This window comes from Mchenga conophoros, linkage group LG7 (genome assembly GCF_057382185.1).
Source record: "Mchenga conophoros isolate Kocher_MC1m ecotype Shallow Benthic linkage group LG7, M_conophoros_male_GT1.1, whole genome shotgun sequence".
Classification (NCBI taxonomy): domain Eukaryota; kingdom Metazoa; phylum Chordata; class Actinopteri; order Cichliformes; family Cichlidae; genus Mchenga; species Mchenga conophoros.
The window spans coordinates 30,400,652-30,658,490 of NC_140532.1; the positions used below are offsets into that span (position 1 = coordinate 30,400,652).

At 41.2% G+C, this 257,839-nt stretch overlaps 10 protein-coding genes, 2 long non-coding RNA genes, 3 other non-coding genes and 2 pseudogenes across 22 annotated transcripts; 10 read left to right on the top strand and 7 right to left on the bottom strand.

The window, feature by feature from the left end:
- The first annotated feature begins 14,746 nt into the window (after positions 1–14,746).
- LOC146570402 (single-strand DNA endonuclease ASTE1-like) lies at positions 14,747–19,170 on the top strand. The gene is made up of 4 exons (XM_085281176.1): positions 14,747–15,931; positions 16,038–16,242; positions 17,369–17,534; positions 17,615–19,170. The coding sequence occupies exons 1-4, from the start codon at positions 14,747–14,749 to the stop codon at positions 18,228–18,230; spliced, it is 2,172 nt and encodes a 723-aa protein (XP_085137302.1). The 3' UTR covers positions 18,231–19,170.
- Positions 19,171–20,435: 1,265 nt separating this feature from the next.
- LOC146570403 (mitochondrial outer membrane protein SLC25A46-like) lies at positions 20,436–25,371 on the bottom strand. The gene is made up of 8 exons (XM_085278826.1): positions 24,914–25,371; positions 24,201–24,243; positions 23,703–23,760; positions 23,449–23,526; positions 22,757–22,857; positions 22,568–22,624; positions 22,379–22,436; positions 20,436–21,532 (listed from the first exon to the last, which is right to left on the bottom strand). Exons 1-8 carry the CDS (start codon positions 25,176–25,178, stop codon positions 20,936–20,938), a joined length of 1,257 nt encoding a protein of 418 aa, XP_085134952.1. The 5' UTR covers positions 25,179–25,371; the 3' UTR covers positions 20,436–20,935.
- Positions 25,372–26,753: 1,382 nt separating this feature from the next.
- Positions 26,754–32,603, top strand: LOC146570404 (uncharacterized; annotated as a pseudogene). Its single transcript, XR_014892991.1, has 2 exons — positions 26,754–30,097; positions 30,211–32,603. The product of XR_014892991.1 is annotated as an uncharacterized LOC146570404 (transcript).
- Positions 32,604–34,188: 1,585 nt separating this feature from the next.
- Positions 34,189–37,280, bottom strand: LOC146570405 (coxsackievirus and adenovirus receptor homolog). The gene is made up of 3 exons (XM_085281177.1): positions 37,155–37,280; positions 35,266–35,634; positions 34,189–35,164 (listed from the first exon to the last, which is right to left on the bottom strand). The coding sequence occupies exons 1-3, from the start codon at positions 37,225–37,227 to the stop codon at positions 34,998–35,000; spliced, it is 609 nt and encodes a 202-aa protein (XP_085137303.1). The 5' UTR covers positions 37,228–37,280; the 3' UTR covers positions 34,189–34,997.
- A 1,994-nt stretch (positions 37,281–39,274) lies between these two features.
- Positions 39,275–44,698, top strand: LOC146570406 (uncharacterized). The gene is made up of 2 exons (XR_014892992.1): positions 39,275–40,001; positions 43,295–44,698. It is a non-coding gene; the product is annotated as an uncharacterized LOC146570406 (long non-coding RNA).
- An 8,694-nt stretch (positions 44,699–53,392) lies between these two features.
- LOC146570407 (U6 spliceosomal RNA) lies at positions 53,393–53,498 on the top strand. The gene has a single exon (XR_014893459.1). It is a non-coding gene; the product is annotated as a U6 spliceosomal RNA (small nuclear RNA).
- A 2,456-nt stretch (positions 53,499–55,954) lies between these two features.
- LOC146570408 (U6 spliceosomal RNA) lies at positions 55,955–56,060 on the top strand. The gene has a single exon (XR_014893460.1). It is a non-coding gene; the product is annotated as a U6 spliceosomal RNA (small nuclear RNA).
- A 1,646-nt stretch (positions 56,061–57,706) lies between these two features.
- On the top strand, positions 57,707–57,812 carry LOC146570409 (U6 spliceosomal RNA). Its single transcript, XR_014893461.1, has one exon. It is a non-coding gene; the product is annotated as a U6 spliceosomal RNA (small nuclear RNA).
- Positions 57,813–61,594: 3,782 nt separating this feature from the next.
- LOC146570410 (histone-lysine N-methyltransferase SMYD1-like) lies at positions 61,595–68,063 on the top strand. The gene is made up of 10 exons (XM_085278828.1): positions 61,595–61,869; positions 63,230–63,406; positions 64,189–64,402; positions 64,495–64,625; positions 64,940–64,978; positions 65,903–66,089; positions 66,166–66,258; positions 66,369–66,532; positions 67,538–67,706; positions 67,786–68,063. The coding sequence occupies exons 1-10, from the start codon at positions 61,733–61,735 to the stop codon at positions 67,876–67,878; spliced, it is 1,404 nt and encodes a 467-aa protein (XP_085134954.1). The 5' UTR covers positions 61,595–61,732; the 3' UTR covers positions 67,879–68,063.
- A 235-nt stretch (positions 68,064–68,298) lies between these two features.
- On the bottom strand, positions 68,299–79,220 carry LOC146570411 (ATP-dependent RNA helicase homolog DQX1-like). The gene is made up of 12 exons (XM_085278827.1): positions 78,898–79,220; positions 76,683–77,048; positions 75,037–75,230; positions 73,739–74,192; positions 72,085–72,384; positions 71,857–71,956; positions 70,717–70,875; positions 70,384–70,575; positions 70,153–70,278; positions 69,682–69,872; positions 69,404–69,594; positions 68,299–69,135 (listed from the first exon to the last, which is right to left on the bottom strand). Exons 2-12 carry the CDS (start codon positions 77,016–77,018, stop codon positions 68,925–68,927), a joined length of 2,454 nt encoding a protein of 817 aa, XP_085134953.1. The 5' UTR covers positions 77,019–77,048; positions 78,898–79,220; the 3' UTR covers positions 68,299–68,924.
- Positions 79,221–81,282: 2,062 nt separating this feature from the next.
- Positions 81,283–86,912, bottom strand: LOC146570412 (threonine synthase-like 2). 2 transcript variants are annotated; one of them, XM_085278829.1, is made up of 9 exons: positions 86,653–86,912; positions 84,862–85,093; positions 84,578–84,772; positions 84,342–84,494; positions 84,024–84,263; positions 82,617–82,765; positions 82,175–82,300; positions 81,949–82,103; positions 81,283–81,740 (listed from the first exon to the last, which is right to left on the bottom strand). In XM_085278829.1, the coding sequence occupies exons 2-9, from the start codon at positions 85,082–85,084 to the stop codon at positions 81,515–81,517; spliced, it is 1,467 nt and encodes a 488-aa protein (XP_085134955.1). In that variant the 5' UTR covers positions 85,085–85,093; positions 86,653–86,912; the 3' UTR covers positions 81,283–81,514. The 2 variants fall into 2 exon arrangements, with proteins under 2 accessions (XP_085134955.1, XP_085134957.1); XM_085278831.1 differs by lacking the exon at positions 86,653–86,912 and adding an exon at positions 85,577–85,716.
- A 982-nt stretch (positions 86,913–87,894) lies between these two features.
- tbc1d13 (TBC1 domain family, member 13) lies at positions 87,895–107,007 on the bottom strand. 2 transcript variants are annotated; one of them, XR_014892993.1, is made up of 13 exons: positions 106,889–107,007; positions 104,391–104,464; positions 104,257–104,297; positions 103,626–103,687; positions 102,410–102,509; positions 101,105–101,187; positions 100,872–101,031; positions 99,359–99,569; positions 99,093–99,256; positions 93,320–93,480; positions 92,686–92,743; positions 92,124–92,602; positions 87,895–91,787 (listed from the first exon to the last, which is right to left on the bottom strand). XR_014892993.1 is itself a non-coding variant. In XM_085278838.1 (12 exons), the coding sequence occupies exons 1-12, from the start codon at positions 106,909–106,911 to the stop codon at positions 92,537–92,539; spliced, it is 1,203 nt and encodes a 400-aa protein (XP_085134964.1). In that variant the 5' UTR covers positions 106,912–107,007; the 3' UTR covers positions 87,895–92,536. The 2 variants fall into 2 exon arrangements, 1 of the variants encoding a protein (XP_085134964.1); XM_085278838.1 differs by having other exon boundaries at positions 87,895–92,602.
- Positions 107,008–108,594: 1,587 nt separating this feature from the next.
- Positions 108,595–124,996, top strand: zer1 (zyg-11 related, cell cycle regulator). The gene is made up of 16 exons (XM_085278832.1): positions 108,595–108,787; positions 110,578–110,794; positions 110,881–111,031; positions 113,029–113,483; positions 114,511–114,684; positions 114,778–114,892; positions 115,017–115,163; positions 115,259–115,432; positions 115,800–116,015; positions 116,595–116,636; positions 117,269–117,388; positions 117,991–118,106; positions 118,219–118,407; positions 118,504–118,601; positions 119,197–119,299; positions 119,817–124,996. The coding sequence occupies exons 2-16, from the start codon at positions 110,628–110,630 to the stop codon at positions 119,902–119,904; spliced, it is 2,355 nt and encodes a 784-aa protein (XP_085134958.1). The 5' UTR covers positions 108,595–108,787; positions 110,578–110,627; the 3' UTR covers positions 119,905–124,996.
- Positions 124,997–126,411: 1,415 nt separating this feature from the next.
- Positions 126,412–201,327, top strand: sh3glb2b (SH3-domain GRB2-like endophilin B2b). Of its 5 annotated transcripts, XM_085278833.1 has the most exons (13): positions 126,412–126,854; positions 130,880–131,021; positions 133,355–133,366; positions 134,943–135,071; positions 135,349–135,482; positions 137,432–137,524; positions 139,315–139,377; positions 142,192–142,254; positions 144,176–144,199; positions 144,291–144,380; positions 145,804–145,904; positions 165,398–165,647; positions 198,971–201,327. In XM_085278833.1, exons 1-13 carry the CDS (start codon positions 126,792–126,794, stop codon positions 199,076–199,078), a joined length of 1,272 nt encoding a protein of 423 aa, XP_085134959.1. In that variant the 5' UTR covers positions 126,412–126,791; the 3' UTR covers positions 199,079–201,327. The 5 variants fall into 5 exon arrangements, with proteins under 5 accessions (XP_085134959.1, XP_085134960.1, XP_085134963.1 ...); XM_085278834.1 differs by lacking the exon at positions 133,355–133,366 and having other exon boundaries at positions 126,416–126,854; XM_085278835.1 differs by lacking the exon at positions 142,192–142,254 and having other exon boundaries at positions 126,595–126,854.
- Positions 201,328–205,257: 3,930 nt separating this feature from the next.
- LOC146570416 (uncharacterized) lies at positions 205,258–213,755 on the top strand. Its single transcript, XR_014892994.1, has 2 exons — positions 205,258–205,423; positions 211,721–213,755. It is a non-coding gene; the product is annotated as an uncharacterized LOC146570416 (long non-coding RNA).
- Positions 213,756–236,698: 22,943 nt separating this feature from the next.
- On the bottom strand, positions 236,699–239,946 carry LOC146570417 (uncharacterized). Its single transcript, XM_085281178.1, has 4 exons — positions 239,587–239,946; positions 238,835–238,889; positions 238,565–238,618; positions 236,699–238,087 (listed from the first exon to the last, which is right to left on the bottom strand). Exons 1-4 carry the CDS (start codon positions 239,827–239,829, stop codon positions 237,702–237,704), a joined length of 738 nt encoding a protein of 245 aa, XP_085137304.1. The 5' UTR covers positions 239,830–239,946; the 3' UTR covers positions 236,699–237,701.
- Positions 239,947–252,435: 12,489 nt separating this feature from the next.
- LOC146570418 (uncharacterized) lies at positions 252,436–253,528 on the bottom strand (annotated as a pseudogene).
- Positions 253,529–257,839: the final 4,311 nt, after the last annotated feature.

The window sequence follows — 257,839 nt, forward strand, 5'->3', positions numbered from 1 at the left end:
TACATAGTTTGGTAAAAAAAAGAAAAATCCAATGCAAATAAAGGTGAAGCATTTACTTACGTCAGAGCACTTTTTAAAAATATGTCGTGTCGTGATAAACCGAGTAGATATTTGAAGTTTACACAGCCACATTCTCACCTGAAAATATGTTAAAAGTTTATTTTGTGACCCAGAAAGAGTAATATTAACTAACCCTTATGTAAAAAATGAGCAGGACTGTACATCTACGTGACTGATCTTCATGAGTTTATGTCATAAGTTTAACAACTCTAAAACTTACTTCCATTTAACTGCCTTATTAAATTTACCTTAACCTCTTTAACATCTTAACATTTCTATTGGTACTTCAAAAACAACTTACATTTAAAAATGTAGGTGTCCTCGGCCGCCTTTTCTACCTCCTCTGTAGCTGCCGCCATTGCTGGAAACTGGAATAGGCTGAGCTGCGCTATGAATTCTGGGATATGGTGGGCCACAAAGGATACACCCGACCCATCCTTCAAATGTGGGGAAAAGGAGGACACATTTTTCAGCCGGATTCGGAGGAGTCTACGAATAGAGATCGACAGACCACGTGACGCACATTGCATTGTGGGTACGAGTGGCAACAAAATCGAAACACTTCATCAAGTGCTGGCATTTCCAGCACCGCTAAAATCATTAATTCTGCAGTTTTAATCCCTACTTGCATTTTATTTGCCCCAAAAACAGGTATGTACAAAATGAAGGAGAACACGGCAGGTCCGTACAAAGACAGACTTGACAAAAAGGCAAAAACAAGTGTAACAAGTGTCACCTGGCAGTTTGTTGCTCGCTGCCAGGTGATTGGCTGAAGAGCTGTGAAAAGGTAGTGGGTGTGTGGGGTGAAGTCAGCGCTCTTCTGTGGAAAAAACCAGAGGCAATTAATTCACTCAGGTGCGAGTGGGTATACTGTCGTGTGACCACGAATTTTAATAGAAGAATTGATCAAGCCCTAGATCGACTGCGCGCAGGGAAACTGATCAATATTCTGTGCTGTCTCTGCTGTCCTTTTTTTTGTTCTTTTGGCAAAAACTTTATCTCAGTGCGTGCAGTACCCTCTAAATGGTTAAAAATGATTTGAGCTTGCTCTTTTTCTGTTCTGCCTCTCGTGCGCACAAAGTCTCTCATTTGCTCAATCCACTCATCTAGAGTCAGTGAGCCCATATTGTCCAACTTCCTTGAAACCTGTCGACAACGCCAAAATGGAGGGAAGCGAGCAACAAACAATGGCCCAACGTGTGTTTGTTGCTCGCTTCCCTCCATTTTGGCGTTGTCGACAGGTTTCAAGGGAGTGGCCATTATGGGCTCACTGACTCTAGATGAGTGGATTGAGCAAATGAGAGACTTTGTGCGCACGAGAGGCAGAACAGAAAAAGAGCAAGCTCAAATCATTTTTAACCATTTAGAGGGTACTGCACGCACTGAGATAAAGTTTTTGCCAAAAGAACAAAAAAAAGGACAGCAGAGACAGCACAGAATATTGATCAGTTTCCCTGCGCGCAGTCGATCTAGGGCTTGATCAATTCTTCTATTAAAATTCGTGGTCACACGACAGTATACCCACTCGCACCTGAGTGAATTAATTGCCTCTGGTTTTTTCCACAGAAGAGCGCTGACTTCACCCCACACACCCACTACCTTTTCACAGCTCTTCAGCCAATCACCTGGCAGCGAGCAACAAACTGCCAGGTGACACTTGTTACACAAGGTATGAGGAAAAAATCAAAGGAACGTAAGGATTGAACTTATACGAGCATACAGAGTGAACTAAAGACGTTAGCGTGTGGCCCAACTTTCATCATGCTCGTATTTATAATTATATGGTAATTAATTAAGTGTGAGTGCATACACTCACGAAACGTTCAGATCCCTGCAATAAGCCCAGGTCCAGTTTACTTAGGTGTATCCCTAATTTCCTTCGGGATTAATAAAGTATTCTGATTCTGATCTATTTTCTGATTTGGACTGCTTCATTTTACAGCTGTCGTTAAATTTTTGTCTTTATTTCCTGTACAGGCCAACGAAATCTATTTGTCTTTTCAGGTTGTTGCATTATGCAACATTTTCACTTCCAATAGAAATAAAATACATGTTTCATAATTCATTCAATGTATTGTCTTTTATTATGACTGACGTTATTGTTTCATTTTATTATAGAATCTTACAAAAAAGAGGCAAAACTGTATTCCATTGTGCTTTATCAGCTGCTTCGGTGAAAAACAAATTAATACTGCAAAAAAAAAAAATTCAAAACAACATACTGGAAAACAATTATTCATCACTTGATTGCTTCAATACAAACACTTGGGCACATATGTGTAGCACTTTTCGTGGCTGTTTTGATCTTGCTCTCCCTCTTTACCAATCAAATCTCACTGTGGTAGCAGCTTTAAACTCGGTATGACCCAGGTTGATAGAGGCTGCCCAGTCTGGATTGTATTCCAGCATTTTCCTACAAAACAGAACAAACAGCCCACAAAGCCACAGTAAACAAAGCAGCATAGCGCAACGAATTCAGTTCAAATCAATATAAGACTTATTTGTAACCTACATCAACAATTACAGTGGCTTGCAGAAGTATTCGGCCCCCTTGAACTTTCCCACATTTTGTCACATTACAGCCACAAACATGAATCAGTTTTATTGGAATTCCAGGTGAAAGACCAACACAAAGTGGTGTACACGTGAGAAGTGGAACGAAAATCATACATGATTCTAAACATTTCTTACAAATAAATAACTGAAAAGTGGGGTGTGCGTAATTATTCAGCCCCCTGAGTCAATACTTTGTAGAACCACCTTTTGCTGCAGTTACAGCTGCCAGTCTTTTAGGGTATGTCTCTACCAGCTTTGCACATTTAGAGACTGAAATCCTTGCCCATTCTTCTTTGCAAAACAGCTCCAGCTCAGTCAGATTAGATGGACAGCGTTTGTGAACAGCAGTTTTCAGATCTTGCCACAGGTTCTCGATTGGATTTAGATCTGGACTTTGACTGGGCCGTTCTAACACATGGATATGTTTTGTTTTGAACCATTCCATTGTTGCCCTGGCTTTATGTTTAGGGTCGTTGTCCTGCTGGAAGGTGAACCTCCGCCCCAGTCTCAAGTCTTTTGCAAAAAGGTTTTCTTCCAAGATTGCCCTGTATTTTGCTCCATCCATCTTCCCATCAACTCTGACCAGCTTCCCTGTCCCTGCTGAAGAGAAGCACCCCCAGAGCATGATGCTGCCACCACCATATTTGACAGTGGGGATGGTGTGTTCAGAGTGATGTGCAGTGTTAGTTTTCTGGCACACATAGCGTTTTGCATTTTGGCCAAAAAGTTCCATTTTGGTCTCATCTGACCAGAGCACCTTCTTCCACATGTTTGCTGTGTCCCCCACATGGCTTGTGGCAAACTGCAAACGGGACTTCTTATGGTTTTCTGTTAACAATGGCTTTCTTCTTGCCACTCTTCCATAAAGGCCAACTTTGTGCAGTGCACGACTAATAGTTGTCCTATGGACAGATTCCCCCACCTGAGCTGTAGATCTCTGCAGCTCGTCCAGAGTCACCATGGGCCTCTCAAGTTAATCACATTAAGTTAAGACATAAGCTGTTATTGGGCACGTTGTTGTCCACGCAACTTAAATTTTTTTACTGGATTGGTAAATTGCCAAAAGAAAATGTGTTTACTTACATTTTTCCTGTTAATAATAATAATTTATTTTTAAAAAAATAGTTAAATTAGACAGAAGACAGAAGCGGCTACTTTCTTACTTAACCCACATATGTTCACACTGCAGGCAAAAGAATAACATGTGCAGAGGTGTTTTTTTCTGTTCTCAAACTGATCTCCCTGTTGGAGCTCAGTCTGGGGGGAGTTATTTTTTTTCTCCTTATCTTTCCTCATGTTGTGCATTTTCCATTGTTATACCTCTCTGACCTGTCTTCCCCATGTGATGTTTGTGTAATGTATGTATGGTCAGAAGGGTAAGATAGCGCTGGCAAAGGTCGGCAGCCTTAACCCAATTTCCTTCGGGGTCAACCTTCAGGATCAATAAAGTTTTATTGAATTGAATTGAATTGAATTGCTCCTCAAAATTAACAGAGCAGGGCCAAGTTTAAAAAATTAAAACACATTTTTATAGCAGCTGCCGTACAGCTCAATTCAGTACTTGTTCTCTAAGTTGACAGTTTAGAACACCTTCACATGTAAAAGAATTATATGGTTTTGACAGTTTGGTTGGTTGGTTGGTTTGGTGACCATTATCCATTTTAAGATAAGATAAGATAAAACTTTATTAATCCCTCGGGTGGGTTCCTCTGGGAAATTCGGTTTCCAAAAGCACAGCACCGACAGAAGTTACAGAGCGTGAGCAGAATATTATATATATATACACACACATATATAAATACAGAGACATATATAAATAAAATATACGAAGGGGATAAATAGAATAAATAGGAATAAAAATAAAAATAAAAATACAAGTGAATTGCACATTTCAAGTATTGAGGTCTATTGCACCATTGACTATTAACAAAAGTATTGCACAAAAGGTATTGCACAGTGAGGTGAAGAGGCACTACAGCTTAGTTGTTCCCCCCTCCCTTGTCCTCCTGTTTCCCCTCCCTCTCCCCTCCAGAGAGGAGTTAAACAGTCTGATGGCGTGTGGGACAAAGGAGTTTTTAAGTCTGTTAGTTCTTGTCTTGGGGAGAAGCAACCTGTCACTGAACAGACTCTTCTGGTTGTTTATGGCCGTGTGCAGAGGATGCCCAGCATTGTTCATAATGTCCAGCAGTTTTTTTAGTGTCCTTTTCTCTGCCACTGTCACCAGAGTGTCCAGCTTCATGCCGACCACAGAGCTAGCCTTCCTGATCAGTTTCTCCAGCCTGGATGAGTCCTCCTTTGCTGTGCTGCTCCCCCAGCACACCACAGCATAGAAAAGTACTCCAGCAACCACTGACTGGTAAAACATCCTCATCCTCATTTTGATGTATAGACTTGCAGTTTAACTACTACTGCACTTTAATTTGTAAAGTTTTTCTTTAAATTAAAAAAATAACTACTTTGAGATTTATCCCATTGTCTTTTTTGCACTACTCAGAATAGGCTGTAGTCCTGCTGACAAAAAAGTAACTTTGTAACTTTTACTCTGAGTACATTTTAAATGAGCTACTTTTTACTTTTACTTGAGTAAATTTTTAGACAGGTAATTTTACTTTTACTTGAGTAAAATTTCAGCAAAGTAATAGTACTTTTTCCTTGAGTAAAATATTTTAGTACTCTTTCCACCTCTGAATGTCACCAATCCACAGCCACCTGCCTGCATTTCCTCCATATATGGTGACCAACCGTCCTCTTTTCCCTGGACATGTCCTCTTTTCACGTTCTGTCCAGGGCATCTGGGGGATTTTCGTGATTGATAAAAGTGTCCAGGTTTTCCTATATTCCAACAGAGGACCCACGTGTGTGACGTCATCCCCAAACTGCTGCTTTGTGAGCGCTTGTTCTGCACTCACAGATGGGACAGACAGCACGCAGCAACGCACCTAATGATGTTTAAAAGATCCCGAAGCGCAAGTCCATTTTCAGACAAACTGCAAAAAAAATTTCCCTCGTACCGACCCAGTGCTGGTAATTTTTCTTACCCATATGGAAAAGAGATAGAAAAACTTATAAAAGACTTGCATAAGATTTGGCTTGCTTCATATAGTGAATCATATAAGGCTTATATGATTTACTCATGAAAGTGGCCACTTTCTCATCACTTTCATATATTGTTTTAGTAAGTATCCAAAACATACAAGTTTCATTTATATAATTTTTCAAGGGATCTTATATCTGTTTTCACACTTGTATGCTTTTCATACAAGTTTCACACAAGACAGATACAAACTTTATAAGATTTATATATATCTTTTCCATATGGGTATGCAGATGAGGCATTAATTCTGTACCATTATTTAATTCCACAGGCTTTTAAGATATTTTTTTGCACTTGTTGACTTGTGAAAGCGTATATGTGTCATGGCTGTGTGCAGGCAGGCAGGGAGGAAGGACCCAAAATGCAGGACTCGGAGGCATATGTAAACTCAAAACACGCAGGTTTATTGCTGGGCAGAAAAGGAACATAAACTTAACTAAACTAAGAATACAGAAATAAACTAAGCAGACAGGCAGGCTAGCAGACAGAACACACAGTTAACTTGAGGGTAGAAGACGTTAACGACGCAACACAGAGTAGGGGAAGACACAGACACTAAATACAAGAGATGAACGGAGCAAAGAGGAAACAGCTGGGAGACACGGCTGATGCTGATTACACTGATGACACAGGGAGAGCACAAAGCTGAACGCACTGACATAGGACACAGACCTACAAAATAAAACAGGAAGCACACGACAGACAAAGACACACAGACTCACAAGCAGGCATAATGACATGATGGACAGACAGGGGGGACATGGAAGGAGGGACCAGGACAGGCACAGAACAGAAACCTAACAAAATGGCGAATAATAATGGAATACCTAATCAGAATAACAAAAGCATAAAGAAACAAAACACTGAGTCAACAGGCTCAGGACCACAACAGTATGGCATATTTTATTTCACAATTCATTAACCGCACAGAGAAGGCATTATTTTAATATGTTAAATATGTTTCTTTAAGCAAGTTTTTTACTGAGCCAAGTGTCCTCTTTTTTGGAAATCCAAATATGGTCACCCTACCATAGAGGCTGTGATGGCTGCACTAGCAGCCACACAGTGGTAATATCCACCATATTAGTGTAGAGGCTTATACATAAACTTGCATTCATATTTGTCTTTCTTTAAATATAGGAATTAATTTACAGGACAATAAATTAATTAATTCACATACCCACATAACACTGCATTCTAAAATAAGTGCGCACATTTTAGTTTACACTGTTATGTATGATTTAATCTTTGGTTTCTGAGTTACCTAGTTGCAGCTGCTCCAGTCCCTTGATTGAAGAGCCAAGAGGTGGAAAAGGGGCGGAGCGAGCTTTGATGGAAGACTGCAAATTGGCTCATTCCATAAATCGAGACCATGGGGGGCAATTGGAGTTCACATATGTTAGTTTAAGTTTTGTGTGTTTTACCCCTTTTTTGTGTTTTTTGTGGGCTGATCAACCACTATATAAGTTTCCCCTTTATCTCATCAAGTGAGGTCAGTATTGCGAGGGTCTGTGTGCCGCGCTGGAATGGTAGCGCTGTGCAGGGCGGCTGCTGTGTTCGCTTCGGATTACTCCTCACCCCCACCCACCCCTGTGGCTTGTCATGTCTTCACAATGTTGTGCTGTGGACATTTATGTGCTTTTTTGTGCAGAGGAGTTTTTTTGTTTCCTGTTCTCATGCTGTCCTACCATGGAAGCATAGCATGAGCAGGGGTCTCTTTTTTTCCTCTTGTACTTTCCCCATTGTAGTGTACATTTCAATGTTTTTCTCTGATTCTACCAATCTCCGACCTGTATTCCCATGTAATGTTTGTGCTATATGTGTAAGGTCGGGGGGGGGTCCCATTTCACTGCAGGGCAACCTGCATGTGACGAATAAAGCTTTGATTGATTGATTGATATTGTTGTCAACTTTGAGTACAGTTCTGTTATTTTGACCTCTTTTATGGGCCCAAGATTTTGATTCTTTTGCATGATTTAACCAATTATGTTTTTAGGATAAATAAAAAATCCTTTTTTTGGACTTTAACCTGTGCCTAGGTTTCCTTCGCTGTTCGGTCTGTCACAGAATCCAATGTTAAAATGGCTCTCAAAACTCCTCTGAAAATCAGAAGTACAGGCTGTACTTACACTGTCACCACGTCCATATAATAAACTCGACTGACACGAAAACTGAGAATTCTGTAGACCGGAGATTGCTGGCGCTCACGGTGACAGAATTTTTTCAGTACGAGTTGTAATTTTCTATTGGGAAGCATTTGTTTCAGATTGACTTTTCTGTTTATTCAACCAGCAGCAGACAGGCACAACCAGGCTCACACCTGCCTGCTTAATGAGCTCTGTCTGTCAAGATTAATCTTAAACTTCTATTTCAACTGCAGGTTTGTGCACAGTGTTTGCTCTACACCTATCATTTTACCCTCAAAACGGAGCCATCAGTGTTGTATTTAAGGCTGCCAGATGTCATTAGGCAATGATTGTTGTGCGAAGAAGCTTGACGAGTGAATTGTTTGTGAGAAGAGCTGCATAAAAAAAATACTTGTTGTTCCACTATGATTGTCTTGGTCTGCCTCACACTGAAATCTAGCCACTGAGGGCCGCCCTGTTACAAGCTTCAATGCGTTCTTTGTTTCCTGATTTTGGAAGTCCCAGGAAGCCCGATGGGTGTGATGCCTCTGTAATGAAACCACACCTTTTATTCTTGTTTCTTAAAAGGGGAATAAACACATCAGTTGAGTAGGTGTGGCAGGTTCCTGTCAGTGTGTGCCTTTATGTTATTTTAGTACGTGTATAGATTACCATAGAGAGATAGAGATGCCAGAGATACCAATGCACAATATGGCAACAATGACGCAGGAGCTGTCCTCTTCATGACGATCTTCAGGGCTATACAAAGCTAAGGAAGATATTACTCACCTGCATGACTAACTATGCTGTCCTTGGTGTTCTGGAGTCAAAAGAGGAACCTGTCCCTGCCGGGGGCTAGGGCTGAAACAGTGCCTACCCTCACTGATCTATCATATATAATCATGATGGAGGTGCTGGTGTAACTATAACTATATGATATAATGATATCATATAATGATTTGATTGTTTTTTAAATCACTTTCCTTTTCTTAGTCTATCCTTCATTGGTAAGATACTGTGGGACAGGTAGGTGTACACACACACACAGTAAACAAACTCTTTCTGACAGAGCAGAAAAGCATCCACAGCAGCGTAATCTCGAGCCCCCTGATGCAACATTCCAAATACAAAAACACTCCATCCACAGCTTCTCCCAAACTATTTACAAAGAGCCTCTCAGAGGTGGGACCAAGTCATTGTTTTGCAAGTCTCAAGTAAGTCTCAAGTCTTTATCCCCAAGTCACAAGTCAAGTCTCAAGTAATGTCAGGCAAGAAAGAGTCGAGTCTCAAGTCACTGGTGTAAAAGTCTGAGTAAAGTCACAAGTCTGAAACTTTGAATTTCAAGTCCTTTCGAGTCTTACAAAAAACAAAAACAAAAAAAAAGCATGTTGCAGTTATATGCTAAATGTAAATATTAGACCATGTGATTTTTAAATCTGTGTTTTTCTCAACACATGACAAAATAGTGAACTTAGAAAATATACACAAATTGTGAAATTGCACCTCTTTAAAATGCAGCTCAATTAAACTTAGCTCCAAGAATAATTTTCACCGACAGTTCTGAGATAAGCTGCATGTTATTCTTGGATGCGCTTGTAGGACCGGCTTTAAAATCGCATGACAAAAATATCATACACATTAAAAAAAACTGCATCACCAACATAGCCTGGACAAGATTTGCTAGTTAGATGAAGTCAGCTATCTCATCGTAGCAAAAGAGAAGGACCACCTCCTGTTCTTTACGGAACTTCAACTGTCGGACAAAGTTGGAAGTTGTTCCATCTCTGCCTGTGATTCTCTTCTTGCATGTTTTGCATATTGCGTTTCGGTTTTTTCTTGACTACTTCATAATTTATGTACCTGAAAAAAATAACTCCTTGCAACATTTTTGAGGGGGGTTTTTTCTTTTCTTTTTTAAAAAAAATCTGGTTAATTTGATTGGCTGTGCTACAGCTCACGCAGACATACGTACAGAGTGTGGTTTGAATAAATGAATTTAATTAATGGTGCACACTTTCTATATAATATGTGTGTTAAATTTTATATTTGGGGTGAAATATCAAGTCTCTTCAAGTAAACCGGTTCAAGTCCAATTCAAGTACCAGGTCATTGGTGTAAAAGTCCAAGTCAAGTGACAAGTCTTAGAACATTTTAGTCCAAGTCAAGTCTAAAGTCATAAAATTAATGACTCGAGTCTGACTCGAGTCCAAGTCATGTGACTCGAGTCCACACCTCTGGAGCCTCTGACCTCTCTCCTTTACAAAAAGGAAAGCACAGGTAGGTAGCCTCCACACAAGAACACTGTCTTAACTTCTGAGTCAGAGTTACACTCGCTGTTTGTCATACAGTGATCCAGCACCAACTGAAGTCCTGATGCCGCACAAAGATGAGAACAACAGAATACACTGGTAATGCAAAGAAAGCCTGACTTTGTTGAACTCACTTTATAGTTTACCCCTCAGGTCAGCAGCATATGTTTAAGTTCAGCATTAAAAAGAGCTAAATACAGTGGAAAAAAATTTTGTTTTTTTTTTATTTTCTCCAGTGTTCCTTCCAACCAGGTTTGAAGTCAGTGAAAGCAGCTGTCTGCTCCACAGGAGACAAACACAAAACACAGACACAAACGAAGCTGAGTGAAAAAAAACACCTGAACCACAAACTGACCTTCATGAAAATATTACAAACCAAGCTCTGAGCACACTCACATAAATGGTGGTGTTTCATTTGACTTCTTCAGGAACCGGTGACAGAGATCAATAAAGCAGACGTGGAAATCAATTTGGTTCGTCACCAGATCAAATTTATTGACTGAACATCTCAAATGATGAATGTCCTACAAACTGATCAGTGTTCTGTTAGCTGTAATTAAACAGTGTAAAATATACTTTAGGACCAAACATCACAAAAATGATGTGAATGTACCCGCATTAAAGTGACAATGCGATGCACAGTAACTTCACAGCTGGGCTTCATCTGGTGGTTCTACTAAGTTACAGTTTGACATACGTTAAAAACTCCTTCAGCAAAGACTCTCACGCTGAAAACAGACTTTAAATGTATGAAAGAAAGCAATGAAAATGTGCAGCTTCTAGCTGATTTTAAACTGTATTTATTTTAAACCAGGTGTTCCAGCTGGTCTGTCATGTATAGACATGAGGTTTTCAGATCTTTCAGGTTGAAGCTGTTCTATGGAGTACAGTCACCTGGATTCCTGACCTAACGGTTTATTTGTTTGTTTTTGTTTTATTTTTTTATATTTTGAATCATATTGCAAAACAAGCTAACTATACAAATTTTATTATACCAACTGTATACAGTCTTGTATGAAGACAATACATGTCTTTATACTATATATAAAGGTGTAGACTGCAATAAGTGTGGGCTCTTGGGGAATTCCCATGATGCATTGAATATTTCTTCTTCAGTCACCTTCCTCACTCAACATGTGTTAACAGACCTCTCTGCACGGAATCATACTTGTTGTTAATCTCTGGCTCTCTTCCTCAGCATGTCTTTTATCCTTTCTTCCTTTTTTCACCCCTACCGGTTGCCAAAAATGGCCGCTCCTTCCTGAGTCTGGTTCTCCTGGAGGTTTCTTCCTGTTAAAAGGGAGTTTTTTCCTTCCCACTGTTGCCAAAGATTTAAGCCCTATGGGAGTGTCACCATGAGGGTCATGGACCCTGTATTGATCCTAAAGGATAACGGTCACTCCTTCGAGGATGCCAGTGTTCACATTTTGGACAGAGAAGACAGATGGTTTTAAAGAAGAGCGAAAGCAGCCATCTATGTTTCCTGTGTGACCCCCTGTGAACAGAGGGGGTGGCTTACGTCCAGATGATTTCTTTCCATGCTTCTATGACAACAGATCTTAGTGTTCCCCCACTAGGCGAATCTCACTTTAACCCCCGTGTTGGGCTCTCCTTAGCTTTTTTCTAGGTAGGTGGTGCGATTGCCCCTGGGGTGGTCCTCCTTGGGCCCTTCTAAATACTAGCATGTTCACGCACAGAGGTGTGCAAACAGGTGTGCACACGGGTGCCTCTAAACACATTGTGCGTTGTTGATCTTGTGTGCTGCTCAGTACTGTTACTTATGCTTATTTAGGTTGTTGCTGTGGTTTTCTTGAACTTCTCATCTATGTCTTTCCCTTTCCTATCCCCCGGTCATGTCTGTTCCAATTGTAACAACTTAAAAGTAAATGAGTAATTAAATAAATAAGTAATACAGATCAATCAGATGGATCAGTATGGCAAAGTCGCAATGATCCACTTGGGAAAATAAATCTGTTGGGCATTCTTGGCCTTAAGACAATAATTGCGATTGCTACAGTGCCGGACAGGACAGGCAGAAAAAGAAAAAAAGAGAGTGGTAGAATAGTTATATTTCCACAACCCTCTATGCATAATCACATACTGTGTATGCAACCATTGCATATAGCGTATTATCTTACTTATAAAAAGAGAGATAAAGAGATAAAAGTGGCTTTATTTACAAATGGTTTTCAATTTTAAAAGCTGCTCTCCACAATATGGCTGATCTGAAGAATCCAATAGAGATTGACAGACCACGTGACTTTCGCGCATTGCATGCCGGGAACTCGTGGCAAAACAATTCAAGTACCGCATCAATCGCAAGCATTTGCAGCACCGCAAAACGTTCATTCTCTGGTTTCAATACCTTCTTGCTCTTTCTTTGTCCCCCAAAAAAGTTATGTACAAAACGAAGGAGAACAATGCCGGTCCGTACAAAGACAGACTTGATGAAAAGTCAAAGAAAAGATACGAGGAAAAAATCAAAGGTGTGAAAGGGTCAGACCCTTACGAGCACACAGAGTGGACAAAAGACGTTAGCGTGCTGCCCAACTTTCACCACGCTCAGATTTATAATTATACGGTTCTTGGAGTGAGTGCATACACTCATGAAGTTTAGTAACTTCAGGTCACTGCAACAAGCCCAGGTACAGTTTACCGACGGATGGGTGCAGGACCTTGAAATGCACCATGTAGAACGAAAGACCATCGTACGTATCATAAGTTTACCAGTCTCACAAATTATCTTCATAAATACACATTCGTTAACCATTTATTAATATAACCTTTGAGCTCAACGGTAATTAATTAGTAGTGGAAATAATTTCTGGTAGCATCACAGAAATGTAGCAGTGACAATAATACTGTATGCTGTAATCGTACTGGGCAATTAGTGATACAAATAAACTGTTTTATCCTGTGAATAAAAGTATATGTTTTTGTCAATGTACCATAATAACAGAAGCGAAACGCAATATTGTGTCAGGACAATTCACTATTTATGCACAATAAATAAAGGAGCATAGCGCGACAATTTCTGTTCAGCGCCAGACTTGCTTGTAACCTATATCACCAATTATGTTATGAAAATGACGTATTAACTACAACAGAAGACTGACCTTTGTGGAAATGCTTGGAGCAGGTTAACACAACGAGGAACGAAGCATTGCGCCATATTGAACACAGGAGAGTTTAGGGTTCATACGTCATCACTTTATATATATATATATATATATATATATATATATATATATATATATATATATATATATATAAAAGACCGTATTAGAGCATAACTAAGAGAGGATTCAGGGTCACCTGATCCAGCCCAAACTACCATATTTGTTTGGACATGTGTGGAAAAAGACCAAGTATCGTTTCTGTTCCAACAGAGTTATTAAGAGAAACACATTTGGTTTTGCTCCACAGATTAAAATTAAATAGAAAACCACACAATAAAATAGAAATAAAACCAACAGAGTAACAGAGGTATGTTAGATGCATCAGAGCAGGTGTGACCAGTGTTGGGAAGGTTACTTTTAAAATGTATTCCATTACAGAATACAGAATACATGCCCCAAAATGTATTCTGTAACATATTCCGTTATGTTACTGAATGACAGTAACGTATTCTGAATACTTTGGATTACTTAATATATTATCATGCTTTTTACAACGTGAATGTACTATTGCTGTGTGATTTATTACTATTACTGAAGGTCCACGACTCCGAACTGTAGTAAAGGGACCTCTGACTAATACGGTGGGGTCCCTGTCGGCTCATAGCCGAAAAATAGCTTTACTTTGTTGTGTGGGTCAACTTTTCTTGCGAGTGACAGAGAGAGGCGTTGAAAGGCTGCTCCAACGGAACTTATTGTTTTCGGAGGAAAACACGAACACGGTGTACAGTCGAGTCTTAATAGCTTACTTACAACTGGGCTCGTCAGGCTCTCTTCTTGGCTGAAGTGGTTATTATTATATTTACATGCTTCCAGCTCCCGTTTTTCCTCGATGACAGCTCGTACCTTTCCACTCCCCTTTTTCTCCCTCCTTACGCTCACAGACCCATAACGTGTATGGCAGTCCATTCTCCCTGCAACACGGACTACACTGCCCATGATGCTACATTCTTTAGAGCTATGCTTGTAGCATTCTGCCTGTTAGCTTAGCACAACAACAGCAACGAAAAGGCGCTCTCTCACCCAGGAAACACACAGTCGCAGAGAGAGAGAGAGCGTCGCCCTGTAACCATGGCAACCGTAACGCTGCCGCCTGGAACAAAGAGCGTAGCTGTCAAACAAAACCCAAACAGTCCTGACAAAATGAAACAGGAAAGTACCGCAGTGTAATCCATTTATTTCAACAAAGTAACTGTATTCTGAATACCACCTTTTTAAACGGTAACTAACGGAATACAGTTACTCATATTTTGTATTTTAAATACGTAACAGCGGTACATGTATTCCGTTACTCCCCAACACTGGGTGTGACAGTTTCTGTGTGGGTGTGTACCTATATGTTGTTTCCATAGGTACATAAAAATCTACAGACACAGAGGCAAAACCACAATAACTACGGCTCGCCTTCATACTCTTCAAGGAATCATGGGGATTTCAAAGTTACAGAGAATGATAGATGATTTGTGTTTCTGTGAAGAGGTTAAAGTAGAAAAAACAAGTCTCATTATTGATGGTGCAGCTCTTTATTATTGTTTGTATTATAATTCTGATCCAAAGCTGGACCAGCGCTGTGGAGGAGATTATCCTGGATTTAAAGACGATGTCTGTAAGTTCTTTGAGGCTTTGAAGGACTGCGAAGTCACTCCATACATCTTCTTGGATGGAGCTGCAGGATCAGAGAAGCAGAAAACTCTTCATTCGCGTCTAAAGCGTAGACTAGAAAATGCAAAGACAATAGCAGAGAGTGAGCCTGACGCTGCACCACAAGGATGTAACGTCTTACCACCTCTGGTAAAAGATGTCTTCATAGAAATCTTGAAGGAGAAAGACATAGAGTTTAAACAGTGTTTAGGAGAGGCAGACCCTGAAGTTGTTTCTGCTGCAAATCAGAAACAATGTGCTGTGCTGTCCCATGACGCAGATTTCTGCATCTATGATGTGAACAAAGGTTTCCTTCATCTTGACAACTTTGAGTGGAAAAGAAAGAAGGATGGCAAGATTCCTGCTAAGCTCTACACACGTTCAAAGTTTTGTGAGCATTTTAAATTGGACCCTGCTCTCATGCCAGTCTTTGCTTCAATAGCAGGAAATGATTATTCAATATTAAAAGACAATGGTACCTTTGCAAATGAATCATCTTCATCTGGTGAGTACAGGATTAAAAGACTGGATGGTATACTCAGGTTTTTAAGTAAAGTGAATCTGCATGGTTTGAACGACTCACAGAAGAGAGAACGTGCTCTGAGTCAAGCTTTAAGTCATGTTGGTAAAGAAGAAAACCAAACTTTCAAACTCTCCATTCAAAAGTATGTTCAACCAGAAAAAACAAGTTCTAAGTTGCCATCATGGGTGAGTAAAAAAGTTGAGCGTGGAGAAATCACCACTTTCGTCATAAGTGTTGTGGATCAGAAGACAATGATGCTGCCTGTTCTTGTGGAGGACTTTTCACAGCGCAGTAGTTACACAGCTGCTTACCCCATCAGACAGTACTTCTATGGACTGTTAATTGGAGGTCAGATGTGCACTGAATATGACAGGGATAGAGAAGAGATCAAAGACAAACGTGTCCCATCCATAGGGAAACAACTGCAACTAGAGCATCTGCATAAGGTACTGAGGTTAATCATGAAATATGTGTTTAATTACTCTGACAGGTCATAGATGTGTTTCTGTGGTACATGTGAGCATCTTGTCTGTGTGGTACCTTTCTGTGCAGGATCCTGAGGGTTTGCGTCGCAGAGTGTTTGAAGAAGCTCTGCAGGTTCAGACTTCAGCCTTAGGAAACATCCCCGACCAGCTGAAGCTGCCAGTCTGTGTGACTGTTTTCTGGTTTAACAACTTAAAGCTTGGCCAAAAAGCTGAAACTGTCCACTGCCTCCACGCCCTCCTGCTGGGGTTTGTGTGTGATCGTGATGGTCCAGGTAAGTCTCTGAGCTCACTGAGCAACATGACTGATATTTTACTAGCAAATACATGGAAATATGTGTAAATCAGTATTTTCACTCATTACTTTATTAGTAACACTTGTGATACGCCTGCTATTGTTTTCACTCCTATTTAGTGTTGTTGTTTATTTTGTTCTCTTTGTGTCTGTCATTGAAGTGGACTAATTATTAGGAACATCTAAATGTGATTCAGCCCAAAAAGCATCAAAAATAATATAAAAGTGTGAAATAAGGTGAGATGCATGTTTCAGTTTAAGTGGTCCCAATATGACCTCGATGATATAAGAGAGATAAGACTTTATTGATCCCGTGGTGGGGAAATTTGTGCATTACCTCAGCTCAGGTACGGATAGCAGAAGAAAAATTGAAAAAAATACAAATAAAATATAAACAAATACAAAATAAGTAAGATAATACGCTACATGCAATGGTTGCATACACAGTATGTGATTATGGATGGAGGGTTGTGGAAATATGCAAGTAACTATTCTACCACTACTATTACTATGTAAGTAATAATATCATTGAATGAGGAGGAAAATACATTATATTTATACATTATATTTATACATTATATTTCATAGATTTTGCTAATAAAGTAGACATCTACATGACATCATAACCTGAGCAGAGTTAGATTAGGCTTAGTTTGTCTCTCAGACTGGAGAGATGGTTTTAGAGACAGCTGAATGAAAGTCACAGGTCTGCAAGCATCACACTGTTTTCAAGCCAATATGTCCCACTGCTGATTGAAAGGAAAAAAAAGGAAATCAGTGTTCATTATTCTGCTGTAACTCTGTGAAACATAGTTTATTAGCTGTATTTCTTATAAATTGGCATTTTGTTACAGTTTCACAAAGACAGTTAAGTCTGAACATTTAAATTTTACAGTTATCTACGTAATTACATTCTTTATGGTTAAGGAAGTGGGTCCACATAGACTATTTATACAGAGGATATTTCCCTGCATGTTACAGCAGGTTATAGTCTCTTTGAAAGCAGTCAGCAGATGGACTGTAGTCAGAGTTCCTGATGCTTCCACACAAACTGCTGCTGGTCTCTGGTTCTGTGTCACTGAAACTTTGTCTTATTTTGTCTGTAGAGGACGAGTTTGAGAGGAAGATGAAAACTTTAAAGGATGCAGCTATCAGGAGGAAATGGCAGCCCCGTGTGGCTCATGCTTTCAGCCAATGGCTGTGCTGCATGAGGCAGAGCCTCCACCTGAACCAGCTGCTGTGTTCCCCTCTACCAGAACCTCAGTGTGCCCGGTAAACACCAGACCAATGATGCGCTCCACAGATGTGTAACACACTTCATCAACTTTAACTGAGATTTTCTGCTTTGTCAGGCTTTACTGTGGACCTCTCCTTCATCGGCTGGCAGATGAAGAGACGTTTGAAAAACTACTGAAAACACTGAGAGGAAAAAAGAAGAAATTATATCAGGATTTAAAGACCATTTTTCATCTACTCGCACGGAAAAAAACTCTGGTTATTGGCGACTCTGTTCTTAAAGATGTGGACCCAGAGATTCCAGCAACTACACTCACATACAGATCAGGGGCCACAGCAGGCGACATTGAGGCTAAACTGAAACTCCTGGCTCAGGATGAACATAGATTTGATAAAATTGTAATTCATGTCAGCAATAACGACATCCAGAATCATCAACTGGAGGTCATAAAGCCTAAAATTGAGTCGGTGTGTAACTTTGCAAAAACGATGTCGGATTCTGTAGGTTTCTCTGGTCCCCTCCCCAGTCGAACCAATGCTCACATCATTAGAAGCCTGTCATCGTTTAACTGCTGGCTGTCTAACTGGTGTCCAGAAAACAATGTAGGCTTCATAAATAACTGGAAAATGTTTGGGTTAAAACCTGGTCTCATTGAGAGCAACCACATCTATCCAACTCGCGAGGGTGCAGATCTCATTTCTAGAAAACTGGCCAAGTTTATTCTGAGTTAAAAACAGAAAGCTGAGGTGTTTTCAGTGTTACATTATTATATTAGATAGTCTGACTCACCTGGTGACGTTCTCAGTCTAATGCACATTTTAAAGAAACAGCAGATGTTTTCTATTCAACACAAATGCTCTTTGACAATGAAAGTTAAGAACACAGAGAAATGCAGTGATGCAGGTTTGGGAGCGACGGCTTCCTCACCTCCTCCCTGCTTTTGTCTTTTGGATAAACATGATGACATTTTAAAAACTGAAAGTAATGCATGAATAAAACTTGACCCTACCTCTAAATTAAATACATTAAGTAGAAAAGAAAAAGTAAACCAGTGAAATATAGAAGCAGGCTATCGGTTTGGTTTGTTTTATAACTGAACTGAATGAAAGTGGGCTGACGAAGAGGAGTCTTTGAGCAGCCGGAAGCTGAAGAAAGCAGGACGATGTGTCTAACAAGCAGCAGCTGAGAGAGGAAGCGGAGGAACACATCAATGTTTTATCAGAGTCTGTCTGTTATTTGTTCTTTGCTGTAACAAGAGACCGAGGTGGACATATTTAGCAGGTATTGTCTAACAACACATGATTAGCACAGGAAGTTAATTCACTGCAGTTTTATTTATATAGCCCCAAATCACAACAGTCGGCTCAAGGAGCTTATTTTAAGATAAAGAAAATGCTTTAATGTTCATGAAAGGATGAAGATATTTAATGTGTTTGTTATAACAGCTTAATTATCATTTGTGCCTGCAGTGTGACCATGCAGTGGTCCACAAATCTGGAATAATTTTCAAATCACTTCAAAAACATTAACATCTTTCTCTTCAAATGCAACACAACAGTTGCAACAAAATCTTTTAAATATAATTGTATATTTTATTATATAATGCAAATTATGAATACTGTAAAATATGTCTGATTTTGAAAGAATTTTTCTTGTGATAGAGTACTATTATTTCTGTCTACATATACTGGATTATATATACTGAATTTTTATCATTATTGTGTTGTTCTGGATCATTTAGTGATTTAGCTTGGTGTTATAGTTTACATATTTAAAAATGTAGATGTATTTTTCTGTATATTATCTCAAGTTTTGGGCCAAATAACTATTACAACCAAATAACTCTACAAATAACTACCTTATACGTTATGATCTTGAAATTCGTATTTCATTTGTGAATAAACGGAAACTGTTTCTCAGAGACTTTTCCGTCAGTTTCTGAATTTATTGTCAGGCTTTTGCTTGTATGTCGCAGCACTCTGCAAATTACTTTTGAATAAAGTTACACAGATCAATAACGAGTTTGTTCCTGTTCCATGTGAACTATCCAGATAAAGCTGGAGGTTAAGAATAAAGCATTGGTGATGTTTTCCTCTCATCTCCTTAGTCCTGTTTGGAAATAAAGAGAATCTCAGACAGATGCTTATTTTCACCCCAGTTAAAGTATCTGTATTAAAAGTCAATCCACATGTTTTCTCTGTATTACTGTAAAGTCTTTAGAATCAGAATCAGAATCAGAATACTTTATTGATCCCTGGGGGAAATTATTTTTTGTTACAGTGCTCCATTTTAAACCAATATTAAGACAAGACAGACAATACACTAACTAAGAATAGTATAATATATACATATATATACATACATAAGTCACTCATAAATAAATAGTTGGAAAAGAAACATGTGTAGCTGTAGTAGCAAACAGTGTGTTACACTTTAATATAAAGCGCTTTTAGGAAACTTATATAAATATAATCGAACTGAACTAAGGGCTCTACAGGGAAATGCTTTACCTTACTGTAAACAGCTTCACCTTGTGGAAGAACACAGTTATTACAACCAGTAACGCTGCAGTCTCCACCGGTCAGGTTATTATCTGCAGCTGAAAACATTGAAGCAGACTTTAGAAAGTACCCCTGCTACCTGTGACACGTACAGGATCCTCTGTGATGGTTTTTCTCACGTCTCAAATGTCTGCCCTCCACCTCTGAGCAAGAAACCCTTATCATGCTGAGGGAGATCTCTGCTCCTGACATAAGGAGAGAAGAGGCTGCAGGAGTTTTTACCTTCACAGTGCTGTGACACAGATGCAGTCACATTTTTAAAACTTTCAAAATAAGTCAGAAAAGTTTGAAATTTCTTCTATGAAACTTAAAAAGCTGAATTTCAAAATAATCCAAATTAATCCATTTAAAAATGTTTCAAAAAGAAGAAAAATGTCAAATTAACATTGATTTATTTCACATTTAAACATTTACAGACACCATTACACCTTACACCAGCTTAAACAGACACTTATTTTGAAAAGCCAGGCTCATCTCATCCAAGTATCGCTTTAGAGACCAATCGATCAGAAATAATTTAGTCTAAATCTACACTGAACTTTTTTAATTTTTTTTTTACAACTTTATACAAAAACATCTGTTTACATGTTTGTTTGTATATCAGTAGTGGGTGACCAATCAGCTGTCAGAGCTGAACAAAAACACAGGAAGTGATGCTCAGTTTACGTGAAGGAAAACAACTGCCACCACTGTTTGTCCAAACATAAGCAGGAAGTGACATCATTGGGGAGGAGGTGACACAATCTGGTGATTCTTAGTGGTTGCTAGGTAACAGGACTCAAGTGCTGATGTCGTCACACGAGCAGGTCTTTTTCGTCTCATTTACAAGATGAGAAATGTCCTGTTGTCATGACAACAGTCTCTGTAGTAACAACCTAGCTGGCCTTGGCATCCAGCAGCAGCACCCTCATCAGCGTCCTGGCGGCGGCCAGCAGCGCTCCGTGCAAAGCATACTGGGCTACCAGCACGCCAAAACCTCGGTAGAAGCCAGCCCCGCCTTCCTTGCGGCTGATGGCGTGCAGGCAGTCAGAGAAGCCATCATACTGCGTGTTTACGGGCACTACCAGCGGGCTCCCGCCATTTCCCACCGCGACCACTCCATCGGTGGCATCAATGATGGTGCGCGTACCCTGCAGAGCCAGGCGATGTAGCACCGTCTCAAGAGGAAACAACACCACGTCAGCTACCAGAGAACCCGCCCAAGATGCCGCCAGCTCGGGGAAGTAGGCATCCAGTGGATTGGATGGTTCTGCCCGCTGCTTCTTGCTACGCTGGTGCAGCCACAGCACCACCCGCTGGATGGAGGTAGCCACGGCATAGCGCAGAATGGCATGCAGCGCAGCGGGAAGCAGCAGGCATCTGAGAGGAAGCAGGCGACGACTGTGAGGTGCGCCGACACCCAGCAGTCGAGCAACACCCTCACGGACGCAGTCCAGCAGGCCAGAGGACGACTCATCCCGCACAATCTCGCTCTGAAGATGGAGAGAGGAACACAGGTCCGATCAAATGATCAATTTAAAAAAAACAACAACAACAAAAAAAAAAAAAAAAAAACCACACACACACACACACACACACACACACACATCCAGCTAATCATTGCTCTAGATCAGCGGTTCCCAACCCCCGGGCCTCGGACCGGTACCGGTCCATGAGTCGTTTGGTGCCGGGCCACAAGAGTTGAGGCTCAGGTGTGAAATGTATAGTTTTAAGGGTTTTTATCGGTTTTCAGCGTTATTTTGTTATCGTTTTTATCGTTAACTCGTTTTCCTTGGTCTTTTCACGTGTGTTATGAATAAATCTTCTTTTTTTCGGTACCGGTACTAGTTTTATTTTATTGTATTTATCCGCGACACCTTAAAGGCCGGTCCGTGAAAATATTGTCGGGCATAAACCGGTCCGTGGCGCAAAAAAGGTTGGGGACCGCTGCTCTAAATGACTGAACAGCAGGTCATCTAACAGCTGCTCCTCAGCTTCCTGTTTGTGTGACATCATCATGCTCTCGTTGTTTCAAACAGGAGCCGTGTGGCTGATGGCGTCATCAATCTCACACAACGCTGGTAAGGTGTTGGAGAGATTATGCACCACTTTATGTGATCTCATGGCAGTGAAGGCATAAACCAACATCAAAAAGTCGCAACAACACCTCACTCTCATTGGTTGCTCTGTGAGTGATGTCATGAACAGAGAAAGAGGTTCTGATCTAGACCACTAGTTGGTAAACCTCATCATGTGATAAAAGGAAAGCTAATGAGCTGCTGCTAACTGACTGCTGTCATAAAAGAGGCATCGCTATTCAATAAACAATAATCAGTGACCTGCACGGTCTCAATGAGGCTGGCACAGTAAAATGGAAGAGCGACGACTGCCGTTAATCTGCAAGAGAGAGAGAGAGAAAGAGGAGGCGGGGTCAGTTTGTATCTCAGTCTCTGTTTAACAGCAAAAAAAAAAAAAAAAAAAAAAAGAACTGACAGGTAAGAAGATGAAGAAGAAGAAGAAAAACTGACCCTTTAAGCAGCAAATGCCCAGCCACCTGTTTCCAGCTGCACCTGTGAGGAAGCTCCCTTCACGCACACACGCACACACACACACACACACACACACACACACGCACACACACACACACACACACACACACACGTCAGAGTGACGTTGTACAATACTGTATCCATGTGCTAGTGGGAGCAGGTGGTTACCGTGGCAGTGGCGTGAACTCGCTGATGATGCCCTCGGCTCCGAGCGTAACACCATGAACGATGAATGTGCTGCCCATCCCCTTCCACAGAGCCTTCACACCCTGATCAACACAACATATTAATCACCGACAACATAATAACACAATTTATATCCTGAAGTATAAATGCGTGTGGACAGGCCGACTCAGGTTAGTGGGAGGAAGCCGGAGTAGATCAGTAGTAGTCCTCCTTCCTGTGAGGCAACATCACAGTGCCCCCTCCATCATCAATAATTAAGTCTCTATTTTTATTCTTTTAATATTTATCTATGAGTTTTCATATTGTATTTATAATAAATACATTATACTGTATTATTATTTATTTAGATTATTCTGATCAGTTGTAAACCTCCATATTGTATCTGCATTTACTATTTTGCAATATTTAAACTTTTTAAACTTATTTGTAAATAATGTTAAAATACTTTCATTTTCCATTTTAATTTTAATATATTTAACTTTGTATTATTAAAAGAAATATTCTAAATGTCATTATGTCCAAATACATTTAGATTTTCCTATTTGATTAATATTTTTATACTGCTTTTTATACAAATATAATTATCATAATTTATAAGAAACAATCAAACATATTCAAAATGATCTTTTTACATATATTTTTATTCATCTTTGGGTTTTAGTGTGTCCCGTTACCTGAGCTTTGGTGATGCTGTACATTACAGCGACAGCGCTGAATGGAGTCAGGTGATAACACCGGGCGTGGTAGTTCACCTGATGTAAACAGCCAATCAGAGTGCAGCAACAGAAAGAGGAAAATAAAACATTTAATGTCTCAAAACGCACAAAAATGAAATAAAAAAGTTTCTCCCACAGCGTTAATAAAAGTATTTTAATCCATAGCCATCATTATTTATGGATCATTTATTGATAAGAAGGTGAGGTCATACCTGGCACTGTCTGCGGAACACAATGCAGGGGTGAGAGAGGACGTTCTCTGTGAACAGACTGAGTGCACACACACACACACACACACACACACGTTTTAGTTAGAAACCCCCTGACTTCTCCAAACTCACACTTCAGCCTGTTTTTGAGATGAAAGTGTCAAAAAGTAAAACATCTCGCTTTTTGGTTGTCACTAATGGCGAGCACTGACACAGTCTCGTCCCTTTTTTGCTCTAATTTTTCCCTGTGATTAGAACCAAAATCACCACCAGCATCTTTGACTCAACAGTGGAGACTTTTGTTGCAGTGAGTCGCTGAAACTAAATGAAGCTTCAGCTTCAGTGGAAACACTGAGAACAGAAAGATGTGTGATTGTTCCCAACCATGGAGTCCAAACAGTTCAGACTGAATAAACTCATTCAAGCTGAATATTGGTCCACATGCAGTGACTCGGTCCGAGCCTCTGCTCATCTTGAAACCATGAGAAACGATTTCCTCACCTGACGAATCCAACCCCGAAGCCAGCGAATCGATTCAGCTGCTCTGCAACGACAAAAGCAAACACGATAAACTCGCACAGTGCAGGACGTCCATAAATAAAATCAATAACGGCTTTATTCACATAAGCTACCAAACAGTCTGCTGTCTAGTTCATTCATCACCGAGGATGATTCCACTGTTTTAATAACTTTTAACTCCAATAAAGTTAGTTAATAAGTAGTAAACTAAACATAGCACAACAAACACAAATTACAGAAAGCTGCCTTTGAGAGTTCAGGCGGTGCTGCAGAATAAAGCTGCTCATACCAGATATTTACTGTCAAGCTCGTTGGAGTTAGACTCTGTTTTGCGTTACTTACTGTATTTCCAGGTATGTTTGCATGTTTTAACACATCTTTGCATTTTGCGTTTCCCATTTTGGGAAATGATGGGCGAGTCAAAATTTTACTATATTACTGTATTTACTATTTGTGCATTTTGTTAGCCAACTGGCTAATATAATTAGCCTTCTAGTTAACTAGCCGGTAGCCCAGTCCGTTTATTACATAATTACTCTGAGCTTGATTAGCTTGTGCGCTAGCTTCCGGTTAGCATGCATGCTGACAGGTCATCGGCGCCTATCAGACCATTATCTCTTTAGTTGGCCAGCTCTGGCTTCATCCTGTCACTAGCCAGCTAGACTAGGTGACTCTGAACCTGCACAACAACCTACCAGCGGGGGGCCTGCTGGGATTTGGAGCTTCCCAGCCGCTTGCAGAACCTGCGATCTCTCCCGGGGCGTCATCGAACAGAGGTGTCCGCTCTCCAGGGTGCAGGTTGCGGCTGCCCGGGATGTCGGGCGGCGTGGTGACCCAGTGGTGGAGCTGCGGTTCGGCGGGGGCTCCGGCGCTCCGAACCGGGTAGCCCGCTCCGTACAGCGGGTCATCCCGGCCACGGTACCCGAGCCCGTCGAAGCTGTCCGGCCGCCTGGAGGCCATGTCAGGGTCGGAGCGAGTGAGGGGGGCGACACTGATATCCGGCTAGCAGAGCTCAGGGGAGCGCATCAAAGTGTGCACGGACAGAAGACACGGTTTAATGGAGAACCTGTAACGACCTAATCAACCCGACCCACACCAAAACATCCACCTGCCACCCGGAAACACTTCTTTTTCTATACTTTGTATACCGGCTGACTGCTCGTGCTGCCTCCTACAGGCCATCAGAGAGTGGTGAACCCTAGCTGGGTTATGTCTTTCTGCACGCTCAAACGTTTGTGCTGGTTTGTGTTGCACAAACTTTCGGTTCAAGTGACTTCTTTAGTCTCAGCTGACTGCAGGTTTTCACAACCTTATGGAACTGACCTCACAGCCCATTGTTCATTTAGTAGGCTAGTTTCACTAATTGGAAATTATTTCACTTGTAGCACATAAGCACAGTGTGTATAAGGAAAGAACACAAACACACAACAAGAGTTGAGCAGATTTGTGAAAATGTGAAATACCTGCAGTGGTGTCAAAATGGAACCTGAAATTTTCCCTTTAAAAAAAATCCTCAGAGAGCTGCAGGAGCTGTACCGTTGTATCTAAAGCTGACAGATTATCATATCCAGGTAAAATAGTTTGATTAATCTGTAAGTTTTTAGCTAGTTTTATGGTTAATTTCAGGAACTGAATCATTGGTGATCAAATATACACATTTATTATAGCTAGAAAAACTAAATATATCTTTCAAATTTAAAATAGAGCATATATATATATATATATATATATATATATATATATATATATATAATAGATATCTGACTATTTTACAGGATAGACAATATAAACATATTTAAAATTAAAGGAATTGAAATGTACATTGTGCCTTGGTTTAGTGTCTGGAAGAGTCCTGTCTCAGTCAATTATAGATGATGTGAGAGGGCGGGTGTGTGTGTTTAGGGCACGGATGGCTTGGGGATAGAAGCTCCTCTTGAGTCTCTCTGTCCTTGCCCGGAAGATGCGGAACCTTCTACCAGATTGCAGAAGTTGGAACAGTTTGTTGCCAGGATGGGACGGGTCCTTCAGTATCTGCGCTGCTCTAGTCCGGCATCTCCTGGTGTAGGTGTCCTGAAGCGGGGGGAGAGCAATCCTGCAGCAGCGTTCTGCTGTACGGATCACTCTCTGGAGAGCTTTTTGGTCCTTCACACAGCTGTTCCCAAACCACGATGTCATGTTCTGTGTGAGGATGCTCTCCACAGCGCCTGTATAGAAAATCCTGAGGATCTTTGGAGAGACCCTGAACTTCCTCAGTTGTCGTAGGTGATACAGGCGCTGCCTAGCCTTTTTGGTCTGGACCTGAATGTGGGCAGCCCATGTCAGGTCTGAGGAGATGTGGACACCAAGATACTTGAAGGACTGCACCCTCTCCACTGGAGCTCCATTGATGATAATGGGCTTGTAGTCTCTGTGCTGACCCCTTCTGAAGTCCACCACCAGCTCCTTGGTCTTGCTGACGTTCAGCTGGAGGTGGTTGTCCTGGCACCATGATGCCAGATTCTTCACTTCATCCATGTAGGCCGCCTCATCGTTGTTGGAGATGGCACCCAACACCACTGTGTCGTCAGCAAACTTCACAATGGTGTTGGAGCCATGGGTGGCCACACAGTCTGAAGTGTAGAGGGAGTAGAGCAGTGGCGAGAGGACAGATCCCTGAGGTGTTCCTGTGTTGATGGTGATGCTGTTGGAGAAGCACCTGCCCACCCTCACCACCTGAGTTCTGCCAGTGAGGAAGTCCAACACCCATGCACACAGACGGCTGTTAAGAGTCCCAGATCCCTCAGCTTTGTGAACAGTCTGCAGGGCACTATTGTGTTAAACGCTGAACTGTAATCAACAAACAGCATTCGCACATAGTTACTCTGTTTCTTGTCCACGTGGCTGAGAGTGGTGTGTAGGACGTGGGCGATGGCATCCTCTGTGGATCTGTTGGATCTGTAGGCGAACTGCAGCGGATCTGTGGTGTCTGGGATGGAGGAGGAGATGATGTTCTTCAGCAGCCTCTCAAACACCTTCATTACTACTGAGGTCAGTGCAACTGGCCGGTAATTGTTCAGGGATGAGGGTTTGCTGTTCTTGGGCACAGGGATGATGGTGGATCTTTTGAAGCATGTGGGGACCACAGACTTCGCCAGGGACTCGTTGAAGATGTAAGTGAACACACCTGCTAGCTGGTCAGCACAGCAGCGCAGCAGACGGCCGGTGATGCCGTCTGGCCCCGCTGCTTTCCTTGTGTTCACTCTCCTCAGTGCCGCTCGGACGTCATGCTCCGCGATGCTGGTCACCGGTCTCTCGCTGATGACGTCACTGTCCTCGGTAGTCAGGCGGTAGATAGCATTAGCCGCCTGGCTAACCTCGAAACGGGCGTAGAACCGATTCAGCTCGTTGGTGAATGCAGAGTCGGCGTTGATCGGCGCAGTGTCCCTGGCTTTGTAGTCCGTAATGGTGCGTAGTCCGTGCCACATACTCCGTGTGTCGCCCTGGTGGAAGCGGGACTCCACACGTTCCCGGTACCTGCGTTTGGCATCTCTCACCGCGCGCCGCACGCCGTATGAGGCCGCTTTGTAGGCGCTCATATCGCCAGTGGCGAGACCCGCGTTGTAGGAGGTGGTCCTGGCGTTTACTGCAGTGCGGATCGATCTGTCCATCCACGGTTTCTGGTTTGGGAATGTGGTGACTCTCGCAGTGGGGATAATCTCCTCCGCTAGCATATTGACGAAGCATACTGCTACTTCCGTAAACTTGTTGATGTCGACTGCACATGCTCTGAACATGTCCCAGTCTACGTCGTTGAGTGCGTCCTGTAGCGTAGCTTCTGATTGGGCAGTCCACCGTTTTACTTCCTTCGTGGTCACGTCTTCCCTCCGTATGCTTTGTTTATACTGGGGAATGAGGAAGATGGCGTTGTGGTCAGACTTCCCAAAAGCCGGGTGTGAGACAGCTTTGTAGCCCTGCTTGTATGGCGTGTAGCAGTGATCCAAAATCCGATCCCCTCTCGTTGGACACGAGACATGCTGGTAAAAGTTTGGCATGACTTGTCTGAGGTTCGCTTTGTTAAAGTCTCCTGCTACAATGAGGGCTGCGCCCGGGTCCTTGTTTTGAAGCCAGCTCAGCACATCATGTAATTCGGACAAAGCCATACCTGTGTCCGCTTGGGGTGGGATGTAGACCGCCGTGGCGATGACTGAGGTGAACTCATGGGGCAGATAGAAAGGGCGGCACTTAATGCTCAGGAACTCCAGATGTGGCGAGCAGCCGCTGGAGAGAGTAGAAATACTCCTGGCATCACACCACTTTCTGTTTACCATGAAACACACTCCTCCACCTTTGGTTTTGTTCGACTCTGCCGTTCTGTCCGCACGGAGCACAAAGAATGAATCCGACGGAGTTACGGCCTGGTCCGGCACGGTGGGGGACAGCCATGTCTCCGTGAAGCACAGAATGTTGCAGTCCCTCATGTCACGTTGGAAGGTGACCCTTGCTCTTAGGTCATCGAGCTTGTTCTCCATGGATTGTACATTGGCCAGTAGGATACTGGGCAGTGGTGCGCGATGCGCCTGCTGTCTCAGTCTGTTCCTAATACCAGCGCGTTTTCCCCGGCGCTTCTTTGTTCTGCGCCTCAGATGAGCGGCCCGTCCTTTGTTGTTCTCCGCGCCGCGTAGAATCTCTGGCGGCCAGGAAGGGTCAGGTTTAAAAGTGTCCAAGATTAGATGTGCAACCTTGGCACCGATTCAGTTGATCTTCTTGTGTGTGTGGAAAAATGTCACAAAACTGAAAACAGACTCTTTAATGTTTGAGTTCACAACAAACCTGATTTGCACAGGTAAGGCGTACAACATTGGAGTCTTTTCACTGTGCGTTAGTTTGTTTAATTAAGTGTAAAATTCTGAATGCTTTGATCTCTGAAGATAGCCCATATCGTACCTTAATAGTAAAACTGTTTATGTTGTTCTTTAGCTTTTCCTTAACCAGAGCAGACCTCTGTACTGCAGTGTCCCAGTGCTGGACAGTGTCTTTAACCATGAGGACACCAAGCCTGAATTTCAGCTGAGCTGGTAGTTTCTGGCAGTGCTGCTTAATCCACTGAACCAGAATCGGAAGCATGGATGGGGTGCCCCAATTGAGACTTTTTCTTTGCTAGTTGGCAAGTGGAGCATCCCACAGGCTGCTCTCAGGTGTTAGGGGTGCCTCATTCTAGAGTCTTCTACAGTCCACAGACTCACAGAGGAGGTCGTGGACACCAGGTCTTCCAGATCCCCAAGACCGTCAAAGACATGGAGGTAGTGTCCCATACGTTTGCAGGGCTAGTATGCCTCAGAGTTTTTCTGAAAGCAGCTGGTGCAATCGATTGCTGCCACATCTACATTAAGCCTCTGAGGGCCCATCATCTTACAGGCGGCTTGTGACCATCAGGGCTTTATTGACGCGTACCTGACCAGCCTCAGGTCAGTGTACGAGTCCAGACTGCTCCGCCACAGCCCACTGTGCAGGCAGTCAGTCAGTCTACCCTCCTCAAGGGCATTTTATCTTGGCAGATGGAGTGTACCCATGACTCTAATGTCCATTACGCCTCATCACTCCCTACAAAAGGCAAGTACAAGCTGTGGGAGCCCAGCGCGTCAACAGCCAATATTCCAGGGCACATTCTATTATGAAGACCAGATTCTGAGCCATCTTCCTGCAAGTGCTGGAGGTCATAACAGCATATGCTTCTTCTGCTTCCGTGCCGGTGACATCATGGCCCCGCAGAATGAGCCTGAGAAATATGCAGGAGTGGTTGAGAGGATGACTGGTTTGGAGGCAGTCACGGGTTCTCTCTGTCAGAGCAAACTCTCTGCTGTCCTGGAGGAGGTACACCAGAACACGACTACTTTTAACAGGCAAGCTAAAAAATTTAAGTATAGGTTCCTCTTATGTTTTTTTTTAGTGCTTTGTTAACCTGTTTTGTTTGTTGAAGAGTGACTAGTATCCACATTTTTTTGTTTCATCTTAGTGGCAGCCACCGATGGACAATGGAAGGAAGCATCCAAAGCACTCTCTACAGACCACCCGACCAGAAAAGACAAGATACGGGTCTCAGGAGCAGTACAACATCCCTCTCTCTGATCTAGCTTCAGCAGAAACTGCCAGAGACTTCCTGTCCAGGCAAACATCGGGCCTGCTGTGCTATTAAAGTTCAAAGAAACAATCCAGGTACAGGTCAGTCAGATTAATCCTGTGGTCTGCACTATAAATACCTGTACATAGTTGTTTTCTTATCCTGTAAATATTCTTGATTTCTTGTATATATTCTCGTTTTGTTGTTACCTTTTCATTTTCTTCTATTTTATTAATCAGACATTTAAAATGTTCCAAATTATCTTTATGTTATAGATGTAAAAAAAAATTAAATAAAATATGCTGATGACAGTTATCTATGCATCCATCCAAATTCATTATTGATAACACATATACATGTTTTGTATTTGATTTTTTAAATTGTCCCACTTCTTTTTAGCATGTAAGGGGTGACCTACCCCCATAGGCCCATCTTTTCCAGAATAATAGATAATTTTTTTGACAGCCTGGTAGAAAGAGAAACAATACTGTCCCATATACTGGCTCTCTTGATATCATAATTCAATTTCAATTTCAATTTTATTTCTATAGCACATTTAAAAGTCACAGGTACAACAAAGTGCCCCTGGGCCTAGGGCTCAGTCACTCTGGCACAGCTGGCTGCCGTCGGAGCTCACGGGCACGTCACTGCAACCCCATCTGGCTTCTGCTCCGTGGCTGCTGGGTGAGCCCTCATCTGGGACTCTCCTCAGCTCTTTCCGGGATAGTGGCGCGGCTGCCCCTCTGTTAGTCTTCCTTGGACTCTTGTACTCTGAGGGTCTCTGGATGTCTGGAGCCTGGATCTCCTCCATACCTGCTTCATGCCCTGGAGGACGGGGCTATGGCCCCCCACACCCTCTAGCAGATCATTACATGAAGGAACCTTTTGAATACAAGCGCGCTCACGCTCACAGGTGTGCACACGGGTGCTCACACACACAAACTACACCTTTTTTGGCTGCTACCTCAAAGCACACTGTGCGCTGTCGATCCTACGTGCTGCACAATAATATTCCATATTATATATTATATACACATAGATTATCGTGATGATGTTGTTTATCATATCGCTCTCTTTTTTGCTTGTTTTCTCTTCTTTCTTTTTTTTCTCTCTCAACAGGTGATCCAGGTGATATATATATATATATATGTATTTTTTTGTCCCCCCACCTCATTTTCTGTTTTGTGCCCTTTATCACTGTTCCTCTTCTCCGCTGTTTCTTTCTTTCTCCCTTTCCCTTCCACCAGCCATGTATGTCCCATATGTAACACCTGAAAATAAAAAAAAAATAGTAAATAGTAAAAAATAGTTTTATTTTACTTTTATCCTTTTTTTTTTTTTTTTACCTCATAATGGTATCCTGTCAACGTCACTTTCTTAACACAATGCCTACTAATTTTAATTATTGCAACAACTTGATAATTATTGGTATTTGTACGTTGTTTTTAAGAGAAGTTATTTATTATTCAATGATACTATAAACACATACCTTGTTTTTAATGCTCACAGCTTTGCTCCATATTTAGAGTATGTGGCGCTGTATACTTGACTCACTCCACAAACAAAACGAAATGTTGGGGCAGCATCGAGGTAAATCCTCTATTGAGCTGCCATGTAACACTAATGTAAAAACAGCTGCAGCAACATTTAGTTTCAAAAAAGAAAATCACATTTGTTAAAAAACCTTTTGATAATTTTGGTTTCTAACATCACTCTTACATTAACAATATATTGTTTTACTATTTTCCTTTTCTTCTTTGTCCAGTCTTTGTTAATGCCTGATTTTGTTCACCTGATCCTTATTAATTTGCTTCTCTCTGAGCATTTGCTGTCTGTAAACTTGGTCTTTCTCTAATTGTTACATACCCCTTTTTTTTTTTAATCAAAAGGCTGTCAGAATCCCCCCTTTTTTCTTTTCTTATATTCGTTTTGCTTTGTCTTCAACTACATCTGAGATATTTCAATTTATTTACAATTTTTCTGTGAAGAACTCTGTTGAAAACATCTTAAATAAATCCAACCAGCACAAACCCGTCTTTTGGTATTAAAAGATTTATTTATTTTTTTTGCTAAAAAAAAAAAAAAAAGAAGAAGCCCGGGGTCAATATTTCCAAATAAAAGGTGTGGTTACACTCATTTTTTTACGTTATTGGATATGTAGGTGTTTCCCTCAAAATGCAAATGTTTTGGTATATTAGAGTAGTTAAATTGCACCACATTTAATGCTCAAGAACAGCATGTCTTTTTGTGCACCCCATCAATAAATGTAAATTTGTCTTAATTTATTTGAAATACCACAGGAGATGTTACCAGAAAATGCTGGAAACATGTTCCCAAACTTTGGTTCTTTGCTGTCCTCAACCTGAGATATTTTTGATACTAGAGCTCTGTAACATGTACTGATAACATTACCCGAAAACCTCAGTGCAACACACTTTTCTTTTTTTTTACTCTACACAGGAACTGCATTGCCCTAATTAAAATATAAATTATTGCTGATGCCTGCTTATATAGGAAAATATTTATTTTGTACACACAGACACAAATCAGTGTTTTGAGATGACCGTATCACAAACTGCCATGATCCTGTGTTAGATGGATTCTCACACCAATGGGGCAAAAATTTCTGCTGCTGCTTGAGTAATTTTATCATTTCTGTGTGTTTTGAGTTTGAGTTTCACCTTAATATCTTTCTTATTGTCGTATTTATTTGGGTGTGCTGAGTGCATTTTGAGCCTTCACAGGAGAGCACGGTCCATTACAAGAAGCTGTTAAGCAAAGTAACAGGTGGTTTCTGGCTGTATGTTGACTTTTTTTAAAGCAGACACGTCTGGATTGTGTGTGTGAGGAAAAACACTCTCTAAAGGTTTGCTTTAACGACATTAAGTGCTGCTGCAGCACGAGCCTGTGAAGGTGAGTAACTGAAGACTGAAGTCTGTTAGGAGGCACGGAAGAGAGGGAGCCCAGAGGCCAGGACGTGGACGTGGACCCAAACACAGATTTGATCATAGGAAACAGCAGTAAGGTAAACAAGGTAAACGTAGTTTAGAAACAACGAACACGAAGCAGAGGCGGCTTGTAACTAACGTGAGGTTAGCTGACGAACGGAGAAGACAGTGAGGGCTCCGACCTATAACGCCACAGTCGCTGGATTCTTGGCTCCCGTGAAGAGATGTTCATTTTCACATCGGAGTTTATTGAAGATTAATGTTGTTGTTGTTGTTTTTTGAGTTTTTGGTTTTTTTAAGTTTGATTCTGTCAGTTATGCCGTGCTGTGATTAAATTAGAACTGGCCTGGTGTGTAAAGTATGCCATGAACACTTTTATGCCTGAGATCATTAAAAGCGATTGAATGATTTATGAAAATATTTTTGTTCCAGCTGTTGCTTCAATTTGACCTTAACACTTAAGCTCACATCTGTGATGGGACACGAGGAGAGGATGTAAAAGTGTGTGCATATGAATGGAGCTCGCTAACTAAGCTAGCTAACATTAGCAGATCTGATGACTCCACTAAATATAAATTTTTTTTTTTTTAAATGAATAAATAAATAAACTAAATGGCTTTTCAGGTGATAACTTCTAGACTGCAAACTGCAGTCTAGAAGTTATCACTTGGTTGGTCTAGATTTTACTCAGGTTCAGTGATGATTTCTTTGCTTTGAACTGATTCCAGCTCTGTTTAATTACAACTATTTAAATGTTGAAGATGAATTTTAACTTTTACAGCCAAGGACAACAAAAGACTAGACTGACTTACAAAAAGTGATGCAGACATTTATTAGCAGTACACAAACTCATGCTACACAATCTGTAGTGAGAGTACCAACAGGAAGAGGCGTAGACAAGACTCCCCCATCTGAAATTGGAGGTCATTCAGCTGTAATCAACCAGTAGGTCCTGCACCATTAAACAGCTTAGTAACAACTGTTGGTTTATAATCTACAGTAATACACAGTGTATTTGTTGTCAGTCAGCTCAGTGTCTGTAAGATCTAACGTAGATTAGTTTAGCATGTTCTGTCTGAGAGATTTCTAAAAAATTCAAACGTACAGCTGTGCTATCACTTCCAGCATAAATGAAGACAGAAAATTAAACAGCAGTGACGTTTGCAGGGTTACAGAAGTTGGACTAGCTGGTATATAATTATGTGCTATGTGACCGCTAGCGACACAGCTATGTTAGCATAACATAAACACAGTGAAGCTGGAGGATGAACGCTAACCTTTTTCAACTAAATAAACGATAACACGAGGGTTCCCGATGGTTGGGGGAAAATGCAATCGCATGGCAGGATGCTGTAAACGGACCAAACTTCGGTCAGGAGAACAACTGAGATGATCCATCCACAATACGAGGTTAGTCATTAATAAACTGCAACAACATGGGAACAGAGAAGCTGCGAGAGAATTCAACATTAATGAATCAATGGTACAGAAGTGAAGGAAGCAAGAAAAATTACATGAATAAAGTCTGACTTATCTGACTGTTTTGTTTTGCTTATTGCGGCTTTTAATTCAGTGCACCTTGTGGTCCGAAAAATACAGTAATGAAAACCCAAAGAAAGTACTGGTGTATAAACACTGAGGATAATAAGAGGCATGTAAAAATCAAACCAAATACTGAGCGTTCAGTCAAGTCTTCAATGTCAACACTGGAAACGGCACCAGGAGGCTTGCACTTCATCCTGTTGTTGCTGCTGAGCCGTGATTCTGTTGCCTTTGAAGTTTTCTGTAAATCAATAGACCACTGACAACAACCACTGTTGTAGAAGAAACTAGCACACCAACTATCAGTCCAACAGATCCATCTTCCTCCCATCTGTCCTCTCTGTGTCCTCCTGGTGGATCTGTAGGTGAGAAATAGGTGTGAGGGACAGGAACGTGATCACTGAAGCACAGACCAGAATCAATTTCCTCTTCAAACTGCACACACTGAACTCAAACTCACCTGAAGGAACAACACTCAGGTTGATGATATTTATGGGGTCAGTCGTCAGCCAAGTTCTCTTCATTCGAGTTGTTCCTGTCCTCTGGATGATACGACACTCATATGTTCCAGCATCACTAATCGTCACATCCTTCAGCACCAATGAGACATCTCCATCTTTCATCTGGTTATCCTGCAGGTCCACCCGGCCCTTAAAGGATGGATCCTGGTAATCTGGATGAAGTTGGTTGTCCCGGTATAAGATCACATACTCGTCTCTCTTCAGGTCAGGCCTGCTCCACTCTACAACTGAGATCAGGATGTTATTGTTTGGAGCTCGACATGGCAGAGTGACGTTCAGTCCAGACTCAGCTGTGATGTTTTTCAGCTCTAAAAGAGGAAACAACACAAAGTAGAGGGGTTAGAGCAACCATTGTATAACTGCTTGCTTCTACAACAGCCAATCACAGTGAGGAGTGAGACAGACCACTGTTGGGTCAGTGTACCGTGCCTCTGAGACTGTGCTGAGACACAGCAAACTTTGTGGCAGTGGCACATAGTGATGAGACATTCTGGACGAGTTGGTTACTGTGGGGTCCAGGTATCGCCTCATGCTACAGGTAATGAAACTGACACTAGTGGGAAAAAACCCAGAAAGGATGAAGAGGGAAAAATGTCCACCTTGTGGTTGCTTCATTGCCTCTCATTCTGTAACAGTCAACCGCAGCAAAACAATACCCGGTGGTGTACGTAAATTATGCATGATGAAGTGTTAAAATTTTGATAGATCAGTCCATAGCACCTTCTTCCAGTCTTCAGTAGTCTATCGGTGGTGTTTCATGCCACAGGCATGTCTCGTTTTCTTATTCTGACGACTTACCAATGGTTTCTTGTTGTAACTCGCTGTGCTTGAAGTTGGGAAGTCTGTCACATAAGCTGTTGACTCCGAGAAACTTGTCTGTTGATTTTTATTGTGGTCTGCCAGACCTCTTCCTGTCTGAGATTCCCCAGGTTCTGAGTGCCCTTTGATGGTGAAGGGAACTGTACCAACTAACACAGTGACTTTCTTTGCAAATTCACTGTAGGAAAGACTTTTAAACCTTATGATGAGTTGTCTGCCATCCATTGTTAATTGCTTTTTTCTTTCTTTTTCTATAGCAACACACAAATTTCTTCAGTACATTACTGCAGTACAACTGAGTACATTAAGGGTATGGTACCTCATTGTGTTCCAACACTGCATTTACAACCCCCTGCCCCCAGCAGACAGACCAGTTTGTAAGTAATCAAGAAAAATTGGGACACCTGTAGCAATTGGTAGCATCAACTTTGAAGGCTTGATCAATCTCTACTGTTGCAGAACAGCTTTAAGTTGTTAAGCTATTTCTTGTTCCCTGAAAAAGGCCTTTTTGTAGGATTCTGAAATAAAAATTTAAAAACTAGAAGAATTTGTGTTCTAAAACATTTTACTAGTAGTGTAAATCAGTGCATACAGATTACAGAACAAAACCATGCCATGGTACAATTAAATATGCAGTCCCCTCATTATAGGTTACTGTGTCTATTCAGTGCAGCCACTGCTGGCCTTTATTCTTTGAACAAAAAGCTTTATTCAATGGAGACTCATTCTGAAAACTACAGATGCTGCAGGCAGTAAAGTTCTTTGGTCTCTGTGGTCAGACATGGAGTCAAAACGTTACAAGGCCACAGACACCACCCAGCCTCGTGTTGCCGTAGCGTAGCGTAGCCTTGCTTTGTGTGTATAACAACCACCACCAGCCTCGTGTCAACACACAAAGAAACTCAGTCATTATGAAAATAATTCTTCAAGAAACAGTATTTATATGTAAAATGGGCGGATACTACTACTTCTATAAACCAAATGTGAATGTTTAAGAAATAACGCTCACCTGCAGAGACAAGCATGACAATGCTGAAAAACCACAAGAACCAGCGGAACAACGCAGATGACTCGGCAGCCATTCTTGTGCTTTCTAGATCAGCTGACTGTATTTTGTTTTATGAGTATGTTATTGTTTTCTGTTAATGCCACAGGCTACTTTAAAAACTAAAGGAATGCCAAAGTCACAAACCACGTTTTCAGCAGTGCGCCGCCATTACTGTTCAGGAAGAAACTTAGCTGAAAACGTCATCACATGGAATTTTTTTTTTTTTATAGACAGCACAAGTTTAGAGCTGATGTATTTCACGTGAAAGGGTGTTTTGGGTGAGAGAAATAGCAGCCCTGAGACCTAAACTATTTTTAATTTTCTCCTAACTATTTGTAATGAGTTTATATTCCTGTCTGGCCCAACTAAGCTTCCTTTATTAACTGGAAGATGTAACACAGTTGTTACTTACTTAAAAAAATAAAAATCCTGAGTTTCAGGAGCTTAAATATTATTCACAGCTCACCTACTTTTCCATCCAGTTTTCAGAAACTGCATTAGCCTTGCATGTTTTCATGTTTCTTGGTGTATTCTAATAAGTTAAATAAAAAACAACCTGGCAGGGCAAAAGCTGCTGATAACAATTTGAACCTCTGTAAATGTGAATTCTTACCTTTTTTAAAAAAAATGTGTATTGTGTTAGTTTGTTCTTTATCTGAAGCTCAGGTGGTCACAACAGGAAAGTATTATCCTGATTAAGCCCGAGTCATGTTAATATATTCATTTAGTGATGGTCACAGAGCGGTCAGTTTACTGAAAATATTGTTTACAGAGATACAGAAGGTTGTTTCAAAACACTAACTGTTGCTCTGAAGAGATCTTCTTAGCTCTTCTAAATGTCACAGTGGAAAAAAACACGGAAAAACCAAAAATCTACAAGAGAATAAATCATTTGGTCATAAAATAAAGCTCATAAAATCAAGACTATAGAACTTGACTACATGCTGAAGTGGCTATTCAGCCATCTGATTCATGTTACAGCAGCTCATGAGTGAATGAACATGGTGCAATAAAAGTACTTTTAAAACTATATTTTTCCAAAAACTTGCATTTACTTGAGTGCAATTAGGGGTTGGAAGGGTGTGCAGTGGTTTTTGGAGTGTAATCATGGGGTTAGAGTGAGCAGTAATTTTACTAGTGCTCCACACTGTGCTACAACCGCTCTGCCCCCTTGTTTCTTAACTGAACCTTTAGTCTGCCTGGCTCTTGAACAACAAAGTATTTTAAAAATGTCGCAAGTTTATGTGGTGATATTCTCATGCATGAGGCAACTACGAAAACAGCAAATAAATAGACATCTGCGTCTTTTCTCCGGAAATGAACATTTTGATCCAATATAGGTAATTCATCAAGATGGCTGGAGAGAGTTTGTAGTTATAGACAGTCTGTATAAATTTGGTTAATTTAACAAACATTTGTAGGGAGATGGTTGTTACTGTGAATTTACAGCAGTTACAGTGATTAGTAATAAACAGAGCCAGTGAGATTGAGTCGAGCTTGAGTAGATTTAAGAAAGTGAGTGACCTACGTGTGTCAGTTGGTTTGTGGTGTGGTTTTGATTTTTTCGGTGAGTTAGAATTTTTTGGTTTTAAAGCCAAGTTAAGAATATTCATAGTTTAATTTCCAAAACTTGCATGTGATCTTCAGTCTGTAGCAGATCTACTGACTATCACCTAGCAGCTGGAGCACTCTCAAATGGAGCTCAGTCCACTACTGCCACCTGTGGCCAGGTGCCATATCTCACGACCAGATTAACTTGAGACACACATCTGTACCTGGTTCTATCACCACATTGAGTAGAGGCTGAGTGGCTGCACTTGCATCTGGCATGTGAGTGAAGTTGGCCCCCCACCTTCGTCAAATCTAACAAAAGTGGTATCAAACGTTTGTGCTACGTTTGTGCTGCAAAATTTTTCGTTTGGGGGCCAACTTCACTCACATAAATCATGTGCATTCAAATCTACCCACAAGCATGTTGAAAGATGCAATGCCAGCAATGTGCATTGTCAAGAATTAAACCAATCATTAAGCAAAGACAACAGCGATCATTTCTTCTGTTTATTTAGCATGCATAATGTTAGGTATTTTAGTACCATGGGAGCATTTACTGGATATTGTTTTATAGTGACATTATGCAGGAAAACTCTGTCATTCAATAAGGCCCCTTTTGTTTTAGTTATTTTTCTCTTTGACCCAAGAATTGATGTGTGAGAATCACAGGCTGGTACAAGGTTGAAATACCACAGAGATCACTCCCTCAGCTACATTAGTTTCTTAATCTTTTAGACGCCTGTTGAAGGCCAAATGGTTTGTTTCAGATTTCACTAATGAAAGAACTCTTCGTTTTGTGCCTTGAAAATATGTCGCTGAGATAATCACAATTGTAGCTGAACTAATAAACTACACAAAGGATGCTTCTTCACCCAAGGGCAGGAAGACGCTGCCTTATCTTGGTCTGTACTGGTTTAAACTGATAATCTGCTGTCTCATGAATTTTACCCTCTATATAAACTGTTGTACTTGTGAATAAAGTTGAGTCACTTTGGGAAGACAATCTAAAGCAGTCTCTGTTTTCTTGTTCTCCCAAGCTGCTCCCGAGCTGCTCGTACTAACACGCTGAATGGCATGCTTGAATATTACTTGAGAATATATTTGACTGTGTTACAGACTAAGGGACATTCTCTGCTGATAGGTGAAGGTACATTCTCTGCTGATAGACGTCCACGCCTCGGAGGAAGCCGATCCACGGAGTAGGCCCTGGAAACAGTTTCCTTCAATTTTGGTGTCAGAAGTGGGATCCTGACGAAGGTAGGCACGTGTCTTTTATTTTATGAGACTGTGTTATGCCTTTCTCAGTGATCCACATAGAAACGGGATACGCTGACGAGGCCTTCTTCGGTGGCCCACATAGTAACAAGTGGGATACACTGAGGAGCCTTCTTTAGTGGCCCACATAGAAACACAGGAAGTTGCCTGTTGTTTTGTAAAATAAAAGCAGAAAGGACACAGGAAGTTGCCTGCTGTCATAAACTAAGAAGTTGCTCACCAGCAGAAAGGACACAGGAAGTTGCCTGGGGTCATAAAACGAGAAGTTGCTCGTTAAAAAGTGAGAAGTTGCTCACTAAAAACATAAAATTGCTAGCAAAAAATCAAGTAACCTCAGGTGTGCCACAGCAAAAATAAAAACTAACTTAAATCCTTCAAAGCGTCTAAACCCCTCTGGAAATCACTGACCATGGGTCAGAATAATTCAAAGACCTTAGACGGGTCCGATAAAAAAATCAAAATTAACTGTAAAACCGAAAAAAATAAAATATAAAATCACAAATAGCGGCTCAGTACGACTCCCACTTCCGGTTACGTTTAACCCACGCTCGCGAATCAATGAAGACTTCCATGATTACGTATCCAGAACATGCGGAAGTGCTTACGTGACTGATTTCGTCTCGAACTTAAGAACTATAACTTTAATGCATCCTAATGTATTTCCGGAGCCCTATCCCGAACGATTATCGCCAGAAAACAGGTCGGTAGAAATGTTAAATACTATTTGTGATAAGGAAAGTAGGCTGATTAAAAAGTCCTGTAAAAAATATATGATAGAATGTCGTGATGTGACCAATCGCATGCTACCACTATGGAAAAAAGGACCCGAGCCAGACGTAAATGCTTTAAATCAAGCCAGTGTAGGCTCTAGTAAATCCACTGCAGAAAAAACTAGCCTTATATGCCCATCCGTTCAACCTACGGCTCCGCCGCCTTATGATGAAAAAACAGAATTAATAGCTGCTGCGGCGGCTGCACGTCACCAGCGCGTATATCCTGATGTAACAGCAGAATCCCAAAGGAGTGAGGAAGGCACTGAAATGACACCTAAATCAGAAGAAGATGACTGGTTTAACCTAGATCAAAGACAGGAACGAGAATACACTGAACGAGAAAGAGAGTTACAGGAACATAAAAAGCAAACAAAACAGTTAATGACAGAGTGTGAGGAAATCATGAAAGATCCTTTAACTGAACGTACGGAAGCTGAACTGCAGGAAGCCGTTTCCGTCATAGATAATCATGTTCAGCGCCACACTAGAGTAGCGAATGGTTTGACTGTGCCAAAAACAATAACTAACACCAGAAATTTAATAAGGAACTACTTAAAGCAGAAAAAAGAGGAAAAAACTCAAGAGGGCCCCCACAAAAACACCCGTTATAAAGAAAAGCAGGGATCACAATTTAATGACGTCAGCACCTCCCTCCCGTTCATGATAATAGGGGACATGTGTTGCATTCAACCCCCTAAAATTTCAGAGTTAGCAGCAACCATTAAAGAACTTCCCGATCCTCTACAAAATCCTACAGCCTTTGTTTCTGCATTACAGAGAAGTACCAGATACCACCACTTGGGTGGGCCTGACTATAGATATATATTATGTCAACGAATCCCAGGTGTGACTGAATCTCAGCTTATTGAAGAAGTAGAGGAACTAGACCCTAAAAATGACCAAGCAGCCAACACCTCCTCGTTTTTGTGGATAAATGATGACAAAATCACAGCCTTTTTTCAAAATCTAAAGAGATTTCTGCTCACAATGTCTAGAGATAAAATTGATTTAAATGCAGTAACCATGTGTAAGCAAAAGCCAGATGAATCCATTCTAGTGTTTATGAAACGTTTCACACACTGCTGGACTAATGAGGCATGCATGCCTGAAGGAGGAAATGATCAGATTTTCATAACAACATTCTTAAACAATATTCATCCAGAATGTTCACAACTATTGAAGCTGACTGCCACTGATAATCTCTATGACATGAAAATAAAGAACTTTATCACACTTGTCAAAACAAAAGCTGGTGCAGATCTTTTCCCCAACAGCACGAAGGCTAAAACTGTTAAGATGATGTTGAACTTTGATGTTGAAGGCTCAGAGGAAAGTGAAAAAATGATGTATGCAGGGGCCCCGCCCCCTCAACAAGCGCAGCAGGGAGATTTCAGAAGGAGAGATAGGAGTGGAGACGTATGTTTTTATTGTGGAATAATAGGACACTGGAGGAGGGAATGCAAATCAGCAGCAGGTAGATCTCAACCACAAAACACAGGACCAGCTCCTGCCACTAGGCGTCAGCAGAGTTCTTACAGACAAGGTAACTGGCAACGCAGACAGGAATCACATCAAAATAATGGAAAATTCATACAAGAGCAAGCCTCTGCCTTAGATTACACTTACTGGGAAAGTAATGATTGTACCTTAGATAACAGAGACGGCTTATACAAAAACCTTGAGGGTTTGATTGCCCTCCCATCTTCACTACTGCCAATCCTTGTCCGCCATTTTCACGGTGTGAGTCATGTCGGACAAAGAGGGGTAATAGGAGCAATAAAATCAAGATTTGTAATCAAGAAAACATCACACGCAGTAAAACGCATATTAGCAACCTGTCTAACATGTGCACGAACTAATGTAGGTAAACCAAAAGCAAAACATCAGCATTTACCACAACCAGATTTCCCATTTCATACATTACAAATTGATTTTACACACATGCCAGCACAAGGAAGCATCAAGTACTTACTGGTAATAGTGGACCAATTTAGTAAATGGGTAGAAGCTTATCCAACATCAAAAGAAACTGCAGAAGTAGTCTGTCAAAAGTTGTGCAATGAAATAATACCCAGATTCGGAATACCTCACCAAATTAACAGTGATAGAGGACCTTCATTTACATCAGAAGTAATTCAAAAGTGTGCTAAAACTCTAGCAATAGACTGGAAATATCATGTGCCATACCATCCTCAGAGTTCAGGAGTTGTAGAAAGAATGAATAGGACCATAAAAAATCGCCTGACTAAAGCAATGATAGAAACAGGAATGACCTGGATCAAACTACTTCCTCAAATCCTCTGCGAGATTAGAATGACTCCATCCGCAGCAACCAAATTATCTCCATTTGAAATAATCATGGGAAGACCGTTTCCAACACCATGGTCAGCCTCCAGAGGGGCACCGCTATTGGAAGGGGACATAGACACTGCATTGTCCGACTATGTTCATAACCTGGTAGAAACACTGAATAATAACTATCAGAAAGTTTGTCTCTCTCAGCCTCTCCCTTCCATAGATCCAACCCATCCGTGGAAACCAGGAGATGCGGTATTGGTAAAGTCGCTAAAACCAAGGGCACTCGGGGAGGCCGCGTGTTCCAGCCCCCAGACTGTACTTGCAGTGACGAGAACCAGCATCCTAACAGACGGACAACCTCAGTGGATTCATGCCAGCAGGGTTAAGACCAGCCCCACCAAACCACCTAAGGCGTCGGATCAAGTAGATGACGTCTCCGGCGAGCCAGCGCCCGGATTCAATACACCTATAGATGACGACTCAGGCGAGCCAGCGCCCGGATCCAATCCACCTACACACACACAATCACTGATTAACACACAACGTCGGAAAGAGCCAAGACTCAGAAAGCCCTTTGATCCCCCACCTGAACAACAACAAGGTACTCGAACATCCAGCAGGAACAGAAAGCCTAGAGTACCACACAATGTCTAACCTGATAAAGATAGACTCGTTTCATCCTGATAATGGAGAAAATGAAATGCCCATTGTCATCACACGACGCTTATACGGTGTCTCTCGAACCTGGGACCAGGCCAGGAGACGACTAAAGAACTGTGTTTTTTATATATTTAGGTTATTGATCATATCTACTGCATTAACCTTAGGATTTTTATTTACTATTTCGTATTGTAAAGTGCAACCCTGTTCACATTTCTGCAAGCCACATTTTCAATGATAACCCATATAGCTACTAGTACAGCTACTTCAATGTATTTGCAATTAGCACAAATTGATCCTGAGGATGTGCCAGATGTTACCAATGATGTTCCTGATGTGTATATTGAACATTAGGTTGTGAACTATTACATTTTATGATTTGCTTTTTATATTATGTTATTACATTTGTGATTTTTCCTTTCTATTTGAGTTATTATTTTAAAAAATAATAAAAGAGGGGAACTGTTAGGTATTTTAGTACCATGGGAGCATTTACTGGATATTGTTTTATAGTGACATTATGCAGGAAAACTCTGTCATTCAATAAGGCCCCTTTTGTTTTAGTTATTTTTCTCTTTGACCCAAGAATTGATGTGTGAGAATCACAGGCTGGTACAAGGTTGAAATACCACAGAGATCACTCCCTCAGCTACATTAGTTTCTTAATCTTTTAGACGCCTGTTGAAGGCCAAATGGTTTGTTTCAGATTTCACTAATGAAAGAACTCTTCGTTTTGTGCCTTGAAAATATGTCGCTGAGATAATCACAATTGTAGCTGAACTAATAAACTACACAAAGGATGCTTCTTCACCCAAGGGCAGGAAGACGCTGCCTTATCTTGGTCTGTACTGGTTTAAACTGATAATCTGCTGTCTCATGAATTTTACCCTCTATATAAACTGTTGTACTTGTGAATAAAGTTGAGTCACTTTGGGAAGACAATCTAAAGCAGTCTCTGTTTTCTTGTTCTCCCAAGCTGCTCCCGAGCTGCTCGTACTAACACGCTGAATGGCATGCTTGAATATTACTTGAGAATATATTTGACTGTGTTACAGACTAAGGGACATTCTCTGCTGATAGGTGAAGGTACATTCTCTGCTGATAGACGTCCACGCCTCGGAGGAAGCCGATCCACGGAGTAGGCCCTGGAAACAGTTTCCTTCACATAACATTTGTAGTACCCTTCTGTACAGTCCACGCTCACTGTGTGGTATCACTTTCCGTAGCTGTTGCATTCAATCTGAAAGAAAAATTAGATTGTCAGAGTCATTCGTCTAAAGTCAGGCTGTTGAGTGAAGGAACTAAACATATCTGAATGTGCAGGTACTGCAGATTTCTGTGCAAAAGTCTTATCTGTGGATTGCTCGATGTTTTCATGTGTCCTTTAGGTGCTCCGTGTGTTTAAAGTGCAAAGGCATGCAGGTCACCTGAACTATAAGTTTTCTGTTGGTGCATCAAAGTGACATTTCACCCAGTGATGTTGAAGTAAACCATTTAAGGTGCTTCAGTCTTAGGTATTGATTTGGTTATCTTACCCACTGATCTGTTTCTGCACCCGAGCTTCTCTCACCACAGGCATGACAACTTTTTGTGGACCCCTGCCAAACTGATGTCATTAAACATTAGTCCATAATTAATGCAGCATTTTTTCGCCCCACCATTGTCAAATAGGCACAAACATTACACCGTCATTCCCTTCCAATAAGGTGATTTGGAAAAAGTTTACATACCTCACTTTCCAACTCTTTCCCAGGGGCCAAGTCAACATTCTCAGAAAATAACTTCACCATCTCCTTAGTCATCATCTTCTGGGTCACAGCAAGACTGCACCGGCGATTTCCCCTAACAGGAAGGTGGTGACACTGGTGGTGCTGATGGCCCCTCACAAGGAGCAAACAGTTCCTTCAGTTTTGCTTGGACCCTCTCTTTAGGCTGGAAGTAGTGTGTCAATTGGTCTGTGTTAATCTTGAGAGTCCTCTTTCCCTTCTCTGACACCAAGTTTTGCCCTCCGGCTTCATAATTTTAAAGGGTCCCACCATATCCAAATCCAGTTTGCCACCTTTCCTCTCTTCTTGCCTTATATTTTTCTGCAAAACAAGGTCTCCCACCTGAAAACTATCCTCCTCTCCCCTTTTTGTTTCTCTCCTGTGGATATTTTCTTGGCTGCTTTTGGCATTTTTGGTCACTTCAGCATACACCACCTCCTGAGATTTTAGGCCCTCACAAACTTCACTGAAATGATCATACAGACGCTTTCTTCTGTAATCTGCCAAAATAGAAGGACACCGAGTAACTGAAACTGGATTAAAACATTTTCCCTCAAGTGCATTATAGCATTTTACCTGCATTCCTTTGGGATCTCCAATGGATACCTTGCCTCCCTGCCGAACATGAGGAAAAGGGGGCTTTATTTTGTAGTCACCTGCTTTCTTGTTCTGAGCCCGAACATAGTCAACTGCAGAAATTTGTCCCAGCTCTTTGAGTGGTCAGTCACCAGTTTATTGAGGGATCTGAAATTTGGTAGCATGAAAAAGAAAAATATACTCAATATGCAGTTTTGTGACGTAGTTACAACATTAAATATAAAGGGCAGTACTTAACCTCTGGCTTGTGCCATTTAATTTTTCCACAAGGCCATTTGTTTGGGGATGACATGCTGAGCAGAGGCTTCTTTTGATGCCCAGAGTTTCACACAGGTCATAGATGACCTTGAAAAGTTGATCACATTAGTCATCACAGCTGAAATTACATATTTGCTTTATTTATTAATGTTGTACCTTGTGGGAAAACTCTGAGCCCTGGTCTGTTAGCAGTCTTTTAGGTGCACCTAATTTGTAAAAGAGATCAAGAATACACCGGTGCCCTCATCTGCTGTTTTACTTTTTAGTGGGTAGGACTCTGTCCATTTGGTGAAATAATCAATCATGACACAAATGTATTGATTACCGCCATTTGTTAAGGTTAGTTTACCAACAAGATCCATTCCAGTGAGCTCAAAGGGCTCTGTGAATTATGAGGAAAAAAGACAAGTTTGTTATATTATGTTTGAAGTATTTGAATAGTATCAACTATTCTGTCTGCATTACTGTAACAACTATTGGAATGTATAATTTTTTCCCTTCCCATATGGAAAAGAAATAGAAAAAACTTGCATCAGATGTGGCCTACTTCATATAGTGAATCATATAAGGCTTACATGATTTACTCATGAAAGTGGCCACTTTCATATATTGTTTTAGTAAGTATCCAAAACATACAAGTTTCATTTATATAATTTTTCTAGGGATCTTATATCTTTTTTCACTCTTGTATGCTTTTCATACAAGTTTCACAAAAGACAGATACAAACTTTATAAGATTTATATACATCCTTTCCATATGGGATGATATTGCCCTGGTTATATTGGCATTGTGGACACTGAGCAACCTAGTGACAAATAGAGTAACATTAAATTCTTAAAAACAGTCTAAATTTCTCCTTGCTTTTCATAATAATCAGCACAATAACTTATAGCTGTAGATAATATGTGTTTGACAAAACCAACAGAGTACAAACAAAGAAAAGCACAGTAAAACACACACCTTTGTTCATGCTCATCTTGAAGAACTGTACTCACACATTTTTGAATGTCCCCTTCCATGCCAGGGAAGTAATAGTGTGCCATGATAGTCTGAGTCTTCTTCCATCCACAGTGTCCACCAAAGTGGCTGTAATGAAATATCCTTAAGCATTTCATTTGCCTCTTTGGCAGAGCAGACCACTTTCACCAAGTGCTCAGTTTTAGTTTTCTTTCCATCAAGATTAAACGTGTAAAAGCGGGAAAAAAACCAAAACAAATGAACACATGAAAGCAGAATAGTACACTCTGATAGTTTACATGAAATAATCAATTGTACTCATCATTTTTCCTGAAGGTCTCAACTCTTCTCTTAATTGTACATCTTTCTCTGCTTCTTGACCCTTCAGCAGTTGTGGAGTTTGAACTCCAGAAGCTCCCTCACAAGTTTGGGCTCCATTTCCCCCACCTACGCCTGTCCATGTATCTATTACACCTGATAACTTACCTACTCCACTGTACCACAAACACACAGAGTCAGAAAGAAAAGAAAGCAAACCAACTGAAACACCCCAATCACTCACTTTCTTAAATCCACTCACTTTCACAAGCGCTTCTCAATCACCACCCTGGCTATAATTGCTTTCTAACCACTGTAAATTCACTGTAACTACTTTCTCCTCATAAACCCCCAAAGGTTTGTTTTACTCACCAAGCTTATATAGACTGTGTATAACTACCAATTCTCTCCAGCTGTGCTTATCAATTACCTATACTGGCTACTGGTGTTCCTAGCAAACACTACACGATTCTCCAAGGTGAGTTACACAGATGGAATATACAAAGTCCCTACCCTGTTATTTCAGTTAAAATGTGCAGAGAAAAGACTTACCTGGATGATTGAGTATGCATCAAGACATTCTTTTATTAATATTTATTAATATTAATATTTTATTATTATATTATATTATTATAATATTTTTATTTTTAATGTAAATGAGAGCGGCACAAACAGGGGGGGAGTTGACCTCTGATGACATCTAGAAATTTGTATTAATATCTTTAAAATGAATGCAGCACAAACGAAATTTTTTGCAGCACAAACATTTGATACCATTTTTATTTGATTGAAGAAGATTGGGGGGGGGGGGGGGGCAACTTCACTCACATGTTAATCTGGTTGTATGTTCCCTCTAATTTTTCATGTGTCCCTGAGCGGTCCCTTGGACCTCTGTGAGCAGACGCAGACAGACAGCAGACGTGTGCACTGTGGTCACGCCAGCGTCGAATCCATCCAAGTTACATGGTTTATTAAAATAATCAAATTACAGCATTTACATTTAATTAACTGCTTTAGCCCACTTACAATGGAAATTTGAAAAAATCTTGTTCATGACCTGTGTAGGATGTTAACACTATTGGAAGTAAAGATAACTTGAACTCCAATTTTGAAAGCACAATTTTCTTTCTTTCTTTTTTTTCTTTCTTTCTTTTTTTTATAAAGCTCTGACTTGTATTACGAGTCTGTGGTCTGGGAGAGAGTCCTGTAACTCTGTCTGTAAAATACAGTATATAATGACCAGTGCTGGGCAATTAATTATATAGTTACTTCTTCAAAAAAGTTACTGAGTTTTGTAAACAAGAAAGTTTTTTTGCAGCTGTTTACCTAAAAATGCAGCCAAGGCGTTTTTTAAATAAACATTTCAAACTATTTACAGAACAATCAGCTGTTCTGCATCAAATTTGATGCCACACAAATTATTTGTGACACTCCAAAAAATCATTTCTGTCCACTATGAGATAAAGGAGAACAACAGCCTGATACCTGCAGGCCTGACAACAGGACATGTATCACTCCTGTAACACCTGTAACATTCAGCAGTCGCCTCATTGTTCTGACACACACAACAAAACTATTGACTACACTACACACTAACTACACAACAAAACACACTAACTACGCAAGATTAGCGCTAAACGTCGCAAATCTCTCACATCTCAAAACACCGCCGTCACTCGTAAAACTTCCCCCTCCCTAAACAACTAAATGCTATGTTGCCATATCATTTTTTTGATTGGTCGACATGGTACATTTTTCGGTCAATAGGAAAGGGTGGTTTTGGTTTTCTTTTTGCTCACAGGCTTTCGAGCGTTTTCCTTATAAAACACCGTTTCTTCCCGCAGTAAATATAAACAACGACAGTATTCAGGAAGAAAACCAAACATTACATATAATTTTATCATAACTCTGGTTTTACGTGGCCTATCAACACAATTTAAAAACTGGTATAAAGTCCACACTTTTTCCGTCACAAAAAGCCAGTGTATATAATGATGTGAAATATGTGATCGCTAGCGACTCAGCTATGTTAGCATAATATAAACAGCTGGAGGATGAACACTAACTTTTATCCACTCCATGGCTACTCTTCGCCTGTCTGTTAGTCTCCCTTCGGTGGTAACTAGGTTCTGCATTAAATCTTTGCTTTTTCCATGTGAGATTTTGGATTCCGTTTGATTTTTGTTTGTGCAATTAGTGATCAGCATTCGGCAAGGTAGTCTGTTGCCTGCCTGTCCTCTTGCTTGATTGCCTCTCTCCCTTGGATTCCCTCCAAAGACACCTCTTCCCCTCTAAGCTCTACGGTCCTGCTCTGCCTGTAAGCCTCGGCAATTAATGCAGTCTAGCTGTCTCGCTCCGGGTAACCTGAAGCTGTGTCCAAATTCATGGGCTGCATCCTCCTGAGGACCCGGCCTTCGCGGTCTACGTGAGTCGGGTCCTCAGAAGGTCGGGTAGGCCGGAAGTAAATGGCTGGGGAAATTGGACGGTCTAGCCGTCTGATTAGCGTCACCGCTGTCTCGGTGGAGTTTAATAAACTCGGCCGTCTGCTTCTTGCTATCTAAAATATAACAGGACACTGGCGTAAATTCTCGACCGTCTCACACTTCTGTTTAATCATTTTTCTGTTTGACTTTTATTGAGCGGTGTAAAAACCAAGGAGGAACCCACCCGGGGGATTAATAAAGTTTTATTTTATCTAATCTAATCTAATAACTTTAATCTCAGCCAAACCGATTTACTCACGAACAAATAAAACACTGAAAAAACCCAAACAATAACATTTTTAGGTTGTCTAAGTGACTTATATATTATGTTTAACCTGAGTAGCGAAAGGCCGCGGTGATCTGAAAATGATGTGCTGGGAGTTGTGCCATTCTCGGCGGCTTCAGTGACCCTCGAGCTCTCGGCTACCTATCGAGCTGGTGGGTAGCAGACGTCTCCGAAAACGTCGAAGCGCTTTTGCAAATATGCGATATCTTGATAAATCAAGCAGATATTTGAAGTTTACACACCCACATTCTCGCCTGAAAATATGTTAAAAGTTTATTTTGTGACCCAGAAAGATTAATAAGAGTAATTTTAAAACTTGGTAGAAAACTGGAGTTTGTCTGGGCCGCGCTATGAATTCTGGGATATGGTAGGCCACTAAGGACACACCCGACCCATCCTTCAAATTTGGGGAAAAGGAGGACGCATTTGTCGGCTGCATTCGGAGGAGTCTACGAATTTGGACAGCCTTCGGCACATCGCTGTGACATAATCGGTCTACAAATGCGTCCTCAGGAGGATGCAGCCCATGAATTTGGACACAGCTTGAGTGCTATTAATTGTGTCTCCCCTTTCTCTTGAAGTTCCCCCATGGGCGCCGCGCTCCTCATTTTCCCCCAAAGCGTGAGCCTTAGTCTTTCGTTCCCCCGACTTCGTTAAAGATTCATGAGTTAATCAATAAATCTGTACATATTTTGGAGTTTTGAGTCTGCTTTTTGGGGTCCAATTACCTGTACACTCTGTGATCCGTGACATAGTCATTAATATACTGCTGCATGAGCTGGGCTGTTGTAGCATCGTAAGGTTTTAAAAACTAAGCTTTAAAATGAATAGCGGTAATAAAAACGGAGAGAGGCCGACGGAGATCACTGCCTTTTTTTAGGGGTTTGTTCAGATTAAATACTGCAAGATACAAAGAATTAAAAAATGTTAAAAACACAACACCCTTAATAAACACAGAGTAGTTTCGACCCGGAAGCAGGTACGTCATCACCTGCCGGAGCAGGGGTTTGAATTTGATTTTGGATTTAACAGGATGCCAGTGAAGAGAGTGGCTTTCTAGTCCCTGTCAGTACTCTTGCTGCAGCATTTTGGATTAACTGAAGGCTTTTCAGGGAGTTTTTAGGCCATCCTGATAATAATGAATTACAGTAGTTCAGCCTAGAAGTAATAAATGCATGAACTAGTTTTTCAGCTTCACTCTGAGACAGGATATTTCTAATTTTAGAGATATCATCATCATCATCATCATCTTCTTCTTCTTCTTCTTCTTCTTCATCATCATCTTTATTTATAAAACACTTTAAAACAACCACAGCAGATGCAAAGTGCTGTACATTGGAATATAATAATAAAATTACATAAAATATAATTAAAAGCCAAATAAAGTTTAAAAAAAAAAAGGTCAAATAAATAATTAGTTAGCTTGTCTTGCATTTAAATTAGTTGTTAACTAAGTCTCCCTGAGGTCAGAAGCCAAAGAATAAAAATGGGTTTTAACACGTGTTTTAAAAGCGGACAGTGAAGGGGCCTTTCTAATGTGCAAGGGCAAGTTATTCCATAATTTAGGAGCAAGGATAGAAAAGGCCCTGTCCCCTCTGAGCTTCCTCCTGGATCTCAGTCCTTCCAGGAGCAACTGGTCAGCTGACCTACGAGACTGACAGGGTGTGTAAGGATGAAGAAGCTCAGAGAGGTAAGGCCGGGCCAAGATTGTTAAAGCGTTTAAAAACAAACATAAGAATTTTAAAATGTTTGTACACAGGCAGCCAGTCCAGTGAGGCAAGCACAGGGGTTATATGCTCTCTCTTATGCTCTTTTTTATATTGTGCAATTGAAAAAAGCAGTCCTACATATTTATTTAATATGTGCATTGAAGGACATATCCTGGTCAGAAATTACTCCAAGGTTCCTCACAGTGTTACTGGAGGCCAAGGTAATGCCATCCAGAGTAAGAATCTGGTTAGATACCATATTTTTGAGATTTTCATGGCCGAGTACAATAAACTCAGTTTGATCACCGTTAAGAAGCAGAAAATTAGAGGTCCTCCAGGTCTTTGTCTTTAGACATTCCTGAAGTTTAACTAACTGGTGTGTGTTATCTGGCTTCATGGATAGATAGAACTGGGTGTCATCTGCATAGCAGTGAAAATGTATGCTATGCCTTCTGATGATACCGCCTATGGGAAGCATGTATAATATAAATTGAAGGAAGAAGAATGCCTTGGTGTTATTCAAAAAAAACAAAACAGAAAAGAACATAACAGCTGTCTTGAACTAACGTTAGTGTAGAGACGTCCCTAATAGAGCTAATAGATGAGGGGCTGCTGGAGGTCACACATTAGCTGGACCAACCTGGAGAGTCACCAAAGCCAAGGAGGTCATACACAATGAACATAATCAACTTTTTGGGATAATTGAAAGTGGTTTTAAAATGGGAGCTGTTTCAGAGGCAGTCAGCAGCAGAATGAGTCCAGGTCCTGCTGGGATTCAGAAAAACCTCCGGATCTGAGTCCTGATGCAAGATCCGGACCCTGTGGAGGTCTTTCTGTTTGAGTGCAGCAGGGCCGGGTTTCTCTCTCCTCCCCCCTCCTGATGGTGTCTCTCTCCCAGCCTGCAGGGCGGGTGAAGGTCAGTCGGGGGTGGGAGGAGGGTTGTTGAGTCGGCTTTTGTTCTGCTGCCTTCAGCCGTCCAATCAGCAGCGTGTGAGTACAACCGATTTGTGTATATTACCCACAATGCCTCCGTGTGTCTCACAGGCTCAAAGTGAAAGCAGAGAATGAGGAACAGACTCAGACTGGCGCTCTCTGAGCCTCTGTGTCTTCTTACAGATGTATAACCGACCCAGCAGCACCCAGACATGTTTCTGCTGCAGTTTCCCATCAGTTTAAACGCAGTTTAAGCCTCTTCCTCCTGTAACCGTGACTCAGACAGCTTCCGTGACGGAGGGCTTTAAATAGCTCCCGGGTCCTTAGAGCTGTCGTGTTACTTCGGTAGCACATATACTAAAATTGGAACGATACAGAGAAGATTAGCATGGCCCCTGCGCAAGGATGACACGCAAATTCGTGAAGCGTTCCTCATTTTCCCTTTTAAAACACGCACAAAATCTGTGTTTAATCATTCTTTAGCTGACTGACTGTAGAGTTAAATCAAGAAGGAAGTGCCTCTGACTCCGCCCCCTGGTGGTAGAGAGTCTAATTAGTGTGTGTTATCTGGCTTCATGGATCGATAAAGTTGGGTGTTATCTGCAGATCAGTGAAAATGTATTCTGTACCTTCTAATGATACTGCGTAAGGGAAGTTTGTGTAAGGCAAAAATTAAAAACATCACAGGAGGCGCCGCTGGAGGTCACACATTAGCTGGACCAACCTGGAGAGTCAGCACTTGCTCCTTTTGTTGGACGTTTTAAGCTCATAATGGATGTCATATTGACGAATGGAGGCCATTCTGAGAGTTCACGTGTTTGTCCTGCTACAGCCCTTAATGTGGCTGTAGCAGGACAAACACGTGTTGGTGTTGGAGTCAGACACAATATTAAAATATGTCATTCTTTATGTTAAATTTGATACAAGTATATACATTCATTCTTCTGTATTTACTGTCATTAAAACACACAGTTGACCTGAGTTGTACTTCAACTTGGGCAGGACTTTTTGAAGGAAATCCCCTCCATCACCACCACCACCCTACCTGTGGAAGGACAGAGATCATGACCAGAGATACTGTGAGTGTTACCTGAACAGAGAAAATCTGATTTTCATACATTTAAAGATTTTCAAGACTCGCTGAATCCAAATATACGCAGAGATGAAGTTTGTTTCCTCTGCTGTCTGAGTCAAAATGAATGACATGAGTGTTGAGATGAATTCCTCAGCAGGCTGCAGTGGCCCTGAGGAGTAAAACTGGGGGGTGTTTTTCCACAACCATCTATGGATTACCTTATATTTTAATTACCTTTCAAAGTAAATTCCACAGAAGAAAATAAAGATAAAAAAAAGAGAAGTGGCTCCTGTGTGCGCCAGACTCCATTCAATATTTATATAAATTACTGTGTCCTTGGTTTCCAACCAAGAAAGTGAGTTTTATAGCAACTCCAAAGTTGTGCTTGAATTATGCAGGGAGGTTTAATAATTTCAACAATGGATGTTGGTTACAGAGAATTTCTCCTCAGCAGAGCTGTGCAGCCCTCATGTAGCATCCCAACCGAAAAACTCAAATAAAAAAAACAAAAACATGAAGGTCAAGTATTCCCCACAGTGTGAGCCGATTTTCTCAGCAGGATGTGTACCTCTGCTTAGAATAATGTTCGAAGCCGTATTTCACAAATGTACAAGTTTGTCTTTTGTGAATTAAGCATGTTAATCTGCAATAATAAAGGTGTTTTTTCTGACCTACATTTCAAACTTAAAACCATCATTTTAACCGTTCAGTTCTCCAAACTTTAGTGAAGCTGGGCTAAAGCCGTTCACCATCACCTGTCCTCCTTAAGATGGGAGATTGTGGGAAGAAACCCGTTATAAGCCTGAACGTCTGATCAATATTTTATTCTGGATTTGTAGGTTGACCCGACTGGTTTACTCCGTGGTGTCATGAGTCATCTTTGTGACCTTGTTAATGATTTGATCAAAGTAATTTATACTTTTAGTGGACATTGGTGATGTGGCTGATTTCCTCCTTTCGCACTCCCACTATGCAGCTTGCAGTCAGACAGCGATGCCCTGAGATTGCTAAATATTACAATTTTTATACGGAGTCTGGTGAGGTCTGTCGTCTTAAATCAGAGACTCTTATATCTCAGTGTCGCCCTTGTGTGGCAGGTTGGTGGAGCTGCAGGTTTTGTTTTTATCATTTAAACAAAAGCAGACTTCCTCCTTCAGTTTAACGCAGGAAAATAAAGACAGCAAAGCAGATTTTAGTCCACACATACACTTAATGTTCAGAGGCAGCATTCAGTATAACAATAATTAAGAGAGGTTTTAAAATAGAGGCCAGATCAGGAGCTGTTTCAGAGGCAGTCAGCAGCAGAATGAGTCCAGGTCCTGCTGGGATTCAGAAAAACCTCCGGATCTGAGTCCTGATGCAAGATCCGGACCCTGTGGAGGTCTTTCTGTTTGAGTGCAGCAGGGCCGGGTTTCTCTCTCCTCCCCCCTCCTGATGGTGTCTCTCTCCCAGCCTGCAGGGCGGGTGAAGGTCAGTCGGGGGTGGGAGGAGGGTTGTTGAGTCGGCTTTTGTTCTGCTGCCTTCAGCCGTCCAATCAGCAGCGTGTGAGTACAACTGATCTGTGTATATTACCCACAATGCCTCAGTGTGTCTCACGGGCTCAAAGTGAAAGCAGAGAATGAGGAACAGACTCAGACTGCCGCTCTCTGAGCCTCTGTGTCTTCTTACAGATGTATAACCGACCCAGCAGCACCGAGACGTGTTTCTGCTGCAGTTTCCCATCAGTTTAAACGCAGTTTAAGCCCCTTCCCACTGTAACCGTGACTCAGACAGCTTCCGTGACGGAGGGCTTTAAATAGCTCCCGGGTCCTTGGAGCTGTCGTGTTACTTCGGTAGCACATATACTAAAATTGGAACGATACAGAGAAGATTAGCATGGCCCCTGCGCAAGGATGACACGCAAATTCGTGAAGCGTTCCTCATTTTCCCTTTTAAAACACGCACAAAATCTGTGTTTAATCATTCTTTAGCTGACTGACTGTAGCTCCTGTGCGCGCCAGACTTCGTTCAATATTTAGCTAAATTACTGTGTCTTTGGTTTGTAATCAATAAAGCGAGTTTTATATCAACCCCAACGTTGTACATGAATTATGCAGGAGGGGGGGGGGTTAATAAATTCGGCGATGGTTGTTGGTGACAGAGAGTTTCTGCTCTGCAGAGCTTTGCAGCCCTCATGTAGCATCCCAGCCGAAAGTCTGAAATAAAAAACATGAAGTTCAAATATTTCCCACAGTGTGAGCCGATTTCCTCAGGAGGTTGTGGAGCTAGAATAATATTTGAAGCCGTATTTTGCAACTGTACGAGTTTGTCTTTTGTGAATTAATACAGAGCATGTTCATTTGCTGTAATAAATGTGTTTTTTCTGACCTACATTTCAAAATTAAAAGCACAATTTTTAACTGCCCAGTTCTTCAAATGTTAGTGAAGCTGGGCTAAAGTCTTTCACAGTCACCGGTCCTCCTTCAGGCGGGGATTGTGGGAAGAAAACCGACGTCTACTGAGCTTGGAAAGAAAAGAGTCTGGACTTCTTTAAGTTGCTTGAAGACGTTTCACCTCTCACCCGAGAAGCTTCTTCAGTTCTAGGGTCAGATGGTGGAGAGTCCAGAAGAAAACCGACATAAACCTGAAAATCTCACAAATATTCTACGCCGGTTTGTAACCTGGTCCAACTAGTTTAGTGCAGGCTGTCATGAGTCATCTTTGTGACGTTGTTAATGCTTTGATCAGAAGTAACTGATAATTTTAATGAGATTGGTGATGCGGCTGATTTCCTCCTCTTGCAGTCACACTCCTCAGCTTCGCGTCCACACAGCGCCGCCCTGAGGCAGCCACTGGAACTGCGGCTGGTGTTTTAAGAGATAAGAGATAACGCTTTATTGTCGTTGCAGTCATACCTAGTGCAATAGTACAACGAAATTGCAAAACTGTCCCACGTTGGCAATACGTACAACACAACACAAACAAGAGAACACAACACAGTAACTTCATAAATAAAAAGAATGAGTGTATATTTTTATTGCACATTATTAGTATTATTTTTATTGTCCATAAAGGCAGATATTCAGGTCAGCTTGGACCTGATTGGCTGCTGTCAGCTGTTAGCATTGATTAGGGCTATTGCGCTGTTGTACAAGCTGTCCTGGAGTCTGTTTGTCCGCGACCTCCGCAGCCTGAAGGAGCTGATCCGCGTTTTTGCCCACAATAAGCTGAGATTCTGAAATATACTATGTGCCGAATTTCCCACCAAGTGGTAATGAGTAATGTTCTGCTGCCTTCAGCCGTCCAATCAGCAGCGTGTGAGTACAACCGATCTGTGTATATTACCCACAATGCCTCCGTGTGTCTCACGGGCTCAAAGTGAAAGCAGAGAATGAGGAACAGACTCAGACTGCCGCTCTCTGAGCCTCTGTGTCTTCTTACAGATGTATAACCGACCCAGCAGCACCGAGACGTGTTTCTGCTGCAGTTTCCCATCAGTTTAAACGCAGTTTAAGCCTCTTCCTCCTGTAACCGTGACTCAGACAGCTTCCGTGACGGAGGGCTTTAAATAGCTCCCGGGTCCTTGGAGCTGTCGTGTTACTTCGGTAGCACATATACTAAAATTGGAACGATACAGAGAAGATTAGCATGGCCCCTGCGCAAGGATGACACGCAAATTCGTGAAGCGTTCCTCATTTTCTCTTTTAAAAACACGCACAAAATCTGTGTTTAATCATTCTTTAGCTGACTGACTGTAAAGTTAAATCATGCAGGAAGTGCCTCTGACTCCGCCCCCTGGTGGTACACAAGCAGGCGATGGCAGCGGTGCCGAAACATTTAAATTTTAAGATTTAGGATTTTTGTCCACATGCTAAGTTCTGCTTCTCCTGCATGACTTTTACTGAGATCACAGCAGGATTGTAACATGAGATCAGTGTGAAGTTTAAAGCCGCACATTATGCTGTAAACGTTCCTGATCAGAGGCTGGTTCGGTGCTCAGAAACGTGTTTAACAGCAGTTAAGTAATATTTTTATATTATTAAAATATTTATAAAATTAATGAGTGCGTGTTAAAAGAGAGAGAGGGGACACTTAAACGCTCTGAATTGAAATGTAAACTTTGATCAGAGTTAATGAAGTTTTTATATCCTGTTGGTCTCTGAAGATAGGGTTAGTGTGGATAATGCTTCAGTCCTGTGCCAGGACCAGAAGTACACAAATACTTAGATACTCAGAAGTACAGAACAGCCTCAGGGCGAAGCTGAAGTACTGATTTATCTTTAAAGAAATGGAGAAGTTGAGGCTCTGAAATATGCTTAAAGGTTAAAACGGCAGCAGATTTCTGTAACATTTGTTATGTTTAGTTCTTTATAGACTCGTTCACGCTCGGCCTGACTCTCCTCAGACGACTGAGCTAACCTGTAGTAAGCAGTGATAAAGTGTGTCTGTAGAAAATGTCCTTCTCATTCTGCAGTGTTTCCTCCTGGCATGGAGGCCACGGACCGACTCCTCAGTGTGACTTAATATCTGAAATGTGTGGTGGAGTGTAAAGACCTTCATCACTGACACTGATGTTTCCAATTGAACTCCATCATATGACTGTGAATATCTCAAAAATTGGTCTGAGCTGAAATCACACAGAAGTGAACTCTGTTATCAAATCAGGTGTAATTGTAATTCAATCATGTTTGCACTGTTTGACCTGTTGAGCTTGTCTTGTTGTTTACATGCATGTCTAAATATTTCTTCTACCTTGTATATTTTATATTTTCTTCTGTTTTTGCATTATTGTTATTATTGTTCTTCGGTATGCTGCATCTATTGATTTATTCCTTCTCTTTCTACTTTGCTGCTATAACAAAGTGAATTTCTGGGACTAATAAATTCTTTCTTATCACTGTGGTGGAAATAACTGTAAACAAAGATGGCAAATAGTTCTTTCTTTTTTAAAAAGGAGTCTGGAGACATGTCACTGTGCTGGTGATATCCATGTCGATGATTTGATTTGATGAAGCCTTTATTTGTGACTTGCAGTTGCCTGCAGCAAAATTGGACCTCTTGCAACCATACATACATTACACAAACTTCACATTGGGGAGACAGGTCAGAACAGGTAGCGTAAAGAACAACAATGAAATGTACAACACAAAAGGGCAGTGGAGGAGAAAAAAGAGAACTCTGCTCAGACTGAGCTCCTGATAGGGGATCAGTATGAGAACAGAAAACAAAAACTCCTCAGCACAAAAATCTTCACACCATAACACCATGGAAACACGTGACAAGCAACAGGGATGGGTGAGTAGGGTCAGAGTAAGCCAATGCAGACGGCAGCATCAGGTCATCTCTGCACGTTGCAGCTGACCCACCGTCTGCATCGGAAGGGGGGAAGAATTGGAGGTGATGACGGTGGGTCGGTCCCCTCGTCCAGAACGTCAGCTGACATCTTTGAGCTTGATGCCTGCTGCTGCTGCAGCTACTCCACCCCGATCAGTTTTGTGTAACTCATCACACGTAGATCTCAAAGTATGAACGTCATTTATACTGTGAGAACAGAGCAGCTTAAAGGTGAAACCTGTGTACACAGCAGGCTTGATCAAACCCACGTGAAGACTAAACACCTTTGGCTCACCTCATCTGGTCTGGCAGTGGAAACCAGGGCTCAGGTTGGACGAGGTCAGGAACTGCTCGGTTATGGTGGAGGAGCCACCAAAGATGGAAGGGGAGCCTTGTGAGGAGTAGCAGCAGGAGATGGCACCTCCGCAAGCTGAGCCAGGCCCTGTGAGACCTCCAGCAGCTCCTCCTGTGACTCCTGGTAGGAGCTGGATGTGGTTGTAGTGAGAGGCTGAATGAAAGAGAAGTAAATGTTTTAGTTCATGAAGCGTTTGATGTTTAAATTGAAGAGAGTGGAAGCTGATCAGACTGCAGAAAGAAACCATTTCTTGTTGGTTGGTGTAGCTGGTGTAACAAACCCTCTGAGGCATCCACCTCCTCTGGGCTCCGCAGCCTGCCCGACGTGGACCAATGACCTGGACTTCTTTGGAGGCTTCTAGGATGAGGGTCCCAGTGGGGGCTCTACCAGATGTTAAATGCTCCTTCTAAAATTAGGCATGAGTATGAGATAGTAAATGCAGTGATTAAAGAAAAATCTAACTCAATATGTTTGGTTTTAAAGCACTTTGGATGTGAAACAGAGAGAATTTGACACAGTTTTTAGTAATCTGCTCACTCTTTCATCAAAGCCTTCACTTGTAGAATCAGGTGTTTTATACAGTTTGATGTATGCAGCGAGCACAGATGTTATGATGATGAGCTGGATCATCCTCTCACAGTGGAATAAGTCACCGGATGTACAGCGTGAACGGTGCTCGGTTAACACAACACTGACCAACACTGTGTGCCGACTTTAAATCCTCCACCCGTGTGTTAGATAAACATTGAAATCACTGATTCACACAGTCACAGAAAGAAAATCACAGAGAGCCTCGTGTGAGTCTGAAATAATATAATTTAACTGTTTTTCACCATTATTTCATGAAAATAAAGCAAAGAAAGACGGAATAAATCGGTACTCACAAGATCCTCTGGAGCTCTGCCGATGGGAGGGTCAATGAAGAAACTGGAACAAATCCTCGAACTGTGTTGCTAACAGGGATGTTGAAGAGTGCCCTCTAGTGGATAAACTCTGACAATGATACTCACAGCACAGATGAATGGTGTTTCTCTCGTCTCTTCTTTACTTATTTAGATTTACAAACCATTTTAAATGCTGATGCTGATAAATCAGGTTGTTCAGGCTATACCACGTATTAGTATTGTTTTAAGGACCTTAATCACAGCCTGTAACCAATGTACATTTACTGGAAATATCATTTATACACGTTTTCCTCATACTGGTGCTGAGCGTGCAGCATCCACAGCATGAAACAATTCACACCTGGATTCACTTTCTCATTGGCTCTGCCTCTTCGCTACTTGTCCTGAATCTTTTAATACTTTTATTTGCACATGTGACCAGTCAGCATGACTGATATACACTTTATTGGTTATTGGGTCAGCAGTTATTTCAGACTCATCACTTTGTGGATGGTGTGACTTTAAAACAAGAATAATGTAGTTTATTGTTTTAAATATGAAGCATGGCTTTGTATTTCTGTCTGTTTTCCTATGAAAATTAACACTAAAGTGACTTTATTTCTATTTATTTCATAAAAGAAGACTTTAAAATCTTCTTTTATGTGTTAATGAGTGTAAACTGGGTGCAGTCACCTCCACTCTACTGTAAAAAGCAAAGATAAAGTCACTGAATCTGTTTCCTGTCATGTGCCTCTGACAGACAGCCACAGCTGCCCCGGACCAAAATACCACTGGGGGAACCGACCCAAACAAGGGGTACCCACATGCACCACCTCATACCTCCGTCACCTCCCTCCCTCTCTTACCGCTCTGCTGAGGTGGTTCAACCCCTTCAGGGTTATTTTTGGCCTCTGCAGGGGTCGGCCTAAGAGGAGAGAGAGAGGGCACCCGAATGTTAGTGAGAGTCCTGCACTCCCTCAGCCTGTCCCGCCCTCGGCTGCTTTCTCCTTCCTCACTGTCTCCTCTGTGTTTTGTTTGCCCGGCACAATGACTGTAGGGAACATGGAGCGAGCCGAGCTGTTTGATGCCGGGAGCAAAGGTCGAGGCTTGAGGGCCGCCAAAGAGCTCAACACGGGGGAAGTGATCTTCTCCGAGCCCAGCTTTGCAGCTGTGGTCTTCGACAGGTACGGGTCTCCTGGTCGTTCTGGGTTTTGCATGAACATGTCTCAGGTGTACTCAGACTGTGGGCGTTGGTCACCATCTCAGGGTCGTGACCTTCCTTCTAGACCTCTGAATTCTATGACATCAGCAACACGAAGGCCATCGAGGTGTCATGTGAACTTGAGCGTGACATTCTGGATCCAATGTGAGGAGGCTCCAGCAGAAAGGATTATGGCACCTTTACAAGGTTTAACGTTCAGGTTATATTCATATAAGATCAGATTTGAGAGTGTAACGGCTTTTAGCATCATATATGGAACATAAAAAAGCACATTGTGGTTGGTTTCAGGTATGCAGTGATCTGCAGGTTGATTCTCACTGTTTAGTTTGGCCTCTGGAGACAGAAAACAGACCTGTCCCCGAAAATCTGAGAGGGATGGATGTTTGACAACGCAGCAAAAGTCAAACTGGGACACACAGGAGGCCATTGCGACGTCATTAGGAACTGGATTGATGTGGTCTGCTTTGCTGGTTTCAGTGGTTTGAATAAGCTGCAGCCATCTGAGTTTAAAGTCGTTCAAGCTTGGTTTTGTTTTTTTGGCGCCAAAGTTGACAGTTGACCTTTTGACATAGAAAATGACTCTTGTGTCCAAATGTAGGTAAAAGAGAAAAGATTTATCCAGCAAATTATTGGAAAACAAACATCCAGAGAACCAGTTTGTTTTTTCTGTTCCTCTACGAGGACATGGAATCTTTGATCTTTATTGAAACTATGAGATATTATGATGAGGGCCTGCAACTGTAATTTCATACAAGAAGGTAAAAATTTTATGCCTTCGTTAAATGAACTAAAGTTATTGGATCTCAGGATCAGGCGGGAGCTGATTCCTGATTTTTTTTTGAGCGTTCTACATGTTTGCTTTGGTTAGTAATGATTTGCTGATGGCTAAAATCAGCTGGTATTAAAGGGAACACTGGTTTGTTGATGTGCTAGAATACCAGACACAGATCTGGTAGCAGTGTTAGTGTTACAGCCTTATAAGAGCTCGTATCTGCAAGACGGCAGCTCACCGAAGCAGGCATGTACTGAGGGTTTCTGCACAGTGTAAGGCGGGAGCTGTCCAAAACTACAAAGAGACTGAGGACACTGTAAGTGGTGAGAGGCATTAACAACGCTGCTTGGCGTTGTTTTGGACCGGCACAGAGGGCTAAACAAACAGTTTACACACAGACCTGCAAACTTCTGTGAGGTTTAAAGAATGATAAAGAAATGAGAATCAGGGAAACTAGAAAAACAGCTACATACTTTCATTATTCTCTGAACATAGGAGCACTCCTCATCTCTGTGATTTTACCATTAACCTGTCTGTGTTTCTCTTTCAGTTTGGCCACCCAGGTGTGCCACAGCTGCTTCCGCCATAAGGCCAATCTGCACCGCTGCGCTCAGTGCAAGTTTGCCCACTACTGCGACCGAACCTGCCAGACCGCGTGCTGGAACGAGCACAAGCAGGAGTGTGGCGCCATCAAGAAGCTCGGCAGCGCGCCCAGCGAGAATATTCGGTAAGAAAAGGTGCATGACAGAGACCTCTGGGTTTCCCACCATCGAAAAATGTGCTAACATCTGAAATGTTTTTGCTTCCTGGATAAATAAAGTTTGTAGAAGAGAAGGGAAATAAACTTTGTATGAAAAGACAGATTTTCACTCCCCTTGAACGCTTACAGACTTCACACATTCCCTGCAGTTAAGAGCTGTTTACAGGCCGCGAAGTACCAGAAAGTGTGCTTAAACTAAGATTTATTAATACCGGAAGTGATGTTAAATGTGATAATGCAAGGTTTGTCCAAATGTGCTCAATCTTGTTTTGTATTTGGTTACTACCAGCAATCCCATTTATCTGTTATCCCCAAATTACCTGTGACTCATCTAAAGCTAAGATTGGCATTGGATTTTGTTTTAGCCACGTGCTAAATAGGTAAAGTTTCTTTTGGGGTGGGGTTCAATTGGGGTGTTCCAAATTAGGTGGACCAACCCAACTAAAAAGCTTAACCAAAGTCTAAATAGGTCATTGGGGACCTGGTTAAAGCCTTTGCTGCTGTCATGATCAGAAGGTTGAACTTCCAGGTATCTGAGGCTAATAAATCAGCCAGGCTGGGGGTTTGCGTCACATGATTGTTTTAGAATTGTGTGTCTACAACAAAATCCCAGTTACACCTGGAATCATTGCACTACATCATGCGTTTCCTGCCAGGTTTATTGTTCTGGACTATGATCTGGCTGATATTCCCAGGAATCTTGGACATGGATGAATGAACCTTCAATTTCCTGTTTCTTCCTGCGACAGCTTGGCAGCTCGTGTGCTGTGGCGTATGCACAAGGACACGGGCATCGCTTCCGACAGTCAGCTGATCTCTGTTGACCAACTGCAGGAGCATGTGGCTGACCTGGCCGCCGAAGACTTTAAGCAGCTCCAGGCTGACGTGCACAAGTTCCTTCAGTACTGGTCTTACAGGACGAGGCAGCACTCTGTCGACTATATCTCACACATCTTTGGCATCGTTAGTGTTTCATCATTAATCACCAAATCCAACATCCTAGCCCTGCCCCTGCTTCTTCTTACCCTTCCTGCCATCTGTGTCTGTTCTTGCAGATCAAGTGTAATGGATTCACCCTGAGTGACCAAAGAGGGCTGCAGGCTGTGGGTGTGGGTCTTTTTCCCAACCTGTGCCTGGTCAACCATGACTGCTGGCCTAACTGCACCGTCATCCTCAACCACGGGAAGTACGTATCCGAGCTGCGGAGCCCTGCTCCATCATGAAATAAACCTCTCAGGGTCATTTCATAAAAAACACTACAATTTGAAAAAATCTTAATGAAAGCACGCAGAATTTTATCCTCCTAACACTAAGAAGTTGTTTATTATGTGTCTTTTGCGCTTGTGACGACTTAATTTACAGATATATATGGAGGCATATATTAGGGGAAGTAAAGTACAGTAATAAAGCCAGAGTCTGGCAGATTTAGTGGACCACACCGATGCTTTACTTTAAACAGAGTGCAGCGTATAAACGTCTGACTCTCTCTTTTCTTTGCAGCCAGTCAGCTGTGAGCTCTGCTCTCCACTCTCAGAGGAGGTATGTTTTGCAGACGTTCACCACTCGTTCCGACATATGACTGGCTTTAGTGAGAACACACAGAGACACACGCCAGTGTTTATTCCAGCTATAACGCAGAACGCTACATACAGTTTTATTATCTTTCTGTTTCTCCTGTGAGGCTGAGGAAAAAAACACAAATATTAGACTGAGGTTAGAGTTGCAGTTCCTGTGATGTCCACTGGAGGCTCCCTCGAGAAGTGCACAAGTCCCCATAGGACTTGTGTTAAAATATACAACTTCACAGCAGAAATAAAAATGTTTACAGCCTGGTACAAAATCAGTTTTGATCTCTGTGGATAGTTTCCTCTTCATAGCATCTGTGCAGGTTTGGTTGCACTAAAGAAGTTCTTAGACGTGAACTGCTTTTCCACAAGAACTTTTGAAGTTTTCAGTTTAATAACACAGCGTCTACAGGATCCACCTAAGGCTGTTAACCACTAAGGTTGCATATAGCTAAATATCCACGTTAGTTCAAATATAGTGTATCCAAACAGTAGCCAAAACGTCACTAGTCTCAGGGCTGCATTAGGTTTTTACCTTACAATTCTATGATTATAAACAAGAGATCAACCTGCCCCATATCTCTAAAAGTACACTTGTATGCAGAGATCATAGTGAACATGGACTAATCAACTTCCAGGATTCAAGATATTCAGATAGGTAACAAAGTCCAGTTTCCTCCGCTATAAAACAATTTACATGCATCGTGGTGTCCTCAGAGTTGTCCCTTAAGACGGTTGATAACCATCGTAAACCCTCACTGGGGTTTACTGAGACTCTACACATGGAACCAAATGTCTTCACCAAACTTAAAGAAGTCCAGTCACTTTCTGTTCAAGCTCCTTAGACTACCATGACCTGGATGACTGAGAAACACCATCCGGTCCTTCTCTGTCCCAGGATTGAGCTACGGGCTCTGGGGAAAATCCCTGAGGGAGAAGAGCTGACCGTGAGCTACGTGGACTTCCTGAACCTTTCGGCTGACCGCCAGAAGAAGCTAAAGGAGCGTTTCCACTTTGACTGCACCTGTGAGCACTGCAGCAAGCACATCGAGGATGACCTGATGACAGCGGGTGCAGACAGCAAAGTGCGAGGGCAAACATTAGACTGTTTTTAAAGTGTATTTTCAGTTTATTACCTCGACTTTTCTCTCATTCTCTCAGCCATCTGCGGATAAGGTAAAGGAGGTAACAGTCTTCAGTAAGGAGTCTTTGGAGAAGATTGAGAAGTCACGTGTTGAGGGAGATTACAATGAGGTACACCACGCCCCTGTCAGCTTCCTTCCACCTAACCCTCTCTTGATGACTGTTGCCATGCTTTCGTTAACTCCTTCAGTCTAGTCAGCATCTCTCCTTTCCTCTCTCAGGTGCTGAAGTTATGTTATGAGTGTCTGCAGAAGCAGGAGAATGTCCTGGCAGATACTAACCTGTACAAGCTGCGAGTGCTCAGCATCGCCAGCGAGGTCCTGTCATACCAGCGGTCCTTCGCCAAGGCAGCAGACTACGCCCACAGGATGGTGGAGGGATACAGGTTAGTGCTGATAATAGACTCCGTATCATATCAACATAGCCGCCAGGTTTGAGAAGTGAGGCCAGTCTGGAAGCGCTTCCATGAGGCAGACCAGAACAGCACATTTAGGAGTCCCGATGTCTGCTAAACTCTCTGCAGACCTCCATAATTAAACTTTGGTAGGTCATGCATGGGAGCTAGGGTCTAAAACCATGTGTGAAATGGAAGAAGTTTGGAACCACCAGGACTCTTCATAGAGAAAGTGACTATCTGAGGTCTTGATTGGGGAGCAACGATGAACTGGTTATTCCAACAAAGCTTCCTCTGAAGAGATTAGGGATAGCCATCTCAGTAGCTCATTAATAGGGCCCTTCTGTTAGAACAGCTGGAAAGACCCAGACTATTAGACCTGATGAGGCAAAAAATTCAGTTTTGAGGTAAAAAAAAAAAAAAAAAAATCAGTCCCTGCCTGTAATCTGCTAAAACTGCCCCTATAGTAAAGCATGGTGGTGGTAGCATCATGCTGTGTGGTTGCTATGTTAGTAACTTGGACATGGAGGCTGGTGTAGACTGAGGAAAAAGTAAATAATACCTCTGGTGTATACTGGGTTTGCCCCAGCACCTTATCCTGGTAGGATGTGTCCTACACTTCACTTAGATTGCATCCAGTTGGCATACTAGTCAGATACCAAAACCGCCTCAACTGCCTCTTTCAATGTGGAGGAGCACAACTCAAATGGTTGCAAACAAAGGCTACGTTCTAACGCTTTTTATCTGCTGCTTCTGAGCTTTGAAACAGTCCATCACTTCATAACAGATCTGCCTAAACATCAGCGCCTTTTAAATGAATGCATGAGACACTACTTCAACCTGGCCTGTAATCCTGCTGGAGCTCAGAGTTAATGTAAAATAAATCTACAAATAATAAATAATTTATAATATATACTCATTGCTTTAGAGTGTGTATGTAAAGCATCTAAAACGTTGATTTTGGATGACTTTCGCCCCCTTTGCTTTTGGAAACAGGAAGTTGTACCACCCCAATAACGCCCAGCTGGGTATGGCCATTATGCGGGCAGGTGTCACCCACTGGCATGCAGGGCAGATTGAGGAGGGCCACAGCCTGATCTGTCAGGCCTACCGCATCCTGATGGTCACCCATGGATCCAACCACGCCATCACCAAAGACCTGGAGGTCACAATGCACTCACATGTTTGGTCTTTAAGTGCTATAATAAATTGTAAATTCATTGATTTCACTGTTTTTGCTTTAGGGGATGCGCACACAGACCGAGCTGGAGCTGAAGATGTTCAAGCAGAACAAGGCTGCGTACCAAACCATGAGGGACGCTGCACTGAAGCACTGAACACCAGAAACCTTCACCGCTGATGCTCCTATCTTAACTGTCCGCTGACATGTACATACCGAGTCCCCTAAAGCTCTGCAAACAGCCCCTGAGCAGAGATTGATCTGATTGCAAAGCTGCAGCTAGTAATGCAATATGCTGCATGTATGTACAATAAAAGTGGAGATACATGTGCTGTAACTACAGGCATCATTAGTGTTTATCATTCAGTGTAAATTTTATCTGCCTGAGTAATGCATCTACACAGCTCGCCGAGCAAGGACAAAGTTGACACTCCTGCTTCTTGTTGAAATACAGTCTCACAGTCTTCCCCGATGCCCAAAAACCTAAAACCAGTGGCTGAACTCACGGTTGCTACATCCTTTTTTTACTTACAGTCTGTGGTTTAGCCTCATCATTTATGTGTAATCTCACTGACAAACCAACAGACTCTTTGGAGGAGGCAATTCTCTTTAATAACTGACAGTTTTAAATCTTACAGTAAAGCGACTTTAAAGGTTAAAACTCAGGTAGCTACACAGTGCAAAATCACTCAGCTGAAATCCTGAAAACATGAAAAACTTCACTTTATTCAAAGCAGTTTTTGCACCGACACAAATTCTATTAAAAAGGGAAAAGACTGAGCAAGAAAACTGTATCAAAACAGCTGGGAAGCATCAGCATCACAACAGATCACAGTGAGCCCTGAGAAGCACCTCTTCATGGGCGTCTGCATAGAGGTCAAAGGTCGTACACTAACAGGGAGTATTGCTTCCGGTATTTCACCCTCATCGCTCCTTCCTTTTTGTCTTTAATTTAAAACTCTAAATTCATAGAAACATAGAAATCTCTCTTTAAATAAAAGCAAATGTTTGAGATTCATTTTTAAATAAAGTCAACAACAAAAACAAAAAAAGAGGAAATGAGGAGGTGTGAATGTTCATAGCCGCCACACAGAGGAGGAGACACACAGGACTGTACATTAGTGTTGCACGTGTAAAGTCACATCAAGAAGACCGCCAAGTCTTCAGAATCCTCTCCTGAGAAGCTCCGCCCCTTCTCCCTTCTCATTGGATGACGCAGAGCTCAGTGCTGGACTGATTGTGAGGCTCCTGCCCCCCCTCAGCGTCTCTAGGACTCCGGCCGTGCTCCTGCGCCGCCCCCTCCTGATCGTACAACCCTGGCGGCTCTAGGCTCTGCCGCAGCTCCATCAGCAGCTCCTTCCCGTCACTCGAAGGCAGGTTTCCAAGGAAGTACTGTGGCGCCAGCTCCACAAGCCTATGAGGAATCACGATAGGCGTCAACAGAGATGCTTAAAGGTGATAATAATCAGCACTAAGTGACAACAGCGTCTCAAAACACGACTCTTTTACGCCCTCATCCTTCACAGGCTGCTCGAGGCAGCTGAGAGCGTTGTGGAGGGTCTGATTTTTAAATTAGATTATAATGTGCTCAGACACTGGGATTAAAAATGTTTTTCACTTTAATAAAGTTGCATGAAGCCACTTTTTTACTACATTGCAGCCAATTTGCAGCTTTAACTCACATCTGTGGGTGGACGTCAGAGGCGATGCGAATGCAGTTGTCGCGGGAGATGGTGAACTCGTGATAGAGGACCCAACTGGGGGGGTCGGGCCGCGGCTGTCGACACAGGTAAGAGGAGAAGGGGTGAAGGTGAGCCACGTGGCGGTGAGTTAGCAGGAGGTAGTTACCGGAGCCGTCCACATCGTGAGCCACCTGAGGAGGAGGAGTCAGTGTTACACAAATTCACCAAGTGGAAGAGCAGAAATATGGGTAAAAATATTTTTAAAATGAGGAGTTTACTTTGAGGAAGAAGCCTGAGATGAGAGCCCGCTTGATGTTCGTGCAGTTGTCTTGGCATCCGAAAGTGGGAGGAGAAACGGGAAGCTCTATCCGCTGCATCACCTCCAGCAGCTGCGCCCTGATCACCACAGCCAATCGCAGGGCGGCGTGACAGAGGAAGTTCGTCGTGCACCAGGCCTCATCCTGATTGTCTGCAGTGATCACACACAGGCCGGCCAGCAATCAGAGGAACCAGCAGAAGCAGTTATTGAATTTCAGGACTTGTACCCAGAAAACAGTGAAAATGTTTTTGGGTTGTTTTTTTCCTTTAGGCTTCAACTTGATTAATGTCAAATACAGCATGGAAACGGGTCCACGGGCTGTTCTGTTAGATTTCTGTTTCATGGAAAAAAGTTGCCTAAAGCTTCTGAAAAATATTGCACCATCACTGCTGAGCACAGTACATCTGTGATGAAGGTTAAGTGTACGTACGCTCCAAGAAGGCATTATATATATTGATGAGAGTCATGTGATCTCCCTCTGTGTGCATCAGAGGCCTCCAGTGTGTGACGGCAGCCTCCTCTCTGCTGGGCTCTGCAGTGACGAAGCAGGAAGGAGCTGCAACAAGAAAACACAAAGATCAGATCAAATGTTCTTTATTAAAAGAGTCAATGTAGAACGAATGTCTCTCATCGGGCTTCACTTCCTGCAATGCTTGCTTACCCGTGAGCATCGCAGCTATCGTGAGCAGCTCGTCGACGCAGTCGTACTCGCAGGCGGCGATCAGGGCTTTCGCCAGCGACGGCTCCAAGGGCAGCTCTGACATTATGATGCCGACCTCCGACAGGTTTCCGTCGTCGTCCAGCGCTGCCAGATAGTCCAGGTCCTCCAGGGCCTGCATCAGGGCCTCAGGGGCTGGGGGGAGGGGCAGAGAGAGGAGGGTATGAGGGTAAATCCAAACTACTACCAGTTTGGACTGTCTCCTTAGCATGGGTACAAACGTGTACCTCCTTCACTGTGTGCTCTGTGGCACAGAGGAGGTTTGCAAAAAGTCACCTGGTCTGTCCAGGAACTTGCACTGCCCCATGTCAGCAATATCCAGCCTCTTCAGCAGCAGCACCAGGTGGCTGAGGTTCTCCTCCATCACACCTGGACAGTGAGCCTCCGCCATCCCCTCTTCATACAGGGACTGGGAGTACAGACGCAGGCACAGGCCTAAAAAGTGAGAGAAGTCACACAGTTAACAGCCATGGTGAAACACTGCAGGTGTTAAAGGTATTTTCTGTAAACTCCTGTTTAAAAATAGTTCAAATCCTCCCAGAATTATCCAAAGCAGCCAGCAGAGTGTGAAGAAAGATACAGAGCTAGGCCTCTCCCTGTCCATGTAATACCAAACTTTACCATAAGATGGCAGCATGCAGTCTGCCGAGAGGAACTGCACTATAACTACATGGACGACCCTGTTTTACACCTCACAGTCACCTAAAGTTAAAACCATTTAATCCCCGCTGTATTCTGCTCATGTTTAATGGTCTTCTTTTACTTCTGTAAAACCATCACTGATACATTTATGCTATCATCTACTGAAAGGTTTTGGAAGTTACCGTTTGTCCCTAAATCCTGCACTGAGCTTATTTTGGGGGATTAGTTAGAAAAGTTAGAATTTGTCGCTCCCTTTGCCTTTAATCAGTTGGTAAAATTACATCTAAACTAAACCTCAGTGAGCTGCTGTCACTAAATCAATTTCAGGCCATTTAAAGTTACCCGGCAGCTGTTCAGCCTGGAGCGACTGTAAAGATGAGCTGTTCTGCTGCCTTAAAATGGTAGATACTGCAATACACCCTATAATCAAGCACTTAGTGACAGTGGAAAGGAAAAACTTCCTTTTAACACGAAGAAGCCTCCAGCAGAATCAGGCTCAGGTAGGGGCTGCGACCAGCTGGGGGTGCAAATATGTGAAACTTAAAATTAGATCAACGGTCACTTCAGACTCTCACCACCAAAGTTGAGAAACCAGCAGGTGACATCATGGCAGCTATGGACATCTTTTATTTACAGTCTATGGGAAATACCAATGGAGTTTTATCTTTCAGTCTTTGAGCTGTGATTAGCTCAGTCAGTGCTTCATAACTCTTCAGCAAACTGTTAACCCTCAGGAAGCATTTGTGTGGGAGTGAAACCTGAACAGATGCGTACCTGGAAGGTGGCTGTTCACCCTCTGAGTGCGCATGTCGGCCTGGTGTTTGCTGATCGTCCTCAGAACCTGAGAGTTTGCTCTTATTTGTGGATTATAAACCTGCCACAGAACATGAATTAAATTCAAGCTCAAAAACAGGCCTGAATATGCGTAAAGCTTATTAAGTGATAATAAAAAAAAGAGTACTTTTACATGAAACATTGCTGTTGATACAAAAACAAACTCACATTTTTTAGTTGGAGCCCCATGTCGATGACGTAGCGAACTCCGGGCAGTGAGAAGGATGCCTCTGCAAGTGCATCGGTGAGGATGACTTTCCTTTTTTTGCCCACACCTCCAGCTCCCAGTGCCGAGCTGTCCTCAGAGCTGCCGTCCTCCCTCAGGGTGGACGCATCAGGGTCGGACTCGTAGATCCGCTGTGTAAGCCCACCCAGTCCGGCATGGAGGGGGAGGAGTCGCAGAGCGCCGAGCTGAGGACTCAAAGCTACACACTCCTTCTCCAGCAGGGCGGCGCACTCTTCTATTTCCTGTTTAACAGAGAGGAGACAGGACATGATCAAATCCACTGTGAGGGTGTGATTCAGGGGACATGTTTTCATCACCAGGCTGAAAAAGCACCAACAGCTGCAGTTCCCCTGATGTCCACTGGGGCTACAGCAGTGAGGCCCCATACTCTCCCGTGTTAAAGTGCCTGACATTAAAGCAGAAATAAACATATACAACCTGATACGTAACCGGTTTTGCCTCCATTGCCGATTTCCTCTTGTTTGCGCTGTTGGTTCCTTTTGGGGCATTTCTCTAAAAATGAAACACCTTCCACAAACAAACAAGCACAAAAAACCCTCACCTAGCTTGTGCTCTGTGAGGTTAAATGATGCTCCTGCCAAAGTTTGATGGTTTTAGCTCTCTGATAGAAGACAAAGAAGTCAAAATGTTCTAAATAAAGAGCACACTTAACAGAGTGAATGTTTTTAGGTGGCCTGCTGTCACCTGCAGCTGTCCTTCTTTTCTAGCGTTGCTTCTCCAAACTGAGGACGAGCTGATTGTCACTTAGTGGCAATTTAAAAAGAACTTGACAGTGTTCCACTCCAGGTAATCCTAACTAAACCACCCTCGAGGGAGACAAGGCCTCAACAGTGAGTGAAGGAGCAGGAGGTGTGGTGATGTTGACACAAAGGGAGTTTAAATGAGAGTCTAAAGTGAAGGTCAATATGTACAGAAAGCACATGAGGGATTTCTGCATATTTGTAGTTTCATTTGAGCTGAGACATCAGACACCTGCAAAGCCCCAGACGCCTCTCAGGCGGAGCTGACCTTATTTCACTGCTCTGCAGGACAAAGGTGGTGAAACTCTACAACTCAGAATAAAGAATGAAGATCGGTTTGGGTAATTTGCTTTGTGTTAAAGTGTAAAAACTAAACACTGTGTTAAAGGAATAAGATCAGGGGTCATTGTACCAACAGGCCCAGGCGTTGTTTACTTTGTTTGAAACAGAGATAGCTCAGTGGGTGGTTCCATGATTGGAAGGTCGGGGGATCGAATCCACCGAACCCTGAGGTACCCCTGAGCAAGGTACCGTCTCTGCACACTGCTCCCCGAGTGCTGGATTGGTGGCTGCCCACTGCTTCACTGAGTGAATGGGTTAAATGCAGAGGACTAATTTCCTACAGACTAATTTCCTATGGCATTAATATAGTGTACATCATTATTAAATCAGTCTTTGGTTTAGTTTTTGTTAAATGAGTCATGCTTTCCTTCATTAGAGGTTGTATTTAAATAATTTTCATGCCTGCTGATGTGGAGATTAATTTTTAAAGATATTCTGTCACAAAAAACCTCGGAGGATCTACTTTCTTCTCCGTGGCCGTTTACTCGTGTACCTGTGCACTGGCCAGAAACACCATCACGTCTCCTTCCTCTCCTCTCCGGTGCAGATCCAGCACCATGTGACATGCGACGGCGGTGGGTTCCTTTCCCGCTGAAAGCTCCCTGTACAGTGTCTCCACCTCCGCGTTCACAGCCTTCCTTTCCACCGCTCCACCCTCTTCCTCCTCCTCCTGGTCTCCATTAGCAGGCTCTGAGGGGAGGTTGTCCAAGGAGAGGTGAGGGACAGAGGGTCCCAGGAAGGTGGCGAGCCGAGGGGCGAGAGTGGGGTGAGTGAGGAGGACCACTCGGAAGTTGTCAGGCCTTTGGCGGCAGACGTCGCACAGCAGGCCAAGCAGCACGTCTGTGGGCACTGTGCGCTCCTGGAGCTCATCCAAGACCACGACGCCGTACTGATGCAGCAGGGGGTCTGACATCATTTCCTCCAGCAACAGCGTGTCGCTGACAAACCTGCGGAGAGGGCATCAAAACAGGACACGTGGATCAATCTCAGAGGAAACTAAAGTGTACAGAGTATAAGAATTGATGGTGAGGCTGTGGGCAGAAGAAAGGCAGAGGAATATTTTCATCCAGAACCAAAGAAATCCAGAGATGCAGAAGTTTAGACTTTAACATGGATCAAATGTTTCATGCAGGTTTGTTTCAGAGACTTTTCAAAGAATAACAAAAAGGAATAATTTGATACTTGCTTCCTTGTTGTGAGTTAAATGAGAACAGGGAACGAGCTGCAGTAGCTCCGTTCAAAGCAATCCTTATTTATCTTTTATCGAGCCTTTATGTAACCACTCTGTTCATCTAACTGAAACGAGCCATTTCAGCTCCCGTCTTTTTAAGACCCCCCTGATTGATCACCTTCTGAAAGCCTGCAGAGGGGCATCATCCAATGCTTATAAGATATACTGCCTGTACCTGCTGGATTAGAGTGTAAACGTGTTATGAAGTGATGGCAGCTGATCTTGAAAGCAGAAGAAAGACAATATCTAGTGTAAATATTGAAGCAAAGATTCAGAGCAGTCTAAGGTTTATCGCAGATTAATTACTTTTACTTACGATTACCTAATTGTTTGATACTGACAACAAGAAGCAGTGCTGCTCTGTTCTATGCACTGTGCCTCATTTTTTAAATAACATTATAATTCACAATAAAAAGCATTTATCTTAAAAATATATTGTATCTAAAAGGTACAAGAGACAGAGTAAAGGAGAAATTTCAGAGTAATCTGAATACTTTTTATTTGCCACTACAGAAATGAAATTACTTTGAAAACAGCGTAAGATTTCAAAAGGATCTAACCTGAGCATGGTGTCAGGCGTGCAGCCGTCATCGTTGGGCACTCTGTAGCCGACCTCCAGACCCAGGCTGAGGTCCATCTCATCGGCCACGCGCAGGGCCAGACTCACCGCCGCCACCGAGTGAGGCTGCGAGCAGCACACGAGGCCATGAGAGAACTCGTAGGAGAGCGCGTACTCCACGCACCACTGAGGAACCTGCAGTGAGCACATGGGAGGACAGAGGTCACACAATGTTTTTAGACTTAATAAAGTTCTTCAAAGCCTATAATTCACACTATACTTGCGCAACATCATGAGCTTTTGGATGGACTGCTGTCATTTGGCTGTAAGCATTCAAATTCTGAGTGCTGCTTGTGATTGGTTCTCTTGCCCTCGTCTGCTAGTCAAGTCTGCTCACTGAGCCTGCCATGGCTGCGACCAGACAACCACCGCCATGCTGCATGACCTCAGACACCACAAGAAACCAGTGCACAAGTCCCAAAACCTGCACATGACCTACGTTTAGTCATCTTCAAAAGGTGCAGAAACCAGTGGGTGACATCACCATGGCTACATCCATCCCTTATTAACAGCAATAAATAAACTGCCAACAAGTGTCATCCACGCATTACCAAAGAGAACAAGCTGGGCCTTAAATGGAGCTTAAATCCATATTTAATCAAAGCTTTCATTTGATCTTAAGAGGAGGAGGGGGAAGCTGATGGGGACCCAAACTAAGAATAAAGAATTAAATACAAAATAAGCAAAATATTCAGACCCAGAATAGACAAAAATGTACCCTTATGACACGTTTTTGTTCTTCTAAATTAAACCTTGAAGAGGAAATCAGGACTCATCAACACTGAGTAAAAACAGAAGAAATTACTGACATACAGCGAGCGCACTGAGGGGCAAAGGTCAAAGTGATAACAGATATGTGACCCAGATTCAGGTTAATAAACAGACAGCGCAGATAAAGGCTGTAACACAAAAAGAAAGACAAAGTGAAGGTATCACAGAAAACAGCCGATCAACAGAGACCGAAGCAACGAGCACATAAAGACTCACAAGGAGGAGGAGGAGGTGGTGCTGGAAATGAGATCTGTGGGTGTTTCAGGACTAAATGAGCGTTCAGGTTACAGCACAGCACTGTGAATCTATCACATTGGTTTAATGGTGTCATTCATTAGCCTGTGGGTGGATGTAACTATGGAGCAGGCATATAGATAACCAGATTGTCCCTGAGAGACAGACCCAGCACAGAAACCACCTCCAGGCCTGCAGTTCCTCTGATGTCCACTTGAGGCTGGCTCCACACACGAGTCATGTTAAAAGACCGGGTGTCAGACTGGACACATACAGCTCAGTCTGATCTTAAATGAGTGAGACCAGTAAAACCACCGTAAAGCACACAGGCTTCTAAACCAGCAAAACTCAAAACACAGTTTGAATTTACAAAGAAAAGACCAAAAATCAAGCCAAGTGTAAGATAAAGAGGGATTATTTTGATGCAAGTCATGCAAAGCGTCTCTAGTAGAGTCCAAGAATGAAAATATGGATTAGGAAATTTTCTAAATGGGAGCAACTGGGAGGCAGTCACAGATCTGACTGGCTTTGTTACATTTTCGAAAAAAACAAAACAAAAAACGTTTTCCTGCCTGTGGTTACCTGCGTGCTTTTCCCAGACCCACTGGGCGCGCTCAGTAGGACCATGTTGTGGCTCTCGAGGTGCTCCAGCAGACTCTGCCTGAGTCGCCACACTGGAAAGCGCTGCCTCTCCTCCAGCAGGGCATAGTATCGCGAAGAAAAGGGCAAACCATCATAAGGGTTCACCTCCAGGTCTCCCAGTCCTTCATCCTCACCGCCTCGACTTCCTCCATCTTCTTCATCGTCCAGATCCCCGCTTAAGAGGGAAGACACGGACAGTGAGTCCAGAGCTGTGGAGGGCCGAAGTTGGGAGGCAGAGGCAGTGGATGGCTTTGCTGCCATCGGTGATGACATCATCAGCAGGTTATCTGAGATTCCTTAGATTACCTGCAGAGAGAAAAAAAAACAACTAAAAGGTCACAACGAGCAAAGTTCACCAATTCCTGCAAAACCAGAGAGGAAGAGTCTGAGGGCCCAGACTACTTCCTGAGACTTCACAGGAACCATCATGTTTGGTATGTAGCTGAGGAATGTGCGTCTCCGCCCAGACGCCACCGTGGTCATCAGACAGCTGCAGCACACACCCGCTGGGTGCCTGCTGCTCGGCTCACTTATTAATGTGTGAGGAAGCCAGAGAAGCAGATAAAAGCACAAGAAGAGGGAAAACACTGAGGTAGGGATGTGCAGCGAGAGTTCAATTTTTGATCTATTTTTAGATCATGATCATGCCTAATTTCTCCAGCGGTCCTCAGGGTTTGACTCAGTTCAGTGGGAACTGCGAGGTGTCTTTATGTAAACAGCAAAAAGTACTCTGCATGGCCAAAAACATCCAAACACACACAAAGCAAAACCAAAACCAGCAGGTGGAAGTTAAACAGATGACAGAGGCCGTCTACAGATTTTGCTTCATGTGCCACACCCTCCTCCACCTCCCTTTCCCTCCTGCTGACCTGTGCCCCTCCCTGAGAGTCTCCTTTTTGTGTTTGTGTGGTTTCAGGTGTGCCGGAGTCAGACCAGAAGCACACCGGATGACAGCAGCTCCATAATCAAATACTCAGCCCTGCCAAATGTGCCGGCGCCAAGCCAAATTTATCCACCTGTGCTGCTTTTCAGCACTCGGCCTTTGTTGCTGGTTTCCCAACATTCATCCTTTTCTATGTCTTCTTTACAGTCTCCAGATATGCTGCTAATAAGCCTCCCTTCCCACTCCACACTAACCCCCCTAATCCTGCTCCCATCTATCCAGACAGCACATCAATAGATTTTATTTAAGCCTCTCTGCAGCTTGAGGACATGTTTTTTGATATGTACTGTATTATTAATTATCATTAAAAACTCCTCGATTGTGTTACGGTGACAAAAACTACTCAGACCGCCTGGATACTCCTGCTCAGTAGCCCACCCACTTCTGTTTACAAGGAGCAACCAATCAGAAGAGGACTGTATAAGATGAAGGAGGATTATTTTTTAATTTGAAGCATGCTAAGCTACTCATATGCTCAATACATAGCTTGAAATGAGCAGAATGGATCTGTTTTTAATGAAAGATGAGAAACAGAAGCAGGTCGTTCATGTCGATGGCTGCTTCCTTGCTCTATTCAGCTACTGAAAACTGTTGGGTTGGATGTGGCTGGGCTGAACCCATCATATCAGCCTCTGGCAGAGGGGATATTCCTAACATGCCATCTCAGTCACACAGAAGCTCCACCCACTTCTGCCAATAATTAAAGAGAGAAAAGCTAAATAAGACCATTATATAATAAAGAAGGTTTATTTTGAAGTGTGACTCATGCAAAGCTATTCAGTTCAGTCCAGAAATAAAAAGTTTGGAGCAGAATAAGTGGAGGGGATTATCTAATATGAATCACTCATGGGTGGAGCCACCACCAGGTTCAGGTGTTAATGAAAACCACTGATTAGATTTGGATGACAAACAAAAGACCTTCTCTTGTGACTCTACAGCAGAGACAGTGGAGTCTCTGTTTAGGAGAAACTCGGGTTTAAAAACGGTCTCTGAGAAATAAGCCTGTATCAGGGTGATGTGGCACCGTTCTGACCCTTAACCTTAATAAGCCTGACGAGTCTATTTAAGCAGACTAATGTCACAGCAGTCAGCCGCCCGCTCCTCTTTTCTTATCTCTGAGAGCCATTTTAATGCCAACGGGTCACCTGACTTGGCCGAGAGGAGGGAGGAAAGCCAGCACAGCAACGAGCCATCACAGGTACGCCTTCTTACCTGAGAGACATACCGGTCGACAGGTGAAGAAGCCCCGCTGAACCAGCCCGCCCTCCGCTCCTCCTGTTGTTGTTGCTGTCGGTTCAGAAAAAAAGCCGGCTTCACGTACCGGACAACAGCGAGACAGAGACCGGGACAGACATCCGCTCACCGGCCCTCTCCGTGAATCTTCCCCGGGCCCGCTGATCTCTTCACTGCTGACAAAGATAAAGACGGAGGAGGAGGCGTCTGCGTTAGCTGCCAGCCGCCATGTTGGCACGTCGAGCTGTCAAAGCTCGTGTTACTTTGAGGAAACCTCGGAGAGTTCAGAGCGTGACAGAGAGGCGTTCACGGAACAAGTTCGACATTTTTACTTGAGTAAAGACAGCCCAGTTAATATTTTCTTCCATTTTCCCCTCCCACATTCCCTTTATTTGTTTTTTTACTTATGAAGAAATTAAAATTATGTGTATTATTTGGACATCAAGGTCAGCAGTTCTGTGGCGCGACAACGAGACATAACCACGGTAATACGAGAAGAATTAAGATTGTTAAAAACAAATGAATAAAATAAAATACAAAAAGGGTACAATATCACACAAAAATGAATAAATATTTAAATAAATCAAAACTTTTTGCCTGTCTCCTTTGGATCTTTAGACATCAGAATTGTTGCCTGAAGGCAACAATTCATCATGGCCTTGCCATATTGGTCAGTTTGACTGACCTTTATTATAATTCTATATTTATTTAATTTGATTTTCGGTTGTTACAGACATGACTGGGGGATAGGACAGGGAGAAAGAATGAAAGAAAGAGAGGGAGAGAAAGAAAAATAGAGGGGAGAAGAGATGGTGAGGAAGGGGGGAAGAAAAAAAAAGAAAAACAAACAAAACACCTGGATCACCTGTATGGAGATAAGAGAAAACAGAAGAGAAAACAAACAAGAAAGAGCAACATAATAAATACAACATCATCACAATAAACTAGCTAACGGTAGATACTAAATATTACATGTTATTGTGCAGTACGCAAGATCGAGAGCGCACAATGTGCTTTGAGGTAGCAGCCAAGAAAGGTGTAGTTTGTGTCTGTGAACACCCGTGTGTACACCTGTGTGCACACCTGTGTGGATCAGCATGCTTGTATTCAAAAGGTTTCTCCATGTAACGATCTGCTAGGGAGTGTGGGGAGCCATAGCCCCGCCCCTCAGGGCATGAAGCAGGTATGGAGGAGATTCAGGCCCCAGAATACGAATGAATGTTAGTTTTGATGTTTGATGAGTAAGCTTTAAAAAAATTCTTTATGTAATTTTATACTCATGTGTCTGTATTTCATATATTTCTGTATTTTCATAATTAATAGTTTAGATTGATTTATTTCAGTATGTATACACTGATTGTTATCTGTTTTAAATATATTTTAACAATAATTTGTTTAATTCTGTATTTTTTGTGTTGATTATTTATGAAGATTTATTTTTAAATATTTATTTCTTCATTTATTATGGCATGATGCAAGTATTTATTCCTGTATCTGTATTTTAAAATTTGCTGTACTACACTGATATTTATCTAATATAAAGTATATCTATAGCCACATCCAGTAAGCAGTTTAATTAACTAATTTATTTATATTTTTGCACATATGTATTCCTGTATTTTTATATTTATTTCTAAATCTTTATATTTCATTAATGAAATTTATAAATCTATATTTCTCATTTTTATAAATATATTTGGATATTTATGTATGTCTACATTTATTTAGGTTCCTCCACCTTCCTTTCTGTATTCATATATTAGTATTTACTTTAAACCACATGTTTTTTCAGTCATTTGGTCACAGGGCAGCTTTAAGGAGCCAAAATGAGTATATTTTATCAAAATAAATGTGCAATCTTACCATAATTTTTGACAAAAGTGATAGTGACAGGAATATTTATCTGTTGGTGTGTGTGTGTTCTTTTAACCTCCCTCAAATCTGGAAAACTTTCACATTTAAAGTAGTGTTTGTAATTGCCATCTGGAAATTTTAATTGATACATTCCCCAGCAGAGGGCAGTGTTTTACCAGTGGCTGTGTTTAAAGGTTTCGTCAGCTGATTCCTCTTCAACATGACACACAAAAACAAAAGTTGTAAAATTATTCCAGGCCCCAAAAGTACAAAAAGTACTTGATCCTGATATGTAGGTGCCAAAATATGATGAAGAATGACATGCCAAAAATGTATTTGTACAAAAATATGTGGATTTGACATTTCAGGGTGAGCTGTCATGAAAGCTAGACTGTTTTTATCTGTTGACCAACTCATAACTTAAAAATACATAAAGGCCTCAAACATCCTTTTAGTGTTTCCATGACTGCATGACTACAGTGATAAAAACAGCAGCTGAGACGGTTAAAGTCATAGAATTTAGCTTCATTTTATTTGTCACATACAGTTTGAAGCTGTGGAGAGACGGCTTCGTTTCAGGTGTGAAAACACAAAAGTCATATGACACCACAGACCAAAGTCCACCTGAGGGCTCACGTGATTCCTTTGCCATCAATATCATTCACTAAATCCTGATAAGCAGGTTCAGAGATCAGCGACGTGCTGCCACAGTCACCTGACCTGAAAACTGTTTAATGTCCACTCAGGTGTAGTAAGTCATGCCATTCTTCCTCGCCACGCTCACAGACTGGATTGTCTCTCTCAGTCTGTCCTCCCAGTCTTCGCACCAGTTCTGGCACCGCTCCAGCTCCTGATAACGGGTCGGCAGCTTTTCCAAAGCCAGCACCGCCTCTGGAAGGTCAAAGGTCAAAGCTGCCTTCTCCACTGCTGCCTGAAACTTGGCCGGAGAAGCAGTTGCAATGTAACATCTGTAATGAGAGAAAAGTGGACTTAACACGCAGATGTCACATGCCTCCCAGCAGGTTATTACTACTGCTAACTAACTTTATTAGAGCAACTCAGTGAACTATCAGCTGATTATTATCTGTCACAGAATAAAATATCTGCAGAGGAGAGCCTCAAGAACAGCGGGAGCACAGGTGATATGACTGAATATTTAAACTTGGCATGTCTGACCTGTTGAGCTGGGCACTGTGAGGACAGTGGTAGTGATGCCAAACTGCCACAGCTGTGTGAGGACACAGCACATACTGGTTCTCCTCCCAGCAGCTCTTCATGGTCTCCAGGATCCCCTCGTCCGTCACTGTCCCCGTCGACAGAACCTGTGACAGCTAAAAAGGAAAAAATCAGATTAGAAGCTCAGAGGAGAAGCACTGGCGTGAACCAGCTAGGTGGCGGGTACCAGTCTGCGGTGGTTTTCAGGCAGCAAGTGTCGGCGCGAGCGCTGAAACCCCTCCATCATCGTCTTCACTTTGGCACCGTCTCTGCCCAGCAGCAGCCAGAACACTCGCTCCATGTTGTATGGGTCCTGCAGGAGACAAATAAACCAGAGACATGTCACCTGTGTTACCACCCACCTGTCAGTCAAAGAGGCCACGCCTCTAATAATGGAAACTTTAAGCATTTATACAATTTAAACAGGTGAGACCAGGTGAGATTTACCCCTGTGCAGCTGATATAAAGGAGGAAATCTGCTGTAAAGTTGGACATTTTAACTGACTGTCAGAGCTTCAAGTGAACATCAGAGGAACTGCACTGTAATAAAATGCTTAAGCCATCAGGCTGTCTGAGGACTGGAGGAAATAGATACACTCTGCACACATGAGCAGGTGTAGTGTCTCTACCTGGATGTCTATAGCCGGGGCCAACGTCTGTGTGACATTAGCCGCCATGGAAAAGTCACCGCTGGTTACCATCCTGTGCACAATGTCATTGGAATTCACCATGGCAACCAGTTTCAAGGGGAGTCCCATCTGCTTTACGATGAGGCCGGCTGACCAAAAAGAAAAGAGACAGGAACAGCTTTTATAAGGAGGCACTAGTGTAAGGACAGAGAGACAGACACACAGAAAAAAAGAGGACCAAAACGACAAGATTATTACAGCTGTTCATAGATTCTAAGAGTATATGATTTAACTTTAATACAGAAAAAGAAAGAGAAAGAAAAGAAGGGTCTGGAGAGAACTGAGCAAAATCACAGAACTACTTGGTTAGTGTTAGAAAAAGACTTTTCAGAGTCTTACTGGCAGCTGTGGTGACACTTTTCTTCTTAACACTCAACAAAATATATGTGCTGCAGACAGGAAACATACTGACTAATGGAAACCATCAGTTTCAAAATAAGAGAGAAAGATTTTTTGGTGACTATTTCAAATTTTTCCATGGGACCTTGCAGATCTATGTGGCCCATCCACTGGGTGTGCACCTGCGCGCTTGACCTCAGGTCCCAGTAATTCTGTACAAAGCAAAGTGATGTGCTCGCTTGGTCTTTTCTTCATAGACGTCTTTGGATCATACTTAGTCTACTTAGGACGTAGGATAAACTTTCCCCAGGACCAAACAGAGTGTCTGCAGTGATCAGGACATTGCAAAGGTCTGCTGCATTGAAGAGAGCTGAGCTTCTGTTTTGATAGAAAAGTTGATCCATGAAGTTCAAGCTCAAACATCACTAAGCTCCTCCTCCTTTTCTGACTGATGGTAGCGTTAGGAGAATCCACGGTCTGTGATATAGTATCTGCAGATAAATCCATTTCTTTCTGCATCATCAGGTAAATTTGCATCAATTTACCTCATTTCATGGGTATGAAATCGAACTGTGGAAAAACTTCACACTTTAAGAAACAGGACAAGGAGCTTAGAGAGGAGTCGATGCTCCTCCACATCAAAAGAGTCAGTGAAGGTGGTGCAGCATCCGACCAGGATGCCTCCTGAACACCTAGATGTGGCGTTGTGGGAACGTGCGACTGGGAAGAGCTCGGGATGGATTGTAACGATAAAGAAAAACATTATTTGTGTCATATTTGGAAAATTCTTGATGTTTCCTGGATGCTGAGGACACTGACCTGCAGCCAGGACCCAGATAAGCGGATGTTATTTTTGACAAAATAATAAATAAAACTGAGTAACTGAAATCTCCCTTTTTAAATAAAAATGGTTTTTAAAAAAGTAATGCTGGTGATTTTACTTTGGCTCTCAGATCAGTCTGACCAAGATTTCTCACATGGATGAGAAATCTTACATTATCAACCCACCTGCGATGTTTCCTGCCCCTCCCGTGGGAACCACCACCTCTAGCTCCGGCAGCGCTGCGCCCACATCGTCCTGCTTCACCCCACTGAGCTCCAAGTAGGCGTAGACGAAGTGGGCGAGCTGGATCATGACCCTGGACCAGTTCACTGAGTTGAGGCTCATAAGGCCGTGAGACTTAACAAGCTCCTGGTCGGCAAACAGGCGGCGCAGTGGCTGGTCTATGTCATCAGAGCTGCCGTCGGCTACAGACGGAGTGAGATTGATTCAGAGAAACTTTATAACCATAAAAAACGTGGCTGTTTGAGCTTCTCTGCGTGTACCTGCAAAAACATGGACGTTATCCTTCAAGCAAGAGATCATGTGCTTCTCTTGCACTGGAGTGATGCGTCCACGGGGGTAAACCACCACCATGTCCAGCCCAGGGAGACCTTTGGCGCTCTGGATGGCCGAGCCGCCGGTGTCCCCAGACGTACCTGAGGATGACATTTATGCCAGTTTTTCACCTGCATCTAGTTCTCTGGTTTTAACCCATAATAAAAACATGTTTCCCTCTCACCTACGAGAACAGTCGCCCTGCGGTTCTCTTTTTGCAGGAAGTAGTTTAGGAAGCGTACAGTGCAGGTCATAGCCAGGTCCTTAAAGGCCAGGGTGTCTCCATGGAAGAGCTCCAGGACAGACAGACCCCCCTTCAGCCGGGCAATTCGAACTACCTCCGGCACAGAGAAGCCAGACAGGGCTTCACCCACGAGAACTGGGAGAGAGAAACACGGGAAACAGGACTCACTGATTATCTGATCAGTTCTACCTGCATGCAACGGTGAATTTTTCCCCCCAGCTCACCTTCCAGGTGGTCTCTGGGGATCAGCTGAGGAGGGATGAACAGTGAAGCAACCTCCATCACTACTTTGGTGTAGGACAGCCCCTTCCAGCTCCTCAGGGTGTCGGGGCTCAGCAGAGGCAAACTCTCCGGCATGAACATCCCTCCATCTGGGGCATAGCCCGAAAACAGCACCTCCCGGAAGTCCCAGCCCCTGACCCCCCCACGAGTACTGCAGTACTGCATCCTACACGCCTGTGAAGGAAGGTAACAGTCATCATATCCTGGTCTGAGTTCTGTGACATCATTCTGCATCATCTGCCAGGGCGCACTTCTCTGAAACTATGTGTGTGTGTTTTTCTGTAAAGCAAAAATTTATAAGAAAAGCTTGAATTTAAGCCACACTTTTTGTTGTTATCGGTACAGGTTCATCAGCAGTCTTGACACAGACAATACCAACATGTGAATGGGTGAAAGTTTTGACTGCCATTGTACACATCCTTGGAAAGCAGGACTAAAACGCTAAGAGTAAATGTGCATGTGTAAAACAAATCAGCTTTGTCTGTGGCGACACAGAATAAACAGATTTTAGAGTAAACACAAACATGTTGTGACCTTTATGAGTTATATTAAGCAGTAAATGAGCACTTTAAATTTTACTTATTATTATTTTGTGGCAGATATTGTTCCTACAAAGAAAGCCCATTTCACACTGCCAACTATAAAACACACACTTACCGCTCCGCACTGAGCAGAACTGCTGCAGTCCTTTTTTCATAATTCAGAAGAACTAACTCACAGAGTTGCTTTTTAACCAAAGCTTTCTAAACCTCGAGGCATGGCTCTACTAACCAGGAAGAAAAAAACCTGGACTTTGGAACAACCGTCCTGAAACCAGGACACACTTACTTAATATAAAGTCAGTCTAACTAAGATTTTCCCAGGTTTTCACACACATCCATGTCAGCAATATTTTCTGAATTCACTGAAAATAAAACACAGTGAATAACCGTCACATGATTCTAACATAAGCTTTGGTTCTCATTATTTTGATTGTGTTACATAAAATCTAACTGTTCTATCACGTGAACAGTGTGAAGCACCAAAACACCCACCTGTTAACCGTGCACTAACAGTGATTTTAATAAAATGCGGCAAATAAATCAGAGCCATCAGACACATGAAATTAATCTGGTACTATAACTATTATCAATCTTGAAGCTCAAGTTATCCTTCTTTTGAAAGTCTGCCGTTTTAAATTTGTTTTAAAACTTTTTTTTTTTTTTACCACTAATTTGAGTTTTTTTTAAGGTAAATTATTCTGAATCAGTTTTGGTGATGCAACTGTTTTTAAATTAACCCTTTCGGCAGCAGCAGGTTTAAGTGAACCTCTACAAGAGTTTAGGTGATTTTTGAACAGGGCAGCCTCCTGTGATCAGGTAAGAACACAGGTGCGGGTAACACCACACCTCCTGAGGCCAAAGAAATTAGATTAAGTGAATATTTGTAAACAAAAGCGGTAACTTCATGTCAGCTAACATTTGTTTATCCTCTGCAGGGTTTTCTAATCTGTTTATACCTATATTAATATGCTGAGTGGGGTGCTCCTAAAGCAGTTTTCACATGACTAAGGTTGCATTCACCACAAGCCAAAATAGAAAAAGCAATCAGGACTTCATAAATAAAAATCAGTTTAACATAGTGAATTCTCATCAAACATGCAGTGTGTGCGGTTCTGTGTTCACTAAAATAGGCAGTCATTAATTTTAAGCGTTAGTTTTTGCTTTTAAAGCCGCTAAAACTAGCCAAGTTACCTTCAGTCTCCAGGGTTCCGAAGAAACGATGGGAGAAGTGAGAAGTGGCCGTTAGCTTAACGTTTTTTACGGAGCAGGGGAGGGAAACCGGTGCGTGTATGCAAAAACATCTTACTCTTCTTTCTTAGTGTCCCTCTTTTGCTCAACTGAAAAAAAAAACCCTACTTTAAACACATCTAATAGTGAAGAAATGTGAACTTTGTGTGAAGCTTATTTATCCATAAGCAGCATTTTCATCAGCGAACTGAGCTCATTATTGCCCCCTGCGGTGGGAGGATGGAACAGCACCCGCTGGTGTTCAGTATGGGAGAGCAGCAGCAGGCCCTTTCTGTATCGGAGTTGTTTCAAAGTTATTTATGCATGTAATAAACCACCCGTAGTAAAAGCAATGCGCTGTTGTCACCTTACCTGAAGAGTAATGTGTTTCCTGTTATTTAGGACCATACGATACACAAATGCCCACAACGCTTGAGTAAAACTAATTAAATTATGCAAAAAAAAAAATAAATAAATAAATTTTATTGATGAATTGTCTACACTTTGTGCAGTAAAAAACAAAAACAAAACAGTAATGTGGGTCGAGGATGTCTGATTAATTAAGTCTTTTTGTTTTACTCTTACCCTGCAAGTAAGTGTGTGTGTGTGTGTGTGTACGTACATAGCTACTGTGATACCACCCACTGATTTCAGAACTCATTTTAGAGCTTCAGTGTTTGTTGTGGCTGTCACACCATGTTAGATAATTCTGTTAATTCTTCAAAAGGCATCAACAAAACAAACATGGTCTTTAGGTCCAATTCAGGCACTCCAGCTCATTCCCCTAATATACTAACTTTAAGCTTAAGTACAGTTTGAAGGAGTGAGAACCAGCCTCAAGATAACATTAGAGCAACTGCAGCTTTTATACTTCAGTGCTGGAGGCTGGTGCTTGTTTCGATCTGTGATAAGAAAAACATGTGGTTTATCAGTAATGATGTGTGAAACTGTCTGCTGTAAAACATGACTTAATCTCAGGGTAGGCCCAATCTAAGGCATACATTACTTTTACTGTAAATGAGATCATGATTGTAAATAAAACATGATAATTATTTGACCAAAGACTTGAAACTAGCAGCTGAGATCATAAACTCATCATGAAAGTATTTACAGAGGCCACAGGAGAAGTAGGGTCCTCATAGACAGAATTTTACAGAATCCGACTTATTCTGAAACCAGAAAGAAAGAGGCATGCGATTTATCCCATTGTTCATTTTAATGCACGTCTGCAAACATGTAAAAACATATTTACAAGTCTTAACACTGGAGACGTTTTACAAAAATCATCTTACAAAATCCATTCCATGCATATAACTGATATAAGACTGAGTATAGAGAACATCACCCCCTTCAACACACACACACACACACACACACACACACACACACACACACACACACACACAGGAAATAAAAAATAAATACACATTAAAAGAGGAGCATGGGAATCTAACTAGTAACAGTCCCTCAAAATAAAAAAAGTAAAAATCCCAACATGGTAAAAATACAGAATAATTTTGGTCTTCGTAAACTTGCTCTTTCACACTGAACAGAATATTCCAGATGTTCAGAAGTGGTTTAATGAGACTAAAATACACTTCAATACTTTCATTTTCATGCCGGCTTTTTCTTGAGATGCAAAAAAACCCAAAAACTGCAGATTTTACTTCAGCTGCAGGTTGTCAGGAAACAAAGATTAGTGTAGTTGTGCGTTTGTTCCTTGCGGAGTCAGAAACATGAAAGATCGATTTAACAGTGTCAGCAGAAATGTGAACAACCTGTGTAGCTGTGGCAGGGCTACTTATGGTAAAAATCATAATTGTGATTATTTGGGGGAAAAACTAATCTCAGATTTTTAACGTGATTACTGATCTTTAACCTCGTATCAGTCACAGTGATGTTGCATTTTAAGCATGTTAACAAACATGCTTAAACAGCACGTGGGCCTCTCAATTCAACTCTCAAAGCAACTTTGGCCTCAACGTTCGTCTGTTATAACATAAAACAGAAAAGGAAGATCTGACTGAACCCTTAACTACTCAATGGACAGTAAGAGGTTAGAAAGTACAACAAGAAGTGCGGAAGATTTGATGTAAAATCAGCAAAATATGAGAAAGGTTCCCAGCGGACCTCCTCAGAATCAGCTCATTTTTGTTTGTACAATAACGCCAGTGCATTTATTGAAGCTACTTATTTTATCTTAGCACCATGGCTGTTTGTACACTAACAGGACATGGAACCTCAGCAACTGGGATGAAATTTGGTGCTTTTTTATTTATTTAATCTTTCCAGAATTTCTGAGATCTAAATATTTTTGTGGTTGAAAAACCCATTTAAACAGCAGGAGTCACAGCTGGAGGACAACCCTGGTATCAAAGTGCAGGTAGAAAGGAGGCCGGTCATATGTTATCACTTGTTTTAAGCAGCCATATATCTCACATGGTGATATGAGCCTTGAAAGTTTTACCCAAACTGCACTTTTTGAAGTTTTCTGCAGTTTATTGTCAGGAAAGATTAGAGAAAAAAAAATCTTGCTGACTAAAGATCTGATTGTGGCTTCACATTATGAAACCTGTAGTGGGTCTAATACTGATCTGGTTGCAGTTTTTAAAACAGAGCTCAAATGTGTTTTTCCAGCCTAATATTTTGCACAGCTTCATTAAATAAACTGAAATTATTGTACAGAAAAAAATGATTCCAGTTTTCCTTAATAAAAACACAAAAACAGCTCAGATTATTTGAGACAATCTGAAAATACAGATTTTGGGAGATCTGTCATTTCATTTAAAGTGCGACGTACCATCTCCAGCTTGACTAAATATTGATTTCTATTGTTAGTTTAGGGGGATTTCACACCTATTGTTCGTTTAATCTGGTCTAAATAAGTGATGAGTTTGTAAACTTGTAGATTTTCCCTGTGTTTTGGTCTGTTTTCACACAGAGATGAAAACAAGTGAACTGTTCGGTCCACTCAGCGACCAGATGTGTCTGTACTGTGACTCCAACCTTATATTACTCTTTTAAGTTTTTTAGCTCAGACTTGTAGCGTATATCTAGTAGTTGGTTTAGCCACCATAAACGAACCGCAGCGTGACCACCTCCAAAGGGTCTCGGTGTGGTTGATTTGCTGTGATCACCATGTTCACACATCCTCGATTTAAACAGACTAAACAGCGTTGGTGGGAAAACACCTTACGATCACTTTTACAGCAGAATGTATGGGCCATTGCAGGTTTAAAGAAGAGTGATATTTAAAGAAAAAAGTTAAGCATTAAAGTTTTTTTTTTTTTTTTTGTTCTTTAAAAAAAAAAAAAAAAGAAGCCAAAATGACATTTTAAAGTCATAATTTTGCAAGAAGATTTGTGTTTTTCCCCCATCAGGAAAAACTTTATCTGGATTCACCTCATCACCTTTTTCTCACAAATGTTGACTTTATCGTCTCAAAGTGTTAAAGCAGTTTATGTGTAATTCATAAATTTTTCCCTACATATGAAGCTATTGTTAGATTAACAGTTAGTGTTATATTAAGTCTGACAGTTAAAAGCGGTCACTAAAACTAAAACAAAACAGCCATTTCTCAGGTTCTGAGATTTTACTGGTTTTAGATTTAAGTGGATGCATTGTTCTAATTTCCAGCTCCAGTTTTTTCCTGAACTCTACAAGAGGAGCTTTGCATAATTCACAGTTCAAAATAATACTTCTTTATTTTACACGGAGCCTTGGGGCAGACCTTTAGATCTCAAGCTAGCCATTTTAGCTCCTCCCCCTTTAAGCCAACTTTATTCTGACTGACTGCCCCTTGTCAACTGAAGTGTGTGGGTCGTCTGTGCTTAACATGACTGTATTAGGGACGTCCCTTCTCTGTGACTTCATGCAAGTCCAAAAGTAGAAAGGAAAAAAATGAGTGTTTGGAGCATTTTGCAGCCTGAGCTTTGGTGTCAGAGGGACTAACTGTACACTGACCTTGTTATTTGTTAACTTTGGCCGTGTTTAATATGAACATCCACCACTGGAGCAGGAACTATGAGACAGGAAACAGGAAAAGAAGAACAGGTCCACTTTGATTCATTATGATAAGTTGAGCAAGAATAATCTTTTCAGTTTAAGTGAAAGAGCAACTTAACACTTCCTCAAAGTTCAGCACTGTTACAGACTGTAGGTAAAAGTAAATGAAGAAAAGTAATGTTTCTATAGTGTGGAAGATTAGGTTTAATTTTTAGAAGCAGAAAATAAAAAGCAGACAGGGAAAGCTTAGATTATTTAATGCCCAAACCAACTTCTGAGAAGTGTTTGTAAAGACGATAAACACTGCACTTTAATGGCCCTGGGCCTGTGCATGTAGGGCCACATTACAAATTCTTAGAGTTAGAATGACCTCTTTTCATTCGTGTTCAGATCAAATATCCACACAGAGTGCCTTCATATGAGCGTCATCACTCAATAAGCTTCAACAGTTCGCTTCTTTTCTGATTCTGCATTGATTCTCCTCACTGACGTGTTACAAGCTCAAGGCTGGACACAGACGTGCACATCAGAAGAGAAAAGTGCAATGAGCCAGGATGCCGTTTTCACACTGAACATCATCAGTCTAAACCAAAAGTGATTAACTTAAATTTAGCAAGGCTATTATTTTGTTATAAACAGCCAAGCCTCCTTTCTGACTGAACAACTGCACTCTGTAAAGAAGAGGAGAAAAGAAGTGTTTCATGCCAACTTTTAGAAAGTTTGCCTAAAAGGCAGCTGTGTGGTTGATGCATTGCTATGTAAAGATAATTCCTCACTATCCAAAAACATCAAACAAACAAAAAAAACACCCTCTTTTCATTTTAAGTTACTTGAGCAACTGTGCATGATTCATAGATAAGAATAATCCTTCTTTATCTTACACTGGGCTCAGTTAATCCTTCTGTCTCAAACAAGCTATTTTAGCTCCTCACACATTTCCTCCGATTGGTCGATGACATTGGCAATTTCCAGAAGCTGGACTGATTGCTGATCAAAAATTAAGAACTTCACTAAACCATACTGTTAATATTTCATTACTATTAAAATTAAGTGCACATTGGTCCCAACGTAGTTGTGAGACTTGCTTCTTTGGGCTAGAGGAAGAAAAAAATAAAACTGCTGTGAAAATAGTGTTCAGTATGAAAAAACAACACCATTCTTTCAACAGCAGTTTCCTTCTGCTGTGATTCTCCAAAAGGTTAGAAAGCATTGCTGAGATGATAACAGGCGGAAACTATCGCTTCATGTTTCTGATGTCAGAGTGAATATATACACAGAAATGCCATCTCCCATTTCACATCCTTCAAAAGGTAAGGCATACATGTTTCTTACATCAGCAAAAATCATTGAAAATTAACTTTTTTTTTTTTTTTAGAAGAACAAACATGCACATACTGCTCAACACAGTTAAACTCAATCGGACTACATACGTGATCGCAGTGGGAGTTTCCTTTGAATTCTTGGCTCCTTCGTTGAACATGTGGTTACGATTGGTAGTGTAGGATTACTGTGGCCCCGCCTCCCTACAGACCTTCATTTGTCTCCACGGGAGAGATGGCTGAGAAAGCAGGACAGGCACGTACCAAGGGAGCCTTTTCCCATAATGCATTATGACACAAGGCACCCCTCCATCCTCCACTCATTTCGAGGAAGTTTCAGCATGTCCTCCCAAGTTTTGCACGCTGTCCCCAACATCCGTGCAGACTCTTCATTGGTCAGGTCCATCCACAACACATTTGACATGACAAATGTTTTTTTGTTGTTTTTTTTTTTTTTTCTCCTTTTTGTTTTAGACTCCCACCTACCACACGTGACCAGAGAAGGCGGGAGGACGAGGACCAGGTTAGGATGTATCCTGCAGGTCTTTGGCTTTGGTCAGGATGGTGTGGACGTCTGAGATGGGGTAATCCTGAAAGACATATCCAGCCCAATTAATCCCTGTAGCATCAGCTGCATGTCTGAACATGAACACTGTGTGCTTTAGAGTTGTACCTGCAGTAATCTCATGTTCACTGTGAAATCACCAGCCAATAAGTTATCCCGGATAAGTCTGTGAGAAGGAGGAGTTGACACAGTGTGAATGCTTCCCTTAGGAAATGTTATTTAAAAAACAAAAAAAAGAAAGTGCATACACTTCTATGCAGATGACACCCACTTATATCCATCTATGAAGCAAGACAACTAATGCCTACTTCTAAATTCACACAAAACTCAAGTACTTCTGCAAAGACTGCCGAGTCATTTTTCCTCTTCGCAAAGAACACTGTAATGCTAAATAGCACCCTGACTCGGACTTTGAAAGCCTAGTCTGCCCATAGTCTTTTACACCTGAATAATTAACATTTCATGCTCTGTGCGCGTTCTTCAGGTAATCTATTAGAAAATAACACAGTTTCTATTGTATGCAGATGATACCCAATTATAATTATGAAGATGACAGATCAATTAATAAAACTAGAGTCATGTCTTAAAGACAAAGACCTGGATTGCTTGCATGTTTGTATTTATACATTTAAAGTAAACTAAAGTTATTGTATTTGGCTCTAAAAAATCTCAGGAGAATCATGTCCAATTGATGACATATAAAAATAACTGAAATAAATTCAATCCAGTCTGAAAGACTCACATGAGCATGGCGCAGCAGACCAGGATGAGGAAATGGAATCTGTCCTGGTCAGAAAAAAGTGTGTCCCAGATGCGGATGACATCTGGCAGGAGGAACTCCTGAGATAACAACAGGGTGAGCCAGCGGAAGGTGAAATATTGTGGTTTGATGTTCTGCTCTTCCTGTGGGGGGAAGACACACAGGAAGTCAATGCAACAATTTTTAAACAAGAATTTAATCTGCATTTTACTTTTTTAAATTTTTATTGCAGGGAGAACATGAAGCTGTTCCATAAATGAAAGAAAACACAGCAGTACTGGTTTGTTTTGATTTTGTGTTTGTTTATAATTATGACTAATTATGAATTTATGAATAATCAAAGTACCGGTAGATATCTTGGTAATTCCAAGGGCTGTTTATTTTTTCCTTGCACCTGCAGCTGATCAAGAAAAAAAATTTAATATTTTGACAGTGAATTAGAAGTATGCCCTATGGGTGCTGCTTTGGGAGCACTAGGTGTATTGCCCAGAAACTGCTTAGTTTGGGTTGTTGAAAGTAACTCAGAATACTTCCCAGTGGGCTCACACCCAGGCAGCCATTGTCACCAGATCTATTTGGAGTTGGAAGGTTTATTAGTATCCATTTGGATTTCGCTCAGGTCTACAGTTTCAGTCTTGACTGCAGTTTTTACCTGTCTGCTAGGCCTATCCTCAGCAAATTGGCCCAGAAGATGCAAACACCATACAGTCCAGAGGTCCAGTTCTGAGACTCCAGTTAGCTGAGGTGAAACCTAATAGACAGCTAGCAGCTACAGATGAATGTGTCACCATCCACCTGTCAGTCACATTCTAGAAGCTGTAAAGGTGTTTATTTTTGCTGAAAAGTTGGACATTTAAACCCGGGAGTCTACAGGGAGTGCAGAATTATTAGGCAAGTTGTATTTTTGAGGAATAATTTTATTATTGAACAACAACCATGTTCTCAATGAACCCAAAAAACTCAGTAATATCAAAGCTGAATGTTTGTGGAAGTAGTTTTTAGTTTGTTTTTAGTTTTAGCTATTTTAGGGGGATATCTGTGTGTGCAGGTGACTATTACTGTGCATAATTATTAGGCAACTTAACAAAAAAATATATACCGTATTTTCACGACCATAAGGCGCACTTAAAAGTCTTAGATTTTCTTCAAAAAGTGCGGCGCGCCCTATGTGTTGTAAGGAGGACGTAGTAGAGAACACCATGAGAACGTTAAAGGGTGAAGTGTGGGCGTTGATCGTAAATACCGGGACAATCGCACATACCTGTATAAAAGAACAGGTATGTGCGATTATGTGGAACATCGTTGTTTTAACAACCCTGAAAATGGCAAAGAGACACGCTTACGAAGCACAGTTTAAACTGAAGGCCATCAGCTACGCGGAGGAACATGGAAATCGAGCAGCGGCGAGAGAATTTAAGATTAACGAATCGATGGTTCGCAAATGGAGGAAGCTGGAAAACAAGCTCCGACAGGTCAAGAAAACGCAGCTGAGTTTCCGCGGACATAAGGCGAGGTGGCCCGAGTTGGAGAAAAGACTCGAGCGGTGGATCATCGAGCAAAGAGCGAGCGGGAGAAGCGTTTCGACGGTCACCATTCGACTAAAAGCAGTTTCGCTAGCAGAAGAGATGAACATTGAACATTTCCAAGGAGGTCCGTCTTGGTGCTTTCGTTTTATGAAACGGTGCCATTTTTCCATCCGGACCAGGACTACGGTAGCGCAGCAACTTCCAGCGGATTATAAGGAAAAGCTGGCCATCTTCCGCTCCTACTGCAGCAAACACATCGGCGACAAAAACATCCAGCCCAGCCACATCACAAACATGGACGAGGTCCCGCTCACTTTTGACATCCTGGTGAGTCACACTGTGGAGAAGCAGGGGACCAGCACGGTAGCGATACGCACAACGGGGCACGAAAAGTCTTCTTTTACTGTTGTGCTTGGCTGCCATGCTAATGGACAGAAACTGCCGCCTATGGTGATTTTTAAGCGAAAGACTTTGCCTAAAGAGAAGTTTCCAGCAGGAATCATCATTAAGGCAAATGAAAAGGGCTGGATGGATGAGGAAATGATGAAAGACTGGCTGAGGGAGGTGTATGTAAGGAGACCAGGTGGTTTTTTCCACGCAGTTTCACTAAGAGTGGAAGGCAGCGCCGGGCGAGTTACGCCACAATTTGCCAATGGATTGTAGATGCTTGGGCTAACATGTCTGCTGGCACTGTTGTTCGAGCTTTCGCAAAAGCCGGCATCGTTTCCGAGGAGCCGCACGGCACGGAAAGTGACTCTGGCAGTGAAGACAGTGAACCTGGCATGTTTGATGGAGATTTAGCGCAGCTGTTCAATTCAGACACAGAGGATGAGGACTTCGATGGGTTTGATTGATGATAAAAATGTGAGTACCAAACTTTGTTTTGCTCCTGCTTTATTTTTAAATACGCACACTTGTATGCTTGTGTGTTGTTGATGATGACGATTATTGGTAATAAAAATGTGAGTAAGGTACCGAATTCAGGTTTGCTCCCGCTTTATTTTTAAATACGCATACGGTACTTGTATGCGCCCTATGGTCCAGTGCGCCTTATGTGTGTGTTAAATACAGTAAGGGCACACATAACTGAGACTGTGCCTTTTAGCACAGTGCGCCTTATGGTCGTGAAAATACGGTACCCATTTCAATTTTTATTTTTACCAGTGAAACCAATATAACATCTCCACATTCACAAATATACATTTCTGACATTCAAAAACAAAACAAAAACAAATCAGCGACCAATATAGCCACCTTTCTTTGCAAGGACACTCAAAAGCCTGCCATCCATGGATTCTGTCAGTGTTTTGATCTGTTCACCATCAACATTGCCTGCAGCAGCAACCACAGCCTCCCAGACACTGTTCAGAGAGGTGTACTGTTTTCCCTCCTTGTAAATCTCACATTTGATGATGGACCACAGGTTCCCAATGGGGTTCAGATCAGGTGAACAAGGAGGCCATGTCATTAGTTTTTCTTCTTTTATACCCTTTCTTGCCAGCCACGCTGTGGAGTACTTGGACGCGTGTGATGGAGCATTGTCCTGCATGAAAATCATGTTTTTCTTGAAGGATGCAGACTTCTTCCTGTACCACTGCTTGAAGAAGGTGTCTTCCAGAAACTGGCAGTAGGACTGGGAGTTGAGCTTGACTCCATCCTCAACCCGAAAAGGCCCCACAAGCTCATCTTTGATGATACCAGCCCAAACCAGTACTCCACCTCCACCTTGCTGGCGTCTGAGTCAGACTGGAGCTCTCTGCCCTTTACCAATCCAGCCACGGGCCCATCCATCTGGCCCATCAAGACTCACTCTCATTTCATCAGTCCATAAAACCTTAGAAAAATCAGTCTTGAGATATTTCTTGGCCCAGTCTTGACGTTTCAGCTTGTGTCTTGTTCAGTGGTGGTCGTCTTTCAGCCTTTCTTACCTTGGCCATGTCTCTGAGTATTGCACACCTTGTGCTTTTGGGCACTCCAGTGATGTTGCAGCTCTGAAATATGGCCAAACTGGTGGCAAGTGGCATCTTGGCAGCTGCACGCTTGACTTTTCTCAGTTCATGGGCAGTTATTTTGCGCCTTGGTTTTTCCACACGCTTCTTGCGACCCTGTTGACTATTTTGAATGAAACGCTTGATTGTTCGATGATCACGCTTCAGAAGCTTTTGAGACTTTTGAGACTGCTGCATCCCTCTGCAAGATCTCACTATTTTTGACTTTTCTGAGCCTGTCAAGTCCTTCTTTTGACCCATTTTGCCAAAGGAAAGGACGTTGCCTAATAATTATGCACACCTGATATAGGGTGTTGATGTCATTAGACCACACCCCTTCTCATTACAGACATGCACATCACCTAATATGCTTAATTGGTAGTAGGCTTTCGATCCTATACAGCTTGGAGTAAGACAACATGCATGAAGAGGATGATGTGGACAAAATACTCATTTGCCTAATAATTCTGCACTCCCTGTATGGGGACTAACTCGCTTTTAGAGCCAGCATCAAGAGACCACGAGAGAAATTAGCTTGTGGTGCTGCAGCACTGGCTTTGATATTTATTCCCAGAGGTTGATTCTTACCAAAAAATAAATGAATAATAATAATAATAATAAAAAATCATCATCTTTTACATACAATCTAACATGAAAATTACAAGTTGCTTTGATTGTGAGAGCTCATGTTTAGTAATTCAGAGTCAGTAGGCTTTAAACGTATCTGGTCAGCCCAGTTTAACCTGTGGGAGTTTCTGTTTTGCTGCTTTGTAGGAAATAAATTCCTGATGAGTGAGAAGAAAGTCTGTCAAACAGCCAAGAATCACAGCAGTTACAGGCGATTATCTTGAAAAGAAACATCATGAAAAGTGCTGACTGTCCGACAAAAATTATTTAAATCCTACAAGAGGAAGGACAGGAGAGATCTTTTCTACTTTTTTAAAGTATCTTATCAATAAGAGAAACTGGAAAAGGGCTGACTGGAAGCAGCTCTGTTACAAACAAGGTTATCATCGTTAACGAAAACTAACGAAATAACGAAAACTAGAAGTGAAAAAACATTTTCATTAACAGAAATAAAAACAAAAAGGAAAACTAACTAAAACTGTAATGAGTGCTCACAAAACTAACTAAAATTAACTGAATTTATAGCAAAAATGTGTTTAGTTTTCATTGATGTGTGCGTGTCATACAATAGTCAAGAGTGAAAATGAAGTTGAGTTTCCAGATTTTTGTCTTGCTGTCTCATTATGCCTGCAGGTGGCAGTATGTTAGTTGAGTCGTCTGTGTTGCTCCGTCCTCGCGCAGAATCATGTCAGGAAAAGTCGGGAGAAAGCGCCTGAGTCCAATTTGGGATTACTTTGAATATGACTGTGTTTTGGATAAAGTGACTTGTAGTGGAAAGACACAAATTATGAGGGACATTTCTAAAGGGAAAAAAAATCCCACAAACCTTAAAGTGCACTTGAAAAGCTCACACAAGAAGGCTAACCTAGCTTACCTTGAGAAGGTAAGGGAGCGCACTCAAACCTCATCCCCAGAAAACAGAAGCTAACCCCAGGCAAGGCAGCGTGATTCATCCCGAGACAACAGGACGGGGATGTCTACATAACTGTGTGAGTCAACTGCCTTCAAAAAGTTTATCAATTCACTTGAACCAAAATTACGAACACCCGGTGCTGCAAGAGTTAATAGTCTCAGTGGGGCCAAGATATACATTTTATAGTTGCCTGGTATCAATGGTTGTTCATCTGCCCTAATTTATTTATTTAAAGAACCCATAGTTGGGAATGTGAGTTGTCTGTCTCTGCGTGTTAGCCCTGCGACAGACAGGCAACCTGTCCAGGGTGCAGGGTATGGTAGCTGGAATAGCAACATACCCAAGGATAAGCAGAAGAGCATGACTGATATGATGAAACTGGGATTTTGCTGCACGTAATTATTGCAAACAACTAAAACTATAACTGAAACTAATCAAAACTAAACTGAAACTAAGGATTTTCAAAAAACTAAAAACTAAACTAGCAAACAATTGGTAAAAACTAATTAAAACTGATATAAAATTGAAAACCTGAAGTCAAAACTAAATAAAAATAAAAACTAATGAAAATTGCAAAACTATTAAAACCCTGGTTACAAAGCATATTCAAGTCAATTTGGTAATTGAGTTATTGAAGAAAATACTTGTTTGCGTCTGTGTTTAGTGGAAGGAACAAGAAATGTGTTAAAGGTGAACCTTACCAGCTTAAGATATAGCTCCATGTCTTTGTCTTTGAGCATGGAGTACACACTCTCCATCTTGTAGGTAATGCCACACTGAGAGTCGTCCAGGCTCTTGATGAAGTTATCTCTGTTCTCCGACATCAGATTGGTGAAACAGAAGAAGGTGTCTGCCTCAGCGTGCTCTGTGAGATGCCGCAGTAAATAAACAAACAAACAAAAAAAAAAATCACCAAAAGGAAAACAGAGTTTATGTAAGCTTTTTTCCCCTTTTAAACGTTACAAACCTTTCCACTCGCTGTTGGGATCTGTGGCAAACGTGTAGTAAATTGGCCCCACAATCTCATTCATGCCCTGGACGTAGGCGATGCCAGGGTTCAGTTTGGCATAAATGAAGAGGATCCGCTCTACCACCTCCCAGTGGGCTTCACTGCCATTGGGCAGCACCTCGTACTCGTTAGATGGATACAGGTTCAGCGCCTTTCCAGGTGAACTCACCTGAGAAAACAAGACACAGCTGATCCGAAACAGATTTTAAGTAACATACACTCAATGGCCACTTTGTTAGGCACACCTGTACAACTGCATAGCAACAGTAATATCTAATCAGCCAATCACATGGAAGCAAGGATTAACGCCGCTTCTAATTTTTGGGGTTTTTTTTGCATTTTTTATGCTAACAGACAAAACTGTAATGCAAATATGCCAAACACATAAAATATTCTTATTATCACAGAACACATGCTATTAATGACAATTAGACTGTGTGCCCATGTTATTATCGTTTACTGGCGAAGGAAACACCTGATTTATGCCAGTTATGTCTGTAAATGTTACCAAATATCAAATAGATGTGAAACAAATGGAGACATGGTGCTCATGCTGATTAGTCATATCCACATGAGCAGGGTTTCTCCACTACATAAATAATCTTGCTGCCCTCTGAATAAAACTACTGTTTCTTTGTACACACAAACTGTGTGACCAAGGCTGCTTTGTGAACACACACTTTTTCTGCACATAACTCAAACTTAACGTTTACACATTATGTGCACGTTTTAGCAGTCATCAGGGGGTTTAAGTTTTAACAACTGCCAAGTTTTTATTTCCTGCCTGGTACAGGACATGATCTACATTTTTCACCATTAACTGAGGTTGAAAGACGGTCACGGCAGAGAGAGGAATCTGTCTAGATATTATCCAAAGAACCACGATCATTCCTTTGAGGTAAAGTATTGCCCTTTCAGTCATTTACATCTAAATTTCTAAGTTAATTAAAACCCCTTTTACAGATATTAACCTGAGGGTTAAAATGCCTGACCTGTAAAAAAATGCTGCACCATTTCCTCTTTAAGTGACTGTGTAAACGTGTAGTTTTAAAAACTTTATGTAATGTTGCAGTAATTAAGCAGTAATTCAGGTCTGTGATTTATAGGTGGATAAATGTTTACAGAAAAGTCATGTACAACAAACGAATGTAAATAGCTGACGATGGCCATCATCATTCCATCATAAGTTATACATTCCTATTACATTTCTAATGAGATGAATTCTTAGTCATTAACTGTTTTCTTTTCTCAGCTGTACCGGTGTCAGCTTTGATGTAGGCCGTGTGAGTAACTTCAACCCTTCCTGCTGTTAATACCAGGATGATGGTTTTGTTTCAGCGCGTCACTGTACCTGAACTAACCTGTTTGTACTGTAAGCGGGGCAGAAAAGTCAAAATTCGACAGATGGGCCTGAATCAGCAAAACTGAGCTGGACCCCACAATCGCATTCATGCCCTGGATGTAGGCTTACATTGGTGACCCCGCTGCGGTTGCAGTTCACCGTTTGTGCCTTCAGCGTCGTCTGCTCCACTCGGCGACGCAGTGTCTCGTAGTCGTTCTGAGGGTCCAGGATCAGCTGACAGGGGTACTCTGTGGGGCGCTGGAAGAACGCCATGTCCGGGTACAGCCGCCTGCAGGTGAACACTCACATTCACATTACTGTTATTTAACAGAAGTAACAGAACAGCTGGTAAAGGTGTTTACCTCACGTCTTTGTCGATCTGCAGCAGAATTTCATTATCTTTAAAGTAGGTGTTCCACCTGCTGTCAGGGTTTGGATTCAGAGGCTGAAAAGAATCAGATCAGATAAAAACTATTCAATCAAACTCGTCAAGACAAGTGGCTCATGACAAAGAGCCACAGGAGAAGGTGATCTATATTTCTGTGATCTGTAAGGACGTGCCGTACATCTCTTCAGCGTTTATCTGACTGCAGAGCAAATTTGACTTTAAAGTGACTTCAAAATATAAATCCGACAGTTTCAGAATCACGCTGCTGCGTGTGTGCACTGTGTGCATGGAGATAACTTGGCTTCTTATCACTTCAGACTCTGACTCCCACGTTTTTAGAGTCAAACAGATGAAGCACAGCCATGTGCATATGAGTGATAAATAATGATAATAATAATAATAATAATAATAATAATAATGGATTGGATTTGCATAGCGCTTTTCAAGGCAGCCAAAGTGCTTTACAATACGACTATTCAGTCACTCTCACATTCACACACTGGTGGAGGCAGCTACAGTTGTAGCCACAGCTGCCCTGGGACGGACTGACAGAAGCCAGGCTGCCATGTCGCGCCATCGGCCCCTCTGGCCATCACCAGTAGGCGGTAGGGTAAAGCGTCTTGCCCAAGGACACAACGACCAGGACAGAGAGCCCAGGGATCGAACCAGCGACCTTCCGGTTACAGATGCGATTCCCAACCCCCTGAGCCACAGTCGCCCCCAAATTAATTCATGGTAGGCACTCATTGTGATGGATTTGGTTGTTTAAAAAGCCTCTGTAACAGCTCTAGTTTATGCTACACTGTGTGCCATCGTGCAAATATAAATTACTGCACACAGTCTGTGCCCAGTGTGGGCAGCAGTCACAAAGTGAAAGGTATTATTCAGTACTCACACGTTTAAAGGTTCACTCAAGCACAACCTTATGAAGCCAAGCCATAAAATTTAATGTTGCGAGTCCAGTAAAATCTTTATTATGCAGACCTCAGCTAAAGATCTGTAACAGAATCAGACCAAACTCCTGCTTGCTGAGTGCTCGAGTTGAAAACGGCAGCAGTGAGTGTTTTACGACTTTAGACTCTGTAATTATATTCACCTGACACAGTTTAATGGCACTCAGCAGGAGAATCCACACTGTTTATCTCAATCTGACACTTGTATAACTGTTGGGAGGTGATGCTAATTTTCATTTCGATTTATCACTCATAGCACAATTTGGTTTCATTATTTCTTTCAGCTCGTCACTGCAGCGAAGAGAGAACGACAGAGGATGACTCACGTGATCCTCCATCGTCACGTCTTCTCTGGAAAGGCCCAGGTTGGCGTTGGCAATGCCGGGCTGGATGATCATCTCCTTCAGGAACTGGGAGTACACCTCTCTGTGAGACCCATGGAAGAAAAGGAAAGAATACATTAATTGATTAATAATCACTGAATTTGATTAGTCACATCAGATTCTCATATATTAGTGAATCACATGGAAGGATTCACGTCCTGTTTTTGAAGTTAAATAAAGTTTCTTTTTAGATTTTCTATTCTTTGACAAGTTTGACTGATTAAATAGTTTAAACTCTAAAAGAAAAATGACTCTACAGTTTTTCCTCTTGTAAATTTGTCAGCGTTTCCCTTCTGAGTTTGCTTGCTTTTCCCCCTGTGTATGTGTCACCTTTTTTAAATAATAATAATAATAATGGATTGGATTTATATAGCACTTTTCAAGGCACCCAAAGCGCTTTACAATGCCACTATTCATTCACTCTCACATTCATACACTGGTGGAGGCAAGCTACAGTTGTAGCCACAGCTGCCCTGGGGCAGACTGACAGAAGCGAGGCTGCCATATCGCGCCATCGGCCCCTCTGGCCAAAAGTTTTAAGATTACTTTGGGTCCTTGTATTTGGATTGCTGATGACTGATAAAACTTGTGTGTCCTTTTCCAGCTACTGAAGTGAAGCAAAAAGTTTAAGAACTACTCAACTGAGCCGCAGCATTTAAAATTAGGTTGACTCATCTTTTCAAATTAAGCAGCATTCACAAAACAAAGCAAAAGAACCACAGTGTAGTGTGGCCACTCGTGAGTTCGGCACATTTAAAGTGAATAAGAATCGAGAAGCCTCCAGCTTTCCATCTATGCACATGGAACATCGGGAAGCTCACAGAGCAGACTTACTGCTAAATCTAAATAATCAGAGGTGAAAAAGACAATCTTCTTTAGGCTGCATATTCATTTACTAAAAATGTCCTTTTTCAACACTCTTAGATTTCACTGATTTCCCCAGTAGAAGGAAAGAGTGGTTAAGACCAAACTGGGTCTCAGTGCTCTCATGTGAAACAGAGGAAACCACAACAGAGCTGCGACTTCAACCATAATGCATCATAATAAGCAGCATCAGGTTTTGTGAGTCAGACTCAGAGCAGCTGACACAAAACAAGGGTTCTCCTAAATAAAATCAAAGCACCAGCTCTTTGATCGGGCTTTAAACTGATCCACTTACCTTTGCTTTTTCAGGAAAGACTCCCACTGGGTCTGATCAACAGGTAGGTAATTAAGAAGGATCTGAGAAGGAGGTAAACAAAACACAAGAAGAACGACGCTCTGTGTTAAAAACATAATTAAAGCTGTTTCACTCCTACAAACAGATCAAAGCTCCTTGCACACTCCAAAACCACTGGGTGACATCACTGAGGCTATGTCCAGCTTTTATATACAGTCTGTAGTTTGGTCTCATGTGGTGGGAGTGTTGGAAGTGTCATGTGTCAGCAGGGATGTAGACACAAGCTGTAGTATTAAAAAGAAAGTGCAGACAACAGATCAGCAGCTATTAGTGAAACTCTTAGACAGCATTTTTTCCGTGTTTCCTGGAGTTTGGATATTTCACGGAGAGAAAATCAGTTCCCTGATATTGTTAGTTGTCTTAGACACCAACAGCCCAGTAAACTGTAAAGTGTTCAGCCGTAAAAGGGCAGCACATCTTTTCACAGTATGAGGTAATAAAGTATTGGAGGCATTTCCTCAAAGTACACCTTTGAGTCTGCTGGTATGTTTTTGTCTGTAAAGTGAGACGCCAGTTTATACAATTACAACCAGCTAAAGCTAAAATGGTCCCATGAGGCAGGGCGACTCACCTTCCAGCACAGCGCTCGTATGCCTCCTTCAAAAGGGATTCCTGCATTAAATAAAGAAAGGTTCCGTCAGTAAAGCTTAACAGAATATTGTACTATTACATTACCAGTCCCACCCCTTCAAAAAATCCAGTTACCATTAAAGCACAGCTCCCTCAGTGTCTTCAAGTTGATTTTTTCTTCAGCCAAGGCAACTTTGAACTCTTGTATCCTAAAAAAAAGGAGGCGAGATTAGAGCCAGTTTCATTTCTGACCCAAATGTTAACTCACCAGAGTTAGAGAGACAACAGGAGAGAGTGAATTTTAGAAGAAGATTGATGACAGCCTCTTGTCTCTGAGTCAAATATGAAGATGGGGAAATGGCAACGCTCACTATTAACACTTTTCAATCCCGACTGAAAAGTCTTAATTAGGGCTGCACGATTAATCGTTAGAAAATCGCGATCTCGATTCATACTTATGTGCGATCTCATTTCCAAATGACAACGATTTTTTAAAAAAAAAAGAGAGAGAGAGAGAAAAAAAAAAGACGACGACGATTGTACCGCATTTTGATCCGGGACGTAATCTGCATGAAAACAAGCGCTCACTCTTCCTGCTCAACAAATGACAAGGGCGGAGCCTTATACCACGTGATACAGAAGCTGTGCCGTGTGATGCTAAAATTAGCAGGGAAAAAACAACGGAGAGCACGTCAGGGATGACGAGAAAGTGACAGGAGAAAATCCGTCCCGGTCAACCACCCAAACATCAATAACGGGAACCTTATACAGCGCTTCCCTATACACGTCGAACTCCCGCAGGCACAAAGAAATTACGGAGGCTATCACTTATCACCTGACCAAAGATATGGCTCCCATCAACACTGTGCAAAACGAGGGATTTAGGAAAATGATCAACACCCTAGACAAACGCTACACAGTGCCGTCCCGCAACTGTTTTTCTATTGTTGCACTACCTGCTCTATACACGCAGTGTCGAGCAACAGTGGAGACGGAATTTCAAGCAGTACAACATTTTGCGGCAACAACAAAACCTGAGACATTTGTTGTTTTTATGTTTATTTATTGTTTTTATGTTCAGTCTCAACTGTTACGAAGTTGATGTGCAGCTAATAAGTGCAATAAATATTTATACTGGAAAAGAGAATCGTGATTCTCATTTTATGCAAAATCGTGCAGCCCTAGTGTTAATACTGAGCGATGCCATGACGGCCGTTCCCCAAAGAGGTTTGAGCCGATCTCCCACAGGAAAAATTAAACCCAGAATTAAGATGTAAATATTTGAGCCATTTTTAAAGCACAGAAAACATATCTGTTCATCAGATGTAAATAAATGTAATTTCGTACACTTTCCATTTATTCTCATTATATTACCAGGTCTTGTATAATTGCCCATTTCGTCCACACAAATTTGCCTCTGTTCCTCCCTCACACAGATCTGGGTTTTTTTTCTCTCCATACGTTTGCCATTTTTCCTCTCTAAGTTGATTATTTCCCTTAAATCTTCCATTTTCTTCTCACTTGGGTGTATTTTTGACTCAGAAATGTGCCTTTTATTTAAACAAAACTGATGCCGCCCCCACAAATGTGTCACTTTTCCCTCAAAAATGTTCCACCTCAAGAATTTGACTGTTATTTCCTTATTAATTTTGTTTTATTTCCTCAACATTTTCACAGAAATTTGCTATTGTTCCCTCAGAAATTAAACATTTCTTCCTTGTAGACCTATTATTCTTCCTATTATTTCCTTGTAATGTTCCCATTTGTCCCTCCAAAATTTGCTATTTTCTTCTAACAAATTTGGGGGTTTTCTCAGTAACTATTTTTCCTACTACATTCGCCCCATTGGCCCTTTTCCCTGAAATCTAAAGGAAACTTTAAACAGAAAACACCCTGCTTTTCCTATTATAAGAATCTGCCATTTGTGTAACAGTCCTTCCTCTGTCAAATTTTCAGCTTATGTTTACATCGTTTGCGAGTCTTTACTTGGCTCTATTTACTCTGAGATTTGATTATTACATTGACAGCAAAGACATGGTAATATTGTCAGCTTCTGTAAAATATGTACTGTTAACGAAAAAGATTTGCTCAATAAAGAAAAAGCAAAAGAGAAAAAAAACCCATAAAAAGGCATTACTAAGGTCTTTTTGTCGAGCAGTTATCAGGTCAGAGGGCCGGGTTCGTTTGTAGTAAGCACATGTGTTTGAATTTCCGTTCAGGTCTAGTGTTTATGTGTGAACAGCTGATTTATTGTCAATCTTTCGGTGACACAAACAAAGTCAGCACATACCGTTAGCCGGACAGTGGCTAATTGTTAGCCTTTTGGGAGTGGAGGAAGTTGTGTCACCTGATGTGCTAACACGGAGGTAGCATAATACCTGAATACTTGAGTTTACAAAGCACCCTGCGCGCTTTCCATCTGCGATACTAACGGTGACTCTTTTTTTAGCTGAAAAACCCATATTAGCGTTCACAATGCGCGTGTTCCAGCGGCTGTAACTGGGCTCGTGTCTGGTCAGCGGGGCTGCTAATGCTAATTCTACGCTTTGGAGGCTAGCTGCTGAAATAAACAGCTTCAGTATGTGCGCGCGCCCTATATCCCTCACGAGGGCAGAGATTTGAATGCCTCTCACCTGTTTTTGTACGCTGTAGACATGTCGAGGCAGGAGACGGTGCTTTCCTTTAACTGTTTCCAAAGAGGAATGAATTATTGGCCACAGGGAAGTCTTCCTACTTCTCTTCTTCTTTTACCAAGGAAATCCGACAGGTAATGCACTGTCGGCTGCAATGCTGCCTCCTGCAGACCAGTTAGTAATACATTTTTAAACGGAAGAATTCGAGAAGATTTATTCCAGAGAATACATTCTGAGTAAAGCTTTTGAGGTCCGAGTTGAGCTTTTAATTAATAAATTAAAAGACAGTTAATTACTGCCCAAACCTTTCTTTGTAACTGATAAATGTTGGCATAGATCTGACATAAATACACTCCCGCTGACAGTCCTCCCCTCAACAGCTGCAGGGTCTCTGCATGCCAAGATGCCTGAATACACGTAGTTATGGATTCACAAATATGTGACACCATCTGTAATACGACTGTTTGATCTTTCTGTTTTTGCAGCGCAGTGAGTGAGAGATAAGATGTAGGTAGTTGATTGCAGGAATTTGCTTTACAGACACAAAACATACATCACATACATCAGGAAACAAATCAAAATAATCCTACACTGTCTCCATGAATCATGGTGAAAATGTTTTGTATTTTTTTGTAAATAATAAACAACAGACTATTGTAAAAACGACAGTCTGATTCTGAACTATTAAGCATGCTGAATGTCTGAAACGATTATCCTTTCCAAAGGACAGTTAGAGGAGGTTGTCATGCAATCAGTAATATTTATTCATTTTGTTATTATGTAAAACATACAGATTTAACACAGACGATGAAAGTCACTCGGCTGGCATCACTAATCTCACCAAACAAGTAAACAGGAAATAATAAAAAATAAGATAGACGTAAAAATAAGTATCGTGTCATGTTTACATTAATACTCAATCTTTTACCATGGTTCCTGCTTTTTTTTTTTTTTTTTTTTTTTTTTTTTTTTTTTTAAAGAAGAAGCTTTTTTGTAGTGTTCTTCTTATTATATAATTGCACTACAGCATCCTCTAATTACCCAAAACCTTTGCGCTATTCTTTTGCAACAATCTCAGTCTTGCTTTTAATCCTCCTGTAGGAAGGAAGGGAAATTAATTATTTAACTGAGTAATACCTCTACTTTCTCTCTTTTTTCATTTTTTTCCTATTTAATAGCATTTGTTCGTAGTTCTGATTTTTGTTTCTTAAACATGTGGCAGTTTGGGTCTTCCACATACAAAGGTAAGTCAGTTTTTCTCATTTTTGTGGAAATGACAAATAAAATTTAAAACAAGGTTTTGTTTTGTTTTTGTTTTTTAAAAATTCATCAGATTTCGTCCTCCATACAAGGGAATATAGATACATTTACCTTTTTTCCTGTATGTTTTTAATATCTTGGTGGGTCTAATTTTGATTTTTGATCCAGTACTCAAAAGAACTGCTGGGATGACCAAGATGGCTGCTGAGAGGCAAGAAAATAAAGGACTAATCTGCGAACGATCTTGGGTTTAACAGAATTTAAATGGGTGTCCACGTCAAATAGTATGTGTGACTATAAACATCTTTTTACTTGTGGCGATTTACGTAAACTTTACAGGTTAATAATGAACCGTTATTGGTATTGTTTAATGTATTACTTTGTTGGAAATCCATATTTATAGGAGTATTTCTGCAGATTTGGAATCAGCCTCACTCCACTGGCGGAAGTTCACCTGGCTGCTGGATGCCACCGACCTCGGAGAAGAAAAAGACGACGAAGAAGAAGAGTTGTAGAAGTAGCAGGAGGCGGAGCCTGTTTGTTGACATCGGGTGAAATCGAAAATCAGATGAGTGAAGGCTGCTGATAATTATCAGTTTGTCGCTACTACCGGAACGCGAAGCCTTGGCGAGAGCTAAGGTAGGACCCCAGCGGGGGAACCTGGCACTCAGATGCCGCTGCCCTGCGCTCGGATCCCGGCTTCACACACGCACAGCTCTGCGCTAGCTCCTCCGGCTAAGTCTGCTAGCGTCGTAGCACAGGGGGAAAGTCATCGTTAGCTTTGAGCTAATGCAGACGCTGAAATCCACTGCTGACCCGAGTTATAACTAAACTCTGAATAACAAGTGCTCATCCACGGTGTTTGAGCCTGTTGAGACTCTCTCATGACTGTTGTGTGTTTTCTCGCAGCGTTAATGATGTTAAAAGGAATTATTTTGCAGTGTAGGTAGCTAGCTAAGCTAGCTTGCTAACTTGGTAACAGTCAGAATTCATTGCTGTGTGAGTGTTTGGCTAACTCAACAGAAAAAAAAACAGTGAAAGCTGGACCTCTGGCTTCAGTCCAACAGGAGCAGTGATCACCTTTTGGTATTAACACGAAAATTGTGTTTATAGAAAATGTTAGGAGGTACAGAGCAGTTAGAAGTAAAATGCTAACATGTATGCAAAGATGCAAATAAGTGTAAACACGCTGTGTGACAGCAGTTAGGCCCTTTAACAGAAACATGTTCATTTAACTGACAGGACAAAAACTCAGCGAGTTTGTAGGCAGACAGCTCACTTCAGCTCCCAACTTATGCCACAGAAAAGTTTTGCATTTAAAGTATTTTATCAACTTGCAGAATTAAGTGTTTGAACCTTTAGTGGAGTTTACAAAAAATAATTTGGTTATATATTCAGTTTCAGGCAGCAGTTAATGCTAAGTGGCAGGTATTATCTTATTTTAACATTTGTAATAGCAGTGATCAGAGCAGTCACAATGTGAGGTTATGGTGGTAAAAAAAATCGTGATGTTAATGTAAAAAGTACAGAAAATTTGTGTGTGTTTGGGGGGGATAATAGCAGTTTCACGATCAAAGTACTTCTGTTTATTGTGATTTTCACCAATTAAACTCAAAATAAAAGTGTCAGCATCTATAAAAATATGATTATAACTGTTTAAATAATTATTGTGTCATGAATGGGACAGGGACCGAGTTTTGAGTGGAGTTAACTTTCAGCGTTGGTCGAGGTCTGCAGGCGCAGTCTGCTTGTCTATTTGATAAGAAATAAGAAATGTTTTTGCATATGCACATAGCTCTGATGATAATCATTTCACCACAAGAGGAAGGCTTAAAAGGTTGCAAGCACACCACTCGAATTGCTCTAAAAATAACATAGGGCTTCTAGAATAAACAATGTTATTACCTGTAAAACCGTATAGTTACCTGATATATCAAATATAGTACCAAGGTTGCTAACGCATAGAAGCGCTTTGGCCTTCCGCCTAAAGAAAGTCACCAATTTTCTTAATCAAATGGCCAAAATTAACAGGAAAATGCTCATGTGATCCCCCTCATTCATTGTCTAAATTACTTGTGGGCCAGTTGTTTTTCTGAGCAGTGTAAAAACCCTGACCGTAACATAAAAATGCTAAATTTACTTGCTAAATATACCTAATTTTCCGAGTAAAGTGTATGTGGTGGGATCATTATGGTCATACTTTGGAAGGAAGTAGTTCTTCTATTGCCTGAATATTTATGGGTTGAAATAGCCCAGAAATCTCCAGTGAATTTATTTGCACGAGCGATCCGAGGCTAAACTGATCTGTCTCTTACAGCTGTTCCTGAGTAAATTTGGGTGCTGTTTAGTTGGGTTTAAAGGCTTAGAAAAGGGAACTATTTTTTTTCTTCTGTTTCATTAGAAATGCTTCACTCGTTTTATTCTCACAGGTCCCCTGCACTGCCCCGTCTTGATCTGAGCCAGAGAAGAAGAGGCGAACATGGCAGCCAAAGCAGGAGACAACCCCGACAGCCTCATGACTCTGGCGACTGTCTTCTGCCTGAGGAACCTGAAGAAGACGATGTGCTACCAGGGCTTCAGGAACAAGCTGTGCCTGCGCTCAGACATCTTCCTCCCCAGTGAGATCTGCGACAAGCTGGTCAACACGTGAGTAACAGTCTAAAGGGTTCAGCCTGTCATGTCAGTAGCCATGGACTTTTAATTGCTTTTTGTTGTTGTTGTTTTTTTTACAGATACATGGAACTGGTCCACACAGACAGTAACTTTGAACCAGAGGAGAGCTTCTTCCAGCTCTTCTCAGATCCCCGGAGCACCAGACTGACCCGGGTGCAGCTCAGAGAGGACTTTGTCCGTGACAGAGACCTGGAAGCCATCAAAAAACAGGTGGGAGGCAACAAGGTGGTAAGAGTAACCACACCAGTTTAAGCTTTTGGCAGGAGATATGACCATCGAAACCCACCAAAAATTAAGAAAATTTGTTTTTGTTCAGCCAGTGCTGCTTCTAATTTCTGGTTGGTACTTATTCTAAAAAATAAAATCTCTGTTTTGAGATAAACTATCCATAAAGTATCAGAAATCATGGAAGAAAAACTGCATTGAAGGTGGATGGTGTAGCTGACAGAGCATGTGACGGAGTCTATCCAGTCTTTTAAATTACGTCTTAAAACTTATTTTTTTACTTTGGCTTTTGATTCTGTCTAGTTGGCTGTTTTAGCTTGTTGCGTTGTTACCTATTGTTTGTTGTCCTCTTATTGTTTGTTTTAACTGTCTCATGTTTTTATTGACTGTGAAGCACTATGGTCAAAACTGTTGTTTTAATATGTGCTATATAAATACATTTTGATTTGATTAACATTTAAACACTGGATAGTTTAAAATGCTTGAGTTTAAGGCAGCTGAGCTTCCGGTGGGTTCTTGAAGATGTCTCGCCTGTGATCCAAAAGGTTTCTTCAGTTCTAAAAGTTGATGGGGAGTCTCAGGCATTACACCTGCAGTGTGTTTCTCACAAAACTGAATAAATCAGATTTAAATAAAATTATAAGTGACAAGGGAATTCTCCTAAAATGTCTCTAAGCAGAAAATAACTGTATAATTTAGATAAGATGAAGTTATATAAACTGTATTTATCCATAAATTCCTGCGTTACAGCAGCAAAACATTAAGCACAACCTTGGGCACTGAGATAGACGAGCTTGAGGGAGCACAGTGAGCAGAGTTTCATGTGTCCCATGGAGACGTGGCTGCTCGTTCCCCTCCTGGATCACAGTGTTACTGTGTGTGGATTCTGGACTGTTTGTCCTAAATAGTGATAACACTACAAATAAAAGACTAACAACAGCAAAAACTATTTTCAGCTCCCACTGTAGTGTTGTATGCTCTGATGTGAACTGCCCTGGTTTTAAAAACAAGTCAGTGTATAAATCTGTTTGTTACTTGACCTTTGACCTCAGTAGAGACTTTCCCGATGAGTTTATGATCTCAGACTCTAATGGGACCATAATTCAGAAAAGTAGAGTGAAAAAGGGCATCAAGGCAGGGAGGATTTAGGGTGGGGCTAACTTGTGATTGGTAGGTTGCTATTGTGTGATCACACAGTGTCCCTGTGTTTCAGATCTGCCATGAGGTTTCACCCACAGGTTATTAATAAACTAAAAAGCTGGGGGAAAAAATGCCGAACATGCAGCTATAAAATCAGGATTCCCCATGTCTCTCATTCTGTTGTTGGACAGACTCCAGCTTTACCTTCTTGACTGTAGTTGGTGGTGGGTCACTTTAAGGAGAACCTGCAGCAGGTGGAGAAGTGGTCTATGTGCTTCTAATCTAAACAAACCGAGGCTGCAGAGCGAGCACTAGCAGCTGCAGTCCAAGATGGAGGAGCTGGAGTCTATCTGACTGCTGGATGACATCCTCTCTGAGGATTTATATTGAGGACTGGCACAGCAGCAACGTTCCCAGAGAGCCAGCCAGTGGAGACACGAAGTGCTAGAGCTGACAGCAACTGAATTTTCAAAATAGGACTGAGGGAAATGTTTGCTAGTAAATTAAGTGTGACTGGCATTGTCCTCACTGGTGGCCCGCACAAATAAAGCCTGTGTGAAGGAAACATGAGCTCAGAACAAGGCTTTGCATGGCAGTAAGCACGATTAGAGTGTAAAGTCAAGTGAATGAATGCCTTGTTTAACAGAACTCTGATGTATTTTTCTGACCTTGTTATCATCAAAAATGCTAATTATTTGAAGTAAATGCACAAAACTGGAGGAAGGAGAGAATTCATGTCTCAAGCCTGGAAAAACCCCGTCTGACAGGAATTTCATGATAGTGAGAAGTTAATGTCAGTGGTTTCTTCTCTTGGCCCCACTAATCACTGCCTTTGTGTGCAGGACCTGATCGAGCTCCACCTCACCTACTGCAACAACCTGTCGTCCCGCAGCTTGAAAGCACTGTCCTGCTTCCGCGACACTTTGGTGTCTCTCTGTCTTTTCGGCTGCAGCAACATCTTCTACAGGAAGTGCGGCGCCCCACTCGCCTGCAACGAGGACACAGACGAGGACGAGGAGGAGAGCCCCTCCTCTCGGCATGCTTTAGAAACAGACTTTAACTTCCAGGGATTCAACCGGCTCAGGCTGCTCAACCTGGGTGGCATGCCGAAAGAGCTGGACCCCGAGACACTGCTCAAACCCCTGAAGTCGCTCACCTCGCTAGATCTGTCCAATGTACAGTTACTGGGGACATCTTTTCTCACCCAGTGGAGGGACAGACTGGCCTCTCTTGTTCTCTACAACGTGGACCTATCCGAGGAGTTGATCAGCACAGTTTTGGAGCTCGTTAATCTCAGGTAAGCTCTGTGGGGTGGGGGATGAGAGGTTAACGTTCATTTAACGCATCAAATAAAAAGTATTAATGTCTGGTTCAAGACTGGGAGGAGACCTAAATCCACAGAAGGGTCAAAGAGGGCAACCAGTGTGAAAATCAGTGCCAAATCAAAAATTCAGATCTATCTGCTGTGGTCATCTCTTGTAGGTAAAAGGAGACCTTTTATCAGACACTGAAGTTTCCATAAACTAATCATGGGCATGAATGATGGGGAATCTTGGGCTTTTAATGATATCTTTAAACTGTTCTGTGAAATGACTGTACCGCATACATCTGTAAGGGCTGTAAAAAAAGCCAAACAAACAAACAAGAACTGAGTGCACAAGTTTGATTTTATTTTGGATTTTCTCTAATCCACACAGGGTTAAAAGATATATCTCCACTAATATTTAAATGTCCCTTAGCAAATTGCTGAGGAGTCCTTAGCAACCAGATGCTTTGGTAGCCATCAACAAGCTTCCCTGATAATTCTGGCTGGATATTTGATCACATTTAAATTGTTTGGTGTCCTGGCACGAACTCTGGCATTTAAGCAGGAAGGGAATTCCAGAAGCTTAATGTTTGCCTGCTTTATTTATTCTAAGACCAGTTTTGATGTGTTTGGGATCACTGTCCTGTTGGAACATCAAACTATGTCTAAGTTTAAGCCATCTAGATGCTGAGTTAAAGTTGATGAATTTGGAGGTAGTCGGTTTTCATTGTAGCAGTACCACTGGCAGCAAAACAGCCGTGCAGCATCATGTTACCACTGCTGTGCTTCACACCTGATGCAGTGTTCTTAGATTTTAAAGCGTCATCTTTATTTGTCAAAACAGACTCCCTGTCATTTTGGCTAAATGGTGACATCATCCTGAGCCAAGAGAAGGAAAAAAAACTGTGATAAACTGAGAGCAGTTTGCATGTTGTCATTTTAGTACATGTGTAGCTCCCCTTGTATGCCCACTGATCACTTGAAAAATAGTCACTGATAACACTCCCTCCTTCTTCAGGCACCTCGACATCTCCCAGGAGAGCAGGCGGATCTCAAAGTTTAAGATGACCAAGAAAATCCTGACGGCCATCGTCCAGCGTCTGGTACACCTGATGTCCCTGGACATCTCGGGTCACATCATGCTAGACAACTGCACAGTTCCACACTTTGAAGAAGCGATGGGGCGTCCGAGGTGGGTAACGATGAGCTGAGGCTGGAATCTCCCTTTATTGACCCTCAGATGATAAATGAGGTTCTTAACAAGCTGTGTTTTTCTCTCCATTAGCACTGAACCGTGCAAGAGCAGCATCTACCCTTTCCAGGAGCTGAAGAGGGCCCTGCAGTTTCTGGGCTTGTACGACACCACCCTCTGTAATGTGACGCACATCCCTGCCTATAAGGTACCTGAACCTGGGTTTCTTTCAGCTGATCACACCAGGCTGAACTGCAGATTAATACAATCTATAGCGCTTTATTCAAGGTTTGTTTTGTTGGTTAAATCTTTGTGTTTCTGGACTTTTTCAGGTGACTGGATCAAAGAATGAAGACCAGGTCCTGAACGCTATCGAGGCTTACACAGAGTTTCGCCCTGAGCTCGCCCACAGAGCCATCAATCAGCTGTTTGACATCGCCAGGATACAACATTGCAGCCAGCTGCTCCGCGCTCTGCAGGTAGGACTTAAAGTTCTCCTTCAATTACTTCCTGTGATCATCTCTCCTGACTGCTTCTCATTCCTCCCCTGAAACCTTTGTTTCCTTGTTTGCAGCTCGTCATCGCAGCACTGAAGTGCCATAAATACGATAAGAGCATCCAGGTGACGGGCAGCGCTGCTCTTTTCTACCTGACCAACACCGAGTACCGCAGCGATCAGAGTGTGCGGTTACGGCGGGAGGTCATTCAGGTGGTGCTGAATGGGATGGAGCACTACCAGGAGGTCACTGTAAGTCTGATATCATCCCCATGAACCAGCTGCTGCATAAATAAGCTGAGCAGAGTGTTATGGTCAGTGGCCACACTAACAGAATTAAAGCAGAAGGGCAGATTTTGTGTTATGTGAAGCTCTAAAACCTTCAGTTGCGTTTTTATTGTAGGACTGAAGTATGTATAAAACGGCGTCTTCAGAACTGGGGGCAGGATTGGGAGATCAGAAAGGGCTCAGAAATTGTTCAGGTCCACTATTTGATAGGAAACCTTGACTATGCATCTTAGCCTTCAGTTGATTATTAACAAAGGCCATCATATATTTAGAATCACGCTCTTCGATTACATTTGATTTGTGAATCTCTGAGTTCCTGTTTCCTCACCAGGTCCAGAGGAACTGCTGCCTGACTCTGTGCAACTTCAGCATCCCAGAGGAGCTCGAGTTCCAGTACAGCCGCGTCAACCAGCTGCTGCTGAAGATCCTGGAGCCGGCCCGGCAGGATGAGTCCATCCAGAGAATCGCCGTGCACCTCTGCAATGCTTTGGTCTGCCAGGTGGACAACCACCATAAGGAGGCTGTGGGCAAGATGGGATTTGTGAGGGTAAAGAAACCTTGGAAAGTCTTGGATAAATTTCCTCCTTAGTGTAGAAGTCGGTGATCCGCTTCAGATCTCAGGCCTGTTACTTATTGCCAGTCAAGGTCAGCAGCAGGAGTTCCTATTATCTAACAAGCTTATTTTTGGTGTGGCAGGAAACCAGAGCACCCAGAGGAAAGCTGTGTGAACACACTGAGAGCATGTGATGACAGCAGTGCAGATATTTCAGATCCAATCTCAGCGCTTTAGCCATGTTTGGAAAAAGAACGTGCTCTGTAATTAGAATTTTATACCAACATGCCATCGCACTCACTATGGGCTAACATGCTAAAATTGTACTACATCTATGGTGTGATATATGGCTGCAGCAGCATTATTTAGTCTGATTTACGATAACTTAAAGCAAACGTTATAGTAAAAGTAGCCTTCAGGAGTCTGTTGCTGGTGTCCTACCTTCAAAGTGGATTCAGGATTGTTTCTCTGTAGCAAAGCTGCATTTTCTCATGTTTGTGTTGCATTTTGACTGAAATCAGCTGCTGATTATACAGGTGATAAATTCATTCCTGACTCTTTTCTCATTCTCAGACAATGCTGAATTTAATTCAGAAGAAGTTACAGGACAGAATGGTGAGTTTAAGTGCTTTACAGATTTATATGTGGCTTTTAGAAACTGAAAGAGTGCTCACAAAGGCCGATGCACTCTCTCTCACTAATAGCGCCCCGTTTAATCATCTTTTCACGGCCTACAGGCTAGTGACACTGGCTCATTTTAGAGAAATATTCATGCTTATTTTTAATACTACTGTATACATCAAAATGAGCCCTGCTTTACTATTAAAACCATGATTACTAAACTCAGCTCAGTAATCATGTGACTAAATTGATATGCCAGAGTGTTTGTAGCATTTTATGTCTTGAATGTAGTATACTCTCCCTCTTAGTGAAACAAATGTGGAGGTGTTTAATTTTGAAAATTCCCAGACATTTATAATGACTGAGAAGGTGTTACAGTGTTAAAGCGTCTCTTCCTTTGTCTGTGCTCCACCAAATCTCCTGAAGCCCAGTTTTTGTTTTTTTTATTTATTCTTGGTGAGAAGCAGGCAAACAAGCAGCACTGAAAACATAACACTTCCACCTGCTGGAAGCAGGAAACAGATCCTCATCATCATCGTTTAAATGAAAACTAACCTTTATTCAGTTATACTTTATTTTGTTTTGTTGTTTAAAGCAGATGTTTTGTGTTTGCGTGTGTGTCTCAGTGTGACCAGGTGATGGAGTTTTCCTGGAGCGCCCTGTGGAACATCACAGACGAGACGCCCGACAACTGTCAGATGTTCCTGAACTGTCGGGGCATGAGCCTGTTCCTGGAGTGTCTGCAGGTGAGTCCAGGCTGCACCCATCTGTGTCTATGGTGATGAAGATGAGCCAGGCTGCTCGTTATTCTTCAGAACTGATATAGAAACTGAACTGATATAGGAAGTTGCTCGATTCACAAGAAATGACTCGAGAACAACGATCGCTTTTGTTATTAAAGCCAAAACCATGAAAGGAGCTGTTAGGAGTATAAAATAAAGTGCAGCCGTCCTTTTACTACTCGTGTACAGCTCGTGTCCACACACTGTTAAGGTGATGATAAGTGTAATAATTGAAAAATACTAAAATAAATATTTCTGTCAAAATTAATTTTGTGTCAGAGGAAACAGTTTAAAAAAAAAGTTCACCATTATCCTTAAACTTAGTGTGTACCTTTATTTTGCTGTTATGTTCCTTTCAAAGAGTCGTTACATTTTTGCTTTTTATGGGGTTTTTTTTTTTCTGCTGTAAGTTTGGTCTGAAATTTGTCTTCACCTGTAAACACTGAGTGGATTTGAGGGGATACAATTATCACTTAACTATACAGTTCTGCAATCGTCATGGAGAATTTCGCTGTGCCATCATTTCTAAATGTTTTCATCTCATGTTGTATGATTTCTGTCTGCAGGAGTTTCCAGACAAGCAGGAGCTTCATCGCAATATGTTGGGTCTTCTGGGAAACGTGGCTGAGGTCAAAGCTCTGAGGCCACAGCTGCTCACCCCACAGTTCATCACAGTGTTCAGGTACCAGAGGCAGAAACACCTGGACTGAGACTCTGTTGGTGGTTACTATTGGTCCGCACAGTCTCTCCACTCAGCCTCTTCATGTCCTCTTCTCCGTCTGTTTTCTTTGCAGTAACCTGCTGGACAGTAAGGCCGATGGGATTGAGGTGTCGTACAACGCCTGTGGAGTGCTGTCGCACATCATGTTTGACGGGCCTGAGGTTTGGAAGATGGAGGAGCCGCGGAGAGACATGGTGATGGAGAAGATGTGGGAAGCCATCCAGAGCTGGGACGTCAGCTCGCGGCGCAACATCAACTACAGGTGATCGATTACCGTTTCCCCTCTACAGTGAACTTCCACAGCTGCTGGTGGCTTGTCCTGTCTGAATGTATTAACAAAGCGACGGTCCTCTCTCAGGTCATTCGAGCCGATCCTCCGACTGCTGCCTCAGAGCATCTCTCCTGTCAGTCAGCACTGGGCCACATGGGCTCTTTACAACCTGGTGTCAGTTTACCGTGAGTATCAAGAGGCTTTGAGAGCGCAGCGTGTGTCGTTTACCCCTAAAGCTGTCCTGAAGGGTTTATATGTCACCTGACATATGTGAAACATTGGGGGTGTCCAAATTCATGGGCTGCATCCTCCTAAGTAAATCGGTTTGGCTGAGATTAAAGTTATAGTTTTCACACAGCTGAATAAACATCAAACAGAAGTGTGAGATGATCGAGAATTTGCATCAGTGTCCTGTTATATTTTGGGTAGAAAGGAGTAGACGGCCGAGTTTATTAAACTCCTCCGACACAGCAATGACGCAAATCAGAAGGCTAGACCGTCCAATTTCACAGCCGCGCACTTCCGGCCTACCCGACCTCCTGAGGACCCGGCCCACGTAGACCGCAAAGGCCGGGTCCTCAGGAGGATGCAGCCCATGAATTTGGACATGGCTATTATCTTTACTTGTTTACTTGTCTCCAAACTGCTTTGTTTTTTTTGTTTTTTTTTTATTTAATTTTTTTTATTTTCTTTACCTGCTTCTTTTGGGCCCAATGTTCTATCCAGTCCACTCTCTGGGAATCTCACACTTGTTCCATTTGCATTTTTCCTACTCTGCAGCAAGCAAGTATTGTCCTCTGCTGATAAAAGAAGGAGGAATGACTCTTCTGGAGAAAGTTCTGGAGCTGGAGAGTTCACATCCGGACACAAAGGACATGGCCCGGTGAGACTGACGGCTCTGAACAAACTGTAGGATGATGTGGTAACTGAGTCAGAGGCTGGGCAGCAGTCAGAAAGCCTCATTTTCCTGCTTTTAGAAGCCCTCTGTTGCATTCAGCAGAGAGGATGATAAGAGTTGTTGGGGCTGATCACCGAGTGTTTGAGGCTGAATCACATATTTCTGTATTTTTTTTCTTACAAACACAGCAGGTCAGATATCACAAGCCCTTTTTTTAAAACATGTATCAGGTGACATTTTTCTACTGTTAGGTGCTTTAATGCCATTACCTTAATAGATGGTAATTCAATTTTTTAAAAATGGGATCTTTCCTGAGTCAAACTAACGCTAGCTGAGAAATAAAGCCCACCAGTCACGACCAGCTCCCAGCACAGCAAAGAAACTAACGCTGATGTGGCTTCACAGATGATTTCCATGGAAATAAAATAGATATATATAATATTTTTACGAATTAAGAACGTCTTGGTCAAAATTCCAACCTGTGACTGTTGTCTTCTTGCAGAAAAGTAATGGAGCACTGTGAAAACTTCAAAGAAGACCCGATGGAAACAAATCCCGGACAGGATGCAAACTTTGGACAGAGAGGGTGACGCCAAGGGAGCCGAAATTCCCAGTAAATATCCAGAAAACCAACCTGAGGCCCCTCCCACCATCATCACCACAAGGGTCAATTGTGTGCATTATTCTTATAATTCTTCTTTTGTAGAGTTAGAACAGTGTCTCTGACCCTCCTCACAGCAGTTTGATATTTGACACATAGAACTTAAGACGTGGTGCATGGTATTTTGTCGTGAGGGTGTTTACATCTGCTGCACATCTCTTCTGTTGGGGGCAGGTTTGTGGGGTTGGGTGACTGTTATTTCTCAGTGTGAGTGTGAGTGTGTTTGCGTGTCAAAGGTTTAAACCAGAACAAAACAGCCGTAGTGATGCTCGGTTCTCAGCGGACGGCAGCGCCAGCCGCCCCCAGCTCGCTGTCGGTAACCGAACAAAAAAAAAAAAAAGGCCGCGTGGCGAGTCGGAGGCCTCAGCTCACACTCGCTTGTGCTAGCGAAGGCCGCGGAGCCGTGGGACACATGTACAGTGAATATTAGCCATTAAGTGTGCGGGCTGCAGACCTCGCGGCTCTGTGATGGACTTCTTTGTTTATATATGTAAATATTATGTGTGGGTCTCATCCTTTTACTGTGTGTATGTTTTATAATACAACTGTAAACACTCATGACTTTACGCTGTATTTAAATCTCTTTAGGTCTGGCTGATTGCAGTCAGTGCTAAGAAACTATACACAGAATCATTCATAGCAGTCCTGTAAACTCTTTAAAGGACCATTCACATGTAATTCAGCCTCCCGTCTTAAAGGTACTCAAACTGCAGATTCCAGCTTTTAAAATGAGTTTAAAGTTAACTCAAGGTAACAACAGACTGTAAAGAAACAGCAGTTCTGACATTATGTCCAACGCGTCTGTGTGCTGAGCTACAGAGATATCAGCTGAGGTTTTAATGGGGACAGGCTGTACTGTTGTGCAATACTTTGAACCAAAAAGTGCAGTCGGCCAGTGTAGCATCCTTTTTTTCTAACATTATAAAGCCTACATTCTTTCTAGTGACCAGCAGGGGGCAGCTTCTTGGGTTGGGGGGGAAAAGGCTTCTGGTTGTATAGAAGTCAAACTTGAGTTGATATCTCTGCAGGTCCATACGTAACAACGTAGTAATTTCTTCTCATTCTGTTGGTGTTTGTGATTTTTGTTTAGGTTTTAAACTCTTTTTAAACAAAGACTTACAACAAAAAAGTACCTTTAACCAGTCTGGTAACTCTTACTGGAAGCAGCGGTGAGCTTTAAACTAAGAGGGAGGTGAAATTAATCAAAGCAAATACACTTCATGGACAAATGTATGTGGACATTAAGGCTTCTGGATACAAAGTGATAAAGCCTCTATACAAACAAAGAGCTACTGATGACAGACAGTAAGAATTGATCCCTGCACAGGCTCTGGGTGAATTGACTTGGACATATACTGTATATCAAAAGATTCACATAGCCTTTTGGGCAGACATGTGTTACTTCTAATGTCCAGCAGGGGGTGACTCCTGTGAAGTCAGATTATAGAAGTCTAATGGAAAAAAGACCCAGACATGCAGACCTCGATTCTCATGCTTTGTTTTACAGCACTAAACATGGACTGTCAAATGCCAGACCTCAGTGGTGTCACATTCAGCGGTTCTACATGATGAGAATCTCCATCAGTGTCAGTACAGCTCTACTCAACTCAGTAAAATATTCAGCAATTTTCATTTCATTATTAACAGAGTTGAGTCTTCTGGAAGCCCAACACTAAATTAAATGAAACAACAATAATCCAGTACAGCTGGACACCTAAACACCTGGAAACGCAGGCTAATGGAAAGCCTTTGGAGTTCCTCTACAGGTCTACTCACGTGTCCACATACTTGGCCTTTACTAGAGCTTTGATGCTTCGTACTGCTCTCTCTGTGGTGTTAAAAGCCCAGAACCCTCTGAACTCCCTGGTGCTTCCAGTGGTCCAGATGATACTAAAAGAGAGGAGGTTGGAAGATAAACGGTTATCCTTTGAGGACACCTGACGGCCCATCATGTTTATTGGTCGTTCAGCTTGCTGCTAAAATAACTCCTTCACTTAAATCAAACAGTTTTATTTTGAAAAGCTAAGGGGAGGAAAATAAAACTGCGTGTTCACTTGTATGTTCAAAACTGGTGATGGGATCTTTAAAAAAAGACAAAAAGAAAATCACATCTGACTTGTTTCAAATTAAGGTTTAGTCATCCAGAAGGAAGGGAGGTTAAGTTTCATGTTTAATCCCCACCCCTGCTGACCAGGTTACGGTTAAACTTAACACTTTAACACATTTAAACACATTAACAACAACCAGACTCTTAATTTCTCCTCTCTGTTTGCTGTAGTGTCCCTGAAGATGCCCTGTGGAGGTCCCATGGTCAATTTGTTTGTTTCACAATAAACATTCAAAAGCTGAATATCTTGAACACCTGAATCAGAAATCCAGGAAAAGTGTTCTTTCTTAGCTCAACAGCACCCCTAGTGGTGGAAAAAAGAAAGGAAAAACCTCCACAGGGCACCTTGAAGATGTCTTTGAGTTTAAAAAGTTCCTTCACTGGCATTTTTCGTCTTGTAGCTTTAAAGATGACTACAGGAATTTCCTCTTTTAAACGGTATTCTTAATTTATTAAGTAACTAAAACTTTACTTTATTAAAAAAATTTTAAAAAAATATGTCAATCTCAATTCCGAAAAGTTGCTTTTAGCTTAGTAGGTGGAAACTTCCAAATGCAGATAATTCTAAAGAATTTTAGTGTTTACAGATTTAATGTAATTATTTATTTCTAAACTGCAGTTTCAGGTTGTTGTAGTTTTTTGTTTGTTTGTTTTTTTAAAATTACATTAATCACCATTAGCAGAACCAACCAAGTAAGACCAACAGCTTTGGCAACGTCACAAACCACCTGGTTACATCTGGCTGTTTGATTTTAGTGTGAACAGGACAGTTGGCATTCGTTTCCTTTTTTCCTGCTCGATTGGTGCTGCTCCTCTAGCACGAAGTTGTGAATAAATCCTTCGGTATCTTCTGTCACATCAGTTCTGCTCCTCCTCGCACTCGCCTCTGATGTGTGTGTTTTTTGTTGTTGTTTTTTTGGGGGGGGGGTTCTGAGGAAAAACTTTGAACCTTCAAAAATATCTGTTAAACTGCCAGAACTACAAACAGTACAGGATGGAGGACTGTGGCTCTTTAATCAAAAATAAATAAATAAATAGGTTCTAAATCTATAATTTTCTATCATAAACTAACCAGTTTAATGTCAGAGGATATTACAGGTTTTTTTTTAATTATTTTCTCTCCTTTAGTCTTTAAATCAAGTTTTTAAAGCAAAATTGGTTCCTACCTCAGTTTAACATTGGTCATTGTGACTTTAATAACCTGAAGCTATATATAATATAGTCCATAGTTTATTTGTTCATTTCCAAAAATGTAAAACTTTGAAAGGCAAATTTCAAAGGTTTTTACAACCGTAATCTCTGTTTCATAATGTTTCTTGCAAATTTAAGACATTTCTGAGGTTTTTATTGGACATTTGAGTTTTATAACCTCAACAAATACTTCAGTGCTTTCTTAGAAGTGTACTGAGAGACTTTGTTTTTAACCATCAAAGAATATTAGTTTTTCCATCTCAAATTTAGAAATTCAAACTTTATGACCTAAATACATATTAGTTTATTTTCTTTTAATTTAAATTTGATTTTATTGTATCAAAAGAATTTTTTTTACTAATTTATATTAAAGTTTTGTCCTTCCTGTGATTTTTATATTTTCACAGAATATCAATGTAGTTTTTTTGGTTTGCAAATAAACAGCAAACCTAGGAAACAATATTAGATTTTCATTTCTTTTTCTTTTTTTGACTTTTTGTCTCAGAGATCAGTCATATCCAGTGAATTAACAGCTTTAATCTCACAGCATTTTTGATATTTTTACAAGTTTGATTTCAATAAAATTGCAGTTTTTCTCACATTTTTTTTTTCAACCATCTCAGAAATGTTTGTTTTCCTTAACATTAAAATCTATAATTTCATAATACCTCAGAATATAAGAGTAGTCCTTACAGATTATGCCTCTCGTTTTAAGAATATTACAGTTTGTTCCCACAACGTTGCGACTTTAGCTTCAGACTTTTCCTCTGAGGATAATCACCCTTCCTCGGCTCCTCTTTTTAAACCTTATGTAATGCCCCCAAACACTTATTTATTCTTTGAATGCAGTTTTACGTCAGTGATTCGTTAATTCTCAGAATTGATTTGATGCCACTTTAATAAATTGCCTGCGCGGGGCTGGAGGAACAGGGATTAAGTACTGTCTTCACTTCATGGGGTGAAAGCGCCGCTGATGCTGTTAACAGGATTTAGTTGGAGTGCAGTTTGATTCACCAGGCTTCTGACGCTGGGCTTCCCTCCCAGATGACGCCAGTGAAGGAACACATCACCAGCTGTCCTGTTTCCTGTGGTTTAACGTTACAGTCCTCATGCTCATGAGCGGTGCCTGACTGATGGATTTAAGCTACTTCATATCAGCCGCGTCGGTTTTCCAACCAAACGCGCTTCCTGGTTCTCGTGTACAGTTTTTCTTTGTGTGATTTCAGGGATCAGATTGGTGCAGGTCTCTGTTGCTTTCTCACGGTCACCATTATGACCATGATGATTCAGTGTGTGTGGAAGTTGAATATGAGGAGGACTTGATGCATGATCAAAGCTCTTTAGAGTCGCACAGATCTTCTTTCTCAGTCGCCTGTTCTGTTCATTGAATGTCTCCATTTATGCTTTCTGGACACAACATTATTCTTTGGGTTTAACTGTTCTTTATTTATGAAGATGTATGTACTGATAATAATAATAAAAAAAAACAGAGAGAGAGAGAACTGCTGTGTGGCAAAGCCTTTCAGATTTCATCCACTAGGTTTCCTGTTTGTCCACACTCTGTTCTCAATTTGTTTTGTAACTGCTGATAAGTTTAGTCCAAACTGAAGTGAAGAACTTTGGATCCAGACAGTTTGGAGTTCCACGTTTTCCTGATCACAGTAGTTCCAGGACATCGGTGTAAAAATATGACAAAGCAATAAAGATGGAGTGGTTTAAAAAATGTGTTTTTTTTTTCTTTGCTTGTTTGTTTGTTTGTTTTAAATCCTCAAACATTTAGACCAGCGGTCCTCAACCTTTTTTGCGCCACAGACCCTTTTATGTCTGACAATATTTTCACGGACTGGTCTTTAAGGTGTCACGGATAAATACAACAAAATAAAAAAATAAATAAAAAAAGGATTTCTTCATAACACACGGGAAAAGAGCCAGGGAAACAGAGTTAACGATAAAACCCCTTAAAACCATGAATTTCATACCCGGTACCAAACGCCTCACGGACTGGTGGTTGGGGACCACTGATTTAGAACAGTCCAAATTCGAGGGCCTTTCCTCATGTAGATAACAAACTGCAATTCAGTAATAGGGGCATTTTGTCTGCCCAAGAAAAAGAAGCTTGCCTTATATGTGACATTAGCAACTCCTTACAAATCTATTATAACAAATTAATTTTTTATTAAAAAATAAATAAATCAGCATTAAATCATCTTTATCAGAGGACTGAAATTCAAACAAACAAAAATATTTTACACAGTCAAAAACTGCTGTGATTGTACCACCTTCAAATACAGTAATGTAAAGTTCGTCTGTCTGTACCTTAAGATTTAAATAATGATCATTGGCTAAAACTTGCTGTATTCCTGATGCAGCCCTCCCCATTTCTCCAGGCCTGGGATCCAGTGCTAAGAGTATATGTGCACACTTCTTAAGTATTTACCTTTTGCAAGTTAAAAAACTCTGCATTTTATATGTATTTGATCTCAATCTGAAATATACAGGCAGACATTTCAGTCTTCACCTGCTTTCAACTAAATCAGTGGTTTCCAAACTCTTTTTGCTAGGCCCCCCTTTGTTTTACAAGAAAAATGTTCTCACTGTAACTTTACTGTATAAAGAGCTAACATCTCCAAAATGTCAGGAGTAGTTCTGACATTCTAAAAATCAAGAATGTGGGATACTGTTTGTCCGTGATTTAAACAGCCCAGCATGTGCACCCAATGAAGGGGAAACCAATGCTGCAGGGGAGACCAAAGGGAAGACATGCTTCACCATATTTTCTAGTCTTTGGCTTGGAATGAAGTTGGTTTGGAAACATAATCAGCTATGCTTAATCTCCTGCTTTGCGTTTTTGCAGGCGCCCCGTGCTAGCAGTGTCCAAGCGTTTTGTCCCCCCCCCCCCCTCCCTTTCATACCGTGCCCCCCCTGCCATGGCTCTGCCCCCCCCCCCCCCCTAGGGGGCGGGCCCCACACTGTGGCAAGGTCTGAACTAAATGATATATCCGTAAACATATTTATTTGGATACTTTAACATGGGGACCAGCTCACTGTTAAGAGCCACTAGTGGACACTAGAGGGACTGCAGGTTTTGGTGTTTTGTCTGCAGCCACCCCATCAAAAAACCGTAGAAACGCCCCTGAATGATGGATGTGACTGGAGAAGACATGAAAAGCAGACAGGTCCGCTTTGAATGCGTTTTTTAATGCAGATTTGTGATATTTCCGCAGTGCTTTTGTACTCAGCTGCCGGTAAAGGTGTCAGGGGAGGTCATGTGGAGATTCAGTACCGCTGCAGGGGAACCGGAGGAGTCGTGACTTGCAGCCCGGTGCGGTGTCTCTTTAAGCGCAGGGCGGTGAGCAGATTTCCGATCGTGCACGAAGCGGATTACAGTCCCTGACATCAGTCCTCCTCATCCTCCTCCTCTTCCTCCTGTTCCTGCTGCTCAGCTGATCCGGAGGATTCCCTCTGCGGGGACACTCAGCACAGCCCCGCCTGTATGCTCGCCTCCGCTCGCCTCCATCATGGACTTCAACGTGAAAAAACTGGCTTCTGATGCGGGGGTCTTCTTCACCCGGGCAGTGCAGGTAAGACCGGACCTCCCTCCAGCTGCAGGCGGTGATGTGTGGACCGATTTACTGCTAGGCTCTCACTGCATCCCGTTGGGCCTGGAGCTCGATGAAAGCAGCTGAAGCCTTGCGTTTTCTTCGTGAGGTCTGTGGGTATAACGGAGTGTATTTGTGTGGCGTGTTTTCCATGCAGACCGAGCAGCCCGCTGCGTGTAAGCCGATAAAGGTTTGTCTAGCCTCGATCCATTATTGATGGCTGTGATCGGGTGCATCACCCATGTGACTCCAGCAGACTCTGTCCTGCTCCCCTCCAACTCCCCAACATAGAGATTCATTCATTTATCTGGCTCACCAGCAGTAAACAGCATTAAATCCTTCACTCTCGAGAACTTGTACACCAAACCTCATTCGAAAAATTGGAAATTCATTGATAAAGTCTGTGCTACGAGTCAGGTAATGAGCAGAACAATACTGGATCTTTAGGCTTCAGTAAGAAATTCGGCAGCCATATGATACACTTTTTATTAAAAGCTTAAAAAGGTCTCCCATCTCACTCAACAAAGAAAGAGAAGACATCAAAACTGTATTTAAAACGTTATAATCAGGATACATTGAATTGTTACAGTAAGAAGCAAATATAAGATTAAAGTAAAAAAAAAAAAATGAGGGCACTTCAAAGAGTCAAGTTTTTAAGCCCTGTTTCAAACTAACTCACCATATTTTCAGGATGTTTGTTCCACAGCTGGAGAGCATGAAAACTGAAAGCTACTTCACTTTGTTTAGTTCCCATTTGTTCAAGTAAATTCACATGCATCTATACCCAAGTTCATTTAGTGCTGCGTAGACTAAGAGCTGGGTTCTTGGGATCCCCTTTGGGCATTAGTGGGTGAGTTGCAGTTGTCTGTCACCTGTAAAGACAATAGTCTACAGTGCAGGAGGTCAAACTGACTTTCATTAAAGGCTGAAGTCGGTTTGGGATCACATCAAGGGCCACATAAAAACAGGGTCTTCTGTATAATATTGTTGAACATTGTGGATAGAATTTAATCTGCATAAAAGCCTCAATGACGCAACAAAAATTCAACAAGTTGCCTCATTGTTTCTGAGCAAGTCGAGCACAACAGCTGCTTATTTTCACTGTTTCTGTTAAAATCCTGAACATGGATCCACGTCACACCAACTCTGCAGTTAGAGCTGGATGTTGTCCATGAGCTTAAAAACTTGTGGTCTGACCAATGCATGAACAATGCATGAATGCATTTTTTCTGGGGGGGGGGGTTTCTAGTCAGAAATCATTGAATTTATTGCTAAGTTATTATGCTGTTAAAGATTTCTTTATTTGAAGAGTGACACTTCATCCTATCCAGACAGAGGCTCTTCTGACTTCACCAAACATGAATGTTCACAGTATAATTCAGAGATTAAAATAATGTATTTTAAATCATTTAAGAATAATATTAATCAATAAAAGGAGAAAAGTCCAGTGAAGCATATTAACTGGTTTATTCTGCACACTGCTGCTCCTATTGGAAAAAATGAACCCATGAATGCAACAAGGTCAGACTGCTTTCCTGGAGGTTGTCCAAGTGCATTGTGGGAAAACACAGGAAACCAATGAAGGCAGGAAGCGGGATAAAAAACAAACAAAAAACAGCTCTGCACAACACCAGAAAACCATTAACTGTTTCTGTATTTTACATGTCTACACGTGTCATATATGACTCACGGACTGGGAGTGAAAGGGTTCCTGCACACTGACTTGAAAAGTCTGACCAACCATTAGTGAGACACTAAGAGAGAGAGGGAGAGAAAGAGACTCAGTCGTTGTTCTGTGTCTCTTTGTGGTTGGTGCTGCCAGGGCCGGCCCGTGGCATAGGCCGTATAGGCAAATGCTAAGGGCGCCGTCCATCAGGGGGCGCCACGCCAGTGCCACAAATGTTGAAAAAAAAAAAAAAAGTTGGTACTATTATTTCTAAATACAAAAAATAATCCCACGTTAATTAAAATGCAAAGTAAAGCTTATTTAATAGAAATATTATTTGTTACAACATTACACTACACTGCTGATGTAGGGGGGCGCCACCTAAAATCTTGCCTAGGGCGCCAGATTGGTTAGGGCCATTTCTGGGTGCTGCGTCTGGGTGCAGATTTTGACACAATGCAACTACAGTACTGGATGTTGTGTTTTAGTGGTGCCAGTGACCAAGCAAAAAACTTAATAAGCAAATTTAAAGACCGTTAGATTAAATTTTGTATTTGGATAAACACTCAAATTTATCCCAGTTTGACTCTTCAAGATTCAAGATTCAAAAGCTTTATTGTCAATACAGCAGTATACACAGTATACAGAAATTCTGTTTCATCCCAAGCCACCCATGGTGCATAAAAGATATAACTCCAAGAGATATAAAACTAGAAATTGCAAAGTGCTGAGTTAATGTATTTTGCATAGTCCTTAAATTGCTCTGCTGTAAAGGATGGGAACGGTTAATTAAATACCCACAAATTAATTAAAACTTGGTGGACCTACGGCTTTTACAGTCCCTAAGGCCCTAAGTGGAGTCCAGTAATCCAGCCCTGAATAAGAGACTGTCCATCGTAGAGCTCCTGAATACCTGCCAGTACTTTTGCCTTTTAAAGAACCGATCTGGCCCATGAAGCTGCTGTCAGTCAGAGCTTCTCCCTGCTGCTTGGTGACAGTGACGGTGAATTCCTCAGCCTGCCTCTGAAGTCCAGCTGGCCGCCGTCGCTGTATGTCAGTCAGATTTGAATGAAAGAAATCATCTGACAGCCCGGCCTGATACCACAGATGGTGATCTTTGGCCTCAGTTATTAGAGAGCAGAACTGGGCCTTCTCATCTTTGATTGCATAAGACATGCTTCAAAGTTCCAGTTAGTGAGAATAAAAACTTATGTGTAAGTTAGAAACTGAGGTTTAAGATAATTTGTCTGGGTCTTAAAATATGATGGGTTTGTTCTGATTATTATAGAATTGCGATCATAAAGATCGAGTAAACGGTGGATGAAGAGCATGAGGACAACTTTAAAAATTAAGATATTTTCACATTGGTTTGTAAAACCTTTGAGATTTTCTGTAATTTCTGTATAAATAAAAACTAAAATGCCATGTGATCCTTTTTTTTTTTTTAAATGAACATCCTTTTGAAGTAGATGAAGAGAACCTTTGGACTTAGTCAAGGATTACCTTTTAATCTTGGGAATGCCAACCGAACAGTGACAAACTCTATTGATTTGGTGGTTTGTTGGTAGATAATTCATTCTGTTAAGTAAGTAATTCAATCTGTGACTTGTTGATTATGTCGCACTTCTTCTAATATGATCACAGATTAAGCATTATTAGAGATTTTACGATATGTACGCTGTGTTCACTGCATCATTCCATGTTTGGCACTGATCACCACCTGCACTCATGTATATATCATGTATATATCTATCTACTTAGCACTTTTAATTCTTATTCTTATTTTTATTTTCATGTCTATTTAAGCGTAATTTATGACAGTATGTTTGCACTGAAGCACCGCAGCAATTTCCTAATGTTGTAAACCTGCTCAACATTTGGCAATAAAACCCTTTCTGATTCTGATTCTGATATAGTATTCCATAGAAATCTAGGCAATAACTGTTGAGATGTTCACTCAAAGCTCCAAACATCAGCCCCATGCAGTCCCTCTCCACCTACGTGGGCCCGTGGCCCAAACGAGAATGGATTCCACCAAAAAAACAATTGGTGCCAGCAAAGTTGGAATGAAGTTGAAGTGGCTATTGGACCCCTACAAAGCTTTTGGCAGATGCAGATCAGAATATTCCCCATGAAGTTACCCCAACTTCTGTAAAAATGCTATGTGATGATCAACTCTCAAAACTGTCAAAATATCAGCTGGTTTTCATAATCCAAACCGGCACTAGAACTGTGTGGTGATGGGCAGTGGATGACCTGGTTTAGATTCATACAGTCGTTGTTCTTCTAGAGCTTGTTTGCCTGTTATCAGTGTCATCTACCTGTGGCTTTTCACTCTTAGTTCACAGAAGAGAAGCTTGGCCAGGCTGAGAAGACTATGTTGGATCCACACTTGGAGAACCTGATCACTCGTGCCGACTCCACCAAGAATTGGACTGAAAAGATCTTAAAACAAACAGAGGTGCTACTGCAGCCCAATCCAAGTAAGTTCTATACATCGCGGAAGTTCCCCTACATATACAGGGAGTGCAGAATTATTAGGCAAATGAGTATTTTGTCCACATCATCCTCTTCATGCATGTTGTCTTACTCCAAGCTGTATAGGCTCGAAAGCCTACTACCAATTAAGCATATTAGGTGATGTGCATCTCTGTAATGAGAAGGGGTGTGGTCTAATGACATCAACACCCTATATCAGGTGTGCATAATTATTAGGCAACGTCCTTTCCTTTGGCAAAATGGGTCAAAAGAAGGACTTGACAGGCTCAGAAAAGTCAAAAGTAGTGAGATATCTTGCAGAGGGATGCAGCAGTCTCAAAATTGCAAAGCTTCTGAAGCGTGATCATCGAACAATCAAGCGTTTCATTCAAAATAGTCAACAGGGTCGCAAGAAGCGTGTGGAAAAACCAAGGCGCCAAATAACTGCCCATGAACTGAGAAAAGTCAAGCGTGCAGCTGCCAAGATGCCACTTGCCACCAGTTTGGCCATATTTCAGAGCTGCAACATCACTGGAGTGCCCAAAAGCACAAGGTGTGCAATACTCAGAGACATGGCCAAGGTAAGAAAGGCTGAAAGACGACCACCACTGAACAAGACACACAAGATGAAACGTCAAGACTGGGCAAAGAAATATCTCAAGACTGGTTTTTCTAAGGTTTTATGGACTGATGAAATGAGAGTGAGTCTTGATGGGCCAGATGGATGGGCCCGTGGCTGGATTGGTAAAGGGCAGAGAGATCCAGTCTGACTCAGACGCCAGCAAGGTGGAGGTGGAGTACTGGTTTGGGCTGGTATCATCAAAGATGAGCTTGTGGGGCCTTTTCAGGTCGAGGATGGAGTCAAGCTCAACTCCCAGTCCTACTGCCAGTTTCTGGAAGACACCTTCTTCAAGCAGTGGTACAGGAAGAAGTCTGCATCCTTCAAGAAAAACATGATTTTCATGCAGGACAATGCTCCATCACATGCGTCCAAGTACTCCACAGCGTGGCTGGCAAGAAAGGGTATAAAAGAAGAAAAACTAATGACATGGCCTCCTTGTTCACCTGATCTGAACCCCATTGAGAACCTGTGGATAATCATCAAATGTGAGATTTACAAGGAGGGAAAGCAGTACACCTCTCTGAACAGTGTCTGGGAGGCTGTGGTTGCTGCTGCACGCAATGTTGATGGTGAACAGATCAAAACACTGACAGAATCCATGGATGGCAGGCTTTTGAGTGTCCTTGCAAAGAAAGGTGGCTATATTGGTCGCTGATTTGTTTTTGTTTTGTTTTTGAATGTCAGAAATGTATATTTGTGAATGTGGAGATGTTATATTGGTTTCACTGGTAAAAATCAATAATTCAAATTGGTATATATTTGTTTTTTGTTAAGTTGCCTAATAATTATGCACAGTAATAGTCACCTGCACACACAGATATCCCCCTAAAATAGCTAAAACTAAAAACAAACTAAAAACTACTTCCACAAACATTCAGCTTTGATATTAATGAGTTTTTTGGGTTCATTGAGAACATGGTTGTTGTTCAATAATAAAATGATTCCTCAAAAATACACCTTGCCTAATAATTCTGCACTCCCTGTATAAAGTCACATCTTCAACTCTGCGCACGGGGTTTAAAGAAGATGTAGTTCTTAAACTTGTTGACAAAAGATCTGTTCATACGTGTTTTGCTAATTGTTGCTCAGTAACATTAAGCTTTGAAACTAAAAGTTAAGGTTTCTACTAAAGAAATTTCCCTGGGAAGCAGAAACCGGTTGAGCTCTATCATTTCCACCAGAAGTTCCCGAATTCCAGCGATAGATTATTTCCCCCTTTCCCCTTTTGTTGAACTGTATATGTAATAAGTCTTTGCTCAGGAGCTAGTATTTTCTGAAGATTGACAACCTTCCCGTGTTAACAACTAATGCTAAGTGGTCATGTATAAAAGCTTTTTAATCTTGCAATTTTTTAATGCTCTACATTTCTGAGAAACCACTACTAAAAGCAGGATTTGTTTTTAGTGTCTGACAGTAATTGAAAATAATTAGCCAGGGGGATTTTGTGTTTGGACTAACAAGAAAGTCGAAGCTTCTGAGGTTGTTAGGTCAGAATTTGAGACAATTTCCCAAATTAATTTTAGTTTAATCAGTTTAACTTGCTGGAGGAACCTTTACCCTGGGGAAGGTTCCTGGACGTTAGTTCCTGGGTGTTTTGGGAACTTTCTCTGGAAATGTGCCTTTTAGAAGCTTCTATAGTTAAACGTGAACATGATTGGGTTTTTGGGAGTAATGCCTAACCTTTGACCTGTGTATTTTGTACCCTCCATGCTTCAGTTGACCACACTGGTAAGTCTTGGCCTTGTTTCCCAGAGTGCTTTGTGTAAAAAGCCTCCTCAGCATTGTGATGTGACTACAGATTATACATACATAGCTGTGGTCAAAAGTTTCCATAAACTCATCATGGGCAGGAATGTCAAAGTAATCTTGGGCTTGAGAGGTGGTGTAGTGGCATAAGGTTGGAAAGCCTCACATTTACTCCTCCAAACACACATATTGTCATTGTGGCCAAATAGCGGTGTTCATTTTAGAGCAGGGGCTTCGTTGTGGGTTGGTACCCTCTCAATCCAAGGTGGTGTAACGCTCTAGATAGTTTATTAAAAGCCCAAAATTACTCTGGTTTTTCATGCACATAAACTTCTGACGACATCTGTAGTCTAGCACATACCACAGACCTACAGTACGGCCCCACATTTTAAGCTTCAGGCACCGTCTGCTGTGCTGTTTAAGGTCTGAACTGGAGCTTGTAGATACAAACAGGTGTTGAATTACTAATGACCTTCTATTCAGGAAGACAGCTGCCAACTTTTGATGGGATACAGCCATTGATACCTTCGTGAGGCCTGGTTGATTCAAATACCATACTCGGGTACAATTGTATGTACTTGTATTTTTATTTCCCATCACACATTATACCAATCAGACCCATCAGATGGTTTGAAGTCATCCTGGAAACTATTTGGGGAAGGGCTGGTTCTTTGATATAATGATTAGCAGGCGATTGAACCATCTGTCTGTCACTGCTTTTCATGGGCCACTTCAACCAATCATGTCACGACAGATATGATGCCACCCACAACATTTATCTGCTGTTATATGCTGTCGTTAAAAACAGGTTGAAGTCTAGATTACAGATCCATTTGTGATCCAGCTGCCATGGAAAGCAAAGGCTATACTTTCATTAGCTGAACGGAACATTGGGCTGCAGCTTTGATCTTGCTGCCAATATTTAATGATCAAAGACGCCGATCCACTCCTACCCCTGGATAGCCCTGTTGGTGGGATTGGTCAGTTGCAATTCTGGTCCCAGAGAAACATAAATGTGATACCATAGGAAGACCACTTATGTGGCAATGTCAGATAAAATATCAGATAGAAGATTATGACACTAGTGGGTTCCCACTAAAAAACGCTTCAAGAGCTGTACACGCCCACCACCGACCCCAACCACCTCCTGCCAGCTCTGATGCAGCTTGAATTATTAATAACCAAGGTTACATCTGTGCATAAGTGAATGTTTTTCAGAACCGCCAACATGTCTGCACTTACTGAAGATTAACTGAAGATTAAGCATCTGCAGTGAACTGGTGTTTACACATAGCGTATCAGAGGAATTTGGAGGAATGTTTCCCCATTTAAAAAAAACTTATTTTAGAAGCAAAGATAACCTTTGGTATTAAGAGTAAACTATGGATAAATTCAAGACAAAAATGACAGCAAATTACCTTTTGTTAAACTCTCTTTGTTCAGAGAGATTAATAACACCTTTCGTACAATTGGACTCTTAAATGTAGGATAATAAACAGTGTGGGATATTCCTTTTAATGTGTTGGTCACAGTTGTCTTTTTATCACCTTGTATCCAGGTGCTCGGATCGAGGAGTTCATCTATGACAAGCTGGACAAGAAGCTTCCCTCCAGGACGACCAACGCGGAGCTGCTGGGTCAGTACATGCTGGACGCCGCCATCGAATTCGGTTCAGACACGCCATACGGTGAGTGGACCTGCAGCTGAAACTGACACTGCTGCAGCTAATGACTCATGAAGCTCTAAATGCTCCTCTGAAGCAGCTCTCTTTCTGTTAGCAGTTAAAGAGCACACCATTTTACAACATTTTCGAGAAAACAAAAAAAAAATGTGGATGTGGATGCTGCTTAAACAGCTAAAACACACTTTAGTCCAAATTGTATTTAAAAACCGATTTGATTGTTTTGTCTCCATCAAACCTGTGGTTTGAACCTGAGTGTGCTGCTGTGCTGTTGTAACTGTAGGCAAGACCCTGATCACAGTAGCGGAATACCAGAAGAGGCTCGGAGGAGCCGAGCGCGAGTTCCTCCACACTTCAGCCGTCACTTTCCTCTCACCTCTGCGCAACTTCCTGGAGGGAGACTGGAGGACCATATCAGTGAGTGTGTAGTATGAAAATATGGTAGTATATGTAAATACGGACGTGCTGATACAAAATAGGAATGAAGTCTTTGCAGCTGTAAGCATCCTTATTACATCCTTTAGGAAAGCAAAAGAGAAAGTGCCGTCCCAGAATTCACAGCATCATTAAAAACAACAGTGATGTGTCGGTCGCGAATGAAACTGCTCTTAGAGCCGGCTCTTTGTAGTGAATGACGCGAGCCGTGGGTTGTTTGTTTTTTTTTTCTTTCTCTCAGCCTCTCTCTCGCACTTTTTTCCGCTTCACTCTGCACGCGAGCCTTGTGCTTGCGCTGGGCAGAGGGGGGAGGGGCAGTAATTACACTCACAGTAGCACAGGAACAGAGCGGGAGGGAGAGAGAGAGAGAGAAAGAGAGGCAGGGACAACAACGTCACATTAGAAAGGTATAGTAATCATCCACAACTATATTCAGTTGCAGATGATAAAGGATTCAGAAAGTTTATTCATGCAGGCCCATATGACAGAGAATATGCATCTTCTTTTTATTTTCATATTTTAATTTATATTTAATTGTGTTGTGGTTTGCAGTGTTTTGTGTTGTTTCAGTTTAAATTTGTAAAAGGAAAAAGCTGAAAATTTAAATAGTTAAAAGTTGAAATGTGAATAGTTGGTTTTTGTATTATATGATTTATTTATTACATTTTATGTGGAGTGAATAAATAAAAGTATATTTACGGTGGCCTGTACAGACAAAACACGTACAAAACACAACAGAAGTGCTCTAGGATGCTGGGCGCAGTGTTGAGCTTTTGTTACCTGGTGGCTACACAAGCCAGGAAGTACCAACGACCGGATTTGGTGTGTGGTAGTAACATGTAAATGAACATTTTTTTATTCTATTTTTTGTATATATATGAGTGCTTGTGTATAAATACACAAACCATACACATATGCTTTCAATTGTGTTATTTAAGTGATCTAGGTAGCTCTGTTTAGGAAGTTCAGTTAACTCTAGGAATGTGTTTTGGAGTTTGCGTGTGCCTTGTCTCTAGGGGCCACCGTATATATTTATATATAAATAAAACCACGTTTTTTTAGATTAGTAATTCCTTTTGTGCATAATTTCATATTGTTGTTAATAATAAATTAATGAAAGCAACAAAACAACCTGAAGAGCCGGTTGGGAGTCGAAAGAGCCGGCTCTCTAAAAAGAGCCGGAAATCCCATCACTAAAAAACAAACAGTCAACATGGCTGTGTGGTGAATATCATGAAAATGTTCATTAATAGTGTGTTTTTCATTTAATGCCATAACCTGCTGATATGTTTGAACCTTTAAAACCGCAGCTGAACTCTGACCTTTACACAGCTGCAATAACAGATGAGTAGGTTTCAGTGACAGCGTTGGCATGCATGATGATCTCAAGCATACCTGAAGTGAGAATTTGGACAAAGTTAAACTACTGACAAAGTTTAACTTGTAATTTGCACTTATTGGAAATCTCAGCAAGTCTCAAAATGTTAAAAATCGCAGTAATATCATATTGTGATTTGTGATAATATCGTATCGTATTGAGAGCAGTCAGGCTCTCTGAGCAGCAAACCTCTCCTTTCCTCTGTCCTGACCAGTTCTTCTTCACATTTTTCCCTAACCTCATGACTTTTTCCACAAAAAAAGAGTGACTGGGAAAGGGAAAGTGGGAAAGGAAAGCAATACATAGGAAAAAGTGCTTACCAAAATAAAGCGGGAAGCTGAAAGAAAGAAGAAAATGTTCCTAACGCAAAGATAAAGAAGGGAAAGAATATCAGTAAAAATAAAATGGTGATCAAAACACAAATCCTGAACTCAGAGTCAGAGTGATGTACTCGCTGCTGGAGGTCTTCAGGGTGATGATGTGTTGCACAGGTTTGCTGCAGGTTTGATCCTCGCGGTTGTTCCTGAATGAATCATTTTTCTTCCTCGTGCAGAAAGAGAGGCGGCTGCTGGAGAATCGCCGGCTGGATCTGGACATCTGTAAGGCACGCCTGAAAAAAGCCAAGCTGGCAGAAGCCAAAGCGGCGGTGAGATCAAATTTCAACAGTTCTTCTTCTACCCTAAGATCAGAAACCATCAGAGCACAGCCAGACTCAGACAGCTTTAAGTGAAGTCAGTCAGGTGCTCATTTTGTTCTTGTTTTGGTCACATGTTCAGAGTGCATGTGTGCAGATTCACCTCTGACATGTTGGAGAGCTTACTGGCTGGCTGCGCTGCTTGTCGCATGTTTGTCAGATTCATGAAGGAAAAGTTCCTAACGCTTCTTTATGCACCAACTCTGCATGGAAATATTACAAACAGTCTTTTGGTTTAGTCTTTAAAAACTCCAACAGATGCAGTGGACGCCTCGTTAGCAGACGGGTTGATGGCTGCTCTGTTAACACTCGTAGAGCAGCAGATGTCTCAGCCATGACCGGATTATCAGAACTAAAGTCCAGTTCAGTGATCACTGGGAGCCTTCAGAGTTCATCTGTTCACCATCGCATTGATTTTAAAGTGATTTAATCTAACACAGCTACCTCAGATTATCCTATGCATGCAGGAATGTAAGAAAACAAACACGGTAAACCTGATATTAGTTGATGCTGGTGAGCTATCTCAGACGCCTGTGGTACCAACAACTCTGAATCAGGAACAGCAGGGGGCGCCCGTGTCACAAAACAAAACATCAGTACCGGTTTACTCCGATCAAATGAGCCCTTCAGTAGTAGATTTATGACAGGGATTAATAATCTTTTACATCACAAGAGACATTTTATGGGGATTTTTGATCCTCAAAAATCTTAATGGGGCCACAAAACATATTTAAGCTTAAAAATGGAAGGTCCAATCAATCCAATCAATGTCATTGATGTTAGTAATTCAGATATTTTAACACAAGATACTTTAAGTTCAATTTTATTTCTACAGCATATTTAAAAGCAACAAAGTTGATGGAAGTTCTTTACAAGTTAGTTTAAAACAAACAAGAAAAGACCATAGACCAATAAATAAATATTATAAAGTAAGTCGTGAAAACAAACAATAAATTTAACTTACAACAAGCTAAAAAAAGACACTACAAGATAAAAAAGAAAAAGCCAGATGGGACTCAACGTGAAACTTAATTTAAAGCAAAGGTAAACGAAGTGAGTTTGAAGACAGGATTTAAAAGAATCTCCAGCACAAATATGGAGTTTCAGGTTATTCCAGAGTCTCAGGGCTTCAACTCGAGACCTCAGCAGTCAGAGGAACTTTAGCTGCTTTAAATCTAGAAACCTGAACAGAGGTAGAGTCGGTGTAAACCTGCTAAAACCGCAGTGATGTGATCATGTTTCTAACACCTGTTAAAAGATGAGCAGCAGTATTTTGGACAAACTACAGATGAGTTTTCAAGACACACCTGTAGAGAATTACAGGCATGAATGAGGTTTTTCATGGAGGACGATAGGATTTCTAAAATTATAGAAGCTGAAAAACTTCTATTTCCAATAAAACACAAAATTTTTAAAGTGGAAGAAAAATCTACCAGCATGATCAGACCTTCCTCTGTTTGTGAAAAAAAAATCAAATCAAAAGTGTCCTTTTAGTAAACTTTAAAAAATAAAACCACACAGCAGCTTTAAAAGGAGATAAATTATTCACTGTGACGTCTCTTTGGGGTCAGCAGGAGTCACAGGTTAAATGCTGTGGATGCTTCCAGCTTCAGGCTCAATGATCCGCTCTCGTTGTGGTTGCTTTGTGCTTCCTGCTAACATGTTTTTCTTTGTCTGCTCACGGTTTGTAACTGCATGACAACCTGTGTTTGTTTCCTCCTCCTTGCTCTCCTTTGCTGTAGGCTACACCTGATTTTCAGGAGACTCGGCCTCGAAATTATGTTCTTTCTGCCAGTGCATCAGCGGTAAGAGAAACGAGCAGCACCGCAGAGCTCATGGCTCACATGACAATCAAGAAACTGCATTTTTAACATGTCATATGCAAACAACTCCATAAGAAGCTAACAGCAGCATCTTTAAGTCTGACTGGCAGCTGAAGCTGTTAACACAGGCTTGTTTAACAACCGGGTTTCCATTTACCATCAACCTGTTTATGTATTTTCTTTGGTTTTACTTATTATCAAAAATTTAGTTTTTCTTTCTTTTTATATTAAAATATACTAATTTCATGGCAATCACAAATGAACAAAGTGAACCGGAAGTGAGGACAGTGGGGGAAAAACAGCCGTATGATTTTTCTAAAAAAAAAAACCCAAAATGCAACAATTTCTGCATATGTTGGAAATATATGAAAATGGATTTTTAATTGTATTTTTATTTATTTTCTTTTTGAGAAAGCAACCTCACTAGTCAAATAAACAAAAATAACCTGAGGTGAGGAAAGTGAGCCGTCATTAAAAAAAGAGCCATTCTGTCACATTAAATATGAATTTATAATTAATGACTCATCAGGTTACACAAAGGTTACATTGACAAACAGAAAAAAGCCAAATGAAATCAATTGTATCCATAATGTAGGTGCAGAAACGTAAAAGTCTGATTTACTCTCTTAGTTTTAAATTATTATTATTATTATTATCATTATTGTTATTAATGATAATGATAATAACAACAATGAAACAAGCCTTGTTCTGATGGAGGTTTCTTCCTATTAAAAGGGAGTTTTTCCTTCCCACTCTCGCCAAAGTGTTGCTCATGGTGGGTGATCTGATTGTTGGGGTTTCTCCGTATTAATGTGTCTTTAATTTACAGTGTAAAGAACGTCAAGGCCGCTGTTATTGTGGTGAAATAAAACGGAAATGAACTATCACTCCCCTGATACTAGTACTGCTACTGTTATTAGTGCTGCTACTGCTTCTGCTACCAGTCTTGCTATCAATATGATTTCAGCTACTGTAAAATAGAATTTCCCAATAATGGGCAGAAATACTATTTATTATTCTTTTTTATTATTATTATTTATGTATTCTTTTTTTTTTTTTGCTTGCTTGAGAAAAGGAAACCCAATAAGCTAAAGGTTTTGTGTTTCACTGCTTCAGTTTTTTTTAATGGTTCTCAGATGTATTAAAAAACTGTTCAAATCAAAATGTAGTTTTGCCACAGCTGTATTAGCGAACACTGCAGGCTGCTGCTGTCACTAACAATTTGCTGCTTAAATGAAAGTTAAATAAACAGAAAAGGGGAAAAAAATCTAATTTCATTACCAGGATCTCAGATTTTTAATCTGAGCAGCATTTTTCTGCAAATCGCACTCAAAAAGTTTTTTTTTTTTTTTTAGACTGAAACGCACACGTGACAGCTTTTTAACCCAGTGAGATCCTGACCTGTTGTTTTTAGAGGACAACACAAGAGTTTATTTCTTTACTTCTGCTGGAACGTTTATAATTTCAAAGAAAGCTCAGGGATGAACAATAGGAAGGTATAAAAATGAAAACACAACACAGCATGTAATCTAAACCTGGCCGTGTCTTCTCAGAAGAAAAGCTGTTTACAGAAGTCTGTGAGCACAGATGAGGAACACAAAGATCTGAAAGTGAGATTTGTTTTATCTCAGCTGAACCCATCAGGGCTCTGGAGTTTACACTTCACTGGCTCCTTTATTTTGTGCTAACACCTAGAAAATAAAAAGTTGTCAGATTGCAGATTTCACAGCATGAGTGATCTTTCAGGGCTGTGTTTTGAATGTTTAGTCAAGCATGTCGTGTTAGCCATGAGATAACCGTGTTTGTGCATGACGTGTTACAGATGACACAAGCATGTTTGAGCATGGTTATTATTGTTTAGTTTTGGCTCTGATGCTTTTTAAATGAGGCCTTGTTGAAGTTTATTGTATGTCCATGTGAAATAAAACAAAAACGGCAGCTTCAGCTCAAACAGAAACACCGCTCAGCAGAACCTGGAAGAAGCATGGACTTTTATTTTGAAAAATCACTGTAATTCATTGGAGTCATAAGTTCTTAATTATTTTTATGATCAAATCACATTCCCTGATAAATACAGTCCCTGGGATCCTTGTCACTTTATATTCAACTATCTTGTATTTGTAACCTGCCTGATTTTTATGGCTTCACTTACGATCGTGGCTCAAGAGTTGGGAGTTCGCCTTGTAATCGGAAGGTTGCCGGTTCGAGCCCCGGCTTGGACAGTCTTGGTTGTTGTGTCCTTGGGCAAGACACTTCACCCGTTGCCTACTGGTGGTGGTCAGAGGGCCCGGTGGCGCCAGTGTCCGGCAGCCTCGCCTCTGTCAGTGCGCCCCAGGGTGGCTGTGGCTACAATGTAGCTTGCCATCACCACTGGGTGGATGACTGGATATGTAAAGTGCTTTGGGTCCTTAGGGACTAGTGAAGCGCTATACAAATACAGGCCATTTACCATTTATTTTACCATAAAATTAAAATATCCTTAAAGAGCCTCTGTGCAAAGCCTCAGTTCATGCTCAGTCTGAAACAAGCCTTTTTAGCTCCTCCCCCTTTCAGAGGGCTTTCTTCTGATTTAAGCAGAAGTGGTTGGAGCTTCAAATACCTGGTTTAGAGTCGACTGAAACCTGAGGTTATACCTTCATGTTGTTATTTATTGGCCGTGTTTAATATTAGTGCTGGAAATGTATGTGACAGGAAATAATCTGTTATGTTATTTCAGACAGTTACAGTGTTTATGCAGCGTATGATTTTTTATTTATTTTTGATTTTTTGACCCCCTCTGTGGTTTCATTAAACCAGCTGCAGAGCGGCTGGGAGAGCTGGGACGTGGAGCCCGACCCGGTCGTGTCAGAGCAGAGGAAGGTTGGACACGTGGAGAGACTAGAAGTCCCGTGTTTGTTTAGTAGTTTGGGTAGAAAAGACATGTTTTTTAGGGTGTTTCATGGTTATTTCCCCCCCTGTTTAGAATTCACAGTTGTTTTGTTCCCTCCCTTTGTTATTTTTAGAGCGCACAGAACACAGAGATAAACTAGGCATCGGTTAGGACACTCTCAGAAGATCAGATTTTAGGAAATTCACTGATTACTTTTGCAGATTGAATCAGCAAACTAGACCAAAGAGATGTCACACAGTTTCCACTGGAGACTTTTCTGGTAAATTTGGGAAATAAATTAACTTTATAAAAATCTGTGAAGCTGGAGAAATGCAATAAATTGTATTCTTTGTGTGACACAAGATAGGAAGGACCGTACCTTTTATTCACAAAAAGAGCCTCAAGGTTACCGTTTCATTCATCCCAAATGGACAGGGGAATTTTTTATTTTAATGTTAATAACATTATAACAGACATGCAGTGTTTTAAAAAAAATATATCATAGCCTCTTTAAATTTTTCACATTCAGACCAACACGTTGTTCAAAATGTTTTACAAATAAAAATCTGTGTGGCCTGCGTATGTATTCAGGCCCCTGAGGTCGTCTAATAAATAAACAGAGTCCAGAGTATGTCCTTTAATCTCAGTCTAAATACAGAACACGGTTCTGTGACAGCCTCAGAGGAACATTAGAGAACAAACTGCATCGTGAAGACCAAAGAACTCACAATTTTTCACATAAACTAGTATAAACCTGCACACAGGGATACACATCTACATTTAGGATGGTTAAACATGAAGTATCTGTCCATAAAGTCTTTTCAAAGCGAAAGATGCTCCCTCCCTGCTACAATACTGCATGTTTACCACCGGGGGGCGCAGCTCCACACTAGTTCCTCCAGTCTTCAGCATCTGCAGAATGCAGAGTAAAGGTCGTGTGAAGTTCAGCAGCAGCTGCAAGAGGCGCGTCATCGCTGTGTTTACAGTGCATTTGAGGTCATGCTTTCCCTTTACTCAGCATCTCCTGTAACTCAGGTTCACTCAATGAAATGATGCGTTTGAGTCTTAATTATAAACATTAGCACAGTTTATATCGCATGCTGTTGTCATAGCCCGGGTAGAAGGGCATGAATTTGGGATCATTTCACAGGGAGACCAGATCCCAACGAACCAAAAAGTGTTTGTAAAGCAAAGTGTGTAAAGGTCGCTAATGCAGGGTTTGGCATTACTAACACAAACAAAAAACTGCTTTTATTTGATTTAAATGTTTCCTTTCTGTAGTGGAATTGTTCAGCAGCGGGGTTTCCCCTGTGATTTCTGCTTTCAATGCAAACAACAAAAAGCAATTTGTTGTTTCTCATTTGGAAGGTGACTCACACGATTTTATCCTTTCCCTTTGTAATCCATCTCACTTCTCCCACAGCACAGGATAACCCCACCCACCAGTCTTATTTACAAACGGAGATTCCTGCCTTGGCATCTTTTTATAGCTCTGTGTGCTGGATGATGAAACTTGAGCATTATTTTCCAACATGGGAACATTTAAAACCTGCAAAAATCCTCAGAGTCCCACTGCGTCTCGCTAAGTAACTGAAATAAATTTTTGTTTTGGTATGTAATGCAATGTAATGCAGGCTCGACCCCAAGTAAAAGATGGGATGTTCTGAGAAGATAGAAGTTAAAGTTAAGTGGGCTAAATAAACTTAATTAAAGTATACTTTTCTTCCATAGTTTGTGCCTAAAAATTGCCAATAAAAATTACTTTAAATCCACCTTAAATCTACCCTGATGGCTGCTTTCCCCCTTCCCTGTGTGAAACTAAAGCCCTAATGTAGATTTAGTTGTGTCTACCAAGATAATCTGCTCTTCCTGACTTTTTCTTTCTTTCTGTCCTTGCCACACTCGTCTCAGCTGCTCAGTGAGGAAGTGGACAAAGTGAGTACCGTCACCAGCAGGAAGCGCTCTCTAGATTTAAAGCATGACTCGTGTTGTCAGCTTTCTTCCTTCCTCTCGTCTTGTTTTCCAGGCAGAACACGAGCTTCGCGTAGCCCAGACGGAGTTCGATCGCCAGGCTGAGGTCACCAGGCTGCTGCTTGAAGGCATCAGCAGCACACATGTGAGTCACCGCAGGCCAGTCACCCCACTGGGCTCCTGTTAAAGGCCTGGCGGTGTAAATCACTTCAATGTTTTTGTCAAAATATTGCAGATGAACACATGGGAACCAAATCATGTTATTCTCACGGTGATCTTAAATTGGTTTTAAATAAGCTTGAAATGAAATGCATGAAGGCAGACAGCTTTTAGGTGCCAGATAAAGCTTTGTTGATGTTTACACATGTTTACACATCAACGAAGCTGGCAGGCTTTAGAAAACTTTTGAACTGTCTGGATTTTTATCCAGTCGATGGTGCTGAGAAACTTTTATGTGAGCCCACCCTTCAGGCGGAGAGGTTTGTGTGGGAGTTTGGGAGCATTTCAGTGGCCTGACGTCATCTTTGTCTGTGTGTTTATATTGTAATATATGTGTTTATTTTTAATAAAAGTACACACACACACACACACACACACACACACACACACACACACACGTTTTCATATCTTGGTGTGGACATCTAATTGACATAATGCTTTCTCTAGCCACTTACCCTAACCCTTAGCATAAACCTGATCATAAACTAACTGTAACCCTGAAACTAAAACCACATTTTGAGCCTCAAAAATGCCTTCAGATTCGTGCGGACGGGCATTTTGTCCCCACAAGTATTGTGGCATGCCAATTTTCACAAAGACTTCTAAACCAGTACACACACATACACACCCTCTCACTAACACAAACACACTCACACCTCATTGTTTCCAGACGACCAGCTTGTAGATATGTCTCAGTATTACAGTATGAGTGGAAACATACGAAACACATCGGTGGTAACAATGTTTCAGTATCATCACAGCTTCATCTCTCAGGTGTGCGACACTCATTAAGCATAATTTAAAATGCCGGCTGACTGCTTGATAAGACACTCACTGAAAAAAAAGCTGTTGCACAGTTAACGTCTACGGGTTCACCGCTGTTTTGCACAGACGACAGGGAAACACAAGCGATATTTTTCCCAGCATGCCCTTCCAACATAACCATTTTCCTTTTGAACCATTACCAGTTTATGCAGTATACATTTTCCTTATAATCAAAAGTTAAAAAAAAAAAAAGAGCCGTGACTAAAACACACAGGGGGACTCTTTTAATGTGTCCATCCTACTGTAATGCTGTGAATATAAGCATCCTGTGGAATATTATCAGGCCGCCATGATTAAAGCATTTTTGTGCCTTTAATCATGGCACAAAGCTGGGCAGTAAATGGTGACTGTACAGCTTTGATTCTACTGTTTGACTGTCAGTGGTCATTTCTAGAGCTAAATATTTCAGTCCCATCTTCATCCATGAGTGGGAAAACTGGCTGTAAAAGGTGCATGATGATTTATAAAATCTTTGGTGTCCTTCACTCCTGTTGAGTAAATCATCTCCTTTCTTTTCCCACCAGCTCAACCACCTGCGCTGTTTGCAGGACTTCGCTGAAGCTCAGGCCACATACTACGCTCAGTGTCATCACTACATGCAGGACCTTCAGCGGGAGCTCAACAGGTCGGCATTTATTTGCAGAGACTGCTAGGACTCCCACTGACCGTAATATTTCTTGAATCAGAAACATTTTTACCTTTTCTTGAATTGTTTAAGTTATGGGGAAAGATCAGAGTTAGTCACATCATAAAATACTGAAAATGACCACATAGTCTGGGTCTGGTTATGTGCAGCTGGGAGTTGGTGCAGTCTCTCAAGGACCCATGATGGCTTTGTTTCCAATAATTAACTCGGATCCAATGTCTGACTTATCAGTAAGGCCTTCAACTAAGCAATCACAATGATCAATAGTTCATGACTATGATTTTCTCTGTGTTATTGGAGGGTTTTGACCTTACAATATAAATCACCTCTAAAGGGGAGGATATAGTCACAGAGGTTTTCACACCATCTACAAGCAGAAAACAGGTACACAGTCACTCTGCCTTAAACACTGAGATTTCTCCTGGGTACCTGAATAATGTTAGCAATAAAAAAACATCCAGAGAAACATCCAGACTCAAAGAGATACCCAAAACTAGTCCAGTCCTTACTGACCTCAGGGTCATCCAAAATGCTGCTACTTACAGGAACTAAAGATATTAGTAGAAAGGGATGGTCCCCAAACTCTTCCCACAAAGCTGGGAGCATGAACTTCTCCAAGATATCTTGGTGTGCTGAAGCATCATGAATTCCTTTCACTGAAACTAACCAACTCCTGAAAAACAACCCTCCACCATAATCCAACAAACTTTACACTTGGCACAGTAAAGTCAGACAAGTACTGTTCTCCTCTCAAACGCCAAACCCTGACTTGCCCATCGGATTGCCAGATGGAGACGTGTGATTCATCACTCCCAGTGTTGGGAAGGTTACTTTTAAAATGTATTCCATTACAGAATACAGAATACATGCCCCAGAATGTATTCTGTAACGTATTCCGTTACGTTACTCAATGACAGTAACATATTCTGAATACTTTGGATTACTTAATATATTATCATGCTTTTTACAACAACGTGAATGTACTATTGCTGTGTGATTTATTACTATTACTGAAGATCCGCGACTCCGAACTGTAGTAAAGGGACCTCTGACTAATACGGCGGGGTCCCTGTCGGCTCGTAGCCGAAAAATAGTTTTACTTTGTTGTGTGGGTCAATTTTTCTTGCGAAAGACAGAGAGAGGCGTTGAAAGACTGCTCCAACGGAACTTATTGTTTTCGGAGGAAAACAGGAACACGGTGTACAGTCGAGTCTTAATAGCTTACTTACAACTGGGCTCGTCAGGCTCTCTTCTTGGCTGCAGTGGTTATTATTATATTTACATGCATCCAGCTCCCGTTTTTCCTCGATGACAACTCGTACCTTTCCACTCCCCTTTTTCTCCCTCCTCGCGCTCACAGACCCATAACGTGTATGGCAGTCCATTCTCCCTGCAGCACGGACTACACTGCCCATGATGCTACATTCTTTAGAGCTATGCTTGTAGCGTTCTGCCTGTTAGCTTAGCACAACAACAACAACAACGAAAAGGCGCTCTCTCACCCAGGAAACACACAGTCGCAGAGAGAGAGAGAGCGTCGCCCTGTAACCATGGCAACCGTAACGCTGCCGCCTGGAACAAAGAGCGTAGCTGTCAAACAAAACCGAAACAGTCCTAACCCGCGACAAAATGAAACAGGAAAGTACCGCAGTGTAATCCATTTATTTCAACAAAGAAACTGTATTCTGAATACCACCTTTTTAAACGGTAACTGTAACGGAATACAGTTACTCATATTTTGTATTTTAAATACGTAACGGCGGTACATGTATTACGTTACTCCCCAACACTGATCACTCCAGAGAGCACATCTGCACACAGAACAGTGAACACTTTGGTAATGGAAGGGTTGGATACAGCTGGTCACCATGGAAACCAATTCAATAAAGTTCTCTATGCACTGCCCTGGAGCTAATTAGTGATGGGATTTCTAGCTCTTTTTAGAGAACCGTCTGTTTCGGCTCCGAACTGACTCTTCAGGTTGTTTTGTTGCTTTAATTAATTTATTATTAACAATAATATTTAATTATTTACAAAAGGAATTACTAATGTAAAAAAAAGAAGTGGTTTTATTTATATATGTTTATATATAAATATATGCGGTGGCCAATAGCGACTTTCCTTACTGAGGAATTGGCAACACTGGCTCTAAGAGCCATTTCGTTCGCGACCGACACATCACTAGAGCTAATCTGAGGGGCACATGAAGCTTGGACGTGCACTCTATGTGCCTCAGCACCCATTGACCCCACTTTGAGTTTACATGGCCTACCACTTCATGGCAGAGTTGCTGTCATTTCCACTTTGTTATAATACCACTAACAGCTGACTGTGGAATATTTAGTATTCAGGAAATTTCAAAGCTGGACTTGTTGCACTGGTGAGCTCCTATCATAGTACCACGCTGGAATTCACTGAGCTTCTGTGAGCGACCCATTCATTGACAAATGTTTGTAGAAGCAGTCTACATGCCTTGATGCTTGATTCTATACACCTGTGGACATGGAAGTGATTGAAACACCTGAACGCAATCATTTGGATGACTGAGTAAAAACCTTTGGCAATACAGTGTAGCTTAAAGACCTCAAAATAGCTACTATTTAAACTAAGCACTTTACTCTTCACCTACTTGTAGTAACTTGAGCTAACCTGCATCATCCTTTAGTAATGTCACTCTTTGCCTGTTCAGTCTAATGTCAAAAAGAGTCAAAAGTGGTCCAAATTATTTCCACTGCAGTGAAATGACTTTGGCTGATGTCTCGGGTGTTGGAATAAAATCCTGGCATCCATGGCTACGTCCACACGTACACGGGTATTTTTGAAAACGGAGATTTTCCGTTTTCGTTTTAAAAAATAATCCCGTCCACACGTAAAGGCAGAAATGAAGAAAAACGCTGCTATGAACATGCCAAAGCAACAGGTGGCGATATATTCCTAACCTGTAGAAATGTTGGCCAATCAGAAGTCTAGAAGCCTTGGTGGGAAAAAGTAAACAAAGCTGGGGCATAGAAGCAGAACCGAGTCGTATGTGTGGAGGGACAGTAACTGTGTGTATATGTAAGCATTTAAACACTGCAGAGAGTAGAATTAACAGTAACAGTATTGTAGAAATTCATTTCACCGAAACAATAACGTGGCGCACAGTGTGACGTCAAAAAAGGCGCACACCTTTGACGCTGCGTTTTCTCCATTTTTCTAGTCCACACATAAATGCAAAAACTGGCCGGAGTTTTTAAAAATCTCCGTTTTCAGTGACCAAAAACGCCGTTTACGTGTGGACGAAAGGTGCAAACGCATAGAAAAATCTGCGTTTTCAAAAATACCCGGGTACGTGTGGATGTAGCCCATGACAGGGAGGCTGATTTATGAAGCTGGACCCGTCATTGGCCAGAATCTGGAGGCGTTTGTGTCAGTGAAGGTCAGAGGTCACTGAACACACTGCTCTCCGTTTGTTCCCACTGATGTGAAAATGTAAATAAAAGAGCCATGCAGTGTTTTGGAAATCATTAAATGCCAGTATCTGATTAAAAATAAGAGATCATCAAATGACATTAAAATGGAGTGTTTACGTTTGTAAAACGTTTTGAAATATGCCATACTGAGCCAAAAAAACAGAAAGACGTTCCCTCAAGACCAAGTTGGAAAGACTTGATTCATAGTAATCTTGAGATCTGGTTCAAATCTGAAAACTAATACTTGTTGGTTTCAGTATTCAGACAGCATGTGAGAGAGATACTCCCATACAGCTTATGACAAAATTTAATCCGAAGTGATTGATGGCCCTAATCACGACCTTTTGACCTCCCCCCTCCCCCCCGGAAGTGTGTAATGAGCGTGACGAATCGCATCCGGAGAAGGGGGGGTGAACCCCGGAAGCGCGCCATCTGTTGCTAAGCGTGACGAATTGCATCCTGAGAAGGGAGGGGGGAAACCTCCGGAAGAGCGCCATCTGTTGCTAAGCGTGTCGAATTGCATCCTGAGAAGGGAGGGGGGAAACCTCCGGAAGAGCGCCATCTGTTGTTGGGAAAAAAAGTTTTTAGTGGGAGGGAGTGCAGCAGGGGAGGAGAATAAAAAAGCAGAGAGGTGGAGTCCGTCACAATTTCTAAGGCACAGACGCAAGATGGATTTCCTTCTGCAGCCCAGCAGCGTTCCTGTGTCCGATGAGATCTGCTCTCCCAAAGAAGAAGGCTTTGAATATGACATATTCAAATACAGCATATTTACTATGGAAGGCCTCGATCCGGACCTTATGACCCTACCAGAAATACTCCGGAAATGTCTAGTCATTTTCAGACCTGATGCGTCATGTTCCCTAAGCACAGCGGTGATGCAGCAGCTGATTCTGTGCTGTATAGAGAGACAGAGCGGCAGCTAGTTTTCCGCAAACTCATAGTCTGAATTCTGTTTCAATATTATGACAATTTTCTCTGTTTTTTTTTTACAATAGCGGGTGTAATTTTACTTTCTTAAGCTGCACTGGCGTTTGTAATGGAAATAAAGAGTGACTTCCTGTAGAGATTTCAATAGTATTTTATTTTCCTATAATACAGACGCTGTAAAAAACCTTTAAGATACACCATAGCTTGTGATGAAAAGAAGAACTTTCTATCCGTTTGTAACCTACAGGCTGCCTATGTGTAAAAAACGAATAAATATCCCTTAGTGAATACTACTTTTCCTTTTGAGAGACTGAAAAACAAACCATAATTGCAGCGACAGGCGATCTTGTTTCTCACACACACACACACACACACACACACACACACACACACACACACACACACACACACACACACACACACACACACACACCGCGGGTCAAGGAGGAGTTTTTTCCTTCATTACTTTTACAATGGGTTTTCTCAATAGATAGAAAATGATGACGTTGAGGAGTCAACAGCCGATATTATCATTGCTTGTAACCCGGTAAATAATTTCGTACATCTCCTCCCCTAAAATAAGCCTTAGCGGAAAAAAAAGCTCATATTCGAATAAGTTTATTCCCCTCTGTGGGAAAGAGTTTTTTTCTCAGAGTCAACCATGAGGCGAGTTTTGTCAACAGCAAGAACAACTGTTGCCCATAAAGTAAAACAAATATCCGCCTCTAAGTCGTATTTTACCGTTGCAGAATGTGGAAAACAGACAGCCCTCACAGGAGGCACCCAGGGGCCCACCTCACACACCATAGTTAAAATATTTAAATTTCAACTAAATTTGTAGTAATGATCGGATTTCCTCACTTATCTACACCACACTCCTTGTCCTTGATTTCTTATCGTTTCTTATCGTTCCTCTGTCCCTTAATAGAAACCACATATATAGAAACTATCCTCCCTTTCAGTTGTCTTTTGCACTTCCATATCGCAAAGCAGTTACTGTAGGTTATTTTCTGCTTATGCATTAATGTAATTAATTAACTTATTTATCCTTAAGTAAGGTAATGACTTGAGTTCTAATGCTTTTTTGTCTCTTGAGTTAGCTGTCAATGTGGGATTTTTTTCCCCTTTTGTCCAGTTAAAGCTGCCTTTCATTCTTCAACACAGCTTAAACTCTAATAGGTAAGCTTTCTTGTAATTTCTTAGTTCTGCAGGCTTCTTGAAAGACATCCGAGACTCTTCTTTGGATGCTGGCTGCCTTTTGTTTTGTTTTCTGTCAAGATGATCCCACACTGCTTCGATTATCTTGAGGTTCGAACCCTGGAGAGATCAATCCATGACTGATGCGTTGTTTCATCCAGGCATACTTTGACTACATTGGCAGTATGTTTGCGATCATTGTCGTACTGAAAAATGAAGTTGAAGCCAATCAGACACTACGTGGTATTACATGGTCGATCAAAATCTGGTGGAACTTTTCTACATTCATAATTTGATTAATTTGGATAAGAGCTCCAACAACACTGGCTGAAATCCAGCCTCAAAGCACGGTAGAGTATCCACGCTGTGTTAAAGACGGCTATAGACATTCACTGTTGTATCTCTCTTCGGACCTCTTCCATGCATATTTCAAATTTGGATTCATTACTCCATAAGACATATTACAGCTGATTTCTTTTTCCAGTCAATTTCTTGTGTAATTTGGCACACCTCAGCCTTATTTTTCTCTGTTCTCCTTCCTTAAGAATGGCTTATTAACAGCCACCCTTCCAACTCAGATAACTTTTGATGAGGTTTCATGAAATGTTTACAGCACTTGAGTTACTCGCCACGGCCATCCTAAATGCTAAAAACACTAAACTTTAATTCTAAATTACGTAATTAACGTTAACCAGAAAAAACAAGCCAAAGTCGAAATGTTGCTGAGCTGACCTGTGGTATGCTATGTCTTCTAAAGCACGTATAATGTAAACAGAACTGGTCTTTGCACAGAAGCCTGTGGAGCTTCATAATTAACCTCAGTGTGTGAAGAGGACTCTCCATTTAATAATAGCTGTAATAAAATGTTCTGGCCGACGGTGTTAAACGCTGCACTTGGGTCTAGCAGGGAAGATTTCAACTTTTCAATATGAATGAAGGCTGCAAACTGATTAGATTAATGTCTGATGATCTTTTCCGTGCTTCTTCAAGTTTGTAACACCAAACATATTAAAGGATGATGTAAGGCTCACAGGAAGAGTTTAATTAGACACACATTTACTATTTTCTTTATACTCTTTCTTTCTTGACATGTTTAATATGATTACTATCAGAGGAGAAAATTAACCTTGTGTAGTCTAAAAACTTTTTTATTTAATCAAACTGTAATGTTGTTGAACTCTGACGGACGTGTCTTTTAATCTTGTCAACAAATCCTTAATCATCTAAATCTGCCATTTATCATCTTGTAAAATGTTCCCTCTGCTTCTGTTGCACATCTCCCCCGACACTCTCTGCTTCACCTGTCCTGTGCAGGTGGTCCAACCCCTGCCTGCCTCCTTAAACTGGGGTGTTTAAATCTCTTTACCTCTGTTGTGAACTTCACACAAAGTTTGTGGTAACAAAATCAAACTGACGAGGATCTCGTTTGAAAAACACACACACTCACGAGACAAAATAAAAACAGACTGCTCAAAGCAAAAGCAGAGCCCTCACAGCTGGTAGTACAAACACAGTGACAACATGCGTATTAGATACCCTCAGTGCCAAAAGCATAAATATGAAAAAAATGTGATCACCAAGAATATCCTAAAAATGGCATTGAGGTGCGTGTTACAGTAAAGAAAAAAAAAAAAAAAGTAGCCAAATTTTCATCGGAAAATGTTGAATTTTAGTAAAAACAATGCTCTGTAGTTTGATACTGTCGTTACAGACAAAGCAGATGTTTAAAGCCTTTGGACGCACATTTGAAATGCACTCATTCTCCTTATCAGCTGGAAACATTAAAGCCGTAAAATGACTTTTTCAAACGGATAAAAACTATTGAACAGCAGCAATGTTGAGCCTGTTCCAAAATTTGAATGTACATGTGTTGAAGGTGCGGGTCTTGTTGAATTATTAAACATACTTTCTTTAATTTTTCGAGCCACAAAAACAACAACTTTTAATTTCTTCTGCTTGAGTCTCGGCCTCGGGTAGCTCTACTTATCATTGCTCAGTCAGTTGTCTGTTTGCGCTACTTTTTCAAGGAGCAGCGGATTATTGGTAAGGGTGACTTTATGTGTTTAGCTACTTAAGTGGAAGTACTGTGGATAGTTTTACCTTACATACATAAGGCTGACAGTACAGCTTCTGAGGTAACTGTTTACAAAATGTTATATTCTATCCACAAATTCTTTGCAATTTTACATTGATAAACATTATCCTTAACACATTTGGCCCACATAAAGTACTATGGCCATCACACTGTCATTTAGAATTGTTTAAATAACTCGTGTCTTAAGTCCTTCCATCAAACAGAAAAAAAAAAAAGTCGCATGGTTCACTTTATATTTCTAACATTTTGTGATATAAAGTCGTTCATAACAAACTGAAAGGCCGGGAGTTTAAAATGCAAACCGATGGAAGCAGAAGTAGAAGACTATAATGTCTCAGAGCACACGGTGTCTATTAATGTGTAGACATGTATAAATAAGAGCTTAATAAAGATGCTTAATTTCTTAAGAAATAAACAGGTGGAGTGATCTTTATCAAAAGTGGATGTTGCATCTGTGGCTAAACCACTGTACCCAAAAAAAACTTTAAAAATCTACTGTGTGTGAGGCTGTGTAAGTAAAGCTTGCCCTTCACACCTGCGTGTAATAAACCATTTGTTGGGGGTTGTGGATTTGTCACCTCAGCATTGTGAAAGTGGGGAAACATGTTTCTGGCTGTGCATAAGATTCCTCCTTACAACTTAGAATCTCAGTTCTAAATGAAATTCAGATGTTTTTTTAAGTATGGCTAATGTATTATTTGACTTCTAAGGCACACACACACACACACACACACACACACACACACACACACACAAGAACAACACAGAGAAGAAGAAGAGGGGGTCGTTTTACTACACATCATAAAAACGCAATCATTCATCTTCCAACTGTATCTTTCTGTTCTGGCTTTAGAATCATAGGTTGTTTACTGAGCCGTACTTTGGGAGTCATACTATTGTGATACTGGGGAGAAAAGGGTAAGGTTTGATAGACTAAACCCTTACACACACACACACACACACATAACTTGAAAAACCTAAAGAGTGTGTGAGACTGCTAGCTGTGTTGTTCAGCATTAAACTCATCTACAAATGTGTTAGTAAAGAGCGACTTGTACTTCTGTCCCATTAAGCAACGGTTTAACAAATTTCACTGCAAACTATAAAAGGAATCTGGATTTATATAGAACATAGTAGTGATGGATTAAGTGCAGGAAACACTAGTATAAGGTGTCTATTGAACAAATCTCCTTCAGCGTTCAAAATGACCAAAGTGAGGCCTACAGGCGTTTCTCTCGGTTGGTTGTGTTCAGGGAAAAAGCAGCTAAATACACTGAGACTGCTCCCCATTGTTAGTGAGTTAACTCTGGATATCTGTAGGTTTTGTCAAACTTGGAGTGAACAAAAGCAGAAAAACAGTAAAAGATGCAGACAGTGAAAGTCTGGTTTATTTCATGAACACAATGAAACATTTTACAGTCCACAGAGCAAAGTAGCATACATGATAAATAGATACACATAACATGAGAAGTAAAACTCGTCGTCTTACCACATGTTATATTCTGTAAACTTAAAATAACCACAGAAATTAGAGTTTAGTGTTTTAAAGTCATTATTAAAAACATGAGTCAACATTACTGAAGTGACGCTTTAACGATGCGTCTTATCACCGTGTTTATGATGATAAAACATGTTCTCTCGTTAGTAGATGTCAGCGCTGTCACTTGTCATGAAAATGTCCAGAGCCAGGGTTCCTCTTTAATCACCATTGATCATTAATAGGGTCACAAAAGATTTGTCACATTATCCCCATAAACAAAATGCTTTTATAGAAATCATTGTGATACAAATATTTAGATTCTTGATTCACAATGTGCACGAACTCAAAATCTTTAGAGGTTCATATTTATAAAGTATCGCAAATAATACATTTATACCATTGTATGAGCTACACTTCTTGTAAAAAACTGATTGAAAAAAGCTCCTGTCATGACCTTCCTTCTGTGAGGACACACACACACAGAGAGAGAGAGAGAGAGAGGGGGAAGATCATTAGGATTGGAGGCGTTTTTGGATTTTCACTTATTGTTGGCTTTACAGTCACATAAAATTCATTCCAATTTTTTTGCCTTTGCTTCAATTAAGGTGTTTCTTTAAATCTACAGCAGCTTCCTTTTCAAAAAGTTTACTGACATAGTAAGGAAGTAGCTAGGGAACTCAGTAAGTATGAGCAACAACAGCTTAGGGACTGTTTCTACAATAAAGAGGAATTCATCATCATCTGCAGTTCATCAAAAAAAAAAAAAAAAAAACACAACAATTCAGCAGATCCTCAAAGTATGGATACAATCTGTTTTCAGCTGTAGAGGTACGCTTCATGTACTTATCAACATGCAGTTTAGAGGCTTGCATTAGAGTGCTTTGGTACTTGGGCCTCTTTTATTTAGCACGGTTATACCATTGTGTATTTAGCTATATAAATATGCTCAAGAGTCTATTGTATGTTTGTCATGCAATTAAAAATTCAAAAATATAATTTTTAAATCAGTAACTTTGCAAATTTAGCGCGGACCCTCACCCCTCCCTCCGGCTCCCACGGCCCCGCTGTCACCGTAAGACTCATACTCTTCCCCCACGTATGCTGCTATTTCCCCGCGCCCCAATAATTCTTGTCCTGTTTCTGTTGCAGCCTCCCACAGTCCCGTTTTCGGCGTTCCTGCGCGACTCATCTCCCGGTCCTTGGTTTCTCGAGTTTCACGCGTGTTTTCCTTCTACCCTCCCGGGACACCTTCAGTTAAAATAAAGTTTATTTTCTCGTACTCCTGTGTGTGTTGGCTCTGCTTCTGGGTCCAGCTTGTGCGCTGAACTTCGGTTCATGACACTAATAGTTTTAAATAGAGCACCACAAACAACAGGTATTCCTTTAGAAATAAACTTTTCTTGTGTTACTTCTAAAAACTACAGATTCTTAACTCTGCAACAGTTAGACAGAGTTGGTTACAGTTAGGCCCTCAACAGTCAGCAAAACAAGTCATAAAACAATAAAAGAGGCTCCCTTATCAAGAGCATCCCAGCACTGTAGTTCCATTACAATCAGTTTCCTTTATTTTATCTTATCATGTCAGAGGCCAACTGAAACCAAGTCCACCTATATAAAAACACCCCATCAGACACACAGTAGTTTCCTCAGCACTTCACAACTGCCGCAAGGTATAGCGTTTTAACTTTTTTTTTCGGATCCCAGACACAGCGGAAATTTAGAGGAAATGTTTTTGGATAACAAATGTGTCACATTTTCAACAGGGTTTGAATAATCAGCGTTAACACAGAGACATTTATGCGCTGGGTATAACAGACATCCTTACCTTGGAGCAGAGAAACACGGTGTATTGTTGCTTTTCTCTATTGTATAAGCAGCGCCCGACTGTCAGAAACGCTCTGTGCGGGTAGCAAAGTCGGATCCAACGCACATCCAGGAATCCGTGTGAAAGAAAGGTCTCGCTGCAGCTAGGCTCTCAGGATAAAGCAGCCTCTGTGTCCCGCTTGGATCCTCATTCCGAAAATTCAGATATTTAAATAAAATGGTGAATTGGCTAGTGATGAGGAGCCACTTAGATCCGTAAAATGAGGTTTGATTAAATTAAACTCTTATGAACAGCTATGAACTCTACCTCTCTGCTGATGTGTTCCAAACAAGCAATGTTTTCTACACGTCCAAACTGTGTGCTAACTACCTCACACCGCTGTGTCTGGGATCCGAAAAAAAAAGTTAAAACGCTATACCTTGCGGCAGTTGTGAAGTGCTGAGGAAACTACTGTGTGTCTGATGGGGTGTTTTTATATAGGTGGACTTGGTTTCAGTTGGCCTCTGACATGATAAGATAAAATAAAGGAAACTGATTGTAATGGAACTACAGTGCTGGGATGCTCTTGATAAGGGAGCCTCTTTTATTGTTTTATGACTTGTTTTGCTGACTGTTGAGGGCCTAACTGTAACCAACTCTGTCTAACTGTTGCAGAGTTAAGAATCTGTAGTTTTTAGAAGTAACACAAGAAAAGTTTATTTCTAAAGGAATACCTGTTGTTTGTGGTGCTCTATTTAAAACTATTAGTGTCATGAACCGAAGTTCAGCGCACAAGCTGGACCCAGAAGCAGAGCCAACACACACAGGAGTACGAGAAAATAAACTTTATTTTAACTGAAGGTGTCCCGGGAGGGTAGAAGGAAAACACGCGTGAAACTCGAGAAACCAAGGACCGGGAGATGAGTCGCGCAGGAACGCCGAAAACGGGACTGTGGGAGGCTGCAACAGAAACAGGACAAGAATTATTGGGGCGCGGGGAAATAGCAGCATACGTGGGGGAAGAGTATGAGTCTTACGGTGACAGCGGGGCCGTGGGAGCCGGAGGGAGGGGTGAGGGTCCGCGCTAAATTTGCAAAGTTACTGATTTAAAAATTATATTTTTGAATTTTTAATTGCATGACAAACATACAATAGACTCTTGAGCATATTTATATAGCTAAATACACAATGGTATAACCGTGCTAAATAAAAGAGGCCCAAGTACCAAAGCACTCTAATGCAAGCCTCTAAACTGCATGTTGATAAGTACATGAAGCGTACCTCTACAGCTGAAAACAGATTGTATCCATACTTTGAGGATCTGCTGAATTGTTGTGTTTTTTTTTTTTTTTTTTTTGATGAACTGCAGATGATGATGAATTCCTCTTTATTGTAGAAACAGTCCCTAAGCTGTTGTTGCTCATACTTACTGAGTTCCCTAGCTACTTCCTTACTATGTCAGTAAACTTTTTGAAAAGGAAGCTGCTGTAGATTTAAAGAAACACCTTAATTGAAGCAAAGGCAAAAAAATTGGAATGAATTTTATGTGACTGTAAAGCCAACAATAAGTGAAAATCCAAAAACGCCTCCAATCCTAATGATCTTCCCCCTCTCTCTCTCTCTCTCTCTGTGTGTGTGTGTGTGTCCTCACAGAAGGAAGGTCACGACAGGAGCTTTTTTCAATCAGTTTTTTACAAGAAGTGTAGCTCATACAATGGTATAAATGTATTATTTGCGATACTTTATAAATATGAACCTCTAAAGATTTTGAGTTCGTGCACATTGTGAATCAAGAATCTAAATATTTGTATCACAATGATTTCTATAAAAGCATTTTGTTTATGGGGATAATGTGACAAATCTTTTGTGACCCTATTAATGATCAATGGTGATTAAAGAGGAACCCTGGCTCTGGACATTTTCATGACAAGTGACAGCGCTGACATCTACTAACGAGAGAACATGTTTTATCATCATAAACACGGTGATAAGACGCATCGTTAAAGCGTCACTTCAGTAATGTTGACTCATGTTTTTAATAATGACTTTAAAACACTAAACTCTAATTTCTGTGGTTATTTTAAGTTTACAGAATATAACATGTGGTAAGACGACGAGTTTTACTTCTCATGTTATGTGTATCTATTTATCATGTATGCTACTTTGCTCTGTGGACTGTAAAATGTTTCATTGTGTTCATGAAATAAACCAGACTTTCACTGTCTGCATCTTTTACTGTTTTTCTGCTTTTGTTCACTCCAAGTTTGACAAAACCTACAGATATCCAGAGTTAACTCACTAACAATGGGGAGCAGTCTCAGTGTATTTAGCTGCTTTTTCCCTGAACACAACCAACCGAGAGAAACGCCTGTAGGCCTCACTTTGGTCATTTTGAACGCTGAAGGAGATTTGTTCAATAGACACCTTATACTAGTGTTTCCTGCACTTAATCCATCACTACTATGTTCTATATAAATCCAGATTCCTTTTATAGTTTGCAGTGAAATTTGTTAAACCGTTGCTTAATGGGACAGAAGTACAAGTCGCTCTTTACTAACACATTTGTAGATGAGTTTAATGCTGAACAACACAGCTAGCAGTCTCACACACTCTTTAGGTTTTTCAAGTTATGTGTGTGTGTGTGTGTGTGTAAGGGTTTAGTCTATCAAACCTTACCCTTTTCTCCCCAGTATCACAATAGTATGACTCCCAAAGTACGGCTCAGTAAACAACCTATGATTCTAAAGCCAGAACAGAAAGATACAGTTGGAAGATGAATGATTGCGTTTTTATGATGTGTAGTAAAACGACCCCCTCTTCTTCTTCTCTGTGTTGTTCTTGTGTGTGTGTGTGTGTGTGTGTGTGTGTGTGTGTGTGTGTGCCTTAGAAGTCAAATAATACATTAGCCATACTTAAAAAAACATCTGAATTTCATTTAGAACTGAGATTCTAAGTTGTAAGGAGGAATCTTATGCACAGCCAGAAACATGTTTCCCCACTTTCACAATGCTGAGGTGACAAATCCACAACCCCCAACAAATGGTTTATTACACGCAGGTGTGAAGGGCAAGCTTTACTTACACAGCCTCACACACAGTAGATTTTTAAAGTTTTTTTTGGGTACAGTGGTTTAGCCACAGATGCAACATCCACTTTTGATAAAGATCACTCCACCTGTTTATTTCTTAAGAAATTAAGCATCTTTATTAAGCTCTTATTTATACATGTCTACACATTAATAGACACCGTGTGCTCTGAGACATTATAGTCTTCTACTTCTGCTTCCATCGGTTTGCATTTTAAACTCCCGGCCTTTCAGTTTGTTATGAACGACTTTATATCACAAAATGTTAGAAATATAAAGTGAACCATGCGACTTTTTTTTTTTTCTGTTTGATGGAAGGACTTAAGACACGAGTTATTTAAACAATTCTAAATGACAGTGTGATGGCCATAGTACTTTATGTGGGCCAAATGTGTTAAGGATAATGTTTATCAATGTAAAATTGCAAAGAATTTGTGGATAGAATATAACATTTTGTAAACAGTTACCTCAGAAGCTGTACTGTCAGCCTTATGTATGTAAGGTAAAACTATCCACAGTACTTCCACTTAAGTAGCTAAACACATAAAGTCACCCTTACCAATAATCCGCTGCTCCTTGAAAAAGTAGCGCAAACAGACAACTGACTGAGCAATGATAAGTAGAGCTACCCGAGGCCGAGACTCAAGCAGAAGAAATTAAAAGTTGTTGTTTTTGTGGCTCGAAAAATTAAAGAAAGTATGTTTAATAATTCAACAAGACCCGCACCTTCAACACATGTACATTCAAATTTTGGAACAGGCTCAACATTGCTGCTGTTCAATAGTTTTTATCCGTTTGAAAAAGTCATTTTACGGCTTTAATGTTTCCAGCTGATAAGGAGAATGAGTGCATTTCAAATGTGCGTCCAAAGGCTTTAAACATCTGCTTTGTCTGTAACGACAGTATCAAACTACAGAGCATTGTTTTTACTAAAATTCAACATTTTCCGATGAAAATTTGGCTACTTTTTTTTTTTTTTTCTTTACTGTAACACGCACCTCAATGCCATTTTTAGGATATTCTTGGTGATCACATTTTTTTCATATTTATGCTTTTGGCACTGAGGGTATCTAATACGCATGTTGTCACTGTGTTTGTACTACCAGCTGTGAGGGCTCTGCTTTTGCTTTGAGCAGTCTGTTTTTATTTTGTCTCGTGAGTGTGTGTGTTTTTCAAACGAGATCCTCGTCAGTTTGATTTTGTTACCACAAACTTTGTGTGAAGTTCACAACAGAGGTAAAGAGATTTAAACACCCCAGTTTAAGGAGGCAGGCAGGGGTTGGACCACCTGCACAGGACAGGTGAAGCAGAGAGTGTCGGGGGAGATGTGCAACAGAAGCAGAGGGAACATTTTACAAGATGATAAATGGCAGATTTAGATGATTAAGGATTTGTTGACAAGATTAAAAGACACGTCCGTCAGAGTTCAACAACATTACAGTTTGATTAAATAAAAAAGTTTTTAGACTACACAAGGTTCATTTTCTCCTCTGATAGTAATCATATTAAACATGTCAAGAAAGAAAGAGTATAAAGAAAAATAGTAAATGTGTGTCTAATTAAACTCTTCCTGTGAGCCTTACATCATCCTTTAATATGTTTGGTGTTACAAACTTGAAGAAGCACGGAAAAGATCATCAGACATTAATCTAATCAGTTTGCAGCCTTCATTCATATTGAAAAGTTGAAATCTTCCCTGCTAGACCCAAGTGCAGCGTTTAACACCGTCGGCCAGAACATTTTATTACAGCTATTATTAAATGGAGAGTCCTCTTCACACACTGAGGTTAATTATGAAGCTCCACAGGCTTCTGTGCAAAGACCAGTTCTGTTTACATTATACGTGCTTTAGAAGACATAGCATACCACAGGTCAGCTCAGCAACATTTCGACTTTGGCTTGTTTTTTCTGGTTAACGTTAATTACGTAATTTAGAATTAAAGTTTAGTGTTTTTAGCATTTAGGATGGCCGTGGCGAGTAACTCAAGTGCTGTAAACATTTCATGAAACCTCATCAAAAGTTATCTGAGTTGGAAGGGTGGCTGTTAATAAGCCATTCTTAAGGAAGGAGAACAGAGAAAAATAAGGCTGAGGTGTGCCAAATTACACAAGAAATTGACTGGAAAAAGAAATCAGCTGTAATATGTCTTATGGAGTAATGAATCCAAATTTGAAATATGCATGGAAGAGGTCCGAAGAGAGATACAACAGTGAATGTCTATAGCCGTCTTTAACACAGCGTGGATACTCTACCGTGCTTTGAGGCTGGATTTCAGCCAGTGTTGTTGGAGCTCTTATCCAAATTAATCAAATTATGAATGTAGAAAAGTTCCACCAGATTTTGATCGACCATGTAATACCACGTAGTGTCTGATTGGCTTCAACTTCATTTTTCAGTACGACAATGATCGCAAACATACTGCCAATGTAGTCAAAGTATGCCTGGATGAAACAACGCATCAGTCATGGATTGATCTCTCCAGGGTTCGAACCTCAAGATAATCGAAGCAGTGTGGGATCATCTTGACAGAAAACAAAACAAAAGGCAGCCAGCATCCAAAGAAGAGTCTCGGATGTCTTTCAAGAAGCCTGCAGAACTAAGAAATTACAAGAAAGCTTACCTATTAGAGTTTAAGCTGTGTTGAAGAATGAAAGGCAGCTTTAACTGGACAAAAGGGGAAAAAAATCCCACATTGACAGCTAACTCAAGAGACAAAAAGCATTAGAACTCAAGTCATTACCTTACTTAAGGATAAATAAGTTAATTAATTACATTAATGCATAAGCAGAAAATAACCTACAGTAACTGCTTTGCGATATGGAAGTGCAAAAGACAACTGAAAGGGAGGATAGTTTCTATATATGTGGTTTCTATTAAGGGACAGAGGAACGATAAGAAACGATAAGAAATCAAGGACAAGGAGTGTGGTGTAGATAAGTGAGGAAATCCGATCATTACTACAAATTTAGTTGAAATTTAAATATTTTAACTATGGTGTGTGAGGTGGGCCCCTGGGTGCCTCCTGTCAGGGCTGTCTGTTTTCCACATTCTGCAACGGTAAAATACGACTTAGAGGCGGATATTTGTTTTACTTTATGGGCAACAGTTGTTCTTGCTGTTGACAAAACTCGCCTCATGGTTGACTCTGAGAAAAAAACTCTTTCCCACAGAGGGGAATAAACTTATTCGAATATGAGCTTTTTTTTCCGCTAAGGCTTATTTTAGGGGAGGAGATGTACGAAATTATTTACCGGGTTACAAGCAATGATAATATCGGCTGTTGACTCCTCAACGTCATCATTTTCTATCTATTGAGAAAACCCATTGTAAAAGTAATGAAGGAAAAAACTCCTCCTTGACCCGCGGTGTGTGTGTGTGTGTGTGTGTGTGTGTGTGTGTGTGTGTGAAACAAGATCGCCTGTCGCTGCAATTATGGTTTGTTTTTCAGTCTCTCAAAAGGAAAAGTAGTATTCACTAAGGGATATTTATTCGTTTTTTACACATAGGCAGCCTGTAGGTTACAAACGGATAGAAAGTTCTTCTTTTCATCACAAGCTATGGTGTATCTTAAAGGTTTTTTACAGCGTCTGTATTATAGGAAAATAAAATACTATTGAAATCTCTACAGGAAGTCACTCTTTATTTCCATTACAAACGCCGGTGCAGCTTAAGAAAGTAAAATTACACCCGCTATTGTAAAAAAAAAAACAGAGAAAATTGTCATAATATTGAAACAGAATTCAGACTATGAGTTTGCGGAAAACTAGCTGCCGCTCTGTCTCTCTATACAGCACAGAATCAGCTGCTGCATCACCGCTGTGCTTAGGGAACATGACGCATCAGGTCTGAAAATGACTAGACATTTCCGGAGTATTTCCGGTAGGGTCATAAGGTCCGGATCGAGGCCTTCCATAGTAAATATGCTGTATTTGAATATGTCATATTCAAAGCCTTCTTCTTTGGGAGAGCAGATCTCATCGGACACAGGAACGCTGCTGGGCTGCAGAAGGAAATCCATCTTGCGTCTGTGCCTTAGAAATTGTGACGGACTCCACCTCTCTGCTTTTTTATTCTCCTCCCCTGCTGCACTCCCTCCCACTAAAAACTTTTTTTCCCAACAACAGATGGCGCTCTTCCGGAGGTTTCCCCCCTCCCTTCTCAGGATGCAATTCGACACGCTTAGCAACAGATGGCGCGCTTCCGGAGGTTTCCCCCTCCCTTCTCCGGATGCGATTCGTCACGCTCATTACACACTTCCGGGGGGGAGGTCAAAAGGTCGTGATTAGGGCCATCAATCACTTCGGATTAAATTTTGTCATAAGCTGTATGGGAGTATCTCTCTCATGTGGACTCAATCATATCAGAAACCAGGATGGTGTCAAAACATGTACACGAGGTCCAGACACTGAGCTGCCGTCTTTTTCGTAACCTCCGGTAACATAGTTTAAACTGGAAAAAACTTTTTTTGATGTTGTCTTGTTATGCTTGTTTACATCATCATCAGTGATGCTCGCATTAATGCTGACCCTGGTCTATGAGTTTTAGAGCTCATGCCAAACCATGTAAACAAAACTGCTGCTTTCACTGGACCCCACGTTCATTTAAGCCATAGGTGTCAAACTCTGGCCTGCGGGCCAAATTTGGCCCGCAGCCTAATTACATTTGGCCATACCAAATTATTATTAGAGCTGGCCTACTGGTATTATACAGATAATATATATATTGTTTAGTATTAAGCTTTGCTTGTTCCATATTCAGTTTTTCAGCAAAACTTGTTTGAGTCCATAAGAAGAGATTCATTCTTAAATCTGGAGGAAGATTTTTTTTTTACAATAAATATTGATGTTAGCCCGCGACCTTGTTCCAGTTTTGAATTTTGGCCCACTGTGTATTTGAGTTTGACACCCCTGATTTAAGCCATCGTGGGGAAAGTTGTAACTGTGGGGGGGTTACATCTCTTGGCCGGCTTGGGAACACTTCAGTCTCCTCAGAGGAGCTGGAGGATGGAAGATATGAGGAGATTTTGGGGGGATGGCCATCAGCAAAATGTGGTTTTAACATTTTGTACGTATTTCAGCTGCATGACTCCACATCAGGACAGCCCAGCTTCTAAACAGGCCTGCCAGTAATTCTGAAGCAGTGGATCCTGGGGTCGTGTATGAGGTTATGAAGTGAGAGATGAAAGCTTTTTGCTTATAAAACTGTTGCTAAAAGTCCAACTGACCCCCCCCCCCCCCCTGAAATAATTGCATACACTAGAAGAAAAAAAGAAACACCAATAAAGCCTTAAAGTTTTTGAGATTCTTTCAATAAAAATAGGCTTTAAATTTTTTTTTGTAAATAATAATTTTTATTTCTTCCTTTTTGGAAGGCATAAAATGTTTGTTTACAGTAAGTAAACCATACCTACCATGTATGTGTCTTCACACAGATGTGCTAATGCTGTCAGTGCACCCCACTCCTCTGCCTCCGTCTGCCCCAACCCTGTGTCCCCCGCCTTTCTGTCTGGACCGGCATCCTCCGGAGCCGCTGTCCCTGCCGCCTCCTCCTCATCCAGCCAGAAGCCGGTCACGCTCGCCATGGAGCAGTCACAGCTGCCCGTCACGGGTGCCAGGAAGGCCAGGGTCCTGTATGATTATGATGCCCACGACACCAGTGAGCTGTCATTGTTGGCTGATGAGGTACAGCAGAGTCAAGCTGAGTCACCACATACACACACTTCACTTCACTTCACTTCACTTGTAAGTGAAGTGTGGCTCTTCAAATGCCTTATTGCTATAGGTCGCCTTTTTTTGGAATCTTTTTGCAGCTTTCAATGTTTCCACACAAAATACAGATATAAGCTGTCCAAAACAATGCAAACTGTTAGTGTTTGTTTCAATGGCATGTGAGACAAACCAGCACCTGCCTTCGTCTCAGACACTCCTGAGCCTAAGGCTACGAGTATGAATAGAAAGAGCGCATGGGCATGTGTAGCATTTTTTTGTGATCCCTTTGAAAACTCATTGGCCTAAAATCCCGACGTCAGGTCGAGACATGATTCTCAACTTTTAAAAAGATATCTATTGACAGGCTGTGAATCCCCCGATTGCAATAGTGCAGTCATTATTATCACGCAGGGTTTGCACTAAAGAGACGGAACTTGAAAGAGTGTTTAATGTCAGATCAGACATTTGTAGTTTAACTTCTAAAGTTCAGGCCACACAAACCACAACCCTATATTTCTGAAAAAGTCCTAAAGAAAAAATGTTGATGTTTCAAAGATTTGAGAGAACAACTTTCCAAAACCTAAAAACCCCTTGGACACGCCGTGACCTTGAACATATTTTTGGTTATTTTTCCAGCAGATGTCGTGGACTGAGCCATGTAGCACCATTTCTGTCTGTCTTTTCTGATTTGGGGTTGAGCATTTTTTTTTTTTCTCAAATCTCTTTATTTGGTTTTCCAGTGTTCTTTATCATAAAAGGCAACTAAGATTCAAATATAAATGATTACATATATACAATAGAAATTAAACACAGTAAAAAAAAAAAAAAAAGGCAACAACAAACAACGTTGGACAGAGGATGCTATTTATCGAACTAACAATGAGGCTCAGTGACCATTTATATCTGTACAGTATTGAAGAAATCTATAAAAGATTGCCAGGTTGAATGGAATTCCTCCAACCTCCCCTTTAGTAGGAGTTTAATTCTTTCCAGCTGCAAGTGTCTCAATACATCTTGTATTAACGCTGATGTGGTAGGAGGCACCTTTTGTTTCCAATTTAGTAGAATCAAACGGCGTGCCAGCAGCGTCACAAAACGTATCACATTATTTTGGGTGGCTGATAGGTCTACAACAACCGGCTTCACTCCAAATAAAGCACAGATTGGGTCTGGCTTAAGTGGTTTTTTTAGAATTTTAGACAAGATATGAAAGACATTATTCCAATATGTTGCTATACAGGGACAATTCCAAAACATATGCGCCAGTGAAGCAGGTTGCTGTTTACATCTTTCGCAGGACGAGTTTACATTGGGGAACATTTTTGACAGTTTCAACTTTGATAAATGGAGTCTATGTAGCACTTTAAACTGTAAGAGTCCATGACGAATGCAAACAGAGGAAGAGTGTACATTTTCCTGGGCTTTTGTCCATTGATTATCTGTAATTCTCGTACCAAGGTCACACTGCCAGGCCTCTCTCAGATAGTCAAATGTGACAGTTCCATCCAGTTGTGAGTGCGTTGTGAATTTTTGTTATTAGTCCTTTCTTGAGTGGATCAAACTGAAATAAGTTATCTAAGGCAGAGTCTGGGGGCCGACCTGGAAAAGATGGAAAAAGCCTCCTTACAAAGCTTCTGCTCTGTAAGTATTTGAAAAAGTCATTACTATGCAAGTCAAATTTTTCTTGCAGTTGCCGGAATGTGGGAAAAACCTTGTTGATGAATAAATCCTTTATTGAGTGCAGCCCATTGTGGTTCCATTGGAGAAATGAAATGTTTGAAAGTGATGGTGTGAATGTTGCGTTATTCATGAGTGGAGTTAGTATGGAAGCTTCCCTCCACCCGAAATGTTTCCTTATCTGTGTCCAGATTTTAATTGTATGAGAGACTACAGGATTTTTAAAGTCATGTTTAGGGATAGGGAGAGCTGAATAGATCATAGCTTCTAATGAGGAGAAGCTTTCATTCTCCATCGTTGTCCAGTCGGCCCCCTTAGTCTGCAACCAAAACGACATGGAACGAACATTACATGACCAATAATATAGACGGAAGCATGGTAACCCCATCCCTCCCTGACATGTCGGTCTCTGTAGGTAGCTTTTCTTGATTCTTGGATTCTTTCTGTTCCATATGAAATAGGATATTAAGGAGTCTAATTTATTAAAACAGGCTTTATTAATCACAATAGGGATACACTGAAATAAAAATAAGAATTTGGGAAGAATATTCATTCTAACAATGTTTATCCTCCCTGCTAGTGAAATTGGTAGATTAATCCATTTGTCTATGTTATTTTTGGTTTCATCATATAGTTTAGAGAGATTGTGTTTAAATAAACCATAATAATCCTGAGTGATATTTATTCCAAGATATTGGAACTGATTAGAAACCTGAAATGGCAAGGTATTGAAACAACTTGGGTTACCTATTGCTTTAGAGTTGACTGGGAATAGCACACTTTTAGATAAATTCAATTTGTATCCTGACACTTCTCCAAAATTCTGCAAAATTTCCATGATGACTGGGACTGATTTTGCAGGGTTAGAAATATACAGTAGTAAATCATCTGCATAAAGCGAGACTTTATGTTCTGCTTTTCCCCTTCTGATCCCTGTATATTCGTCTGTTGAGCGCAGTAGAAGAGCTAAAGGTTCAATAGCCAACGCAAAAAGCAGAGGTGAAAGAGGACAGCCTTGTCTTGTTGAACGATTCAGATCGAAATAGTCGGAGTGGACATTGTTTGTTTGTACCGACACTTTTGGTTGGATGTATAGTAGTTTAACCAGAGAAATAAATTTAGGGCCAAATCCGAACCTCGACAGGGTCGAGAAGAGATAATCCCACTCGACCCTGTCGAAGGCCTTCTCCGTGTCCAAAGAAAGCAAAATTTCAGGACTAGGATTGTGCTTGTCTTGCGTATAGATAATGTTTAAAAGTCTTCTAATATTAAAAAACAGCTGCCTGTCTTTAATGAATCCTGTTTGGTCCTGAGATATAATTGTTGGCAGAACAGTTTCCAGGCGTGTTGCTAAAATCTTTGCAAGTATCTTATTATCTACATTAATTAAGCTGATCGGTCTATATGAAGCCGGGTCTAAAGGATCTTTTTCTTTTTTATAGATCAAAGAGATGCTTGCCTGATATAAAGTCGGCGGTAGGGCTTTTTTGTCCAGCGCCTCATTATATACTTCTAGTAACAGGGGTGAGATATGGTCTTTAAAGGCCTTGTAAAATTCCGAAGTATAACTGTCTGGACCTGGAGCTTTGGAGTTCTGTAAATTATCTATTGCTTGCTGTAGCTCTTGTATAGTTATGGATTTTTCGAGTTGTTCTACTTTGTCTGGGTTGATCACAGGTACACTAAACTTGTTAAAGAACATCTCAAATAGTGCGGGGTTCTTTTTTGATTCTGAGGCGTATAAGTCTACATAGAAACTTCTGAATATACTATTTATCTCCTTTGGGTCCCTCGTTATTTGTCCCGTATTGGTGCGAATTTCTGTGATCAATCTTGTTGCTGCTTGTCTCTTGATTTGTTGTGCTAGAACTTTACCCATCCTTTCCCCCTGTTCATAATATTTATATTTTGCCCTGGTTAGAAGCTTGACTGTTCTTGCGGTATACATCAATTCTAAATCAGCTTGCAGGGACAGTTTCTTCTTGTGCAAGACTGTTGAGGGCCGCGCTGTGTGTTGTCTATCTACTTCCTGTATCTTGTCTTTTATACGTCTCTCTTCTTCTCTTTGTTGTTTATTCATTAGACTCTTCCGCGAAATTAACTGCCCCCGAATGTACGCTTTTAGTGCTTCCCACAAGGTAGACTTGGTAATATCCGGAGTGTTGTTAATTGACAGGTAGAAATCAATTTGGTTCTTAATGTCTTCTATCCCCTGTTTATTTGATAATAAACTATTATCAAATCTCCATATCTTTGTTGTGTGATTGAACCCGAGGGCTAGTTGCAAAAGGAGGGGGCTGTGATCCGACAACATTATTGTGCCATATTCACAGCGCTTTACTGATGGCAGAAATTTAGAATCGATTAAAAAAAAGTCCTGGTATATGTCTGGTGGACCGGAGAATAGAATGAATATTGTCGCACATTAGGATTCTGAACTCTCCACGGATCAATTATTCCATAATTTCCCATAAATTCCTGGATGGCCTTTGCCGATTTAGATATTTTGGCAGGTTTACTCGATGATCTATCAAGGTTAGTATTTAACACCAAGTTAAAATCACCTCCTATGATTAATTGATGAGTATCGATATCCGGAAGCTTTGATATTATCGACCGTATAAATTGCTCATCGTCCACATTCGGAGCGTAAATATTTACTAACATAACTAAATGACCATAAAGTTTGCCAGTTACAATAACATACCTACCCTGAGTGTCTGGTAGTATTTTTGCTGCTGTAAATGGTACCGATTTTTTGATCAGTATGGCTGTGCCTCTGCTTCCAGCTTTAAACGTAGAGTGAAATATTTGTTCTATCCATTTGCATCGTAATCTGTTGTGGTCTTGTACTTATAGATGCGTTTCTTGCAAAAAGATTATATCCGCGTTTACTTTTTTTTAAGTGAGCTAAAATGTTTCCTCGTTTCACTGGTCCCCTGAGTCCCCTACAGTTCCATGTTACAAAGTTGACAAGATTTTGTGGTGCTCTCTCAGTAGAGGTACCAATAGTTATTAACTGTTACTGAGTGGTTGATGGATCTTACTCTGAGCTTTCTAAAAGTGATCCTCTGAAATTCACAACTTTCTTGAACCAAACTAAAGAACAACCTCATGAACTCAAACCGGAACCCTTTCTTCATTTGCAAAGAAAAGAAAAACAATTTTTGTCCAGCTTTTTACAGGCTGTAGACATCAGACTCACCACTAAACTCCTTAAGATTGTCTATTATTATATGCTATTCCCTCCTGGGTCATGTTTGTAAAGATGTGGCTAAGCGGTAGATGTGGCTGGGTTCTGGACGTGGGTACTGACGAACTTCTCTGCTTCGCGCGGATCTGTGAATGAGTGCTTAGCGTTGTTCACCGTTATAGTCAGCTTCGCGGGGTAGTACAGACTGTACGGGACGCCAGCATTCCGCAGTTTCCCTTTCACGGGGTTGAATGACGCTCGAAGTTTGCTGACCTCAGGATTCATGTCCGGGAAGATGTGTACAGGTGATCCTTTGTAGAAGAGGCGACCTTTTTCCCTGGACAATCGTAAAATCTTCTCTCTGTCGGTGTAGTAGTGCAGGCGGACTATCATGGCTCTTGGGCGCTCCCCTGTCCGTGGTTTCGGGGCGAGGGTTCTGTGGGCTCGGTCTATCATGATAAGCGAATCATCATTTTCTTTCCCGAGCACTTCTGAGAAAAATTCTGCCATGAAACGGCTGGGGTTTCCCCCCTCTGCGTCCTCATTAATGCCCACCACACGCAGATTGTTTCTGCGGCTTCTATTTTCTAAATCCAGGCATTTGTCGTGTAGCTTGTTGTAATCTTTCTTTAGGGTTTCGTGATCTTTCTCCAAGGCTGTTAACCTGTCTGTAGTGTCGCAGAGGGCCCGCTCCATGTCCTTCTGTATACTTGTTGTTTCTGCATGAGTTTCGTGCAGTGCCTCTATTTTCTGTGATAGCTCATGTCGAAGCTTATTGGTGTCTGCTTTAGCTTCTTCTCTTAGCGAGGAAATGTCCTCACGTAAGTTTTCATGCATGTTATCTATCTGCATCTTAATATCGTTCGAGTTCTCGTCCGCCATATCGTGTTGTGGCTCTTCGCCGCCAGATGTAGCAGAAGCTGACGACAAAGTTTTTTGCGTGTATTTCCGACTACTCTTCATGACTCGCTTTGGTCAGGAGGAGTTTGTACAGTTGAATCTTGGTCCAAATCAAAGTCAATATGTGTCCCAGGAGGTTTGGATAATCAAAAATCTTAGCGGAGCTGCCTTTCGCTGCTACTTACTCCATCGGCCGGAAGCAGAAGCCCGGGGTTGAGCATTTTTGATGTTCTGTTCTGGTCTAGGAAGAAAAATCTTTAATGTTTTGGGTGTGAGGAAATAATGGCCTGTCTTGATATGGGTAGCTGGCTTTAGAAGAACAAAGCTTTCACGGCTGAGAGCGCGGTAAGGGAGGACTCTAAGGCTACGTCCACACTAATGTGTTTTCGTTTGAAAACGCATCGTTTTCTCTCCGTTTTGGCCTCCCGTCCACACTGAGACTACGTTTTTGCTCAAGGAAAACGCCGCGTTTTGAAAATGCTCTCGAAAAAGAATACATTTGAAGACGGTGCGTTTGCATCGCAGTGTGGACAGTGAAAACGCAGACTTTGTAAAACGGTGACGCATTTTAGTCATGTGATGCTTGTATTGTTATAAAGGGCATTATACAGCAGTTGTTTTGTTTGCTCTCAACTTGGACAGCCCTATTAAAGATTAATATCAGTCTGTACATGCTCCAGAGAGCTTTTCTTCAAATTCTTTAATTCTCACTTGCTTTTGCAACTTTGTACTTTTGTGTTACTCGCAGCAACAACTCCACCTCATTGTTAGTCTATTTAAAAAAACTTGGTGCTTTTCCTCAACCTTTTGCTGCGACGTTTCAAAGAGCCAGAAAGTAAATAAACGTCAGACAGAAATGAGGCAGGCCGAATCTTCTTGCGCTTCACGCATGCACAGTACTGGAACATAAGCGTTTTCGGCCGTTTCAGTGTGGACGCATAACTTTGTGAAAACGACTGAAAACACTAGTGTGGAAGCAGAGCGTTTTCAGATGAAAACGGCGTTTTCAAATCTATCTGGGTTAGTGTGGACATAGTCTAATGCAGACAGCACGCGGAGAAGCACGTGTGAAGTGAAAGGGACTTTATTTACACAAGATGAAAAAATAACACAATGAATAAACGAGAACTTAAAGTGAGCACGCTAAACAACTGTCTCAGTTTCTAGCTCTTCTGAGGAAATTACGAAACCAAAGATTCACTCAGAAACTTAAATGAAAGCACATGGACCCTCGACTCAAAATACAGAATTTCCTAAGCACAATAAACACTAACGTCTCTCACTATGGTTAACGTATGAACAGAAATAGTGTGAGCAACACTAAGAGAACGTCACATTTACTGTTTTTCACCATCTTTTGTTTTGAACTGGAAACACTGCTTACAGTAAAGAGTTTTTAGTAGCCCTAAACCACTCCATCTATATCATCCCATGTCCATTAATTATAACCGTCATTTACAGAATGAACTATTTTTTTAATATTAAAGAAGTATTTGCACAGTGTTTACTGTGACCAACTGGTTATTGTATGAGCGTGCAAAACCACTTAATCAAAAAGTCTGCAAACTATCATGACTCAGACCGACCGCAGTCACTAATTTATAAACACAGATTGCCAAATGTTACAGTCAGTCTGAGTCAGTCTAAACCGATGAGCTCAACTCGTCTTCTCTTTCTGCAGTACAGGACTCGACTCAGTTAGCAACCTGTGTTTTGGTTACATTGCTATATCAAACCAAAGTTACTGAGCACTCATGTTTGCACTTAAATTGCTGTCCTGCAGCAGCTAAGTCACTGTTTAAATTTCTGTTTCATATCTGAGGTTCTTGCTTGAAGTATGTATGTTTTCTTTTGTAGACAGATTTGGGATTTTCACTGATTTATCGCTGATGGATTGCAAACATGGCTCCATTCAGTCCAAACTAATCGCAGACTGAGTTCTTCTTATTCCTGTGTTACGATGAGGTCATTTTGAAGATGGTAACTAGCTATGAGTGGTCAAAGGTCTGCAATGGCGTGTCCAGCGGGGTGGCCTGGGGGGGGGGCACAGGCCATCCCCCAAACCAGACTGGCCACCCCAGGTGCCACCCCAAAGGCAAAACAATAAAATTCAATCAAATATCAAATGTCCGATTATGTTTTCACGGTGACGCTCAGATATCCGAGTGTAAGTGAATGCAGCATCGCTTCTGCGCTATGTGCATCACGTTAGCAAAGGTAGGAGAGCCAAGCGCGAAAGATAGCACTGCAGGAAACAATTTTTCGGTGAAAGAAAATGAGGACAGAATAAATGTCCCGGTAAGTAATATCAAGTTTGTTGAGTTTAGTAAACTTCGGTGAAATTAGAATACCAAGGAAAAAAATAACACTTAAAGAATTATTGCAGCTGTGGAATATTTCAGACAGTATGCTACTGAGGGCAGCTAACATAAGAGTTATGCGTTATAAGATATAATCTAAGTCGTAACATTGCTGTATGGAGCTGCAAATTTGGTTGCAGGTTAACATAGCTGGACTGGCCATCGGGCATACCGGGCATATGCCCGGTGACTTATTTTTTATTTTTTTTGTAATGGCATGAACAATGAGAGGTGGTGGATTGGCCAGATGCAGGTCGATGTGTAGAAATAACTCCGTTGTTTGGTGGTGGCTATGGCGGGGCTTCCACAGAGGCAACAGGTGGATGAGGGAAGGGGAGGCAGGAGGAGAGACCCGAAGCAGCCACCAGTCCGAGTGTCAGGTGAACTGAACTTCAGGTAAGAAGTTATGACCTGCAGTCTATCTGGGTCAGATATAAACCAAGTTTAGGTGGAGTTTATTTTCATGTTGCTGACTTTTTACTGTCAGTTGCAATAACTCATACTGCGTTCTAGCCAGCTTGACGGAGTTTTTATACAGCTGGGTGGGTGCTATGATGTTACTGATAGTGAACTTTATTTTATTCATAAGGTTAGTTAGTAGAGTTGCCAACGGCTCCTTAAAAAAATGGAATGGTCCCTCATTCAGAGAAAATATTATGAGTTTCGTATTGAGCTGAGAAGAGTTTGTCCCGAACTTCAGCTAGAATGGAAAAAGACACAAAGCTGGATTTATTCTGTCTTTACGCTGCACAGCTGCCTCTTCTCTCATTCTCTCCCCCTCCCTCTCCTGTTGCTACTTCAATCATGAAACTGATCGATGATCAGCTGATCGGCTTTTCTCTCTTGTTTGTTTATCGCCCACTTTGCGCCAGAAAGAGGAAACCAGCAGATATTGCGCTAAACAACAGCAGCACGTTTAAGCTTGATCAGCTGTTGTTAGAATGTATTTAATATTAATTTCTAGTATCAGCTGATGTTTGCTGGAGCCACAGCTGTAAAGCTGCTGGTCATGATGTCTGTTTAGATATGTGGTGAGAGGGAAACATGAAGATGAAACCAGGAGATGTCCTTACTGAATCATCAGAGCTGAACAGGTGATGGAGAAACAGGTTTACCTTTTAGGTGACATGAATGAGTTGAAGTTATGAACTGTTTCTGAGAGATAAATAACACCAGGATCCTTTTTTATGTAGCTGACAGCTGGTAACTGTGCAGGGGCGGGTCTAGCAAAGTTATGCCAGGGGGCCAGGTAGGGCATTAACAGGGAAAGGTGGGCACAAAGAAATACTTTTCTTTCTTATTCTCATTTAAAATACCTAGTTTTTATTAAATAATTATCTAAATCTTACAACCAAAGTTTTTATCTGACGTAAAATGTATAGAAATCATACATATACCAACAAGACTGTACATCACTGTCACAACAGCATTTGTTTTCATTCAAAGTCTTTATGGCTTTACTACCTGGTGGGTCGGTCTGTAGTCAAAATGCCCAATTTTTTTGTCCCAGTCCAGCCCTGCAGGTTAATACTGGCAGTGTCACCATGCCAGCTGACTGTATTTTATCATCAGCCAGTGTTGTTCTTTATCAATATTACCAAAGTTTACCATAAGGCAGCATAGAAAGTATTTACTTGCGTTCAGGTTTTATTCAAATGTTAGTCTTTTCAGTTGTTTCCCCACTTTTTTCCTGTTTCAAAATCAAACACCAGTTTGTGAGAAGATTATCTTCTTTTTTTAACAGGCAGATAAAGTTTTGCATTGGCATTGGCTAATTTGTCAATTGTTTGTTACAAATGTTCGTATTTTAATTTTCAAAAATGTTTTTGCCCAAAACATATGTGCACTATATGTCAGTAAAAATACTATGCAAATATTGATGTCCTTGAATGCTGAGTAAACACTGACAAAGCACTGATTGTATCTCTTGTACTTTATCAACGCAGTATCTAAAAACTTTGCACCGTAGTGGTTAAAATCTCATTCTAATAAGAGTTAAAAGTGCATTTGGTTATTAGGTTTATAGGATTATTGAATTATGGTTAAGGGTTGGTAGAATTTTTTTTTTAAACATTATCTGCCAATTAAATCTGCCACCCTTCTCCAAATCTGTGCCCCTACCTGGCCCCCCCAACAAAAATTTTCTAGACACGCCACTGAAGGTCTGGTTCCCATCCCCATTTCAGCTTTCAACAAGGAGAGCTCAGTGCACACACAATCACTTTTGCTATCATTTTGATTGTTCTGCAGTGAAGTCACTGTTTTCCTTATTGTGACTGTAGCATTAGACCAATATTGTTATTTTCTCATAAACTTTTATACAGTCTGACTTCTTCTTGTACCCAGGGGAGTCACCCCCTGGGTACAAGTCAACCGTACAGCATGACATTGGTTATGGCGTCCACCTGAACGGTAGCGAGACTTCGAGCTCTGACCTCAACGTCCTTTAAGTACGCCTAAACAGCGGTTAAAAGCCAACCTTTTAGCGGCTGTCTCTCCGACCTAAGCTTCTGCTTTGATCTAAACAGCCAGAATGCCGACTAAATATAGGTCCAAGCCTAAAACAGCCGGAAAGGATGGATCAGACGACGATCCTAGCAACGAACCTGAAACCGAGAAGATGGAAGGAGCTAGTGCTAGCGCCCAACAGACCGAGGCGAGTGTTTTGGCCGCAATTCAGTCGCTGAAAATACACTTCACTGCCCAACTGCAAGAAGTTATAACATCAAACCAAGAAATAAAAGACGCAATTGGAGTGTTTTCGGAGAGGCTCACCTCAGCAGAAACTCGCATCAGTAAAGTTGAAGACGACGTCTCTTCTCTCACAAGTAAAGAGGCTTCCCTTCATAAGAAACTTCAGGATCTCCAGCTAAAGGTGGACGACCTCGAAAATAGAAGCCGGAGACCCAATCTGAGACTCGTCGGATTACCCGAGAACACTGAACAAGGAGAAATTACAATATTCTTGCAAACATGGTTAATTGATGTTTTGGGACGGGACGCGCTCCCATCCCCACCTATCATTGAACACACAGGCTACAGGGCCGAAACACTCCAAATGGCCCACCCCGTGTGATCATCATGAAATTCTTGAATTATCAAGACAAGGGTGATTAGAGCGGCACGTCTGACAACGGACATCACGTTATGTTTTTCCCTGATCTGTCAACGGAGGTCCAGAAACAGCAGAAACAATACAACCAGGTAAAACAACAACTCCGTGAAATGCACATAAACTTCGGACTGATCTTTCCAGCAAAAATGAGGATTCTCCACCATGACAACAGGCTCCTCTTCCACACACCAGCGGAGGTGGAAGATTTCATACGAAAAGTCCGGCAACAAAACGAGGGATAAACTTCACGCCCACTCAGAAACGCTACCATATCAAACACGTGTAACTCTGATGAACAATTCCAAATCGGACATACAATGGCTGCTGGTGTACAGGTATGATATAGATGGCCTTAGATATGTTATGTTTAAATCTTTTCATTCATTTACATTGTGTGGCCACTTCTTTAGTTAATACGGTCGGACCTAAGTTTAAAGCTTCAATCTTGAGGACGCTTTATCAGCTCCTTTACATGGATCTGATGCATAACCAAGCTGCAATGACTTTGGGGGGGAAGGTTTTGAGATCTACACCGACGGGAGGTCTCTGGGTTGTTTTTTTTTTTTTTCTGTTTTTTTTGTTTATAAGAGATTGTTTTTAAAGTGTAGTGCTCTTGAAATAATAATTTGTGAGTTCCGACAGGAGAGACGAGATGTAGTCAAACCCAGGTTACTAAGGGCACAAACTGTATGAGTAGTTATTCAAATATTGAACTAATTTCCTGGAATGTAAGAGGCCTTAGGAAATATATTAAACTGAAAAGAGTAATGGATAGAATAAAACAATATCACCCAAAGATAGTCTTTATTCAAGAAACACACTTACTCGTGAGTGAAACTGACTGGATAAGGAGGAGATGGCCAGGTCAGGTTTTCTTTAGCCACTTCTCAACACATGCTAGAGGAGTGGCAACACTCATTCATAAATCAGTGCCCATGTGTATTAAAAAAACCATCTTGGACCCTGCAGGGAGATTCATTATTCTACAATGCTCCATGCTGAACCAAGATTTAATATTAGTTAATGTATATGGCCCCAATATTGACGACCCCAGCTTTTATAATAATCTATTCCTCTCTATTGCAGCCCTCCACGGTGAGATAATTGTTGGGGGGGACTTTAATTGTACCCTAGAGCCTAGGCTTGATAGATCATCAGGTTTAGACTCTTCCCACCCAAAATCTAGACAAGCCATACAACACTTTATGTCTGAATTGATTCTTAAAGATATATGGAGATTAAAAAATCCAACAGGGAGAGAATACTCTTGCTACTCAGCCAGTCATAATAGCCGCAGTCACATAGACTATTTTCTTATTTCAAACTTTCTTATCTCCAGAATTAACAGCTGTTCATATAAAAGTGTGCTTATATCTTGACCACTCATTAACCACGATTAACTTCTCAGTTACAACAGCTTTTAGACGTAACCCTATTTGGCGTTTAAAACCACACTGCACAATCAAAAATTTTTGGAATATGTAGGCAAAAATATTGATGACTATTTTTACTTTAATAAATCCGAAACCACAGCCTCAGTAAGATGGGAAGCCTTTAAGGTTTTGGGATGAGCTCAATTCCCCAGCTACTTAAAACAATTAACTTCTTTGGCAATATCTCCGGTTATAAAATTAATGAATCCAAATCGGCCATCCTCTTCTTTAATCATTCTGAAAGAACTAAACCACCTATTCAAACAACGTTTCAAATTGCCAGAGACAGTCTTACCTATCTAGGTATAAAAATCACTCCAAAAATTAACGATTTGGTACATGCAAATTACTCTCCTACTATCAATTCTGTTGTTGACTTAATCAATAGATGGTCTATGCTGCCAATCTCGTTGATTGGACGTGTAAATATTCTCAAAATGAACGTCCTTCCAAAATTTCTATATTTCTTCCAAGTCATTCCTCTCAGCCCTCCAGATGACTTCTTCACAAAGGCAAAAACAATATTCATTAAATTCATTTGGAATAACAGACGAGCCAGACTGCGTCTTTCGCTACTATATCTTCCGTATGACAGGGGAGGTCTTTGTGTTCCAAACCTCAAATGGTACTACTGGGCTGCCCAGCTCTCTGCGGCCTCATGCTGGTTTTCAACAACAACCTTACCCTGGGTAAATTTAGAAAGGACAAGTACTACCCCCTTACCACTCAACACTTACCTGTACTCTGCAAAGTATAAAGATCTGATGAAAGATACATCAAACCTCTTTGTTAAAAATACCATTCGTGTGTGGTTCGACGCACTCAAGTTTAAAAATGAAACGCCAGCACTATCCCAATTCTCACCTATCTGGGGCAATAGGGCCTTTAAACCCGGTTGGAAAGATTTGGGCTTTAAAATGTGGGCCGACAGAGGCCTGTGCAAAGTTGCAGACCTATTTGACAAGGACACCTTACTATGTTTCAATGGCTTGACACAGAAATTTGGCATCCCAACCAAACATTTCTTTAAATTTCTTCAAATCAGAAGCTTCATTTCAAAAACCCCAAAATCCCTAACATTGCCCACTCTAAACTCATTAGAGGACATAGCAATAAACCATCAGCTGAGGAAGGGTTTAATATCTCGCTTCTACAGTAACCTCAGAGATGGCTCTCAAACATCCTCAGAAAAAGAAAGACTTGCATGGTGTCAAGACTTAGAGTGTAGAATAACTACAGAGCAATGGCAAAAAGCTTGCTTGAAAGCCCAAACACAATCTATAAACACTCAATTTAAACTAATCCAGTACAAATGGTTAATGAGAACATATATTACCCCAACATTATTAAACAAATTTGACCCCAAAACTCCGGACATATGTGTTAAATGTGGGGAAAAAGGCACACTGATGGGGGATATGTATGTATATATATATATATATATATATATATATATATATATATATATATATATATATATATGTATATATGTATGTATATATGTATATATATATATATATATATATATATATATATATATATATATATATATATATATATATATATATATGTGTATATATATATATATATATATATATATGTATATATATATATGTATATGTATGTGTATATGTATGTATATTTATATATATGTGTATATGTATGTATATATATATATATATATGTATATATATATATATATATATATATATATATATGTATATATATATATATATATATATATATATATATATATATATATATGTATATGTATGTGTATATGTATGTATATTTATATATATGTGTATATGTATGTATGTATATATATATATGTGTATATGTATGTATATGTATGTATATGTATGTACAGTGGGGCAAAAAAGTATTTGGTCAGCCACCGATTGTGCAAGTTCCCCCACCTAAAATGATGACAGAGGTCAGTAATTTGCACCAGAGGTACACTTCAACTGTGAGAGACAGAATGTGAAAAAAAAAATCCATGAATCCACATGGTAGGATTTGTAAAGAATTTATTCGTAAATCAGGGTGGAAAATAAGTATTTGGTCAATAACAAAAATACAACTCAATACTTTGTAACATAACCTTTGTTGGCAATAACAGAGGTCAAACGTTTACTATAGGTCTTTACCAGGTTTGCACACACAGTAGCTGGTATTTTGGCCCATTCCTCCATGCAGATCTTCTCGAGAGCAGTGATGTAAATGGTAAATGGCCTGTATTTATATAGCGCTTTACTAGTCCCTAAGGACCCCAAAGCGCTTTACATATCCAGTCATCCACCCATTCACGCACACATTCACACACTGGTGATGGCAAGCTACATTGTAGCCACAGCCACCCTGGGGCGCACTGACAGAGGTGAGGCTGCCGGACACCACCAGTAGGCAACGTGTGAAGTGTCTTGCCCAAGGACACAACGACCGAGACTGTCCAAGCCGGGGCTCGAACCGGCAACCTTCTGATTACAAGGCGAACTCCCAACTCTTGAGCCACGATCGTTTTGGGGCTGTCGCCGAGCAACACGGACTTTCAACTCCCGCCACAGATTTTCTATGGGGTTGAGGTCTGGAGACTGGCTAGGCCACTCCAGGACTTTCAAATGCTTCTTACGGAGCCACTCCTTTGTTGCCCGGGCGGTGTGTTTTGGATCATTGTCATGTTGGAAGACCCAGCCTCGTTTCATCTTCAAAGTTCTCACTGATGGAAGGAGGTTTTGGCTCAAAATCTCACGATACATGGCCCCATTCATTCTGTCCTTAACACGGATCAGTCGTCCTGTCCCCTTGGCAGAAAAACAGCCCCATAGCATGATGTTTCCACCCCCATGCTTCACAGTAGGTATGGTGTTCTTGGGATGCAACTCAGTATTCTTCTTCCTCCAAACACGACGAGTTGAGTTTATACCAAAAAGTTCTACTTTGGTTTCATCTGACCACATGACATTCTCCCAATCCTCTGCTGTATCATCCATGTGCTCTCTGGCAAACTTCAGACGGGCCTGGACATGCACTGGCTTCAGCAGCGGAACACGTCTGGCACTGCGGGATTTGATTCCCTGCCGTTGTAGTGTGTTACTGATGGTGACCTTTGTTACTTTGGTCCCAGCTCTCTGCAGGTCATTCACCAGGTCCCCCCGTGTGGTTCTGGGATCTTTGCTCACCGTTCTCATGATCGTTTTGACCCCACGGGATGAGATCTTGCGTGGAGCCCCAGATCGAGGGAGATTATCAGTGGTCTTGTATGTCTTCCATTTTCTGATGATTGCTCCCACAGTTGATTTTTTCACACCAAGCTGCTTGCCTATTGTAGATTCACTCTTCCCAGTCTGGTGCAGGTCTACAATACTTTTCCTGGTGTCCTTCGAAAGCTCTTCGGTCTTGGCCATGGCAGAGTTTGGAGTCTGACTGTTTGAGGCTGTGGACAGGTGTCTTTTATACAGATGATGAGTTCAAACAGGTGCCATTCATACAGGTAATGAGTGGGGGACAGAAAAGCTTCTTACAGAAGACGTTACAGGTCTGTGAGAGCCAGAGATTTTCCTTGTTTGAGGTGACCAAATACTTATTTTCCACCCTGATTTACGAATAAATTCTTTACAAATCCTACCATGTGGATTCATGGATTTTTTTTTTCACATTCTGTCTCTCACAGTTGAAGTGTACCTCTGGTGCAAATTACTGACCTCTGTCATCATTTTAAGTGGGGGAACTTGCACAATCGGTGGCTGACTAAATACTTTTTTGCCCCACTGTATGTGTATATATATATATGTATATTAGTATATACATTGGGTGAATGTGCAGTAGTAGCAGCAAGCAGGTGAATTCTGTACATTAGTATGAATAGACATCTGACTATTTTACAGGATAGACAATATAAACATATTTAAAATTAAAGGAATTTGAAATGTACATTGTGCCTTGGTTTAGTGTCTGGAAGAGTCCTGTCTCAGTCAATTATAGATGATGTGAGAGGGCGGGTGTGTGTGTTTAGGGCACGGATGGCTTGGGGATAGAAGCTCCTCTTGAGTCTCTCTGTCCTTGCCCGGAAGATGCGGAACCTTCTACCAGATTGCAGAAGTTGGAACAGTTTGTTGCCAGGATGAGACGGGTCCTTCAGTATCTGCGCTGCTCTAGTCCGGCATCTCCTGGTGTAGGTGTCCTGAAGCTGGGGGAGAGCAATCCTGCAGCAGCGTTCTGCTGTACGGATCACTCTCTGGAGAGCTTTTTGGTCCTTCACACAGCTGTTCCCAAACCACGATGTCATGTTCTGTGTGAGGATGCTCTCCACAGCGCCTGTATAGAAAATCCTGAGGATCTTTGGAGAGACCCTGAACTTCCTCAGTTGTCGTAGGTGATACAGGCACTGCCTAGCCTTTTTGGTCTGGACCTGAATGTGGGCAGCCCATGTCAGGTCTGAGGAGATGTGGACACCAAGATACTTGAAGGACTGCACCCTCTCCACTGGAGCTCCATTGATGATGATGGGCTTGTAGTCTCTGTGCTGACCCCTTCTGAAGTCCACCACCAGCTCCTTGGTCTTGCCGACGTTCAGCTGGAGGTGGTTGTCCTGGCACCATGATGCCAGATTCTTCACTTCATCCATGTAGGCCGTCTCATCGTTGTTGGAGATGGCACCCAACACCACTGTGTCGTCAGCAAACTTCACAATGGTGTTGGAGCCATGGGTGGCCACACAGTCTGAAGTGTAGAGGGAGTAGAGCAGTGGCGAGAGGACACATCCCTGAGGTGCTCCTGTGTTGATGGTGATGCTGTTGGAGAAGCACCTGCCCACCCTCACCACCTGAGTTCTGCCAGTGAGGAAGAAGAAGAATGTTTCAGTGTCACCGTCTCCAAACCATGACAGCAGGTCTCACTGCCATCTTTAAACCTCTCTTTCACTCTTGCTGCTGTCCTTGTGTCACAAATTAAACCTGACACTTGTTTCCACCCTCCACAGAGTACCTGGCTGAGGAATACAAATCACAGCAGATTTTTATAAGTGTTGGGAGTGGAAGGCACAAACTGATTCTTCTTGGAATGACTCCCTGCTTTGGGCTGCTCGGTTGCAATACAATAAATGTTTTCCTGCTGAAGCCGTCTGATTTCACTCTGGTTGTGTGCCAAGCGTGTTTTAGGAACTTGTCCAAGTGGACAGTTTCCATGCAATGTTTTTATATTTGGATGATCTGTTTGAGCAGCTACAGGATGTGTAAACTTCCTCAGGGCTTTTTCTAAACCACAGTCTTTCCTCAGTATTACTACACTCGTGTGGGTGCTTGACCACAAGCAGGATGCAGCACATAAGCTCATAATCTCGACCTCTGTTTGCCAAACTTACACTTAACCTTTGGTGGGCAGGAAGAGAGATTTTCAGTGACCACAGCAACAACTCATTGAGTACTTAGGAATACTGTAGAATTGACTGTAGTATGTTTTAACATGCTGCAGTTTTGTATGGATATTTAAAACCGGTCACTCTTAGAAATGAGACCTCGTGTCTCGATGAGAAAGAATGATGAAATGAAAAATATATATGTGATTAAATGCAGCTTTTCTGGGTTTTTCAAGATGGTGGCTTGAAGTATGGTTGTAGCAGAGAGTGCTAGCACACAAGTTCGCTGATTTTACACTGATAACCCGCATTTAAAGCTACAACATGGATATTAACTATTTGTAAGTCTGGGATGAGCATCAGCAACTACTTTTTGAAACAGTCTGACTACATGCCCCAAAGGAAAGTTGTAATGTCTGACACCACGGAGGGCCCCAACCTACAGAGCAGAGAAGCTAATGAGGAGACTAGCATGGGAGCCGACGCAGAGTTGGATATTAGATCGGAACCAGCGGTCCACGAGGTGATCCGGGAAGTAACTGTGAACCTCACTAGAGTCATTGAAGATAAACTCGGACCGGTCTCTCTGCTTTTACAAGTGCAAGGAAAGCAGCTGGAGGACCACGAGACACGGATAAAGGAAGCGGTTTTCATTCATTGCAACGTCAGGAATCTGCCCTCCCGGGATAGACATTGGCACTTTGACCCTTCTATCCTGTACGATCTTGGATTACCTCACAGAGGAACTTGTCTCGCAGAGTAATGACGGATAACCCGTCATTACTCTGGGAGAGCATGTCTGCTCTGTATTGACTTGATTTATGTGACACAAGGAGCCAAGAGAACATGACTCTACGATTGTAGATGATTAGAATCAGAGACCGAGCTTCTTAATCTAGATCTTCTGAGCATGGGTCTGGAAAAATTTTGTAAATATTTCATGCAACTGTGGAAGACACCCGACTGTCTCGCTTTTGGAGACACACATGCATCCTCTGAAGCTGAAAGTGGAACAGCTGGATAGCACCAACAAAGCTTCAGCTCCCGTGTTGAATCATTTTGTATGCTGCAAACAGCCTCATAGTTTTCCAAGCATTTGCTGCGCTTTGTTCAGTATTCAGACGTGTGGTGGGCTAGAGAAGCCGCAGAGTGAGTATGGGAAGATAAAAAACTTTTGAACCACTAAGTGTTGGGTTTGTGACGAGGTCATTATTATGGGAAGGAAATGACAGAGTGAAGACTGAAACTCAGTTTATGCTTTTGCATTGCCACCACTCATATCTGTGGAAAATGGGAAGGACATGCAGTTACTGTGTTTGTTTTCCATTCAAACATGTATATACATAGCTTTGCTTTGATTCTATGTATCCTTTAATGATTGGGAATGATTTGCTGGAAGCACTGGCCTGCTTAAACTACTGCCCCTCCAACCCAAACCCTGATAAGGTAACAGATAAGAGGATGATGGATGGATCAGCTGAAAGTCCAGATGTGCCTCTCCAGTCCTGATTCAGGTCTTTGCTGGATTTTCCTGTTTCTTAAGGACATGGCTTTCAGATACTGTTCATCTGCTGTACATAGCTTTTTTTTATGGCTGCCAGTTAACTTATTTTCCTCTGATCTATGATCCTCAGAATCCTCTATGTAGCTCAGGACATAGGGCAGGTCATGTAGTAATCAGAAAATTGAATTTTTTAAATTCATTTATTTATTTATTTTTATCTCTGGACAGGATACTAACCTCAAGTTACTCTCCGGTGAATCCAGCCGAGTGTGAATGCTAAAAAGAAAGCACTTAATCGTAGAAAAAACTGCATCTGTGAATGTGCGAATGAGATATGTTGTATAAAGGGCTTCGAATGCTTAGGTAGCATAGAAAAGTGCTTTTGTCCTTTCCAGTTTCCTCAAAATCTTTTCAAGGACACCCTGCACACCATGCTGAGAGATGCCAGGTTTTTAGCTGATAGGTGTTGATTAAACATTTTTTAATCTCTGTAACTGTGTTTATTTGGCATTTTCATGGTTTCAAATAAAGAAATGGAAGACTTTTACTTGTTTTTGTGACAGGCTGTGGGTAACAAAGGAAAGTGTGGGACTGTGGGTTGCATGAGCCCGATGTGTTTGTAGCGAGTTGCACGCCAAGTTGCAGCTTTAATTATGAAAGGGTTTTTGGTTTGGCATATTTATGGTGTAGATCTATGATACAAGTCTAAAATGTCCAAAAAGATGACAGAAAAGGGTGATTATGTCAAAGGGTTAAAAACTCCAGGGGGTAGGGGGCCGGTGTTTTCACGGGATTAAAGCTAAAAGACTCAGTGAGTCTGTCAGTGTAGGAGCTTATCAACCAACCTCATGTTAAGATTGAAAAATGCAGTTTTAGGCATCCAGTTTAAAGTACTGGCTCTTTTTTGTGTATGGTGTGAGTGTGTTTGTGGAGCGAGTGAAGGTGAAAGCTTGTGTGAGATGCTGGAAGTGTTGGTAGTCCTGCTGATGCCCACTCTGTTCCACTGTGAAGTCTCACTGAACACTCAACATCCAGGGAGGATCTGATCTAGTTACTAGTTAATTTTCTGTCTGTTATGGCAGTTCTGTCTGAAGTATAAATAAAAACAGTTCAGTTAGATTATAGTGTGGAAATGATTACAGGAGGGTATATAAAATCTTTCTTGGCACTGGCCTGGGGCGTGTGTTGGTTGCTACATTGCTCCGTGTAGTGAGGAACACCTGAGCAAGTCTGAACATTACCTGAAACAGGACTGCAGCAGCTCTAATTAGATCTCACCGAGCATTTCCATGCACAGTCTAGTCATCATTTATGCTTTTTTTTAAAGTGGCAACAACAACAATCATCATAAAGTAAATAATTTAACCAAACTAAATGAAAAGAAGACACAGTATTGACCAGGAAGATGCAGGCTGAAGTTAATTACACTGGACGTTACTGCTTGGCATCTGGCAAATCAGGAGATTTTTACAAGAAGATTTTGTCAAAAACAAATGTTTTATTACCAGTTTTATGTTCATCACCTTCAACATTTTCCTCTTCCAGCATTTTGTTGAATAAAATGATGCATTCCCATTACAGCCACCTCACTGCACCCAGTTTCACAGGACTGGCAGTTGATAGAGTCGAAACATCCTGACCTAAAAGGGAAGCAGCGGATTTTTAATCTCACTCTTGCTCCAGCTTGAGCATGACAACTTAAAAATATCAAGTGAAAGATCTTTGATGGAGGTCAATAATGGAGCTGTTCCATCTCCCTCCATCTGTCTAGCTTGAATGAAAATTAATTTCATGTTGCTTCTTGCCACATTTCACTTCAGGGGCTTTGTGAAGCTTCCGTTTACCGTCTGTGACTCAGTATCTTTGCTGAAATGTCAAATGTCACAATGACGGGAATAAGAAAAACCCAAAAAACGTGGATCGTCTGTTTGCAAATGGATGTGTGGGCCTCTTGGTGGAGTTTTGGTTCCAGTTCTTAGTTTCTTGATCTTGATTCAGGATGCTTGTCCAGTCTTTTCCCGTTAGTCACAGCTTTATTTGCTGTGATTTATTTATATGTGAAGGTTTCATGTTCTTTCTTGCCACGTTTCACCTCAGGGACTTTGTGAAGCTTCCGTTTACCATCTGTGACTCAGTATTTCTGCTGAGATGTGGATTCAAATGTAACAATGATGGCAATAAGAAGAAAATGAAAAATAAGTCAGAATACTTGGTGGAGTTTAGTGTTACAAAGGTCCAGGTTAGTTTAACTTTGTGTGGTCTTGTGTGTGTGTTTTTCCATCGTTATCCTTCTGGTAAATTTGAGTGCTGAGTTTCTTTAGAAACGTACCAGTGTTATTCATTACCTTATTTCATTTAAGTGTACATAAATGCAAATAAAGCTGTGACTTCAGAGAGATTTCAGACCTACCATTTATCAGCTCAAACATCAAAAGACATGAATGCTTCAAAAGTGCCAACATCAACTCTTCTCTGACAGCATGGTGTGAGTTTCTAAAAATAACGGAGTCTTCATTAATCCCATGCAGACGTACACCTATCTGGAATAACCCTGACATATTACAAAACAATAATATGATTAATTTTCCAGAATGGAGTTGTAAAGGAATTAAATACTTAGAACATATATTAGAAGGAACAGACTTTATTCCATTTGACAGACTAGTTATACAATATGGGATCAACAAGAAAAGATTTTTAGAATATCAACAAATTAAATCCATAGTAAAACAGAAATTTAACCTCAGTCATGTTGAATTGCAAACACCACCAAGCGCGGTACATTTTCTTACTCTTAAATCCCCCAAATTATTGTCTAAAATATACAGAACACTTTCTAAAATAGATGAATCAATATCCCTTCCTATTGCAAAGTGGGAAGCAGATTTGTCAGTCGGCTTAGACCAAAACTTCTGGTCTCAGATATGCTTAAAAACCTTTAAATTGATTAGAAATCCCAGTCTGCAATTAATACAATACAAAATACTACATAGAGTGCACTATACAGGTCATCGGATGTTCCAGATGGGCTTTACATCTTCCAACAACTGCTCACACTCTCAAGGCAATACACCAGACAATTACATCCACGCTCTTTGGTTCTGTCCACCAGTGCAGAAGTTTTGGCGCGAGATATGTGACGACTTATCAAAGTGTCTGAAATGTAAAATTTCAACCTCCCCTTTAGTGTGCTTGCTGGACAAATTGGATGATGTCTCTGCAGAAACTAATACAGTCCACATGGTTTTTACTGCCCTGTGCATTGCCAAGAAAATGGTCCTCATGAACTGGAAAAATAAAAATAATCTTAATTCTAGCCAATATAGAAACCATCTAATAGATCACATTAGTCTTGAGGCAACCTCTGCCACCACATTAGATCAATCCCTCAGGGCTCCTTTGATCGGCTCCATCACCTAGCGGGGGTGGGGTGGGGGGTGGGGGGGGTCGTGGTTTGGTCCCGCCTTGTGGCTGATGTGGAGGTAGGGACAGGCTTAGGGCGTCCGGAGAATCCCTAGGGACGTTATCCCTGGAGGGCTTAACCCAGGGGTTGTGGTCATAACCTGGTCAGTGGCTCTGGTTGCTCTTAGAGGGTGTTCTCCTTGTGGCTGTGTGCAGCAGGGCTGGGGGAGGGTCTGTGCTGGCGGACATAGGTTACTGGCCTGGTAGCCTGGCTGCCCCTGAGTGGAGCTGGGGCAGGCGTGGGGGCTCCGTGCTAGGCCTCTGGCTGGGCCTTGGGGGCTTAGGTCCTTGATGGTGTGTCGCTGAGGTTGTGGGCGGGGGGGTGGGTGCACGGGGGCTCAGCCCTGCCGCAGGGGGCCTCTGGCGTATCAGCCTAACTAGGGGGCTCTTCAACTGACAGGGAGTTTGCCCCATCCTTGCAGGAGTCCACTCTGCAGGTGAAGGAGAGCCATAAGAGAGGAGGAGAATAAACTTAACCTGGGTGTCTACTGTCTTGTGCAGTCTGGGAGATGATTGAATGTTAGGGCGGGTACAGTTTCCTCTGCGGCGGGGTCGGGTGGGCTGCCCCAGGTCCTGTAGGGATGGGCGGTCCTGCTGCCGTAAGCCCCAATCTGGATGGGCCTGGGCTCCCTTGCCTTGGTGGGTGCCGAAGGACGGGGGTGCCTACTGGGGTCAGTGGGGGAGCTAGCCCCAGGGAGGGGCATCTTGCTCCTCCCTTCTTTTTCTCCCCATCCCCGGCTGCCTCCCTCTTCCTGGTCCAACGCACCCACCCACACAAGTAGGGCCTTGGGGTGTGGGTTTGTCACCAGGGTGCAGGGGAGGCATCCCCCCCGTGCCCTTCTGGCCACCTGTGCCTCAATTTTATTCCACAACTCAGACATCCATATTACTCACACTCTCATAACACATACATATAGGGCCTTGAAGGTGGGCACGTTAACGGCGTCCAGAGGACGGTCTGTGTATTCAACCCCACCTCTGGCACCAGTGCCCACCTCTCAATTTTAAATCCATGTAGACATTGAGGATTCTCGGGAGGGGCCGTGCTAACACCTGCTGCTCTCTGGCAGCAGCACCATGCTCTCCTGTGTTTTATATGCACCTTAGAACAGCACGCAGCAACACTACACATGAGCGAGAGGAGGGAGGTTTGGGGTCTTCACACACCCCTGTTCTCTGCTGGCCATCGGGGCAGGGGGGCTGGGAGGAGGTGTTGTCCATCTGGGATGCGGGGCTTCCTTGCTGCTGCAGAGCCTGGGGCGGTCCGCTTGCTTCCACCCCCGGGGGAAAGGGTAACATCTCCTGGGTCTAGGTGCCGCTTCCCCCTCCAGGGGCGAGGGTACCTGGACCCGGGGTATAGAGTTTGTTTGGGGAGTGTGATTGTGTGTACAGTGTCCATGTACTGTATGTCTATCCCTACGTTGGGTGAGTGCTGAGTATTTGTATATGTGTGCATGAAGGTGGGAATGCATGTTTGTGTCTGTGTGTGCCTGTTTGTCTGTGTTTATATGTCAGGTCGAGTCTTACACTCCACCTCTCTGGGAACTCCCAGGCCCTCCAAGGCCTATCTCCCCTCACCACACTCACGCCACGACACTCTGCTCCTTGGCTACTGGGTGACCCCTCATCTGGGGCTCTCCTCAGCTCTTCCCAGGAAGGTGGCACGGATGCCCCTCCGGTGGTCCTCCTTGGGCTCTCGCACTCTGGGGCCTCTGGATGTCTGGGGCCTGGATCTCCTCCATGCCTGCTTCATGCCCTGGGGGACAGGGCTATGGCTCTCTACATCCTCTAGCAGACCATTACATGGGGAAACCTTTTGAATACAAGCGCGCTGATCCACACAGGTGTGCACACAGGTGTTCACTGTTCATAGACATAAACTACACCTTTATTGGCTGCTATTTCCAATCCAAGATGGCGCCGCGGATGGCAGCCTTGGTACTGCGCTCTCTCGCACTTTTCTTGTTTCTGTTTATTTTCTGTGCTTTTGGTCACTCAGACCACATCACTTTCTCCAGAGATCAACTGCTAAACATCAGGCAGTCGTCTCACTATAGTTCTTATCCATTTTTCACAAACCCGGAAAGTTTTTTGGAGATTTTAGTTGGAGGCGCAGCAGCTCTCTGTGGCTCCTGGAGAAGACGTAGACGGGGGAGTCGCGCTGGTGAAACTACGTCGGCGAGGATTCCGCACGGCACTCCCCTCCATTCACCTCGCGAATCTCCGCTCTCTTCCAAACAAAGTTGACGAATTACTGCTCTTAAACCGGACTAACAAGGACTTTGCACACTCTGCTGCCCTCTGCTTCACTGAAACCTGGCTCAGTGAGCGAGTCCCAGACGCTGTCTTAAATCTCCCGGGCTTCCAACTTCACCGGGCGGACCGCGAAACAGAGCTCTCAGGGAAAACAAAGGGTGGTGGAGTCTGCTTCTACATTAATGAAGGTTTGTGTACTGATGTCACAGTGTTACAGAAACACTGCAGCCCACACTTGGAAAGTTTTTTCATCAACTGTAAACCTTTTTATTCACCGCGGGAGTTTCCTTCCTTCATGCTGGTCGGAGTTTATATCCCTCCACAGGCCAACGCGAACAACGCAGACTTTTTGATCTGCTGCCCTCTGGCAGACGGTACAGAAGCCTGCAGACCAGGACCACCCGACACAGTTTCTTTCCCCTCGCCATCTCCTTCTTAACAGTTGACTTGTCACACTGCCAGACTGCAACTGCACCTTATATACATTTTGTGGTATTCATTTCTGTATTTTATGTATATAAGTTTAGATTCGTTATTTATAGTTTGTTTACACAGCTTTGTGTATGTATGTGTAATGTGTATATATAGACACGTGTGTGTGTGTGTGTGTGTGTGTGTGTGTGTGTGTGTGTGTGATTTACATTGCTGTGCTTGAGAGCCACCATCTACCGGAACCAAATTCCCTGTATGTGTCTGCACATATACTTGGCCAATAAACATGATTCTGATTCTGATTCTGATTTCCAAGCACAATGTGCGCTGTCGTTCCTGCTTGCTACACAACAACATTCAACATTTCGTATTTACTGCTGTTTACACTTAGCTAGATTAACGTGATGGTGTTGTGTTTATTTTTTGTTAATCTCTTTTTTTATTAAACAACCTATATAAACACAAATAATCCAAAATAAACATATAAACAAGAACAGACGTACATAAAAAAAAAAAATAATAAATTTTAAAAAAAAAACAGACGGGTGTACCCTCTAGAGTGTATGTACTCGCACACACATATTCACTCACACACCCATATTCTTAGGCATACATACACATACCTACTTACATATGTGTTCACTTATGGTCTCATACATACTAACATATACATATAAACACATAACGATTCAAAAAATGTGGCATATATAGTTACAGAGATTCAAACAAGATCAGGTCTCCTTAACCGGATATAGTGTTTCCATTTACCCCAAATTTCACTAAATATATCAAACTGGAGTCTTTTAATGAAGGTAATTCTTTCCATTTTAAACATCCCATGTACAGTCTCATGCCAATCACCCAGTGATGGAATTTTTGCACTAAGCCATTTCTTGGTAATAATTTTACGGGCAGCCAAACTCAGGATACCATACAACTGCTTAGACATTTAATCTACATTTACTGAGTATAAATATCCAAACAAAAGTTCGTCCCAATTAAAGGGAAGCTGCATACCAAAAATAATCTGCAACTCGGTGTGGATCAATACCCAAAAAATGTTGATCCTTGGGCAAGACCAGAACAGATGGAAATGTTTTACTCCTTGGGCCCCACAATTTATCCAGCAATTAGAGTGATTAAAATAATGTTTACTTTGTGCAGGGGTAATAAAAAACCTACAGATACTCTTCCAACCATAACATCTCCATGTATTAGAACTAGAAATTCTCCACTGAAAAGCGCACTGCTCATACCAAATGTCTGATATTGCTATATTTGTTTCACTTTCTCATTTTTTTTGATGTAGGTAGTATTCCACTTCTTAACCTCTTGTATACCCTTGTACAATCTTGAAATCACCTTAAGGCCTGTGTCAGCCTGATAAGCCTTGACAAATATACTCAGAACAGGTAAAGAAAAAAGATCTGTTCTCTTAGGTATAAAATTATATAGATGATGCCTAATTTGTAAGAACCTAAAAAAAGTCCATTTTACTTAACTGGTATTGATCTTTTATTGATTGGAAGTCCCTAAGAATTCCCTTATCGTAAAACATACAATATGCCGTTAAACCTTGTCCAGCCCATTTTTTTATATCTTACGTCTAATTCATTAGGTAAAAAATCACTGTCAAAAGCGCACCATCTTAAAATCCTAACCTCTTCAATCCAATCATTCTTATTAAGAAATTGTAACCAGAGTTTTAAAGGTAGGTTAATCCATTGGTTTCCTTGATGAATTTGTTTTTTAATAAGTGTCACATCCCCTAGAATTGCCTGAATTGGTGAATCTTTTAAGGTCACTGTTTCTAGTTCTAGTTCTTTCCATCTCGCTTGATAATCTACATTACACCAACACACTAATGTCCTCAATTGAGCAGAAATATAATAGTCTTTCAAACATGGGAACCCCAACCCTCCTTTGTCTTTAGCCAACTGAATAGTTTGGTACTTAATCCGTGGTTTTTTCCCCTGCCATATAAACCTAGAGATTATTTTGTCCGATTCCCGAAATTGTTTGTCAGTTATTTCTACAGGGAGTGTTTGGAACAGGTAGAGCATCCTAGGCAAGATATTCATTTTAACTGTATCTATACATGATTCAAAATTTAAAAATGGTAATAAATTCCATCTTTTAATATCCTCATTTATTTTATAACTTAAAGGATTAAAGTTTGCATTGTATATCTTAGATAGATCTTTAGTAATATTTACTCCAAGATACTTCATCTGCTCCGTCTCCCATTTCAAATTGGCTTTAGCCTTAAATTCATAATAGTTAAAAGTTAATATCTGAGTCTTCGATATATTTAGTTTATAACCTGATATTGAACTAAAGATCTCCAGAAGTGACAATAGCTTGGGGAAAGTAGTGTTTGGATTTGTGAAATAAATCAAAATATCGTCAGCAAACAAGGAAATCTTATGCTCTCGACCCATGATCTTGACTCCAGTAATAGTATTGCTTTGTATTACACTTTGACTCAGGGCCTCTATGAAGAGAGCAAAGAGTGAGGGGCTTAGAGGACAACCCTGACGTGTCCCTCTCTGTAGGTTAAAAACATTCGAAAGCACCCCATTAACTTTGATTCTTGCCCTTGGTGATTTATATAATGCTTGTATAATCCTGATAAACGATTGATGGAATCCGAATTTACCCATGACTTTGTATAAAAATTCCCAATTAACCCGATCGAAGGCCTTTTCTGCATCTAAACTCATAAGGACCATCTGAATTTTATTTTTCCTAACATAATCAATAACATGTAGTGTTCGGCGAATATTATCTTGCGTTTGTCTCTGCTTAATAAAACCAGTCTGATCCAAACTAATTATCTGAACAAGAATATTTTCAATTCTTTTGGCAAGAATGTATGTAAATATCTTAAAGTCCTGGTTAAGAACACTAATGGGGCGGTAGTTTCCACAGTCAAGCCTGTCCTTTCCTTCTTTAGCTATTATAGAAATAGAAGCCTCATTCCAAGATGGGGGAATTACTCCCGTCTTTAAAATATAGTTGAATGATGTTCTCATCAAAGGAATCAGTACCTCTTTCATTTCTTTATACCAGTCTGATGGGAATCCATCTGGGCCTGGGGATTTATTCGGTTTCAATTTTGTAATAGCTTTTTTAATTTCAAATTCAGATATGTCCTCGATTAGGGTTATATTCTGTTTTTCATTCAACTTTGGTAAGTCGAATGAATCTAAAAAAAGATATCATACCTTTAGTGTCCACTCTAGGTTGTGTATATAGTTCTTTGTAGAATTTTTAGGAAGGTTGACTGAATATCTTCAAGTTTATAGACAATGTTATTTGTTTGAGGGTCCTTTATTTTATATATTGTATTTTCTAATTGTTGTTTTTTTAATTTATAGGCCAGTAATTTAGCAGATTTGCCTCCTACCTCATAGTATCTTTGTTTTAAAAAAAACCATATTTTTTTGTATTTCACTTGAAAAAATTTCATCGATTTCGTTTTTCTTCTTTTGTATTTCTAATTGTAAATTTGTAACTGCGGTTATTTTATGGGCATCTTCAAGATATTGTAGTTGTGTCTGGAGTTTTCTTAAATGCTCATTTCTCTTCTTTTTTAAGTTAGCGCTGTAACCTATGAGTTTTCCTCTTATCACTGCTTTTAGGGCATCCCATAGAATACTCGGGGAAACTTCTTCATTATTATTTTCCGCTATATAATCTATTATATCTTGACTAATTTGTTCTTTCATCGTGCTTAGAATACTTGTATTTAATCTCCAGGATGTAACTCTTCTTTCGTATCCAAGCACTACTTCCAGGTACAGTGGGGCATGGTCCGATAAATCCATCACTCCTATCCTGCAATTGATCATCCTGTTAAAGTCTTTTTGGTACATAAAAAAAATAATCCAGTCTAGAATAAAATGAATGAGGGTGAGAAAAAAAGGTATAGTCCTTCTTGTTGGGGTTTAGTTCTCTCCATACATCTATGAGCCCTACATCCTTTAAGATTAATTTGATGTTTTTGGTTATTTTATTCAATCCTGGGGCGTGTGGGTTTGATGAGTCCAAGGACGGGTTGAAGCGAACATTCCAATCTCCTCCCAAAATCAGAGTACCTTGTGCTTCTCCAACAATCAATTCAAAAACCTTTTTGAAAAGTTTTATCTCTGATCCTGGGGGAGCATATACATTTATAAGAGTAATCAGTATACCCTCCAGGTACCCTTTGACTAACACAAACCTCCCCTCCTTATCACTGATTTCTTGGATGCATTCAAAATTGAACCTACTAGAGATTAGAATTACCACACCCCTTTTAGAGCTCTGAGGGCAGGAAGAGGAATACTGATTAAATTTCCATTTCTTTAATTTATCATGTTCGAGCTTCGATAAGTGAGATTCCTGTATAAAGGCGACTTCTATTTGTTCTCTTTTTATTTTTGACATAATTTTACTTCTTTTAATATGGCTCCCCAGACCATTTACATTAAATGACACTATTTTAGTTACCTTACAGGGCATTAATGTACGACCTTATATAATGTTGTGTTTAGTATGTTGCTCTGTTTTTTTTTTGTTTTTTTTTTTGTTTTTTTGCTTGTTTTCTCTTCTTTTTCTCTCAACAGGTGATCCAGGAGATTTTTTTTTCTTTTTTCCCTCTTCTTTCTCTTTTTAAGTGCCCTTTCTCACTGTCCCTCTTCCCTTCTGTTTTTCTTTTCCTTCATCTTTCTTTCTCCCTTTCCTATCCCTCAGTCATGTCTGTCCCATCTGTAACAACTGAAAATATAATAAAATAAATAATAACAACAAAGGTCTATCAAATGGACCAATACGGCAAGGCCGTGATGATCCATTTGGCAAAGTAAATCCATTGGGTATCCTTGTTGGTCTTCAGACAACAATTCTGACAGCTAAAGAACCAAATGGGACAGGCAGAAAAAATAAAAAGCAACCAACCCCCTCAACAGTTGGGACAAATCAGTTGGCAAATAAAAAAGCAAAGGGGACCAAACATTGAGAAAGAGACCCTCATTTCCTCCTAAAATAGCAGCAGTTCTTTCATGAGGAATAACTTTTAATAATTCCCTGTACCACAAAGTCACAGAGGGAGGTTTATCCTTAACCCAGTTAATGAGAATACATTTCCTAGCTACCAGCAATAGTTTGTCACATAATTTGCGCTGCAAGTGATTTAGTGTTACTCCTTTTGAGGATAGGCCAAGAAGAAAATATCCGGGGTCCCTTTGGAGCCGATTCTTAAAAATATTACTTAGTTCTTGACATATGGAGCTCCAAAATCTTTTGATTAATTTACATTCCCAGAAATAATGAAAAAAGTGACAGTTTCTTTTTGACATTTGCTACAGAAGGGGTGAATATGAGGTGCAATCTTATGCAAGACATTAGGAGCTATATAAAGGCGATGTATGATTTTGTATTGAGTTTCTCGCAAGCGGTTGCAAGTAAAAGTGGAACTACCTATGTTAATGGCTCCTTTCCACTCCTCTTTGGCATATTGATTATTAAGATCTCTCTCCCATTTATGAATAGCGCTCAATGTGTTGCTACTGAGAGTATATAGGGGAGAATAAAAGGCTGAAATAAAATGAGTTCTGTCTTTTCGCCTAATAAGAAATGTCTCAATATCATCATATATAACTATTTCTGAAGACTTTGGAATTTTAGAATGAACAAAGTTACAAACCTGGAGAAAGCCAAAAACGTCGTCTCTAGGAATATTAAAATTTGACTGCAATTGCTCAAAGTTCATCAGTGTGTTGTTTTGAAACAAATCGCCAATTACCCTTAATCCATTTTTGTGCCACTTATCGAAAATACTGTGAGACATTCCTGGAACGAAGTCTTTGTTTCTCAGTAAAGGAGTCGAGAATGAAGTGCAATCTTCTCTACCCAGTCTTTTACACATTTTACGTGAAAACAATTTTTCAATATCCAGAGGACCCCCATTTAAAACGTTTCGCAGCTCACTTTTAAATATGGACATGAATAATTCAATTCAGTCAGTGGACTGGTATACCTGTCATGTCAAATAGTAGAATCAATATAAAACTTGAATGACTCCTTCCATACATACATAGAAAATGTAATTATGAAAGTGACTGCATTCAGAATACTTTAATAGAGTATAATGACTGTAATGGACACGACATTTTGACACTCGTCACATGTGGAGAATTTGGACAAAGCAGAATATCCTGAACTTGACGAGTGTATTTTTCTTAAAGGTTAATGTCATTAAATGGCACAGATTGGTAACAATGACCCATAAACACAGTGGAGAGGTCCACTTTGATCATTACAAGTAAAGCAGGTGAGGACTAGTAGTCACCATCAGCCCCCACCTTCACACTGCTGGATGTAGAACATTTGTCTGGCCTAGCTGCCGCCCTAAACAAGAATAAAACCACAAAACAACACCACAACAACATTGACATCCCACATGACAAATGAATCAGTAACAGCTGGATGTTAACTGTAACAACAGCACATCTGCAGGGAGTTAAGTTAATCCTGTCATCCAGTTTATTTTCCAGGGAGAAGTTCAGCCTCACTTCCTCTTCTCATGCAATGTTGTACTGTATGTTTGTGTGGGAAGACTTGACAGCATATTCTCTTACAGGCTACAAGACATTATCTGTAATATCAGCATGTATGGAAAACAAAAAGTGTGATTCATGTATTTAAAGTACTTTTCTAGCACTTCCCTGGCCTCGGTCACAGTTGGGTAATATTTTAGACTTGCGGTGGGTTGTGTCAGATTTCCTTTGAGTTTAACTCAACTATAAACTCATAAACATTCAAGCTTCCATATAACACCTTGTGGAGAGGAAAGAGATTTTCAGTGACTACAGATGCAACTCACAAAAAAATTATGAACACCTGCAATCATCTGAGCTGTTCTCAATGTAAGACTTTTAAAAAGTCAAATTAGGAAAATTTGGTAATAAAACACACATAAACATAAAAGTGGCATCCTACTCAGTTTAGCTGGGTGTAGGTAATTTTTAAGGGTTTTTCATTAGGTGGTAGTATCTGGTACCAGGTACTTTTTAGGACCTACTCAGCCAGGTTTCCAAGCGATCCAGCAGACTGCATGCCACAGACTGGCCTCTCAGTGATGTCACTTGATGAGTCATGAGAGCGTCTCCTTCATAAAAATCAAAATCACAACTTTTAAAACCTGACAATGAGAAAAATGGCTTCACAAAAATCACCATGGTCCCAGAGTCTGACAAAAAGCCAAACGCCCAGCAGCAGGTATGAAAAAGCATCGATGCCCTCCTTTGTTATGGTACAATAATTATGTAATGCTGTTTTCAGTTTGCCCCCTTTTGTTCACACATGGGTTTCCCTTAGCAGACCTTTAGAAATGCTGGCACAGGTGCTAATTGGAGGAAGTGTTTAAAGATGATAACACAGAGATGAAGTCAGGGAAATTCCTGATAATGGGCTGGCATGAAAAACGTGAGCACGAGCAGCAACGGGATTGCAGTTATGCTACGTCACTAGCTATTATTTTCTTTCCTCTTAACGTAACATTGGTCACTGTAACCTGTATGTGTGTATGTTTTTAGTTTTTTATTTTTGTCTCTCTCTCTTCAGCTCATTACCGTCTACACCGTACCAGGAATGGACCCCGACTGGCTGATCGGAGAACGAGGAAACGAAAAGGGCAAAGTACCCGTCACCTACCTAGAACTGCTGAGCTAATGGACCAAGCAACACACACACACACACACACACACACACACACACACGCACACACACACACACACACCCCTGCAAAAACCTCTATCCACCGTCACACATGTGGACTGGGTAGACCTGCTGTTGGCCCCAGTTTGTGCTCCTTGTGTATTGGTTCAGCTCACAGAGGGAACCCCTGCACTGACTTCTATGCTAATAACCCAGCACTGTTTGAAAATGCTGTGCAGGTATCTTCTAACCACCTGGATAAAATAATATAAAGATTTATCAAGGTGAGATAGTGGAGAACTTAGTTAGCAAGCTCTATCCATAGACTGTATCTGATAATTAGTGCCAATTACCAGGCTAATAAATTCCCCCAGAGCTCAGATGTTCTTGGACAGTCTTTTGATACAATTAACTCTACAGAATGGCAATAATGATACAGTTATTTTATTACATTTTTCAGTTTATTCAACTCAAAAAAGAAGAAAAAAGTTGAGTCATTTAAATTTGGACTTTTATGAAGGAGCACATAGAAAAGAAAAGGAGTGCTGAAAAACTAAAATGAGCCTACACTTCATTATGACACAAATTTTATTTACACCAGATGTTCTCGTAGCTCCTTTGTTATGGTACAAAGGAGTTAGTGAATGCTTTAATCTCCACACAGCATTTGTTGAGTATCAAAAGCCAGTCCTGGTAACTTTCGATTTCAGATGAAAGCAAAAGCCTCTTTAGTAGGCACCAATGTTTTGTGTGCTTATGTCGACCATGTGGATGGGAGTCTTGAGGTTTTCATGATGATCTCTGTAGGTGTCCTGCCATTTCAAGAGATTGAACCTAATTCTGGAAATACCTGCACAGCTACGGTATTTTAATTTTTATGAGACCAGAGAAATCAGTGTGACGGTCCCCTCTGTTATACGCAGAGACCAAACTGCAGCTGGCTTCCCATCTCCTGATCTGAGGCTGTGTGAAAAAACTTATGCAAAACTGCCTGTTTGACTCATTTCTAGTAATACTGATGATTATCAGAAAGAAACCTGTGACTGTACGAGTCAGGTTATGTTGATGTGGCCTATTACTTAGATTTCCTCTTATTTCGTAATGTGTACACAGAGTGTAATGAAGCGCACAGTTTGTTGACTGCGCAAACGTGTCTGTTGTTGTGTGGAATCTTACACAGTTCTGGCAAATACTCTGACATCTGTGAAAACTTCAAAGACCCAGGCCTTGTTTGATCCATTAAAGAAAAATTCCATGCAATAATTATTACAATGTGAGTCATAATTTTGCACATTTTATCAGCTCTAACTACATTTTTTCTCCACAATTTTCTTTCAGCTGTTTCACAATAAAAATCCTTGTAGAAAATGAAGCATTTCAATCCACAGATTAGGGCTTTTAATTTGAAACATATTGGAAAATCTTGAGTGTGTATAAACAAAAGTGCAGTAACTTTAATGAGGTGTGAGTGGACTGGAAGTACTAAACAATACTATACAACCAATTATAACTTCTCAAGCATGTAGATAAAGGACAGTCACACATTTCTATATTTGTTTGAATTTTTTTCAGTTAATAAGAAAAAATTAATTCAGTGTCCAGTTTAGTGCTAGCCCGCAGCCTGCAGCAATAACATTTAAGGTAACTTAAGTCACTGAGGCAACATTGACCAACATGTCAGTTTGTCTTTACGGGCCCTTCTGCTTTAAATAAAGCTGGATTACAGTAAATGCAGGTGTCCGTACTTGCACTCTGGTACTGTTACACCTACTTGATGCTGGGAAAGAAAAAAAAGAACTTCACAAACAAAATCAGGAGCTCAAATTTCCACTAAATTTACAGTTAAGCAAATAAAGCGGGTTTCCTATTAAGAATACAAGGTTTAATGGTGCAGAATGATGCTTTCCTGGATATTGTCGTGCTTGATGAATTACATCATCTACTATTTGCTCAGCAGGGCTTTCTAGTTTGCCGTAAAGCTGTGTCACACACGTGGAAGCTCAAAAGTTCCCATTTTCATGTTTGTCATGCAGCACTTCATGACAGCGATTCCACCTTCTAAAAAGAAAACAAGACCCCGATAAGAACCAGCTCATTATTTTTCTTCTGTTACTTCAGTTTATTTAATCATGTGATGCAACATTTTACATCCACGCTATGAGCATTTTCTGAGGTGTGTAGGAATTTTGGGCTGAATATCATATTAAGGCTCTGTTTAAACCTGCAACAAAGTCAGTTAATAAAATAAATGCTCTCCTGTAGAATCCATCTGATTTCACTCTGATCGCATCTTTGTTTTCTTCAAGTGTTAGTGGCACAGCTGTACTCAGTGTGTTGGTTGGATGAATATAATGGAAACATACTGAGAGAGAACCCACATTTAAGTGTTGTATCATTTGATTACTGAGTCTTAAATATAACAAATGACTTCCCTTTTTCTTTATCAAGAGGCAGACAGAGGCTGGAAGTCTTAGCATATTCCACTTTCTCTAACTTCTTTCCATCAGTTCTGGAGAAACATTTGAGCAAAGCACACATCTAAAATACTAAGTGTGTATGTAATTTGCTAGTTTGAATTGTTATTTAAAAGAAAAACAGCAAAGCAAACAAAGGTGTAATATTTCACAACATTCACTGACTCGTGCTGTAGGCTGCGACTGTAACACCTAAGCATATGCTATTCCTAGAGCATTGGGTATCTGTCAGTCAGGTATTTGAGAGAGAATTCAATCAAATTCAGAGAGCTTCAAACAGGAAACTGAAATGCATGCGTGCACTGTCTGATATGACAGAAACTGTTAATGTACCTGTTGATCTACATTCCCACCCTCATCTGTACCTGTCAACTTCAGGAAATAGCTGAAAGAATGAGTTTCATGCATACAAGGAGCGGAAATAAGCTTCCTCAGAAGGGTGTCTGGCTTCAGGTGCACAGGCAGGGTGCCGAGCTCGGTTGTTCAGGATCTCTCACAAGGTTATTATCGTTAACGAAAACTAACGAAATAACGAAAACTAGAAGTGAAAAAACATTTTCATTAACAGAAATAAAAACAAAAAAAGGAAAACTAACTAAAACTGTAATGAGTGTTCACAAAACTAACTAAAATTAACTGAATTCATAGCAAAAATGTGTTTAGTTTTCATTGATGTGTGCGTGTCATACAATAGTCAAGAGTGAAAATGAAGTTGAGTTTCCAGATTTTTGTCTTGCTGTCTCATTATGCCTGCAGGTGGCAGTATGTTAGTCGAGTCGTCTGTGTTGCTCCGTCCTCGCGCAGAATCATGTCAGGAAAAGTCGGGAGAAAGCGCCTGAGTCCAATTTGGGATTACTTTGAATATGACTGTGTTTTGGATAAAGCAATTGTCTTGTAGTGGAAAGAGACAAATTATGAGGGACATTTCTAAAGGGAAAAAAAATCCCACAAACCTTAAAGTGCACTTGAAAAGCTCACACAAGAAGGCTAACCTAGCTTACCTTGAGAAGGTAAGGGAGCACACTCAACCCTCATCCCCAGAAAACAGAAGCTAACCCCAGGCAAGGCAGCGTGATTCATCCCGAGACAACAGGACGGGGATGTCTACATAACTGTGTGAGTCAACTGCCTTCAAAAAGTTTATCAATTCACTTGAACCAAAATTACGAATACCCGGTGCTGCAAGAGTTAATAGTCTCAGTGGGGCCAAGATATACATTTTATAGTTGCCTGGTATCAATGGTTGTTCATCTGCCCTAATTTATTTATTTATTTATTTATTTATTTAAAGAACCCATAGGTGGGAATGTGAGTTGTCTGTCTCTGCGTGTTAGCCCTGCGACAGACAAGTGACCTGTCCAGGGTGCAGGGTATGGTAGCTGGAATAGTAACATACCCAAGGATAAGCAGAAGAGCATGACTGATATGATGAAACTGGGATTTTGTTGCACGTAATTATTGCAAACAACTAAAACTATAACTGAAACTAATCAAAACTAAACTGAAACTAAGGATTTTCAAAAAAATAAAAACTAAACTAAACTAGCAAACAATTAGTAAAAACGAATTAAAACTGATATAAAATTGAAAATCTGAAGTCAAAACTAAATAATAAAAACGAATGAAAATTGCAAAACTATTAAAACCCTGATCTCTCACATCTAAATGAGAAAGCAAGCAGGACCAGGATACACTGAAGAGCTCATGTGTCTTGGCGAGCTTGTGAACCCTCCAGAAAAGCTAGTGGAGGTAAAATTCTGTTTGAACCAGCAGCGAAATGACTGAATGGATGAACACACATCAATAAAGCATTCACCTTTTAGGGTTAACAGTCTGTTTAGTCAACTAATAAGCCTATTATTGAGATATTCCTTTAAACAATCTCACAGCAACTGAACCTCTTAACCACCAGTCACCAATCAAGTTTTTTTGTGCTGGAATAGATTCCAGCTCAGTCACGACCCATAATAATTTTGGTGGAAGAATATGATAATCAAATATTATACTCTTTTCTATGAGACCTCTGATTCCTAGAAATTTACATCCTGAAGATCTCTGAATAGCAGCAGAAATATTGCTTCACAGATTAGCCATAATCAATTTACCCTACCAGTAAATTAAACTCAAAAGCAGCCCTACAGGTACAAAACCAGCCAATCTGGCAACACTGCCCCAGCAGCTGTGACAGGGAGTTTCATATGCAAAGTTGGTATGCAGTACATGTGTCAACAAAGCTTTACATAAAAAGGTAAAAGAGGTGACTCATCTTGTGAAACTGAAGTCTTGCACATCCCTTTGTTTGTAATCTGTAAGTCACAGTAAATGATGAAAAGTGCTTATGCATGGGTTACATCAGCAGTGAAACATGCATACCAGACCTGCGTGCACTATCACAAGGGGAATCCCCATGAGCTTTCATGGCTGCCATAGAATAACAATAGAAACCTAATTTAAAGTCGCTCAATGAAACTGGCCCTGGCATATTTCTATGTGCCTGCTGTAGTTTCTGTGACACCTGAATATCAGGTCAAATATGCTTTAGTTCATAAGAAAAGAAACTTATTGACTGAGAATCCCCAGGAAAAAAAAAGAGTTTGGACTCTGCACTCCAAACCATGTGTTTAACCCCTCAGTAACAATCACCTGCAGTGTCTGATGCTGCTAGCAATACTTATTGAGCTCTTAAGACTCTTATTAAGCTTTCCTTCAGCTGCACTGTTAAATAATACTTTTTATTCAGCTGATCATATAATGCATTACATAGTACCGCATTACATCGCTACATCTTTACCATATATTTTGCACCATAGTCTTATACCCTCGCTACACTGTAGCTCCTACACCATAGTTACACCTTACAGCTACACAATAATTACATCATAGCGTTGATTTCCAAAATGTAATGTATGATTAGGTTTAGGCCAACTCATTAATTCATAATCAAAATGGATGGATGATTGAACAACTTGAGCCCCTACACCACAGCTCCTAAACTATAGCCCAAGTCCATGTCATCACTGGGTGGTTAACAACTATGACAGGTCTTTTTGGTATGAACATTAGCACAAGGATAACACATCTATGAAACTGAATGTAAAAGGCTCTAATTTTAGCTAGCCTTAAGTCTTCTCTTTTCCCCCTCTTTCAGTAAAAGTAACTGTTACGCAAGATTTTGGCTTCAGATGCAAGACGATAACTAAGGAAAGATATGCAGATGCAATTATAAATGAAAACTAACAACATTGCTACTTCATGGTGTGAGGTCCAGCAGTATTCACCTTTAGAAGTATTTTCCTTCCCATGTGAAAGAGCGGATTTCCTACATGAACGCCAACAAAATCACAAAAATTAGAGTTTGTGTTGTTTGGTTTATTTTATCTCATGGTGTAAGGGATAAATTCACAATCAGAACTAATGTGGCAAATCTACCCCAAAAAACAGCCTCATTATCAGAAAAGGAAAAGAAAGTGAAGAGGCAGAATAACAAAACCTCAGATGGGGATTAATGCAGGCACGTGTAGAGGGGGGGGGGGGGGGGCTAGAGGGGCTTGAGCACCCGCCCCTTTCCTGGTGGGTGCCCAAAGTGCCCTTTTGTTGAGGCAACTTTAAAAAAAAAAAAATTATTATTATTTTTTTTTTTAATGTGTGTGTGCGTGCGGAGTCCTGTCTGTGCCCCTCAACAATAATATTTAACTATTAATCACAGTTTTGCTAAATAAAAGGATCTGGCTTGCATCAGTCACATGATCACATTTAACCAATGATCGCCCTTGACGGCAGAACGCGCTGGTTACGAGCTCACAAAGAGCACGCGCATTTGTTGTGGTCCGGAGCTGTAGGAGAAACACAAGTTAACTCAGAGACACAGACTGATGCGACAAAACCAGTAAGTAGGTGTACAGCGTACACTGTAGTGTATAGCACCCAGGAGTATTAGCTTATTACGTACACGTTGGTAAGCTGTCTTGTTGCAACTGACGAACTGAAACAAACGAACGTGCTGTGTGTGCAACAGCGCGACAAACATTACCTGTCCTTTTATTAACTGCACAAGTAGTGCTGGTCACAGCTGCTGGCTACCTGTGTAAGGCTGTCATGGGTCTGTAGCTCTGTCACCGTTTTAGGGAACATATTTAGTTTTAAAGTAAGTTTCCGGGCTTTTCCTGCCTTTCTGGAGGGATTATATTTCACTAAAAAACGATCTAATATGCATGTCCACATAATTATGCATTATAATAATATTTTAAAAAACACACGCTGTATTTTAAAAAACATACATTAAGAAGCAGATTATATTAGATTTATATTCTAGATAAGACAAAATTTGGATTTTACAGCAGTAAAATGATTGTATCTCTACAGTTTAAAAATGTAATAAGCTTTGCCCCTGCACAGAGTGGATAGTGAAACAAATGGAATCATCATCAATACATTATTTCATATTTATTACTTCCCCCTCCTCATTGCTTTATTATTGTAGCTCTAGTAATAAATAATAATGTAAGGATTCTGGATCAGCACCGTGATGCCCATAGTATATACAGTATTCTGAAGATCTAAAATGTCAGTGTGTGTGCATGCATGTGTGTGTTTTATTTAGATGGAATTAAAAAAAAAAAATTACTCATGATATAACATTGTCCAGACATGCCTGGTAAGGACATGAGGAGGAAACAGTAGGAGCTGTGTGAGGCTATTAAAGGCAGTGCTATAACATTTTTCTGTCATCATTTAGATTAAGTGCAAGAGTTGTTAGGTGTGGATAATTAGATTGTAGTTTATTGCAATAGCAAGTTGTGCCTTGTTCTCACATAGCAAGTGGAGAGTGATATATGAAATGATGGGATGGAAGGAAGAAGAGAAGCAAAGAGTGAATCACAGGCAGAGCCTAAATTATTTCTCACAGTTTTTTGTTGCCTTATGGTTCCAAGCGCTGTCACCAATCTTTGCATTTTGTTATTATCTCATGACACTTGTTTAATCAGCTACCATCTCTCCTATGAACTTTTTAATGTCTACAGTCTCAGATCAACACAGCCCTGCCCTTCCCATATTAGATTCTTGATGAATGTGTGTTGTTGTTATTCAGCCTGGTTCAATGTGCCCCTTTTTAACTTTGAGCACCCGCCCCTTTAAACCTCTCTGCACGGCCCTGGATTAATGTGATGGAGAGACATTCAGTTGGTGTTATCCTAACGATTCATACGTACTGTACCTACAGATGTGTAATACAAACAGGTCACCAACAACCCAATCTAGGTTTGTAGTTTGGTTTAGGTTTACTCCCACAGATTGTTGACTGTTGGTAACACAATGTGAAGAAAACAAGTTATGACCAAAATGAGATAAAGCTGAAAGCCTCTTCGTTCTTTATGTGAAGCGCAAAACATATATGTGTGTAAATAGATTGAGGTCTTTTAGGAGGTGTGTTATTTGGTTAGTGATATTTCAAGTTATCCTTCAAAGTTTCTTTGATGTTTTTGTCCAGATATCGATGATTTCAGAGTGTTATCATCCTCCTGTAGGGGCCACCCGTTTGATGTGCAAAAAACCTGCATGTGTTTTACCGTAAAGCGTGTCTGGTTCTTCATTATGGCAAAACTCCACAGTTAAACTGGTGTCAGTAAGCTCCTGGGCCCTATTTCAGGAAGCCGGTTTAGAAAACTCAGAGTGAAAAACGATACTCAGGGTTGAGTAACCCCGAACTGTCCAACTCGGAATATTCGGTTTCAGAAAGGCTGATAACAATTAGTTCAATCAACGCGGAGTTGCTTTAACCCCAAGTTAAGCGCGCGCACGAGGATACATAAAGCCCTGATCAGTGGAGCACAGATTAAGCGAGTCACCATGGAGACGGAGGGAAAGAAGGCGCGGTCAATGTATTTTACAGCGCTTGAGACCGAAATTCTGATGGCAGTATAGGGCTTTGGAGCGTGATGTCACGGGGGTGGGCGATAACATGCAAATTTTGCGGAAAAAAAGTAACACAGCCTCAGCTGCAAAAGAAAGGGAGCATGCATGGCAAAACATGGCCGACAGAGTCAATGCATGAGTGTTAATTTAAACATTGATCTAGGGATTTCCACCCATTTAACACGTTATTTTATTATATTTTATTTTATTTTTTATTTCATACATTTGATTTTGTGATGTGATTTGAGCGCAGGTGCAACCCAACAGGCCCCAAACGTTCCTGGCAGCAAGTAAAAATGAAATATAAAAATATAGTCCAAACAGGTAAGGTGTAATTGTATTATGAGCCATAGTGCTTGGTCTGTTTGTCCTATATAAATCAATTGCAGTTAGAGGCTACATTAATTTCCCCTCTGTAAGCACTTATTGAAATTATCTGAGCACATTACAAGTACATATTTGCTTACTCTGTATGCTCAAATGTGACCCGTTATAGCCAACAGAAAAAAAGCGGAGGCCTGAAAAACAGGTGGGGGTCCTCCACCACCACCACTCACAGAGGCTGAGCAGTTGGCTTCCACATTTGTGATAATGTTGGCAGCATCACATATGATCTTCACAGTGCAGAGAACACAAATTAGCATCCATTACTATAATGAAATAATTTGTTAGTTTGAAATGCTACAGGGAACTATGTACCTGTACATTAATGCTGTGGAAAGACTTCCTGTTCACATAGTCTCCTTCATTTACTGAAGGAGCAATGATTGGAATGTGAGTGCCATCTATACAGCCAATCACGCCTGGGAACCGTGGGAATAAATGTAAAATTTAAGTAGTAGTTCAAGTATCACCACATCATGAATTAAGTTTTGTTCATCCTGATACCTGCAATTTTGTGGCATCCCTCTTTGATAAATTTTGTGGGTCTATGACCGGGGAACACCACAAACGAGTACAGGAGACGTTTCAGTGCAACTGTAACATTCCTGACTGCCCGACAGACGGTAGCCTTGGAAACGTGCTCAGCGTCACCAATATGATACAGAAAGCTCCCGTTTGCAAAAAACCGAAGTGCAATACAAATAATATGTACAGAACTGAGAGAATGTCGGCGATGTGTCACATGAGCAATATTAGGCCCGAGGATGTTATTCAAATAAATTATAGATTGTGCTGAAAAACGGTAACGTTCACACAGGAAATCATCAGGAAATGATAAAATGTCCAAACGCGCTCTAATCACTCTCTCCCGGCGGAGAGCTCTGCGGAGAATTTGGGCTTCAACATCTACTGGCTCTTCAAGGAAGGGACACGCCATGTCTGACACTTCCTACCCTAACTTTCTCCACCTCTTTAGGAGAAAGTTAGGGTTAGTTGAAGTAAACCTGCTAGGGGGCAGGTTAGCTTCACGGAGTGTGTTGTCATAGTAACTCGCTCAGAATTAATCTAAACTCGCTTTGTGAAACCGAAAACCCAGAGTTTTCGTTAACTCAGGGTATACTTACTCAGATTTTGCTCTAAACCGGCTTCCTGAAATAGGGCCCTGGCCTTCTTGACTTTAAAGCGGAACAGGTGTCAGTCAGGGCATTTAGTTGTGTAGAGGAAAAAGATGTTACCTTAAAAACAAACTCAATGTTTTGGTGAAATTCCCAGAAAAAGGGTTCATTAATTTTTGTTCATTGTTAATTGGAAACCAGGGAGAAAACTGTGAAATTATATCTAAACATCACCATAACTACTTCCAAAAAAATTTTAATCTTTGTGTAACATGTCTATTTTTACGAATAATCTAGATTTATCTCAGAAACAACAAGTTTGGAGCGCATTTCCAATCTTCTGCTGTGAGCTTTCATATCATTTAAACAGATTGAGAAAGATTATCACATCATTGTTTTATGAAACCATTATTTCCACCAGTGTTTCTGTGGATCTGTAATTAAATAGCTGATGTGCTTAAAAATGCTTCAGTTTAACGGAGGACACAATAACATCAAGTTACAGAGTAGTGATGGGTTGGTCGCGGACGAAATGGCTCTTAGAGCCGGATCTTTGAAGTGAACGATGCGAGCCGGCTCCTTATTGGGAGCCGTGGGTTTTTTTTCTTTCTTTCTCTCTTTCTTCTTCCCCTCTCTTTCACTTTTTTTTCGCTTCACGCAGCAAGTCACCCTTGTGTTTGCGCTGAGCAGAGACGGCAAACAGAGCCTTGCGTTTGCGCCCCTCCCCCCTCTGCTCAGCGCTGAGCTGAGGGGGCAGGGCGGTAGTTACACTTGCAACAGCCGTAGCACACAACAAGAGCAGGAGGGAGAGGGAAAGAAAGACAGCCGGGAACAAGAGACAACATCGTCACATTGGAAAGGTACAGTAAAGAAAATGAGTAACACCAAGAAAAGTAGCAAAGTCTGGAACCATTTCAATCTTATTGACAAAACAAATGCAGAGTGTAGAGTCTACAAGAAAATAATAATAATAATGATAATGGATTGGATTGATATAGCGCTTTTCAAGGCACCCAAAGCGCTTTACAATGCCACTATTCATTCACTCTCACATTCACACACTGGTGGAGGCAGCTACAGTTGTAGCCACAGCTGCCCTGGGGCAGACTGACAGAAGCGAGGCTGCCATATCGTGCCATCGGCCCCTCTGGCCATCACCAGTAGGCGGTAGGGTAAAGTGTCTTGCCCAAGGACACAACAACCAGGACAGAGAGTCCGGGGATTGAACCGGCGACCTTCCGGTTACAGATACGCTTCCCAACCCCCTGAGCCATGAAAAGGATATCATATAGAGCCGGCTCCACAAACAACATGCACAGGCACCTAAGAACTGTCCACCCATCAGTGCAATGGGAAGATAAAACACAGTCAGTTGAGTGTGATATTAATATTTCTAAATGCCAACCTTTCCCTTAATTAAAGATCTGGGCGTTCTTGGCCCCCCTTTTCCCCCCATATCTTATTGCGTTGTGGTTTGCAGTGTTTTGTATTGTTTCACTTTAAATTTGTTTAAAAGGAAAAAATTTAAGTAGTTAAAAGTTGAAATCTATGAAATGTAAATAGTTGGTTTTTGTATTTTATAATTTATTTATTACATTTTATGTGGAGTGAATAAATAAAAGTATATTTACAGTGGCCCCTAGAAACAAAGCACGTACACACTCCAAAACACAACAGAAGTGCTCCAGGATGCTAGGGGCCGTGTTGAGCTTTTGTTACCTAGTGGCTACACAAGCCAGGAAGTACCAACAATCGGATTGGGTGTGTGGTAGTAACAGGTAAATTAAATTTTTTTAAATTATTTGAATATATATATATATATATATATATATATGATTGTTTGTGTATTAATACAAAAACAATAGACATATGCATTCGATTTTGTAATTTAAGTGATCTAGGTAGCTCTGTTTTGGAAGTTCAGTTAGAGATGTGTTTTGGAGTTTGTACGTGTTTCGTCTCTAGGGGCCCCCATAAATATTTATATATAAACATACATAAAGAAAACCACGTTTTTTTACATTACTAATTCCTTTTGTGCATAATTTTATATTATTATTTTTTTATTGCCACTTCCCCTGCCAGTGGCGGACTCCCTCAGACATCAGTGCGTTGGTGGTTCTTTGTGTCTGGGGATGGGCGTCCAGGTACACACCGGCTCACTCCTTGGCGGCCGCTTATCGGGGCCTGGAGCCTGGGGCTCGCTCGGGCCACTTCGGGGGTGGGGTGCCCCCGGCCTCTCGGCCTGGGGCTCGGTCACTCAGGCACGGCTGGCTGCCGGCGGAGCTCACGGGCGCGTCACTGCAACTCCCCCTGGCTTCTGCTCCGCGGCTGCTGAGTGAGCCCTCATCTGGGACTCTCCTCAGCTCTTTCTGGGACAGTGGCGCGGCTGCCCCTCTGTTGGTCTTCCATGGTCTCTTGTGTTCTGGGGGCCTCTGGATGTCTGGAGTTTTGATCTCCTCCATACCTGCTTCATGCCCTGGAGGATGGGGCTGTGGCCACACCTTCGAGCAGATTATTACATGAAGGAACCTTTTAAAAAAAAAAACAAGCGCGTCCATGCTCACAGGTGTACACACGGGTGATCACACCCACAAACTACACCCTTTTGGCTGCTACCTCAAAGCACACTGTGTTCTGTTGATCTTATGTGCTGCACAATAATGTTTAATATTTAGTATTTACTGTCATATTCCCATATATCATTGTGATGTTGTTTATTCTATTACTCTTGTTCTCTTCTGCTTGTTTTCTTTTTTCTTTCTCAGCAGGTGATCCAGGTGATTGATAGATGCATTTTTTTTCTGCCCATTCTGTTGGTTTTTGTCTTTTGCCCTTCTCCCCCGTCCCTCTTCTCAGCTGTTTCTCTTTCCCTCTTTCTTTCTCCCCTTCTTTCCCCCAGTCAAGTCTGTCCCGTATTCAGTAAGTGAAAATAAAATAAACAATAAAAGGTGAATCCAATGGACCATTACGGCAAGGCTGGGATGGTCAATTTGGTAAAGTAAATCCGTTGGGCATCTTTCTTTGCCTTTAGACAATAATTCTGATGGCAAAAGAGCCAAACGGGACAGGCAAAAGAAAAAAAAGAAAAGAAATAAAAGCATTTCCCACACCAAAAAAAAAAAAAAAAAAAAAAAAAAAAAAAAAAGATATTATTGTTAATAATAAATTAATTAAAGCAACAAAACAACCTGAAGAGCTGGAAATCCCATCACTATTACAGAGACACAGATGTTCAGTTTTAATAAACTAAGAAAGTGTGATCTCAGCAGAGGTGTGGACTCGAGTCACATGACTTGGACTCGAGTCAGACTCGAGTCATTAATTTTATGACTTTAGACTTGACTTGAAAAAATGTTCTAAGACTTGTGACTTGACTTGGACTTTTACACCAATGACTTGGGACTTGAATTGGACTTGAACCGGTTTACTTGAAAAGACTTGATATTTTAACCCAAATATAAAATTTAACATGCATATTATATAGAGATTGAAAATGTGACGTCATTCACGGGTAGAACCGCAAAGGATTCTGGGAACTCGTGGCAAGAGGTACTAGCGCACAGTTATACAGCGATAAAAAGAAACACAAAAATGTCAAGAAGCTGTTGTATTATTAACTGCAATAGCCGGTCGCATGACAGCCACGGGAAACCGACGGGTAAAGAGATCGGTTGTTATCGGATTACGTCGTTGAAGAGAAATTGTTCGAGCCATGTTTCCGAAGTAACAAAGACGCGACGGATGGCCTGGATTGCAGCCATTCAAAGATCAAATATAACGTCCCAGAACACTCCAGCTCACAGGTTAGTCTGCTCCAAGCATTTACACAAAGGTCAGTCTTCTGTTGTAGTTAATGCGTCATTTTCATAACATAATTGGTGATATAGGTTACAAGCAAGTCTGGCGCTGAACAGAAATTGTCGCGCTATGCTCCTTTATTTATTGTGCATAAATAGTGAATTGTCCTGACACAATATTGCGTTTCGCTTCTGTTATTATGGTACATTGACAAAAACATATACTTTTATTCACAGGATAAAACAGTTGTTTTGTATCACTAATTGCCCAGTGCGATTACAACATACAATATTATTGTCACTGCTACATTTCTGTGATGCTACCAGAAATTATTTCCACTGCTAATTAATTACCGTTGAGCTCAAAGGTTATATTAATAAACGGTTAACGAATGTGTATTTATGACGACGATTTGTGAGACTGGTAAACTTATGATATGTACGATGGTCTTTCGTTCTACACGGTGCATTTCAAGGTCCTGCACCCATCCGTCAGTAAACTGTACCTGGGCTTGTTGCAGTGACCTGAAGTTACTAAACTTCACGAGTGTATGCACTCACTCCAAGAAGCGTATAATTATAAATATGCATATAAATATGCTACGATGAGATAGCTGACTTCATCTAACTAGCAAATGTTGTCCAGGCTACGTTGGTGATACAGTTTTTTTAATATGTATGATATTTTTGTCATGCGATTTTAAAGCCGGTCCTACAACCGCATCCAAGAATAACATGCAGCTTATCTCAGAACTGTCGGTGAAAATTATTCTTGGAGCTAGGTTTAATTGAGCTGCATTTTAAAGAGGTGCAATTTCACAATTTGTGTATATTTTCTAAGTTCACTATTTTGTCATGTGTTGAGAAAAACACAGATTTAAAAATTACATGGTCTAATATTTACATTTAGCATATAACTGCAACATGCTTTTTTTCATTTTTTTTTTTAAAGACTCGAAAGGACTTGAAATTCAAAATTTCAGACTTGTGACTTGACTCGGACTTTTACACCAGTGACTTGAGACTCGACTCTGACTTGCCTGACATTACTTGAGACTTGACTTGAGACTTGAGGATAAAGACTTGAGACTTACTTGAGACTTGCAAAACAATGACTTGGTCCCACCTCTGGATCTCAGGGGATTATGAACAACAAATGTGTCATCAGTACAAAAGCAACTGTTTACACAATCCTTCTCATGTGTCACTCTGAATATATTACATAACCAAGCATGTCATTGCACAAGATATTTCTCTTAAACTTAAACGTGGTGTCTCCAGACAGAGACTGAATCACTGCACTCTGACATGCAAGCCCTAACAATGGGACACCAAAGGACTTCTCAATACACCAAAGTACAGGGTGGGCCATTTATATGGATACACCATAATAACATGGGAATGGTTGGTGATATTAAAGTCCTGTTTGTGGCACATTAGTATATGTGAGGGGGCAAACTCCTCAAGATGGGTGGTGACCATGGTGGCCATTTAGAAGTCGGCCATCTTGGATACAACTTTTGTTTTTTCAATAGGAAGAGGGCCATGTGACACATCAAACTTATTGGTAATGTCACAAGAAAAACAATGGTGTGCTTGGTTTCAACGTAACTTTATGGGACTCCGACAGCACAGTCGCACTGGTGTTCAGCACAAGATACCTACGGTGTTCAAGAGGAACTACCATGGCTGCAGAGCCTGAAAAGCAGAACGACTGAAGATGAAAAGATTTTGTCCTGCTTTCCCATCAGTAGTGACTGGTAACATCAGATCGCTGGTAAATAAGATGGACAAGATTGCGATGCTAACAAGGACAGAGAAAGTTTTCAGAGAATGCTGTGTTATGTATTTCACGGAGACATTGCTGCATAAAAACAACCCGGATCAGGTGGTGGATCTAAACGGATTTACGTGGGTGAGAGCAGACAGGGACCCTGGCAGCAGGGCAGCTTTATGTCTACAACCATTGATGTTCCCCCAGTAAGGTTAAGGTGTGTAATAAACACATTGAACTGTTAGTATTATTATTTATAATATTTACTGCAAGAGTTTTCCCTTCCCATAATCATCATTGTTTACGTCGCCGCTGATGCTAACATGGCGCAGGCGTATGACATCATCAGCTCTGCAACAGTGGACCTCCTGAATCGAAGCCCGTCCACGTTTGTGGCTGTAACGGACGATTTTTACCACACAACCCTCTCCACTGTTCTATCTACGTTCAAGCAATATGTGGACTGCAAAACAAGAGACAATAAAACAATACACAATACACCAGGAAAAAGAGCTTTCAGAAACAGTATCAAAGAACAGTTGAAACTGGTGCAGAAGGAGCTGAATGCCAAGATTGCAGAGGGAAAAGAGTCCTACAGAAGGAAGCTGGAAAGCAAACTGCAAGAAAACAATACCAGGAAGGTGTGGAATGGAATGCGGGCCATTACTGGCCTGAGACAAAAGAGAGGTGTTGGGATGGTTGGGGAAGTCTCCTGCCCCCTCAGCAGATGACATCAAAAGGGAACTGTGCAGACTCCACTCTAGTAAAGCTGCTGGCCCTGATGGTGTCAGTCCACGGGCCCTCAGGTGTTGTGCTGCCCAGCTGTCTGAATTTCTACGGATCTTTAACGTTAATGTGAAACTGTAGCCCCATCACTCTGGAAGACATGCTGCCTGGTTCCTTTCCCCAAAAACATCAACCCGTTGATCCCCAGTGACTAAAGGCCAGTGGCTCTGACTTCACACGTCATGAAGACGATCGAGAGACTCATCCTGAAACACCTGCATCTGGGAGTGGAGCCTTGGCTTGCCCCTACAGTTTGCTTATTGACCCCGTATCGGTGTGGAAGATGCCATCATCTACCTGCTGAACCAGGCTTATTCTCACCTGGACATTGTTGGGAGCACTGTGAGGGTCATGTTCTTTGACTTCTCTCGTGCTTATAACACATTCTGATCATCACTGCTGAGGAATAAGCTCACGGAAATGCAGGTGGATGGCCCACTGGTAGCTTGGATTACAGACTATTTAACAAATCGACCACAGCACAACATCCTGAGCGGCAAGGGGGCACCCCAGGGGACTGCCCTATCACCCTTCCTCTTCACCCTCTACACGTCTGATTTCAGGTACAAGTCTCAGTCATGTCATCTACAGAAATTCTCTGATGACTCTGCCGTTGTGGGCTGTATCAGGGATGGTGGTGGACAGCTTTGTTGAGTGGTGAGTTAAACCATTTACAATTTAACATCACAAAGACAAAGGAACTGATCATGAACTTTAGGAAGCATGCTCCTCCTCCTACCCCTGTCACCATCAGAGGAGTTGTCGTGGACGTTGCAGAGGACTACGGTACCTGGTTACACAATGACTGTCAACTAGACTGCAACATGTGATGTTTTTTCCTGACCTGTTGGGGGAGGTTCAGAAACAGCGGAAACCAGGTAAAACAGCAGCTCCTTGAACTAAAAATAAAATTTGGACCGATCTTCTCAGGAACGATGAGGATTTTCCCTCAACAGGCATCTGTTCCACACACCAGCGGAGGTGGAAGAATTCATACGGAGAAACGGACAACAAAATGACAGATAAACTCACATTGACTCCAGGTTATTGCAACATCTGAAAGGTGCAGTTTTGATGAATGATCTCACTTCAGAGCAAACAATATGCTGTGGCCATAGATGTACAGTTATAATACAGGCGGCCTTAGACACGTTACATTCAACTAATTTTATTCTGATAAATGTTAGTTAGCCACTGTTTTCAGTTAATATGATTGGAGTGAAGTTTAAACCTTTAAGTCAACAACAGGATGTTTTTTCTGCTCCTTGTAACAGACCAGCAGTGTAACCAAGTTGTAATGAGGACGGGAGGGAGAAATACAAGATTTCCACATGTTGGAAAGCCTAGGATTGTTTTTTTGTTTATAAGAGTTCATTGTTTTCAAGGTGCAGTGTTTTTCTAGTTGTAATTTCAAGCTCTTAGAGTTAAGATAAAAAGCAGTCAGGGTTAAGTTACATGGGGCATTAACTGAATGAGCAGTGACTCCAATCTTGAACTAATCTCCTGGAATGTAAGAGGCCTGAGGAAATTAAGTAATGAATAGACTCAAACAATATCACCCACTCACATGTAGGTGTGTTTATTCAAAAAACACACCTACATGTGAGTGAAATCACTCGGCCTAGGTGTTTTCAGGCTCCTTCTCTTTACACAATACTTATTCATGAATCCTTATGTGTATGAAATCAATTAAGCAAAGTTCACCAAAACAACACAATCTATTGATCGTTACAGGTAAAATACAGCATTGCCAAATCATGGAAATCCATTACCAGACCACATCTGAAAGCCTGTTTGTCTATGTTGTCCTTACTTTTATGATTATTGGTACTCTGCCTTTGAAAAGATGTGGGGAAACCTTTTGTTGTTTTTGAAATATAAAGAAATGATGAACAAACGTAATCATAGTCATTTCATTTATATGGGAGATGTATTTTTGGTATTTCTATGGAAAACTCAAGGAACCCACATACACATGATTGCTTAATAAAAAGTAAGAAATGGACTTCATGACATTAAACTACCCAAGATTGACGAGGAGACTGTTTATTACTGCAGTCAAATTAGCTGATCTACTCTGAATGTTTTGACTAAATTTGTTGCTCTGATGTTACAGTTTTAAAACATATTGCCTCAGTGCATTTTACCTGTCTATTTGGCACCTTGTGTGTATGTATATATCCATATATGGTTAAAGCAAATCCATAAACACATTTTTGGAATTTAAAAAAAAGTGAGAGTGAACAAATGTTTTGGCCGTCGTAGCTACATTACCTTAGCTCAGATATTTGCCAGGCATTCAATCTAACTGCCTCTCACTCAGTTGGCCGCAGTGTTGGCAGTAAAAGGACATTTTGTTATTGTAAAGTAAGGCAGCACAACAACAAAATTACTTTAGCATGTGCAAGACATACTCCACTATATTACATGGATTATAAAAGTATTATATTGCACAAGATAGAAATACTATATATAACATAGCTTAGCTGTAAAATATATAAATACCCTGAAACAAAATATTTTGGCAGTGTATTGAACTTATTCTTTTTGGAAATTTGCTGGATGAATTTGCAGTAGGGCTGCTCGATTATGGCAAAAATGATAATCACGATTATTTTCACTGAAATTGAGATCACGATTATTTGACGATATTTATTTAACCCTTTAAGATCTACCATAGAAACAAGTCCGCCAGAGCTTATATTATTATTTTTTTTTACATGCTGTAGTTAGCCACTGTTTTCAGTTAATACGCGAAAATGACGTCACTTGCGATAGTTCGCGTTGACGTCTTTTTCAATGTGGGAAGTGTTAAGAACAGCTGATCAGATCGGCAAAGCGTGTTTCTGGAATATTATGTTTTTGTTCCTGCAAGCGCTTTTTATGCAATTTTTGCAAAGCTATATGTGGAAGGAAACCGTGACCTAGGACAAGCTGATGGCATAAGATGTAAGTACAACTCCTCCGGTTTCATATGGAAAAAATTTTATTGTGCTAGCTTAGCGGTTCAGGTTCTACAGGGATTTAAAAATAGTTATACAAAACGAGCATGCTGCTCTGACCGGCTTTAAAGGGTTAACAATAACAATGTATTGAATAATGACTTTAAAAAATAATATAAAATAGTGTGCAAATACTGATAACAGTGCAAATGTTTGCAATATAAGAAATAAATGAAAAATTTAAACTTTGCAGTGTTGCTCTGTGGTGCAGCTACGACACCATAGCAAAGTTTACACACTGTGTCTACTTGATCCACGTCTGACTCCGCGAACCCATAATGTTTCCACACCACTGAAGTTTTTTTTTTTTTTTACCTCTCTTTTCAACCAACGGCAGTCCACTCCTCTCCAAATAACTTCTGCTTAGCTTCCCGAGCTTCCCTCGGGTCCTCTTAATTGTTGTGACGGGTGTTCGGAATGCAGAGCGGTGCGCTTGATTTGCCACACGGAGCAGCGCGAGAGTAAAGCATGAGGGAGGGGCTAATAATCGGCTCAGTCATTTTTAATGATCGTTGAAAGCCCAGATCGTAATCGTGATTAAAATTCGATTAATTGAGCAGCCCTAATTTGCAGCATTAATTTTGTTTTTGAATTAAACTCAATTTTAAACTAAAGAAGCTTGGAAGAGTTGGCCGGAATTGAAACAGGCAGAACTAATGCAAGCGCTACATTAAAAACATAATTTCATAAAAGAAAAATGAAAACGCGGATTCTATCAGTGTCAAAGTGCCTGCTGATAAGTGGTCAATAAATGTTTGTTTTCTTTGTATTATTTTTGGGCCTTTACCTCAATAAAATAAAGCGCCTTGATGCAACTGTTGTTATTTTGGCGTTGTATACAGTATATAAAATTGAAAAAATTGAAACTGAATAATGAGATTTTATCATTTCCTTCCTGTAAAAGTTTAAGACCTGTACCGCGAAGCAGGATTGGTCTTATCCAGGTAACTTCATGAATAACCCTGGGTTTTCTCCACCAGGGGCGGAGCGGGGGGGTGGCTTACGGGGCTTAAGCCCGGGTTGTTTTGTCAGAAGCCCGGGGTATTTTGGAGTGTAATTTTTTCATAGTTAGATGCCTGGCTGACAACTGTATAAAACAAAAAGTACACACAATATTCGAAGCACATAGTGCACACTGTGGGAATTTACGACTGTGCGTGAATCCCCCCCTGATATTGGTATGATCCGAGCTCAGGCACTAAGCGACTGAGCGAGGGGGCGGGGCAGCTGCTGCCCGTGAGTGCGCTGTTGGAGAGACGGAGCCAGCCATACTAAGGAGAGCTAAAGTTTGACCAGGTACCAAAGCAAATCATTCATACCGTACAAATAATGTAAATATGACGGTGCATCACCAAAGATTGATATGAAACTGATCACTTGACCAATATTATTTTACTTGCTCTTCAAGTGAATCAACAAATGGCGAAATGAAAAGCCGAACAAATGCTATTTTTTTTTAGAGAGTCTCAGCTTACGTGTGTTTATTTCATATTTTCAGTTCTTACCCTCCCCGACTAAATCGGTTTCAGTTATGTACTGAAATATAAGAATGGACATTCGAGGCTTCTTTCAAAGAAAAAACTCAGGTAAATGTTATTTTATATATTATGCTTTGTATGTTGTTCAGTATATTTCTATGCAAAACAAGAGGGATTTCAGTACACAGCAGGATATTCACATTTGTAACCAGATATTTACACTTTAGGGAGAAAACATAAAACATTTTTACTGTACAAGATCAATTTAGATTAAACTTTTGTTTTAGATAAATATTGAAATATATTTTGAATTAGTTAAATGTCAGAATAAAGAGAGACAGAGCTGTCTATATTTTATCACTTTCATCAAATTTAGGAGTACATGTACACTAAGTTTATTGTTAATTAATAAGAAAACTCCAGACGATTCCATTCTGAGCTGAAGAAGCTTCTGATAGGTTAGTAGAGTCCATGTGAGTAAACTGGTGGCACAGCTGTGGATGCATATAAGGCAAAACACAGAGCCTTCTTCTTTGAAATGGGAAAATCAAGAGATGTCAACAAAACACCAGGAAAAGAACTGTGGAGCTCCATAAGTGTGGCTCAATTTTGAATACAATTTGGTGCCATTTGCAATTAAGAAACACAGATAGTTTCTCTCTTTACTCTCAAAGTTAACAAATATGTTTTTATATTTATCAATCTAAAAAAATAAACATTTAGTCTGATTTGATGTTACAATTAAAAAAGTGTTTTTATCTGAAGAGTTTGTAAATATCTGTATATTTGATGATTGTCAGCACAAAGAGGGAGAGAGAGGGAGATGGAGAATGAGGACAGAACAGATGAACAAGAGCAGGTGAGACACACATGTTAGTCAAATGGTTGTTTACCAAAAGTATAACTGTATCATAGGTCCTCATGTATCTCGTACCTAGTGTTTCTTTTTAGGTTTGCTATTTTTCAAATTCTATATTTATTAAGTTCTGCAGGCTTGTTTGCACAACAAGGCTAAATAATTATATAAACTTTTCTCAATCTAAATATTGTACTTTGGTAGAATTAAAAAAACAAGTGTAGTGCAGGTCTATGATGATTTTTAGTGCTACTATCATCTAGTTCTGATTCTGGTTCTGTCTTGGTTAAGTCCTCAGTAGTCCTGCTTTTGAACTGTTGTAGTCCTGTTTTAATTCCGGATCAGTTCTGGGTCTGGTTGAATTGGGGTTTAGTCCTCGTGTCTTGATACAGCCCTGACTTTGTTCTGCCTTGCTGCTTAATTAAAAAACTAGTTTAAGGTGTCCTGCACATGTGATAAATATTTTTCCCTATATGAAGTCATTCTTTTTTGAACAAAAGTCAAAACAGAGCCTATTAATCTTTCAGTCATTTCTACCCCCCCAAAAAAAAAAAAAAAAAAAAAAAAATCCCACATGCATACTACCCTTTAGGGCTAAGCCCCGGGTGTTTCAAATGTCTGGCTCCGCCTCTGTTCTCCACTATGAAGGTTTTTAACTTCTTACCAGTGTACACCACCATGCAAAATTAAGCTCCTAACATAATGAATAATAAGCTCTCTGGAAAACAGTGTCACCATTCCTGGGTGGTCTCTCAGACATCTGTGCAGAGGGTAAGCAGGTTTTTTAATACTGTGTAATGTGTTTGTGTTACACTCATCAGTGATGAATAGAGATTTTAAGTGTGCCTTATAGTGTGGAAAATACAGTACATCTTTTGTCACGGTTAGTGAAGCAACCGCATGGACAGAAGAGAAAGCAGACCCAAGTGCCAAGCTGTGAGTGAATTTATTTAGTGAAACTAAACTAACTTTAGTTTAGACTTTAGACTAACAAAACCTAAACTGGGATAAACTAACAAAAGAACACGAGGAAAGTAGTAATCGTCACAAAAACCTGAACAAGGAGCCTGAGACATAGACACCAGGGATGAGACACAGCAGATTGCACACAGGCGAACCAGCAAAAAACAACACAGGGCTTAAATACACAGAATGATAACAAGGGAAATGAGGTAGAGGAAGAGAGCACAGGGAGTTTTTAAACATGATGAGACCAAGGGGAATTCAAACAGGTTTGATTTTCTTGCAACCATACGACTGCTGATTGGGAGCTGGACATGAGGTGTTAATTGCTTCTCATTACCCCATGTTTACTACACGATGCAGGACACACGATTAAGGCGAAACTCAGGCCGGTCCCCCCAAACACAGTGTGCCCAGCTTAAGAACTCTAAATAACGCTGAAACCAAAAGACTGGAAATTATAAATAATGAACTCAAAAGAATGTATAATGATTCAAAATACAAAACCCTGGCTCACTGAACCAGAACCGTGACACCGTTGGTGGCTTTAAAAAGCAAGTGTCAAAGTACACTTACACTAAAATTTGCTTAAAGGAGGTGAAGGTGAGAAGTAACAAATGACTTTGTTACTGTACTTAAGTGCAGTACTTAAGCAGAATTCTCAAGTATGTGGGGGGTTTTTTTCTGACTGCTTTTTATTTTTATTCCCTGCATTATTAAACAAATATTTGTACTTCCAACTCCTTATGTTTTCTAAATTGGCTCGTTTAACATATATTTGAGGGAAGTTATTATTTTGTCACTGTAAGCCTTCAAACATCAAATCACTTTGAGCCTAAATGGTAACACATGAAAGGAAATCCTCTGTGTGTTAATCACTCGGGATTAGGGATGGGTATCGTTTAGGTTTTATCCGATACCAGTACCAAACCGGTACTTTTGAAACGGTGCCGGTGCTTAAACGGCGCTCGAACCGGTGCTTAAAGAATGGAGAACACACACTTTGTCCTAAAACCTCTCATGTTCAGCTGTTTTTTTTGTAAAAAGATAACAATGTTAGCCTTTTCTGCAGCTATAGGGGATTTATGGCATCACTCTTGGCTGGAAGCGGTGCTTAAACAATGGGGAAAAAACCCCACAAACTTTGCCCAAAAACCTCTCATGTTCAGCTGTTTCCCTCTTTTTCTTTGGTCATTTTAGCCTTTTTGGCCAGGGTGAAGGGAGTATCTGCCATCAAACAAGAAGACAGCCGCATGTAACTACGACAGTGTTTGCTAGTTCACCTTACCTGCATTAATTTAATAACGTGGTTAGAGTACACAACAAACAACATTAAGCTACTCACCCAGAGAAGAACAGCTGTTTTGCCATCATCATCCGTCATCATTTCTGCTACACTGGCAGGGCTAGGGGCCAGGACTCTACTCTTCGGGTTCTTGGGGGATGTTGCTAACTCCGGGTCTGATAACAGGCACCACACCCGCAGTAGATGTGCTCGGTGTGAGGTCTCGCAGAAAGCTATCAAATACGGTGCATTTCTCGGCTTTAAAAAAAAAAACCCGCAATGCGTCGCCAGGTGTTTCATCAGATTTGAGGTGTTACCTCCTTTGCACAGTATCACCTTAAAGCACTTGTTGCAGGCTGCTGAGTTTGCATCTTTGGCTGTGAAGTACAGCCAGACTTTTGACAGCTTAGCCTCCTTTGGGCATTTTTAATCTGTAGCTCTGCTCTAAAAGAACGTACGTACCTGGACCCGCCTACTATCCTCGGAAAGGTAAAATGATTGGCTAGAATTGTCATGGTCCGGGTGTGTGCCAGTGTGTCTCCCTCCGAGCCGGCGTCTCCACCCCGGGGAGGGGCCTCAGTGTTTTTGCTGATCGCTTACACCTGTGGGTAATTTAGCCGGGGACTCTTAAGGCCAGCGTACTCAATCTCTCTTCGCCAGATTCTCTGCTAACATCAGTCAGTGCAGGCCACCACCATCATTCCCTATTTATTTTGTGAATCACCTTGCCTCACTGTATGTTTGTTTTTTGTGCGCCTCTCTCTCAGTTACACCCAACTGTCAACCCCTGTCGAAGAGCACCTATTTGGATGCTGGACCATCTGGCAGTCCCACAGGCTATACCCGAATTATCTACCTGCCTCTCTGCCTCCACGCCAGGAGTTTTTTGGATTTCACACCCGGACTACTCACCCCTCTACGTCATCTTCGACCTCCTTTGGCAAGTACGCAGTACGAAGAAGGATTCTGAACCAGCAACATATTCATATGTCTCCTTATCCGTATCTGAACATCTGCACTCTGTTACAGTGACCCCGACCTTTTCCTGGATCGAAAGTGACTTGCTTTCCAGTCCAATCCCCGGAATAGCTGTCCTCTCTGACCCGGACCAGATCATTACTTAGTTTCAGTGGTGGAACGTCGTACTTGTCCACTCTCACCTTTTTGTTTATGAATATTTTTGGAAACATTAAACATTATTTTTAAAATCTACTTACGAGCTGTTCGGCGTCCTGCGTTTGAGTCCTGTCACTCGTCCAAAACGGTCTCGGCCGTAACAAGAATTCAAAGTGTGTGACATCTCAGGAAAAAAAAGCACAGAAATAAAGCAATGAAATGTGAGCTGCTTTTCGGTCTGGTTACTACCGTTTATGTCAGAACCGGTGCCATTACCAGTACCCATCCCTACTCGGAATGTTTGTTTGTTTTTTCTTTGCTTCTTTTTCTGGCACAGCACTTGAATGACTGCAGGAGTCTGAAAGTTAGGTACTCTGCCTTACTGCAGACAAGTGAACATCAAGATGTAACATGTCTTAGCAGGTCATTTCAAACGTTTCTATCAGTTTTCTCTAGCTAAAGGTCCAGCTGCTGTTTTCACAGGGAGAGAAAAGAAAGAGCTATCTTCACTCAGAGGTGGAGAAAGATACAATATGTGTGTGTGTGTGTGTGTGTGTGTGTGTGTACACATATTTTACAAATTAAATAGAGTAAACAATATATAAAATATACAGAGTGAGACATGTGCAAAACAGTGGCATTACTGTACAGTATGGAGTGCATAATGTTAAAGTTCCAGTAGTGAAGGTGAGGTGTCTATGACGTGTTCAGCAGTCTGATGGCCTGGTGGACGAAGCTGTCTCTCAGTCTGCTGGTACGGGACCGGATGCTGCAGAACCTCCTTCCTGATGGAAGCAGTCTGAACAGTTTATGGCTGGGGTGACTGGAGTCCTTGATGATCCTCCCCGCTTTCCTCAGGCAGCGCTTCCTGTAGATGTCTTGGAGGGAGGGAAGCTCACCTCCAATTATCCGTTCAGAGCACCGCACTACTCGCTGGAGAGCTTTGCAGTTGTAGGCGGTGCTGTTGCCATACCAAGTGGTGATGCATCCAGTGAGGATGCTCTCAATGGCACAGTGATAGAAGGTCCTGAGGATGCGGGGGCTCATGCCGAATCTTTTCAGTCTCCTGAGAAAGAAGAGGCGCTGCTGTGCCTTCTTCACTGTTTTGTTTGTGTGTACTGACCACGTAAGATCCTCAGCCAGATGTACACCAAGGAACCGGAAGCTGCTCACTCTCTCCACAGCAGCGCCGTTGATGGTGATAGGGGTGTGTACTTCTCTGCACCTCCGGAAGTCCACTATCAACTCCTTTGCCTTTGCGACGTTGAGGGTGAGATGGTTGTCTTGACACCAGTGGGTCAGGGCGCTGACCTCCTCCCTGTAAGCCGTCTCATCACCATTGGTGATAAGACCCACCACTGTAGTGTCGTCCGCAAACTTCACAATGATGTTGGAGTTGTTAGTGGCTGTGCAGTCGTAAAACTGCACAGTCGTATGCTAACATAGCTTTGTCACTAGCATATCATTATATTCCAGCTAAACCAACTTCAGTAATCCTACAAACGTCACTGCTGTTTAGTTTCCTGTCTTCATTTATGTCGGAAGTGATAGCAGAGCTGTACGTCTTAATTTGTTTCAGCAATTTCTCAGTCAGAACATGGTGTATTAAGGAAGCTAGCGAGCTAACTCCCTGCTAACTTCTAACTCCGTTAAATTTCATAAATTCTGTTGTTGTTTTTTTGCCTGGATGTTGAACTTAATTGTTACACCTGGTAAAGCAGCAACGCTGATCATTTTATTGCAGGATTTAGACAGTTTTTCAACTCTCAGTAATGCTGCAGTGATCGTTTGACTTAGGGACCTGCAGTGGAGTTTGGGCCCAGACATGGCTATCCTATCCAAGGTCTCAGCTGTGATCCATTCTTTATGATGGTGCTTCTTTATTCCGACCACTTCTTGAGAGATTGTTCTCATGGTATTTTTATGGTCTGCCAATTGGCCTGGATACTGCTTTTCTCCTCTCCCTGGTGCAGCTTATTAAGCACCTTGATCTTGTTCTTTAACTGAGATCTAAACTCCTCCCTCATGCCAGTAATCTTTAGTTGACTGACATCATACTTCACTCTACACTGTGTGGTTTTTGTTCAGTTCTTTTTTAACTTCAGCTGCATGTTGGCTACTACAAGATGGTGGTCAGATGCCACATCTGTTCCTCTTCTAACCCTAACATCCATCTTCTTGGCCTATAATTACAGTCCGATATTTAATTTCATAAATTAATTAAAGTGGTACAAGTGAATAGTCACATGAGTTAGGCCATTTTACTGATCAGGAAACAGTTCCTAAAACGTGTGACTGTTTGTTTTTTGTGTGGTTTCACTGGCAGTGTTTTTGAGATCATCATCATGCTGAGAAATAAAGTCATTCCTAATTAGATGCTTTTCAGACGCTAATACATGAGAGTCCCATTAATTCTGCCTTTCAGTTGAGTTTAAATGTCATCAGCAAAATTATTCTATGAAGAAAGAACCTTGGCTATGCTCCTCTCACTGCTTTACTTTGGGGTTATGTAGGTTCCAGTGCAGACCCTGACTATAGTAATTCAATTTTATGGGATGACCTAACAAAAACCAACATCTATACATATATATTTTTGTAAATATTGTCTGTGGACCCACTTTCAGGCTTTTTTGGGTTTTTTTTGGGTTTTTTTGGCACACTGAAATCAATCAATCAATCAATCAAAGCTTTATTCGTCACATGCAGGTTGCCCTGCAGTGAAATAGGACCCCCCCCCCCCCCCCCCCCCCGACCTTACACATATAGCACAAACATTACATGGGGATACAGGTCAGAGATTGGTAGAATCAGAAAAAAAAACAAAACATTGAAATGTACACTACACTGGGGAAAGTACAAGAGGAAAAAAAGAGACCCCTACTCATGCTATGCTTCCATGGTAGGACAGCATGAGAACAGGAAACAAAAAAACTCCTCTGCACAAGAAGCACATAAATGTCCACAGCACAACATTGTGAAGACATGACAAGCCACAGGGGTGGGTGGGGGTTGAGGAGTAATCCGAAGCGAACACAGCAGCCACCCTGCACAGCGCTACCATTCCAGCGCGGCACACAGACCCGCCGTGCTGCCCCTTCAGGAAACAAGCATCGAAGGCGTTTGGAAGGGAGGGGGGATGAGTGTGTGCTTATCAGTGTAAGTGTATGTGTGTGCGTGTCCAGAGTTCAGCGGAGACAGTGTCCTTCGCTCTATCAGGCTAAGTAAACAGTCTGCCAGCCAACCCAGGTGGCCTTCATGGGACGGGAAGAATAGTCATCACACAGTCGTTATCAGGGAGTTGTTTTGGTGGGCTCCAGCCTTGGGCCTGCAGCTGGCGCCGTGGTGTCCGAAATCTCAGGGCATTAAAAAATAATAAAGTAAAAAGCCTAAAATTTCCACTGTCTTTTCTTAGCATCACAATGAATCAGGGTCTGCAATGTAGGACAGGCTCTTTAAGAAAATATTTGATAAATGGCTAATTAAACACTGAAACAAAAAAAAAATGTATACAGTTATGTAGGCTTATTTCACAATACTTTAAATAACAGCTGTATATTAATTTTTAAAATGTAATTCTCAGTCATAAAAATGAAGAAAATGCTATTTTCTTTTGACTGTCATGCTGGAGTGAGCAAACATGACAAATTATACCACAAAAATAAAAACATTACTAAATTATACCTCAAATACTCCAAATATTTTTGAGCTGTCTTTTTCAAATTACAGATCCCGATCAGTGAAAATTTCAGGCTTCTGTCATTAATGTTCTTTGAGATATTCATGTTAAACATTGCACTCAGATTTAAATGTTTTTTTTTTAAAAAAAAGGTATTTCATTCATTATCAGTGTTATTTGGAGCTCTGTGATTTGTTCTGCTGGTTCTCTAGGCTATTCTTCATGTTCCGTACTCCACGTGAAGAATTATTTCTCCATAATTGGGGCTACAGAGCAGGCTCACACATGATTTACGGGAGACAGGAAATGTGGCGACTTACCGTTACAGCATTCATGTAACAATGCAGTGACTCAGTTGATGAATTCTCAGAGCCACTGATTATAGTTTAGGAGAAAGCTCCTGAGTAATAAACGTGTCAATTTTTTCCCCAATAATGAGCATATATTATGCCTTCAGTTGAGGAAGGTGTGAACATGTTCATTTTTTGGTAAAGATAACATTTTCCCATTAAGTAATTTGACCTTTAAAAGTAACATTTTGGGATATCTCAGCCATACAAACTTTCAAATACATAGACTGAAGCTAGTCTTGCAGTAATTGTTATTGTTATTATTGTAGCGTTATTGGGCCTCACAGCTCTACACAGTGAGGAATTTTTTTGTTCATGTTGTTCGTTGTTTTAAACACCAATAGACTAATTCTGCTCCACCTCCTCATTTCTCTCCAAAATTCTAACACATTTTTTTTGCTATCTTACAAAATATAGTTTAGGACATTGTGAAATCAGTGATGTCTGGGAAACATTTTAGAGAACTAATTGAAAAAGTTGCGAGCAAAAAAACAAGACAGCGCCTGAAAGTCTGGATTCCCTTTGCACACACATGGTGAAACAGAGCATGCTAGCTCTTTAAAAATATATTATGTTTGATTTTTACAGAACAAGTATTAGAATGAAGTTTGGAAATCACAAATGTATTTCATGGTTCTTATTTGATATCTAGTGCCTGTTTATAAGCTTCCTTTCACAAATGACTACATATTCATGTTTATAATGGTGTTATTTTGTAATTGATTTGCGAATGAGCTGAAACTGAACCATTAAAGCTGATCAAACTATTGGTTGATCCACTGCGACAAAATTAATCCTCACCAACCATGAGTCCACAGAGCAGTGTTTAAACTACTATCAAACATCCAGCTTCACTACATGTACAGGGTGGGCCATTTATATGGATACACCGTAATAAAATGGGAATGGTTGGTGATATTAAAGTCCTGTTTGTGGCACATTAGTATATGTGAGGGGGCAAACTCCTCAAGATGGGTGGTGACCATGGTGGCCATTTAGAAGTCGGCCATCTTGGATACAAGTTTTGTTTTTTCAATAGGAAGAGGGCCATGTGACACATTAAACTTATTGGTAATGTCACAAGAAAAACAATGGTGTGCTTGGTTTCAATGTAACTTTATTCTTTCATGAGTTATTTACAAGTTTCTGACCACTTATAAAATGTGTTCAGTGTGCTGCCCATTGTGTTGGATTGTCAATGCAACCCTCTTCTCCCACTCTTCACACACTGATAGCAACACTGCAGGAGAAATGCCAGCACAGGCATCCAGTATCCGTAGTTTCAGGTGCTGCACATCTCGTATCTTCACACCATAGACAATTGCCTTCAGATAACCCCAAAGTTAAAAGCCCAGGGGGGTCAGATCGGGAGACCTTGGGGACCATTCAACTGGCCCACGACGACCAATCCACTTTCCAGGAAACTGTTCATTTAGGAATGCTTGGACCTGGCGCCCATAATGTGGTGGTGCACCATCTTGCTGGAAGAACTCAGGGAGCGTGCCAGCTTCAGTGCATAAAGAGGGAAACACATCATCATGTAGCAATTTCAAATATCCAGTGGCCTTGATGTTTCCATTGATGAAGAATGGACCCACTATCGTTGTACCCCATATACCACACCAAACCATCACTTTTGTTGTTCCAACAGTCTTGGAGGGACCCATCCAATGTGGGTTAGTGTCAGACCAATAGCGGTGGTTTTGTTTGTTAACTTCACCATTCACATAAAAGTTTGCCTCATCACTGAACAAAATCTTATGCGTGAACTGAGGGTCCTGTTCCAATTTTTGTTTTGCCCATTCTTCAAAAAACTGTGCGCCGATCTGGGTCACCCTCGTTGAGATGCTGCAGTAGCTGGAGTTTGTAAGGGTGCCATTTGTGAGTAGCTAATATCCGCTGAAGGGATGTTCGACTAATGCCACTCTCCAATGACATGCGGCAAGTGCTACGCTGTGGGCTCTTGCTGAATGAAGCTAGGACAGCCACTGATGTTTCTTCATTAATGACAGTTTTCATGCGTTCACATTTTGGCAAATCCAACACTGAACCAGTTTCACGAAACTTAGCAAGCAGTTTGCTAACTGTAGCATGGGAGATGGGTGGTCTCGTAGGGTGTTGCAATGACCTGGTTACTGCGTTCACCAGATATCAACACAATTTCGATCCACTCCTCACGTGTTAACCTCTTCGACATGTCAATGGCTGTGAACAAAGAGAAACTTATGAAAGAATAAAGTTACATTGAAACCAAGCACACCATTGTTTTTCTTGTGACATTACCAATAAGTTTGATGTGTCACATGGCCCTCTTCCTATTGAAAAAACAAAAGTTGTATCCAAGATGGCCACCATGGCCACCATGGTCATCACCCATCTTGAGGAGTTTGCCCCCTCACATATACTAATGTGCCACAAACAGGACTTTAATATCACCAACCATTCCCATGTTATTACGGTGTATCCATATAAATGGCCCACCCTGTACAATTCAATTTCAGTTCCAAAATTAAATTTTTTGGGACTTACATCCGGTTCCGGTTCAAGAGTAATCGAGCGCAGATTAGTAGAACTACGTTTTACTAGCGGGCCGAACGTGTTGCTGACGGGAATCTACGGTGTCTTGAGCTGAATTAAGACTTCAGAAGTCATTCGTCATGTCGAATGAGCAGCGGATAAACTCTCAGGTTGGTAATAAATGTATTACATGTATAAGAACAAGCGCCATGTTAACAAATGATAGCCGTACAGTAACTTTTATGCTTATTGTAGCTGTTAGCTCAAAACGCTAATTTAGCGTAGTTTGCCCTGAATTCAGCTTTGATAAACAAATATGATCGACTGTTTCTAGTAGAATTCCAAAGCTGTCATCTTGTACCCTCTCAGAGCCCTGTATGCTTGCAGAGACCCCTACAGAAGGGAAACATGCAAAACAGTGTCCAAACCTTTGTTTTAGCTTTATTTATGTCTTACACAGCATCCCAACTCTTTAGCTAACTTAATAACTTTAGCTAAAGTGAATAGTTAGTGTAATTCATTAGTGCAGCATTACTGGATCACCTCTGTTTGAAGTGATATGATATGTGACTGTCACTGTGTTTAACTACCATAATAATTCTTAGGGTACTGAGTGCATGCTTAATTCGTTTTTTTTAAACACACTACTCCATTGCTATGTTTGACAGACTGAAGTTGTCGGGTCACCTCCTAAATCGACCATCTTTTACAGGTGTTTTGTGCCAGAAATGGAGTGTCCACCGAAGATACTGAATCTCTACACCTTGCCATTGATCCCTCTTGAGCCTTCATCTAGACAAGAGACATTAACTTAACCACTCTCACATGCTCTGTACCTACATCACCTTCCCTGACAGTCGTATGCTTGGCTCATCTGAGGGTGAAATTATAAGAATGTGTTATTCAGCTCAAGATGCTGTAGATTCCCGTCAGTAACACTTTCGGTCCGCTAGTAAAACGTAGTTCTATTAATCTGAGCTCGATTACTCTTGAACCGGAACCGGATGTAAGTCCCAAAAAACTGAATTTTGGAACTGAAACTGAATGGTGAGAATTGAATCTGAAATTATTCGAGAGCTAAATTTTTAAAGGATAAAATATAGTTTCAAAGCAAATGGATTCATTTTCAAAATATAAAATTCAATTTCAATGTAGTGATGATCATTTTCAAACCAATGAATTGAATTTCAAATTAGGATGATTCATATTCAGTTTTTAAAAGCATTTATTCAAGTTACAATTCATATTCAATCCGAGCAATTCAAATTCAAATGTAACTTATTCATATTCAGTTTCTGATGGCACAGATTGTCACGGCGGGGTGCGCCGATGTGTGCGGAAACAGGACCCAAAAGCAGATGATGACGAGGAATAGTAATGATTAACAGAAAAGTGAACCTTTATTGCGATGACGGCAGGAAATGAACCAAGAGACCAAAGCAAACAGGCAAAACACTAAGAAACAAAACACTGAACTGACAAAACACTAAGAAACAAAACACTAAAGGTACTAAGACCAAAAACTATAACTATGACCGAGGTGGAAAAATAAACAGGCTATGACTATGACTCTGGTGAGAATAAACAGACGAACTGACAATGGCATGAAGAAAACAAAAGGCTTAAATACAGACATGAGGTGATCAGGGGAAGTGGCGACACATGAGGAAACAGCTGACTGACATGAATCTAATGACAGGACCAGGAGGAGTGAAACTAAATACAATGACCAAAGAACACATGACACTGTCAGAATAAAACAGGAAACACTAAAACTAGACATGACAATACAAACTTAACATACCAAATACGTGATGAATAATGCAAGAACTCAAACAGAAAACCCAGGAACAATAACTGCCTAAACTAAAGGCAAATAGGAAATAACACAAAACTAACAACATCTCAAAAAATGAGAACAATACAAAGAAAGCTCAAAGTGCTGGGTCGGAGACCCAGCCTGTGACACAGATTTCTGCCCATAACAAGCATTCTTATTTCATCCCAATATTGCCATAGTTACATATTAAGAACAGATTAGACATGTAAAGTTCCTATCTCTGAAAATCTGACAAGAGATATCTAAATAGAAAGCAAACATGAAGCCAGCTAATTTAGGAGTGTGTGTCCTAAAAATCACACTTTCCCACTGATAAACCCTTTGATTGCATTCTCACATCACATGAGTTTATTCACCAAGCGTCAAAATCCAATGTCACTTCAAAGAAAGTTTAACTAACACAGATATTGGCAGCAAAAACAGAAGTGCTTACTGACAGAACTTTTTAACAACTCACCTCAGTATGGCTGTCATTGGCCAGAAATGAGCTTCACTGACTCTTTGAACCATATCAGACTCCTTTCACGAAGTTTTATAGCCTCTTCCAGATGAATAAAAGTTGGATGTTTTTCATCCGGCATTGACAGCTGAGGTAAACAGTGTACCGATAGCCAACACAACTCAAGGGTGGTCCTTTTGCAATCTGAAAATTACAGATGTCTGGCAGTGAAAACTTTACACATTGAAATTTGAAATTAGCTCTGGACGACAACAAAATAGACACTTTAGCGGTTTCCTATTCAAATGAAAAGTTTGAATAGAAGAAATGAAAAGAGGTGAGGTCAGTTAAGGAACAAAGGAACACAGGAGCCAGAGCAGGAAATGAGGTAAGTGAAAGGGTAAACAAATGGTACAGCTTCATACTGCATTGTGAAAACTCATCAGCTGATGCGACCGATGATACGAAAAGGATGGTAGGTAAGAAGGTAATAGAAGCTTCTAGATGCCATGTCAAAACTTGTAGAATAAATGTGTGTAGAACCCCCCCCCCCACACACACACAAAAACACACATATTTACACAAATATACTGAGAGCTGCAAACTCTTATGTATTCATTATTATTTTTATACTACTCTCAGCTACAAAGTTGCTTCATAGTGTAGTGATATACACATTCACTGGGCTAGTTTGGGTCCAGCCAATGATACAAATCCCTTCAGGGTTACAACAGGAAGAGTATTTGGTGCAAAACTTTGCCAAATCAAACATGTGCAGCTACTTGCTTGGGTGACCTCTCCTGGACAAGGGAACAGACAAAAGTAGGTTTTTACTACCTAAAACTGCAGTTCTGTGATTTGAGGTTCCCATATGAGCGAATGCAACTGCCCAAATGCACCTTTGTAAGTCCTGAATGCATGAGTTTTCTTGAACTTCTTGCAACAACTGTGTTGTGAAATGCACACAGCAAGTGGAATAGTAGAGGTCAGTGTTGTGTTGAAATAATTGGGTGGAGACAGCCTTGCACATGAGTTCAGACTCAAGACTTAAGTGCAAAGCAAACACAGTATGAAACAGTTGTTCAGTAGAGGGGGCAGTTGTAAAATGGCCCAATGATTAATGACTAAATAAACACAGAGAGTTAAAATCATTCATTTCTCATTAGGTCCAGGAGCAAACGAGAGTGAAGGGACTTTCAGTTATGGTATCTGAGTAACGGCAAAACTCTGTGCTCCAACCTACATATGCTTTAACTGCATCACCCCCACAGTTAAAATCACCTTTCCATTTGTACTTACCTTGACGCAAATTACTATTCACTTCCAATGCTGTCTCAGATGGCAGCCTGTCTGGCATGCTCTCTGCATTTTAATCTACTGTAGAACTGAAACTGAATGGTGAGAAGTGAATCTGCAATTATTCGAGAGCTAAATTTTTAAAGGATAAAATACGGTTTCAAAGCAAATGGATTCATTTTCAAACTATAAAATTCAATTTCAATGTAGTGATGATCATTTTCAAACAAATAAATTGAATTTCAAATTAGGCTAATTCATATTCAGTTTTTAAAAGCATTTATTCAAGTTACAATTCAGATTCAATCCGAGCAATTCAAATTCAAATGTAACTTATTCATATTCAGTTTCTGATGGCACAGATTTCTGCCCATTTCTGCCCATTGTTGGAGAACAATAAAATATAGGGATAATCCATCATATCTTCAGTCTGAAGGCACAAATTTTAATGTCCCTTGACAGTTTATGAACATTGTTGTTGAAGATGTAATTACATGCTTATCTATGTATATTTATGACTGAAGTATCCTTACTGTTTAAATAACCTAGCAAAAAAATGACTGATTATGGAAAATTAGATACTGATTAGATTCAAAGTCTAACCCTAATTTGTCCCTTTTGAGGGTTTCACAGTCCATGGGTGTCTTTCCGTTATTCATTTAAAGTAATTTTGATCTAAAAGTCAAATAAACCTGAAACACTGGCTGACCAGATGCCCATGCTGGTGACAATCCTTTTTTTTTGGAACCCTATAATTAACACGTGTGACCGCAAAATAGGAAGGTTCTGTGGTAAATTCTGTACACTCATGTGGCTCTATGCCATATTACCTCGCATATGGACCAAAACACCCCTGATCTTCCAGACAGTGCCTTCATACCAATGGCTCACTAAACCAAAAAAAAAGGGGGAAAGTATTTATGCAAATCATCCTGACACAAACACAAAATCTGCTGAACTGCGTCTTGTCTCCATCCAGAAATTAATAACAGTAATACATGTGGTGTCTTGGACAGCAGGTTGTGGTTATACGTTTCCTCTGATAGAACATGGACTGAGCATGATTGCCAAACCCTACTTTCAGTAAAAAGTAAAAAGAGGAAGCTGTAAGAATGCCACAGCTACTCAAGCTGTTGGAACAGGACATGACTCAGCCTGGAGCACTTTTTGAAAACATAGTTTAAAACTACTTTACCGTTTCAACTCAATTCAATTCAGATTGATTTATTTAGCATCAAATCATAATATAACGCACCTTGAGGCCACTACTATTGTAAGGTAAAGAACCTACAATAATATCTAATGATTAAATGTATAATCACATAGTGATTGAAACCTGAAGGCTCTGCCTCCTGAGAGTGAAGTGCTTTTACAATAGTCACGACTGATAGCTACCACTCCCTGAGCGTGGTTCTGCAAGTTTTATTCCTGTTAAAGTGAGTTTTTCCATCCCAATGTTGCAAAGTGCTTGTTGAGCTTCCCTCTGTATTACTGTCAGTGTAAAGCTCCTTGAAGTGGCACTTTGTAGATTAATTTGAATAGAACTGAAAGGATCCAGTGATCATACATGCATTTTTTTTCTTTTCAGGATGTTCAAAAATCTGATGGTCTCTGCCTTTTCTTGCAGCCTGAAGATGGCCTTATCCACTTTCCTTCAGGAAAATACTTTGAATTAATTCCAACCTTTTATCTGGCGGATTTTTTTTTTTATAAAGAAATAACATTGATAATCCCTCTAAGCTGTATCTGTTCTTGTTGTTGGATGTGCGTTTCTATAAAAGACCAGGTTAAGGTAGTGTTGCCTTTTAAAGCTTTTACTCTGTTGTTCCTCAGGTCAGACAGGAAAGTTACTAATAAGAAATAGAGCTGCATCATTGCTGCCGTCAGTTATCACTGTAAAGTTCAAAACCCTCCACGCTACTGCAGAAACGTTGTGATGCAAGAGGGTGTGGATAAACGAATTACTCACACAGAGGAATTTCCTCAGCTTGAAGTGTAGCTTCATGTGAGTGAATCGTGTCATTATCTCACGATTCAAAGGCTCGCCATGAAAAACATTTCATGTCGTCAGCTCCCACACTGTTCATTATATTTATTGACTCAATATGTATTTTTAGCTCTTAAGCTGAGGTGACTAACCTCTTTGCATTACACATGTTGTTATTCCTGCTTTCTCCAATTCCCTTTCCCCTCCTCCCACTTCCAAGTTTCATCAAGTTTACTATTACATAAGCAGATGAAAGTCAGTGAATAAATTCACAAATCTGACACAAGGATTAATACAGGCAGTCTACTAATAACAGTAATAATAAGAAAAAATCTTTGTAGTGTAGCCTGCCAGAAGCATCCAGATATTCAGCATCAGATTTGATATATTTCCTGCTGTGATCTGTAATACTTGTAGAAAGCACAAACAGTCATGTGGAAAAAAGTTTCAATTTTAATCAAGAGGTTTTAATCAACAAATATCTGGTTAAAGTCATTTAATCCAAACGAATGCAGTGTGAAAATCACCACCATGAGACTAACAATAAAATATGAATAAAATAAGAAGCAAGAGACAAGCATCAGTAAGTTTTGTGCTTTTATTAGTAGAGTTTCATTTTTTCCCCAAAGCGTCCCTGAGTACAAGCAATACAAAAACCTGTCTGTTCATATCTGGTGTGGTGGTTTCTTTAAACATTAACACATTTCTGTTTGGCTTTTGAACACACACACACACACACACACACACACACACACACACACACACACACACACACACACACACACACACACATAAAGACTTACAAAAGTTATTAGGCATGTACGAAAAATCTAAGAGGTTTATTTGAAAGGCTGGTGCTAGGCTAACAAAATAACTAAACAACAGTAGCATCTCATGCTAAGATAGCTCTGGGATAACAAACTGGGATAACAAACTGGAACGGGATAAACATGTACGATTGATAAATGAGTGGGTAATCTGAAAATAAATAATGGTCTTCAATTTTAACAGCAGAGGGTATGGTTTCATTAAATATCTCAAAAATATTGGTATATGTCTGCATCTATTTAATGTAATAGAAATTAATTCTCTTTAAATATTTTAAACCATTTTTCAGTGCAAATTCAAAAACAAGAACCACACACACACATTTTGTATGCTCAGTCTTTAAAGCTGATGAACTGAAATTACCCTTATGTGGAGCACCTGCCTCTTGAACCACAACGAAAGACTGAAACCCCAAACTGGATGGTTCAGGAGGAACTGAGGGGCTTGCATAAGGGCACTTTAAGTTCCAGGATTAAAAATATAAAGCATACAACTGTTTAAATTTTAACCTTAACATTCACCAGGTTACCAGTGACCCATCTAAGGTTAGGATGCAATTAACATGCCCTTCAAATTACGGGGCCTCATTGAATATATGATAATACATCTGAAAGGCAAATTTGTCTTGTTTCTGGAAATTAGCCTATTTAGCATGTGGCTAAAACCAAACCAAACACAACCCTAACCCTATAGAACACCAAGTTATATTAACTTAAAAAGTAAATGCATTAAGAATGAGACCATGATCACGTACAATAATTATTGGAGAAAAGCGCCAAAAAAGGATGTCTTGATCAGGTTGTAGCCATCTATGACCTTCACGCTCAAAAATTCTCCATCTAACCGGTCAAAAAGCTGCCCCACAAACAAGGTCTGGTAGTCTTTTGTCTGACACTTGACACTCTCCCAGGCATCCAGTTCTGTAGTGACTTTACCGTATGCTTCACTCCAACGGTGCAGCTGTATATGGAATTTCTGGAATTCGGAACCTTTCACATCATCATTACAGCTTAAAGTAAACCTCAGGTAGATGAAGTAGATACCAGTCGTGGGAATCACAATGGCATTCTTCTCTTTGTTGTAGTTCATTTTTCCCAGTATAGGAGCCCACGTGATGTAAGATCCATTAGCCTTGCCGGTAGACTCTGCAAGAGAGGATATCAGCCTGTGAGTCACTGAATCACTCACATCCTGAGATCCTTTTTTAACTTATTGTATATGTATTCTTTTTGTTTCTCTTAAAAGGGTGCTCTTTTCGCTTGCGCTAAAAGGGTTTGCATATAATTTTCGTTGTTCTTAAAGCACAATGACAATAAAGATTCTGATTCTGACGAAACAGCACAACCTTTTCTATTGTGTTTCTATTTGTTTTAGCTGCCTCTGAGCCCGGAGGCTCGTCTAACCTTTAAGTACATTCCAGCTTTTCATGCTGCAGATTTTCAAGTATTTATGCACAGCTGGATTGTCCCCCTCAATCTATAGCTATAATTCTATAATCTATAACTGTATGCAATTAAGGATTTGTTCATATCCCTCTGAGAGCTCTTTAATACCTCACACAGTTACATATAAACACATGGAAAGCACAACATAGATGGTGTAAACTAACATGAGACACTTACGGAGATGAATTTTCTGTGTTTCCGCTTGCCTTTGAACAGTTTCTGCATGTGGAACTAGACAGAAGAAGAGAGAAACTGAAATGAGTTGTTTTCCCTTGTTATAATATCTTGGAGAAAGTGTTTGCATAAAGCAAACACAAGCGTGAGTGTGTTCTTTCAGGTACAGTATGGGAGATTAGCCAAAAAGACTGGAGAACAGAGCAGCTTGAAATACATGTATTCCCAGTAACAACACATATAATTAAAAATAGATTAAAAGACATGACATACCTTCAGGGCACCCTCTCTCTTGCTTTGAGTAGGCTGGAGTTTGGTCTTCTGCACTCTGGGAATAAAGGAGAATTAACTTTAATAAAACCTTGAGTCGTGTAGAGCTTTGCAGTCATTGATGGTCTGTTTTTAAAAATTTGTATTCACGCAAAAATTTGAAAACTTATGTCCAGCAACACAAAATTCATTAAACTATGTTAACCTGTAAGAAAAAGAGCCCACAGCATGCTTGTGCTCGTAAAAATAACTTTAACTGGCGGATATGTGTTTAACACTACAGTTAAAAACAGTAATAAAAATCAGCAACACACTGTTGTTGGAGCAAAACCTGCGTAACTGTCTGCTAAGAAGCTGAAATACTAGAAACTCAAATGCAGGGAGCACAAGAATCACAGGAATGTTGCTCAGAGGGATCGGGCGCAAATCAAAACAATCAGCTCTCGTGTTTTCAGTGATACCAGCCAGTACAGTTTCCTTACTATTAAAATAAAATCTGTCATGAAGTGCGCACACACGGCAATCAATAATATAGCACCACAAAACACAATACCACAATCTGGGCACATCTATCAATGTCTGTATGAGTCGACTTTATCAGACAAGTTAGACAGCGTAATCTGTCCGAAATGCGTTTATGATTTAAGTGCAATGCAAAAAGGTTTGATAGAATTGCAGTCAACATTCCTGCTAAGGTAAGTCTGTCGCATCACTGCTTCAGACAGACTAAAGTCTCCAAGGAAAAAACAACTCACCCCGTCTCTGCTGGATCCAGATTTTCCATGCTGCCCTAAATTAGCACACGTGCTGTAAACAAACAGTGCAGTACAGCCGAGCAGAAGGAGCAGAGTGATTAGCCGGAGCCTCGCCTCCTGCCTCTTCATGTCCCGGCAGTGATTGATGAGGATCAGCACAGATTCGTCTGAGCTCACATTTATCAAAGCATCCCCACAGGCAGCCCCAGCAGGTACGGTGGGTCCCATCACTTTCTGTCCCATAATGTCTTCAACAAGAGAGACTGGTCTAGGAATAAAGCTGCTTCTGACTGATACATGCACACACTCTTATAGCAGCTAAACGCCTACACCAAAAAAACTGGAATTACCTCATCTGTCCCTTCGTGCAGACAGGAAGGGAGAGGAGAGAGAGTGAGGAGGAGCATACACCACTTCCCACACTGACCCACGTTCACTAGACTAGAGTCCGGTTATAATGTGTCATGTGTTGCTCTTTACATTCAGCTTGTTTCCTCATCTGATTCCAACAAGTCAAAAGATTTTTTTTTCACAGTTATGACTCAGGCTGTGGTGCTAAAGAAGAGTCTCTGTTTACCTAGACATGCACTCGTAAAAGAAAAAAGTCTGCCAATGGCTTTTTTTAAGGCTTGAATTCATTCCAGTCCTTTACCTACTCAAGTTTTCTGTTCATCTGTGGTTTAACAGACGTCTAAATGATACATAACTGTCAGATCTTAAAGAGATTAAACCGGATTAAAAAGTGAAAGTTTATTGCATCACATCTAAAACAGATGTTTGTTTGTTTGTTTGTTTGTTTTATCTCATCTACAGTACAGGGTAGGGTTGCTCCTTTGTGTATACTTGTTTGCCTAATTGAAACATGAAAATGATGCCAAAATAAATCTATATGATTTAATGGAAAAGGTAATGCCTTCTAGTCTATGAAAAAACTAACCATAAACCCAACAAGTGGTTAAAAGTCACAAATGATAAGTTGTTTTTTCAGGGTTTTGCAAAGACTTTATTCTATGTTATCAGACAGATAAATAACACAGAGACATCAAGATTAAAAAGGCTTACATTTCAAATGTCAAAGTCTAGATCACCCCATTTTGAAATTGCACACACAGACCTTTGCCTTACTTTAAAAAAAAAGAAAAATTCAAACCTAACTGGTTCTGGGTAGAGTTTGGGTTTCAATAGCATCCACTCCTTTTTATGCAGTTTTTTTTTTTAACCAAAGTGAAATGCCCAGTTAGAAATGTTTCATCAGAAAATGTTTAATACCAGTGAATTCATTTGTAAGATAACATTAACATAGTGTGTGACTAAGAAAACAATAACCTACATGTCTTGCCCATGAGCTGCTGTCATGCAGTTAAATCCGCATTTGGTTGAAAATTGATAAGCTGCTTTTTAAGGCTACTGCAAAGACTGAATACAACCTGATTACACGTCCAAATGATTCATAACTATCTATGCTAAAATTAGTTTCACTTTGGTTCACATAACAAGTGTGGAGGAAGGCTCAGGAGGTAGAGTAGGTTATTTATTAATTGGAAGGGTGATGAGTCAGTCAGCATGAATGTCCTAAGATACTGAGCCCTGGGTTCCCAGATATGTTTGTGTGTGTGTGTTATGCAAAGTGCTCAGGCATTAAATAAAAAGCATTGCATTGATATGTGTGTTGTTTGGTGAATGAGGCTGTTAGTACAAAGCACTTTGAGTGATTATTTAGAAACGTGTTGTAGCTACCAGTCCACTGACCACACTATTTCAGAAATGCAAAAAATGCCTTTTTCAAAGCTCTCAACATCGGCTTTGTCATTAGTGACCCTCATAGGGTTAGGATTTAGTTAGTGTCCACTGCTGTTTATAAAATTTTTGGAACAGCAAGCTGAAAATGTCTTTACAGAATGAAAAATGAAAAAGCAAACTGAGAAAAAAAACAAAGATGATGAAACAAAAGCCAGTCATAATATGGATCCGTTTCAAATGCTCTCTTGCTGTCTTTTCAGGCTATTTCAGGCTATAAGACTTGAATTCATTGTGATCATCCACTGAGAAGCTTCCTGTTGAATAGATGTCTAACAGGGGTCTAAAGGGCTCCTTACCATCTTTGCTAAAAATGGTTTCAGTTTGATTCAAAAGTTATCTATGAGTCCTCCTAAGTCATTATCTCAGACATCTCATATGCAGGTTGGTGCATACCTGCCTAAAGATCAAACCACCAATAGGTCAGTTGATTAGTTATATATATTATATATGTATGCCACGGCAATCATATGAACTATACTTTTGCATTCCACCCATGCGTGGTTTGATCTAGAAGTCAGAGTAATGACACATTTACCCAGGTATTGCCTGAAGGAAGCTGCCTCTCCTGGAAAACACTGTGTTCTGCCACACCCCAAAATTCTTTAGGATTTATTTGTTTTAAAAACTGTGAGGGTAGTGTTTGTGTTCAGTTATTATGCACCTCTAAGGGACTTTTGCTGCTTGTTGTAACTGTTGTAATTGTAATGCTTGAGTTAATATATGACTAACAGAAGCCTAACCCTAGATGTGCTTATGGCCTAGTAGGTGTTAAGAGACTAAATATATCTATGGTACAGGGACTCCTGGGTAGTTTAAGCGTTTTTTTTTCACCACAAAACAATATCTAATGGTTTAGTGGTGCAGCTGTGAGACTAAGCTACCTCTGTTTTAAGAAACTCTCTAAAACGAGCATGTCTTTGAGTAAATATGTGAACTTGTCTTTTTTGTTAGGTGTTACTATTAACTGACTGTTAAAATGCTCAAATTAGGTTTTTCTATGGACCTAATCTGGGTTAGTTTGGGAAATTATTAGTCATATACAGTGGGGCAAAAAAGTATTTAGTCAGCCACCGATTGTGCAAGTTCCCCCACTTAAAATGATGACAGAGGTCAGTAATTTGCACCAGAGGTACACTTCAACTGTGAGAGACAGAATGTGAAAAAAAAAAGTGCTCATCCCGTGGGGTCAAAATGACCATGAGAACGGTGAGCAAAGATCCCAGAACCACACGGGGGGACCTGGTGAATGACCTGCAGAGAGCTGGGACCAAAGTAACAAAGGTCACCATCAGTAACACACTACAACAGCAGGGAATCAAATCCCGCAGTGCCAGACGTGTTCCGCTGCTGAAGCCAGTGCATGTCCAGGCCCGTCTGAAGTTTGCCAGAGAGCACATGGATGATACGGCAGAGGATTGGGAGAATGTCATGTGGTCAGATGAAACCAAAGTAGAACTTTTTGGTATAAACTCAACTCGTCGTGTTTGGAGGACGAAGAATACTGAGTTGCATCCCAAGAACACCATACCTACTGTGAAGCATGGGGGTGGAAACATCATGCTATGGGGCTGTTTTTCTGCCAAGGGGACAGGACGACTGATCCGTGTTAAGGACAGAACGAATGGGGCCATGTATCGTGAGATTTTGAGCCAAAACCTCCTTCCATCAGTGAGAACTTTGAAGATGAAACGAGGCTGGGTCTTCCAACATGACAATGATCCAAAACACACCGCCCGGGCAACAAAGGAGTGGCTCCGTAAGAAGCATTTGAAAGTCCTGGAGTGGCCTAGCCAGTCTCCAGACCTCAACCCCATAGAAAATCTGTGGCGGGAGTTGAAAGTCCGTGTTGCTCGGCGACAGCCCCAAAACATCACTGCTCTCGAGAAGATCTGCATGGAGGAATGGGCCAAAATACCAGCTACTGTGTGTGCAAACCTGGTAAAGACCTATAGTAAACGTTTGACCTCTGTTATTGCCAACAAAGGTTATGTTACAAAGTACTGAGTTGTATTTTTGTTATTGACCAAATACTTATTTTCCACCCTGATTTACGAATAAATTCTTTACAAATCCTACCATGTGAATTCATGGATTTTTTTTTTCACATTCTGTCTCTCACAGTTGAAGTGTACCTCTGGTGCAAATTACTGACCTCTGTCATCATTTTAGGTGGGGGAACTTGCACAATCGGTGGCTGACTAAATACTTTTTTGCCCCACTGTATATTGTACACACACACACACACACACACACACACACACACACATATATATATATATATATATACATATATATATATATATATATATATATGTTTAATATTTTATATTTTTTTTTATTTATTAGTCTTGGCTGTTTGGGAGAGATGAGACCTTGTGTTGCAGCATCTGTCGTGATATGCCTGTCATATATCAAGATTCACCTTACAGGTGACATAATTTGAAACTTCAAATGTGGACAAGATTAAGAAAAAATGTTCAGTATTATTGTGAAAGGATTCAATTCAATTTTATTTATATAGCGCCAAATCACAACAAAAGTCGCCTCAAGGCACTTCATAGGTACAGAGAAAACCCAACAATCATATGACCCCCTATGAGCAAGCACTTTGGCGACAGTGGGAAGGAAAAACTCCCTTTTAACAGGAAGAAACCTCCGGCAGAACCAGGCTCAGGGAGGGGCGGCCATCTGCTGTGACTGGTTGGGGTGAGAGAAGGAAGACAGGATAAAAGACATGCTGTGGAAGAGAGACAGAGGTTAATAACAGATATGATTCAATGCAGAGAGGTCTATTAACAATCAATCAATCAATCAATCAATCAATCAATCAAAGCTTTATTCGTCAAATGCAGGTTGCCCTGCAGTGAAATGGGACCCCCCCCCCCCCCCCCCCCCCCCCGACCGTACACATATAGCACAAACATTACATGGGGATACAGGTCGGAGATTGGTAGCATTAGAGAAAAAAACATTGAAATGTACATGTTAGGTTTTAGAGTATAAACCTATTCGCTGGAACGTTGAAGGCAATATAATTACACACAAGCAAAACACAAGTAGGCAAGCTTCTTTATGTTACTCGTGCACGGGAGAGACCGAAGAGGCGCCGTTCCCTCGCCTGACCCGGTTGCTCTCGTCCGTTCTCCCGTACACTATCCTTTTATTGAGGTTACATGAATATGCATAGGTTCATTAACATATGACATCTACATACACACAAAGAGTACCTGTGTATGTGGATATGTGTGTGTGTATGTGGACGTGTGTGTGTGTGTGTGTGTGTGTGTGTGTGTGTGTGAGAGGTACTGCTGATCAAAGGGTCATAAAAGCACACAAGCAAACATCCTTGGTCAGGAAGAGGGTAGACTAGACCATCAGGGTGTACACCCCACCCCTGGCATCGTTGCCCACCTCTCAATTTTAAATACACGCAGACATTGAGGGCTAGCAGGAGGGACCATACGCTTACCTGCTGCTCTCTGGCAGGTAGCTCCATGCCCTCCTGGGTTTTAAATGCACCTTAGAACACACATGCATCAACATTACAATGAGCGGGTGGAGGGAGGTTCAGAGTCTTCTCTCACCCCCGTTCTCTGCGACCTGCTGGAGCAGGGGGGCTAGGACTAGGAGGAGGAGTTGGCCGTCCGACTGCGGTCTGGAGTGTGGAGCCTTCCTGCTGCTGCGGAGTCGGGGCGGTCTGCCTCCCCCCACCGCAGGGAAAAGGGTAACACCACCTGGGTCTGGGTGCAGTTCCCCCCTCCAGGGGCAAGGGCACCTAGACCCGGTTTGTAGAGTACGCTTGGGGAGTGTGATCGTGTGTACAACGTCTCTTTATATCTGTCTCCACGTTGGTTGAGTGTGCATAAGTGCATATGAGAGCATGAGGGTGGGAATGGATGTTTGTATCTGTGTGTGCCTGTATGTCTGTGTCTATATGTCAGGTTGGGTGTCAGGCGCCACCTCTCTGGGGACATCTCAGGCCCTCCAAGGTTTGGAGGCCTATCTCCCCCCACCACTTCCCCTGCCAGTGGCGGTGGTTCTTTGTGTCCGGGGATGGGCATCCAGGTACACACCGGCTCACTCCTTGGCGGCCGCTTATCGGGGCCTGGAGCCTGGGGCTCGCTCGGGCCACTTCGGAGGTGGGGTGCCCCCGGCCTCTCGGCCTGGGGCTCGGTCACTCAGGCGCAGCTGGCTGCCGGCGGAGCTCACGGGCACGTCACTGCAACTCCCCCTGGCTTCTGCTCCGCGGCTGCTGAGTGAGCCCTCATCTGGGACTCTCCTCAGCTCTTTCTGGGACAGTGGCGCGGCTGCCCCTCTGTTGGTCTTCCTTGGTCTCTTGTGTTCTGGGGGCCTCTGGATGTCTGGAGTTTTGATCTCCTCCACACCTGCTTCACGCCCTGGAGGACGGGGCTGTGGCCCCCCCACACCCTCTAGCAGATTATTACATGAAGGAACCTTTTAAAAAAACAAAAAACAAGCGCGTCCATGCTCACAGGTGTACACACGGGTGATCACACCCACAAACTACACCCTTTTTGGCTCCTACCTCAAAGCACACTGTGTTCTGTTAATCTTATGTGCTGCACAATAATGTTTAACATTTAGTATTTACTGTTATATTCCCATATATCATTGTGATGTTGTTTATTCTATTACTCTTGTTCTCTTCTGCTTGCTTTCTTTTTTCTTTCTCAGCAGGTGATCCAGGTGATTGATATATGCATTTTTTTTTCTCTGCCCGTTCTGTTGGTTTTTGTCTTTTGCCCTTCTCCCCTGTCCCTCTTCTCAGCTGTTTCTCTTTCCCTCTTTCTTTCTCCCCTTCTTTCCCCCAGTCAAGTCTGTCCCGTATTCAGTAAGTGAAAATAAAATAAACAATAAAAGGTGAATCAAATGGACCATTACGGCAAGGCTGGGATGGTCAGTTTGGTAAAGTAAATCCGTTGGGCATCTTTCTTTGCCTTTAGACAACAATTCTGATGGCAAAAGAGCCAAACGGGACAGGCAAAAAAAGAAAAAAAAAAATCAAAAAGGGAAGATACGATCTCTCCTCTCTTCATGCTACACAGAGTTGTTACAGACCTCTTAGGATGAGACATTCTTTCAATCTACAAATGATTATATACTTCTAAGCATATGTGAGTAAATGTTTCTAAGCATAAATGACAATCAACAATACAAACTTTAACAGTACACTACAATGGGGAAAGTACAAGAGGAAAAAAGAGACCCCTACTCATGCTATGCTTCCATAGTAGGACAGCATGAGAACAGGAAAGAAAAAAAACTGCTCTGCACAAAAAGCACATAAATGTCCACAGCACAACATTGTGAAGACATGACAAGCCACAGGGTTGGGTGGGGGGTGAGGAGTAATCCGAAGCGAACACAGCAGCCGCCCTGCACAGCGCTACCATTCCAGCGCGGCACACAGGCCCGCCGTGTTCCCTCGCAGGAAACAAGCATCGAAGGCGTTGGAAAGGGAGGGGGGATGAGTGTGTGGTTATCAGTGTGAGTGTGAGTGTATGTGTATGCGTGTCTATCCGGTTGTTCAGTGATGACGCGACGAATCCTACTTCCGGGTCTAAAGTAGTCTGCGTTTAATATGGCTTTTGTGTTGTTAACATGTTTAATGTTATGTATTTTCTTCTATTTGATCTCAAAAAGCTCCTAAAACAGTCAGTGATCCCTGTTGACCTCCCTCGGCTTTTATTACCACTAATCATTTATTTAAGCTCAGTCTTTAAAACCTTAGGATGTAACTACAGCCCAGCCTATGCAGCAGTATATGAATGACTAACCTCGTATTGTGGATGGATTATCTCAGTTGTTCTCCTGGCTGAAGTTTGGTCCTTTTACAGCATTCTGCCATGCGATTACATTTGTTCCTGACCACCGAGAACACTCACGGTAACTTTTATCGAGTGGAAAAAAAGTTAGCTTGTTTATATTATGCTAACATAGCTGTGTCGCTAGCGGTCACCTAGCACATCATTATATACCAGCTAGCCCAACTTCAGTAACCCTACAAACGTCACTGCTGTTTAGTTTTCTGTCTTCATTTATGCTGGAAGTGATAGCAGAGCTGTACGTTTTAATTTGTTTCCAAAACCCCGCAGTCAGGACATGCTATATTGTATTTAGATAGAAGCTAGCGAGCTAACTCCCTGCTAACTTCTAACTCCGTTAAATGTCATAAATTCCGTTTTCATGGATGCCTGGATGTTAAACTCAATTCTTACACCTGGTAGAGCAGAACGCTGATCATTTTATTAAAGATGAAAGACTTTAGACAGTTTTTCAACTCTCAGTAATGCCATAGTGATCGTTTGATATGTGGACCTGCAGCGGAGTTTAGACCCAGACACGGCTAGTGACGTCAGACTGAACAACTGGATAGTTCAGCTGAGACAGCGTTCTTCGCCCTGCCAGGCTAAGTAAACAGTCCCCAGCCAACCCAGGTGGCCTTGCATGGAATGGGAAGGAACAGTCTAAACACAGTCGTTATCAGGGAGTTGTTTGTTCGGCTCCAGCCTTGAGTCCACAGCTGGCGCCGGACGGGTAGCCGCATTATGATGGCGATTTTCTTTTCCAACAACTCATGAGAATTTCGAGCTGTTTTTTAGTTCGATAGCTGCTAGTTCCTTCATGATGTTATTTACCTTCAGTTCCGTGGTCTAGTCGCTCTTTTGCTCACAGAACAGATTCTGAGACCTCACGACTGCAGCCAACTGATCCGTGATGTATTCCAGCTTCCGCCCATAGGTGTTGTTTTGAGCGGATTCTTCCCTGATGTATCCCAATATCCGCTCAGAGATGTTGTTCTGAGTATCCACTGCAGCCGCAATCGCCTCCAAGCTCTCAACCATGCTCCCGTCTGTGAGCCCTGTCTGAAAAACCGCACCTCATCCCGTCAATTCAATCTCAGCGGGCAGCTTTGTGGGGGTTTGAACAGCCGGTTCCGCTTTTATTCTCCGATAAGCAAGGGCCAAGCCAGCTCCGATCAGCAAGAACCCTGTTACCATGGTTCCGAATAGGTAGATATCTGCAGCGTCCTCGACCGACGGTCCCGCCAGGCACACGATCCTCCATTTCTGCCACCCGTCCATCGTGTACCCGGCAGGGAAAGTCCCTCCAGGGCACTCGGGCTCTCCCAAGCCCAGACTTCTCGTTGAGAAAAGGGTGACAATAGCATTCAGAGACCAGTTGATCAAATCCATAGTTCTCTTTAGGTTTTAGACACAGACTGTGAAAGAGTGTTCCAGGGAAGTGAAAAAAAACATGAGACAAGACAAGGACATAAGCAGCTAAGCAGGGAAGATAGGGGAAAGGAGGAGAGGAGAAAAGTGCGACCGCCTTCGCTGAGAGCCAGAGAGAAAACTCACATAGTGAGTGAGAAAGGTGACTGGAAAGGAAAAACTCAGTGCATCATGGGAATCCCCGGCAGCCTACGTCTATTGCAGTATAACTAAGGGAGGATTCAGAGTCACCTGGTCCAGCCCTAACTATATGCTTTAGCACAAAGGAAAGTTTTAAGCCTAATCTTAAAATTAGAGATAGTGTCTGTCTCCCGAATCCAAACTGGAAGCTGGTTCCACAGAAGAGGGGCCTGAAAACTGAAGGCTCTCCCTCCCATTCTACTTTTAAAGAGACAGGATATTTCTAACTTTAGAGATGTTGCACAAATGGAAGAAAGCAGTCTTACATATTTGTTTAATATGTGCGTTGAAGGACACGTCCTGGTCAAAAATGACTCCAAGGTTCCTCACAGCATTACTGGAGGCCAAGGTAATGCCATCCAGAGTAAGAATCTGGTTAGATACCAAGATTTTCAGGGCCGAGTACAATAACCTCAGTTTTATCTGAATTAAGAAGCAGAAAGTTAGCAGCCATCCAGGTCTTTATGTCTTTAAGACATTCCTGCAGTTTAACTAATTGGTGTGTTATGTGGCTTCATGAATAGATAGAGCTGTGTGTCATCTGCATAGCAGTGAAAATGTATGCTCTGTCTTCTAATGATGCTGCCTAGGGGAAGCATGTATAATGTAAACAGAATTGGTTCTAGCACTGAACCCTGTGGAACTCCATAATTAACCTCAGTGTGTGAAGAGGACTCTCCAGTTACATGTACAAATTGGAGCCTATTAGATAGATATGATACAAACCACTGCAGTGCAGTACCTGTAATACCTACAGCATGTTCTAATCGCTCTAATAGGATATTATGGTCAACAGTATCAAACGCTGCACTAGGGTCTAGCAGGACAAGCACAGAGATGAGTCCACTGTCAGAGGCCATAAGAAGATCATTTGTAACCTTCACTAAAGCTGTTTCTGTGCTGTGATGAGCTCTGAAACCTGACTGAAACTCTTCAAATAAGCCATTCCTCTGCAGATGATCTGTTAGCTGTTTGACAACTACTCTTTCAAGGATTTTTTTTATATGAAAGGAAGGTTGGAGATTGGCCTATAATTAGCTAAGACTGCTGGGTCTAGAGATGGATTTTTGAGTAGAGGTTTAACTACAGCCAACTTGAAGGCCTGTGGTACATAGCCGATTATTAGAGATAGGTTGATCAGATTTAAGATCGAAGAATTAATTAATGGGAGGACTTCTTTGAGCAGTTTTGTAGGAATGGGATCTAAAAGACACGTTGATGGTTTGGAGGAAGTAATTATTGAAGTTAACTTAGAAAGATCAATTGGAGAAAAAGAGTCTAACTTAACATCAATGGTACTAAGAGTAGCTGTAGATAATATTACATCTGTTGGATGATTACTGGTAATTTTGTCTCTAATGATAAAAATTTTATTTGTGAAGAAGTTCATTGTGAAGAAGAAGTCATTACTAGTTAACATTAAAGGGATGGTTGGCTCAACAGTGCTCTGACTTTTTGTCAGCCTGGCTACAGTCCTGAAGACAAACCTGGGGTTGTTCTTATTTTCTTCAATCAGTGACAAATAGTAAGATGTTCTGGCTTTCCGGAGGGTTTTCTTATAAAGCAGCAAACTATTTCTCCAGGGTAAATGATGATCCTCTAAATTTGTGACACGCCATTTCCTCTCCAGTTTACGAGTTATCTGCTTTAGGCTACGTGTTTGAGAATTATACCACAGAGTCAGGTACTTCTGATTTGAGACCTTAGTTTTCACAGGAACTACAGTATCCAGAGTCATACGTAGTGAGGAGGTAAAATTATTAACAAGATAATCGACCTCTGTTGGGGTAGCGTTCAGATAGCTGCTCTGCTCTATGTTGGTACAGGTCATTGAAGATGATAACAGTGGGCGGATTATATTCTTAAACTTAGTTACAGCGCTTTCAGAAAGACATCTACTGTGATAAAGTCTACTCTCCACTGCTGTGTAATCAATTATTGTAAATGTAAATGTTATCAGGAAATGATCAGACAGGAGAGGGTTTTCAGGAAACACTGTTAAATGTTCAGTTTCTATGCCATATGATAGAACAAGATCTAGAGTGTGATTAAAGTGGTGGGTGGGTTCTTTACATTTTGAGTGAAGCCAATTGAGTCTAATAACTAGGGATGGGTATCGTTTAGGTTTTATCCGATACCGGTGCCAAATCGGTACTTTTGAAACGGTGCCGGTGCTTAAACGGTGCTCGAACCGGTGCTTAAAGAATGGAGAACACAAACTTTGTCCAAAAACCTCTCATGTTCAGCTGTTTTTTTTTGTAAAAAGATAACAATGTGTGCCTTTTCCGCAGCTATGTGGCATATATGGCATCACTCTTGGCTGGAAGCAGTGCTTAAACAATGGAAAAAACACAAACTTTGTCCTAAACCTCTCATGTTTAACTGTTTCCCACTTTTTCTTTGGTCATTTTAGCCTTTTTGGCCAGGGTGAAGGGAGTATCTGCCATCAAACAAGAAGACAGCCGCATGTAGCTATGATAATGTTTGCTAGTTCACCTTACATGCATTAATGTAATAACGTGGTTAGCCTACTCAACGTAAATTACACACGAACAACATGAAGCTACTCACGCAGAGAAGAATGGCTGCTGCTGCCATCATCATCCTCATCATTTCTGCTACACTGGCAGGGCTAGGGGCCAGGACTCTATTCTTCAGGTTTTTGGGGGATGTTGCTCCGGGTCCGATAACTGGCAACCCACCCGACGTGCACGGTGTGAGGTCTCGCAGCAAGCTATCAAATACGGCGCATTTCTCGGCTTTTAAAAAAACCGCTATGCGTCGCCAGCTGTTTAATCGGATTCTTGGTGTTACCTCCTTTGACAGTATGACAGTATCAGCTTAAAGCACTTGTTGCAGGCTGCGGAGTTTGCATATTTTGCTGTGAAGTACAGCCAGACTTTTGACCGCTTCGCCTTGGACATTTTTAATCTGTAGCTCTGCTCTAACAGCACGTACATACCTGGCCCCGCCTACTATCCTCGGAAATGTAAAATGATTGGCTAGAAGTGTATCACAGCTCAGGAAAAAAAAGCACCGAAATAAAGCACCGAAATGTGCGCTGCTTTTCGGTCTGGTTACTACCGTTTATGTCAGATGATGGCACCGGACACCGGTACCCATCCCTACTAATAACAGATTAAATGCCATGTTGAGGCTGTCATTTTAGCATCTACATGGATGTTAAAATTACGCACAATAATTATTTTATCTGAGCTGAGCACTAAATCAGATAAAAAGTCTGAGAAATCAGAGAGAAACTCTGTGTAAGGCCCAGGTGGACGATATATGATAACAAGTAAGACTGGTTTCTGAGTTTTACAGCTGGGGTGGACAAGGCTAAGCATCAGGCTTTCAAATGAATTAAAAGTCTGTCTTGGTCTTTCGTTAATTAATAGGCTGGCGTGAAAAATTGCTGCCACACCGCCCCCTCGGCCTGCGCTTCGAGGTTTCTGGTAGTTAGAATGACTCGGGGGTGTTGATTCATTTACACTAACATAATCATCCTGCTGAAACCAGGTTTCTGTAAGGCAGAGTATATCAATTTGTTGATCAATTATTAAGTCATGTACTAACAGAGACTTGGAGGAGAGAGACCTAATATTTAATAATCCACATTTCACTGTTTTACTCTTTGGTTCAGATGTGGATACTGTATTGTTCTTTCTTTGTGATTTATTATGTTTAAGTTGTTTATTGCTGGTTTTTAGTTTGTTTTTTGTCTGTTTGGGAGCTGACACAGTCTCAATGGAGATGGGTTTTTTGGGGGGTAGCAGGAGGAGAGAAGCTGCAGAGAGGCGTGTAAGACTGGAACTCTGCTTCCTGGTCCCAACTCTGGATAGTCATATTTTGGGGGGTTTAATAAATTTGTCCATATTTCTAGAAATGAGAGCTGCTCCATCCAAAGCGGGATGGATGCCATCTCTCCTAACAAGACCAGGTTTCCTCCAGAAGGTTTGCCAATTATCTATGAAGCCCACATCGTTTCTGGGACACCACTCAGACAGCCAGCAATTTAAGGAGAACATGCGGCTAAACATGTCACTCCTGGTCTGATTGGGGAGGGGACCAGAGAAAACTACAGAGTCCGACATTGTTTTGGCAAAGTTACACACCAATTCAATATTGATTTTAGTGACCTCCGATTGGCGTAACTGGGTGTCATTACTGCCGACGTGAATTATGATTTTACTGAATTTACGTTTACCCTTAGCCAGCAGTTTTAAATTTCCTTCAATGTCGCCTGGTATGGAAGACAATTGACTATGGTTGCCGGCGTCTCTAGCTTCACATGTCTGAGAACAGAATCACCAATTACCAGAGTTTGACCCCCGGCGGGTGTGTCGCCGATTGGGGAAAAACGGTTAGACACATGAACAAGTTGGTCGGTGTACCTGGGGCTTCTGTTTAGGACTATCCTTCCTCCTCACCGTCACCCAGCCGTCCTCTTTCCCCAGCTGCTTGGGGTCTGCCGGGGAACAGCTAGCGGGGCCTACGCTATCTTCGGCTGCACCAGCTACAGGGGCCTGGCTAGCTACAGGTGAATGAAGGGTGCGAAGCAGAGTCTCCAATTCAGTAATCCTGGCCTCCAGAGCTGCAAATATGCTACATTTGTTACAGGTATCATTACTGGTAAAGGAGGCCGAGTAGTTAAACATCTGACACAATGAGCAGGAAAGTGCAGGAGGGACAGGTGAAGTAGCCATAGTGCTAATGAGTCGGCTTGGAGCTAAGCTAAGCTAAGCTAAGCTAGCGAAACAGTACAGCGACAGTGAGTGAATACTTTGGCTATAAATTAGGTAGTGAGTACACAGAAAGTGTGCTTCGGATGACGCATGTGAAGATTATACTATCTTTATTATTCTAGTTTTTAATTAAATTGCTAAGCAGATAAGCTACTCAGAAACACCACTGTGTTTGAGCAGGAACAGGAAGTGATACTCTACCGCAGAGCGAGCGAACACCAAGTGGAGAGGATAGAGTGCCACTAGCTCCCACAAAATACCTCCCTGCCTAAGAAAAGCACTGAACTAGATTACTCTAAGGGTGCTTTCATACCTGCAGTGATGAGTCAGTTGAAATTGAACTCGGGATTGTTTTCCGTCTTGGTGCAGTTGGTTAGTGCAGGTGTGAACAGAGTACTCTGACTCAATTATAGACCAAAACAACCGCCCTGAGACCCTTTGGAGGTGATAGTCTTTATTGCATTTCCAAATGAACTCCACAGTGCTTTATGGTGTGAATGTGATCTGAGCCCGATCTGAACCAACTACCAGGTGTGCTTTGCAAGTTCGAGCTAAACAACATCCCGCGGCCACGTATGCTTTTTTTCCCCTTGGATGCCGGTAAAGTACTATAGATGTGCAAAGGTCTGCAGTGCCAGCAACTAGCTGTGCAATGAACGTAAACTCACTTCTCTAACAGTCCAGAACACAGCACCTTCTTCCAGTGTTTCCTTTTGTTGCTGCTGCCCCACACACAGACTGAATATTCTCACGTGGCTTGTAGTGTCGGATTTACGTTTTCCTTGGATTTTTCTTCTCTCTGCGAAAACAAACCAAACCTCAGGGAAAAGCTACAAGTTTATAAACTCATCAACTGGCAGTAAACAACCTATAGGCATAAATCTTACAGTTCCGAACAGCACCCAAAAGGAAGATAGGGCCAGTAGGGAAGTAACTTGAGTACATTTACCGATGTACACATTTAATGTACTTTCCAATAATGTATTTTCGTAGTATTTCTATGTAGTCTTACTTTCTCATTTTACTCTACCATATTTTGGATGCAAATATTTTAATTTGCACTCCATTAGTAATTTTAAAGCCTTACTTTCTTATTATTTTGCACATAAATTGCCTTTTATAGATCAAGCTAGCTAGCAAAATATACATAAAAATATCGAATGCTAAAACATTATAGAGGGAGACTGTACATATTAACAAATCATGAATGCTATCTGTAGATAATTTAATTATGTAATTATATTAAAGGGTAACTGGACCAGGGGTAAAGAGTATGTTTGGGGGGTGTGAGTGTGTGTACAGTGTCCATCTCTATTTGTCTCCATGTTGGGTAAGTGGCGAGTATTTGTATATGTGTGCATGAGGCTGGGAATACATGTTTGTGTCTGTGTGTGTCTGTTTGTCTGTGTTTATATGTATGTTTATATTCTCAGTCACTGGGGTTCAGCGCTCAGGTATGTACCAGCTAATTCCCAGTGGCTGCTTGCCAGGGCCTCGGTCGAGCCCCTTCTGGTGAGTGGGGGGCCCTCGGGCCTCAGGCACCTGGGCCTGGGTCCTGGACCCCTTGGGTCCCCTGTGGCTTCTGCATCATAGCCAGTGTTGGGAAGGTTAATTTTAAAATGTATTCCACTACAGATTACAGAATACATGCCCCAAAATGTATTTTGTAACATCTTACGTTATGTTACTCAGTGAGAGTAACGTATTCTGAATACTTTGGATTACTTAATATATTATCATGCTTTTTACAACTACATGAATGTACTATTGCTGTGTGATTTATTACTATTACAGAAGGTCCGAACCATAGTAAAGAAACCTCTGGCTAATACGTCGGGTTTCGTGTTGGGTTCGTAGCCGAAAAATAGCTTTACTTTGTTGTCTGGGTCAAGTTTGAGACAGAGCTTATTGTTTCAGAGGAAAACACGAACACGGTGTACAGTTGGGTCTTAATAGCTTACTTACAACTGGGCTCGTCAGGCACTCATCTTGGCTGCAGTGGTTATTTCTATATTTACGTGCTTTTTCCACTCTCCTTTTTCTCCCTACTCGTGCTCACAGACACATAATGGCTATGGCAGTCTATTCTCCCTGCAGCACGGACTACACTGCCCATGAGGCTACTTTAGGGCTATGCCTGTAGCATCCTGCCTATTAGTTTAGCACAACAACAACAACAACAAAAAGGCGCTCTCTCACCCAGGAAACACACAGTCACAGAGAGAGAGCGTCACCCTGTAACCATGGCAACCGTAACACTGCCGCATGGAACAACAGAACATAGCTGTCAAACAAAACCCAAACAGTCCTGACCCACGACAATATGAAACAGGAAAATACTGCCGTGTAATCCATTTATTTCAACAAAGTAACTGTATTCTAAATACCACCTTTTTAAATGGTAACTGTAACGGAATATTTAGTATTTTAAATACCTAACGGCGGTACATGTATTCCATTACTCCCCAACACTGATCATGGCTGTTGGGTGACCCCACAGCTGGGGCTCTCCTCAGCTCTTTCTAGGAGGGTGGCGCGGCTGCTCCTCTGATGGTCGTCCTTTGTAGTGATGGTAAATTTGATTCTTTTTATTGAATCGAGTGTTAATGAGTCACTCACCAAAGTGAATCGGGTGTTTTGAGTCATTTGATTCACTGAGTCAGTTGACCAGAGAGTGCAAAGGTTTTACATTTCCACTCAAACTTAATTTGTTTCCCTTTTCATGTAAATCCCACTGCTAAGATGAATGATTAAAAAACAACAACAACTATTTTATAGATAAAAAAAGAGCAAAAACATTTCTAAAATTGAGCAATTTCCTATCAAAATTGCTTAATAAACATTTATTTTGTTTATTTGTATTTTATTAGTATTTTCCTTAAGTGTGTCAAATATATATTTTCTCATCTAAATGTTCACTGCGCTGTGAGCCAGGGGGCGGTAATGCGCCTTAACATTGGTTGCCAACCAAGAAGAAGAAGAAGCTGTGAGCCAGGAGGGAGGGGGTGAGTGAGTGATTCGTTCGCTCGCTCTATGATTCAGCACAGGAGGGAGGGGGTGAGCGAGTCCTGAGTGATTTGCTTACGCTTACGATTCAGCACAGGAGGGAGGTGGTTAGTGAGTCCTGAGTGATTCGTTCGCTCTTTGATTCAGCACAGGAGGGAGGGGGTGAGTAGCTCAAATGTGTTGTTAGCATGTTAGCAGCACGATGCTACTCTGAACCGAGGAGCTATTTTCTTGATGTGAGCTTCTACTCAGGGTTTTTTCTTCCAGTTCAGAGCAGAAATGCTTTTGTTACGAAACTGGCTGTTGTTTTTCCCCCCACAATTTTAATTATAAGCTAGATATATTTCTACTAATGAAATTAGTTTGCTAACAGCAACAGGGATGAGTCAGTGAGTCAGTTGGGCTTGTGAATCATGATTCACGAGTCAGTAAAGTGATTCTCGAGTATTGAACGATTCGTTCACGAATCGAACATCACTAGTCCTTTGGCTCTTGCACTCTGGGTGCCTCTGGATGTCTGGGACCTGGATCTCCTCAAGGTTCAAGGTTCAAGGTTCTTTATTTGTCACATGCATAGTTATACAAGTATAACACACAGTGAAATGTAGCCTATATATATCTATATATATATCTATATATATATATATATATATATATATATATATACATACATATTAGGGGTGCAACGATATTCGTATCGATATTGAACCGTTCGATACAGTGCTTTCGGTTCGGTACGCATATGTATCGAACAATACAACATTTGTAATTTATTTTATCAATTTTCCTTCTGACGATGCTGTCTGTGTTGAGCGCTCAGTGAATCTGTGTTCGACTACTCCGCCTAGGCTGCACTGTCGAGCGCAGATCCACTGAGCGCTCAACACAGACAGCATAGTCAGAAGGAAGAGCGCAGGGCCGCTCCAGCCTTCGTCGTCTGCTGGAGGGTCAGTGGGACCGCTCCAGCCTTCATCGGCTTCGTCTGTCTGGATCAAACTTTTCACTTGGTGTTAAATGTTTGATTTTTGGGTGGGGGGAACTGTTACGTTTCGGTGTTGTCAGTGTGTTGTTTTTGGCGTGACTGTTATGTGTTTCCTGTTTTACTTTGAAAGTCTGTGTTATCTTAGTCTTTTCAGTTTACGTTTCCCTGTCTCGTCAGTTCTGAGTTGCCCCAGCTGTGTTTCCCTCTTGTTGTCCATTTTCCTGATTGCTCCCTCTAGGTATTTAAACCCTGTGTTTCAGTGTGTCATGGTCGCGATCTCCCCC

Coding starts and splice junctions, on each gene's coding strand:
- LOC146570402 (XM_085281176.1), top strand. CDS start 14,747: ATGGGGATTTCAAAGTTACAGAGAATGATAGATGATTTGTGTTTCTGT. Junction 15,932..16,037: donor AACTAGAGCATCTGCATAAG/GTACTGAGGTTA, acceptor CTTTCTGTGCAG/GATCCTGAGGGTTTGCGTCG. Junction 16,243..17,368: donor GTGTGATCGTGATGGTCCAG/GTAAGTCTCTGA, acceptor TTTTGTCTGTAG/AGGACGAGTTTGAGAGGAAG.
- LOC146570403 (XM_085278826.1), bottom strand. CDS start 25,178: ATGGCCTCCAGGCGGCCGGACAGCTTCGACGGGCTCGGGTACCGTGGC. Junction 23,761..24,200: donor TTCGGGGTTGGATTCGTCAG/GTGAGGAAATCG, acceptor GTGTGCACTCAG/TCTGTTCACAGAGAACGTCC. Junction 21,533..22,378: donor GCCTCATTGAGACCGTGCAG/GTCACTGATTAT, acceptor CTCCATCTTCAG/AGCGAGATTGTGCGGGATGA.
- LOC146570405 (XM_085281177.1), bottom strand. CDS start 37,227: ATGGCTGCCGAGTCATCTGCGTTGTTCCGCTGGTTCTTGTGGTTTTTC. Junction 35,635..37,154: donor TGTCATGCTTGTCTCTGCAG/GTGAGCGTTATT, acceptor TTCCTCTTTTAG/AGCTGAAAAACATCACAGCT. Junction 35,165..35,265: donor CCTGAGTGTTGTTCCTTCAG/GTGAGTTTGAGT, acceptor TCTCACCTACAG/ATCCACCAGGAGGACACAGA.
- LOC146570410 (XM_085278828.1), top strand. CDS start 61,733: ATGACTGTAGGGAACATGGAGCGAGCCGAGCTGTTTGATGCCGGGAGC. Junction 64,979..65,902: donor GCTCTCCACTCTCAGAGGAG/GTATGTTTTGCA, acceptor TCTCTGTCCCAG/GATTGAGCTACGGGCTCTGG. Junction 67,707..67,785: donor CCATCACCAAAGACCTGGAG/GTCACAATGCAC, acceptor TTTTTGCTTTAG/GGGATGCGCACACAGACCGA.
- LOC146570411 (XM_085278827.1), bottom strand. CDS start 77,018: ATGATGTCATCACCGATGGCAGCAAAGCCATCCACTGCCTCTGCCTCC. Junction 74,193..75,036: donor ACGCCTGACACCATGCTCAG/GTTAGATCCTTT, acceptor CCCTCTCCGCAG/GTTTGTCAGCGACACGCTGT. Junction 69,873..70,152: donor ATATAATGCCTTCTTGGAGC/GTACGTACACTT, acceptor TGATCACTGCAG/ACAATCAGGATGAGGCCTGG.
- LOC146570412 (XM_085278829.1), bottom strand. CDS start 85,084: ATGCAGTACTGCAGTACTCGTGGGGGGGTCAGGGGCTGGGACTTCCGG. Junction 82,301..82,616: donor CCCCGGCTATAGACATCCAG/GTAGAGACACTA, acceptor TGTCTCCTGCAG/GACCCATACAACATGGAGCG. Junction 81,741..81,948: donor CACAGTGCCCAGCTCAACAG/GTCAGACATGCC, acceptor CTCTCATTACAG/ATGTTACATTGCAACTGCTT.
- tbc1d13 (XM_085278838.1), bottom strand. CDS start 106,911: ATGTCTACAGCGTACAAAAACAG. Junction 101,032..101,104: donor CAGATCGACAAAGACGTGAG/GTAAACACCTTT, acceptor GTTCACCTGCAG/GCGGCTGTACCCGGACATGG. Junction 92,744..93,319: donor GTCTGCTGCGCCATGCTCAT/GTGAGTCTTTCA, acceptor TCCTTCTCACAG/ACTTATCCGGGATAACTTAT.
- zer1 (XM_085278832.1), top strand. CDS start 110,628: ATGGCAGCCAAAGCAGGAGACAACCCCGACAGCCTCATGACTCTGGCG. Junction 113,484..114,510: donor TTGGAGCTCGTTAATCTCAG/GTAAGCTCTGTG, acceptor CTCCTTCTTCAG/GCACCTCGACATCTCCCAGG. Junction 116,016..116,594: donor GCAAGATGGGATTTGTGAGG/GTAAAGAAACCT, acceptor TCTCATTCTCAG/ACAATGCTGAATTTAATTCA.
- sh3glb2b (XM_085278833.1), top strand. CDS start 126,792: ATGGACTTCAACGTGAAAAAACTGGCTTCTGATGCGGGGGTCTTCTTC. Junction 137,525..139,314: donor TGGCAGAAGCCAAAGCGGCG/GTGAGATCAAAT, acceptor CCTTTGCTGTAG/GCTACACCTGATTTTCAGGA. Junction 142,255..144,175: donor TCGTGTCAGAGCAGAGGAAG/GTTGGACACGTG, acceptor CACTCGTCTCAG/CTGCTCAGTGAGGAAGTGGA.
- LOC146570417 (XM_085281178.1), bottom strand. CDS start 239,829: ATGGGACAGAAAGTGATGGGACCCACCGTACCTGCTGGGGCTGCCTGT. Junction 238,890..239,586: donor CTGGATCCAGCAGAGACGGG/GTGAGTTGTTTT, acceptor CTTTATTCCCAG/AGTGCAGAAGACCAAACTCC. Junction 238,088..238,564: donor AACACAGAAAATTCATCTCC/GTAAGTGTCTCA, acceptor CCTCTCTTGCAG/AGTCTACCGGCAAGGCTAAT.